Source organism: Bufo bufo, chromosome 6 (assembly GCF_905171765.1).
Source record: "Bufo bufo chromosome 6, aBufBuf1.1, whole genome shotgun sequence".
Classification (NCBI taxonomy): domain Eukaryota; kingdom Metazoa; phylum Chordata; class Amphibia; order Anura; family Bufonidae; genus Bufo; species Bufo bufo.
Window position 1 is genome coordinate 149934190 of NC_053394.1, and position 250494 is coordinate 150184683.

The window sequence follows — 250494 nt, forward strand, 5'->3', positions numbered from 1 at the left end:
TAGACGGGGTCAGAAGCACTGCAGAGGAAGAGGTGATAGACGGGGTCAGCAGCACTGCAGAGAAGAGGTGATAGACAGGGTGAGCATCATTGCAGAGGGAGAGGTGATAGACAGGGTCAGCAGCACTGCAGATGGAGAGGTGATAGATGGGGTCAGCAGCACTGCAGAGGGAGAGGTGATAGATGGGGTCAGCAGCACTGCAGAGGAGAGGTGATAGACAGGGTCAGCAGCACTGCAGAGGAAGAGGTGATAGACGGGGTCAGCAGCACTGCAGAAGTAGAAGTGATAGACGGGGTCAGCAGCACTGCAGAAGTAGAAGTGATAGACGGGGTCAGCAGCATTGCAGAGGGAGAGGTGATAGACAGGGTCAGCAGCACTGCAGATGGAGAGGTGATAGACTGGGTCAGCAGCACTGCAGAGGAGAGGTGATAGACGGGGTCAGCAGCACTGCAGAGGGAGAGGTGATAAACGGGGTCAGCAGCACTGCAGAAGTAGAAGTGATAGACGGGTTCAGCAGCATTGCAGAGGGAGAGGTGATAGACAGGGTCAGCAGCACTGCAGATGGAGAGGTGATAGACAGGTTCAGCAGCACTGCAGAAGTAGAAGTGATAGACGGGGTCAGCAGCACTGCAGAAGTAGAAGTGATAGACGGGGTCAGCAGCACTGCAGAGGAGAGGCGATAGACGGGGTCAGTAGCACTGCAGAGGGAGAGGTGATAGACAGGGTCAGCAGCACTGCAGATGGAGAGGTGATAGATGTGGTCAGCAGCACTGCAGAGGGAGAGGTGATAGACAGGGTCAGCAGCACTGCAGATGGAGAGGTGATAGACGGGTTCAGCAGCACTGCAGAAGTAGAAGTGATAGACGGGGTCAGCAGCACTGCAGAGAAGAGGTGATAGACAGGGTGAGCATCATTGCAGAGGGAGAGGTGATAGACAGGGTCAGCAGCACGGCAGATGGAGAGGTGATAGATGGGGTCAGCAGCACTGCAGAGGGAGAGGTGATAGACGGGGTCAGAAGCACTGCAGAGAAGAGGTGATAGACAGGGTGAGCATCATTGCAGAGGGAGAGGTGATAGACAGGGTCAGCAGCACTGCAGATGGAGAGGTGATAGACGGGTTCAGCAGCACTGCAGAGGGAGAGGTGATAGACGGGGTCAGTAGCACTGCAGAAGTAGAAGTGATAGACGGGGTCAGCAGCACTGCAGAAGTAGAAGTGACAGACGGGTCAGCAGCACTGCAGAGAAGAGGTGATAGACAGGGTGAGCATCATTGCAGAGGGAGAGGTGATAGACAGGGTCAGCAGCACTGCAGAAGTAGAAGTGATAGATGGGGTCAGCAGCACTGCAGAGGAGAGGTGATAGACGGGGTCAGAAGCACTGCAGAGGAAGAGGTGATAGACGGGGTCAGCAGCACTGCAGAGAAGAGGTGATAGACAGGGTGAGCATCATTGCAGAGGGAGAGGTGATAGACAGGGTCAGCAGCACTGCAGATGGAGAGGTGATAGATGGGGTCAGCAGCACTGCAGAGGAGAGGTGATAGACAGGGTCAGCAGCACTGCAGAGGAAGAGGTGATAGACGGGGTCAGCAGCAATGCAGAAGTAGAAGTGATAGACGGGGTCAGCAGCACTGCAGAAGTAGAAGTGATAGACGGGGTCAGCAGCATTGCAGAGGGAGAGGTGATAGACAGGGTCAGCAGCACTGCAGATGGAGAGGTGATAGACGGGGTCAGCAGCACTGCAGAGGAGAGGTGATAGACGGGGTCAGCAGCACTGCAGAAGTAGAAGTGATAGACGGGTTCAGCAGCATTGCAGAGGGAGAGGTGATAGACAGGGTCAGCAGCACTGCAGATGGAGAGGTGATAGACAGGTTCAGCAGCACTGCAGAAGTAGAAGTGATAGACGGGGTCAGCAGCACTGCAGAAGTAGAAGTGATAGACGGGGTCAGCAGCACTGCAGAAGTAGAAGTGATAGACGGGGTCAGCAGCACTGCAGAGGAAGAGGTGATATACATGGTCAAAAGCACTGCAGAGGAAATGTTGATAGACGGGGTTAGCAGCACTGCAGAGAAGAGGAGATAGACAGGGTGAGCAGCATTGCAAAGGGAGAGGTGATAGACAGGGTCAGCAGCACTGCAGATGAAGAGGTGAGAGACGGGGGTCAGCAGCACTGCAGAAGTATAAGTGATAGATGTGGTCAGCAGCACTGAAGAGGAAGAGGTGATAGACGGGGTCAGCAGCATTGCAGATGAAGAGGTGATAGATGGGGTCAGCAGCACTGCAGAGGGAGAGGTGAGAGACGGGGGTCAGCAGCACTGCAGAAGTATAAGTGATAGATGGGGTCAGCAGCACTGAAGAGGAAGAGGTGATAGACGGGGTCAGCAGCATTGCAGAGGGAGAGGTGATAGACAGGGTCAGCAGCACTGCAGATGGAGAGGTGATAGACAGGGTCAGCAGCACTACAGAGGGAAAGGTGGTAGACGGGGTCAGCAGCACTGCAGAAGTAGAAGTGATAGACGGGGTCAGCAGCACTGCAGATGAGAGGTGATAGACGGGGTCAGCAGCACTGCAGAGGGAGAGGTGATATACGTGGTCAGAAGCACTGCAGAGGAAGAGGTGATAGACGGAGTCAGCAGCACTGCAGAGGAGAGGTGATAGACGGGGTCAGCAGCACTGCAGAGGAAGAGGTGATATACGTGGTCAGCAGCACTGCAGAGGAAGAGGTGATAGATGGGATCAGCAGCACTGCAGAGGAGAGGTGATAGACGGGGTCAGCAGCACTGCAGAGGAGAGGTGATAGACGAGGTCAGCAGCACTGCAGAGGGAGAGGTGATGGACGGGGTTAGCAGCACTGCAGAGGAGAGGTGATGGACAGGGTCAGCAGCACTGCAGAGGAGAGGTGAGAGACGGGGGTCAGGAGCACTGCAGAAGTAGAAGTGACAGACGGGTCAGCAGTACTGCAGAGGAAGAGGTGATAGACGGGGTCAGCAGCACTGCAGAAGTAGAAGTGATAGACGGAGTCAGCAGCACTGCAGAAGTAGAAGTGATAGACGGGGTCAGCAGCATTGCAGAGGGAGGGGTGATAGACAGGGTCAGCAGCACTGCAGATGGAGAGGTGATAGACGGGGTCAGCAGCACTGCAGAGGAGAGGTGATAGATGGGTTCAGCAGCACTGCAGAAGTAGAAGTGATAGACGGGGTCAGCAGCACTGCAGAGGGAGAGGTGATATACATGGTCAGAAGCACTGCAGAGGAAGAGGTGATAGACGGGGTTAGCAGCACTGCAGAAAAGAGGTGATAGACAGGGTGAGCAGCATTGCAAAGGGAGAGGTAATAGGGTCAGCAGCACTGCAGATGGAGAGGTGATAGACGGGGTCAGCAGCACTGCAGAGGGAGAGGTGATAGACGGGGTCAGCAGCACTGCAGAGGGAGAGGTGATAGACGGGGTCAGCAGCACTGCAGAAGTAGAAGTGATAGACGGGGTCAGCAGCACTGCTGAAGTAGAAGTGATAGACGGGGTCAGCAGCACTGCAGAGGGAGAGGTGATATACATGGTCAGAAGCACTGCAGAGGAAGAGGTGATAGACGGGGTTAGCAGCACTGCAGAGAAGAGGTGATAGACAGGGTGAGCAGCATTGCAAAGGGAGAGGTGATAGACAGGGTCGGCAGCACTGCAGATGGAGAGGTGATAGATGGGGTCAGCAGCACTGCAGAGGGAGAGGTGAGAGACGGAGTCAGCAGCACTGCAGAAGTAGAAGTGATAGATGGGGTCAGCAGCACTGCAGAGGAAGAGGTGATAGACGGGGTCAGCAGCATTGCAGAGGGAGAGGTGATAGACAGGGTCAGCAGCACTGCAGATGGAGAGGTGATAGACAGGGTCAGCAGCACTACAGAGGGAAAGGTGGTAGACGGGGTCAGCAGCACTGCAGAAGTAGAAGTGATAGACGGGGTCAGCAGCACTGCAGAGGAGAGGTGATAGACGGGGTCAGCAGCAATGCAAAGGGAGAGGTGATATACGTGGTCAGAAGCACTGCAGAGGAAGAGGTGATAGACGGAGTCAGCAGCACTGCAGAGGAGAGGTGATAGACGGGGTCACCAGCACTGCAGAGGGAGAGGTGATATACGTGGTCAGCAGCACTGCAGAGGAAGAGGTGATAGATGGGGTCAGCAGCACTGCAGAGGAGAGGTGATAGACGGGGTCAGCAGCACTGCAGAGGAGAGGCGATAGACGAGGTCAGCAGCACTGCAGAGGGAGAGGTGATGGACGGGGTTAGCAGCACTGCAGAGGAGAGTTGATGGACAGGGTCAGCAGCACTGCAGAGGGAGAGGTGATAGACGGGTTCAGCAGCACTGCAGAAGTAGAAGTGATAGATGGGGTCAGCAGCACTGCAGAGAAGAGGTGATAGACAGGGTGAGCATCATTGCAGAGGGAGAGGTGATAGACAGGGTCAGCAGCACTGCAGATGGAGAGGTGATAGATGGGGTCAGCAGCACTGCAGAGGGAGAGGTGATAGACAGGGTCAGCAGCAATGCAGAGGGAGAGGTGATAGACGAGGTAGACAGCACTGCAGAGGGAGAGGTGATGAACGGGGTCAGCAGCACTGCAGAGGAAAGGTGATGGACAGGGTCAGCAGCACTGCAGAGGAGAGGTGATAGACGGGGTCAGCTGCACTGCAGAGGGAGAGGTGATAGACGGGGTCAGAAGCACTGCAGAAGTAGAAGTGATAGACGGGGTCAGCAGCACTGCAGAGGAAGAGGTGATAGACGGGGTCAGCAGCACTGCAGAAGTAGAAGTGATAGACGGGGTCAGCAGCACTGCAGAAGTAGAAGTGATAGACTGGGTCAGCAGCATTGCAGAAGGGGAGGTGATAGACAGGGTCAGCAGCACTGCAGATGGAGAGGTGATAGACGGGGTCAGCAGCACTGCAGAGGAGAGGTGATAGACGGGGTCAGCAGCACTGCAGAGGGAGAGGTGATAGACGGGGTCAGAAGCACTGCAGAAGTAGAAGTGATAGACGGGGTCAGCAGCACTGCAGATGGAGAGGTGATAGACGGGGTCAGCAGCACTGCAGAGGAGAGGTGATAGACGGGGTCAGCAGCACTGCAGAGGAGAGGTGATAGACGGGGTCAGCAGCACTGCAGAGGGAGAGGTGATAGATGGGTTCAGCAGCACTGCAGAAGTAGAAGTGATAGACGGGGTCAGCAGCACTGCAGAAGTAGAAGTGATAGACGGGGTCAGCAGCACTGCAGAGGGAGAGGTGATATACATGGTCAGAAGCACTGCAGAGGAAGAGGTGATAGACAGGGTGAGCAGCATTGCAAAGGGAGAGGTGATAGACAGGGTCAGCAGCACTGCAGATGGAGAGGTGATAGATGGGGTCAGCAGCACTGCAGAGGCAGAGGTGATAGACGGGGTCAGCAGCACTACAGAGGGAGAGGTGATAGACGGGTTCAGCAGCACTGCAGAAGTAGAAGTGATGGACGGGGTCAGCAGCACTGCAGAAGTAGAAGTGATAGACGGGGTCAGCAGCACTGCAAAGGGAGAGGTGATATACATGGTCAGAAGCACTGCAGAGGAAGAGGTGATAGACGGGGTTAGCAGCATTGCAAAGGGAGAGGTGATAGACAGGGTCAGAAGCACTGCAGAAGTAGAAGTGATAGATGGGGTCAGCAGCACTGCAGAGGAAGAGGTGATAGACAGGGTCAGCAGCACTGCAGAAGTAGAAGTGATAGACGGGGTCAGCAGCATTGCAGAAGGGGAGGTGATAGACGGGGTCAGCAGCACTGCAGAGGAGAGGTGATAGACGGGGTCAGCAGCACTGCAGAGGAGAGGTGATAGACGGGGTCAGCAGCACTGCAGATGGAGAGGTGATAGACGGGGTCAGCAGCACTGCAGAGGAGAGGTGATAGACGGGGTCAGCAGCACTGCAGAGGAGAGGTGATAGACGGGGTCAGCAGCACTGCAGAGGGAGAGGTGATAGATGGGTTCAGCAGCACTGCAGAAGTAGAAGTGATAGACGGGGTCAGCAGCACTGCAGAAGTAGAAGTGATAGACGGGGTCAGCAGCACTGCAGAGGGAGAGGTGATAGACAGGGTGAGCAGCATTGCAAAGGGAGAGGTGATAGACAGGGTCAGCAGCACTGCAGATGGAGAGGTGATAGATGGGGTCAGCAGCACAGCACTGCAGAGGCAGAGGTGATAGACGGGGTCAGCAGCACTGCAGAGGGAGAGGTGATAGACGGGTTCAGCAGCACTGCAGAAGTAGAAGTGATGGACGGGGTCAGCAGCACTGCAGAAGTAGAAGTGATAGACGGGGTCAGCAGCACTGCAGAGGGAGAGGTGATAGATGGGGTCAGCAGCACTGCAGAGGGAGAGGTGAGAGACGGGGTCAGCAGCACTGCAGAAGTAGAAGTGATAGATGGGGTCAGCAGCACTGCAGAGGAAGAGGTGATAGGCGGGGTCAGCAGCACTGCAGAGGGAGAGGTGATAGACGGCGTCAGCAGCACTACAGAGGGAAAGGTGGTAGACGAGTTCAGCAGCACTGCAGAAGTAGAAGTGATAGACGGGGTCAGCAGCACTGCAGAGGGAGAGGTGATATACGTGGTCAGAAGCACTGCAGAGGAAGAGGCGATAGACGAGATCAGCAGCACTGCAGAGGGAGAGGTGATGGACGGGGTCAGCAGCACTGCAGAGGAGAGGTGATGGACAGGGTCAGCAGCACTGGAGAGGTCATAGACGGGGTCAGCAGCACTGCAGAGGGAGAGGTGATAGACGAGGTCAGAAGCACTGCAGAGGGAGAGGTGATGGATGGGGTTAGCAGCACTGCAGAGGGAGAGGTGATGGACAGGGTCAGCAGCACTGCAGAGGAGAGGTGATAGACGGGGTCAGCGGCACTGCAGAGGGAGAGGTGACAGAAGGGGTCAGAAGCACTGCAGAAGTAGATGTGATAGATGGGGTCAGCAGCACTGCAGAAGTAGAAGTGACAGACGGGGTCAGCAGCACTGCAGAGGAAAAGGTGATAGACGGGGTCAGCAGCACTGCAGAAGTAGAAGTGATAGACGGGGTCAGCAGCACTGCAGAAGTAGAAGTGATAGACGGGGTCAGCAGCATTGCAGAGGGAGAGGTGATAGACAGGGTCAGCAGCACTGCAGATGGAGAGGTGATAGACAGGGTCAGCAGCACTGCAGAGGGAGAGGTGATAGACAGGTTCAGTAGCACTGCAGAAGTAGAAGTGATAGACGGGGTCAGCAGCACTGCAGAGGGATAGGTAATAGATGGGGTCAGCAGCACTGCAGAGGAGAGTTGATAGACAGATCAACAACACTGCAGAGGAGAGGTGATAGACTGGGTTAGCAGCACTGCAGAGGGAGAGGTGATAAACGGGGTCAGCAGCACTGCAGAAGGGAGAGGTGAGAGACGGGGTCAGCATCATTCTAAACTTGGGGGACAATGACAGTTCATTTGGTTATTCAAATTCTGTGTAGTCCTCATGATACCACTTCACAGGCCCATAGGCCCATAGTCTATGGAGGGGTCTGAGCTGCATGAGACATATGCATATGAGACGCAAGCTGGTTAAGGCCGGCGGCCTACAAGACACCAGAATATTTCAGTGGCTGTTTTTTTTCTTTTAGGGGCAGGCACAAAGGCAGCACTATTAAAGTTTTTTTTTCTTCAAGATTTTAATATGGCCTCATGCACACGACAGTATTTTTTCACGGTCCGCAAAACAGGGTTCCGTTGGTCCGTGATTCGTGACCGTTTTTTCATCCGTGGGTCTTCCTTGATTTTTGGAGGATCCACGGACATGAAAAAAAAGTCGTTTTGGTGTCCGCCTGGCCGTGCGGAGCCAAACGGATCCGTCCTGACTTACAATGCAAGTCAATGTGGACGGATCCGTTTGACGTTGACACAATATGGTGCAATTGCAAACGGATCCGTCCCCCATTGACTTTCAATGTAAAGTCAGGAGTTAATATACCATAGGATCTGAGTTTTCTCCAATCCGATGGTATATTTTAACTTGAAGCGTCCCCATCACCATGGGAACGCCTCTATGTTAGAATATACCATCGGATTTGAGTTAGATCGTGAAACTCAGATCCGACAGTATATTCTAACTTGAAGCGTCCCCATCACTATGGGAACGCCTCTGTGTTAGAATATACTGTCGGATATGATCTGATCTGATATGATCTGCGATCCGTCTGTGTGAAAGTTGCCAACGGCCACGGATCACGGACGCGGATGCCAATCTTGTGTGCATCCGTGTTTTTTCACGGACCCATTGACTTGAATGGGTCCGTGAACCGTTGTCCGTCAAAAAAATAGGACAGGTCATATTTTTTTGACGGACAGGAAACATGGATCACGGCCGCGGATGAACAACGGTGCATTTTCCGAGTTTTCAACGGACCCATTGAAAGTCAATGGGTCCGCAGAAAATCACGGAAAACGGAACAACGGCCACGGATGCACACAACGGTCGTGTGCATGAGGCCTATAGGTCATTAATATCAAGGTCCGACTCCAAGCACCCCGATCAGCTGTTTGAGGACGCCACTGTGCGACAAAATATTGGGGTCTTACAACCTCTTTTTTCAAAAACCGGCATACTGCTGTGAGTAAATGACCCCTATTTTCCTGATGCTAGTTCTGTCATTTAGGTGTTAGGTCCCATAATATAGTGTGTAGTGTAGTGTAGTTTTGGGAAACACCTTGGTGTTTAGCTGCTTATTACAGTCACTATTGCTAAACATAACTAATATTATGTGTGAAGGAAGTTTTAGGGCGCCTTCACACACTGTGGATTTTATTGCAAAATTTTCCGTGACTGAAAATCCGTTCCATTCACCTGAATGGAGCTTGCAGACATCCACGTGCTTGCCTCCCCATTCAAATGATTGGAACTGATTTTCAGTTGTGGAAAATTCTGCAACAAAATGTGCAGCGTGTGAGGGCGCCCTTCCTGGGTGCTGCTGTGTGGTGCTGGAGATCTGCACGTTTATTCTCTGTTCACCACCGGTTGAGACTTGACACACTGCGCATGTGTGTGTTACAGTGTGTGCTTGCATGATTTGGACAGGACATATTGTAATATGAGTCACTTTAATTCCTCCCGCGTGGCTAGGTTCTTAAAATTAATTTTGCACGTATGCGTTGTCAATCGTGCATAATAAATTAGGGGCCGGTTTTAGGTAGGTCTGGTTACAATCAACCACAGAAAATTGTTAAATAATGTACATGGTTACTAAGTGATGAGCGGTAGGGGCAATATTCGAATTTGCGATATTTCGCGAATATTTGGTAGAATTTTCATCATATATTCGCGAATTCGAGATTATTTTCTTGATCGCGAAAAATCGGCAATGTAATATTTGCGTAATATGCGCGAAATACAGGTGTGGGTATAAGCTGGTATAAGTTTCCTAAGACTAGAGAAAATAGTTGGCACGGCAGAACATTACAATAGCTTTATATGCAGATAGAGTGCTCCAATATATTTGCGATTGCGAAATCGGCACTAATGATGTGAATATTGACGCAATACATTCAATTTCACATTTTAACAGCTCTGACTACTTATTAGTGATTGGTGCACTAAGTATTGTTGTGAACTTGTGACATCACAGCACTATGTCTGTAGCATGTATGTATGTATGGACAGCAGAACCTATATCACTATCTACCCTACACTGACTATCTCCCACTAACTATCTGTATTATATATAAACTAACTATCTAACTAACTAACTAACTATCTAATGTAATGACACAGCAAAGCACAGAGCACAGCAATAACACTGCTGTCTCTCTCTCAGATCTGCAAAATACTGCATAGGGCTGCTGGGGAGGTTCTTATATAGTAAGGGGTAGGCATCTTTCCTATTGGTTGCTAGGGATGTTGCTAAGCTCAGACAAAGACATTGCAGCCTTCTCATTGGCCCGCAAGGACAAAGGGAGGTTACTGATGAAAAAAAAATCTAGAATATTCTAAATTACGAATATATATCACTATGTTCTAAATATTCGCGAATTCGTGAAGTACCGATATTCGCGATTAATATTCGATATTGGCGCCCAACACTAATGGTTACAAATACTGCTATTGAAGATGGAGTGTTACTGGTAGAAACATCCCTCTTAGGGCTCATGCACACAAACGTATTTTGTTTCCGTGTCCGTTCCGTGTTTTTTGCGGACCGTATGCGGAACCATTAATTTCAATGGGTCCGCAAAAAAAACGGAAGTTAATCCGTGTGCATTCCGTTTCCGTATGTCCGTATTTCCGTTCCGCAAAAAAATAGAACATGTCCTAATATTATCCGCATTACGGACACGGATAGTACTGTTCTATTAGGGGCCAGCTGTTCCTTTCCGCAAAATACGGAATGCACACGGGCGTCATCTGCATTTTTTGCGGCTCCGTTTTTGCGGACCGCAAAATACATACAGTCGTGTGCATGAGCCCTTAAAGGGTTTCTGTCATGAGAAATAATGTTATGTAGCTGACTGACATTAGCGATGTGCTAGTGTCAGCAGTACATAACAGTATGCTTTATAACTCCCTGCCCGCCGCCGTTCTCTCAAAATAAAGACTTTTAAAATATGCTAATGAGCCACTAGGTGTTATTAGGGCGTTGCTTCAGCACCTAGAGGCTCGGTCTACGCACCCTTTCCGCCCAGGTCCAGTTGATTGACTTTCGAGTTCTCCTCATCATCCTGTATTCTCCTCATCGTCCCGTAAATCCCGCGCCTGCGCCGTCGTTTAGTATTCGGCGCAGTCGCAGTGAGTGAAGGACGTGCTCCTGCTGCCGGCTTCCTTATTGCGCCTGCGTCACAGGAAGGAAGCCGGCAGCAGGAGCGCGTCCTTCACTCACTGAGCTTGCGCCGAATACTGAACGGGACGGCGCAGGCGTGGGATTTATGGGACACCGAGTAGAACCCGAAAGTCAATCAACTGGACCTGGGCGTGTCAAAAGGTGCGAAGACCAAGCCTCTAGGTGCTGAAGCAACGCCCTAATAGCACCTAGAGGCTCATTAGCATATTTTAAAAGTCTTTATTTTGAGAGAACGGCGGCAGGCAGGGAGTTATAAAGCATACTGTTATGTACTGCTGACACTAGCACATCGCTAATGAAAGTCAGCTACATAACGTTATTTCTTATGACAGAAACCCTTTATAGGGGATTTCCAGGAGTTACTTATTGATGACCTATTATTAAAGGGGTTGTCTGGGTTCAGAGCTGAACCCGGACATCCCTCCGTTTTCACCCAGGCAGCCCCCCTGACTTGAGCATCGGAGCAGTTCATGCTCCGATGCTCTCCTTTGCCCTGCGCTAAATCGTGCAGGGCAAAGGCATTTTTAGGACTTTTGGTGACGTACCGGGGCTCTCCATGGGGCTGCCAGGAAGCCCGGTGACGTCACCGGCACTGATGGGTGGGCTTTAGCGCTGCCCTAGCCAGTAAAACGGCTAGGGCAGCGCTAAAGTCAGCCCATCAGAGCCGGTGACGTCACCGAATACCGAAGTTTCGGCCCGGCAGTGTGTTATGATAAACAAAAGAGCCCGTGCCCTGCGCGATCCAGTGCAGGTCAAGGGAGCGCATCGGAGCATGAGATGCTCCGATGCTAACATCAGGGGGGCTGCCTGGGTGAAAATAAGGGTATGTCCGGGTTCAGCTCTGAACCCGAACAACCACTTTATAGAGATTGAGTTAAATAAATTGGCTGTATTGTGAATGGTGTGCATGGAACTCATCACTCTTTTCATTTTAGCACATGAACAGGGTAGGCCATCAGTATCAGATTGTTGGGGGTCCAACACCTAACACCACCGTGTATAAAATGTCAAGCAGTGGGTCTGGCATTGGAAAGAGATGCGGGAGCTGTACTGCTCTGTCCATTGTCAAGTCAAGTGAATGAGCAGTGTAGTTTCCAGTTTCAGAGCTACCCCCAAACAACTGATCGGCAGGGGTGCAGGGTGTTGATCTCATATTGTTGGCCTATCATCCCAGAAAACCCAAGTCCAGGTTATTTTTATTGATGACCTAGCCTTTTCTTCAGCCAGCTGATTGGCGGGGTGCCAGGTGTCGGACCCCTGCCGATCTAGCAATGATCTATCCTGAGGATAGGTCATCAATAAAAATAACTTGGACAACCCCTTTAAGCTCAGATGGGATGAACAGAATTCTGCTTTATACCCTCACGAAGATCCATTGTCCCCAATGTTTGCATTGTGAGCAGCTGATTGTGGGTGGGATTGGAATGTGATTGACAGCTCTGCTCTCACGTCCTGTGATATCATCGCCCTGTGCTGGGAACCTAGGAATGAATAGGCATATGGGATGTATAGAGCCGGACCCACACCAAGTGAGAGGAATGTCCTATGTGCTGCTATCCTCGTGAGAAGCAACATACAAGATACATCCATAGCAGACATACATTTACTGTCAATCAGACCTGCACTTGTGGACATTTCTTCTGAGTCACTGTGGTCAGAGTAGATTCCTTTGCTAACAAAGGTGACATTCTCTGAACTTGTCCTGCCAGATTCCATTGTGTTGTCAGGTGAGAATGTTCATGAGAGCCTATTCTGTAGAGACTACACTGCCCCCTCATGGCTAACTAATTTACTACATCTACAGTCCAGTCATTATTTCTGGCAGTGGGTGAAAACTTATTCCCATGGAATACCACTTCGACATAGTGCTGCATAGTTTGGAATTAGCATGGATGCTAGCTCTTGATATAGCCTGTTTATTAGGGTTAGGGCTCATTTACACAACCATATGGTCACTGTGCTCGTGCTGCGAACAGCAAATAGCGATCTGCAATGCACGTGCACCGGCTGTGTGAATCCTGCATTGCTGTGCGGACCCATTTTCTTGAATGGGTCCACAATCCGTAAAATGTACTATATACATTTACTACTAGTAAATAACCTCCTAAATCTCTGGACACCAGGTACTTCAGTACTATATCTCTGGACACCAGGGACTGCAGAACTAAGGGGGTCATTTACTATCAGAAATACGCCTAGATTATACATATTTCTGGCACAGATTGCGGCGCAAAGGTTATTTGCGCTGCAATCTGCGACTTTTCCCCGAATATGGCAGGTCTAAAAAAGTGGGAGCGCCGTGGCCCGGCAGGCCGGTCTCATTCATCAGTTTCTACGCCTGTTTTAGGATTAGAAAACGGTCTAAATTTAAGCCAGCTAGGAAGCTGTCTTACATTTAGACCGGCACTGGCTGGCCTCTACATAACTTCGTCAGATCCACCGCCAGCTAAAGGGCTTATTAAGACCAGCGTCTAAAATAATGGTCCTAATAAATGAACCCTCAAATTTCTGGACACCGGGGACTGTAGCACTAAATCTCTGGACATCAGGTACTTAAGTACTATATCACTGGATACCAGGGACTGCAGCACTAAATCACTGGATGCCAGGGTCAGCATCATTGAATCATTGGACACATCGACTGGAGCACAGAAAACCCAGCAGTAGAATATGTTACACAGTGCAAGTACTAACATCAGCTGTGTTCTCAATGTATAGTGACCCAGTAGATCACTGCTAACAGTTAAAGGGGTTATCCCATGACTAAAGTAAATAATTAAAAGCAGAAATATAGTACATGACAACCTCTTTCTAACAAAGCCAGAACCAGCCCTATACCTCACATGGATCCAGAGATATCACCATTCATTGCTCTGCTAGATTTATATCAAGCTAACAGCTCAAGGGGAGGGTCTTTTCTGCTGCAGCTCAGGGGGCGTGTCTCAGCTCTCCCTATCACAGCTCAGGAGGCAGTTGAAGGATGAAACTGAGCATGTGCGGCCTTCTCAGTGAGCAGGTCAAAGAAATAAGAAAAATATACATTTAATTGAATAACTTAGCGGTTATGCTAAATTTTTTATTACATGCAATTACAAATGTATTCAGATCCAGGTGCTGATTTGAAAACTGCAGAATAGTTTTCATTGGACAACCCCTTTAATTCACTGCTAAAAAGGTTAATGTTTACCATTAATGGTTAGGCTGAGTTCACACTTCAGTGATTTGGTCAGTTATTTCCATCAGTTATTGTGAGCCAAAACCAATAGTGAAGCCTACACAAAGATAAGGTATAATGGAAAGATCTGCACCTGTTCTGTGTTTTTGACCTGCACAAGCTTTTGGCTCATAATAACTGATAGAAATAACTGACCAAATAACTGTGAACTTGGCCTTAATGTACTTTCCATGCTTTGAATGTGATTCCAAGACCTGACATGGGAAAACAGCTTAGTTGTTGGGCCCTAGGCCTGGACCATCTGAGGGAGGAGCTGTGGTCTGTGCAGTGTGAGGCCTACTACAAGGACGTCTCCATTCCTACATGCTGGGGACAATTGACAGACCTCTAAGAGAAGGAAGGAATCTATGGACTGTTAGGACCATACCGGACAGTGCGTGATAGCAAAAGTATCATCCATCTATGGTTTTGGACTTTGCTGTTTGTGGAAAAAGTTCATTGCCTCCAGCACCCACCACGTTTTTACCATGGATTAGCTACTCATTGGAGGATCTACTCCCCCTGTGAGAACTGTAGTATGAATGGTGAATGTGCACCCATTTGGTCAATTTTGGAAACTGTCTGGATTTAATAGAGAGAGACTATAACAACCTGCTTTCCTGTATTCAGCCTTGGAAAGATTGTGTGTGTATTTGGAGAGACTGAACTTATCCTCACAAGTGTTGTTTGCCAAAACTACCAGAGTAAAGCTTGTTGGCCCTGTTACGTTACACTGGCCTCCTTATTGCTTTTCACCCAACACCTGCACTGCTGCCACCACTGCATTGCCTCCAGCGCCAGCGAGTCCTGATTTGCACCCATCTACCTAACATCAAGAGCACCTTACCTAATACTAGGCAGGAGTCCAATACCAGGGTGCACCCCCTGGATCATAGGACTTTCTCTGTGAAAGTGAGTAACGGAAGTCTGTCACCAGGCACAATGCCTTGTAGGGCTAGTGTAATACCCCAGAGTTGTATTACCATTCCTTCACCATGCTACTGTCTCTAATGGTATAACATTAATGCCATGTGTGTATTTATTTCCAGGTCCTTTACCATTGTGAGCTGATATTACTGCCATTAAACTGTTTTGTTCATGTAATATGCCTGGTTCACCAGCAGGTGGCAGCAGGATTTTGTGCTGCACTGTCATATGTAGTTCTGCTGGGGTGGAATCTTGTGCTGCACTGTGGTATTGCTGGCCCCACCTACTTCTGTTTTCCTTGCCTACTTGTGTTGCCACTCCCCCTTTCAATTTGGTCCTGCCTACATGTGGCTACTTTTAGTTTTTTTTTCTAGGGCCACTTTAAGTTCCCAGTCCATCCCTGTCCTTGCCCCTCCTGCTTCCTAACCCAGACCCTCCCTCTCCTAGATTGAAATGCTAAAGTACCTGCATAGTCATCTCGCCTGGACCTGTTAATCAAGAATGAAAGGGAGGGGCTAGCAGAGGCATCAAGAGGAGAAAATGTGCACAGAATGTCTTGGGTCCGCCCTCAGTGCACTTGACTATCCATCTACATATGGATTAAATGTACTTTTTCTCCAGAATGAAGTGAAAGGTAATTGCTAAGTGAAAGGTATCATTACATTCAGCTGATCTAGCCCAACAAGGCAATGTGCCTGTTTTATTAGTGTATTTCCTGGTGACAGATTCCCTTTAACAATGTTCTGTAAACACAGTGAACTTTTATTAGTTAATTTAACAACCGTGTCGACCAAGAGTTTGGTTAGTAAATATATGTTGCAAGACACCACATGAATTGCCTAATTTCCACCCTAATACGAATTAATGTAAATAAAAAAATGAGGGCCCTGATTTATTATTCCTTTACTCAAGAATTCTGGTTTCAAAAGGTTGCAAAATGGGGATTTTGTGACATTTTGGACTCACTTGCGCAAAGTTTTGTGTCTTTTTACACCACTCACTCAAGTTTTGAATTATGGGTGAGCAAATGGGTGTGGATAGCTATACCTAGTGTTACTCCAGATTTATCAAGGAGACATTTAAAAAGTTGCAAAAAAAAGTCCCAATCTCACTCCAGCAGGAAAACTGGAGTAGCTTTTCTAGACAAAAGTGCTAGGCTTTAAGGGGTTACCCGGGAAATAATAATGATGACCTATCCTGAGGATAGGTTGTCATTATCTCACCAGCGGGGTGCTGGATGAGATAAACTCGGCTGTTTCAGTGAGCTGCTACTCTTAGGCCCCTTTCACACGGGCGAGATTTCCGCGCGCGTGCAATGCGTGAGGTGAACGCATTGCACCCGCACTGAATCCGGACCCATTCATTTCTATGGGGCTGTGCACATGAGCGGTGATTTTCATCGCAGCATGCTCATCTTTGTGCGTTTTTCACGTAACGCAGGCCCCATAGAAATGAATGGGGTTGCGTGAAAATCGCAAGCATCCGCAAGCAAGTGCGGATGCGGTGCGATTTTCACACACGGTTACTAGGTGACGATCGGGATGGGGACCCAATCATTATTATTTTCCCTTATAACATGGTTATAAGGGAAAATAATAGCATTCTGAATACAGAATGCATAGTACAATAGGGCTAGAGGGGTTAAAAAATAAATAAAAATAATTAAACTCACCTTAATCCACTTGTTCGCGCAGCCGGCATCTCTTCTGTCTTCTTTTTTGAGGAATAGGACCTTTGATGACGTCACTACGTTCATCAAATGGTCCGTCACATGATCCATCACCATGGTGATGGATAATGTGACGGACCATGTGATTAGCGCAGTCGGTTTTTTATCACGCGCGTGCAAAACACATTGCACCCGCACGATAAAAACTGAACATCGGAACGCAATCGCAGTCAAAACTGACTGCAATTGCGTACCTACTCACGCGGGTTTGCTGCAATGCAGTGGGACGCATCCGGACACGCTCGTCTGCAAGGGGCCTTACAAGAGCTCTGGTGAGTGCCGCGGCCTCCTGGCGTTTTACCAAGCACAGCGTCATACATTGTATTGCTGGTCAGCCCTATTCACTTGAATGGGGCTGAGCTGCAACTAGGCCATGTGACCAATCATCTTCTAACAGCTGATCAGCATGGGTGCCAGGAGTTGGTTGGACCCCTGACAATCTGATATTGATGACCTATCCTGAGGATAGGTCATCAATATCTTTCCCAGATAAAATCATTAAGGCTACCTGCACAGGAACGTATTTTGTTTCCATGTCCATTCCGTTTTTTTTTTTTGCGAATAGGATGCGGACCCATTAATTTCAAAAAAATGCTGACAGCACACCGTGTACTATCCGCATCCATATATCCAATCCGTAGCCCGGCAAAAATAAATAGAGCATGTCCTATTCTTGTCCGCCATACAGACGTCATCCATTTTAATTTGCGGATCCGCAATTTTCGGACCGCAAAACACATACGTTCGTGTGCATGTAGCCTAAGAATGAGACAAATTTATCAAATAACGTGGATATCCAGCATCTATATGACCGTAAGCATGTTAGAGTGGCAGCCTGTATGGCAGCAAGTGGAGATACCACCCAGTATTAGAGCTCGTTCACACGAACGTGTTATGCCCGTTGCCGTATTGCGGACCGCATTTGCGGATCCGCAATACACGTGCACCGCATCATGGATGCAGACTTATTCATTTCAATGGGTCCGCAAATCCGGAGATGCGAAATGGAAGAACGGAACGGAACACTACGGAAGCACTACGGAGTGTTTTCTGGGGTTCCGTTCCGTGCTTTTGCTTTTGCACCGCAAAAAGATAGAACTTGCTCTATCTCTTTGTGGAACGGAAGGGCCGCGGACCTGTTCAAGTGTATGGGTCTGCGATCTCCATTCGCCTGCCCCACGGACGGTGCCCGTGCATTGTGGACCGCAATTTGCGGTCCACAGCACGGGCACGGGCTTCACACGGTCGTGTGAAGTAGCCCTTAGAGTAATCCTGCCTCAATATACACACAAAACACGAGGTGCACCACCTTGGTTATCATTGACCTCGCATCACTAATGTTTTTTCAATTTCAACTCAATTGCATTTTTCCAGGAGTTTTTTTTTTCTTATCCCCCCCAAAATCAATCAGAACATTTATGACTTTTATAATGCTGAGAGGCAACAGTTAAAAGAAAAAAAAAGTTGAATGTGTGCTTGAAGGGTTAAATGCTGCTAAATCTAACAAAACCAAAGTCTCAGAAAACCATGCCCTCTGCAGGTCATGGTGGGTAACTGCAGCTATTTCCTGTCTGTCAATCTCTGGTAATGGGACAGAGCTTCTTTTTCGGGAGTTTCCAATTAGCTTTCCAAAATAAATTTATCAAGTGTGTAAAATGGAGCCCAAAATATTTAGCCTTCAGCTGAGGGATAAATCTGAGCGTACTGAGGAGTCCAGGAAATGTATAAATGATAAACTATGGAATGGTCATTGTTTTCTTTTACATCCTCCATTCCCACCAGTTATAGTTCTAAACATGTCTGGCCAGGCAAGGCTTTGCCCCTCCAAATCAGCTTGTTCCAGGGGGTCCTAGGAGCCAGACCTGTGGCCATGATGGCTGCATTCTGCAACCCCTTTGAGAATCGCTTATAACATAATGTCTGGAGTTGAGAAGCAATAGCGTATTCAGGTTACAGTCTGAGGGTGGGGAAGTGACAACCACCTTAGTGCCATCAACAGAACGTTTGGGCAACAGTTAATCTAACCTTTTATGTACAAACAGGGTATATTAGGTCCATGTTTTTTACAGAAAGTTTCATTAATTCGTATTTAGTAGCCGTCTCCTGTGCCCAGCCAGGACGTTTCTCCCAGGGGTAACGCAGCACTGGAATTTCCTGCTCATCTCATAAAAACATAGCAAACAAGTGAGTGTGCATTTCACCAGTGGCGTCAGCCTGTGTCCTTCCCACACGATCACTAGATAGCCACAAATAACCCGGTACACAGATGTCTTCTAATCACATGGACCGAAATATACATTGTTCTCTGCTCCGTGATAAGCATCGGCCTTCATGTCCAGGACACAATGCAATCATTATATATGGAAACATATTAGATAACTGGATGACTAAGTGTGGCATAAACTGCCAATGAATGTTATGTAACCTGAGAACATCCTAACTTCTAGAAAATCAAGTTCATCACCGGGAACAGTCTGGGCATCCAGTGAAAATACAGGAAATGGTATAATAACCTTCCCTAAAGCTGCTCCAGAGGCTTTTACTTCTTTTATTGCTACCTGTGTCAGGGCTGTATTAACTTATTGGTGCCCCCAGTGCAAAGGTTTCCCTTCTTAAGCATTAAAAGGAGCTCTCGAACGTGAGGAGGACTGGTTGCCACCACTTGCAGAGCTGTCTAAGGGGGTGAGGAATTGGTTAGGGATAAAGGAACCCCAACTTTACAGGTTCGGCGTTCGGGCAGTGGAGGAATCCCGTTATGGATTCTGTAATATAATGGAATATAACAGAATTCTATGACGGAATGCCTTTATGAGGCATTCCGTTTTGATCCGTCATGATAGAAGTTTATGGCCAAGCATAACGGATCCATCTGGTTTCCGTTATGCAGGACTTTGTTCTTCATCATAAACCAGATGGATCCGTTATGCTTGGCCATAGACTTCTATCATGACGGATCAATACGGAATGCCTCTTAAAGGCTTCTGTTTTTCATTCTGTCATAGAATTCCATTAAATTCCTTTATAATTGAATCCATAAGGGGATTCCTCCACTGCCCAAACGCTGAATCTGTAAAGTTCGGGTTCGCTTATCCCTAGAGGTGGGGCATCACTACACCCTGGCACTTGCACATACTACACAATGATGAGCTTTTCTGTCAGGCTGCTCAGCCATAATGGCATATCGTAGGCAGGATCACATCATTACCATCTATTGTAAAGCAGAACAGTGTGTAGTGAGGCTCACTCCTTCACCCCCTAGGCAGATCTGCAAGTGGAGGCAAGTGGTCCTGCTCAAAATTAAGGAAAGGTTGCTGATGACCATCTTAAATCACTTGTTGAGAACGCCTTTAAGAGGGGAATCTACACAATATCTACACATTAAAAGGCTTATCCCTTAGGATAAGGCTTATCCCATTAGGCTCCATTCTATCAAAGCAAGAACCAGCCCTGTACCTCACCCCTTGAGCTGGCAGCTCAGGGGATGTGCCCTTTCTGCTTCAGCTCAGGGAGAGTGTCTGATGCCGCTTTTTTTCCTATCATAGCTCAGGGGCATGTCCTTTCTGCTGGATCTCTTTACCTATTATATTTAGTCCAAAGTCACACTGCTCAATACGATGACTGTCCTAAAACTCATTGAATAAGCGAATACAACCTTATCTGAGTGTGGTTTCTTGATTTCCACAGACATTTTAAATTCATCCTCCACACTTCTGCTGCTTGCTTCTTGTAGTTCCACAAAATGACAGGAGATTGGCCACTGAAAGCTCTTATTTATGGGTGGAACATAAGATAGATAGTGTAGCAGCACTCAGGGTATACCGGCCTTAATGTGGTGGTGCACGCGGTGTTGAACGTTAGTCCGTAGCGTCGCTCCAAGCAAATATCCAGAAATAGTAAAACAGCAGCACTCTCTTGTCTCTTTAATCCCTTTATTTCATCAAATTCATGCGACGTTTCGACCTGGATGGTCTTTTTCAAGCTTGAAAAAGACCGTCCAGGTCGAAACGTTGCATGAATTTGATGAAATAAAGGGATTAAAGAGACAAGAGAGTGCTGCTGTTTTACTATTTCTGGATATTTATTTATGGGTGGACTATGAACTGTGTCCCATTGGCCCTGGAAAAAAACCTAAAAGTGGCCCCATGTTGTAGACGGGCCTAAACTTACAGAAGACAGGTGTCACGACCATGGTTATGGTCGTGACTCAGGATCCGCATGCTGTTGCCTGCGGTTTGGTTTTATTTTCAGCCCCAGGTGAGGGCCGCTAGTATGTTGCCTCACTTGTGGTTGCCGCTGGCAACATGTGGTTATATTGCAGTTTGGCAGCCTGAGCTGGTGCTGGGCAGCTTTCTGCAATGTGCATGCGGTTCCTCCTGGCAACCTGCCTTTATATGTGTGCACATTCCCTGTTTGGTGTGCACAGGGTTTAGTTGTGTGCACTTTCCCTTTAAGTTGCTGTCTTCCCTTCCCTGGTGTGAGAAGGGTTAATTCCCTTCCTAGTATGTGAGCACTGGGTGTGTCTGTGTGGGTGTGGCTACATGGCCTATATAGCCTCTGCTGAGAGCAGTAGTCAGAGGGGTACTTCAGCCATGGTCTGCTGGAGTCATCCTCCTACTTTTATACCACCTGCCAGTGAGGGCCACCCTTGTGGTCATAAGCAAAATGTTGTTATGTGATGTTAAGTTTATGTTTATGTGGTGTCTGTTATTAGTGCAGCTATGGTTCTGGCTTCCTGTGTGTTTATGTGTGCTGTGTCCTTTTGTGTCTGTGTGTGGACTTCAGCACTTGTGTCCAGGGATCCAGTCAGTGTGTCTGTGGCAGGTAGGGGTGGAAGTCTTTCACTCTCCTGCCATATCCATAGTCTGTTTATGTTTATATCCCCTTGCAGCTCCGCCAGTTTAGACTCCTGTTTCTCCACATCCAGGAGGAACAGGTGGTCTACCCAGCTCCTAGTTCAGGGATCGGCGGAGGGTGAATAGGGATCCGAGGTTCCTGAGCATGAGCCCTCCTACCTTCAAGGTTGGCTCATGCAGCTAGGAGTCAGGGTCAGATTAGGGATGCGTTAGGAGGTGACCTGCTCCCTAATTCTGTGGTCCTGGCCGAGCAGCGACCAAACATCTCGTGGCATCGCACGACTGAGGGTTTCCCCCATCCTCAGCCGTGACAACAGGGCAACACAAGTACTTGCCAGAGCCAGGGATTCGCCTTGATGGCTTCTTCCGGGGCATACTAGGTGTGTTTTCCTTCCTCTAATATATGGTATGGCAGTTAATCAAGGCACTGAAACCCTCCATTAAAAAAATCAAATGCTTTATAAAGTTAAAAGACCAATAGAAATCCCCCAAACTGAATATATTACATGCACAAATCCAGAGTTCTTCCAAAAACAAATATAGGTGATTGGTCCCCTTTTTGATGATCAGTTATTTACCTTTTTTATATGCTTCTTTTCCTAATTTTAGGAAAAGAACAAGTGCTCAATGTCCATATTTTAGAACAAGTGCTCAATGTCCATATTTTAGAACAAGTGCTCAATGTCCATATTTTAATTATATATAACTTCCTAAGTACCGGTTCACACTACTGATTTTGAAAAACATTCTTTAAAAAAATCAGCGCAGAGGCAAATAGCTTATGTACAATTGTTTTGATGATGTTTAAATTAAAGGGGTTGGCCACTTTCTGGTGATTGTTCACCATTGTGTATATAAGATAATATAGTCTGTTGAAATTCTGCATCATTTGCTGTATTTTATAAGGTACAAAATGTCTTTTGTACTGTCCACACAGAGGTCTTGTCCATAAAATGGCTGCTGATGAAGGGTCATCTGACCAGGAAAATCACCTCCATGTGATGTCTCCTCCATTCACACACACCATACCTGTACTAAACTCCAAAAACAGAACAAGTGCAGATGGCAGGAGCAGTGTATCTGAATGGAGGAGACGTCACATGGAGGTGATTTGCCTGATCACATGACCCTCTATCAGCGGCCATTTTATGGACAAGACCTCTGTGTGGACAGCATAAAAGACTTTGTGTACCTCGTGAAAATATAGAAAATGGTGCACAATTTCAACAAGGGCTATATTAGTAAGTGCCATATAATCATCTTATATACACTTTGGTCAACTATAACCAGAAAGAGGCCAACCCCTTTAAACAATATTCTACATTTTTTCAAATCCACACCTGGATCTTAATTATTGCATTTAATTAAAAGTTTAGTATAGCAACTCTTATTCAATTAGGCTAGTTTCACACTAGTGTTCAAAGATCCAGCAGGCTGTTCAGTTCGGGTACAGCCAGCTGTATCCGCCACTGCTGGACACTGCTGGAATGCCATCCGGCTCCATTATCTAGGCACAAGGAGCAGCCCCAAGTAACAACGTGGTCCATGGAGCGTTGAAGGGTGGCTGTTTGAGCAGGACAGCCAGAGATGAGGATTCCAAGGAGAAGGATACAGCATCTTGACACGGGCAGAACAAACAGAACATGATTGTAGGCTAGGAGAATCATGGCCACAACACTGATAACAGGACGTCTCTCACACCAGTTTAGATGGGCATATGGGACCTCACTAATCATGCTACACTACATACTGCTCCTCCTGAGGCTTACTACAGAGAATGGCAGGATAGGCTCTCTGCTCTGTCATCATTTTTAACTGTATTCACATCCTTAGGATGCAGATAGAGGTGAAAATGGTGTCGCTGTCAGCTGGCCCAGTACAGAGAAAGGTTGCCCGGTGGATGAAAGGTCCCTGCTGTATATTCATATTCTATACTGAACAAATTGTTGCTCAGGTATATTCATATTCTTCACCATTTTCTAAATCCTTGCTTGCTGTAAGTTAAAGCAACCCTCTGGTTAAAAAAAATTAATAAATCTGAAACCCAATTCACTTGCTGTTGCCCTTTGATTGGCCAGCACTGCTCACGTGAACAGTGCTGGCCAATCAAACAGCAGTGCTGGACGAGGAGGAAGTGTCATAGGCTACCGTTGCACAATGTGAGAAGCAGTGCGGCCATCTTGGATGGCAGAAGAAGAGCCCAAGAATTAGTGGATCTGCTACTAGAAAGCTGGAAAGGAGGTCACTATGTAAGTGTTGTGCTCAATCGAGAGACCAGAGAGTCACTTTGGTGGGTGTATTATTGCTAAAATCCAGAGGCTGAGGGTTTTGTAACAATATGCCCAGACGCACAATTATCTCGTCCATAAGGATTTGTTACAATGTATTACTAGAAAAAAAAAATGGTATCAGTCCAGCCAGTTTAACTTCATCAAAAAACCTCATCAACTGTGTGAGCAGGACTAGGCCAGCACAGGTTTTCCACTGTCTGGACCCAAACATGAATCTTTCCATTCACTGACAGAGAAACAATCAAAAGTCAGGCAGAGTTCTTGAAAACTGTAAAGAACTGAAATACAAACAGGGTTGGACTGGCGCAACAGAGTACTAGAGGATCCTCTGTTGGGCCCAGACTCAGATACCATAGAGGACCCCAAAGGTCCAGGAGAAAACTCCTATTTGGCTACCTTTGGAGATAATCACTTGTCACTACAGTGTTTTTCTTTGATTCAAAACCTGTTAGACCTTATTGATAATATAGGGGTTGGGCTTAAACCCCCAGCACAAAATATAAGAAGCTGAAATTGTACAATGACAAATGTACAGAATTTTAATTCTGAAACTTGGTCAGAAAAGTTCAGTGTGAAATCAGTTAACACTAGGGCTGCAACGATTCATCGATGTAATCGATGCAAATAAATGAAAATGTTTAAATCACATGACCACAGAACGTGAGTGGAGAGAAGCCTCTCACTCACCGCTCCGTGGCCCCCCATCCGCACCGCACTGCCAGGGCCAGGGCCTTACGTGCACACATCGTCAGCGCGCTCGGAAGTGGGAAGCCGATACGGTCCATCTCCGGCGGACTCCATGTCAGCGCACTGCCAGGAAAGGTAAGTATAAGTTAGCAGGGACCCGAATCTGCCAGGGAAGGGGGGCAGGGGGCACCTGTGATTTGAAGGGGCTGATGGCGCTGGGGAACATGGAATGGAGGGGCTGATCTGATGGCACTGGGGGAGTGGGGGACATGGTGGATGGCATGGAGTCACTGGGGGAGGGGGACAGATGGCAATGGATGGCATGGAGGGGCAGATGGCACTGGGGGAGTGGGGGACATGGAATGGAGGGGCTGATCTGATTACACTGGGGGAGTGGGGGACATGGTGGATGGAATGGAGGCACTGGGGGAGGGGGACAGATGGCAATGGATGGTATGGAGGCACTGGGGAGGAGGACATGGCAATGGATGGCATGGAGGCACTGGGGGAGGAGGACATGGCAATGGATGGCATGAAGGCACTGGGGGAGGAGGACATGGCAATGGATGGCATGGAGGGGCAGATGGCACTGGGGGAGTGGGGGACATGGCATGGAGGGGCTGATCTGATGGCACTGGGGGAGTGGGGGACATGGTAGATGGCATGGAGGCACTGGGGGAGTGGGACGGATAGCATGGAGGCACTGGGGGAGGGAGACATGGCAATGGATGACATGGAGGCACTGGGGTAGAAAGACATGGCAATGGATAGCATGGAGGAACTGGGGGAGGAGATCATGGCAATGGGTGGCATGGAGGGGCAGATGACACTGGGGGAGTGGGGGACATGGTATGGGGGGCTGATGTAATGGCACTGGGGGAATGGGGGACATGGTGGATGGCATGGAGGCACTGGGGGAGGGGGACATGGCAATGGATGGCATGGAGAGGCAGATGGCACTGGGGGAGTGTGGGACATGGCATGGAGGGGCTGATCTGATGGCACTGGGGGGAGTGGGGGACATGGCATGGAGGGGCTGATCTGATGGCAGTGGGGGACATCACATGGCAATGGATGGCATGGAGGCACTGGGGGAGTGGGGGACATGGCAATGGATGGCATGGAGGGGCTGATGGCACTGGGGGAGTGGAGCTGAAGGCACTGGGGTGGGGGAGAGTGCAAGGCACTGGGGAAATGGAGCTGATGGCACGGGGGGAAGCGGATGGCACTGGAGGAGAGTGGAGCTGATGGCACTGGGGGGAACTGATGCACTTGGGCTGATCGCACAGGGGGGAACAAAGGGTGTTGGGGACTGATGGCAGGGGATCTGATGAGTTTTAATAAAGGAAAACAGTCTATTAATTTATTTTTTCGTAAAAATAATCGGTAGAATACTCGATTTCTAAAATAATTGTTTGCTGCAGCCCTAGTTAACACAGTGAGCTTAAGTATTGTCTTTTCCATCAACCATCCTGTTCTGCAATCATAGCCATTTCACAGCACTACAATGGCATGACTATGGACTGTGACAAGATGTGGTCACCTATAACCATCCTGTAGCCTACACATTGCCAGCTCCTCTTTATTTTTTATATTTCAGCCCGGTAGTTATCCTTGTGGGCTCTGGGCTTCATCTTGAAGACGTTTTCCTCCCTTCTGCCAGTATTTTTCTTTTCTTCAATATCTCATCCTTGGTATGGCGCCCTCCTGTGAGCTGCTGGCAGCATATGAAACGCCTCTGCAGATGACTTTCTCATAGACGGGAGGAGGTCAATGTGACATGACCTGAGCATCTTGAAAACCCCACATGTAACACTTGTCATTTCTGCTTAAATGACCTCTCAATATGAGCTCCTACTCACATTCCTCAGCACTAAGAGTAACAACATACCACAGCTGGGAGAAATACTGTGCAAAAATGATAGCGGATAAGAAATGTTATGTCATATCAACTCGCCTTAAACAGCATAAATCATGAGGAGATCAGTAATTTAAGTGCACCCCCAGATAAAAAACGGATCAATTTCCATCTGAGATCCGTTTTTTGGGGATGCAAAAAAAAGTCCTGCATGAAGTACTTTTTTACAGTTTTTTATCTGTTCTTCTGATGGATCAGAAGAACGGAAAAAGAAACGGTCATGTGAAACCAGCCTAAGCAGGAGAAATTGCCTGCGTGCCATATTCCTAAAAATGCAGTCACTGGGGGAATGTATAATTTTTGTAATGCAGTTTTCTGGCCAACAAACATCGTTGTGTTAAAAATTGTGACTTTTTGCATTTTTCTAACTCCCTCCTCATTTAACGTGTCCGACATAAAACAGGGACAAATCAACCAGGAATCTATGCCAGCTAGAAAGCTCTTTCTTATCTGGAATCATTACCTCTTAATAGAGGAAGGGTGGATATTCCAAAATCTCCGATAATCCTGTACTTGTACAGCAATATAATGTTCAATTACCCTCTGAAGACTAAACAGAGAACAAAATAAAGACATTACACCTGCCCAGACATAGAACGTTTTCACCTTCCTGACACAGCCTCATTTTATAAATCTGACGTGTCACTTTATGTGGTAGTAAGTAAATAAGAAAAAGTACCATGCAATAAGTTATTCAACTTCTGCCTGAATATGGAAATACCTATATGTGATCATAAATTGCTTCATGGTAAAATGGCTCAGAAGGGAAGGTGTGCTATTTGGGTTTTAGGATACAGATTTTGCTGGAGTGGTCTTGTCACAGCCAGACAGCTGAGAAACGCTCACAGGAGCTTTTCAGATCCTCCTCCTTGAATTTCTTTGTTTTGGTTTAGTTTCTCATCTCGTTAGTCTATCTCAGCTGTCATGCAGTCGGATTGATTGCTGCCCTTTAAATGCCTCCCCATAATGCAGTAGTGTGCGGCTGATACAACTTCCTGGAGTGTGTGTGCGCGCGCGCGCGCGCGCGCGCGCGCGCATATGCTGTTTCCAGTCCTCAAGTCCTCAGTCGTCTGCAAGATAAGTGCTGGTTATGTATTTATGATTTTGTCTTTTCTGGATCCAGGAGACCCTGACTCCCTCCATGTCAGTGTAGGGAGCCGGTGGTCGTGTCCCTTCACTATTGTAGGGTCTTCAGGTAATAGATAGCCGAGGAACGTGGATATGCGCCCATCCACCTTTGGGGTGTTCGCATAGGCTGAGCAGTGAGGGAGAGCGGCAGGTCTATTGCAGGGGTCTCCCTTTGTTCCTTAGTTGTGGATCCAGAGAGACATTGTTTATTTGGTATTGTCTTGTCTCCTGTACACCATCCGGGACATTATCAGCTGCCAAAACCGTCTCAAGCATGGATCCGGTTTCACTTTTGGCTGAACGCTTTCAGGGTCTTTCTTTGGAGGTAGCTGATCTCCGTAAGACTTTTTCTCAGTTTCAAGTGACCGGTTCAGCTTGCGTTCATGGAGTTTGTGATGAGCCTAAGATCTCGCTTCCGGATACGTTCTCCGGGGGTAGTGAGAATTTTGTGCGTTTTAGAGAGGCTTGCAAACTCCATTTTCGCCTTCTTCCCCATTCTTCTGGTGATGAAGAACGGAGGGTGGGGATCATTATATCGCTGCTCAGGGGTAACGCTCAGTCCTGGGCCTTTTCGCTGCCGGAGGGGGCACGGCCCCTTCGTTCAGTGGATGAATTCTTTTTAGCCCTGGGTCAGATATATGATGATCCGGATCGTATTGCTCTGGCTGAGTCTAGACTACGTCTGTTATGCCAGGGTAAACAATCCGCAGAGATATACTGTTCAGAATTTCGGAGATGGGCAGCAGATACGGGTTGGAATGATGCTGCACTCCGAAGTCAATTTTGCTATGGTCTTTCAGAGGGATTGAAAGATGCATTTGCCTTTCATGAAAGACCTACCTCCTTGGATTCTGCTATGTCTCAGGCTGTTCGTATTGACAGGCGTCTTAGAGAGAGAGGAGAGATCTCTCCTTCCTGTCATACTCAGTCCCGGGACAGTTCAGCGGTCTCATTCTGTGCACAGGGGTCTCAGTCGCTGTCAGCCCCTTCTGAGCAGGAGTCCATGCAGCTGGGGTTGATTGCCTCTGACAATAGAAGATTCAGCCCGCAGGGGAGAGTTTGTTTTTGTTGTGGAGGTATAAATCATCTGGCAAATGTTTGTCCCTCTAGGAGATTCAGGCAGTTTTCTGGGAGTAATAAAGAGACAAAAAGGAAAAAAATCTTTTAAAAATGTTCCGTCTGTTACTATTGGCAGGGTTGAGGTGGAAATTGAAGGTTTTCCGTTTGCTTGTAGTTCCCGTTTTGTCCTGCCTGCTAGGGTGGCGCTAGAGAGCAAGAGCATTTTTTGTGAGATTTTTGTGGATAGTGGAGCAGCTGTCAACCTCATTGATAATCAATTTGCAATAACTCATGGTTTCCAGGTATGCACTTTGGGAAAAGATATTCCTGTTTTTGCTATTGATTCAGCTCCACTTTCTCAGAAATCCTTAAAGGGCATAGTTCACAATATCCGTTTAATTGTGAGTGATGCTCATGTTGAGGATGTGTCATGTTTCGTCCTTAGCGGTTTGCCTACTCCTCTAGTGTTGGGGCTACCCTGGCTCACTAAACATAACCCCACCATTGATTGGCAAGCGAGGCAAATAAATGGTTGGAGTAACTTTTGCAGAGAGAATTGCCTCATAACATCTGTGTCTGAGGTTTCTACTAAGACTGTACCACCTTTCCTCTCTGAATTTTTGGATGTCTTCTCTGAGAGTGGAGTTCAGGGTTTACCTCCGCACAGGGAGTATGATTGCCCTATTAATCTCATCCCAGGCGCCAAGCTGCCTAAATCTCGTTTATGCAATCTCTCCCAACCTGAGAGGGTCGCTATGCGGGCTTATATCTCTGAGAGTCTGAGAAAAGGACACATACGACCCTCGAAGTCACCTGTTGCCGCTGGTTTTTTCTTTGTTAAGAAAAAAGATGGTTCTTTAAGACCTTGTCTGGATTTCAGGGAGCTGAACAGTATCACTATTCGTGATCCTTATCCGCTTCCTCTGATCCCGGACCTGTTTAACCAGGTTGTTGGGGCTAAAGTCTTTTCCAAATTAGACCTAAGAGGGGCATACAACCTGGTTAGGGTCAGAGAAGGAGACGAATGGAAGACGGCTTTCAATACCCCTGAGGGCCATTTTGAGAATTTGGTTATGCCTTTTGGTTTGATGAATGCCCCAGCCGTTTTTCAGCATTTCGTCAACAGCATTTTTTATCATTTAATGGGAAAATTTGTATTAGTGTATTTGGATGACATTTTGATTTTTTCTCCTGATTTCAAGACTCATAAGGAACACTTACGTCAGGTCTTGCTCATCCTGCGGGAGAATAAATTATACGCGAAACTGGAAAAATGTGTGTTTGCGGTTCCAGAGATCCAATTTCTGGGCTTTCTTGTCTCCGCTTCTGGTTTTCGCATGGACCCCGAGAAGGTCCGCGCTGTGCTTGAGTGGGAGCTTCCTGAGAATCAGAAGGCGCTGATGCGTTTTTTGGGCTTTGCTAATTATTACAGGAAATTTATTTTGAATTATTCCTCTGTTGTTAAACCACTCACTGATATGACCAGAAAGGGGGTAGATTTTTCTTCCTGGTCGGTAGAGGCGCGTAAGGCCTTTTCTAATATCAAGGAGAGTTTTGCTTCCGCTCCCATCCTAGTACAACCTGATATTTCGTTACCCTTCATAGTTGAGGTTGATGCTTCTGAGGTAGGGGTGGGTGCGGTCTTGTCTCAGGGTTCCTCTCCTGCCAAATGGCAACCGTGTGCCTTTTTCTCAAAGAAACTCTCCTCCGCAGAGAGAAATTATGATGTGGGAGATAGGGAATTGTTGGCCATCAAGTTGGCTTTTGAGGAATGGCGCCATTGGCTAGAGGGAGCCAGACACCCTATTACCGTGTTTACTGACCATAAAAATCTGGCCTACTTGGAGTCAGCCAAGCGTCTGAACCCGAGACAGGCCAGATGGTCTTTGTTCTTTTCAAGGTTTAATTTTGTTGTTACGTTCCGCCCTGGGGTTAAGAATGTGAAGGCAGATGCCCTGTCACGTTGTTTTCCGGGAGGTGGGAATTTTGAAGACCCGGGTCCCATTTTGGCTGAAGGTGTGGTGGTCTCTGCTCTTTTTCCTGAATTGGAGGCAGAGGTGCAGGCAGCCCAGTCAGAAGCTCCTGATCTTTGTCCTCCTGGGAGGTTGTTTGTGCCTCTCGCTTTGAGACAAAAGATTTTTAAAGAACACCACGATACGGTCCTTGCTGGGCACCCGGGGGCAAGAGCCACACTGGATCTCATTGCTCGGAGATTCTGGTGGCCTGCGCTTCGTAAGTCGGTTGAGGGTTTTGTGGCAGCTTGCGAGACTTGCGCTCGTGCCAAGGTCCCTCATTCACGGCCATCAGGTCCTCTCCTTCCTTTGCCCATTCCTTCCCGTCCTTGGACACATCTGTCCATGGACTTCATAACGGACTTGCCTCGTTCCTCGGGGAAGTCTGTGATTCTGGTGGTGGTGGACCGTTTTAGCAAAATGGTGCATTTTATCCCTTTTCCTGGTTTGCCCAATGCTAAGACGCTGGCGCAGGCATTTATTGACCACATTGTCAAATTGCATGGGATTCCTTCAGACATAGTCTCTGATAGGGGCACGCAGTTTGTTTCCAGATTCTGGAAGGCTTTCTGTTCTCGCTTGGGGGTTCGGTTGTCATTCTCTTCTGCTTTCCATCCGCAGTCGAATGGCCAGACGGAGCTCGTCAATCAGAATCTGGAGACATATCTGCGCTGTTTTGTGGCGGAGAATCAGGAGGATTGGTGTTCTTTTTTGTCCCTTGCTGAGTTTGCTTTAAATAACCGTCGTCAGGAGTCCTCTGATAAGTCACCATTTTTTGGTGCATATGGGTTTCATCCGCAGTTTGGGACTTTCTCGGGAGAGGGCTCTTCTGGTTTGCCTGATGAGGACAGATTCTCCTCGTCTTTGTCATCTATTTGGCAAAAGATTCAGGATAATCTAAAGAGCATGAGTGAGAGATATAAGCGTGTGGCGGATAAGAGACGTGTGCCTGGTCCGGACCTGAATGTTGGTGATCTGGTGTGGTTGTCTACCAAGAATATCAAATTGAAGGTTCCCTCCTGGAAGTTGGGTCCTAGGTTTATTGGGCCTTACAAGATCCTGTCTGTCATCAATCCTGTTGCCTACCGTCTTGATCTTCCTCAGACTTGGAAGATCCATAATGTTTTTTATAAGTCCCTATTGAAACCTTATGTTCAACCTATTGTACCCTCGCCTTTGCCTCCTCCTCCGATTATGGTTGATGGAAATCTTAAATTTCAGGTCTCTAGGATTGTGGATTCTCGTCTTGTCCGCGGTTCCCTCCAGTACCTCGTTCATTGGGAGAGTTATGGTCCTGAGGAGAGGATGTGGGTCCCAGTGACGGACATTAAGGCCTCTCGTCTCATCAGGGCTTTCCATAGGTCCCATCCTGAGAAGGTGGGCTCTGAGTGTCCGGAGTCCACTTCTAGAGGGAGGGGTACTGTCACAGCCAGACAGCTGAGAAACGCTCACAGGAGCTTTTCAGATCCTCCTCCTTGAATTTCTTTGTTTTGGTTTAGTTTCTCATCTCGTTAGTCTATCTCAGCTGTCATGCAGTCGGATTGATTGCTGCCCTTTAAATGCCTCCCCATAATGCAGTAGTGTGCGGCTGATACAACTTCCTGGAGTGTGTGTGCATGCTGTTTCCAGTCCTCAAGTCCTCAGTCGTCTGCAAGATAAGTGCTGGTTATGTATTTATGATTTTGTCTTTTCTGGATCCAGGAGACCCTGACTCCCTCCGTGTCAGTGTAGGGAGCCGGTGGTCGTGTCCCTTCACTATTGTAGGGTCTTCAGGTAATAGATAGCCGAGGAACGTGGATATGCGCCCATCCACCTTTGGGGTGTTCGCATAGGCTGAGCAGTGAGGGAGAGCGGCAGGTCTATTGCAGGGGTCTCCCTTTGTTCCTTAGTTGTGGATCCAGAGAGACATTGTTTATTTGGTATTGTCTTGTCTCCTGTACACCATCCGTGACAGGTCTCTGGATGCCATGCAGCATCAGACTGGCCCACCAGAGTACCAGAGAATCCTGCCATGGGCCTAGGCTCTGATACCATGAAGGCCCCAAAGGTCCAGGTTGGATACAGATAATAATTTCCTCTTGTGAGCTCAAGGAACCCCAGTCTGACAAACCGACTAACTAACTAAATGACTATCTACAGGAAGCTGGAGAATCTCTGTACATGCCTTGGAGGGACGGACCAGAAACTTAAAGTGGCCCTGGAAAAGAACCTAAAAGTGGCCCCATGTTGTAGGCGAGTCCAAATTGATAGAAGGCGGGGCAACACAAATAGGCAGGGCCAACACAATCCACAACAGAAGTAGATGAGAAGAATATCATAGTGCAGCACAAAATACTGCCCCAGCAAAACCAAACACCGCAGTGCAGCATAACATACTGCCCTATCACCATACTGAGGACTGCAGTAGAGTTGAATTCGGGGGGGGGCATCAGATTGTCATGTACCTGGCCGTGAGGAAGGTGGCTCCTGGGACATCAGCCCACCGGGAAATTTCCCTGTAGGCATTGCCATAGCTGAAGGCTCACGGGCCCTGGTGCAAGAGTTCAGCTTGGGCCCCCCTCCCTCAGTGCTTTGTGGTAAGATGCAGAAGTGCAGCTAGCCTCTGCTGCCTGAGGCAAAAATTTAAATAGCACCCCCCAACCAAATTCTCAACCTAACCCCCTCCAGCACTACTGTTAAAGACATACAAGTATCTCACAAAAGTGATTACACCCCTCACATTTTTGGAAATATTTTAATCTATCTTTTCAAGGGACAACACTTAAGATATAACCCTTTGATACAATGTAAAGTAGTCAGCGTACAGCTTGTAAATTCAGTGTGCCCTCCAAATAACTCAACACACAGCCATTAATGTCTAAACCTCTGACAACCAAAGTGAGTACACCTAAGTGAAAATGGCCAAATTGTGCCCAATTAGCCATTTTCCCTCCCCGGTGTCATGCGACTCATTAGTGTTACAAGGTCTCAGGTGTGAATGGGGAGCAGGTGTGTTAAATTTGGTGTTGTCACTCTCACACTCTCTCATACTGGTCACTGGAAGTTTAACATGGCACCTCTACATAAAGATGGCCTAGGCTTATAATAAGATTGCCAACACCCTGAAACTGAGCAGCAGTACGGTGGCCAAGACCATATAGCGGTTTAACAAGACATGTTCCACTCAGAACAGGCCTCGCCATGGTCCACCAAAGAAGTTGAGTCACTATGTGAGGTATATGAGGTAATACTGGTTGTAAATGTCTTCAGTACTTTATATATGAGTGAGATATGAGTAAAAATAGAGAATGAATGAAGAGAAAGGAGGAGGACCTCCTCTTACCACTCCATTCTAGTCTCAGTAGAGAGCTCATCTTCCATGTTGTTGGGGGTTAAAGGACCTGTGATGTGACGATGCTCTGCTGGGAAGTTATTTTACTAGCTATACAGGACCTGTGATGCTGAAGATGATGTCATGACAGGTCCTGGCAGATGCTCCTATCTAACCTAGGATCTACACTATTCTTTGTGCAGTTCCTTTACTAGAAGTACAGGACCTGTGATGACATCATCACAGGTCCTTTAGCTTTCTCCACTGATGGTAGGGATACTATAATGGACCTGGACATAATGAATGTAATTAGTGGGCGGGGCCTATCCTGCACTTCAGGCCCCTTTTCCCCACGGGTCCCATAGCAGCTGAGTGATCTACCTCTATTGGAGGTACGCTGCTGTATATTAGTAAGGCTACTTTCACACTAGCGTTTTTCTTTTCCGGCGCTGAGTTCCGTCCTAGGGGCTCAAATCCGGAAAAGAACTGATCAGTTTTATCCCCATGCATTCTGAATGGAGAGTCAGTCCTTCAGGATGCATCAGGATGTCTTCAGTTCAGTCTTTTTGACTGATCAGGCTTTTCAGAAAAACGTAGCATGTTGTATTTTTACCTCCGGCCAAAAAGCCTGAACACTTTGACTGAACGCCGGATCAGGCCTTTTTCCCATTGACTTGCATTAACGCCGGATCTGGCGCTGTGTGTTCAGTCAAAACGGATCCGGCTTTTGCATGTTAACCCCGAAAAATGTGAAAAAAAAGTTAAAGTCCATAAATGGCGGATCCGTTTTTTCCAATGCATTTTTTCATTGTGATCAAAATCCTGATCAGGATTCAAATGTAATCCGTTTTCACACGTTTTTCCGGATCCGGCGGGCAGTTCCGGTGTCGGAATTGAACGCCGGATTAAAACAACGCTAGTGTGAAAGTAGCCTAACTGAATTGTATTAGATAAATTTAAGCCCTTTAAGTTCCCAAGATTACAATACTAATAACAAACAGTGATTGCGCAGCTTGCTGACCTCCTGCCACCCTGCTCTAGTCCCCACTGCCCTCTACTTCTTAGTCCCAGGGACACACAGCAAATGACTTGGATTTCCAGCCTAATTTTTTTTTTCACCTAGAAAACCCCTTTAAAGGGGTTCTCGGGGTTATGACCTCAGGATAGGTCATCAATATCAGATCTTCTCTCTGCTATAGACGCAGCAGCAGCAGGAAGAGAGATGGGAGATGGCACGTGCACACTGCGCGCGCCATCACCTCATGCAGATGATCAGCGGGGATGTTGGGTGTCGGACCCCCGCAGATCTGATATTGATGACCTATCCGGAGGATAGCACATCAATATTAAAAGCCCAGAGAACTCCTTCAATACATTTATAAGTGGGAACAATCTATTAGAGATGCCGTAGGAAAAAATTTGAGATGGCTCCATTCTGCAGCTGCATCTCTACTGACAGTACAGTAAGATCCTAAGTTCCAGCACCCATACATCACTGATCATTGCTACATGTAAATGCAGCTACACAAGCGGGCAATGATTGAGAATAAATGTCTCTTTCCTGATAATTGCTCTGTAAATCGGCCCTTAGTTCAGATAGTAGATTAGCAGGCAACTGTCTGTAGTCCGGTACTAGACTTTTTTCAATATGAGGCATCAGTGTTGGGTTAGTTTAGAGTGTCAGAGACTATATAAGCCATAGGTAACTATAATATTCCAATAAAATGTCACCTAAATAATCCTAACCAATGCTAGATTACTGGAATTTCAGCATGTAAGGCAATGTGATGATTGCGCCAGTCCTCCATTCTCAGAAACTTTTGCATAAATGTAGTAGCCAGCAGAGGGCACCAAAATCCAACCTGACATTTGGAAACTCCTCATATTTAATTTGTTTTTGCAAAATTGCAAGATGCAACATTTTGGCACAATTTATCAAAAACCCACAGAATGACTACAATTTTTGGTTACACCCTTAATGATTTCAGAGTTGTGAAAAGATCAGAGGTTGAATTCATAAAGAAAAATACAAATGTGATAGCACTCTACATCCAGCAATTTGCCTCCATGCTGGATGAGGCATTGGGGTACATTTTGGCCAAAGCGTAGTAAGCCACTCACCACGTCAAGGTCGCCTCTATTTGAGTGGTCCCTAACTCTAGTTCCTACCTGTTCATGGGCCATGACAGCCACACTTGCATCCCTGGATCCGATGAAAGCTGTAATGGCACCGGACGGGGTTAAAAGCAGAGTGTGCTTGGCGTGCACGCTGACCTGCATTCCCTGGATTTTGTGTGGCTGTCATGGCCCATGAACAGGTAGGAACTAGAGTTAGGGACCACTCAAATAGAGGCGACCTTGACGTGGTGAGTGGCTTACTACGCTTTGGCCAAAATGTACACCAATGCCTCATCCAGCATGGAGGCAAATTGCTGGATGTAGAGTGCTATCACATTTGTATTTTTCGTTGGTATATGTATTTCGCCATAGTGATGTGCACCACATACAGGTTGTGCTGACCCAATTCCCCACATGAATTCATAAAGGGTCAAGGAAATTACATTATGTGGGTTAGCTGTGTCTATGACTCTTTGGACAAAAGAATATCCTGCAGGAAGGAATATGTACCTGCTATAACCCCATAACCCTGCACCAGAAGATGGTTTCTCTATAAAAACTGGATGACAACCCATATAGACACCATAACTGTTTACAGACATCCTGTCACAGCACCCCAAGAATGTTCTGTCAACACATTTGGAGCATATACACTACTCACAAAAATAGTCAATTAAATGAAGTGGCTCACTGCTGATAGCGGGTGGTACGGTGCTACAAACTAGAATTGAGGACACCCCGCCTCAATGTAATGGATATGTCAAAATAGTAGTGGAAGCGAGCACTCACTCTATGGCAGTAACTCAGATTTAATAAATCCCTTCATTAAAAATAATACATATTCAATATAAAGTAGCTAAAATACAATCAATATAAAATACAATAGCACATAAAACTAAATGGTCGACCATATAAATGACACTATTAGGATAATCGCTGACATTGAATGATATTTGCGATTATCCTAAAAGTGTCATTTATATGGTCGACCATTTAGTTTTATGTGCTATTGTATTTTATATTGATTATATTTTAGCTACTTTATATTGAATATGTATTATTTTTAATGAAGGAATTTATTAAATCTGAGTTACTGCCATAGAGTGAGTGCTCGCTTCCACTACTATTTTGACTACTCACAAAAAGTTAGGGATATTTGGTTGTCGGGTGAAATTTATGGAAAGGGTATAAAGGTCACGCTGCAGTGATATTATATCATGAAAGTAGGGCATTTTAGTAGAAGCATGCAATGTTGATTTCCTCAACTCAATTTATTGAAACAAAAGCCAACAGTGGTGGGTATACTTCACAAAATATGTCAATGTCTCAATAACTTGTCATGTGGCCTAGAGCATCAATTACAGCTTGACAGCGACGTCTCATGCTGTTCACAAGTTGACTTATTGTTTGCTGAGGCATGGCACCCCACTCTTCTTGAATGGTGGCCCTCAGGTCATTGAGTTTCTGGGGTACAGAGTTACGAGCCTCTACACGGCGATTCAGCTAAACCAATAGTTGTTCAATGAGATTCAGGTCTGGAGAAAATGCAGGCCACTCCATTTGAGGTACCCCAGCCTCCAGCAGCTGTTCCCTAATGATGCAACCTCGATGAGCTGGCGCATTGTTGTCCATGAAGATGAAATTAGGCCTATGTTGTTCATACAGAGGCACAATGACTGGATTACTGATGTTATTTAAGTAGTATGGGCTTGTCACTGTACCATTCACAAAGTGTAGGACAGTTCTGTGTTGACTAGACACACCTGCCCACACTGTAACACCACCACCACCAAATGAACTTGGGTGCATCTCACCTCCCTTAAATGTGCCTAGAGTTGTGTAGCATTCGTCATCCAGTTCTGCAGCAGTCAGCAGTGTGGAATGTGGCCAAAGGATGTCCACTTCTATGCCTTTCTCTGACTCTTGCAGTTTTTCAGTATTTCTGTTGCAACCTGCTGATGACACTCTGTGACACTCTAAGCTCAGTGGCCACATCCGTCTGAGAACTTCCTGCTTGAAGTCTCGCAATGGCGAGGTACTGTTGATCAATTGTTAGGTGTCGTCTTGTCTCATGATGTCAAAATTGTGAACAGCATGATGAGGAGGACTGTGGTAATAGAGGGATCCAGATATTAAAATTATTGTTAGGAGTAGGCAACCCCTCCCTTCACATTCCTGTAGTGTGTCATCACCTCTTCCATGTCCGTCCAGGCCGGAGATTGTAGCAATAAAAATCAGTAAGGTGGAACAACTTCACAGAAACCAGAGCCCTATCATAAAATGTGAAGATGTCATGTACCAGCTTTATACAGACCAGAACCGTTAGAGGGGTCAGGAAAAGGCTAGTGTCCTTTCCAGCCGAGGTCACAAATTAAACCCATATCTTGCAATATACATCAAAGAAAGAAGTGGACAAATCCATATTTGAGCCATGTGCTTCCTCCTGAGAACTCAGCCCATGTATGTGCGCCTATGATATCAAAGTCAAGTTGATCCCAACTCATTAACAGGGAGCAATTAGATAACTACATCTATCCTGTCGTTACTTCCGCCATGTTTGGTACGCACATGTGCGGGACATTTGGACGGAGTGGAAGGAGATAATATGAAAATGCTAAGGTGAATACCCCAAAAGATATTTCAATACCAAGATTTTGAGGCAGACTTGATTTTCAGAAAGTGGTCATAAAAACTGTCATAAAAGGTCATTACCATACTTCCTGGCCTCTGACATCACAGGTGGGGGGTGATGGGGGGATGATACTGACCCTTTTAATTAAGCTCAGTGGCCACTTCCGTCTGAGAACATCCTGCTTGAAGGCTTGCAATGGCGAGGTACTGTTGATCAATTGTTAGGTGTCGTCTTGGTCTCATGATATCAAAATGTGAACAGCATGATGAGGAGGACTGTTTAAATACCAATTCTAATTCAACCAGGAAATTTATTGAGCAATTCATGGATCAAACACCTGTTGTGAATTTTGCCGTTAAGCTCCTTGTTAGAGAACAGCAAGTTGTGCAAAAAGTACTGAAACACTGAACAGTTGGACATTATTCCTTTCAAAAGTTTAGAGAAGGTCACATAAAGTTCACCTGTAAAGGTCAGAGTGCATTTTAGGTTCATCCTGAAATTTCACCCATAAACCCAATGAATATGGCCCAGTTCTCTAAATCAACCCTCCCCAAACACCACATTTTGCTGTACAGCAGCACATACCTGTCACATCCAGGGCCTCCAGGTGACGTCTCCTCTGATGTAGATCTTCTCTGTCATCATCTTCTCCATTTGGTCCGTACAACTTCTTTCCGCCTCCTCGTCTCTACAGAGTGTGACACACAGACATCTTAGCTTCCTCACATTTCTATCATCATCCCCCAACCTGGAGTCCCCACAGTGTTATACTGCTGCTCTCTCTGCCCCCCAATACCCCCAAATACTATCCTGAAGAAGAATGAGTGCCCCCATAGTAATAGTGCTCCTCATAGTCCCACCAATAGTAATTCCCTTCTAGAATGCCCTTATTAGTAATACTGCCCTCTACAGTGCCCCCATCCGTGATAACGCTCCCCAAGAGTGCCCCTATTAGTAGAAGAGCCCTCCAGTATTAATAATACCCTCACAGAGACCCCAGTAGAAATAAGGCCCCCTATTCCCCAACTGGTATTAAAGCTTTCTACAGACCACTTAGTAGCAACAAGGACCCCCATAGTGCTCTTAGTAGACATAAGGCAGATCTATAAGTCACTTCTATAGAGCCCCCAGTAGTAATAAGAACACCTAATGTCCCCTTGATTTATAATACCTCTACAGTGACCCCAGTATTTAAACTTCCCTCTACTGTTATAATGCTCACCCTAAAGTGCCCCTAGTATTTATAATGCCCCATGCAGTGCCCCTGTAGTTATATTCCTTCCTCCATCATACAGTCCCATGTAAATAACAGCCCTCTCTATCTACAACCCCCTCCAAAATACAGTCCCATGTAAATACCATCACTCCCTCCCCAGCCGCCTCCAACATCCAATCCCATGTACACAACACCCCCTCAACATTCAGTCCCATGTAAATAACATCATTCCCCCCACCAGCCACCTTCAACATACAATCCCATGTAAATAACATCACCCCCTCAACATTCAGTCCCATGTAAATAACATCACTCTCTCCCTCAGACCCCTGTAACATTCAGTCCCATGTAAATAACATCACTCCCTCCAAAAGCTGCCATCAACATACAGTCCCATGTAAATAACATCACTGCCTCCCACAGCCGCCTCCAACATACAGTCCCATGTAAATAACATAATCCCCTCCCACAGCCGCCTTCAACATACAGTCCCATGTAAATAACATTACCTGCCCCAGCCCCCTCCAACATTCAGTCCCATGTAAATAACATCACTCCCTCCCACAGCTGCCTCCAACATATAGTCCCATGTAAATAACATAATCCCCTTCCACAGCTGCCTTCAACATACAGTCCCATGTAAATAACATCACTCCCTCCCCCAGCCCCATCCAACACACAGGTCCATGTAAATAACATCACTCCCTCCCACAGCTGCCATCAACATACAATACCATGTAAATAACATTACTGCCTCCCACAGCCGCCTCCAACATACAGTCCCATGTAAATAACATGACCTCCTCCCCAGCCATCTCCAACACACAGTTCCATGTAAATAATATCCTTCCCTTCAACCCTAGCATGCAGTTCCAGTTAAATAACCACAACTCCCAGCATTGCTCTGCCTCTCCCTTCACTTACCTCTCCTCATGTAGCAGACCTCACCACAGCTTCTTCCCCAGGACTTCTCTTCACTGCCATCCTCTCTTGCACTGGTCACATGATGGTGACATCATCACAGGTCCTTCTCAACCACTGCCTGTTTTACTGGTCACATGACCTGTGATATCACCACAGGTCCTTCAGCTTTTCCTGTGCATTAGATTCAATTGTATTGCCATCCTTAGGACAGCAATACAGTTGTATCTAACAGGCAGGCAGGACATTCGGGCCCTGGGACAAAATATCAGGGGCCCAGGCCCTGAATGTTTTAACCTAGCAACGCCCCTGACCCGTAAGCAAAATATCCCTAACTTTTTGTGAGTAGTGTAGTTTCATTCTATCCTCTCTCTACTTTGGGTCTACTCAAAAGATGATAAAGTTGCTGCACCTTCTAAAGCCCCCCCCCCCCCATCTTCGAAAAGGAATGAACCAACAGGGTTAAACAACTATTGAACGAATGATTGTTACACTGACACAGCCATACACATTTTAGTCCATATTGACTGTTACGGTCATACAATGACATGGAGCGCAGGTCAAATGATCTCTCATAATCGTTCATGTAATGGCTGACTGCACCATATACTTTACATTCAATTACTGCAATCTGTTTTAAGTTTTAAAACAAGGCAAAATTTGTCCTTACCATGACAATCGTTTTGGTTGATCAATTCACGAATGTGTATATGGCCACCTTTATATCTGTGGCTGTTACAATGGACAACCTAATGGTAATAGCTAGGGGAACCCTGGAAAAACGCTATCAGGTCTTTTTCTCAGATGAATGTGGCGATTTGACAGTAATTTAAGAGAAAATGCATTTGATACTTGATCTAATCTAATGGAGGTGGGCAAAGTGACCCTGTCTGAGCATGTAATGGAAAGTGAGTAATTGGCTGCTAGACAGTAGGGATGTCAACAGTTCAGAAATTTCTGTACAGGCTGTAATAATAGTTGACTTTTTTTCCCGTGTCAGTGATTTTTTTGAGGCTGGTGGTACTTAGGTTATTTTAGCTACTAGATTATTTTGGTGGCAATTCTCATCATTTCACAGCTCACATTAAATGCTGGTGATGAGTTCTTATAAGTATAGCTATAAAGCTATAGACATACATTACTTATAATCTTTATTGTTCATTATGGTTTTCTAATTTGTCCGTAAAAAATGTTGGCTATCCATGATTTTGGAATAAGTTGTCCAGAAAAGAGAGATTCTGGTTGGCAACCCTGCTAGACAGCAGGGGCGTAGCTATAGGGGGTGCAGAGGTAGCAATTCGCTACCGGGCCCAGGAGCCTGAGGGGGCCCAAAGACCCTTGTGCTGCATAAGAAGACACACAAAGCACTGAGGGAAGGGGGGCCCAAGCCTACCTCTTGCACCAGGGCCCATGAGCCTTTAGCTACGCCCCTGCTAGACAGTCTGGGGTCTGGGGCACTTAGGAGACATGAAGGGGTAGGGAAGGGTGTTAGAGAGGCCAGAGCATAGATGAGACTGAATGGCTGCCAGAGAGGCATGTAGGATAGTAGACACTGCCTCCATGACAGGTGGTATGGGGCTGGGGAAGGGCATGTCCTGTTGGTGGTTGGAGTTTCTTGGTGTTGGGCTCTGGACAGATTCCTTTTTTCCACTGTTTTGCCTCTGTGGTGGATAACTGACATGTATTTTTGCCACAGACATATTGGAGTACAGCTTATTGTTTCTAAAGCTATTATAAAGTGTGTAGATTAATTGGGATAGATTTATAAAAACTGGTGTAAAGGAAACTGGCTTAGTTGCCCATAGCAACCAATCAGATTCCACCTTTAATTTTCCAATAAAGCTCTGAAAAATGAAAGGTGGAATCTGATTGGCTGATATGGGAAACTGTAACGCCCCCGAGTGGCATTACCACTCTTACGCCCTGCTTCTATCTGTGTATGCTAATATAATTTCATCTATGCATTTATTCCAAGTCCTCCACATTGTGCATTTCCTATTTCTATGCAACTGTATATGTTCATGTAATGTACCTGGTTCACCAGTAGGTGGCAGCAAGCATGGCAGAGCTACAGTTAGAGAGAATGGAACCCTTCTTTCCATTTTAACCCTCTCTCTAAAGAAGGGTGGAGACTAATTAGTTAAAGTTCAGTCCTAGCTTAACCCAAGCTAGGTGAAGGTATGCAGGGCCACGTCTCTTCGTTTCATACCCAAGCCCAAACCAAGCCAGCTAGAGCACCCTGCTGGGACCAAGACAAAGTCTGTAAACCGTTTGGAGAAACGTTTATGCAAAGTAAAGCTGTTATTCAACTTTATCACAAGGTCTGGACTCAATTTATTCTTCATCCGACAATTCAACTACCCCCTTTGTCTGCTTCAGAGCCAATGCCTGGGTGTCACTATCAGTGTGTGGGGGAAACTCCACACTGAACACAGGAGGGAAGTGGATCAGCAACTGGGCCTGGAAACTAGGGAAGAAACAGGTCACCTCCTAGACAACTCTATACCGGGCCCTGACTACCTATCAATATGAATAGACCTTGAAGGTAGGAAAATTCATAAGCAGGATACCTAGGCCCGGATTTCCCTATAAGGCCCTGGAATAAGTATAGGATCAGAGACAACCCATTCCTCCCCAGATGGACGAATGGAAGTCTCTGTCTCAGGCCCAGATACAACAGGGAATATAACAAATACAAACAAACGTGACACTTAACTTCTGTAGAGATGGAAGAACAGGAACACCAGAGAGGATCTCACACCAGCTCAGCCAAACCCAAATGAAGCTATCAGCCACATAGTCAGAAGGGTGGGGTGAGACTATAAAGGGTAAAAGTGATGACCACTGAGCAACATCTGAGAAAAGGGAAGTGGTCATTAACACTATCAACACTGAATCAAGAGAAATCAAGGAGGCTGTTAGATTCCTCCACGCTCAGCCAATCTCCTTGATTTCCTGACATCAGTCACCTGAGGGACCGTGACACTTGGGTTCCAGCATATCCAGTTAGGAGCACCGTGACACGTGCACAAAACATTATGGGACATTATAGGCCACCCTATACTACTCGGCCATTCCTACACCTGGGTACCAACACCATTTCTTAAAGGGACTCTGTCCCGTTGTTGCTTGATTGCAACTGGCGTCACAAAACACTTATCTCATCTTAAAAGGACCCCTTGCGGACCACACCTCTATTGCAAAACTAAGCCAGTTTTCTTTACAGTTTTGATAGACCCCCCCCCCCCCCCCTTTGAATGTAGGAATATCAGTACGTGTGTCCAAGTGGGAAGTGGGTGATTGAAGATCAGTTATCGGGCAGTGGGGGCATTGTGAGATGGTGGTCAGATGGTGTCATTGTGTGGCATTCGCTAATAATGTAGTTAAATCATGGTCACATTTAGCTTCATGTACATGACCATATTTTTCATCATTCATTTCTATGGGGCCCTTCACATGGCATGTTCTGGTCTGTATAGGGACAAGAATAGCCATTTCTATTGAGGGGATTGAAAATAATGCAGACTGCACATAGAAGGTATCTGTATTTTGTGGATCCATTGTAGATCCGTGTAGATGAAGTCTTAAAGAGGTTGGCCCATCTCATACATTAGTGACATATCGCTAGGATATGCCACCAATGTCTGATAGGTGCGGGTCCCACCTCTGAAACTTGCATCTATCTCTAGAACAGGCCCCCAAAGCGTAGGGAAGTGCACATGCGTTGCTTGCTCTCCATTCACTTCTATGGGAGTTCCGAAAAGAGTTTTCAGAACTCCCATTAAAGTAAATCGGAGCCACCTCTCCAGAAATAGCTGAGGATGATCTTGACTATTTTTGGCACTCCCATAGAAGGGATTGGAGGGTGGCTGTACTTGCACCGTGCACCCCATATTAGAAATAGATGTGGGTCCCCGAGGTGGGACCTGCATCTATCTGACATTGGTGGCATATCCTAGTGATATGCCACCAATGTATGAGATAGGCCAACCTCTTTAATGCAATTATGCTTCATGTTTCTGTGGAAAAAAATGACAATATTTTCCTGTATTTTTTATTTTTATTTTTTTGCTAAAATTGCCAAAACAAATCTGTGAAAAATGTCATATGTGAACACATTCTGTCAATGAGTCCTAATGTAAATCCAAGAGCAGTGGTGAGGAAGCGTGGCCAGACGTCCAGTTTTAGGCCGAACAGTCCGGTTTCATGGCTCCCTGTTCTCCGTCCGGCGCAGGGCCTGGACGGACACAGGGATGTCAACCCTTTCAGTAGCTCACACACAGACGGCAGCACTGTGCTGTCTGAGCGTGAGCTGCAGCAACGGACTGAGGCTTCTCTCACCCCCAGTCAGTCACTAGAGCCGCAGACATGGCTCCCTGTGGCTGACTGAGGAGGAGAGAAGCACCCCGGCTGCCCCAGCTCACCTTCCATTAAGAAAATTCTCCCCCTCTCCTCCCCCGGTTTTTGTCCCTGGCTGGCGATGGGGGTGTGGCCTCACAGAGGCAGGGGCGTGGCTTCACAGAGGTTGACGTGGCCAGTGAGGTCCGGCTTTAGGTGTGAAGCCAGTGGCCACCCTATGGTGAGGACATGGGAAGAATTTTAAAGGGCCATTCTAATATAAATTGGCATATGGCTAGGATATTTTATCACTTTATGATGAGGGGGACCCTAAGTCATCACCAGTCCTTAGAATGAAGGGTCTAACCCCAAGTTAAAGGGGTTGTCTCATCACAGACAATGGGGTAATATTGCTAGGATATGCCCTCATTGTCTCATAGGTGTGGGTCCGGCAACTATATGGAGAACAGAGCCCGGAAAGTGTTGGAGGGTGCACTGCGCATTCGCAGCCACCCTCCATTCATTTTCTATGGGACCCCCATAGAAGTGAATAGGAGAGGTGGTCGGTCATGCTCGATGCGCTCCTATTCACTTCTTTAACCCAGCTATGCGGGAACTGCTGCACTACGTCATTCATTTGAATAGTCATCCTGGTGATCATGGATTTGAAGTCAATTTGTTCAAAAGCTTCGATTTTAATGCTGTCCCTGTACAGCATTAAAATGTATGGTCTGCAGGTAGGAAAATTCATATCACCTAAAGTTGCGCGAGACTTCGGTGAATTAATTCGGTATTCCTATCTGCATCTTTAAAAACATTTTAAAATAGGAATCCAAAGTCGGATTTGGTACTAAAGTACCAGCCGGTACCAAACCTGACTTCGGATTCCTATCTTAAAATGTTTTTAGTGACAGAGATAAAAATACCTAATTAATGCACTGAAGTTTCACGTGACTTCGGGCGATAAGAATTTTTGCCTACGCACAGCCGATACATTTGAATGCATTAAAATGGAAGTTTTTGAATGAAACGACTTGAGATCTATGATCCGAAGCTCGATTCGTTCAAGGCTGCTGCCCAGGGAAAAGGGGACGGAGCACTGAATCAGCACTGCGGTCCCTTCATTCTGAGGATTGATGGGGTCCCAGAGATCTAATCCCCACTGATCATAAAGTGAGTATGCATCCTATCAATATGCCATTGATTTATAAGATAGAAATAGCTCTAACTGCATGTGTCTAAGAATTTCTTCAAATTTTTTCTACTGCTTTTTGGGAGAAATGACTGAATCTCAAAAACGGCTTTATTTCCAAGACATTGGAAAACCCCTGTAATTACCATTTAGCAGCCAAGGGGAATCCCTGGAATAATTGAGATATTCATTAGTCCTGTCTTTCTCCCCCACCACAGGTTACTTCACTTGAATGGGCTGCAGCAGGCGCACTTCGCCACAATCCCCCATCGGCCTTTGAGGTGAGCTCCATTGTGGTCTGTGCAGAATTAAACTTGGAAATGCCTGGCTTCCTGAATAGCCCCGAGTAAGTAGGTGCACTTGCATTATGAATGTGACCCTGGCAATGAAAGGGTTTGCTAGTGCAGAATAAATTCCTTTATAAAGAATGGGGGGGGGGGGCTTGCATGTTTTTTTTTTACTATTTTTCCTTGGTTCGTCTGTTTGTGATTAAGCATTGAGCAAAACCCAAGTAAATAATGAAAAAAAAATAATCATCCCGTCTGCCGTCTATTCGCCAGCAAACACCATAGGCAAAAGCAAGTCTCATATGGTCTTTGATTAATAGCAGAGGGCTCCTGACACATCGAGAAGTTCTGCATGTCCTTTCAATTAGCTGCACTTTCCCAGTCGCCATGCCAGATTTAGGGGGGTAGTGCAGGGGAGGGATTCACAGAGGGGGTGCCTTCTGCTCCCATCAGGAGAAAGAAGCAGTCAGTGTGACAGAGGTACAGAGGGAGAACCCCCCCTCCCTTCCCTTCTTCCATCCTCCTCCACCCCTCCTCCTCATTTTCCCCTATACTATGTACATTTCATAGAAGTGCTGCCTGCTTTTGACATGTGCTGAGCTGGCTTTCATGATAAGACTGTTATCTGTGCACTGCATGTATGACAGCTCCAAATAAACACCGCTCCATTGGAGACCAACGACAGCACAAGCTGGACATCCCGAAAAGGCTGACGCCTCCAGAGTGATCGGTAAGTGGCACAACTGTCCTTACTCTTAACAAACCCGGAGAGTGGTGGGGGAAAAGACTGTGGATATGGGGGGCACTCGATTAGTATGATCAGTGAGTAGCACGGGGCGCTCATGACCCAATTAAACACAGATGCTGTGGAGGAAGATGAAGTAAAAAGTAACCAAGAGGTTTTAGCAATTGGAAAGTAGTGAATGTTCATGTCATTGCTTAAGGCTTATTTCACACGAGCGATACGGAGTGAGTCAGAGTCTGGTCAGGGAAAAACAGATGGTTTTACAGGCAAGTTGGATCAGTTTTGTCTGCTATTGCTTTCAGTGTTTCCGTTTTTTTCCATGCGGATGCGATCAGTTTTTGACACGTGAAATAAAACTGAAGAATAACAATCTACATCTCCCAGCAACCATCAGTGAAAAGCGCATTGCATCCAGATGCTTTTTCGTTTTTCAGGCAAGCCCCATTCATTTCTATGGAGCCGGGGCTGTGTGAAAAACGCAGAATATAGAACATGCAGCGATTTTTCCTGAACGCAGAGATGATCAGGAATAAACAATGCTCCGCTTGAAATGAATGGGTCAGGATTCAGTCCAAATGCTACCTGCTCGCATCACGCATCACATCCAGATGGAAAATTTGCTTGTGTGAAAGGGGTTAAAAGGTTTTAAGTTTTGTAGTAATGTTTTATCACTATTCTATCATGTTAAAAAGTTCTGAAATTTGTATTGTGTTGCACCTCCTCATCATGTTCTATTTCATTGTTTGCTGTCAGTGAATGAAAGCATTTTTTTTACATTCAGAAGCTAAGGGTAACTACACATGTTGCGTATCTGCATACAGAAAATCCGCACCAAAAAACTGTACATAAATCTGCACTATTACGGTTTTGGTGCAATTTTTATTGCAGATTTAGGGCTCATGCACACGACCGTATGCCCTCCAAGACATACGGTCCGTGAGCGGGCCATATGTCCCTGAGCGGCATACATCATGCGCACGAGAGCGCACAGCATCATAGGTTACTATGATGCTGTGTGCATCGGGCTCCCGCCGGGCTATTGTCCCGCACTCATATGATATTACGAGTGCAGGATAATAGCCCCGCGGGCGGCCCGATGCGCACAGCATCATAGTAACCTATGATGCTGTGCGCTCCCGTGCGCACTATGTATGCCGCTCCGGGACATATGGCCCGCTCACGGACCGTATATCTCGGAGGGCATACGGTCGTGTGCATGAGCCCTTAGGTGCAGACTTTCTGCTTATGTTAACAACCCTATTGAAGTCTATTGGAAAAAGCACTATATGTAAAGTGCAGAATCATATGCAATTGACATGCTGTGGATTTCAAAATCTGCACGACAGGTCAATTTTCACATTTAAATTGGGGGTCATTTATTAAGAAGACTACACCAGTTTGGGCATAAAAAAAAGTCATAAGAGGACAATTTATGACTTTTTAAATGCCAGTCCGACTACATTTTGTCGCACAGCACTTTATATGCTGTGCTTGCTGGATTTTCTGCATGCAAATATGCAGCATGTGCAGGTAGCCTAAGACCTCATGCACATGACCGTATTTTCGGTCAACATCCAATCTGCATTTTTGGCAGACTGAATGCGGACCAATGGGGTCACAAAAGATGCGGAAAGCATCTGTTTGTCAATTCCGAATAGGACATCTCTACAGAAGTTTAAAAAAAATGTGGTATGCACACAGTCAAGATCCCTGTTTTGCGGTTCCGCAGTTTTGCACATGTTGCGGAATACAAGTAGCTTTTCCATGCAGCATTCTCGTGCAGAAAAAACGCAGTGTATTACAGTACTAGCAAAGTGAAAGAGATTTGGCAAGTATCATTTTTTACTTATGGAGATTGACCTATGGCGTGGATTTTGAATGGTGCGGACGTGGGGTGGCTCTAATAAAGCTGTTCAGTGGATCTGTATTGTTAATGGACGCACAGCACCTTCAATACCACACAGCCGTAATACAGACATACTGAACGGTGCAGTTTAATTAGAGCCCGCTGCAGCCGCCATGGCCACGTCGCAAGCTCCACACGACTGCTCCGTTTGTCTATACCAGGGGTGCACAACCTTTTTTGGTTGGGGGCCACATTGTCAACCTGAACCAATTCCAAGGGCCGAAAATAAACTTTAAAGGGGTATTACCAAGTGAAATACTATATTTAAGGCATATTGAACATACAGTATATATTATAAATGTCTAGTTACACTTCCAGGACTCCCATCTAATGGGACAATATATTAAAGTTTCATGTGAGCAGCCACAAGACATAGACATACATGTCTGCTACCAGGTGGTTGGGGGCCGCATAGAATGGTATTGAGGGCCGCATGTGGCCCCCGGGCCGCAGGTTGTGCACCCCTGGTCTATACCCTTAGGGGGAAAAATGTTCCTCCAAATGTGGCAATCAGAATAGATTCCTGGTTCAACAACCTATTTCCAGTATTCTTGTATCTATAAATTGTAATATTGCTAAGGTGGTTGTTAAAGTAACAAAAGAAGTGATACTCACCATTTTGTTACCCCTGCCGCTTCTAACATCAAAATTTGGTCCTGCAGCGATGATGTCATCTTCCTGGCTGCAGCAGTAATGTTCCGTATACGGCAAGTCATGGTGCAGCCAATCACTGACCTGATCAGTAAATGGCAAGGGGCTGCTGAGGCTGGGGATTGGCTGTGGCAGTGACGTGGTATATATTGGACATTACTGCTGCGCCTAATAAAACAAACCCTGACGAAGGGGAGCACAGTGCATAAAGCGGTGGGGAGAAAAAAGGTATCAGTCCCTTTGTTATTTTAATACATTTACTTTTGCTGGGAAATTTTTATTACAATTTGGAGACCCCCTTTAAGGTCCATTTACATGAACTGGTTGACAAGATATTATCTGGAACAAACTGTTTGCTCCTCCTGATAATTGCCTATTGTTGAGCAGACAGGAGAGCGGCATTGATATGCGGCAATCATCTACTCTGTATTAGGATAAACAATTGCTATTGCAATCCTTTGTCCCCATACAGATATATTGTTTGATGTCAGCAGATCCCTCATTACGTAGGGTGATCTGTTGTCGGAAAACCATAATTTTATGTGCTGCATAAAAGATGCAGTCATCCATTGAACAAGAGTTTGCTCATTTGATACATTTGCACGGGGCAATTACTGGGAACGAATGTTCCTAGGGAATTCCATCTCCAATAATTGCGCCATTCCTTGGCTTGTGTAAAAGGGCCTTTACTTTCTAGAAACACATCCAGACCCCTTTTCAACTCTCCTAAATGGATTGGCCCATCTCATTCATTGGGGGCATATTGCTAGGATATGCCCCCAATGTCTGGGACCCGCACCTATCTCTACACTAGAGGTCGTAAAGTGAAGGAGAGAGGACTGCACATGCATGGCTACCCTCCATTTATTTCTATGGGACTTTGGAAAATAGTCGAGCACTAGCTCGGCTATTTCCTTCAGCCCCATAGAAGTGAATGGAGCTGTGGCTGCGCTTGCGCAGTCCACTTTCCATTCATTTCTATGGGACTTTGGAAAATAGATGACCGTCCTGGGTACAAATAGATCATGCAAAAAAGGAGTTAGAGAGGAAAAAAGAAAAAGAGGGAGCTGAGCTCTAACAGCACACTATATGTATAATACACACACCTGAGATTGGGCGATGGCTTCAAAGATGGAGAGTCCAGCAGTATGAAATGAGGAATGGCAGCACTCAACTAGAGGGTTCACGGATTACGGGAGGAACCAAGTCAAACCACAGATGTAAAGACCCAAAGAAACAAATGTGTACTCACTCCACCAGGAAGGGGGGTTGGCAAGATAAAGCTCGAGATACTTGCAAACCCCTCACTCCCTCATCAAGGTCATATGTAGATCTCAAAAACACAACTTGTCCAGAATGGAAGTTAGGACCTCACTTGTGATAATGTATTTATTAAAGAAGGTCAATAAATACATTGTTGGTGGAGTGAGTACTTAGTCGTTTCTTTGGGTCTTTATATCTGTGATTTGAGTTGTAATAAATTTGTGGATATGTCTATAACTAGATGATGGGAGAGATCTCTGTATTCATCTTTGAGATATTTGTACATAGTTATTAGATCTCCCCTCAGTCGTCTAAACTAAATTACCCTACTTTTGATAATCCTTCTGAGTGCTGTAGTCCTTCCATTCCATATATGACTTTAGTTGTCCTTCTTTGAAACCTCTCAAGCTCTACTATGCCTTTCTCATGTACTGGTTCCCATAGCTGTACACAGCACTCCATGTGTGGTCTGACTAGTGATTTGTAAAGTGGTAGAACTACAGTATGTCCTTGACCATTTACATGTCAGTTTTACTAAACGTTTTCCCATGTAACAAGTAATCTTGGCATGTATTTTCCTTTTCTGTGTGCACAACCTTACATTTTTGTGGATGATTGTCATTTACCAATTTGTCCAAGCCTCTAACCTATCCAGATCCATCTATAATACTATACTGTCCTCTTTTGTGTTAAATACTGTACTTTACACAGTTTAGTGCTGTGTGCCAAAAATGACACATAATAGGGTGGTAAACCATACTATTGTGTCCCCCCCGAAAAAATTTAAAAAGATGGAAAGCAGGTCAAATGTCCAAAGTTTAAAGGGTTTCCCGTGTCTTCTTCTGGGAATTGTTGATAGGGGCTACTGTCTCTTAGGCCTGTGTTACACCAACAGATTATCTGACAGATTTTCTGACTAACCATTGGTCAGATGGCCAATTAAATATATAGATCTTTTGGTATACACACCAACTATTGGTCTGATTGGACAGATATTGGTCAGATAATCTGTTTGTGTAATACAGGCCTATTTATGACTCCTTTGTGAACATTTGGACTACATTTGCTAGATGCAAAGCCTGTAGAATGAAGCCTATTATACATTTCTTAAATGGAGTTTTCCATCTTCAGGGGATTTTTGGACAGACCATTGCATGTGGCCAGACCTGGCATGGGGAGGCATATTTATGTGCCCTCTGCCACTGTGTTCCAGCTTCTTCACTCTCCTGTCACCTTTGTCAACATCCGGTTTGATGGCTGCTGCAGCCAATCAGTGGTCACAGTGTTGACACATCCCCCTTGCATCACATGACTCATTGAGGGGGATGCGTCACTGCTGCAGCCAGTGATTGGCTGTGGGGGCCAAAAAACTGACTGTTTATGCACGGGGACTGGAGTATGGCAGCGGAGGTGGGGGAGAGAAGGAGCCGGAACCCAGTGGCAGGGAGCAGGTAAGTATGCTTCCTCCCCAAATCCGGCAACCTGAGGGGGTTTGCCTGAAAGTCCCCTGAAGATGGAAAACCACTTTAACTATTAGAAATAATGATCTGGCTATCACTAAACTTAGTTCCTTTACAATCCTATGTCATCTGGATTCAGTGCTTTGTCTAGTTAAAGGCTATGTTCACCTTTGGAGGCAATTTTTTTTAAAATGTGTCCTAAATTTGTGTCCTCCTACAACTCTTCCCTCTTCACTGGGCAAACGGTTGACATGTTAAAGGGGTTGTCTCTAAATACATACTTATCCTCTAACCAAATCCTACCCTGACACAGGACCCCCGTTCTCATGATCGTAGGGTACCTGCAGTCAGATTCACTGATCCTGTGGATAGGGGATATGTGTATTGTGGGAAAACCTCTTTAAATTCTAACATTTTCACTATTTTATAGTTAAATATCATTTTAGGGTTTGGAGTTGTTAAAGCAGTCTCTCATGGTTACATAGTGTATTCTTCTAAGAATAGATTGTTATGTGAGAGACTGTCAGTGACACTTCATTCATTATCCCGTGACTTGTTTGACTAAGGAATCACACTGAAATGATGGAAGTTTCAGCACTTGGCAAACAGAGTAAGTGCTGTCACCATAATTGTTTCTGTGGGCGAAGTAGAAGGAGAACAACAGGATGCAAGATTTTGTTTTAATAAGTATTATCAGGGTATAAGTAACATAGTATATAAGTAACATACTATATAAGGCAGAAAAAACTCATTTGTTCATCCAGTTCAACCTGTTATCCTGCAAGTTGATCCAGAGGAAGGCAAAAAACAACAACCCTGTGAGGTAGAAGCCAATTTTCCCCACTTAAGGGGAAAAAAATTCCTTCCCGACTCCAATCAGGCAATCAGAATAACTCCCTGGATCAACGACCCCTCTCTAGTAGCTATAGCCTGTAATATTATTACACTCCAGAAATACATCCAGGCCCCTCTTGAATTCCTTTATTGTACTCACCATCCCCACCTCCTCAGGTGGAGATTTCCATAGTCTCACTGCTCTTACCGTAAAGAATCCTCTTCTATGTTTGTGTACAAACCTTCTTTCCTCCAGACGCAGAGAATGTCCCCTCGTCACAGTCACAGTCCTGGGGATAAATAGAGGATGGGAGAGATCTCTGTACTGACCCCTGATATATTTATACATAGTTATTAGATCTCTCCTCAGTCGTCTTTTTTCTAAAGTGAATAACACTAATGTTGATAATCTTTCAGGGTACTGTAGTCCCCCCATTCCAGTTATTACTTTAGTTGCCCTCCTCTGATCCCTCGTTATGATTTTTACAGTTATATTCTTGCATATAGTTATAGTCTTGTACATAGAGACAGTTTTAGAGTAGTTATATTTGTGTTCATAGGGACAGTATTATAGTACATTGTTACTAGTTGTATTCTTGCATATTGGAGAAATATTATAGTAGTTATATTTATGCACATGGCGCAGTATTGTAGTAACTGCTGTATCTTTTTGTATGTAGTGGCAGTATTATAGTAGTTATATTCTTGTATTCAGAGGCAGTATTAAGGTAGTTACATTACTGTACAGAGACGCAGTAGCAGGTCTGTTTCACACTAGCATTAAAATCATCTGACAGGCTGTTCAGGCAGAGGAACAGCCTGCCAGAGTTCAGCATATCCGGCATAGCCTGATACTGCCTTTCCCCGCCAGAGCCCATTGACTATAATGGGACCAGCAGGGATCCGGCCTGTTACCGGCATTAGTTCCGGGATTCAGCCAGACAAAATCCAGCTTGGCAGTGCTGTGTCCCTTTTTGGCTATGCTGGATACGATGAACTCTGCCAGGCTGTTCCTCTGCAAGAACAGCCTGCCAGATGATTTTAACGCTAGTGTGAGAAAAGCCTTAGGCCCCTTTCACACGGGCGAGTATTCCACGCGGATGCGATGCGTGAGTTGAACGCATTGCTCCCGCACTGAATACCGACCCATTCATTTCTATGGGGCCGTTCACATGAGCGGTGATTTTCACGCATCACTTGTGCGTTGCGTGAAAATCGCAGCATGCTCTATATTCTTCGTTTTCCACGCAACGCAGGCCCCATAGAAGTGAATGGGGTTGCGTGAAAATCGCAAGCATCCGCAAGCAAGTGCGGATGCGGTGCGATTTTCACGCACGGTTGCTAGGAGACGATCGGGATGGAGACCCGATCATTATTATTTTCCCTTATAACATGGTTATAGGGAAAAATAATAGCATTCTGAATACAGAATGCATAGTAAAATAGCGCTGGAGGGGTTAAAAAAATAAATAAAAATATTTAACTCACCTTAGTCCACTTGTTTGCGCTGCCCGGCATCTCCTTCTGTCTCCTTTCTTCAGGACCTGGGTAAAGGACCTGTGGTGACATCACTCCGGTCATCACATAATCCATCACATGATCTTTTACCATCGTGATGAATCATGTGATGGACCATGTGACGACCGGAGTGACGTCACCACAGGTCCTTTACCCAGGTCCTGAAGAAAGGAGACAGAAGGAGATGTCGGGCTGCGCTATCAAGTGGACTAAGGTGAGTTAAAAAATTTTTATTTTCTTTTAACCCCTCCAGCGATGTTTTACTATGCATTCTGTATTCAGAATGCTATTATTTTCCCTTATAACCATGTTATAAGGGAAAATAATACAATCTACACAACCCCGATCCCAAACCCGAACTTCTGTGAAGAAGTTCGGGTTTGGGTACCAAACATGCGCGATTTTTCTCACGCGAGTGCAAAACGCATTACAATGTTTTGCACTCGCGCGGAAAAATCGCGGGTGTTCCCGTAACGCACCCGCACCTTTTCCCGCAACGCCCGTGTGAACCCAGCCTTAGGGTAGTTATATTCTTGCATTAGGGTCCATACACACAACTGACAGTATTTTGCAGTCCGCGAAACACGGGTACCGGCCACGGAACAGAACTATGGATGTGGATAGCACACGGTGTGCTATCCGCATCTTTTGCGGCCCCATTGAAATGAATGGGTCCGCACCCGTTCCGTAAAATTTTGGAATGGCTCCGGACCTGTAAACACGGTCCTGTGAATGGACCCTTAGGAGCAGTATTATAGTAGTTACAGTCAGGTCTATAAATATTGGGACATCAACACAATTCTAACATTTTTGGCTCTATACACCACCACAATGTATTTGAAATGAAACGAACAAGATGTGCTTTAACTGCAGACTGTCAGCTTTAATTTGAGGGTATTTACATCCAAATCAGGTGAACGGTGTAGGAATTACAACAGTTTGCATATGTGCCTCCCACTTGTTAAGGGACCAAAAGTACTGGGACAATTGGCTTTTCAGCTGTTCCATGGCCAGGAGTGTTATTCCCTCATTATCCCAATTACAATGAGCAGATAAAAGGTCCAGAGCTCATTTCAAGTGTGCTATTTGCATTTGGAATCTGTTTCTGTCAACTCTCAAGATGAGATCCAAAGAGTTGTCACTATCAGTGAAGCAAGCCATCATTAGGCTGAAAAAAACAAAACAAACCCATCAGAGAGATAGCAAAAACATTAGGCGTGGCCAAAACAACTGTTTGGAACATTCTTAAATAGAAGGAATGCATCGGTGAGCTCAGCAACACCAAAAGACCACGGAAAACAACTGTGGTGGATAACTGAATAATTCTTTCCCTGGTGAAGAAAACACCCTTCACAACAGTTGGCCAGATCAAGAACACTCTCCAGGATGTAGGTGTATATATGTCAAAGTCAACAATCAAGAGAAGACTTCACCAGAGTAAATTCAGAGGGTTCACCACAAGATGTAAACCATTGGTGAGCCGCAAAAACAGGAAGACCAGATTAGAGTTTGCCAAACGACATCTAAAAAAGCCTTCACAGTTCTGGAACAACATCCTATGGACAGATGAGACCAAGATCATCTTGTACCAGAGTGATGGGAAGAGAAGAGTATGGAGAAGGAAAGGAACTGCTCATGATCCTAAGCATACCACCTCATCAGTGTAGCATGGTGGTGGTAGTGTCATGGCGTGGGCATGTATGGCTGCCAATGAAACTGGTTCTCTTGTATTTATTGATGATGTGACTGCTGACAAAAGCAGCAGGATGAATTCTGAAGTGTTTCGGGCAATATTATCTGCTCATTTTCAGCCAAAGGCTTCAGAACTCATTGGATGGCGCTTCACAGTGCAGATGGACAATCACCCAAAGCATACTGCAAAAGCAACCAAAAAGTTTTTTAAGGGAAAGAAGTGGAATGTTATGCAATGGCCAAGTCAATCACCTGACCTGAATCCGATTGAGCATGCATTTCACTTGCTGAAGACAAAACTGAAGGGAAAATGCCCCAAGAACAAGCAGGAACTGAGGACAGTTGCAGTAGAGGCCTGGCAGAACCTCGCCAGGGATGAAACCCAGCATCTGGTGATGTCTATGCATTCCAGACCTCAGGCTGTAATTGACTGCAAAGGATTTGCAACCAAGTATTAAAAAGTGAAAGTTTGATTTATGATTATTATTCTGTCCCATTACTTTTGGTCTCTTAACAAGTGGGAGGCACATATGCAAACTGTTGTAATTCCTACACCGTTCGCCTGATTTGGATGTAAAACCCTCAAATTAAAGCTGACAGTCTGCAGTTAAAGCACATCTTGTTTGTTTCCTTTCAAATCCATTGTGGTGGTGTATAGAGCCAAAAATTTTAGAATTGTGTCGATGTCCCAATATTTATGGACCTGACTGTATATTCTTGTGCATAGGAGCAGTATTATAGTGGTTATATTTTTATATATAGGAGCCAGTATTTGAGTATGTAAGGGTACTATTATAGAGGTTATATTCTTGTACATAATAGCCATATTCATATACATATGGAGCAATATAATGGTGGTAATATTATTACACTTGGGGGTAGTATTACAGCAGTCATGGTCTTGTACATAGAGGGCAGTAGTATAGTTGCTATGTTCTATAGTTTGTTGCTGGGAGGGACACACCCCATATGATAAAAGTCTAAAACTAATAGCATGTTGCAAAATAATATCATTTTGATTTAGTTTGGTTTTTAAAGGGGTTTTCTCTCCAGTACAGTTATCACCTTTGCATGGAACCCCCAAACTGTAGGAGGAGGAGTTCGAATGGAGTGGCACTCGAGTATGTGCTTAGCCCCTCCATTCAAAGTCTATGACACTGACTGAGCACAAGCAGAGGATAGGTGATAAATGCTTGTGGCTGAAATACCCCTTTTTCAGTTGCCTAAGTTGTCTTTGTGTAACACACTTGTGGCCTCTTGAAAACCCAATGAAGGGGCCATGTGCAGTATTCTTCTTTGATTACAAAACTGTACAATACAATGCTGTTCAGCCTATTGTTGTCTGTTTCAGGTTAACGAATCTTATTTGTAATGTCCTCCCCCTGAGCATTCATAATTAATCAGTCCTGAATGCAGTTAATGCAACTCTTGCCAGTGAGCTGAGCAAATGCTGCTATTGGAGAAATCTGGACAGTTTTGTTTGCAAAAGTTAGAGCCAGGAACATTTTTTGAAGGTTGGCAGCTGCCCACCAAGCGGCGCTTATCCGTCACAGTCAGTGCAATGTGTTCCAGACCTCCTGGACCTTCTCTAGGCTTTCTGTCCTGTTTGAGTAGTGGCACTAGTGAATCCTAGAGGTACAGCATAATAGTACTTTCTCCTCTGAACTAGCCCTGCCAGCATTGAGCAGTTGATCAGTATCCAATGGCATTCTGTCTGTCATACAAATCATTAGACATGTCTGAAGTTTGGACCAGAGGTGTACTCCACAGAGACTCCATCTCAGAATGTATGATCTCAAGTTTTGCCTGGTACTTTTTCAAAGGGCATCTGTACCTATGAAACTGGCTGATCTTTTGCTAGTGTGCTTGGCAGCTGAAGACTTCTGTGTTGGTCCCATGCTCATAAGTGCCCTCATTGCTGAGAAAAATGATGTTTAATTATATGAAAATGAGCCTCTGGGAGCAATGGGGACGTTAGCATTACATCAATGCCCTTTAAAGTCAGAATTGTGAATGTTCTGTTCTACCTTACCAGGGGAAACTAGAGATATGGCCCTTCCATTGGTAGACTTATTAGACTCATCGGGACTCCTAATAGACGGGTGGGAAAATCACCCTAAACTGCAACCATTGTCCTTTATTCATAAATTGTACATCAAGCAATATTTGGGGAAAAAGAAAATCTCTCCAACTGCTTTTATGTCAAAATTCGAAACGATGTCACTTTCCAAGATGCCCCCTAAGAAAAAAGTGGCACAGCTATATTCTGTGTTTGTTTCCCAGGCCAGACCTGACTCATATAGCTTTGTCAGTAAGTGGGAAAGGGAACTGGGGACTAAATTTTCAGATAGAGAAGTTGCGCAAATATGCTCTAATACTCCCAGGGTATCCAGATGTGTAAAGTTACAGGAAAACCTTTACAAGGTTATCACTAGGTGGTATTACACACCCCAGAAATTACATCTCATCTACCCAAACTGCGATTCTAAGTGCTGGAGGTGCCTTAATGCAGAAGGCTCCATGCTACACATATGGTGGACATGCCCTACTATATCGGAGTACTGGAAACAAGTCTGCTCAATTTGCTCACAGATCAGTAAGGTACAAATTACGCCCTCAGCTAAAGGATGTTTATTAGGAATGATAGATATAGATAAAGTTAAAGGAAACAGATATACTACCTCCTTACTAGGCCAACTACTCGCGGCTGCGAGAGTTCTGATAGCATTTAAGTGGAAGAGTCGTAGGGCCCCGTCCATTTCCCAGTGGATTGCAAAGTGCGATGCCCTTTACAGACTAGAACAAATAGCAGGATGGGAGTCCAAAAGAACACAGGTATTCGAAGCCACATGGGCCTCGTGGAAAAAGTATAGAGATTTCGCCTCATAAGGTGGATAAGTTTTTTTGTTTTTTGTTTTTGTATTTGTATCAAGTGCTACAGAGAAGTAGGTTCCCCCCCCCACCTCCCTTCCCAATATCTTCTTTTTCTCTCTTTTATTTTCTCCACCCCCCCCCCCTCTCCTTCTTCCTCATTATTGCTGGTACTGAATATGATTGTATCTCATACTGAAAGATATGGAAATAAGTACCCTTTTGTGGGGTTGATGTATCTTTTTGTATTTTCTGCTTAAGATTCATAATAAAGTATTTTCAAAACGAAAAAAAATAAAAAAAAAAATAAAAAAAAATTGTGAATGTTCTCTGCTGGGTTGCTCAGGTATATTAGGACTGGGTTTTCCTGTGGCTTTTGGGTACAGTTCTGTTTTAAGGGAACATCACATTTTGGCCCGATAATAATCTGTGTACTGAACCAGTGGAGCGTCGATCATAACATGCACATCAGCAATTAGAATTCCACATGCATCGGTTCAGTATATTCAAATTCCTTCACTTAGAGCAAGCGATTCTGATCTTGACTTAAAGCGAACCTATTAGGTAATTGTCCTATCGGAGAGCAGTGAGAGAGCCGTAGAGAAGCTGAGACTTATGATTTGCGGTATATACATTTTTATGATTTGAATCAGAATAAAAAAAAAAAAAGATAATCCTGACAGGACTCCTCCAAGAGACAGTGAGAGTCCGGATTACTCCACTCACACAGTGATTGCAAATTTTTTGTAGGTTGGCAGCTGCCCACCAAATGTCGCTTATCCGCCACAGCCAGTCCAATGTGTTCCAGACCTCCCCGGCCTACTCTAGGCTTCTGTATACGCACTCATATAGGGACAGAGAAATCTTTTAATCACTGAGTGTGAGCGGGGTAATCAGGACTCTCACTATCTCTCACTATCTCTCTAAGGAGTTCTGTCAGGATTTACTCTATTTTTTACTCAGAAATCCTGCTCCAAATCATGTAAACCTATATATAGAACCAAACTGCTCTCCCTGTATCATATCCTTCTCTCAGATAGTCAGCAGACATTCCTGACGGGTTAGTTTCGGAAAGGTTGTAAGTTTTACTATCAATACTTGTCTCTCAATACATATGTTCTGTATGGAGTAAATACTCAAGTTGCACATGAGCGAGTCCAGATTGCAGGAATCACGCTCCATGTGAGAGCGTGATCCTCCGTTCTGGACTTGCAGGAGTGCACAACATTATACTGAGTTATATGCTATGCGCCTCTGCTTGACCTTACTGATACAGGATCATACTGACAGCTTTATTGTACTATGATTCTGTAGAAGTAAGGTCAAGCAGTGACATGTAATTCCTGCAGAGAAAGCAGTGATTCTAGTGGATGCTGCTCCTGCCAGTTACAAGCAGGGACTCACAGCAGCAAGCATTAATGCTGATTCTTCTGAGGTGAAGTGGTACAAATCCCATGAGCACTTGCTCCTCCCTGCAGCCAATAGCAAGGGGACCAGGGAGAAAGGCCAAGGAAGGAAGAGAAACAGCAGCCATCTTAAAGGGGTTCTCCGGGAATTAAGAAAATGAAAAATACTTAAATATTACTTCATTATAAATACACTCACCTAAAGAATTATTAGGAACACCTGTTCTATTTCTCATTAATGCAATTATCTAGTCAACCAATCACATGGCAGTTGCTTCAATGCATTTAGGGGTGTGGTCCTGGTCAAGACAATCTCCTGAACTCCAAACTGAATGTCAGAATGGGAAAGAAAGGTGATTTAAGCAATTTTGAGCGTGGCATGGTTGTTGGTGCCAGACGGGCCGGTCTGAGTATTTCACAATCTGCTCAGTTACTGGGATTTTCACGCACAACCATTTCTAGGGTTTACAAAGAATGGTGTGAAAAGGGAAAAACATCCAGTATGCGGCAGTCCTGTGGGCAAAAATGCCTTGTGGATGCTAGAGGTCAGAGGAGAATGGGCCGACTGATTCAAGCTGATAGAAGAGCAACGTTGACTGAAATAACCACTCGTTACAACCGAGGTATGCAGCAAAGCATTTGTGAAGCCACAACACGCACAACCTTGAGGCGGATGGGCTACAACAGCAGAAGACACCACCGGGTACCACTCATCTCCACTACAAATAGGAAAAAGAGGCTACAATTTGCACGAGCTCACCAAAATTGGACTGTTGAAGACTGGAAAAATGTTGCCTGGTCTGATGAGTCTCGATTTCTGTTGAGACATTCAAATGGTAGAGTCCGAATTTGGCATAAACAGAATGAGAACATGTATCCATCATGCCTTGTTACCACTGTGCAGGCTGGTGGTGGTGGTGTAATGGTGTGGGGGATGTTTTCTGGGCACACTTTAGGCCCCTTAGTGCCAATTGGGCATCGTTTAAATGCCACGGGCTAGCTGAGCATTGTTTCTGACCATGTCCATCCCTTCATGACCACCATGTACCCATCCTCTGATGGCTACTTCCAGCAGGATAATGCACCATGTCACAAAGCTCGAATCATTTCAAATTGGTTTCTTGAGCATGACAATGAGTTCACTGTACTAAAATGGCCCCCACAGTCACCAGATCTCAACCCAATAGAGCATCTTTGGGATGTGGTGGAACGGGAGCTTCGTGCCCTGGATGTGCATCCCTCAAATCTCCATCAACTGCAAGATGCTATCCTATCAATATGGGCCAACATTTCTAAAGAATGCTATCAGCACCTTGTTGAATCAATGCCACCTAGAATTAAGGCAGTTCTGAAGGCAAAAGGGGGTCCAACACCGTATTAGTATGGTGTTCCTAATAATTCTTTAGGTGAGTGTATATTACCAAATACCTTTCATTAGTTATAATGGCTCGCTTTGTCCCGGGAGCAATCATTAGGAAAAATAAAATGGCCGCCATCCTACTAGTCCACACAAAACCTGTCCTAACTACACAGGAGGACAAGTTAAAGAGCCGCGCCATCTTCCTCTCTTACTTGTCAGGGATTATGATCCTGAATACAGTTTAATATGATCTTCAGCTGAATCTCTGTAGGAATGGAGTTCATTAGGAGACATGAAGTACAGAGAGAATAGTGGGGGTGTAGATAATGAGCAGCAGCACTTGAATGCAGTCTCCATTACCACAGTCTGTCCTGTCCGTCCTCTCTGCACTTCATGTCTCTTCATGAACTCCATTCCCACAGAGATTCAGCTGAAGATCTTATCAGCTGTATTCAGGATCATAATCCCTGACAAGCAGAGCAGAGAGGAGGATGAGGCAGCTCTTTACCTCAGTGTTGTAAAGTAAATTGTCCTCCTGTGGGATTAGGACAGGTTTTGTGTGTGCTAATAGGACGGCGGCTATTTTATTTCTCCAAATGATTGCTCCCTAGACAAAATGAACCATTATAGCTAATGAAATGTATTTGGGAATATATTTATACAAAAGTAATATTTAAGTATTTTCATTTTCTAAATTCCTGGAGAACCCTTTTAAGAGACAGCAGCATGGGCAGGAGATGGAGAGACTGAGAGATCTCCACAGACAGAAGTGTTCCCTACTTCTGTGCACAGTCCAGACAGCTCCTGTGATTCCTGTATGAGAAGGGAAAGCTCAGCTCCTGCATTACCACTACAGCTAAGCTACTACTTGCCCCTGACATCACTGCCATCCAAACTTCTGAATGCTGCAGTCGCCAGCTGGTTCCCGGGCAGGACAATCGTAAGTGCACCAACTTTAGCATGAAAACGTTTTCTGCAACCGGGCCCCAACGTTCGGAATAGGTTAATTGCTAGACAGTAGGGTATAGTAAGCTGAGTGCTAGGAGTAGATAGCTGGAAAGTGCATACTGTCTATATCTTCCAAAGGAGAGTGTGTGCGACCACCATCACTTCTTACTATTACAGATACCCCCCCCCCCCCTTCACTTGGGGTTTTCCTTTCTTTGCTTTGTTCCTTTTATTGCATAATCTGCACCATTGTTCACCCTTTCCAAAATAAATTAGTTGATCAGTTAACTCCTTTCTGGGGTGGGTGTGTACTGAACTGGGCAGGGGTTTCCCAAGTCGGCCACTGGCAGAAGAGGAAGACCCTCCTGCTATCCTATAGAGCTCCAAGCAAGATTTGGGTGGAGGCACCGCGTCATAGTGAGGTGAGAATCACCATACCCCATGCCTACTGAGTGCTGCACAAAGGGATATTACAGGCACATAGCATTATAAATCAGTATAATATTGTGTGCTCCTGCCAGTCCAGAACGGAGGAGAGTGGGATTCCTGCAATGGACTCGTGTGAAACAGCCCTAAAGAATTTGCCAGCCTATTGGATCCTTCTTTCCTGGTCACAGGACCTATTGACACAGCTTTTCTTCTAAGTCTAGCCATATGTTTATTGTCTGTGCCGGACCCTTACATGGATACAGGAAAAAGTCAAAGGCTCGCAGTCCCAAAGGCAATTGCCAGGCTAACGATTACGGAAGTATTGCCTCTATTCACACAACTGCAAGAGGTGAGTGCGGAACCGGACGGCTCTCAAATACTGCCACTTGCCACTTTTGGATAACAACCACTGATGCAAAAACACTGATGTATGAATAAAGCCTAAGTGGCTTTGCAAAAGGGGTGGATTATATTTCTAAAACTTTTTTTAAACTTGTAATAACGTTTTAGCTTTTTCTTTATCATGAACTTGTGATCCTCTGATCGCTCGTATAATGCAGTAATGCTGTATTGCAGTGTATGATGCCTGTTAGTGTCAGTGATTCTGTACATGGCAGACCAGGCGGCCCTTGCCCCAGCTGCTATAGACACCCCTTAGCACTGGTGAGCTGACATAGGTAGCTCTCTAACTAACCAAATGCATTGGACGCTATTGACTGCAGCATCTAAGGGGTCAAACTGTCAGGATCGGAGCTCTCCTTTGAACTCCTGGTTGTCTGAGCTGTCACTGTAAAACAAAAAGCCTGCAAGTGAGCAAATGCATTCAAAATGAAAAGCAGTATCAGAAAAACTGTTGAAAAATTGTAAAAAAGACCAACTGAAAAAACCCAAAATTGTTAGGACCAAAACGAGTAAAATACAATAATATAAACAATTGCCTGTCATCTCAAGACGTAAAAAAAACTATTCAGAAATAGAATCCCTTTAAGACTACAACTCCAGTCATCCCCTTCCTAAGTGATTCCAGATCCTGGCCCTAGTCGCTTCTGTGCTTTCAGTAAACAGATTTATGATCATTTAGTCAGCAAGCTGCAAATTATTTACTTAGAGGATGCTTGGTTTTGCAAAATTGTGAAATGTAAACCCAGGTTATTTGGATATTTGGAGCCAAGTGCAATGTGTTTCCTTTGCTGTCATATAATCACACACTGGGCAGAGACCACCGTATACGTTATGCTGTACACACGAGACAAAACACGGTGCTATAAACACTCAGACTGGAGTTTATTTGTGGGTGCTGGTGTTGTGTACTTTAACAGATGGGGATTTAGATTTTTTTCTGTCTTATGTTGTTCCCTTGGCTTTTGCCTTCACATTTTTATGCATCTACATTCAGTGGTGTTCAGCCATATTTATCCGTCAGCCCATATCTGGACTACATATGAGTGTGACCTGTTTCACAGCTCACATAGCACAATGACGACACCCCAGGGCTCCAAAATACCTACGGTAATATAGTCCACAATTATTATTAAAGGGGCTCCAATGCTTTTTTTTAACTAGGCGTTGTCTGTTGCTGTCTCACCATAATTTATACTTGCATCAACTGGAGAGTGATTTTAAAGAGGACGTGTTACTTCTTCTAACTTGTCTATTTAGTAAATGTTTTGTATTCCACAGTTAGGACCCAGCATTGTGCAGCTCTTCTGTTAAAATGGAAATTTAGGAATACATTGAGAACTGGGGGGGGGGTGTCCTTAGACTACAGCGATCCATTTGGGTTTCTTGATGGAGTCTTGGAAGCCAAACCCAGAAGTGAATTTGAAATAGAGAGAAAGTAGTATCTGTCCTTAAAACGGTTGTCCAAGTTATTTTTTATTGATAACCTATTCTCAGGATAGATCATCAATATCAGATTGGCAGGGTGTCTGACAACTGGCACCCCCACGATCAGCTGGTTGAAGAGAAGGCGCGCCATGGCAGTGCAGGCTTCTCTTCATTGTTTACCTGCTTGTCGTTGCAACAGCAGCGGTGCGCAGGTGTAATTACAAGAAGCCACCCATTCCCTTAAAGAGGACCTTTCACTAGATTAAAAAATCTAAACTAAGTATACAGACATGTAGAGCGGCGCCCAGGGATCCCCCTGCACTTACTGTTATACCTACACTGTGTATGGACACACCCAACTGGTAACATTTATTTGACAGTTTATACATTTATAGGAAAAAATATATGTTTCTGTGCTATTAGAAGAATCCTCATTGTGTCATATGTAGTGTAGTGATCATTTCACTGATGTGTCTCTGAAGACCTGTCACCTTTACTGACATGTCTGTTTTAGCAACTACTTGCACCCCCCCCCCCCCCCCCCCATGTAATAACAATTCTGGAGCATCTACACTCACCTAAAGAATTATTAGGAACACCATACTAATACGGTGTTGGACCCCCTTTTGCCTTCAGAACTGCCTTAATTCTACGTGGCATTGATTCAACAAGGTGCTGATAGCATTCTTTAGAAATGTTGGCCCATATTGATAGGATAGCATCTTGCAGTTGATGGAGATTTGAGGGATGCACATCCAGGGCACAAAGCTCCCATTCCACCACATCCCAAAGATGCTCTATTGGGTTGAGATCTGGTGACTGTGGGGGCCATTTTAGTACAGTGAACTCATTGTCATGTTCAAGAAACCAATTTGAAATGATTCGAGCTTTGTGACATGGTGCATTATCCTGCTGGAAGTAGCCATCAGAGGATGGATACATGTTCTCATTCTGTTTACGCCAAATTCGGACTCTACCATTTGAATGTCTCAACAGAAATCGAGACTCATCAGACCAGGCAACATTTTTCCAGTCTTCAACAGTCCAATTTTGGTGAGCTTGTGCAAATTGTAGCCTCTTTTTCCTATTTGTAGTGGAGATGAGTGGTACCCGGTGGTGTCTTCTGCTGTTGTAGCCCATCCGCCTCAAGGTTGTGCGTGTTGTGGCTTCACAAATGCTTTGCTGCATACCTCGGTTGTAACGAGTGGTTATTTCAGTCAACGTTGCTCTTCTATCAGCTTGAATCAGTCGGCCCATTCTCCTCCGACCTCTAGCATCCACAAGGCATTTTTGCCCACAGGACTGCCGCATACTGGATGTTTTTCCCTTTTCACACCATTCTTTGTAAACCCTAGAAATGGTTGTGCGTGAAAATCCCAGTAACTGAGCAGATTGTGAATTACTCAGACCGGCCCGTCTGGCACCAACAACCATGCCACGCTCAAAATTGCTTAAATCACCTTTCTTTCCCATTCTGACATTCAGTTTGGAGTTCAGGAGATTGTCTTGACCAGGACCACACCCCTAAATGCATTGAAGCAACTGCCATGTGATTGGTTGACTAGATATTTGCATTAATGAGAAATAGAACAGGTATTCCTAATAATTCTTTAGGTGAGTGTAAATTAGAGGGGCAAAGGTTTAAAAGTAATACCAGGAAGTATTACTTTACAGAGAGAGTAGTGGATGCATGGAATAGCCTTACTGCAGAAGTGGTAGCTGCAAATACAGTAGAGGAGTTTAAGCATGCATGGGATAGGCATAAGGCTATCCTTCATATAAGATAGGGCCAGGGGCTATCCATAGTATTTAGTATATTGGGCAGACTAGATGGGCCAAATGGTTCTTATCTGCCGACACATTCTATGTTTCTATCTATATCACTCTATGTTGTCCCACCTCTTTATATTCCTGCTAGAACTTTGGAATGAATTTCTAGCAGTTTGCAATGAAGGTCCAGTTGGGTGTTACCAGTTGGGTATGTATCACTGCACCATCTACCATTGGCAGCACTGATTTGATAATGTCAGACTGTGCAGGGACACGCCACAGCTGGTAACACCCAGCTGGACCTTCGTTGTAAATTGCAAGCAATTCATTCATTAATTGTGTACAACATAGAGTGATATAGATGCTCCAGAATTCTTATTTCATGGGGATGCAAGCAGTGGCGTACATAGAGAATTAAGGGCCCCATAGCAAGGATCAAACCAGGACCCCCACACAGGACAGAAGGGTTTCCACCTAAACCCCTTTCAGTGACCCTTGGGACATTTTTTCCACTGCCTCATTTGCTAAGGGTTGTTTCTTTAGAGGGGTAGAGTCCTGACCAAGTTTTCACCCCTCAGTAGAAGAGTAGATAATCCCAACTAAGACTGGGCCCCCTCTTGCCCTGGGCCTCATAGCAGTCGCCTGGTCTGCCGCTATGGTAGTTACGCCCCTGGATGCGAGTAGTTCCTCAAACAGACATGTCAGTAGAGGTGACAGGTCCTTGTTAAAGTTCACTTCCAACCAATACAGGAGTCCTGGGAAGTGTGGCAATGGTGACACCAGTGAGGCAGGAAGTAGCTAGCTTCTCCACCTTGGTAGCTTTATTAGAAATATGAATAGTATTATTAGAAATAGAATTACTGCACACAAACCTTGAGACACAAGTCTGATCTCTCAAAATACATTTTTAATAAGGGGATGTGGAGGACTAAATAAACCCATCTGCTATTTTTCCCCCCAAGCAGCACTAGTCTTGTCCATACGCAGTGTCTGAGTACAAGTCATCACCATCATCATGAAACCAAGCTGCCATACCAGACACTGCCTGTGGACTAGAGTGGTGCTGTTTCAGGGGAAAAAAAGTCTATCCTTTTATTCAAATCCAGGATATCCGTTTAATTCTTAATATACTGAAATTTCAAGAGATTTCCCTTATACATCTATGCCATGATATATACCATTAGCCCTAAATTCCTTCTTAAATAATATTTGAAGAATGAGACCCTTTCCCTAATTGCTATAATCTTTTACTGGGTACTGGTGACAGCAGTCGGGCCTTTTTTGTTTTTCGTCTGGATCCCTAAACCAGGAGATAAAGTTGTCCAATGCATGGGTGAGTGGTGAGAGATGGCGCCTGTGTATTATATATTATTCTGTCATTTCTCCTCTGGCAGAGAAGGGCGTCTGAATCCGTGGACTCCTGTCCACAGTGAAGCTGATAAATCACAGCTTTGCTCAGTGGCCATTCGTCCCAGTCGCTTGGTTGATTGAGCTGATTTTCTCATTGTTTATTGTTGTAATGGGAGACTTGTGGACCCCGAGGGTTTGTTTGCTCTGGGCACATAGGGCATATTTCTTGTGGCAATCACTTGTCTGGATTAATAATGAGATGATGAACTCTGTGTTTAGGAATTTGCAGACACGCTGTTTTTACAAAATGGTATTGTAAGTATGAATCCTTAAAATGGGAACTGATGAAGTCTGGCACATTTATGTCTTTAAAGGGCATCTGTCAGCAGACTTGTACCTATAAAACTGGCTGACCTGTTACATGTGCGCTTGGCAGCTAAAGGCATCTGTGTTGGTCCCATGTTCATATGTGCCCGCACTGATATTTTAATATATGCAAATGAGCCTCTAGGAGCAATGGGGGCGTTGTTGTTACACCTAGAGGATCCGCTCTCTGCAACTGCTGAGTCCTCTTGACTCTCCACTTGACAGGGCTGGGGGTGATGCCATTTTGACTGCCTGGCCCTGTCAATCAAAGTGCAAAAGGCGCAGCAGTTGCAGAGAGAGCTGAGCCTCTAGGTGTAATGGCAACGCCCTCATTGCTCCTAGAGGCTGATTTGCATATATTAAAACATAGAGTATTAAATATAATGAACCGACACTCTTCACCTGGTCGACAAGCAGAGAGCAATATAGGTAAAATGCATTTATTTCATATAAGAATAAACCATAGAAGGATTCATTTAAAAAGTATTCAATTAAAAAGACATACATTAAAAGTGCATTTACTGGATCCACCCTTATATTGGGGAAAATAACCCCCGTTACTGTAGTACCACGCCGGTGGAAGTAAGAACTCCATACATAAATCAATAAGTAGGTAAAACACTAAGTAGCAAGCATATATGGTTTTAAATAATAATAAATAATAAATATTATGGATGTATGAAGTGCAGGATGGGTGGAAGTTCAGCAATTGTCACCGCCGTATATTGCTATTTGTTAGCAGTTCATTGGTGGAGTATTTCTCCAACAGGCAGGTAAATTATATGTTTGGTCGCTGTATATCAGATGTGATGTAGTGGCTGTCTTTGTTTTGCTGATAAAATCGCCACTCTGTTGCCACTAAGATGGTGGACTCTTAATATTTATAAAGCAAATTCAGATGGAATATTCAATACAGTTTGTCTGCTTGTTTAAAAGTTAGTATCTTAGTGCATTCACCACTTGAAGTGTTTCTTCACAGTAAGTATTATTAATAGCCAGTCTCTTATACCGATGGCATTGGCAGGGTTATCTACATTCGTGTTAGTACATAGGTCGGGTGTTATACCTCATGTGGCGTCCCACACGGTAAAAAGATCTTCACCCTGACTGTGGTTACCTTCTCCGATGATCTCGTTGGCCACGACTGCTAGTGCGCCTTTCGGGACTCCTTGTTTAGCGTTCGAGTCTTCTCCTTCGGCGTCCCACATGGGTATGGCGTACCACGTGTTTCAGTTACAACTGATGAAGTAGGCAGTCTGGACCTCTGAAACGCGTCTGGTGAAAGCACAGCAAAGCTGCATTCATATTATTTGATGGACAACAATCATTTTTTGAAAGCGCTTCTAATATTAACCTTCTCCTCTTCTGAGTGAAGATCGCTGCATAGTGAGCGCGGACCGACCTGAAACACGTGGTACGCCATACACGGTGACGTCATACCCACGTGGGACGCCGAAGGAGAAGACTCGAACGCGAGACAAGGAGTCCCGAAAAGCGCACTAGCGGTCGTGGCAATATTATCTGCTCATATTCAGCCAAATGCTTCAGAACTCATTGGACGGCGCTTCACAGTGCAGATGGACAATGACCCAAAGCATACTGCAAAAGCAACCAAAGAGTTTAAGAGAAAGAAGTGGAATGTTATGCAATGGCCGAGTCAATCACCGGACCTGAATCCGATTGAGCATGCATTTCACCTGCTGAAGACAAAACTGAAGGGAAAATGCCCCAAGAACAAGCAGGAACTGAAGACAGTTGCAGTAGAGGCCTGGCAGAGCATCACCAGGGATGAAACCCAGCGTCTGGTGATGTCTATGCGTTCCAGACTTCAGGCTGTAATTGACTGCAAAGGATTTGCAACCATGTATTAAAAAGTGAAAGTTTGATTTATGATTATTATTCTGTCCCATTACTTTTGGTCCCATAACAAGTAGGAGGCACATATGCAAACTGTTGTCACTCCTACAACGTTCACCTGATTTGGATGTAAATACCCTCAAATTAAAGCTGACAGTCTGCAGTTAACGCACATCTTGTTTGTTTCATTTCAAATCCATTGTGGTGGTGTATAGAGCCAAAAATGTTAGAATTGTGTCCATGTCCCAATATTTATGGACCTGACTGTATGTCTATTTAAATGAATCCTTCTATGGTTTATTTTTATATGAAATAAATGCATTTTACCTACATTGCTCTCTGCTTGTCGACCAGGTGAAGAGTGCCGATTCATTATATTTAATACTCTATACCTAGCCTCCTCTGATTGGTTGAATCAGCTGAACCTAGAGCACCTGTACATTGCATTGGTCAGGTGAGCCACCAGTAATTTACTTTCTTGTTATATATTAAAACATCATTCTTCTCAGCAATGTGGGGACGTATGAAAATGGGACCAACACAGATGCCTTCAGCTGCAAAGTGCACATGTAACAGGTCAGCCAGATCTGCCTTTGAGGTCTTTCATTTTTCTTTTTTAATGGATCTGAATGTTATGGGTGGCATTTTAATTTGACCATGGACTTCATTTATATGTTCTTTCTGTGGAGTCCCCCCCTTCCCATATGTGCTGATTGGGTACCTGGTGAAACTGGCCGCGGTGTGTGTTGGAAAATTAGATTGTAAGCTCTTGGAGGCAGGGTCAGGATGATAGGAGTGATATATTCTGTGTAACATAGATCACATTGTGACAGGGATAATAGGAGTGATACATTGTGAGGAAGATTATAGGAGATTTTTTTTTTCTTTTTTTGCATGGGCACCTATGGATGACGTATGCCCAAAGCCAGAATGCCAGCGATCGCTGTTTCTCTGATAGTTGGAATCTACAATACTTTACCTGCAGCTCTGGAACTTGAAAGTACAGCAGCAGAATAATATCTAGGGGGACATCAAGTGTTATCGGAACAAAGCCACTTTGACGTAAGAGTTGTTGTAGACCTGCAGTGGCTTCTAGAAGAGACAGCCCAGGAAAAGAAAGGGAAACTCTAAAAAAGTAGTAATAGTAGTAAAAAGTTGTAAAAGTAGTAAAAAGTAGTAAATAGTAAAAAATAGTAATAATCGAGGAGTGGGTAGCCTTAGAGTGAAGAGATATAAACTGCAATGAGTTGGAAAAACATCTGCACGTAGTAAAGCCTTGTTCTCACAGCAGTCAAGGCTGGACTTCCATTGCTGGAGGTGATGGGCAGTAGTGGTAAAGAAGGCTTTATGGAAAAGCCGTCAAATCCCCTTAAATATTTTCCACTTTCCCCTTTCTTTCTGTGAATATTTGCCAGATGCCTCCATTTATTTACACATATTAGTTTAAAGCAGCTTCTGTGACTTTTACATACATTTCATTTCCTACTACTCCAGGAAATGATGGTTTGTAGTTCAGTCTAAGAGGATAAATTCCCCTTTTAAGATGTGCGAGGTCACTCTGTGGGTGCTTGTTCCAGAGGCTGAGAGCTGGGTGCAGGAATTTTTACTGTAAAACTGTCCCCAGCAGAGCAGGATGTGACCGCTCGGCCGCTGGTCCTTTCTTTTTTTGGCTTATTTTCTCTTGTGTTTATGTTTCCTGCTATACAGCTCTGGTTTTATATGACAAGTTTGAGATGCGGCAGACTTTCCAGAGGTTCCTGATAATCTTCATTCCCTGTATATAGGACCCAGCACAGTCCAGTCCTCTGTCTGGTGACTTTTTAGGCTTCATCAGACGAGTTTTATGGGGTCTGATAGTTGTATGGATAAGATGTACAGACCACCACTTCAAAAGCTGTTATAAGATGTGGACAGAACCTTTGTAGAAGCTGATTACTGACTGCTTATTTTGTAATCCACCTCTGGTCGCATATTAACGGGAACTGCTACTCTAATGACAGGGAACGGGTTGTCACAGTCCCACCTTTTACATTTCTGAACTGTAATATGCTTTTAACCCCTTAAGGACTTAGGACGTACCGGTACGCCCTGTTTCCCGAGTCCTTAAGGGGTTAAAGCCAAAGGGTGTATTGACCTTGTCGGGAGAATTTGCCATAAATGTGTATTAAAGAAAAAACCCTGTCATCAAACCTGTAGACAACAACTTTGCTGACCTTATATGATGCAGGAGATACATTCTCTTACAGCAGATGACTATAAAGCGGCTGGTGTAAAGGCAACCCTTTCCAAAATGCAAATCATTTGAGTGAATTGAAAGCTGGGAGATTTCAGCTCTGAAGCTGCAGAATTGTAAAGCTCTGGAATAAAGTAAAGGTTGTAACTGAGGATCAATACAGAATAAATAATGCAATTTCTGAACACTGCATCCACCAGCAGAATATTGAGTGCAGCTCTGGAGTATCATGCAGGATGTAACTCAGGATCAGTACAGGATAGGTAATGTAATGTAGGTACATGACATCCACCAGCAGAACAGAGAGTGCAGCTCTAAAGTATGATGCAGGATGTAACTCAGGATCAGTACAGGATAAGTAATGTAATGTAGGTACATGGCATCCACCAGCAGAACAGAGAGTGCAGCTCTGGAGTATGATGCAGGATGTAACTCAGGATCAGTACAGGATAGGTAATGTAATGTAGGTACATGACATCCACCAGCAGAACAGAGAGTAACTTAGGATCCGCCATGGCCTCTTCCTAGTCCAGTTACATCACAATCATTGGTCACCCTGCCTATTTGCAGCTCAGTCTCATTCACACGGCCTATTGGGTGCAATACCAAGTCCATTCGCCATAAAATGTATAATGCGATGCTTGGTAAGCTGTGAGAAATCTGCGGGACTCCTGGGAGTGCTGTCGCATCTTCAAATAGCTCATGGGAAGGGGGTCTTGCTGGCAGTCAGACCCCACTGATCATATATTAATGAGCTATCCCGAGGATAGGCCATGAATATTGAACTCCTGGAAAACCTCTTTAAATCACCCCTTTTATTTTATAAACATGCCGAGAGAGAACTGTGCTGTACAAGATCCAGATGACTCGCCTTCCCTGCGAGTTCTAGATTACTGCACATTTTCTCTCGTAATAAACATACAAACACTCCAGGCCATTGATCAAAATGTGAATTTTTTTGTTTTCCCTGCTGTTTTCTATTATAATAGCCCACAATGCATTCATGTATGTTTCCACAGTGCGTGCTTATCAAATGGACTGCATTCTTTAGGTGAAAGAAGGGATTTTTTCTTTGTATGGGGTGTTTAAACCCCAGTCCAACAGAGTGGTGATTGGGGGCCCATTTACATGGGCAAATAGTCAGGTCAATTATTATTACATATATAAATATAAATATATATATATAATGTAAAAATGGCTGCAAATAACTGACCAACAAGCAAACACTCATTTTTGTGGCTGATTCAATCATTTCTGCGCACATAAAAGGGACGTGCTGCCGACAAACTATAAATTTGGTGCATCTTCCGTGATTTTGAGCATGATCACTAAAGACAGAAATATTACATCTGGAGTATTGCTACTCAAGGAAGTTTCTAAGCATCTAAATTGGCTAAGGCTGCCTTGTGTGCTTCATAAATTTAGCACAAGAGAAAGCAAGTTAAAGGGGTTTTTAACCCTATCCAAGGGATAGGTCATCAGTATCTGATTAGTGGGGGTCCGACACCTGGAACCCCCGCCGATCAGCTGGCTGAATTGGCACTGGTGCTCACAGTAGCACCATGGCCTTCTGTCAGCTCACCAAGCACAGCGCCGTAAATTGTATAACGGCTGTGCTTGGTATTGCAGCTCATCCCCATTCACTTCAATGGGGCTGAAGCTGCACCTAGGCCATGTGACGGATGACCGTGATGTCACATGGCCTAGGCAAAGCTGTGAGAAGGCCATGGCGCTACCGCGAGCATCAGCGCCTTCTCAAACAGCTGATCAGTGGGGGTCCCGGGTGTCAGACCCCCACCGATCCGATACTGATGATATATCCAAACGATAGGTCATCGGTTAAAAAGTCTCATAAACCCTCTTTAAACATTATTTTGTTTCATGGACTTTTTCTAAAAACAGAAGTGATCGCCTTCCATGGTTGACATAAAGGCAGCGTCATATAGAAGAAACCGCAGCACTCTCCTGTCTTCAATTCAGTGGAATTTATTTCACCAGCAAAACAAATGCGACGTTTCGACCGTAAAGGTCTTTCTCAAGCAAGACCTTTACGGTCGAAACGTCGCATTTGTTTTGCTGGTGAAATAAATTCCACTGAATTGAAGACAGGAGAGTGCTGCGGTTTCTTCTATATGACGCATCCAAGGGGGAACTTCTGACTGGCTCCCAACACGGCTGGCACCACCACAAGATAAGACTTTCATTTTTCGTGGTGCTGCTATAAGCATTTTTTCCTATGACATAAAGGCAGATCATCCTCTGCATAGCAGAGGCCCTTGCTCTCACTAGCCTATAGAGACAGCAGAACCCTTCCCTCTCACTTGACTTCTTGTCAAAGCTTTTGGTCAGTGACCTTAAAGGGCTTCTGTCACCCCACTAAACTCTTTTTTTTTTTTTGGGGTACTTATAATCCCTATACTGCGATTTATCCATACATAATGTAATTAATCATTTTGGTTCAGTAGATTCTGCTAAAAACGTACTTTTATAATATGCAAATTACCTGTCTACCAGCAAGTAGGGCGGCTACTTGCTGGTAGCAGCCGCATCCTCCTCCAGGTACGGGGCCGGCGCCAGATTTTGAATGCAGACAGGGACAGCAGAGAACGAGCGCGTCCGCTGGCCCTGTCAATCAACATGAGGAGCGGGGGTCTTTATGAGAGGAGGATGCGGCTGCTACCAGCAAGTAGCCGCCCTACTTGCTGGTAGACAGGTAATTTGCATATTATAAAAGTACGTTTTTTGCAGTATCTACTGAACCAAAATGATTAATTACATTATGTATGGATAAATCGCAGTATAGGGATTATGAGTACCCAAAAAAAAAAAGAAAGAGTTTAGTGGGGTGACAGAAGCCCTTTAATCCATCTGAACGAAGATGGAGGAATAAAATGGTGGTGGGAAGCGTTGGGCTCTTGGCTGTCCTCTGCACAAACTCTCCTCACACTGACTCTTGGATGCGTCGTCTCCCGATTCCTCTTCTGTTTTTGCAGTAACAGGATTCGTACTGGTGGTTACACTCGCTCCGCCAGAAGACCTGCAATATGTTCAAGGGCTTACTGACTGTGCAGAGTAGTTTAATCTCTGTATTAAGCATCTGTCAACACCAGTGCCACTGTGGTTACTGATACCGCCGGCTGGGTGGATCCCGAGTGCTACAAAACCAACATTCTCTTATAACCACTCATAACTCCCAGCGTTTGAATATCATAAGTCCTGACCTGTCAGGAATCTGCTCTCAATAAATACTATTTTCATATACATTTTTTCAGTTGTATAAATCTGATGATATAGGGATTTTAACACCTGATGCTTATTTTTACTCTTTTTTAAGGTGTCGTTCCACCTCGATGCATGTATTTTCAGTACGTCAATAGCGTAATGAGAAATATAAAGATTTCCCATCTTTTAGTGCATACAGTCTCGGTTTTGGCTAAAATAAAATGCATCAACGCCATGTAAATAAAGCTTTATTATTCAGATGTACACCATACTTTCAGTTTCAGTTCTACCCCACTTTTAAGATCTCTGCTTGTTGTCAGTGGAATGAACCTCATTTACATTCAAAGACTGGCAACCTTTTGTGACGTAAGATGGCTGTACACATTAGATGAATATAGCCCAAACCCACTGATTTCGGTGGGACCAGCAGACTATTTAAAGGGAATCTTTTTTATTTTTCCTAGTGCTCCCTGTCAGCTCTCAAAGCTGCACTGAAATACATTACCAAGACTGCTGTGTATGAGTCCTCTCCATTATGTCACCATGGCACAGCAGTGTGGACTGTGTATTTCAGCGCAGGTTTTATACCTGAAAGCGAGGGAATGGGGAGCAGTAGAAAAATAAAAAATGTCGATACGGACTTCTTATGTGCACTACTAATAAAGTATTACTGCAGATAATTGTCAAGAATCATGGCTACAGATTCCCTTTAACCTGTTCAAGACAGACTGTTTTACCTCCCTTTATGACCAGACGCATTTCACATTTTTTTAGTCTTTGAGTGCCAAAACTTTTTTTTGTACCATTCGGTAAATAATGGTCTTTTTTTTGGAGCATAGGTAATTTTGAATCAAAAGCAGCACTTGCACAAGTGCCGCTACTTCTTTAAAAAACTGATCAGCAGAGGTTTCGGGAGTCGGATCCCCACAGTTGCATTTTGGACTTGTTAAAAGTTAACACGATATATGGTAGCTCTCATACCTGTTTGGGGATGGGTGAGGACTTCTGCTATCGCTTGTCCTCATACAATGGCATTGTTTCTGGGCAGCAGAGTGCTGTTTACACAGCACTATCTGCTGCCCAGAAAAGATGGTTGAGGTGTCCACACGAAGATCATTTCACCCAATAAACAAGTGTTTTGCTCGTTTACCAGGTGATCTGTGGCACCTTTACATGGGCCAATTCTCAGGAAAGAGTGTTCGTACAAATGGTCATTCCAGACAATTGGCCTGAAAATTTGCCATGTAAACCTTTCATTACACAAACCTTCTCGTAGGAATCCTGCAGAGAATAAAGTTGCAGTCTGTAGACCGACTCGAGGCAGGATCTAGCTAATTGGTTGGGCCGGGGCTTAACAAGTTTTTTTGTCCTACTGCAGACATGACACAGACAAGCCACTTGTCTTGAAGTATGTCACAGGACAGTATAGATGAGCTCCTGAGACACAGAGAAAATATTTCTTTATATATTTCTCAGTTTCAACTGTAATAGAAAGAAAAACCTAGGAAAAGGAGAAGAAGAAGGCAGAGACTGCTGTGATTTTTTTGGGTGCATTTTTGGTGTATAGTGTCCCTTTAACGTGAACCTGTAAGGTGATTCCTGCTGCCCTAACTGAGAGCAGGTTGTGTCAGAATGAGAGAAGATCTCTGTAATGTATAGGCTTAGATTATTTGGATTATTTGGACTTTCAGAGTAAAAAGCTTTAAAGAGTTTGTTCATGATAGGGGTGGAGTGGGAACTTAAAGTGACCCTGGAAAAATCAAAGTCAAAGTGGCAGGTGGGTCCATATTGACAGAAGATGGAGCCAACACAAGTAGGTGAGGCTTGCAATACCACAGTGCAGCAAATAATACTTCCCCTGCAGGACCAAATACCACAGTGCAGCACCTGAATCCACCGCAGCAGAACCAAACACTACTGTGCAGGACAAAATTCTGCTGCAGCAGAGCCAAATACCACAGCCAAGCAAAATATACTGCTCCAGGAGAAATAAATACCACAGTGCAGCAGAATATACTGCCCCAGCAGAACCAAATATCACAGTGTAGCACAATATACTTTCCAAGCAGCACATAATACCTCCCCAGAGGCTGCCCCTCGGTGGTGGCCAGCACCAGCTGCCATGTTCTGTTCATGTTCTGTTCATGTACAGAAGAATACAGCACTACATACCTATTACACCCAGTGATGCCTCCTCTGATGTAGACATTCTCTGTCCTCTGTTCTCCATTCCGCTAAACTTCTACGACAAGCCACTGTTATGGAATATTGAGACAAAATGGATACTTGCTTGTTGAGAACTATACTTTAGCTAAAATGGCGGCCAGGCACCCAGCCAAGGCCTAGAACAAGAATCTTACTTTCATGCTTCATTATGTACCTCAAGACAGTTTCTGTTCATCTCAAGCAAGCAGCTTCCCCCATCTGGAAGGGGGGGGGGACTTTCTCTTGCACATAGATGTGACAGAAAATACTGAGTTTATAGCCAATAGAAAAGATATACGCCACCTTACACCCCCCCACTCCTTCCTGTTCTATATTTGCTGTCCTATATACTGTCTGCTGTTCCACAATAAACCAGAGATCTTGCTTTGACCCCCAGCTGTGTGTGTCTCAGTTTGATCTTTCCGTGCACGTATTCATTCAACATTGATTTGGAGCAGTACATCAACCGAACTGGCAGTTTGACCAGATCCAAAACACCCCTCCAGTGATGTCTCCTCTGATGTAGAGGTTCTCTTTCCTCATCTTCTCCATTCAGACCAAACTGTCATGACTTCTTTCAGTGACGTCTCCTCTGATGTAGCAAGTAGGAAGGATCGGCACTCGACTTATCATCCGCACAGGAAAAGAGCGAACTCCAAATCAATAGCAAAGGAATCCCAGCGGATTCCACGGCTTCAATTCATATGCTTGATATTTATTCCATCAATATTTACAGTAATTGGACACGTTTTGGCGCGTCCAGCCTTCGTCAGCAAGGCTCTGATGTAGACATTCTCTTTCCTCATCTCCATTCAGCCCAGTCTGTCATGACGACTTTTTTCCGCCAGTCTTTTCTCTGCATTAGTGCCTATGGTGTGGGCAGTTTACACATCTGGAAAGGCATTATCAATGCTGAACAATATATATAGGATTTAGAACAACATATGATCTAGGCATCAAGACATCTCTTTCAGGGAAGGCCTTACATATTTCAGCTAGACAATGCTAAACCACATACGGCATCAGGGCTGAACTGGCCCACCAGAGTACTAGAGTACTTACCTTGGGCCCAAGCACTGACACAATAATGGACCCCTAATAAAACAGGGCACCTAAGCTCTAGCAGAAGACAAATTTATGTGGAGCTGACCTTTAAACCCCATATATTTTATTAAACCTTATTGATAAGTCCTATATGTGCAATGATAACAGGAATTTCTTAAAACTGGGCACACAGAGGGTGGGCCCCAGAATCATTTCCTCCACTGGACCCAAGGAATTTCAGTTTGATGCTGTATGGCATCAATATCAACAGCATGGCTTTACAGAAGAACAGTTGTGGGTGCTGAACTGGCCTGTCTGCAGTCCATACCTATCACCTAGAGATGAGCGAAGTTTTGAATAATTCGATTCAGCAACTTCACCGAAGTTAGCCAAGAATTTATATTCGTTACTAATTAATTCATCACAAATCGCTATAAATCAGGTATAAAGCAGGCTACTCTGCTTTAGGGTATGGTGGAATATAGAGCGGCCGTGCTGCGGGTGGGTTGAGGCCATGCTGCGGTGAAGCGTGCACGGCCAATTAGCCCGCAGCTGCCTTTCATTTAATAATGAAGACCGCACTGTATAATCCTTCTTCATTGTTAATAGTCGCATGGCACCTTTAAACAGGGGCTGTTGCTGGTATGGGGTTTGGCTGGTTAGATGGGGGAACAATATGAATATTATTTACGTTCTTGCCTGCAAACTCCTGCAGGTTATTTGACAGTAAACCTTGAATATTAATCAGCTCTGGCATACAGGTGGGAGCCCTTCTTCTGCCATCGGCTTTTCCTCCTTTTCCACATCATCTAATATTGATTAGAAAATATCAGGAACATCCAGCTCCTCTCTTGGCATCTTGCTGACTATTCTAGGACATGGAGACTTTGAAGGAAGATTTGGAAGAAGTAAAGCCCAGCAAAAGATGAGGATGGTCATCATTAAGACCTGGCCCCCCTAAGGGATGCAGACTGGATGGTATTGGTTTGCACCAGAATAATAAAAGCTTCCATCTTATTGGTACTGAATTACATTGATGTAGGAATAAGTAAATGTAGGAATAAATAAATAAAACTGACGCAGAAGTCTCCCTGCACTCAAACTCTCCTATTCTTCCTCTATTAATAATTTTAAGCAACACTGTCCCTAGCGTATGAGCACTTGCCACGTCTCTCCCTATGCTCAGCTCACAGGACAATGACTGAGACCGCACGGGATGAGGGTTGTATAGGGCTGTGACATCACAGGGGATGGCTATCTGCAGATTGGCTGATCATGGGTGATCTCGCATTTCTTCATGCAGTCGCCATTTTAGGAAAAAAACTATTAGTTACCACAAAGTGTGAGGAAATTCGGATTTGTTGCGAATCAAAGTTTTCCTAAGCTTTGGACCAAATTCTGCTATGAATACGCCACTTGGCTCAACACTACTTTCACCAATAGAAAGCATTTGGCACATAATAAAATGAAAAATATGGCAAAGGAAACCCAGGACTGTTGAGCAGCTAGAATCTTCCATCAGACCAGAATTTCTCTCCCAAAATTCCAGAAATTGGTCTCCTCACTTCCCAGATGTTTACAGACTACTGTTAAAAGAAGAAGGGATGCTACACAATGGTAGACATGGCCCTGTCCTAACTTTATTGAGATGCATTGCTGATTAGGAAATTTTTTCATGAAATGGCAAAATGTCTCACGTTCAAAACCTGATACAGTGCATTCGAAAAGTCTTCAGACTCTTTCACCTTTTTCACATTTTGTTATGTTGTGGATTTGTGCTAAATAACATATTTTTCACTCATCATTCTCCATCAATAGGCCTTAATGAGAAAGAGAAACAGAATGTTCAAAATCTTTGCTAATTTATTTAAATGGAAAAACTAAAAGATTTGCATATCTGGATTTGGGGATTTTCTGCCATTCTACTCTGCAGATCCTTTCAAGCTGTTAGGTTCGATGGGGACCGTCAGTGGACAGTGATTTTCAGTTCTCTCCAGAGATGTTTTGATTGGGTTCAAGTCAGGGCTCTGGCTGGGCCACTCAAGGACATTCACAGAGTTGTCCCTAGGAGGGGGCTATGCACAGCGCAGGAAGCAGCAGGGAAGAAAAGAGTATAGTTTCTTTTGTTATTTTAGATCATATACAGGGGCTGCCCAAGTTTTTATTTACCTCAGACAACCCCTTAAAGCAATATAAGGCACTGATTGAAATAAACCTAAAGGACTTCTATGGGATTTTGAAAATGAAGACCTATCCTCAGGATAGGTCATCAGTATTTGATCGGTGGGAGACTGACACCGGGGCCCCCCACCAATCAGCTGTTTGAGAAGGCCTTTCCGTGCTTACCAAGCACAGCGCCGTGCATTGTATAGCAGCTGTGCTTGGTATTGCTCTCAGCCCCATTGAAGTGAATGGGATGGCTACCTGCTCACCGCAACAGTTGCAAGTAAACAATGCAGTTGCAGGTAAACAGTGAATAGAAGGCAGTGCTCATACGAGCACTGCGTTCTCTTCAAACAGCTGATCGGCGGGGGTGCCTGTAGTCTCCCCCCTCCCCTCTCCGATCTTGTTTGGATGACCTTTCCTGAGGTTAAGTCATCAATATAAAAAAGTGGACAACCCCTTTAAATTTCCAGGATCAGAGTAAGCCGATGCAGTCATTGTTTCATAATATATATATATATATATATATATATATATATACACTGCTCAAAAAAATAAATACAAAAATAACACATCCTAGATCTGAATTAATTAAATATTCTTCTGAAATACTTTGTTCTTTACATAGTTGAATGTGCTGACAACAAAATCACACAAAAATTAAAAAATGGAAATCAAATTTTTCAACCCATGGAGGTCTGGATTTGGAGTCACACTCAAAATTAAAGTGGAAAAACACACTACATGCTGATTCAACTTTGATGTAATGTCCTTAAAACAAGTCAAAATGAGGCTCAGTAGTGTGTGTGTGGCCTCCACGTGCCTGTATGACCTCCCTACAACGCCTGTGCATGCTCCTGATGAGGTGGCGGACGGTCTCCTGAGGGATCTCCTCCCAGACCTGGACTAAAGCATCTGCCAACTCCTGGACAGTCCGTGGTGCAACGTGATGTTGGTGGATAGAGCGAGACATGATGTCCCAGATGTGCTTAATTGGATTCAGGTCTGGGGAACGGGCGGGCCAGTCCATAGCATCAATGCCTTCGTCTTGCAGGAACTGCTGACACACTCCAGCCACATGAGGTCTAGCATTGTCTTGCATTAGGAGGAACCCAGGGCCAACCGCACCAGCATATGGTCTCACAAGGGGTCTGAGGATCTCATCTCAGTACCTAATGGCAGTCAGGCTACCTCTGGCGAGCACATGGAGGGCTGTGCGGCCCTCCAAAGAAATGCCACCCCACACCATTAATGACCCAATGCCAAACCGGTCATGCTGGAGGATGTTGCAGGCAGCAGAACGTTCTCCACGGCATCTCCAGACTCTGTCACGTCTGTCACGTGCTCAGTGTGAACCTGCTTTCATCTGTGAAGAGCACAGGGCGCCAGTGGCGAATTTGCCAATCTTGGTGTTCTCTGGCAAATGCCAAACGTCCTGCACGGTGTTGGGCTGTAAGCACAACCCCCACCTGTGGATGTCGGGCCCTCATATCACCCTCATGGAGTCTGTTTCTGACCGTTTGAGCAGACACATGCACATTTGTGGCCTGCTGGAGGTCATTTTGCAGGGCTCTGGCAGTGCTCCTGCAGCGTACTCAAGTTGTGTTTAATAGAGTTTCTGGGTGTAGTAGTGCAATAGACACTAACCTGAGACGGCTGACTCTCTGCAAGGGCAGGTGATGGTAGAAAATGTTCGTGACGCCAGTGCCAATTAAACGGTGGCACGCCGTTTGCTGATAGCAGGAATAACTGAGGAACCACGTGATGTTAAAACAAAACTCCAACTTTAGTAGTTTCCATATAGAGACATTAATGGAAGCACAGTTCCTTTGCATACAGTTGATTTTTCAATACGGTCGATGCAGGCAATACAGATTAAGCAAGGTGACTTCAGAGTGTGAAACACAGGACTTGCAGTACAGGAGCTTGCACTCTATTTCTGACTGATCCTGGGACATAGAAAATCTTCTCCAAGGCCCAATACCTTAACTCTGGCGTATATCCTTGGTTCTCTCTTTATAAAGTACCTCCTCTGTTATCTTGAGTACCTCTTGCTTTTCTGCGCTTTGCCTCTGTCTCCCTCTCAGCTTCCTCAGGCTCTAGAAACTTCTGAGCTCTAAACTAGACTGACTTTTGCTTCCCTGACTGGGTGTCACGGCTGAGGATGGGGGAAACCCTCAGCCGTGTGCCGGAGGATGTTGGTCGCTGCTTGACCAGGACGAACAGGATTAGGGAGCAGGTCACCTCCTAACAGCGTCCCTAACCTGACCCTAACTCCTACCTGCATGGGCCGACCTTGAAGGTAGGAGGACCCATGCGCAGGAACCTCGGATCCCTACTCGCCCTCCGCCGGTCCCTAGGCTAGGAGTCAGAGTAAGACATCCTGTTCCTTCTGGATACGGAGGAACAGGAGTCTAACTGGCCAAGCTGCAAGGAAGGGAGAACAAGTGCAACCTGTGGCAGTGGCAGGTACTTGCCACAAACATCACACTGACCTGCCACAGACAACCAAGCCTGGAACCCATGTGGGTGTACTGCCCACAAACAGCAGGACTCAGCACACAAACATACAACACACGGGAACCCAGGACCACAGGTGCAATAAAACAACATAAAGCAAACACATCTTCAGACACCAAAGGACATATATAAGCTTATGACCAGAAGGTTGGCCCCCACTGGCAGTTGGTAAGTAACCAGGAGGATGTCTACAGCCAGCATGGCTGAAACACCCTCTCTGGCTACTGCCTACAACTGAGGCTATATAGGGCCAAGAGGCCACACCCAACAGTCAGACACACCCCGTGACTCAGACACACAGAAAGGGAGTTAACCCTTCCAATACCACAGAAGGGAAAACATAACATAAAGGGGAAGTGTAAAAACTACAAACACACTGGCTGTTGCCGCAGGCAACGACATGGGTGGCAAGCGTGTCCTGGGAGTCAGCCCGAAGGCCGGGACACTGCCACCACATGTACACATACAACCAAACGTTGCCACGGGCAACCACAGTGAAGGGAAGATGTCAGTGCACACCACACACAAAACAGAGTGCACACAGACATACAAAAGTGCATACAAACGTGCACATAACTCCAAGGGAACCGCACACCTAGCTGTTGTCCGCGGCAACCGCACCTGAGGCCAACTACATTATGCCTCAAGCTGCGGTTGACACTACAACCCAAAACCGCGGGCAACAGTATGCGGCTCCCAAGGAGTCACGGCCATAACCGTGGCCGTGACACTCCCACCCCTCAAAGCCCCCCACCAAAAAAAAAACACGTAAGGGACTCACACAAGGGGATGGGAGAAGGGGACGTCTACTCTCAGACACGGTTCCCAAAAAGTCGCTGTCAGCTGCATCCTCTCCCAGCACACAACACAGCCAGTCCGACGAGGCCTGCAGCCCGCACCAGCGACACAGGAGAGAGAACCACCGAGAGATGGACGAGGGGACTCTCCACTCATGTCCCCACTCCAGTCGCTGCCAGCAGACACTCCTAACCAGCACGCAGCCGGACCACTTACGGAGTGCTGCCAGCAAACGACCAGAGATGGGAACATGGAGAGGAACGAGGGATCCCCAACACGGACACGGAAGGTAAGGTGGCGGGGAATAAGCCACCAACCGTGCCGTTAACGGAGAACCCCCAGGAACGCTCTCCCTCCGGAGAACGCGCATGCAGGCCACAAGGGGATGGCACTGCATGCTGCACCCTCTTTCGAAGGTATGCATACCGCATACCAAACAAACACCACGTGTAACTAAAATCAGGAGGAACGCCAAACGAGGCAACGATGATGGCGGGGAAATGCCACTCACCGCGCCGTCAGAGGCGAAACCCCCAGAACGCTCTCCCTCCGAAGAGCGCGCATGTACCCCTTCCGCAGACGGCGGTACATGCTTCACCCTCTTTCGAGGGAATGCATACTCCCACCCCTCAAAGCCCCTCCCAACAACAAAAGGGGAAGGTTGGTGAGGCACAAAAAACAATGGGAGGGGGGGAGGGGAAAGACAAAACAAAAGGGGACACCAACACGGACAACGGTGAACTAGGAATGGCGGGGAATGCCAGTCACCGCGCCGTAAACGGTGAAACCCCCATAACGCTCTCCCTCCGGAGAACGCGCATGCACCCCATCCGTAGATAGCGGTGCATGCTTTACCCTCTTTCGAGGGAAGGACCAGGTGAGGAGCCTTTCTGGTCATACTGTCACGGCTGAGGATGGGGGAAACCCTCAGCCGTGTGCCGGAGGATGTTGGTCGCTGCTTGACCAGGACGAACAGGATTAGGGAGCAGGTCACCTCCTAACAGCGTCCCTAACCTGACCCTAACTCCTACCTGCATGGGCCGACCTTGAAGGTAGGAGGACCCATGCGCAGGAACCTCGGATCCCTACTCGCCCTCCGCCGGTCCCTAGGCTAGGAGTCAGAGTAAGACATCCTGTTCCTTCTGGATACGGAGGAACAGGAGTCTAACTGGCCAAGCTGCAAGGAAGGGAGAACAAGTGCAACCTGTGGCAGTGGCAGGTACTTGCCACAAACATCACACTGACCTGCCACAGACAACCAAGCCTGGAACCCATGTGGGTGTACTGCCCACAAACAGCAGGACTCAGCACACAAACATACAACACACGGGAACCCCGGACCACAGGTGCAATAAAACAACATAAAGCAAACACATCTTCAGACACCAAAGGACATATATAAGCTTATGACCAGAAGGTTGGCCCCCACTGGCAGTTGGTAAGTAACCAGGAGGATGTCTACAGCCAGCATGGCTGAAACACCCTCTCTGGCTACTGCCTACAACTGAGGCTATATAGGGCCAAGAGGCCACACCCAACAGTCAGACACACCCCGTGACTCAGACACACAGAAAGGGAGTTAACCCTTCCAATACCACAGAAGGGAAAACATAACATAAAGGGGAAGTGTAAAAACTACAAACACACTGGCTGTTGCCGCAGGCAACGACATGGGTGGCAAGCGTGTCCTGGGAGTCAGCCCGAAGGCCGGGACACTGCCACCACATGTACACATACAACCAAACGTTGCCACGGGCAACCACAGTGAAGGGAAGATGTCAGTGCACACCACACACAAAACAGAGTGCACACAGACATACAAAAGTGCATACAAACGTGCACATAACTCCAAGGGAACCGCACACCTAGCTGTTGTCCGCGGCAACCGCACCTGAGGCCAACTACATTATGCCTCAAGCTGCGGTTGACACTACAACCCAAAACCGCGGGCAACAGTATGCGGCTCCCAAGGAGTCACGGCCATAACCGTGGCCGTGACACTGGGCCTTATATAAACTAGGGCTCTCTAGCTCCCTCTAGTGACTAGAAGCTGGAATGACACCCCTAGCAGACCTGTACATGCAAGTGTCACAGTAACAGGGAAATACATAACATTACATTACATGACAATTTATAAAGATGACATATACCAACTTCCCCATAAATAAGGGGGGACGACAGCACACCAAGTGACACTTTTGTAGTGACGGGCAACACAGTCCCCGTACACTACATACCCCACTGCTTTAAGCTGAGTACGACCTCGTACTCCATCAGGGCTCGCCCAACTGGAATCTCTACCTGAAACAGAAAAAAGAGACATGCAGGCATACATACATTTAATTCATCTGCATTTACATTCATATCAGGTCCAATTGGCAAAGGTGAAGGGTGATGACAAGGGGCGTCGTTCTCTTCTCTCAGGATAGTGAATGGAACTGGGGCGCTGACCTGGCACAGCGTAACATTATAACCAGGATAGTCCATGACAATGAATAAGTCCATAATAGAACAGCACAATAGATAAAACAGTATAAAAGTTCTTGGAGGCTCAAAGAACAAACATGAGTCCGTACCCAGGTTATTTTCCTATAAATCACAGAGGCTCTCATGCGGTGGAGTCCATCTCTGGGCACATTTCCTTTTAAAAGAGCAAAAATCTCAGAGGCTCAGGTCCTTTTGAGTCTGTCTCCGGGCACGGTTCCTTAGTATAAAGTTGCACAATAAAATGACAGCAAAGACAAGTGCTGTAATACCCCTGATCAACCTGAAAAGGGGGTAAAGGGTAAAAGGTGCAACTCAGGAACAGGTACAACTTGGCGTGGGATAGCAAAAGCAGAGGAGCAGCAGGAGGTCCTGGAAACAAACTTGGCTTTGTTGACTTTAATACTTCAGTGGTCAACACCCACCACTGAGCCGTGGATAAACTGGCAGCAGCAACAAACGACCAGGGAACATAGGACTCCTGTCCTGGAAGGGTTAACAGCATATTTCGTTGGTGAAATAAATCAAAGGCCTAGCAGGCTGATTCACAGGGGTATGTCATCATTACCCGGCTCTGCTGGCAAGTACGGCCTGTAGTAGTCCTCTACAGGAGGATGTGCCCACATAACAGTGTTAGGGGGCAGCTGCAACGTGAAGGGACCCCTAATAGGTATTGGCCCCATGGGCTTAGGGGTAAACCCTTGGGTGGACCGTACCGGTCCCGGCATGATAATTGTGGGATGAAGTGGAGTGGATACCGCCGCCGCAAGCGGTCCGGTGGGCTCTGTGCAGCAATTCACAGCAACAGGGGGTCTTCTTTGGGGCACTGGCGGAACGGTGGCAGCAGAAGGTAGTCTACGGGTGGTGACAGGCACCCTTACCTCGTCCTTCTTCGGCGGCGTCTGGATCCTGGCGGTCGCGATCTTGTGCAGCTCCCGCAACTTCTCCTCCAGCCGGACAATCTGCTCACCGATGCTCTCCGTGTCAGAGTCGCGGTCATCTGCTGGCGCCGCCGGCGCAGGTACAGTCACCGATGGCGCGGACTCGGCCTCTGCAGGTTCTGGTGATGCATCGGGTCTCCGACCCCTCCGGATGTTCTCAAAGGTATTTCGAAGTCCCTTTAGATTTTCCATCTCTTGCATGGTCTTCTCCCGACGAGGCAGCTCGGGGGAAGGGTAAGGGCTCACCCATTTTTCCAACACGGTTGGCTGCCAGAAGACGTTAGGCCCAATGAAGGAGCTCCGCTCCTGCAAGGCGTGATGGGCCGGCTCTGGAGAGCGTTCCGGTTCCCGCTCGCAGCCAGAGTAGTCTTCTTCTTCTGCCTCCCGGTCCTCAGGTACTCGCTTGGGACGGGTCACGGCAGTTGCATAAGGGCCTCTCAGGCTCTCGGCAGGGGTGAACTCCACTTCCTCTCCCTCGCGGAGGCTGTGCTGAAAGGAAGGGAGGTAGTCTCTCTTGACAGACCTTCTATTAACATATAAGTCTCTGCCAGTCAGGTAATCTTGTATGAACCCATAGCCACGGGCTTTGTCAAAGGACACCACCAACCCCTTTCTCCTTTCCAGGCGGGGTTGGGTGTCGGTGTGTCGTTCATGGATAGTCTTGGTCAATTCCTCATAATAGATTTTAGTCTTTGTATTCCGCTTTATAGCGGCCTCCCGGATCTCTGCCATTAGTGAAGACCACTTGAAAGAGGGCTGAAAGAAGTCTCTCCAGGAGCCATAGCAGGGCTCTGGTTCTTTCTCCCGTGGCGGGCAGGCGGGTTTCTCCGGTCCCGGAGAGTAGGCCGGTGGAGCCTCCTCTGGCTCTACACCAATATCAGTCATCTTTGGTATTTCAGGCGCGGACGTTGCAGCAAAGCGGTGCTCACTCTCCAACATGCTCGATCCTTCTCTGGAGAGCGATAGGGTGGCGCCAATCAGATCAGCCAGCTCCTCCCATTGCACTGGGAGGCCGCCCCCCAGGTATTCCAGTATAAGGAAGGCGGAGTCCATGCTGGCCGACATGCAAATGTCCAGATAAGCAGTGGCGCCTGACCTTGAACTCCTTCCCGCAACTTCCTCAAAAAGGCGCCAATTTTTCCCGCCTTTTCGGGATGAAGATGACGCAGCAGCTATTTCAGTAGCCTCAGCGGCCATCTTTGGTAGAAGCGCCGTCTATTCACTGACAGCAAGCAGGATGATGAAAAGTCCACAAAACCACACTCCGATGTGGCGATTTTCTTCCTCTTGGTAGCGCAACACTGCCCAGCGCTTTTTAGAGGTTTTAGGAACACTTTTGGTATGATTTTCAGTTCACAAAGTCCACTTTAAATAAACAGGCAATTTGTCACTTTGGTCACAGGGCAACTGTATAAGGCACAAAGTTCACGCTTCTTGCACTAGAAAGCGTGCATATCCTGTTCGTGACGCCAAAAGAGAGGTGCAGCGTACTCAAGTTGTGTTTAATAGAGTTTCTGGGTGTAGTAGTGCAATAGACACTAACCTGAGACGGCTGACTCTCTGCAAGGGCAGGTGATGGTAGAAAATGTTCGTGACGCCAGTGCCAATTAAACGGTGGCACGCCGTTTGCTGATAGCAGGAATAACTGAGGAACCACGTGATGTTAAAACAAAACTCCAACTTTAGTAGTTTCCATATAGAGACATTAATGGAAGCACAGTTCCTTTGCATACAGTTGATTTTTCAATACGGTCGATGCAGGCAATACAGATTAAGCAAGGTGACTTCAGAGTGTGAAACACAGGACTTGCAGTACAGGAGCTTGCACTCTATTTCTGACTGATCCTGGGACATAGAAAATCTTCTCCAAGGCCCAATACCTTAACTCTGGCGTATATCCTTGGTTCTCTCTTTATAAAGTACCTCCTCTGTTATCTTGAGTACCTCTTGCTTTTCTGCGCTTTGCCTCTGTCTCCCTCTCAGCTTCCTCAGGCTCTAGAAACTTCTGAGCTCTAAACTAGACTGACTTTTGCTTCCCTGACTGGGCCTTATATAAACTAGGGCTCTCTAGCTCCCTCTAGTGACTAGAAGCTGGAATGACACCCCTAGCAGGCCTGTACATGCAAGTGTCATAGTAACAGGGAAATACATAACATTACATTACATGACAATTTATAAAGATGACATATACCAACTTCCCCATAAATAAGGGGGGACGACAGCACACCAAGTGACACTTTTGTAGTGACGGGCATTACAGTCCCCGTACACTACACTCCTCCTGTTCCTCCTTGCACAAAGGCGGAGGTAGCGGTCCTGCTGCTGGGTTGTTGCCCTCCTACGGCCTCCTCCATGTCTCCTGATGTACTGGCCTGTCTCCTGGTAGCGCCTCCATGCTCTGGACACTACGCTGACAGACACAGCAAACCTTCTTGCCACAGCTCGCATTGATGTGCCATCCTGGATAAGCTGCACTACCTGAGCCACTTGTGTGGGTTGTAGACTCCGTCTCATGCTACCACTAGAGTGAAAGCACCGCCAGCATTCAAAAGTGACCAAAACATCAGCCAGGAAGCATAGGAACTGAGAACTGGTCTGTGGTTACCACCTGCAGAACCACTCCTTTATTGGGGGTGTCTTGCTAATTGCCTATAATTTCCAACTGTTGTCTATCCCATTTGCACAACAGCATGTGAAATTGATTGTCACTCAGTGTTGCTTCCTAAGTGGACAGTTTGATTTCACAGAAGTGTGATTGACTTGGAGTTACATTGTGTTGTTTAAGTGTTCCCTTTATTTTTTTGAGCAGTGTATATATATATATATATATATATATATATATATATATATATAATATATACACTGCCTGTCCAAAAAAAAGGTTGCCACCAAAAAAAAGGTCACACACTCTAATATTTCGTTGGACCACCTTTAGCTTTGATTACGGCATGCATTCCCTGTGGCATTGTTTCGATAAGCTTCTGCAATGTCACAAGATTTATTTCCATCCAGTGTTTCATTCATTTTTCACCAAGATCTTGCATTGATGATGGTAGAGTCTGACTGCTGCGCAAAGCCTTCTCCAGCACATCCCAAAGATTCTCAATGGGGTTAAGGTCTGGACTCTGTGGTGGCCAATCCATGTGTGAAAATGATGTCTCATGCTCCCTGAACCACTCTTTCACAATTTGAGCCCGATGAATACTGGCATTGTCATCTTGGAATATGCCCGTGCCATCAGGGAAGAAAAATTGATGGAATAACCTGGTCATTCAGTATGTTCAGGGAGTCAGCTGACCTCATTCTTGGAGCACATACTGATGCTGAACCTAGACCTGGCCAACTGCAGCAACCCCAGATCATAGCACTGCCCCCACAGGCTTGTACAGTAGGCACAAGGCATGATGGGTCCATCACTTCATCTGCCTCTCTTCTTTCCCTGATGCGCCCATCAGTGGCGTGCCCAGGGTGTTTGGCACCCGGGGCAGGTCATTTCTCTGGCACCCCCCCCAATACTTGACCACATACCTCTTACATCCAGGGACATCTCCTGTCATGTAGACCTTCTCTTTCCTCTTCTCCTCTGTTACACCGCCATGAGAAATTATTTCAGCCGCATCTCGTCTCTACAGAGTTTGTAACACAGACATGTTAGATTTCTCAATTTTTCCATCAACCTCTCCATCCTGGTGTCCACACAGTGTCATCCTGCTGCCACCCCTGTGCCCGTTGTGCCCCCCAATGCCCCGGGTACTATACTGCTGAAAAAATAGTGACCCTAATAGACATAATTGGAGTCATTTATCAAACTGGTGTAAAGTAGAACTCGATTTCCAAAAGAGCTGTCAAAAATGAAAGGTGGAATCTGATTGGTTGCTATGGGCAACTAAGCCAGTTCTACGTTACACCAGCTTGATAAATGACCCCAAATGTTCCTATAGTGTCTACAGCAGCTATAACGTCCCCTAGAATGCCCCCAGTAATAATAACACCCTATATTGTGCTCCAGGTAATAATCCCTCTATAGTGTCCCCAGAAATAATGGACTGGCCTCTACAGTGCCTCCCCAATAGCAAGGCCCCCATGCTGCCCCCCACACAGTAGTGTCCCCCACACAGTAATTTCCCCCACACTGCCCCCCACACAGTAGTCCCCCCACACAGTAGTGTCCCCCACGCTGCCCCCCACACAGTAGTGTCCCCCACACAGTAGTGTCCCCCACGCTGCCCCCACACAGTAATTTCCCCCACACTGCCCCCACACAGTAGTCCCCCCACACTGCCACCACACAGAAGTCCCCCCACACAGTAGTGTCCCCACACAGTAATTTCCCCCACACTGCCCCCCACACAGTAGTCCCCCCACACAGTAGTGTCCCCCACGCTGCCCCCCACACAGTAGTGTCCCCCACGCTGCCCCCCACACAGTAATTTCCCCCACACAGTAGTCCCCCAATACAGTAGTGTCCCCCACACAGTAATTTCCCCCACACTGCACCCACACAGTAGTGTCCCCCACACTGCCCCCATACAGTAGTGTCCCCCATGCTGCCCCCCACACAGTAGTGTCCCCCACGCTGCCCCCACACAGTAGTGTCCCCCACACAGTAGTGTCCCCCATGCTGCCCCCCACACAGTAGTGTCCCCCACACAGTAGTGTCCCCCACGCTGCCCCCCACACTGTAGTGTCCCCCACACTGCCCCCATACAGTAGTGTCCCCCACACAGTAGTGTCCCCCATGCTTCCCCCCACACAGTAGTGTCCCCCACACTGCCCCCCCACACAGTAGTGTCCCCCACGCTGCCCCCACACAGTAGTGTCTCCCACATTGCCATCCCTCCCATAATAAATTGCCCCCCCCCCCACTGTGCCACACAGTGTCCCACCATATTCCCCCCACGTCCTCCTGTGTGCACCCCCTCATGTCCCCCAAAGTTGCCACATTATAAAATAAAAGTTTGCCCCCATACGTCCTCACAGTTTGCCCCCACACAGTAATTTCCCCCACACTGCCCCCACACAGTAGTCCCCCAATACAGTAGTGTCCCCCACACAGTAATTTCCCCCACACTGCACCCACACAGTAGTGTCCCCCACGCTGCCCCCCACACAGTAGTGTCCCCCACGCTGCCCCCCACACAGTAGCGTCCCCCACACTGCCCCCACACAGTAGTGTCCCCCACACTGCCCCCACACAGTAGTGTCCCCCACACTTCCCCCACACAGTAGTGTCCCCCACGCTGCCCCCCACACAGTAGTGTCCCCCACGCTGCCCCCCACACAGTAGTGTCCCCCACACAGTAGTGTCCCCCACGCTGTAGTGTCCCCCACACTGCTCCCATACAGTAGTGTCCCCCACACAGTAGTGTCCCCCACGCTGCTCCCCCCACACAGTAGTGTCCCCCACGCTGCCCCCCCACACAGTAGTGTCCCCCACGCTGCCCCCCACACAGTAGTGTCCCCCACATTGCCATCCCTCCCATAATAAATTGCCCCCCCCACTGTGCCACACAGTGTCCCACCATATTCCCCCCCACGTCCTCCTGTGTGCAACCCCCTCATGTCCCCCAAAGTTGCCACATTATAAAATAAAATAAAAGTTTGCCCCCACACGTCCTCTGTCCACCCCGGCCCCCTCATGTCCCCCAAAGTTGCCACATTATAATATAAAATAAAAGTTTGCCCCCACACGTCCTCTGTGCACCCCGGCCCCCTCATGTCCCCCCAAATATGGCACATAAAAGAAAAAAAAAGAAAAATAGAAGGAAACCCTAAAAGCTAAATACTTACCTGCGCTTGCTTGCAGAGTCCCAGCACTGTGCTGTTGAGCCCCGGCAGAGGCGCGCGCGATGACGTCATCACACGCGCCTGCGCCGGGATTTCACTACCGCATAGGCTTCAGGCCTACTATGCCTGAAGCCTATGGCGGTGATCGGCGGCGGGGCAAGGAACTATGCGCTCCGCTCCCTGCCCTGCCGCAGTATGTGGGACTGGGTCACGGGTGTCCGCGCTTCAGCAATGAGCGCTTCCATCTGTATTGATGGAAGCGCTCATTGCTTCTGGGCCTGCTGGCACCCCCGTCAGAGCCGGCACCCGGGGCGCACCCACGCTGCCCCCGACACAGTAGTGTCCCCCACAAAGTAGTGTCCCCCACGCTGCCCCCACATAGTAGTGTCCCCCACGCTGCCCCCCACACAGTAATTTCCCCCACACTGCACCCACACAGTAGTGTCCCCCACACTGCCCCCATACAGTAGTGTCCCCCATGCTGCCCCCCACACAGTAGTGTCCCCCACGCTGCCCCCACACAGTAGTGTCCCCCACACAGTAGTGTCCCCCACGCTGCCCCCCACACAGTAGTGTCCCCCACGCTGCCCCCCACACTGTAGTGTCCCCCACACTGCCCCCATACAGTAGTGTCCCCCACACAGTAGTGTCCCCCATGCTTCCCCCCACACAGTAGTGTCCCCCACGCTGCCCCCCCACACAGTAGTGTCCCCCACGCTGCCCCCACACAGTAGTGTCTCCCACATTGCCATCCCTCCCATAATAAATTGCCCCCCCCCACTGTGCCACACAGTGTCCCACCATATTCCCCCCACGTCCTCCTGTGTGCACCCCCTCATGTCCCCCAAAGTTGCCACATTATAAAATAAAAGTTTGCCCCCATACGTCCTCACAGTTTGCTCCCACACAGTAATTTCCCCCACACTGCCCCCACACAGTAGTCCCCCAATACAGTAGTGTCCCCCACACAGTAATTTCCCCCACACTGCACCCACACAGTAGTGTCCCCCACGCTGCCCCCCACACAGTAGTGTCCCCCACGCTGCCCCCCACACAGTAGTGTCCCCCACGCTGCCCCCCACACAGTAGTGTCCCCCACACTGCCCCCACACAGTAGTGTCCCCCACACTGCCCCCACACAGTAGTGTCCCCCACACTGCCCCCACACAGTAGTGTCCCCCACGCTGCCCCCCACACAGTAGTGTCCCCCACGCTGCCCCCACACAGTAGTGTCCCCCACACAGTAGTGTCCCCCACGCTGTAGTGTCCCCCCCACTGCTCCCATACAGTAGTGTCCCCCACACAGTAGTGTCCCCCACGCTGCCCCCCCACACAGTAGTGTCCCCCACGCTGCCCCCCCACACAGTAGTGTCCCCCACGCTGCCCCCCACACAGTAGTGTCCCCCACATTGCCATCCCTCCCATAATAAATTGCCCCCCCCACTGTGCCACACAGTGTCCCACCATATTCCCCCCCACGTCCTCCTGTGTGCACCCCCCTCATGTCCCCCAAAGTTGCCACATTATAAAATAAAATAAAAGTTTGCCCCCACACGTCCTCTGTCCACACCGGCCCCCTCATGTCCCCCAAAGTTGCCACATTATAATATAAAATAAAAGTTTGCCCCCACACGTCCTCTGTGCACCCCGGCCCCCTCATGTCCCCCCAAATATGGCACATAAAAGAAAAAAAAGAAAAATAGAAGGAAACCCTAAAAGCTAAATACTTACCTGCGCTTGCTTGCAGAGTCCCAGCACTGTGCTGTTGAGCCCCGGCAGAGGCGCGCGCGATGACGTCATCACACGCGCCTGCGCCGGGATTTCACTATCGCATAGGCTTCAGGCCTACTATGCCTGAAGCCTATGGCGGTGATCGGCGGCGGGGCAGGGAACTATGCGCTCCGCTCCCTGCCCTGCCGCAGTATGTGGGACTGGGTCACGGGTGTCCGCGCTTCAGCAATGAGCGCTTCCATCTGTATTGATGGAAGCGCTCATTGCTTCTGGGCCTGCTGGCACCCCCGTCAGAGCCGGCACCCGGGGCGCACCCACGCTGCCCCCGACACAGTAGTGTCCCCCACAAAGTAGTGTCCCCCACGCTGCCCCCACATAGTAGTGTCCCCCACGCTGCCCCCCACACAGTAATTTCCCCCACACTGCACCCACACAGTAGTGTCCCCCACACTGCCCCCATACAGTAGTGTCCCCCATGCTGCCCCCCACACAGTAGTGTCCCCCACGCTGCCCCCACACAGTAGTGTCCCCCATGCTGCCCCCACACAGTAGTGTCCCCCACGCTGCCCCCCACACAGTAGTGTCCCCCACACAGTAGTGTCCCCCACGCTGCCCCCCACACTGTAGTGTCCCCCACACTGCCCCCATACAGTAGTGTCCCCCACACAGTAGTGTCCCCTATGCTGCCCCCCACACAGTAGTGTCCCCCACGCTGCCCCCCCACACAGTAGTGTCCCCCACGCTGCCCCCCACACAGTAGTGTCCCCCACATTGCCATCCCTCCCATAATAAATTGCCCCCCCCACTGTGCCACACAGTGTCCCACCATATTCCCCCCACGTCCTCCTGTGTGCACCCCCTCATGTCCCCCAAAGTTGCCACATTATAAAATAAAATAAGTTTGCCCCCATACGTCCTCACAGTTTGCCCCCACACAGTAATTTCCCCCACACTGCCCCCACACAGTAGTCCCCCAATACAGTAGTGTCCCCCACACAGTAATTTCCCCCACACTGCACCCACACAGTAGTGTCCCCCACACTGCCCCCATACAGTAGTGTCCCCCACGCTGCCCCCCACACAGTAGTGTCCCCCACGCTCCCCCCACACAGTAGTGTCCCCCACGCTGTCCCCCACACTGTAGTGTCCCCCACGCTGTCCCCCACACTGTAGTGTCCCCCACGCTACCCCCCACACTGTAGTGTCCCCCACACTGCCCCCATACAGTAGTGTCCCCCATGCTGCCCCCCACACAGTAGTGTCCCCCACGCTGCCCCCCACACAGTAGTGTCCCCCACATTGCCATCCCTCCCATAATAAATTGCCCCCCCCACTGTGCCACACAGTGTCCCACCATATTCCCCCCCACGTCCTCCTGTGTGCACCCCCCTCATGTCCCCCAAAGTTGCCACATTATAAAATAAAATAAAAGTTTGCCCCCACACGTCCTCTGTCCACCCCGGCCCCCTCATGTCCCCCAAAGTTGCCACATTATAATATAAAATAAAAGTTTGCCCCCACACGTCCTCTGTGCACCCCGGCCCCCTCATGTCCCCCCAAATATGGCACATAAAAGAAAAAAAAAAAAAAAAAGGAAACCCTAAAAGCTAAATACTTACCTGCGCTTGCTTGCAGAGTCCCAGCACTGTGCTGTTGAGCCCCGGCAGAGGCGCGCGCGATGACGTCATCACACGCGCCTGCGCCGGGATTTCACTACCGCATAGGCTTCAGGCCTACTATGCCTGAAGCCTATGGCGGTGATCGGCGGCGGGGCAGGGAACTATGCGCTCCGCTCCCTGCCCTGCCGCAGTATGTGGGACTGGGTCACGGGTGTCCGCGCTTCAGCAATGAGCGCTTCCATCTGTATTGATGGAAGCGCTCATTGCTTCTGGGCCTGCTGGCACCCCCGTCAGAGCCGGCACCCGGGGCGCACCGCCCCCCCCCGGGCACGCCACTGGCGCCCATCACTCTGGAACAGGGTAAATTTTGACTCATCAGACCACATGACCTTCTTCCATTGCTTCAGAGTCCAATCTATATGCTCCCTAGCAAATTGAAGCCTTTTTTTCTGGTTTGCCTCACTGATTAGTGATTTTTTTTTTACGGCTACACAGCTGTTCAGTCCCAATCATTTGAGTTCCCTTCGCATTGTGTGTGTGGAAATGCTCTTACTTTCACTATTAAACATAGCCCTGAGTTCTACTGTTGTTTTTCTCCGATTTGATTTCACCAAACGTTTAAATGATCGCCGATCACGATCATTCAGGATTTTTTTCCTGCCACAGAATACGATGAGTTCCAACTATACTTCCAGTTTTTAATAATGCGTTGGACAGTTCTTAACCCAGTTTTAGTAGTTTCTGCAATCTCCTTAGATGTTTTCTCTGCTTGATGCTTGCCAATGATTTGACCCTTCTCAAACAGACTAACATCTTTTCCACGACCACGAGATGTGTCTTTCGACATGGTTGTTTAAGAAATAAGAAGCAACCCATTGCACCAGTTGGGGTTAAATACCTTATTGCCAGCTGAAAGATAATTGTCCATGCAGTAATTATCCAATAGGAGGCTCATACCTATTTGCTTAGTTAAATCCAGGTGGCGAATAGTTTTTTTGGACAGGCGGTATATATATATATATTTCCAGTGATTGACTAACTGCTGATTCCTCACATATCTAAATATTGATTTATTGGCATACAGACCTGACTTCCTACCAAGATCCATAGCCGCATCCAGCCTGAACCACAGACTCAGAGGAGCCGACGTTCTATAGGAACAATATGGAAAGCAGTTCCGTCTGTTAGATCTCTGAAGAACAATAAGAACATTTAGCATCTTACTAGTTTGTTTAAAGGCATTGTATTAAAATGAGAAAAATCTGGAAGGTATATTGCTACATAGAGTTAGAAAAGCAGCAATGTCTTACACAGAGAAAAAAAAGAAATGTTTCCACAAGGACACAATTTATGTGGGTTTTTTCCAGTGCACGTGCCAAAATAATTAAAGAGCACTAACTAACATTGCAATGCCAAAACCTCTTCCATCAGCTACAAATGCCATTTACTTCTCCCATCACCTTTATAAAGCGTCCTCTCCGCTTTTTATTGGCAACTAATCAATTAGAGGCAAATATAAAATAAAATAAAAATAAAAAAAAGAAATCCTTTAAAGGTATCTGCACTTCATTTAATGGTTTTGGCAGGAGGCAGGCTCCATACCAGACGGCTATTTGCAGGGTGAGAGAAAGTTTGGGGGGAGAAGGGATCTACTTTTGCCTTGTAGATGTTTTTTTGATATGTTTTCAAACTGGCAAAGTGGTCATAGTCTAAAGCCTCAACAAAGCGGCCTGTTCTTCTGAGCCAGCAAGGTCCCTTGATTTGTGAAGCCTTGTAACATATAGCGGGATAGAGTTACAAATTGGGGTCGGTTATACACAATGAAATACTTGCTTTAGGAGTGGTGGTTCTCAGTTTTCTGATAGAATTCTTTAATATTTCTAGACCCATCTACAGCAGCGTTGTTACTATGTTATTAGAAGAAGGGGCCTCATTTATCAAGACTAACAGGAAAACTATCATAGTTGCCTATGGCAACCAATCAGAGCTCACCTTGTATTTCTTAAAGTGTTCTGACAAAATGAAAGGTAAGCTCTGATTGGTTGTTATGGGCAACTAAGACAGCTTCCTATATTAGGCCCTATGGGGAGATTTATGAAAACTGGTGTAAAGGAAATGCCCATAGCAACCAATCAGATTCCACCTTTCATTTCTCAAAGGAGCTCTGAAAAATGAAAGGTGGAATCTGATTGGTTGCTATGGGCAAATAAGACAGTTTTCCTTTACACCAGTTTTGATAAATCCACCCATGTCTCTTACAGTTAAAGGAATTATACAACTCCTATAATGACCCCCCCAATGCCTGGGCCCCAATAGCAGGCTGTGATGGGGACGAGCCTCTAGTCCCTAGCGTCACCCGCTTTGCTAGGAAGGCTAGTCCCCATTGCGGCCTGCAAATGGCTGCTCCCCGGTCGCCAGATGTTTTGATCTGAGTGACAGGGAGATGCAGCGGCGGCCGTGCAGGGATCCGGAGTGACACGGGTGCCAGGGAGCAGACAAATATAACGTACATGAGGGGCCAGGGCATTGAGTGGGTCATCATAGGGGTTTGGTAACCCCTTTAAGGGAAAATCCCTAGGAACCGACATGACACCTGCGGGGTAGTGATTGTCTCGAGGTGTACATGTATTTTGGGTATGTGATATATTTTTTATAGCTTTCTTGCCAGTATTTTCTAGTGGTGTTATTCAGTGCCTCCAAACTTATTTGGTTGATATATTCATTACTGTGCTCTTGCATATCTTTGCGCTTTACATAGTCTATATATCTTGTGTTATTTTAAGTATGTATTAATACACCACTAGATAATTATTTTCGATTGCGATATTTATTATTTTGATGTTTCATATATACTGCCAGTTTGCCATAATTGTTATCATTATATATTTGGACACGTGTCCTTTTACTGTTATATACAATGGCAGTTTGCTATAATTGTTATTAATATACATCTGAATACTTCTCACTTTACTTACCCACATGATGCGTAATATATGTACAAGATGATCTCTCGGGGCTGCCCCTTAATTTTCTCTTTGGTGAGATTCATTTTAATGGTTTTAATACTTGCATGTATCAATAAAGGTTTTTGTATTCTCTTCTATACTTTGGGCTGTAACGATTCCTTTTTTTGTTTATTGGTCTTTAATGTGCGAGACGTTATAGACCAGACAGAATTTTGGCTCACCTTGGGCCTTGCAGTGTGCTGTTTGTCCACGTCGCCATCTTGGCTCAGAAAATTTAAATTGAACTTTGCAGAGAAGCCATCCTGAGGTTATCAAAATGTTCAGTGTTCATTACGTAAGTTTCTGAAAAGTCAAAGTAACAGATGTCCAGTGTCTTGTAATTCTACATAGAGCAATATATTATAGCATAGGGATAACCTCTAATGTTCAGCCGATAACTCTGGCTCTGTAAGGTCATACACCATAGAAATTCCCGTAAAGTACAAAATCAAAGTTACTCTGTTGACCATCTGTCCTAGGGTCTCATCTGGCAAGTGTGAACCAAACTAGATGCCATGACAGCTCCACAGGATTTCGTGCTCACCTTTACTAAGTGGCAAATAAGCTTAGTGCAGTGGTTTTATTGTTAGGGTACGACCACACAGCGCACCCGCCATAGACCACGGCCACCAACATTGCAGACCGATAAAACAGTGTGGTGCTAATTAATTTAATTAGGGCCCGCTGTGGCTTGTATGGCCACGAGGTACTTGACCACCTAGCAACCACAATGTGGTCATAACTGCAGTATGTCATAGGACATTTGTGAGTGGTTTGTAAGCAATGACATGAGCTATGATGGATCCATTCATACACTTATGCCACACATCAGTATATACAGTTGTATGTAGGATCAAGGTAGGATCTTCTGTCTCTTGGCTGCCCTATTGGAGCAACAATCCAAATTAATGGGTCATTACAGATGTTCTTCTTCCTTACTGTCCTGATACATGTCCTGATTAAGAGGCCCCCATGTTTTAGTGTCTTGTGCGAAAAGGCAAATTGACAAAGCATGATAGTGTACACAGCCCCTTTAACTGGGGCATGAGTCCCCCCACCTTCCAATATTGCAGTAGTGTGGCCAGACTCATGCATATATTTGTCACCGCCAGTTCTGTGAGAAGGTCTGGCAGACGTTCTTCTCTACCTCTTGCATGACGTTCTTTGTTTTGGTTTCACTTTGTCATCTCCTTTCCTTCTCCCAGGTGTCACCTATTTAGACTAATTGTCTCCCTTTATATTCCCTCCCATACTGCCTCACTTTGCGGTTTATACTACTTCCTGGATGAGGTGTTCACTGCTTGAGGCTGCTGCTGCTGTTTGCTAAGATAAGTCTTTTTCTTTATTTGTGTTTCCTTGCTGGCTTGATTCTAGGTGACCCTGACTCAGTCCGTATTAAGTGCAGGGAGCCGGTGGTCGTGTCCCCTCACTATTATAGGGTCTTCAGGTGTCACATGGTCTTAGGTACGTGGGCATGCAATCGTCTACCATTCAGACCCTTGCATGGGCATAGCAGTCAGGGAGAGCTCTTAGGGTTTTATAGGGCTCACCCATATGCTCCTTAGTTTGGGATCAAGCCAGTCGGATGTTTTTTTATAAGTTCCAGCTATCTGCAACATCATCCGTGGCAATATTTTTTTTGTAATGCTACTTTCAGATTAGTGGCAGCCTTCTCCGGCAGGCTGTTCCGACGAAATGTCGTAGTTTTGTTCCGGCCTCCTCTCGGCATGTTTGCCGTGCTGCAGCCGGACCTCCAGCCCGCCCCCATTATATGATTCATCTTTAAGAAGCAATACTTGGGATTTTCTGGTGCATTTGTCCTTACTTTGCACAACATCCTATCCCTCAGCAATCACCGCTTACTCTTAAACTGCTTGTATTTTTTTTTTATAGTTCCCAGGGAACAATCCATCTGCTTTGGATAAAACATTAATTTGCTGTAAAACTATGAAATGCCATCACATTGCACTCAGACATATCTGTGCAGAGACTAAATGCCGAGCCAACCATCTGTACCTTCTCTGCTTTACGCACAGCCGACCCAATCACAGCGTCCGCTGACCTGCGCTTTACAAGCAGCTTGCTCCTCACTATGATTATGCTGACACATTAAACACTAATTGCGATTTTCTTTGACGCTGTTATGCGTGTTATTGGTCACAGACTAATTCAAAAGGGAAACCAAATCAGGTCACTGCTCAACTTCCAGACCTACTATAGGATGGTGCATGGTGTATGCTGCCTCGGTTGCGGTTGCACAATACAGAAAAATCCAATACAGTACAGCCAATGCATTTCGGACAGTTATGCCTGTAACTGTGTAACTGTCCAAAACACGTTGGCAGTACTCCTTGTATGTTCCTGTTTTTAATATGAAGAAATAAAGACTGAAGATTTTAGCACAAAGTGCTGGATATGATCTTTTTTATGTACTGTATATAGCAGGGGTGCACCGCCAATGAGGCGAGGTGAGGTGCTTGCCTCAGGCACCACAAGGTAGGGGCAAGAGGATGCAGCGGAAGGACCATGGGCAATGAGCGCTTCCATTGTGGAAATGCTCATCTCTACATATTCAACTGCATCAATGTACTCAGGACAGCAATGCAGTTGAATGCCGCAACAGGGCATGGGAGCGTTTCCTCTAATAAGCTTTAGTCCTAGTTCCTGTAGCCCATCAGAGGCCGGTGTCAACATTATCTCGTTGCCTGTGCCGGGCTGGAAGAGGTCTGTGTCTTGCACTGCATCACTGACAGCAGAATGGAGGTAAGTATTTGAGTTTATTATTTTTATTTGGCAGCCACAATGGGATGGGGTCATTATTTTGTATCTGGAGAAAGCACTATGGGGACATTGCAGCTGTAAAAAGGAGCATATTTGTACTGGCACACATATTAAGGGGGCCACTATGGTGATATTTGTTCTTCAGGGGACACTCAGAGTTTTTTTTTTGTGTATTGGCACACGTTATAAGGGAGCATTTTTTTGTGTTGGCACACATAAGGGGATATTTTTGAACTGCCACACATTATAAGGGAGCATTTTTGTACTGGCACACATTGCAAAGGGGAATTATTTTACTGGCAAACATTATAGGCGATAATTTTTTGTACTGGCACACATTATAAGGGGGTATTTATTGTTCAGGCACACATTATAAGGGAATTATTACTACTGGGGCACTGTGGGGGCATTATTATTTCTGGGGGCAAAATGAGGGACATTATTACTATTGGGTGCACTGTTACCACATAGTGTACTCTGGCAGATAATACTTACTATTGGTGGGACTTTTGAGAAGACTGTTACATTGTAAGGCACCCTGGCAGTATCAGTATAGCGCAATTATTTTTGGAGGACACTATGTTCATGGCACTATAAGTGTCAGAGACACTATTTGCTGGGTACAGTTATTTTTTGTGTGCCAATAATTATTGAAGGGCAACTATGTGTGTGGTAATAGCATTTTCAGGGGAATTATCTGTTTCTGCAGTATAGTATTGGGAGGCACAGCGGGCACAGTATTAGAAGTGGCAGGATGGGGTGTTCAGAAGGTAGGGAGGAGGATGGAAAAGTAGAAAACTAAGATGTCTGTTTGTCAAACTCTGCAGAGACAAGAGATGGCTGAAAGAAATCATCATGGTGGTCGGGTCTGAATGGAGAAAATAAAGAAAGAGAACGTCAGAATATCTACATCAGAGGACATGTCACTAGATGTAAGAGGTATGTGGTGCTATATTAACCTGTATGTTTTGTAGCTCTGTATGTAATGTTTTCCAAGTATGTATTTAACAGTAGGGCTGGAGGAAAGGAGCTAGGTAAAAAAATTGGCATGGGGGGGCGCCATTTGAGTTTTTTGCCTCAGGCAGCAAAAAGGTTAGGTGCACACCTGGTGTATATGCGTGATTGGACAGCATTTAGCAGGCATCTAACACTTAAAAAATGTATTAAAAAAAAAGCTGTACAGTCATGAAATACTCACACTTGTAATATAGTTTATGCGCATATATCAGGGTATCGAGTATACACAGGAGGAGAAAGTGTATTTACATGTATAAATATAGATGTAGCCATTACATCCAAAATAAAAACCTCCATTCTTTACACTGCTGGTCGCATTCAGAGAGCTGGCAAACATAGCAAAATAGACACACAGTGTGGAACTTATTTTGGCATTTGAGCTAGGTGGCAAAAAGGTGCAAGTTAACATTTGCAGCTTCTTCCGATTTTAGGGTGCACTTGCCACTTTTTAAAAAAGAGGACTGTACTGCCCCAAACACAAGCAATATAAAGCCGTGAGCGGTCCGTGGTAACCCGGCCTGGATTCCTGCTGAGAGCAGGAGCGCACGGCGTCATTAGTTGCTATGACGCCGTGCGCTTCATGCCGCCGTTGCTGTACAGTAATACAGTGTTTCCCAACCAGTGTGCCTCCAGCTGTTGCAAAACTACAACTCCCAGCATGCCCGCACAGCCAAAGGCTGTCCGGGCATGCTGGGAGTTGTAGTTTTGCAACAGCTGGAGGCACACTGGTTGGGAAACACTGCAGTAATACACTCGTATGTGAAACAGGCCCGTGTGCATTCGGCTTAAGGCAGATATAATGCATTGCTTTTGGTTATGAGGCCAGGTAAAGACTTTTTAGGATAAAATGAGAGATATGGTCAAGATAATAGAGGGAAATGGTATGAATTTTGAAGTTTTGAATTTCAGACCTTCCCTCCACCATACAAGGGGTAAAGGAGGACTTGAAAGACATGGTAAAAACGGAGAAGCGATTTTCTAGCATATGAATCGAAAATTTATAAGAAATTTCATGTTAAATAGGGGAACTTTTTGGAGGCTATATACTGTATATGAAAGAAAAGAAACAGAGTTTGATCAATCTCTGATTGGTGGGGCTCTGACTCCTGGCACCCGGCTGATCAGCTGTTTGAAGAGACTGCTGCACCTCTCTCTAGGGCTGTTATGAGACCCCTCCCTTATTATTGAAATCAATCATTGGGGGTGTATAAACCATATACTAAACTTTATTAAGTTACCAAAGGTATGAATAATATAATATTAACCGCCTATTGATCGGTGGGGGGAGGGAAAAAAACTAAAACTTAACTTTTACTAGTCGATTTAAATTAATGCACAAACAAAACACCACAATACGAAACATATAGTAGGAAGGGGTTAATATGGTGATATATACCCCAAAGCAGATAACTATATAATGTGTCCGGGCCATAACACACAGATTATTGTACCTAAACCTTCATGTGGAATAAAACTGAACAGTCTTTCCGGATACTGTAGCAACCGATAGTATAGGTCCAGAAATGAACAGAGGGTCAGTTGGTTATGGATACGAGTGATAGTAGACAATCCAGAGAAGAAAGAGGGATCCAGGAGTCTGTCTAATGGTGGTGTGGTTGGATCGGGAGGTATCTATCCCTGAAATGAAAGGGAACAATCTATAAAGCCGTACCTAAATACACAGAGCACCCGCCCAGGAATGACCCTGTCTGGAACCTACCCCTGTACTTGGACAATTCCCTATTATAGTCCCTGAAAGCATTCCACAGGGCATTGTTCACAATGAAATGGACATCAGTGTGGGATGTGGCTAAAGGACGTCGACTTCTATGCCTTTATGTGACTCTTCCAGTCTCTCATTATCTCTGTTGCTACCTGCTGATGACACTCTGTGACACTCTAAGCTCAGTGGCCACATCCGTCTGAGAACTTCCTGCTTGAAGTCTCGCAATGGCGAGGTACTGTTGATCAATTGTTAGGTGTCGTCTTGTCTCATGATGTCAAAATTGTGAACAGCATGATGAGGAGGACTGTGGTGATAGAGGGATCCAGATATTAAAATTATTGTTAGGAGTAGGCAACCCCTCCCTTCACATTCCTGTAGTGTGTCATCACCTCTTCCATGTCCGTCCAGGCCGGAGATTGTAGCAATAAAAATCAGTAAGGTGGAACAACTTCACAGAAACCAGAGCCCTATCATAAAATGTGAAGATGTCATGTACCAGCTTTATACAGACCAGAACCGTTAGAGGGTTCAGGAAAAGGCTAGTGTCCTTTCCAGCCGAGGTCACAAATTAAACCCATATCTTGCAATATACATCAAAGAAAGAAGTGGACAAATCCATATTTGAGCCATGTGCTTCCTCCTGAGAACCCAGCCCATGTATGTGCGCCTATGATATCAAAGTCAAGTTGATCCCAACTCATTAACAGGGAGCAATTAGATAACTACATCTATCCTGTCGTTACTTCCGCCATGTTTGGTACGCACATGTGACTGACATATGGACGGAGTGGAAGGAGATAATATGAAAATGCTAAGGTGAATACCCCAAAAGATATTTCAATACCAAGATTTTGAGGCAGACTTGATTTTCAGAAAGTGGTCATAAAAACTGTCATAAAAGGTCATTACCATACTTCCTGGCCTCTGACATCACAGGTGGGGGGTGATGGGGGGATGATACTGACCCTTTTAATTTCAATCTTTTGATTGAAGTTTTTCTCATTAACATATAAATTATACCCATTTTCAGTGGACGCAGATTTTCAAAGAGACCGACCAATTTTTAAAGCTGTATACATGTTGTCTGAGTCTATGCACCACGACATCCGCATTGGATGCTGCCAAACATGGCGCACGACCGGGCCAATCGCAATATCTTTCAAAATATATTCAGATGATAATTAGAATAGTGACAAATAAACAACAACAAAAAATAACAATAAAAACTAACCACTACAATTAGCTCTCTCAGTGTTTGTGTGTTAGAGTATATCTGTGTACCCAATATCGGGCATTAAGTTTGATACCTGTGATGTTTTTTCCAAGGTTCCCATGTACTCTCTATTTTCCTCCTATGAATCATCCTATTCAGAATCATGTTCTCGTATCGACATGTCATATTTAGGGTTCCATATACCTCCCCTATGTTCGAAGGGTTTGCTTGTTTCCAGTGACGAGTGATCACCAACTTAGCACTTAATAGAATGTGACCGATGAGTGCCCTCATCGAGGGTGCAAATTGGTGAATGTTTATAAAAAGTAATGCCAAGGCCGGTTTCGGTCTCACCTCCCCTGCGCTGATACTAGTGTGAAAATCTGCCAGTACGTTTTCATTTTTGGACAACCCCATAGAACAGGGGTGGGCAATTATTTTTTCGATGGGGCCACATGAGAAACTGAAAATATTTTGGAGGGCCGGGCCAAAAGGCTAAACTCAATACTGCATAAAATCAATTGTATTTCTTTATAAAAAGCAGTAAATATCATTGTTGGACAACTGGTACGAGTACTTGTTATAGTTAAACAATGAAAAAGTGAGGTTGCCTTACAAGAAAAAAATTTAAATTTATTAAACAAAATTTCCCAAAACAATGAACATTTTTCACTATTTGTGACTCATATTAGTGAAAGCCATTGTCCCCCTGTGAATCCAGCCATTGTCCCCTGTGAATCCAGCCATTGTCCCCTGTGAATCCAGCCATTGTCCCCTGTGAATCCAGCCATTGTCCCCATGTGAATCCAGCCATTGTCCCCTGTGAATCCAGCCATTGTCCCCCTGTGAATCCAGCCATTGTCCAATGTGAATCCAGCCATTGTCCCCTGTGAATCCAGCCATTGTCCCCTGTGAATCCAGCCATTGTCCCCTGTGAATCCAGCCATTGTCCCCTGTGAATCCAGCCATTGTCCCCCTGTGAATCCAGCCATTGTCCCCCTGTGAATCCAGCCATTGTCCCCCTGTGAATCCAGCCATTGTCCCCCTGTGAATCCAGCCATTGTCCCCTGTGAATCCAGCCATTGTCCCCTGTGAATCCAGCCATTGTCCCCTGTGAATCCAGCCATTGTCCCCTGTGAATCCAGCCATTGTCCCCTGTGAATCCAGCCATTGTCCCCCTGTGAATCCAGCCATTGTCCCCCTGTGAATCCAGCCATTGTCCCCCTGTGAATCCAGCCATTGTCCCCTGTGAATCCAGCCATTGTCCCCTGTGAATCCAGCCATTGTCCCCTGTGAATCCAGCCATTGTCCCCCTGTGAATCCAGCCATTGTCCCCCTGTGAATCCAGCCATTGTCCCCCTGTGAATCCAGCCATTGTCCCCTGTGAATCCAGCCATTGTCCCCTGTGAATCCAGCCATTGTCCCCTGTGAATCCAGCCATTGTCCCCCTGTGAATCCAGCCATTGTCCCCCTGTGAATCCAGCAATTGTCCCACTGTGAATCCAGCCATTGTCCCCATGTGAATCCAGCCATTGTCCCCTGTGAATCCAGCCATTGTCCCCCTGTGAATCCAGCCATTGTCCCCTGTGAATCCAGCCATTGTCCCCTGTGAATCCAGCCATTGTCCCCTTGTGTACAGAACACCCCCCCGGCCCCCCCATCATATACAGAACACCCCCCCCCCTTACAATAGTACACACCCCTCCCCCCCCCCCCTTGCCTTTAGAAACGTAATGCTCAGAGATGATCAGCCATGTGTTAGTCACACTGACTACACACAGCACAGGGGGAGGCGGCCGCAGCTTCATGCTTGTCGGCTCTGTGACTGTCAGTGTCAGACAGTCACAGCCGATACTATGAGAGCCGCGGGCGCTGTGCTGTTACAGAGAAGGGAATAATTGCGGCCGGCCGGGTCCCGGGTACGGCTCGCACGAGGCACCCCCCCTCCTGCTGTGTCTTACCTAGACAGTACTGCCGCTGACGCTGCCTCCCTGCCACCGCGCCATGCCACACGCAGCACGCCGAGTCGGAAGTCCTCTTCATTCGCGGAGGAGGGGTATCGTTGCTTGGCACGCCTCTGGCTCCGCCCGGGGGCCGGATTAAAAGGTCCGCCGGGCCGTATACGGCCCGCGGGCCGTAGTTTGCCCAGGTCTGCCATAGAACATGTATTGGGGTGCCTGTCTGACCACAATTTTTCCAGCAAAACGATGGAGTGCCTGGGTATAATTTATAGGGTGTAAAATACCAACAAATCATTGTTTTAACCCCTACCTAATAGTGCGCTGTACATTTAAATGTGGTAGACAGATATGTCAAAGCTTTGACCCACTCCTCTTCTGTAAATTCTTGGTTTAAGTCATTTTCCCATGCAATTATTGAGGGTATTTTGATAAATTCTTATCCCCTAATATATTATATATCAATTTTAGTAGGCTTGGTGGATAATGTGAGTGTCTGGAACATATTAATTAGGTCTAGGTTAAGCTTGGGGGGAGATATTAAAATCTGATTCAGAAAATGCCGTATTCTTAAGTAATTATAGAATTCCCTGTTCGGAATCATAAAAGCTGATCGAATCGTTTCAAAAGATTTTATTACGTTTCCCTCCACCAATTGTGAAATATCTCTGACTCCAGCCCCAAGCCATGCAGAGAAGTCTGCCTCTTCAATAGTCCTTTCTAGCACGGAAATAGTTACAAGCTGTTTCGGTGGGGTTGTGAGTTTTCCATGTACGGAGTGTATTTGAGTCCAAAGCTTGATAGCATGCTGCGTCTTAAGCATAGGTGTGTTCAGAGTCTCCTTTCTCCAAATGGAGCTGATCAAAAGATCTCTTAGAGGGCCTCTGCCCGCAACATGCCCCTCAATTGGAACCCAAGGTTTACTGCTATCTCCCGTCCACCACTCTTTCAAAAATGATATCCCTATTGCCGTATAATAATCCTTAATAGATGATAGGCCTATACCCCCCACTCTTTTCCTTTTGGTCAGTATAGTGTGTGCTATTCTGGGTGACTTCTTGTTCCAAATGTATCTATTTAAGATAGATTGTGCTTTTTTAAAGAATGTGTTCGGGATCTGAATGGGTAATGTGCGAAATATATAGATCATCTTGGGAAGAGTCATCATTTGAAAGGAGACTGTTCTACCTACCCACGACATCTCCTTTGATGCAAATCCATTAAGGTCTGCAGTAAGGGTAAGTCGTTTTTCTTGTAAAGTAGTGAACATGGGGTCGTGAGTTGAACTCCCAGGTAGGTGATGCTGGAGGTCTGCCAATCCAACTTATACGCCGTCTTATGGGTTTGTAACTCATCGGTGCTTATTTGGATTGGCAGGGCTTGAGACTTGTTTTCATAAATTTTATAATATGACAAATTGCCAAAGTGTGAGATAATCTCTATGGCGTTGTGTATGGATTGTCTCAGGTGTGTTAGGGTTAATATAATGTCATCTACATACAGTACATTGCAATCTTGTATGTTTGTTGGCCAATAGTTATTCCTTCTATTGTTGTGGTGTTTCTGATATATCGCGCCAAAGGCTCCAGGGCAAGAATAAAGATCAGTGGCGATAAGGGGCATCCCTGACGTGATCCATTCGTTATATTAAATCTTTGGTATATGACTCCATTTGTATAGACTTGAGCAGACGGATTTGTATACAGGCTTAAAATGGAGTGTCTTATTTGGCCGTGGAAACCAATTGCATCCAACACTGAGAATGCATATGACCACCTGAGCCTATCAAATGCCCTTTCGGCGTCTAAAGTTATGGCAAGGAGTGGGATATTCCGCACCTCTGCTTAATTAAAGATATTCAATAGTCTTCTAGGGTTGTCTGCAGCTTGGCGTCCTTTAACAAAGCCTGTTTGATCCACCTTGATGAGTGAGGGCAATATGGGTGCTAGTCGGTTTGCAATCAGTTTGGAGAATATTTTTATATCTGCATTAGGCCTCATGCACACAACTGTTGTTTTATTCCGTGTGCGCCGTTTTTCGTGATTTTCTGCGGACCTGTTGAAAACCCGGCTAATGCACCGTTTGCCATCCGCGTCCGTGATCCGTGGTCCCAGTCCATCAAAAAAATATAACCTGTCCTATTATTTTTGCGGAAAACGGTTCGCGGACCCATTCAAGTCAATGGGACCGCTAAAAAACGTGGAGGCACACAAGATTGTCATCCGCTTTTTTCCTATCATTTGCATGGCAAACCTGTCAGACTTTTTTTTACTTTCTTTTATGTCAGGTGGTCCTCCAAAAATAAAGGAAGACACACGGAAACAAAAACGGAAACGGATCAGGGAACAACGGAACCCCGTTTTGCGGACCGCTAAAAAAACTGTTGTGTGCATGAGGCCTTAAGCAGAGATATTGGTCTGAAGTTTTGTGGGACATTATCTGGTTTGCCTGGTTTAGGGAGTGTTATTATGAGTGCCGTTTGCATCTCAATTGGAAAGGGTATTCCTTTGGCCGCTCTTTGATATATGGAGGGTAAATGAGGCAACAGTATTGTAATCAATTGTTTATAATATTCTCCTGATAGGCCTGGGGATTTTCCTACCAGCAGAGACTTAATCACTGTCTCTATATCTTTCTCTGTGATAGTGCCATTAAGCTTTGCTAATTGGGTATCGGAAAGAGAAGGCAAAGTCGCGTTTATCAAAAAAATCGTGTACCATTGTAGAATAGGAGTCTGGTAATGGGATTTGGTCCTTTAAATTATAAAGTTTTTCGTAGTATATTCTAAATTGGTCCACTATGTCTCTGGGGTCTGTTAGCTTCCCTTGAGGGTGTAATATATGAGGAATTTGAGTTTTGGTTTGCATGGTTTTGAGCTTAGACGCTAGAAGTTTGCCCGCTTTATTTCCTTGTATATAGTATCTAGCTTTTGTGCGAGATAAGGCTTTCTCATAATTAAGTAAGAGAAGATTCCTCAGCTTTTCTCTTTCTAATGCTATTTCTGCTGGACGCGCTTTTGTTGGTTGTTGTTTATTAGTCTGCTCTAAAGATGTCAGTTTGGTTAGGACATCCTCTATAGTTTTTTCTCTTGCTTTGTTCTCCTGATGGCCTATTTTTATCATTATCCCTCTAATGCTTGCTTTATGCGCCTGCCATACAATATATGGATCTGTGACAGTCAGTATTGATCTTGAAATATTCTTCCAAGGCCTCTGTTATTTCTTGGGAGTATTTCTTATGGCTCATTATAAAGGTATTATTCTTCCATACCTGGGCTCTTTGTGTCTGGGATTGTTCCCTTATTGACAATGTTATTGGTGCGTGGTCCGACCATTGTATGAGGCCTGTTGTGGTGGACGTTGAATGAAATATTGTGGTGCGGTCTACCAAAAACATGTCGATGCGTGAATAGGATGCGTGTGGGGGAGAGAAGTAATTATAAGGCCTCTTTCACACGGGCGTCATGGTTTTGGGCCGGATAAGATGCAGGTGCGTCGTGGGAAAATGCACGATTTTTCCGCGCGAGTGCAAAACATTTTAATGCGTTTTGCACGTGCGTGAGAAAAATCGGCATGTTTGGTACCCAGACCCGAACCCGGACTTCTTCACAGAAGTTCGGGTTTGGGTTAGGTGTTGTGTACAGTAGATTGTATTATTTTCCCTTATAACATGGTTATAAGGGAAAATAATAGCATTCTAAATACAGAATGATTAGTAAAATAGGGCTGGAGGGGTTATAAAAATTAAATAAAATTTTAACTCACCTTAATCCACTTGTTCCCGCAGCCCGGCTTCTCTTCTTTCTTCAGGACCTGGGTAAAGGACCTTTGATGACATCACTGCGCTCATCACATGGTCCATCACATGATCCATCACCATTGTGATGGATCATGTGATGGACCATGTGATGAGCGCAGTGACATCACCACAGGTCCTTTTCCTACTGCACAGCAAAGATGAAGACAGAAGAGAAGCCGGGCTGCACGAACAAGTGGATGAGGTGAGTTAAATTATTTTTATTAATTTTTTTAACCCCTCCAGCCCTATTTTACTAAGCATTCTGTATTAAGAATGCTATTATTTTCCCTTATAACAATGTTATAAGGGAAAATAATAATGATCGGGTCCCCATCCCGATCGTCTCCTAGCAACCGTGCGTGAAAATCGCACCGCATCCGCACTTGCTTGCGGATGCTTGCGATTTTCACGCAGCCCCATTCACTTCTATGGGGCCTGCGTTGCGTGAAAAACGCACAAAATAGAGCATGCTGCGATTTTCAAGTAATGCGTGAAAATCACCGCTCATGTGCACAGCCCCATAAAAATGAATGCGTCCGGATTCAGTGCGGGTGCAATGCGTTCACCTCACACATTGCACCCGCGTGGAATACTCACCCATGTGAAAAAGGCCTAATCCCTTTCTAAGCTATGTTGGGATCTCCACACGTCAAACAATTCCTCTGCGTGCAGCAGTGAGGACATGATTTTATCTGTTCTGCGGTTGGTGTTGGTAGTGTCAATTGTCGGGTCTACTACAGTATTAAAATCCCCGGATATATAATCAGTTTACCTTTTTTCATAGTATTTACTCTCTTCATTACTCGTCGCAGAAATGCCATCTGGTGTGTGTTGGGAGCATATATGTTTACCAGGGTGTAGATTATATTATTAATACAGCACACCAAGATAATGTATCTCCCCTTCAGGTCTATTGATTGGGTAATTACAGAAAAGGCCAATGTGTTCCTCAAGGGAATAAAAACACCTTTTGTTTTCTTATTGTTGTGTGCGTGTATTATGGTTGGATAAAGGCGATGTTTTATTCTGTGAATGTCTGTCTGCAGCAAATGTGACTCTTGCACGCTGAAGACATCTGCTTGTGCTGTTATCGCCTCCCTCCAAACATAAGCCCTCTTTCGAGGGTTATTTAATCCCTTAGCATTAAGTGACAGTAATTTAATCTCCATTTAACTCACAGGAATAATACTGCTTTTTGTCACATGCACTAGAGAGCCTTAATAAAAACTTTAACTGAACAACAAAACACTTATATACGAATAGCCTGTAATGACTATACCATTTGGCATAATGCCGCTTACGGTAACTTGGAGGGAAAAGTTCCATATAGATACCAGAAGTGTCACCGTTCAATGCGCTCCGGCAAAGTGACAGCATAATTAGAGTCATCTCTTGTGTGTCTTGTCTTGAGGGACCGTGTTCCATTCTCTGCGCAGATGTGGATGAGTAGTACGTCCCCTTTCCTTCCTTGGTTCCATGTAGATCTTCCATTCTTGAAGAAGTTTCTTCCCCTCCTCATAGGACTTCACTAGGTGTGTTTTCCCTTCTACAGATATAAGTATTTTCAATGGGTAGCCCCATCTGTATGCAATATTATGGTTGCGTAATGCTGCGGTAATGGGGATCATAGATCTTCTCTGGTGGAGTGTAGCTGCAGATAGGTCGGTAAATAGTTTCACCGAATGGAAAGGATGTGGTCGATTTTTATGCTTTCGTGCTGCCGCCATTAAGGCTTCTTTAATATGAAAAAAATGGATTCTTGCCAGCATGTCTTGGGGTACTTCCTTGTCTAGGAATTGCGGTTTTGGCACTCTTATTATCGATTATCATATTTTGCGGTGTAATCTCTGGTAGAATAGTTGAAAACAACTTATGGAGATAAGGTTGCAGCTCGTTATTCAGCACTAATTCAGGTATGCCTCGGGACTTTATGTTATTACGACGGGATCGGTCCTCCATATCTGCTATTTTGGCTTTTAACATTTCCACTTCGTCCGCCATATCGTTATGTGCGTCAATGACATTATTTTGAGATGTGGCGTACTCTTCCATTTTGAATTCTATATGCTCTACCTTGTCTTCGAGGCCTTGTATGGAGGCTGACAGTGGAGCCAGAAGTTGTGCCATATCTGTCTGCAAGGATGTTTTCAAAGCTACTAGCATTTGTTTAAGGCAGGGGTGGGGAACCTGCGGCCCGCGGGCCGCTTGCGGCCCGCGAAATCATTCAATCCGGCCCCCCATGCGATTGTAAAACACCGCTGCCGATTGTCACTATGGAGCGGAGTAAATGTATTGCTAAACACACTGACAATGAATGGATGATCATGGCGATCATTCATTCATTGTCCGTGTGTTTAGCAATACATTTACTCCGCTCCTGCGGCCCGCCCCTGTTAGCCGGCGCCAGCCAATAGCATTTACTCTGCTCCTGCGGCCCCCCCCTGTTAGCCGGCGCCAGCCTCCAGCTATTGCACTGCAGCTAAGATGCTTCCCTAGGTTTACAGCCCCGCCTGCCGTGAGTGACGTCACGCCGCCGGGCGGGGATCACCATTCATGCTGGCTGGGATGACACTGATGGGAGGAGCATAGAGAGGACGAGCCAGCGCCACCGACGAGGAACTTATACGTCTGGCATGCATTTTTTTACAGGACTGCTTTGCATTCCCAGTCAGGACCAACTCGGAGGATAGTCAGTGCCAGGGAGGCGAAAGTGTTAACACACACTGGATAGTTAGTTATTAAAACTATAAAAAGTGGTGTGCGATCATATAAATGGCGACTACAAAGAAAAGAAAAATTGATGCAGAGTGTCAAGTTTTCCAAGAGAAATGGACAAATGATTATTTTTTTGTTGAAGTCAAAGGCAAACCTGTGTGCCTAGTTTGTGGCGATGCATTAGCAGTAATGATCTGAGGCTGGGGGTCTGATCTGAGGCTGGGGGTCTGATCTAAGGCTCGGGGTCTGATCTGAGCCTGGGGGGGTCTGATATGAGGCTGAGCGGTCTGATCTGAGGATGGGGGGTTTGACCTGAGGCTTGGGGGTCTGATTTGAGGCTGGGGGTTTTATGGGGGCTAATCTAAGGCTAGGGAAGGTCTGATGGGGTCTGATTTGAGGTTGGGAGGTCTGATGGGGGTGTGATCTGAGGCTGAGGGGTCTGATGGGGGCTGGTCTGAGGCTAGGGAGGGTCTGATGGGGGTCTTATCTGAGGTTGGGAGGTCTGATCTGAGCCTGCGGGTCTGATCTAAGGCTGGGGAGGGTCTGATCTGAGTCTGATGTAGTCTGGGAGGTCTGATAGGAGGCTGATGGAGGTGGGGGGCAGATCTGAGGCTGAGAAAGGGACAAAGGTAGGGACAGTTGCAAAGAAAGAGGCAGGGACAGTGGCAGACAGAGTGAAAGCTGGGTGAACCCCACTCTGGGCCCCTCTGGGATGAGCTTGACTGCCATTAATGCCAAATAAAGAACACATTTTTTAGGTTGAGAATTTTGTATGGCCCCCGAACGATCTTACAAATATCCAAATGGCCCTCGGCAGCAAAAAGGTTCCCCACCCCTGGTTTAAGGGTATCTTCTGATGCTGGTTTGTCTGTTGTAGGAAAGTCCAAAATTCATTGTGATATTTGAGTTGTATGTGGGGGAATATTTATAGGAACAGCAGCCTGGGTCTTGTCTCCCATTTCCATTCTCAGCCTCTGGCTCTGCGGGCTGTATGAGGGTGCGTTGTTGTTTCTTCCTGCTTGTTCGCCTTGTTGCCCTCTCTATGTCTCTTTTTGTAGAGACCTGATGTCTTCTGGTGTTGAAGGCAGTGAGGGTTCTGATTGGTTCTGTGAAAGGAGCAGTTCTTGATCAGAGGCTGGAGACTCTGAGCGGGGTGTCTGCGCCGCTGAGGAGCGTCTTTGTGAGACTGGGTGAGAGGTCATATCATGCGTATCAGCGTTATCTCTTCTTTGGTCCTTTTCAAAATATTGCTCTAGTTTATTTCCGAACTTAGGGAGTACTCTTTTTGTCTTTCCCATCATCAGTGATTATGTCCCCTTTATATTATAAAAAAGTATTCTTGCTGTGCTTTTGTCGCTATATGCCGGAGTGTCTTCAATTATATGGCCATAACCCCCGGCTGTTCAACCACACTCCTCTGGGTCACTGGCCCTTTAAATGTCCGGTGATGTGAATAAGAGGTCTAGGGGCTGATAGCATGGGCTGGAGCCTTCAAGAGTTGTTCTCCCAGAGGTTTGTATGGTGGAGGGAGAGTATCCGTGAGAGAAGTCTGTGTAGGAAGTATGGCCGTTATGTTTTATTGGCGTTGTTATCTGGTGTGCACTGGGGCCTCCAATGCTGTAACCACTAAGCATTATTACAGTGGTGGGGGTGATGGTTGTGACCGGATTCGGTCTTCCGCACCTCGTGTGCTCTATTCTTCCCTTAGCTGTCTGCCTATACAGTATATCGGCGGCTGTGGGCGCTTACCATGCCGTCTGGGCCCTCTCACCTCGCTTCCACTCGTGGCCCACCTCTGAGCTCCCACTTTGGCTTTCTCCACCGACGGATCCCCCGGATCGGTACATGTCCTAGCTCCAGAGGATGTATTCCCGGTCAGGTATGTTCGGGCTTTGACGAACCTGCAGGATACCAGCAATTGAGGTCGGGGCTTCGGTCAGGTAGTAGGCCGCAACCTTGATTTATGTCGGAACCGCTTCCGAGGTGGGTGGAAAGCCGCCAGGCAGGTCCCTAACTATTATATCTGGGGGTTTTCAGTAAGACTGGGGAATTTAGGGCACTGGATGACCTTAGATTAAGGCTTATGTGGAGGAGCAGAGTTTCCTGCGTCCGTTCACTAGCGCGCCAGGCCACGCCCCCCCCGATACTGACCCTTTTTAACACATGCAGGGAGAAAAGCAAACTGTCATTTCTTTGAGGATCACTAGCTTAATGGACTGACAGATATTTCTGCTTCCCCAGGCAACTGGACTTAACCGTCACGTAACATTTTAAGTTCTGTTTTTATCTCTTTTATTTTACAAACTGTTATTTTGCACTGTATGTATTTGTCTGTATATTTTATTTAGTCTTTTCTCTGATAACCCCATTGTTTGTACGCAATGTCCTTTTTTGATATTAAAACTTCACTTTAATAAGAGCTTTCTTGTGTTCTAACGATTCCATGACCTTAGAAGAAGCGTTACCTAGATTGATTTATTAACCCTGTGAAACTGTTTAAATACCATTTCTAATTGAACCAGGAAATGTATTGGACGATTAATGGATCAAACACCTGTTGTGAATTTTGATGTTAAGCTCCTTGTTAGAGAACAGCAAGTTGTGCAAAATTACTGAAACACTGAACAGTTGGACATATGCATTCAAAAGTTTAGAGAACGTCACATTCAGTTCACCTCTAAAGGTTAGAGTGCATTATAGGTTCATCCTGAAATTTTACTCACAAGCCAAATATCCCTTACTTTTTATGAGTAGTGTATATATAAAATTGTTATACTGCAATATCGATCCTCAATACATTTTGGTACATATTTCACACACATTTTGATAATATTAGACCTAATAATAGTAATAATAGTCCTTTTCATCAACCGTAAGCCGACCGAGTACTTTATTTAATCTCCTTTATTATTGCTTTCCTAAAAGAGACAAGCACGGAATGGTTTTAGAGTTGTCTGTGGGAAGGAGATTATGTGACCTTATTGTACCATGATCAGTTAGGTAGGCTGAATATACAGTATCTCACAAAAGTGAGTACACCCCTCACATTTTTGTAAATATTTTGTCATATCTTTTCATGGGACAACACTGAAGATATGACACTTTGATACAATGTAAAGTAGTCAGTGTACAGCTTGTATAACAGTGCAAATTTGGTGTGCCCTCCAAATAACTCAACACACAGCCATTAATGTCTAAACTGCTGGCAACAAAAGTGAGTACACCCCTAAGTGAAAGTGGCAAAGTTGTGCCCAATGTGTCAATATTTTGTGTGGCCACCATTATTTTCCTGCACTGCCTTAACTCTCTTGGGCATGGAGTTCACTAGAGCTTCACAGGTTGCCACTGGAATCCTCTTCCACTCCTCCATGTCAACATCACAGAGCTGGTGGATGTTAGAGACCTTGCGTTCCTCCACCTTCTATTTGAGGATGCCCCACAGATGCTCAATAGGGTTTAGGTCTGGAGACATGCTTGGCCAGTCTTGGAGTTGTGTTTGGGGTCGTCATGTTGGAATACTACCCTGAGGACCAGTTTTCGAAGTGAGGGGATCATCCTCTTCTTCAGTATGTCACAGTACATGTTGGCATTCATAGTTCCCTCAATGAACTGTAGCTCCCCACAGCCAGCAGCACTCATGCAGCTCCAAACCATGACACTCCCACCACCATGCTCGACTGTAGGCAGGACACACTTGTCCTTGTACTCCTCACCTGGTTGCCGCCACACACGCTTGACACCATCTGAACTAAATACGTTTATATTGGTCTCATCAGACCACAGGACATGGTTCCAGTAATCCATGTCCTTAGTCTTCAGCAAACTGTTTGCAGGCTTCCTTGTGCATCATCTTGAGAAAAGGCTTCCTTATGGAATGACAGCCATGCAGACCAATTTGATGCAGTGTGCAGTGTATGGTCTGAGCACTGACAGGCTGATCCCCCCACCCCTTAAACCTCTGCAGCAATGCTGACAGCACTTATATATCTATTTTGAAAAGACAACCTCTGGATATGACGCTGAGCACGTGCACTCACCTACTTTGGTCGACCATGGCAAAGCCTGTTCTGAGTGGAACCCATCTTGTTAAACCGCTATATGGTCTTGGCTACCGTGCTGCAGCTCAGTTTCAGGGTTTTTGCAATCTTCTTATAGCCGAGGCCATCTTTATGTAGAGCAACAATTCATTTTTTCAGATCCTCAGAGAGTTCTTTTTCAAGAGTGCCATGTTGAACTTCCAGTGACCAGTGTGAGAGCGATAACACCAAATTTAACACACCTGCTCCCTATTCACACCTGAGACCTCGTAACGCTAATGAGTCACATGACACCAGGGAGGGGAAATGGCCATTTGGACACAATTTGGCCATTTTCACCTAGGGGTGTACTCAGTTTTGTTGCCAGTGGTTTAGACATTATTGGCTGTGTGTTGAGTTATTTTGAGGGCACACCAAATTTACACTGTTATACAAGCTGTACACTGACTACTTTACATTGTATCAAAGTGCCATATCTTCAGTGTTGTCCCGTGAAACGATATAATAAAATATTTACAAAAATATAATGGGTGTACTCACTTTTGTGAGATACTGTATTATAGTTTTCTGTATCTTTTGCTGTCGTCCTTCGTTGACTGTCTCAGTTTGGTCAAACTTCCTGCGATGAATGTCATGTAACCACTTGAGAAATGTGGGATTATTATTAGCTTTTATATTCCTGTGTCATTTCCTATGTGTCACAGAAAGGAAAATTCTTATTGAAATGTTGGCAGGAATGTAATGGACTTGGGGAGAAATCTTGGGGAGAAAGTCTCTGCTCTGCCAGCCAATGGATGGTCTCTAAGGTAAAAATGCGAGCATTATATGTGAAGGCGTTGCAGATGTGAGTTAACATGGGATGTGTTGTGGATATAGGAGGATAGCTATATGAGGGCATGTCTAGAGACCAATATGGGTTTTCACACTAACTACCATTCCAACTAAAAGTCTGATTCCTGGTGGATCTGAGAACTTTTTGAATACCAGCTTACAGCTTACATATATTGATATAGTCTGTGTTAAAAGTTGAGCCACCCAATTCATTTTATTACATTATTTTATTACACTTCTTATTTTGTACTGTTAAGGAGTTACAGTAGATTATGTGTTGAAGAGACTGAAAATTCTGGCATGTATGTATTCGATGCTGCACTCACCATTCTGCTGGTGGAGTCACTGTGCACATACATTACTTATCTTGTACTGATGATGAGTTACATCCTGTATTATACTCCAGAGCTGCATTTACTTTTCTGCTGGAGGGGGGAGTCACTGTGTACATGCATTACATTACTTATCCTGCACTTATCCTGAGTTACATGCAGTATTATATTCAAGAGCTGCATTCACTATTCTGCTGGAAAAGTTACTATATACATACCATATTTTCCAGACTATGAGACACACTTTTTAGCAAGCAAAAATCTTGCGTCTTATAGTCCGCAGTCAGATTGGTCCAGTAGTACCAGACCCCCTGACTGCTTCCTTAATGATCCGGCAGAGCACTTATGGTGGAAGGTCTCCCCAAGCTACAGTTACTGAGAAAACTGTGTACTGCAATGACCTTCAAAGATGTGACCAGTGGGTGGGGCGAGATATGACATGCAGAAACACGAGTAAAGATGTACCCTATGTGTGTGTGTATTGTAAAGCTGTGTGTGTGCAGCGACCGGGTCCGCAAGGGCAACACGTGAGGCACAGTGGGCCGATGGGGGTAGTAGCTATTTACTCAAGGTTTGCAGAGCCTCCCTGGGCCGGCGTGCAGTGAAGGGGAAGACAGCACTAAATCCTCCGGGGCACTCTCTAGTGCAGGGATCACGAGCCAGATGGTAGTTGAGGTGTCCTTGATGGTTTAGGTGTTTTTGAGGCTGGGACCCCGTTTGTCCGTGACGCCAGCACTGTTAGATGCAAAGGTTGGAGGAGGAAAAGATGAGGAGTCGGTTGTAGTAAAACAGTTGAACTTTTACTTAGGTCACTTGTCTCCAGGTAGTCAGTACAATTCATTCATATGGCATAACAATATGAATCAGATATTGGTTTAGCTGTAATCCTTGTAACAGGCTTGGTAATTGCAATTTGAGGATATTTCCTTCTCTCTATATCTGGCTATAGCTTGTCCACACTCTAGCACTCAGGTACTGGATATAGTCAACTTCTTACTTGTATTTAGTAATCCACAGGGCGGCTTCCTAACGGCAGGCATCAGTCCTCTGTTTCATTATTTGGAAAGGATGCTCACTGAATAACTACGGTCCACTATGTCCATAGAGGCATGTGCTAAAGGATTATTCTGCACACTAATCATTCGGCTGTGTCCATGTACTTTTAGGTTCCTCCTGGTCACTGTTGCTTGTGAAGTCCATTGGCTAATTTAGCTCTAACCTCCACTAGACTTTCTGTATACCAGACGTAGACTCCCTGGTCTGTGGTGTGCTGCTGTAATGTTGTTCTTGTTCTATGCGCTCCCTTGGCCTGGCCAGAGCCAAGAGGCTAGTATGGCAGCTACATGGTGGAATAGGCCTGTTCTGCTCCTCTCACAACCAATTCTCTACTCTCAACTAGTTTTGGGCGAGCATGCTCGGCCGAACACTAATTTTACTCGAGCATCGTGATGCTCGGCACATTGCAGTGTTTGGCTGAATACTGCGTGTGCTCGAGCTTGATGCTCGAGTCTCCTCCCCGCACGTTTGTTGGCTGCTACGAAGCCAACAAACGTGCAGGTAAGTACTGCCATTCACTGTAATGCGTAGCCATGTTGGCTACTGACATTACAGTGATTGGCTGGCCGGAACGCGTCATTGGGTGCTATATAGCACTCAATGACACGTGTTTTGCTAATTCTTAGTCAGGGAGAGCTGGAGAGCAGAAGGGAGAGATAGTGTAGGGAGAGAAATAGGAATATTTTAGTTTTTATACTTGTTATAGACCCAAAAGTCCTTTTAAGGACTATTGTGTGTGGCAGCAATATATATTTTTAGTGCAACCTGCACTAAATTGCTAAAACTTGTTAGAGATCCAAAATTACTTTTAAGAACTATAGTTGTATCTGGTAGCGTTATATATTTTTAGCGCAACCTGCGCTAAATAGCTTTCAATTGTTTGGCCGATGCAGACAGCGACATTATCTGCGCTACATCTTCTGTCTACCGTGTGCTCAGCCTAAAAATATCTGTGACTTTCAGTGTACTTTTTCCGTAGACGGTGTCCGCTGCGGACAGTTACATTACCTGAGCAACATCTCCTGTATAACGCTTGCGTATCCGAAATTTCAGTGACATTTAGCCTAATTTTTTTGCTGCTGGTGGCAGCGACATTACCTGCGATACATCTCAAGTATAACGTTAGTGCATCCGAAATATCAGAGATATTCAGTGTAATTTTTTTTGCCGCTGGTGACAGCGACATTATCTGCGCTACATCTTCTGTGTAACTTGTGCACAGCCAAAAATATCTGTGACATCCAGTGTACTTTTTCTGTAGACTGTGTCCGCTGCGGACAGTTACATTACCTGCGCTACATCTCCTGTATAACGTTTGCGTATCCGAAATATCAGTGACATTCAGTTAAATTTTTTTGCTGCTGGTGGCAGCGACATTACTTGCGCTACATCTCCTGTATAACGTTTGCCCATCCTAAATATCAGTGACATTGATTCAGTGTAACTTTTTTTTAGCCGCTGGTGACAGCGACATTACTTGCGCTATACCTCCTGTGTAACGTTTGTGCAACCAAAATATCAGTGACATTCATTCAGTGTAATTTTTTATTAGGCAGTGGTTACAGAGACATTACTTGCGCTATACCTCCTGTATAACGTTTGTGCATCCTAAATATCAGTGACATTCATTCAGTGTAATTTTTTATTAGGCGGTGGTGACAGCGACATTACTTGCGCTATACCTCCTGTTTAATGTGTGCACATGCTAAAAATATCTGTGACATTCTGTGTACTTTATTTGCACATACACTTACAAAACCTGCACTACTGTACGTGTGACATACTTGCAAGCATATATACCATTTAATATGCGCAAGGCGAGCAGTAAGGGACGGGGAAGTAGCCGTGCTGCTGATGGTGCCCGCAGAGGCCGTGGCCCTGGGCGCGGTTAAACTGTGCCTGCTGCCAGGGCACAAGAAACACACTCATCCACGATACCTAGCTTCGACCAGGTGGTTGGTTGGATTGCAGCAGATAATGCTTCCAGTCGGTTAAGCACAAAGTCCAGTCTCAGTAGCCAAGAGTCTGGTCAACAGAATCCTCACCCTGATACTCCTTCCACCCACCATGGAGAGTCTTGGCAAACAAGTGATCCCACACTTGGATATTCTGAGGACCTCTTTTCAGTGCCATTCCTTGATTTGTTCCTCTCGACAAGCCCGCTTGAAGAGGGACATGAGGAGATCTTGTGCCCTGATTCCCAAACTCTAGAGCATCCACAGTCAGAAGAAGATGATGGTGGTGAACGGCAATTAGTGTTTCACGAGGTGGATGATGATGATGAGACACAGTTGCCAATAAGTCAACTGCAATTAGTGTCTCAAGAGGTTCATTATGAGGATGAGACACAGTTGTCAATAACTGAGGTTGTTGTTAGGTCAACAAGTCAGGACGATGACCAGAGTGAGGAAGTGGAAGAGGAGGTGGTGGACGATGAAGTCATTGACCCATCCTGGGAAGGTGGCAAGCCGAGCGAGGACAGCAGTACAGAGGGGAAGGGATCCGCAGCACCACAACAGGCTGGAAGAGGCAGTGGGGTTGCAAAAGGGAGAAAGCCCACACCAAACAGGCCCACAACAGTTCCCCGGAGCACCCCCTTGCGGTAATCTCCCTTGCCAAGGGGTAGGTGTTCCCTAGTCTGGCGCTTTTTTGAGGAAAGTGCGGACGATAAAAGAATTGTCATTTCCCATACCAAAATGAGCAGAGGCGTGAACACTAGCAACCTCACCACCACCAGCATGATCCACCACATGGTATCAAAGCACCCTAATAGGTGGGCTGAACGCCTGGGTCCACAACAAGTGTCTGCGGGTCACACCACTGCCTCCTCTTCCCCTGTGTTATGTGCTGGCCAATCCCCTGTCCAAGACGCAGGCCCGGATGCCTCCCACCATGCACCTGGACCTTCGCAAGCACCATCAGCTAGCACATCCACTTCTGTGTCACAGCGCAGCGTACATGTGTCTATACCCCAGGCCTTTGAACGAAAGCACAAATAGCACTAAATGCGCACTTTTCCAAATTGCCGGCCCTGGAAATGTTGTCATTTAGGCTTGTGGACACCGAGGCTTTCCGCAGCCTGATGGCGGTGGCCGTCCCTCGTTAATCAGTCCCCAGACTTGTGCAGTCCCTGCCTTACACCAGCATGTGTCCCGTAACATCACCCGTGCCCTGACCAACGCAGTTATTGGGAAGGTCCACTTAACGACTGATACATAGACAAGTGCTTTTGGCCAGGGATGCTACATTTCCCTGATGGCACACTGGGTGAACGTTGTGGAGGCCTGGAGCGAGTCATACCCTGGGATGGCACAGGTGCTACCGACGCCAAGGATTGTGGGCCCTACTTCCATCAGAGTTTCCGCCGCCACCTACATTAGTGGCTGCAACCCCCCCTTCTCCTCCTCCGCCTCCTCCTCCACTTCCACCTCGGAATTATCATCTTGCAGCCATCAGTCAGTAGCTGGAAGCAGTGTAGCACTGCAGTGGGGAAGCGGCAACAGGCTGTGCTTAAACTGATCTGCTTAGGTGACAAACAGCACACCGCCGCAGAGCTGTGGCAGGGGATAAGGGATCAGACTGAGCTGTGGCTCTCGCCACTCAACCTAGAACCAGGCATGGTTGTTTCTGATAATGACCGTAACGTGGTGGTGGCTTTGGAGCTCGGCAAGCTCACACACATATCATGCCTAGCCCACGTGTTCAACCTAGTGGTTCAGCGGTTTCTCAAAACCTACCCCAATTTGCCTGAGCTACTGCTGAAGGTGCGCCACGTGTGTGCCCATTTCCGCAAGTCATCGACAGCTTCCACATTGCAGCGTTTGCAATTGCCAGCTCACCGATTGTTGTGCGACGTGAGCACGCGCTGGAACTCCACGTTCAACATGTTGGCCAGGCTTTGTGAGCAGCAGAGGGCAGTAGTGGAATACCAGCCGCAACATGGTCGTCGCCTTTCCAGTCAGCTTCCGCTCTTCACAAGCGACGATTGGGCATTGATGTCTGACCTCTGTGAGGTTTTACGCAACACAGATGGTGAGCGGCGATAACGCTATTATCAGCGTAACCATCCCACTTCTGTGTCTACTCAAATGCTCGCTGCTCACAATTAAGGTGGACGCTTTGCATGTGGAAGAGGTGGAAATGGGGGAAGAAAGTACACATGGTGATAGCCAGACCACCCTCAGTTCGTCTTCTCAGTGCGAATTGGATGATGATGAGGAGGAGCAGGAGACGGTTGCCTCAGCTACAGAGGGTAGTACCCATGGAAGTTTTATTCCATCTGTTCAGCGTGGATGGGTAGAAGAGGAGGAAGAGGATGAGGAGATTGAGAGTCATCCTCCTGATGAGGACAGCGGAGTCTTGTCTGTTGGGACTCTGGCACACATGACTGACTTTACGTTAGGCTGCCTTTTCCGTGACCCCCGTGTTGTACTCATTTTGGCCAACAACGATTACTGGTTGTTCACCCTTCTCGACCCCCGCTACAAAAAGAACTTCTCATCTCTCATTCTTGTGGTGGAGAGGACAAGCAAAATGGTGCAATACCAGAAGGTCCTTGTGGAAAAATTGCTCCAAAAATTTCCAGCTGAGAACGCTGGCTGCAGAGTACGTAGTTCCTTGGCCAATCGAGGAGGGGAGACGAGGGGAACACACAGCAGTTCCATCAGAGGCAGGGCAAGACTCTCCAAGGCGTAGCAGACCGTGTCAGCGTCCTCAGTGATTCCTGTGTGCCTTACAACTATTGGGTGTCCAAGCTGGAGACGTGGCACGAACTGGCGCTCTACGCCTTGGAGGTACTGGCCTGCCCTAATAATTCTGATAAGCGCATCTGCCTGTCAACTGAAAATGCTGACCGTTGACTCTTATAAAAATGAACAAAGCCTGGATTGCCCCTGACTTCTCTACTGCACCAGAGGAAAGTGGCTGAACATAAAGGCACTCTAAATGTGACTTTTATGGTAAATTGAATACACTGTATTCCCATGCACCCCCTTCCCTTTTCTCGTCGTCGTCCTCCTCCTCCTCCATCATATCAACATGCCTATTAGGCTGCCCTTGCTCCTAATGTTTTAGAGGGTCAGCTCAGCAGTGGCCCCTCACCCATAATGTTTTAGAGGGTCACCAGCAGGCCCTTAACCATAATGTTTTTGAGGGTCACCAGCAGGCCCTCAACCATAATGTTTTAGAGAGTCATCTCAGCAGCAGACCCTCACCCCTAAATTTTTAGATGGTCAGCTCGGCAGCAGGCTCTCACCCACATTTATTAACTGGTCAGCTCGGCAGCAGGCTCTCGCCCACAAAATTTTTTAAATGGTCAGCTCGGCAGCAGGCCCTCGCCCACAACATTTTTTAAATGGTCAGCTCGGCAGCAGGCCCTCGCCCACAACATTTTTTAGATGGTCAGCTCGGCAGCAGGCCCTCGCCCACAAATTTTTTTAGATGGTCAGCTTGGCAGCAGACCCTCACCCCTAATGTTTTAGATGGTCAGATCAGCAGCTGGCCCTCGCCCCTAATGTTTTAGAGGGTCACCAGCAGGCCTTTGCTCCTAATGTTTTTGAGGGTCACCAGCAGGCCATCAATCATAATTTTTCAGAGGTGTGTATGATGCCCTCTTTTATGTGTAAAGGCAGCCCTTTCACTTAGTGCATAGGCTTTATGAGTGTAGGAGTCCCACTACCTGAACAATTGTACCCCGATGTGAATGAGGCCCTCCTTTATGTGATATACAGGTTGTATCGGAGTGCCTCTTCCTTGTAATATTTGGCAGCACTTGCACTTTATATACAAGTAAATATACAGGAAAAAATGTTTCCTAACAATTTTTTCTCTAAAGTCGATTTTATCTTCGGTTTTGTGCGTAGTATTGTCAGTCGTATTTGGCGTACTACTCGGACAACATCGTTCCCAGCAGCGACCTGGGAGTCCAAGATGCATCCAGACATCCTCCCCATGTTGTTCCCGAACCATTTCAGTGGTGTTTCCATCAATTTCTGACCTTTTCATGTGAACCAGACACCCTCCCCTCTTCAGAGCAGGGGGTGCCTGGTTTAATGCTCGTGTTCTCCCATTAACTTCCATTGTGCTCGGGTGCTTGGTAGAGCACCCAAGCATCCCGAGGTGTTCTATTCGAGCCCCCGAGCACCCAAGCACTTTGGTGCTCAACCAACACTACTCTCAACTCCAATACTCACTTCCTTCCTATTAGCATACCCCAGACTATACAGTATATGTCAGTGATGCCAGCACCACCTAGGGGCGAATAGATGTAAAGACCTCTACCAGCCTGGAAATAGGAATTACAGCTTGATACCTTAATACATTAAATATGACAATTCAAAAGTTTAAAGTGGCCACATTTAACACATAGTGGGACACTGCATCTGTATGTGGCGTGGTTGTGTTTGTTGTATCCACATAGCAGAGTTGTGTGCATTTAGCAAAGCTATGTTTGTTTTGTGCATTTAGCTGACCTGTGTGTGTGTTTAGCAGATCTGTGTGTGTCTGTGTATGTGTTCATGTAGCACAAAAATTACTATCGTTAATTTTCTGTTGTCTAAACTTGAGGTGCATCTTATAGTCTAGAAAGTAGGGTACATTACTTATCCTGCACCGATCCTGAATTATATCCTGAATTATACTCCTGAGTAGCACTCACTATTCTGCTGGTGGAGTCACTGTATTGATAAATACATTCCTTATCCTGTACTCTTTATGAGTTACAGCCTGTATTACGGTATACTCCAGAGCTGCACTCACTATTCTGCTGGTGGAGACACTGCTTTCCCTCTTTTCACTTTATGACCTTTGCCTAAACATAACAAAATTTCGAACCAATTTTCTGTGCATGTTCTTACATTTGAAACCATATTTAAAACCATATTTATCTGAATTAATGTATTTGGAGTTTTATAGTGTTCTTTATACTGTTGTGGAAATAAATCAATCTCCCAACACTAGAATGAAATAACTTGTGCAATGCTCTGAGAATTTTGCAACCTGTGCTTTAACATCTTGCTCATCCACTAAGAATTTTGGCAGATTATGCTTTGCTCATTTTACTACTTTTATTGAAACCGTTTGTTTTCTTGGGTAAACGTGTAAACTTCCCTCTCTCGGTCCATCATCCCTTATGACTCCACTGTTTGTTCCCACTTGAAGCATCTGAAGTGTCTTGGTGGACATCAGTCAGGGGTGCACCACCAATGAGGCCAGGTGAGGCGATCACCAGGCAACACCAGGTAAGGGCAAGAGGAGGGCAGCGGAAGAGCCGTGGGCAATGAGTGCTTTCATTGTGGCAAAGGGGTTAGGTTAAGAAATTTGCAATGGGGAAAGGGTGCACCCCTGGTCATGATCTCTGGGTTGTGCCATCTGATATGTTTTTATCATAGCATTTTAAAGATGAGCTATTGGGTGTAAAACAGAGTACTCCAAAATGTCACCAGTGTGTGTCAGGGAGCTAGTTACATCAGAGGCAGATTTACTATTGAATATTCGGCAAAATTCTGGCTCATGTTGGACCCCTGCCAATCTAGCTAATGGTGGCCTATCAAGGCACAAAGCCTGTAGTTTACTTTTATATGCCTTCTATTTGACCTTTGTTCCCGTGACCTCATCTGTCAGCAGGATGTATTTCTCGTCGTTTTACGGGGAATGATGGATTTATGATTTTGGAAGTAAAAGTTTCCATTTTCAAAAAAATGATAAGTGATCGTGATTAAGAAACATCCAAGCTGATGGCTTACATCTTTACAAAATGTCACATATTTCTCACTGCGTATTGTGATTTTCCATCTTTTATGACATTGGCATGAGGCGTGCAGTATTCCCTGGTCACTGGTTTTTGGAGGAATGCTGCTACTTAGCGGCTGAGCTATGCAGATGGATTGTTCTTTACGCAGGACCAGTTCATGTTCTACATACCATTTCTAGGCCTAATAAATAAAGCAGGGAACTGGACCGGATGGCTACACGGCATGTGACCTCTGTTTCCCACATAAGCCATAGCGACCAGTGTATTTCCACCCAGGCTGTCATCTGCTGCTAAATGGTACAACAAACCAAGACAAATGTGATGTAGGGTGGACCCTACTGTGCAGCAGGTCTGAATGCAGATCCAGAATATTTCACATATTCATAGGTTGGTTCTAGAAACAGACCGCCTTAATGGGCTTGTGCAGGTCATATATAGTGATGACCTAGCCTCAGGACATGTTCTCTCACCCTTACACGGGACAAGTGATTGCTCATAGATTGAGCACCTCCTGATGGTATGTCACGCCATGCATGGGTCCCGATTGGCTGAGTAAGTGGATAGGGATTGGCCGAGAATCGTTGTAGCGTATTGAGGAGGGTGGTTTTTGTTTTTTATGTATTAAGCAATGGTGACTCACTGTGGATATTTTTATTTGTTACTATGGTATTTCTGGGGCATGCACAGTCTGAAGGAAAGAACATGAGAAATGTGGAGGAAGTGACCCGCCACCAGGCTGTCACACTGATGTAGAATATATTAATTCATTTTTTTTATTTGATTAGTTTATTATGTATGGGGAAGAACAACCTTTTTGATAAACATTAGTCTTGTATATGTCTATGTAAGGCTTGAAAAAGGCTATATACTAGCCAAAATGTTGTATTTTATGTGTATCTTGTAACAAAACAAACAGAACCTTATGGAGGAGATGCTGGCATCAAATTCAACTATTCTATCTATTCTCAGGATAAGTAATCAATATCCAATCAGTGGGGACCCGACAACCCACACCCCCTTGATCTGCAGTTCTCTACAGCCTCCACAGCACTGGAACTAGCACCTGAATGAAGTAAAAAGCACAGCACCAATCAAAGTTTAGTGGCCATGCCGGGTTACTGCAGCTCAGCTCCCATTCACTTTAATGCAGTGCTTCTCAAATAGTGGGGCGCGCCCCCCAGGGGGGGCGCCAGGCTCCGTAAAGGGGGGGTCGTTCGGGGCCGGCCTTTGGGGTGTGCGAATTTTTTCTGTATAATGATGTCACGTGCCTGTATAATGATGTCACGTGCCTGCGCCGCCTGCTTTATGAATGAAGCAGGCGGCGCAGACAAGTGCCGGCATTATACAGGCGGCGCAGACAAGTGCCGGCATTATACAGAAAAAATTCGGATATACGGTACTATTAGGAGTGAGGGGGGCATGTTTAATAACTTTAAACGGCGGCGGCGGGCACACGGAATCTGTGGATGGCACAGTTAAGGGGTGGGGGTCTGTGGATGGCACTGTTATGGGCTGGGGGGGCACTGTGGATGGCACTGTTATGGGGTGGGGGGTCTGTGGATGGCACATATATAACAGTGCCAGCCACAGATCCCCCCCATAAGTGTCCGTCATCCACAGATCCCCCCATAAGTGTCCGTCATCCACAGATCCCCCCATAAGTGTCCATCATCCACAGATCCCCCCATAAGTGTCCGTCATCCACAGATCCCCCCATAAGTGTCCGTCATCCACAGATCCCCCCATAAGTGTCCGTCATCCACAGATCCCCCATAAGTGTCCGTCATCCACAGATCCCCCCATAAGTGTCCGTCATCCACAGATCCCCCATAAGTGTCCATCATCCACAGATCCCCCCATAAGTGTCCGTCATCCACAGATCCCCCCATAAGTGTCCGTCATCCACAGATCCCCCCCATAAGTGTCCGTCATTCACAGATCCCCCCATAAGTGTGTGTCCGATCCACATTTCTTTCTTTTTTTATTCTCTTATACGTTAATAAGGATACAGTGTTATGCAGAGGTGTACGTATAACAATTTTATAGACAAATTATACTATTTACAGTAGCGCGGGGGGCGCGAAATGTTTTCTTCTTCCTAGGGGGGGGCATGACAGAAAATAATTGAGAAGCACTGCTTTAATGGGAGGTGAGCTGCAGTAACCCAGTATGGCCACTACACTTTGAACGGAGCTGTTTTGCTGCTCCATTCAAGTGCTAGTTCCAGTGCTGGAAGCTGCAGGGAACAGCTGATCTATAGTGGCAGACCATGCGACTGCTATGGTGCCCAGGGCAAGAGGGGGTCCAGTTGGCATCATCCCCTCTTCTATTAGGGGTGAAAACTTGGTCAGGACTCTCCCCTCTAAAGGAACCACTTTTAGCAAATGAGGCAGTGTAAAAAATGGCCCAAGGGTCATTGAAAGGGGTTTAGGTGGAAACCCTTCTGTCCTGTGTGGGGGCTGGTTTGATCCTCGCTATGGGGCCCTTATTTCTAAATGTACCCCACTGGGGGACCCTTGCCTATCAGAAATGAATGACCTATCCTGAGAATAGATCATCAGTATAAGGAACCTGAAAAACCCCTCACCAAGCTCATTGACCATTAGTATTTTATATATTCCAGTTGTTACCCTTCCAAGTCACAGTTTGTATCTCTCAAATGTCCCATCATCATCTTCTGGTGTCCGGGGAACATCTATAGCTCATTTTGGCTTTTGTTTGCCCCTGCCATATTCGGGACTGTCTCAATCTCCATGCTCTCTCTTTTCTTTACCAGTCACTGTTGACTTATCCCCTGCACACCTCTTGTCATATCTCCCCTATTTTTTGCCTCTCACCCCCAACCAACACATTCCCATAATACCTCCATGAAAAACAAAGCAAAAACATCTGTTTCCTTTATGATATCAAATATCTTGATACCACATTGGTGCACGGGGGACATAATTTAGAATGTAAATGTGCAGATGAGACATGTTCTAAGAACAGGAGTGTAGACTGCTCTGTGGGGAACTGACCATGCCAATGTATCAGCAATAGTGCAGGGTGTAAACCATACTAGATTTATTAGTATTATCCTATGTGCTCAATCCTTCCATTTATTGTTGGAATCATACAGGGAAATCAATAGGTAAATTAACTAATTCAACTAAAACTAGAGGTAGAGTTGTCTTTAAGTCTGTGGCTGGAAACCACAGCGGAGAAGTCTCTGTACATCTTCACCTGCCCGGTATTCATGTCATAAATATTTCAGTTAGTATAAAATTATCCATAGGATATATATCATACACTGTTAAAAGGGTTTTCCAACTTTTTTAAACTGCTGACCTATCATCAGGATAGGTCATTAGTATCTGATCAGTGGAGGTCCATCACCCAGGACCCCCACCGATCAGCTGTTTGAGGAAGCCACAGCATTCGCCTGAGCTCATGTAAATGCTGGGCCTCCTAGCAGCTTACCAAGCACAGTGCCATTCATTGTATAGCAGCTGTGCTTAGTATCGCAGATCAGCTCCATTCACTTGAATGGGACTGAGCTGTGCCTAGGTCATGTGACCAATAAACGTGTCGTCACTGGCCTAGGGTAAGCTTTGAGAAAGAGAAGGCTGTGGCGCTTACAGGAGCGCTATTTCCTTCTCAAACAGCTGATCGGCAGGGGTGGATGTCGGACCCCTTCCCCCCGATCAGATACTGATGACCTCTCTAGAGGATAGGTCATCAATATAAAAATGTCAAAAAACCCGACGTACTGCAGCTTTGCATTATACTTTGTGTTTCTGTTCATTACAATTTTCAAGACCTGCTTGCATTTTCACCCAGTGGCTGAAATCTAGTATAGACCTAATTTTGAAGTTGATGGTTTGCTACAATGCGTCATTGTTCAAACTCTTTGATACTAGAACATATTTCTTTGGGGCACATTTACTAGCATACACCAGTCTCAAGAGGTCCATTGGAGTAAGATGGACCTCCAATTTGTTGCTGTGTGTGCGGCACATAATGAAATCCATGCCAACTATGGCCGGTCATAGATTTCAGTTATCTGCTGTAAATTGTGGTAAATTTGTGTTATATATACAAACCGGATTCCAAAAAAGTTGGGACACTATACAAATCGTGAATAAAAACTGAATGCAATGATGTGGAGGTGCCAACTTCTAATATTTTATTCAGAATAGAACATAAATCACGGAACAAAAGTTTAAACTGAGAAAATGTACCATTTTAAGGGGAAAATATGTTGAATCTGAATTTCATGGTGTCAACAAATCCCCAAAAAGTTGGGACAAGGCCATTTTCACCACTGTGTGGCATCTCCCCTTCTTCTTACAACACTCAACAGACGTCTGGGGACCGAGGAGACCAGTTTCTCAAGTTTAGAAATAGGAATGCTCTCCCATTCTTGTCTAATACAGGCCTCCAACTGTTCAATTGTCTTGGGCCTTCTTTGTTGCACCTTCCTCTTTATGATGCGCCAAATGTTTTCTATAGGTGAAAGATCTGGACTGCAGACTGGCCATTTCAGTACCTTCTCCTACGCAGCCATGATGTTGTGATTGATACAGAATGTGGTCTGGCATTATCTTGTTGAAAAATGCAGGGTCTTCCCTGAAAGAGATGACGTCTGGATGGGAGCATATGTTGTTCTAGAACCTGAATATATTTTTCTGCATTGATGGTGCCTTTCCAGACATGCAACCCGCCCATGCCACACGCACTCATGCAACCCCATACCATCAGAGATGCAGGCTTCTGAACTGAGCATTGATAACAACTTGGGTTGTCCTTGTCCTCTTTGGTCCGGATGACATGGCGTCCCAGATTTCCAAAAAGAACTTCGAATCGTGACTCGTCTGACCACAGAACAGTCTTCCATTTTGCCACACTCCATTTTAAATGATTCCTGGCCCAGTGAAAACGCCTGAGCTTGTGGATCTTGCTTAGAAATGGCTTCTTTTTTGCACTGTAGAGTTTCAGCTGGCAACGGCGGATGGCACGGTGGATTGTGTTCACTGACAATGGTTTCTGGAAGTATTCCTGAGCCCATTCTGTGATTTCCTTTACAGTAGCATTCCTGTTTGTGGTGCAGTGTCGTTTAAGGACCCGGAGATCACGGGCATCCAGTATGGTTTTACGGCCTTGACCCTTACGCACAGAGATTGTTCCAGATTCTCTGAATCTTCGGGTGATGTTATGCACAGTTGATGATGATAGATGCAAAGTCTTTGCAATTTTTCGCTGGGTAACACCTTTCTGATATTGCTCCACTATCTTTCTGCGCAACATTGTGGGAATTGGTGATCCTCTACCCATCTTGGCTTCTGAGAGACACTGCCACTCTGAGAAGCTCTTTTTATACCCAATCATGTTGCCAATTGACCTAATTAGTGTTAATTGGTCTTCCAGCTCTTCGTTATGCTCAAATTTACTTTTTCCAGCCTCTTATTGCTACTTGTCCCAACTTTTTGGGGATTTGTTGACACAGTGAAAATTGGAATCAACGTATTTTTTCTTTAAAATGATACATTTACTCGGATTAAACGTTTGATCTGTCATCTACGTTCTATTACAAATAAAATATTGACATTTGCCATCTCCACATCATTGCATTCAGTTTTTATTCACAATTTGTTTAGTGTCCCAACTTTTTTGGAATCCGGTTTGTATATATATATATATATATATATATATATAATAATAATTTTTTTTATTGTTACTTTCTAACACCTGAAAACTGTCGTACAGCTTTAGGTTAAGGATGTGCCTCTATGTTTTGTATATTATTTCGTAAGTATTTCTGTATTAACACATATTCAACCTTTTCCACAATTTATTGTGGCGCTGACTTAGTTAATTTTAGTTGGGTTGATGTCACATTGTTTCTGTAAGCGGATTGGAATCTCATCTGAAAACATTACTATTGTTGAATAAAGGGGGAAGCGTTGAAGCCCCCTGCTTGTAAATAAACACTCTTGAAATGCGTGGTGTCAGGCTGTGAAGTGATGAGGGCTGCAGTGACGCATATGAAACGTGATTTACCACATAGCTGACACCAAAAGAAGCCAGTGACTCTTTTCCTCGTATTCACAAAATTGACGCAAGATCCGCGAGGCTGCCCAAGTCGATCCGTCTATTTTTTGCGGTGCGGCTAAACTGCAAACAGGTCGGTGGCATTGATATTGGAAAACTGCAGCAGAAACCACAAAGGCAAAAACCACCATGTGAATAAGGCCTTATACCATAATAGCAGAAAACCGCACACCGCTTCATCATCAGCTTTGATTTATAGCTATCAGAATTAAAACTAGACAGCTGTGAATAAGTATTTGCAATACATCTCTATATTTTTAGTAAATAGGTTAAAGCAAAGAACATGAGAAGGGGAGGATATATGTGGGAAAGAAGACCGAGACCAGTTACCTCACATAAGCCTAAGGAATATTGGAGAAGTATTTATGCAAAGAGGTATCGCCTGGGGAAACAGGAACATCTCGTTAGCGCCCCCTTGTGCAGGAAGCTCCCTATGAGTCAAAATGAGACTTTTTAACAAGCCTTGGGACATGACAGATGAAAATAGCCAAGTCAAATATCCATCCATAGACAGCTGTTTCGGGGGTTCTTGCCCCTCATCAGTACAGAGTAGGATTCTGGCTAGCTGAGTGCGATACATTGGATGCAACTTAGGTAGGGTACTGTCTCTACTTAAAGATACCTGACCTGTATGTATACTTACTGAAACTGCTGCATGGTATGGAGACTTGTTTTCAATGCTCCATGGGAAAGCATGCAAAGTGGTATCTCTCGAGGAAGGAGAATCATCCCACTAGCAGTACCGTGTGGAAGTGGCTCCCTATGAGTCAAAATCCAACTTTTTTAGAAGCCTTGGGACTTGATAAGAGCCAGTACCCCACCTAAGGAGATGTATTTAATTAGACAAGACAGCCACAAGATTGGTGGATTGCCTGCCACTCTTTGTTCCAAATTGCGAGATAGTTGCTCCTTCTATGGGGCCTATTAGTCTGCATTCATCTGAGTCTCCTCCTCCCTAAGAGCTTTGTGGAATCAAAGGATGAGAGAAACATTTAAATTCTGTTCTTAACCGGGGATATATTTAGGTCTTTCTTTCATGAGGAACAAAATCGCATGTTACACCCTCTTAATGGTATCTCCTTAGCGAGCCAGTTCTGGAATAGACCCAGCCAGTACTGCAGCATGAATGTTGGCCTGGCCAGAGTGCCAGGAGTTGTCCGATCCACGTAAAAAATGAAGGGTCCATTGTTGGAGCAGAGTTACTGGACAGGTCCTGGATCGCTATTAAAAAGCGGCGTGCGAGCATGTCAGAGGAGAGATTTTCTTCTCACTTAATGGTCTCATTTGATTAGTCTCTGCGGTATTCTATAACTCACCGCAGACTGGAAATGTGTGAGAGATTAATTCAGCAGTGTGATACTATACAGACCTACTGAAATCCTGGATCACATTTACATAATACTTAACTCGCTCATTTCTGGACATGATCTAGTCTCTTCGCTAAGTTTTTTTTTTTTTCCAGAAGAGGATGAGGAAGGGGAATTGGGGGTCAGCCTGTAAAATTTGCCTGTTACCCAAAGAGGAAAAGCTGCAACATTTCTCGGAGATCGGACAAGTGTTCACTGCCACGGTACATTTTTAGATCATCTTCCATGAAGATTCCTCTGTTGCCCTGGAGGTTAACGCCATTTAATAATCTGTCATTATCACAAACTCTTTATATGCCCAAGAATAAACAAAATTCCGAGCCTGATTCTGTGCGCGCTTTAGCGGAGAAAAACCTTTGGCCCCAGCGTTGAACTTCATAGACAAACACGGAGAGATAGAAGAGAAGAAGCGTGGGAACCTCAGGAATTCAAGAAACTGTTACTTTTGGAAATCTCCGAATAGAGCAATAAAGGAAGCTGTTACTTTGTTTCTGTTATCACAGCATTGCGTGAGCACAGATCCTAGGCTTTCTGGAATCTAAGGCTTTCAGGTAACCACTGATAACCTCTTATGTAAGAGTCGCCGCAGATGCCCATTGGATGCAGGTAATGATCCTTATATTTTTATTGAGATTATTATTCTGTATCTTATGTTACCAGTCTGTACTAACCTCAAGCTGGCTGTGGATGCACAGATAATACAATCTGCTCCTGAAAACTTCATGGATTATAATCGGTTTGTCTAGAGCAGACGTTGGCGAACCTATGGCACAGGTGCCAGAGGTGGCACTCAGAGCCCTCTCTGTGGGCACTCGCACCCTGGAAAAAGTCTATGGTGTACCAAGAGACCAGATTAAAAGACAGATCTTTGTAAATAAAACCTCAGTGGATAAAGTGAAGATTGTGTCCCCCTGGATTATATTAATTTATTTCACCAAATTTCCTAATGAAATATAAAACAAGCAATAAACTATGTACATCAAAATGCGGAACGCACATTGCCGCTGTCCGTGTTTTGTGGATCCACAAAACACGTTGCGGACGTGTGAATGGACCCTTGAGCTGTAGAACCTTTAAGCTGTAGAACATCTTCTAAGCTAAACAGAATCAGGGCTGTAATGTGGATGTATTGCGACCACACTTCATGGCCCAACTGCAGGATTATTGCTCTGAACTTAAAACATCATATATGACTATGATGCATTGAATTCAGGTCATGAGATCTGTAGTTAGGCTGGGAATTACAGCTGTAATATTGACAATAAAATACATCCACATTGCTAAGTGAGTAACAAGAATAGTTAAAGGAAATGTGTCTACAGAAAATGACCTAAAGTTTAAATCACGTTTTTATAAATTTTTTTATTTTTTTTATTGATGATGTTATTATGAATTTTCCATGTCAATAACTATATTTAAACAAAAGCCATAAAATCCTGCAGTTTTCACACTGGCCACTAAGCCTATTAACCGCCTCACGTCCCCCCATAGGATATAAACGTCCTATGGGTGGACGTCTATTTCTGACAGCACGTTTTAAAACGTCCTGTCAGAAATAGCAGCTGCACGCTAATCGTGCAGCTGCTGATCGGGTTGCCCGCTGTCAGTGACAGCAGGGCAACCCTAAGACAAGGCAGGGACAGTGCCCAGGTGTCCCTGCCTTCACGATCGCTGCAGACACAGCGCTCACCGAGCACTGTGTCTGCAGAGCAGGAAGCGCTGTGCGCTTCCTGTTCCGGCCCGGCGGTCATGTGACCGCCGTGACCGGAGAGTGCAGGGGCTGTGTGAGGTCTCTCAGAGACCTCGATCAGCCCTGCTGTGAGGCTGTACAGCGCAGGATTGCTGCTGTACAGCCTCTATAGGGGTGCATTTGTCCTGTAACTGGGGCTACTATGTCAGCCCCAGTTACAGGAGAAATCAACAGTGTAAAAAAAAATAAAAAGTGAAGTAAATGTCCCCCAGAGGTCTTGTATGACCTTATGGGGGACGAAAAGTGTAAAATAAAATAAAAATAAAATAAAGGGTTGAAAAAATAAAATAAAAAAAAGTTTCACATGTAAAAAAAAAAAAAATCCCAAGTAAGGAATAAAAAAAAAAATTCAAAATAGAAAAAATAAAATAAAATAGACATATTTAGTATTGCCGCGTCCGTAAAAACCACCTCTATAAAAATATCACATGACCTAACCCCTCGGGTGAACACCGTAAAAAATAAATTAAAAAAAATGTGTCAAAACAAGCAATTTTTGTCACCTTGCATCACAAAAGGTGCAACACCAAGTGATCAAAAACGCGTATGTCCCACAAAATGGTACCAATAAAACCGTCACCTCATCCCGCAAAAAATGAGCCCCTACATAAGAAAATCTCTCAAAAAATAAAAAAACTATAGCTCTTAGAACATGGAGACACTAAAACATCATTTTTTTGGTTTCAAAAATGCTATTATTGTGTTAAAGTGAAACAAATAAAAAAAAGTATACATATTAGGTATTGCCGCGTCCGTAAAAAACAGCTCTATAAAAATATCACATGACCTAACCCCTCGGGTGAACACCGTAAAAAAAAAAAAAACTGTGTCAAAACAAGCAATTTTTGTCACCTTGCATCACAAAAGGTGCAACACCAAGTGATCAAAAACGCGTATGTCCCACAAAATGGTACCAATAAAACTGTCACCTCATCCCACAAAAAATGAGCCCCTACATAAGAAAATCTCTCAAAAAATAAAAAAAACTATAGCTCTCAGAACATGGACACATTAAAACATAATTTTTTGGTTTCAAAAATGCTATTATTGTGTAAAACTTTAATAAATGAGAAAAAGTATACATATTAGGTATCGCCACGTCCGTAACAATCTGCTCTATAAAAATGTCACTTGACTGAACCCCTCAGGTGAACGCTGTAAAAATAAATAAATAGAAACTGTGCTAAAACAACCAATTTTTTGGTCACCTTGCCCCATAAAGTGTTATAATGAATGATCAAAAAATCATATGTACCCAAAAATAGTACTAATAAAACTGGCACCTTATCCCCTAGTTTCCAAAATGGGGTCTCTTCTTGGGAGTTTCTACTGTAAGGGTGCATCAGGGGGCTTCAAATTGGACATGGCATCTAAAAACCATGTGAAGTTCCTTTCCTTCTGCGCCCTGCCGTGTGCCCATACAGCAGTTTACGACCACATGTGGGGTGTTTCTGTAAACCGCAGAATCTGGGTAATAAATATTGAGTTTTGTTTGGCTGTTAACCATCGATGTGTTAAAGAAAAAAATTGATTAAAATGGAAAATCTGCCAAAAAAGTGAAATTTAAAAATTTGATCTCCATTTTCCTTTAATTCTTGTGGAACGCCTAAAGGGTTAACAAAGTTTGTAAAATCGGTTTTGAATACCTTGAGGGGTGTAGTTTCTACAATGGGGTCATTTATGGGGGTATCCACTATGTAGGCCCCACAAAGTGACTTCAGACCTGAACTGGTCCTTATAAAGTGGGTTTTGGCAATTTTCTTAAAAATTTTAAGAATTGCTTCTAAACTTCTAAGCCTTCTAACGTCCTAAAAAAATAAAATGACATTTCCAAAATGATGCCAACATAAAGTAGACATATGGGGAATGTTAAATAATAAATATTTTATGAGGTATCACTTTCTGTTTTAAAAGCAGAGAAATTGAAATTTAGAAAATTGCGAATTTTTCAAATTTTTGGGTAAATTTGGGATTTTTTCATAAATAAAGGTGAAATATTTTGACTCAAATTTATGACTATCATGAAGTACAATGTGTCACGAGAAAACAATCTCTGAATGACTTGGATAAATAAAGGCGTTCCAAAGTTATTACCACATAAAGTGAGATATGTCAGTTTTGCAAAATTTGGCCTGGTCAGGAAGGGGGCAAAGGGCCCAGATGGGAAGTGGTTAAAAGGCATCACTTCTTGGTCTGTACAGATGACTTTACTGCAGTTATCTGCTTAGGCCTCTTTCACACTTGCGTTGTTGGGATCCGGCATGCACTTCCGTTGCCGGAGGTGCCCGCCGGATCCGAAAAAACGCAAGTGTACTGAAAGCATTTGAAGACGGAACCGTCTTCCAAATGCTTTCAGTGTTACTATGGCACCCAGGACGCTATTAAAGTCCTGGTTGCCATAGTAGGAGCGGGGAGCGGGGGAGCGGTATACTTACAGTCCGTGCGGCTCACGGGGCGCTCCAGAATGACGTCAGAGCGCCCCATGCGCATGGATGACGTGATCCATGCACTTGGGGCGCCCTGACGTCACTCTGGAGCGCCCGGGGAGCCGCACGTACTGTAAGTATACTGCTCCCCCGCTCCCCGCTACACTTTACCATGGCTGCCAGGACTTTAGCGTCCCGGCAGCCATGGTAACCACTCTGAAAAAGCTAAATGTCGGCTCCGGCAATGCGCCGAAACGACGTTTAGCTTAAGGCCGGATCCGGATGAATGCCTTCCAATGGGCATTAATTCCGGATCCGGCCTTGCGGCAAGTGTTCCGGATTTTTGGCCGAAGCAAAAAGCGCAGCATGCTGCGGTATTTTCTCCGGCCAACAAACGTTCCGTTCCGGAACTGAAGACATCCTGATGCATCCTGAACGGATTTCTCTCCATTCAGAATGCATTAGGATAATCCTGATCAGGATTCTTCCGGCATAGAGCCCCGACGACGGAACTCTATGCCGGAAGACAATAACGCAAGTGTGAAAGAGCCCTTATCTTTCATTCTAATCCTGCCTATAATGATATCACCTCTGTGTATAGATAACATAGGATCCACCATTCACAGTAGGTGATTGTCAAAACTTATCTATTCATTCCTTGTACAATGACCTCTGCACAGGGCACAGAGCATGCCTAGAAAACTCTCCCATAAAATCAATGAGGTCCCCTTCAGACCATTGTGTCTATTGACCATGTGGCTGCTTAATGCTTTCTAAATGCTGTTAAGAACATCTCAGACAAGATGGCCGCCCCCATAATCATGTTCAGAAAATAAAACAAAAAAAATCTGCAATCAGAAAATAAAAAAGAGATTAGGAAAAAAGGATAGTGCTGCTATCTGGTTTGTGTTGGCAGAAAAAAAAATTGGTGACCGATTTCCTTTAAAATCCAGGTATCAAGCAACATCTGCACCACTCAAAGAGCCACAGAGGCAGTAGACCCCTATTATGTATTGTGTACATGCAGAAATTGACCTGCCAAGTATGTCAATCTTTGTGCGATTCTGCACTGTATATAAAGTGGTTTTCCCTATAGACTTTAATGTGGTTGTTAAACAGAAAATCTACTGCATAAATAAACACAAAAACCGTAATGAATAGTGTGGATTTGTGTACTTTTTTAACATGGTTTTTTATGCAGTTTTCATGCTGATTTTTAGCATACATGAGTGTGCTCATGTGCATCTTCCTGGTTCACACACTGATTATCAGTATTAGGGCTCGTTGCTCGTTGCGGTCCGCAATGCATGGGCACCGTCCGTGGGGCAGGTGCATGGGAATCTCAGACCCATTCACTTGAATAGAGCAAGTTCTATCTTTTTGTGGTGCGGAGGCACGGAACAGAACCCCAGAAAGCACTCCGTAGTGCTTCCGTAGTGTTCCATTCCGTTCGTCCGTTCCGCACCGTTCCACATATCCTGATTTGCGGACCCATCGAAATGAATGGGTCTGCGTCCATGATGTGGAATGGCCACGGAACGGTGCCTGTGTATTGCGGATCCGCAGATGCGGTCCGCAATACGGCAACGGGCATCACACATTCGTGTGAACGAGCCCTTAGGCCTCTTGCACATGAAGGTTTTTTTTTCTGTTTACGTTCTGTTTTTTTGCGTTCTGTATACGGACCGTTTACAGAACCATTAATTTCAATGGATCCGCAAAAAAAACAGAAGGTACTCCCTATGCCTTCCGCTTCCGTATTTTCGTTAGCGGACAAGGATAGTACTGTTCTATCAGGGGCCAGCTGTTCCGTTCCACAAAAAACAGAATGCACACGGACGTCATCCGTACTTTTTGCGGACCGCAAATTACTGAAAAAGCCATACGGTCGTATGCAGGAGGCCTTACAGTAAGGATTCACACAGACAGAGCATTAGCATACAGGAAGGCGGTATGTAGCAGTACTTATACGTTCAGGATCTATAAAGTGCTACATGGGAGCTGGTTGGGATTCAGAGCTAATTGTAGTCATTTGTACTTAGCAGACCTAAATAACACCAAGCTGATACCCCATGTGAGCAAAAATATGGTTTAGTTCATTGCACCTTTTTTTATTCATATATACAGTAGATAGATTTATAGAAATGTGCAGCAGACAGTGATTTCCTATACAGAGGGACACTGCAACGAAATGTACAGTCGTGGCCAAAAGTTTTGAGAATTACATAAATATTGGATATTGGAAAAGTTGCTGCTTAAGTTTTTATAATAGCAATTTAGATATACTCCAGAATGTTATGAAGAGTGATCAGATGAATTGCATAGTCCTTCTTTGCCATGAAAATTAACTTAATCCCCAAAAAAACTTTCCACTGCATTTCATTGCTGTCATTAAAGGACCTGCTGAGATCATTTCAGTAATCGTCTTGTTAACTCAGGTGAGAATGTTGATGAGCACAAGGCTGGAGATCATTATGTCAGGCTGATTGGGTTAAAATGGCAGACTTGACATGTTAAAAGGAGGGTGATGCTTGAAATCATTGTTCTTCCATTGTTAACCATGGTGACCTGCAAAGAAACGCGTGCAGCCATCATTGCATTGCATAAAAATGGCTTCACAGGCAAGGATATTGTGGCTACTAAGTTTGCACCTCAATCAACAATTTATAGGATCATCAAGAACTTCAAGGAAAGAGGTTCAATTCTTGTTAAGAAGGCTTCAGGGCGTCCAAGAAAGTCCAGCAAGCGCCAGGATCGTCTCCTAAAGAGGATTCAGCTGCAGGATCGGAGTGGCACCAGTGCAGAGCTTGCTCAGGAATGGCAGCAGGCAGGTGTGAGCGCATCTGCACGCACAGTGAGGCGAAGACTTTTGGAAGATGGCCTGGTGTCAAGAAGGGCAGCAAAGAAGCCACTTCTCTCCCAAAAAAAAAATCAGGGACAGATTGATCTTCTGCAGAAAGTTTGGTGAATGGACTGCTGAGGACTGGGGCAAAGTCATATTCTCTGATGAAGCCTCTTTCCGATTGTTTGGGGCACCTGGAAAAAGGCTTGTCCGGAGAAGAAAAGGTGAGCGCTACCATCAGTCCTGTGTCATGCCAACAGTAAAGCATCCTGAGACCATTCATGTGTGTGTGGGGTTGCTTCTCATCCAAGGGAGTGGGCTCACTCACAATTTTGCCCAAAAACACAGCCATGAATAAAGACCCTCCAACAGCAACTTCTTTCAACAATCCAACAACAGTTTGGTGAAGAACAATGCATTTTCCAGCACGATGGAGCACCGTGCCATAAGGCAAAAGTGATAATTAAGTGGCTCGGGGACCAAAACGTTGACATTTTGGGTCCATGGCCTGGAAACTCCCCAGATCTTAATCCCATTGAGAACTTGTGGTCAATCCTCAAGAAGCGGGTGGACAAACAAAAACCCACTAATTCTGACAAACTCCAAGAAGTGATTATGAAAGAATGGGTTGCTATCAGTCAGGAATTGGCCCAGAAGTTGATTGAGAGCATACCCAGTCGAATTGCAGAGGTCCTGAAAAAGAAGGGCCAACACTGCAAATACTGACTCTTTGCATAAATGTCATGTAATTGTCGATAAAAGCCTTTGAAACATATGAAGTGTGTGTAATTATATTTCACTACATCACAGAAACAACTGAAACAAAGATCTAAAAGGAGTTTAGCAGCAAACTTTGTGAAAACTAATATTTGTGTCATTCTCAAAACTTTTGGCCACGACTGTATACTGTGTGGGACATTGGCCTAATTAACTGTTTCTCTGTACAGCTAATATATTAATATTGATGATATTTGGTAATCTTGTGATGAACGTTCTCTACCCAATTACTAGAGAATAAGAGAAAAGCAGGAATGTTTCCTAGATTTCACACTGTGTGATGATAGGGTCGTATTTCCAAGGTCTTCCAGAGGCCAACACCACAGGCATAAATAGTCCACGAGCGTCCCCGCTATTAGCACAGCTATAGAGTTTGATACTGATGGGGCTGCGCTGGATTCCTGTAGATGCGTGACATGTCTTTTCCTGTTGTTCATACCCCAATACTATAAGCAATCAGTAGCCCACGCTGGGACGGTTTATATCTCAGATTCTGAATGCCGCAAATATTTATGTTTTCTGACCTGATTACAGACTACCAAACGGAAGTGTCTACAAGTAACACGATGAGAACACTTCACTGTAATCTGTGTGTATTTTGCATGAAAAAACTCACAAATTTGTGGAAGCGTTTGATCAACCTTTCATTCCAGCCTTCCCTTTGCAGCAAGACCTAAAGGACTTGTCTGAGATTAGCTAAGCGATCCGCTTTTTTGCCACTCTTGTCCATGTACTGTGACTGTAGCCCAGATTTGCTAATTGTAAATATGGAGTAAGGTTAGGCCGGCTGTCTAGACCTGCACCAGATTTATCACAGGGGCTCAGGATGGATAATAAATGTGGTGCAGAGAGAGACACTTTTATCTTACTCTATACCAACTATTGTGGCGCAATTTTGGCGCATCTTAGGTCACACCCCTTCCATTAAATATCCACCCCTGACCAATAAGCCCCACCACTTGTCAAGGATTTTGGAAAAAAAAGTGTAGAAACCCAAGATGCGCCAAATTGTACCAATTTGCATAGCTTTTTTGACATATTTTTTGGCACAGACACATTAGTAAATCTGGGCCTGTGTGTTTTCATTTGGACTAAAATCATGTTTCAAGGCCCTTTAACAGACTGAACTCACTTACAGGGTATCTATCTATAGGTGGCTTTATAGGAACAGTTTTCTTCTTCATGGAGAAACACTAATTTACATTAAACAATAATATAATAATAATATAATAATCTTTATATAGTGCCAACATATTCCACAGCACTTTACAGGCAGAGGTTAATGAAATAGAAATGGAGGGGCACTCAAATATCAAGGAGCCTTGGGTAGCAGATACAGTCCTGATCAAAAGTTTAAGACCACTTGAAAAATGGCAAAAAATCATATTTTACATTGTTGGATCTTAACAAGGTTCCAAGTAGAGCTTCAACATGCAACAAGAAATGAGAGTGAGACAAAACATTTTTTGAGCATTCAATTAATTGAAAATAACGATTAAACTGAAACAGGCTGTTTTTCAGCTGATCCAAATTTTACGACCACATGCCTTTAAAAGGCCAAATTTGTGCAAAGATGTGGATTCATTGTCATTTTCTGTCAGGTAGTCACACGTTGTGATGGCAAAGGCAAAAAACTCTCTATTTTTGAACGTGGTCCGGTTGTTGAACTGCATAAGCAGGGTCTCTCACAGCGCGCCATCGCTGCTGAGGTGGGACGCAGTAAGACAGTCATTTGGAATTTCTTAAATGATCCTGAGGGTTATAGAACAAAAAAGTCAAGTGGAAGACCCAAAAAAATTTCATCAGCACTGAGCTGGAGAATACAATTGGCTGTCCTTCAAGACACTGGACGATCCTCGACCCAAATTAGGCCCTTACTGGTGCTGACTGCAGCCCCATAACCATCAGACGGCATCTGAGACTGAAGGGCTTCAAAAACAAAAAACATCTTCAAAGACCCCATCTCCTTGAACTCCACAGAACTGCTCGTTTGGACTTTGCAAGAGAGCACCAAACATGGGACATTCAAAGGTGGAAGAAAGTTTTATTCTCTGATGAGAAAAAATTTAACCTTGATGGTCCTGATGGTTTCCAACGTTACTGGCATGACAAGCAGATCCCACCTGAGATGTTTTCTACGCGCCACAGTGGAGGGGGCGCCATAATGGTCTGGGGTGCTTTTTCCTTCATTGGAACAATGGAGCTTCAGGAAGTGCAGGGGCGTCAAACGGCCGCTGGCTATGTCCAGATGTTGCAGAGAGCATTCCTCATGACTGAGGGCCCTCGTCTGTGTGGTAACGACTGGGTTTTTCAACAGGACAACGCTACAGTACACAATGCCCGCAGAACAAGGGACTTCTTCCAGGAGAATAACATCACTCTTTTGGCCCATCATGCGTGTTCCCCTGATCTAAATCCAATTGAGAACCTTTGGGGATGGATGGCAAGGGAAGTTTACAAAAATGGACAACAGTTCCAGACAGTAGATGGCCTTCGTGCGGTCGTCTTCACCATTTGGAGAAATGTTCCCACTCACCTCATGGAAACGCTTGCATCAAGCATGCCGAAACAAATTTTGGAAGTGATAAACAATAATGGCGGAACTACTCATTACTGAGTTCATGTTTGGAATTTGGATTTCTGTTTTGGGGGGGGTTTAGTTTTTTTTGGAGGTGTGGTCCTAAACTTTTGATCAGCTGAAAAACAGCCTGTTTCAGCTTATTCGTTGTTTTCATTAAATTGAACGCTCAAAAAATGTTTTGTCTCACTCCCATTTCTTCTTGTTGCATTTTGAAGCTCTACTTGGAACCTTGTTAAGATCCAGCCATGCTAAATATGATTTTTTGCCATTTTTCAAGTGGTCTTAAACTTTTGATCAGGACTGTATATGAACAATATTGTTTATTAAACACTAATAAAATTTAATCAACTGGAGCATCATAAAAATGACAAAATATTCATAATTTGAAGTGGACGTCTAAAATGTGGCTGATAGTGGTCAAAGGTATATTAGCACATCCATATATGCTGACTATATAATACTAAACAACGGGGGGCACACCAATGATCAAATAAAGAAGTGCAGGCCTGGTATAGAAAAAAGCATGAGCTAAACTAAAGAAAAGAAATACCAAACTCAGCCGCACCTCCAAAAATCAATAGTAGTTTATTAAAGACACAAAGATTAAAACCATGGACATATGAAACAACATCCCACTGAAGGGAGAAAATGATAAACATAAGAAAAACATCATCCAAGGATACCATAAATGATGCAGTGCTAGAGTAAGAGAAAATGATCCATAGAACCAAAATGGTATACTTATCAGATAGCACAGTGGTAACACAAGGAGAAAAATGAGCAACCCCTCAGTGAGACAAGCAGGAAAAATCCTCACGCGTATCGCTAGTAACCAACTAGCTTCATCAAGCATATATGCTGACTATAGCACCATAAGTATCCAGATAACACCTAAATAAGAAGCCGTTGCCTGGTCGACATATACTGTAATCAAATGTCCCAAATAAGTGAACGGAGGCGTGCCGCTACAGCGGTTATCTCCTATTGGTGTGGCCTAATGAGATGAATATGGAAATAGGTCCGTACCAAATGTCATGAGACCGTACAGGTAACTATATGTTTGATCACCGTATGATAAGTCAGTTAACACATCCCTTTAGACACTGTTAGTTCAAGAGTCTTACCACCGGATGGTACTGGGTTATCGAATGTCTCCTCTCTTTCGTCTACCGCCGACCCTGCTACCAGCGTCCCGTGTAGTCTCGAGCTATCAAGGTGGTGTCCCACATGACTTGCGGCGGTGACACGTGATGAACAGTCCACGTGATCAGGAAGTTGGTATGTGGTAGGATATGCGCCTGTCAATCCCACATCTTCTAATGAGAATTTCTATGCAGCGTATTCCTGTGGTCCTGAATTAATGGTGAATGGCCGTATTATACCATTAAAAAGCCGCAAATGGCAAAGACCATATTCATGTGTTCCTTGCTACTCCGTCCAAATGTACCATACGCGTTTCGGGGTACCTTCCCTTCCTTAGTGGCGGTATTTAGCAAGCAGGAAATGCAGTGTTTAAATACTCCATTTGAGCATGGAATGATGGGAAAGTGATCCATCTTAAACCATCTTAAATTGTGGCACGGAGTAGTGGCAATGGAGTAGAAAACGCATGTGCGTTTTCGTATAAAATTGCAGCAAACTGGATGTGTAATATAAGCAATCAAGGACTTGATAATAAACACTTATATAAACGTATAAATCTGCACAATAGGAACATATGATTACATATAAACCTATAAATAGGATGCAGTATACTTATCAGAAGGTCTAATATTCTGTTACTCTTAGAGGTGGAAATGTTGGGAAGGGGAGGGCAGTCTGATAGGGAGGGGGAATCCAAGTGCTGATAGACAGCCAGACTTGGATCCCGCATCCCCACCAGACATCCCCCCAAAATTATAGAAATCCAAACAGTTTCAGCTCTGCGTTGTGTCCTTTGGGTATGAGGCTATCAAATTCAAAGATCCGACGGTATTCCTGTCTGGACATATTCATGATGTGATTCCCTCTCCTCCATGACCTCCTGACCTTCTCAATGGCCACGAAGGTGAGGGTGGAGGGATCACAATCATGAATGTCTTTAAAGTGTTTAGACAGGCAGAGGTTACTTATGACATCAACAAATGAAACAATAGAAATGAGGGCCCTGCTTGAAGGACTTTACAGAGGTAATAGTGGTGGCACAAAAAGTAAAATTGCTTATTTACTTGTTTTAGGTCTGTTTCACATCTGCTTTATGGAGATCCGGCAAGCTGCCGGAATTCTGTCATGCCCCATTCACTATAATGGGGACTGGAAGTGATCTGGCTGCAACCTGGCAAATATGCAGAGAATTGGCCAGACGAACACCGCTGCGCCAGTCACCCTCAATGCATAGAGGGTGGGGATACAGGTGGGGGGAACACATTCTAAGGAATAATGAAAAACAGGGTAAATGAAGAAGGGTTGTCTTATCAAATGTGATAGGCCACTTTATAAAAAAAATGTGTTTTTAGAGCATGCTTAAAGCTCTGGATGTTGGAAGTGAATCTAATTAGGGTAGTGCATTCCAGAAAACTGGTGCAGCATGAGAAGTTTTGGAGACTGAATTAGAAGGTTCAGGTTGTGGAGGAAGTTAGCCTTCAATTATTGCCAAAATGGAGATCAAGCGTAGATAGACAGAGATGAGGGAGGAGGTATAGAAGGGTGCAAGTTTAAATTGTACTTTATACTGTATGGGTAATCAGTGCAGTGACTGGCACAGAAGACATGAGCCTGGCTGCTTCATTTTGGATATATTGGAGGGGAGAGTTTAGTGAGTGGAAACCAATTAGTAGTGAATTACAGTAATGAAGACGAGAATGAATTAGGAAAACAGGTAGTGTTTTTGCTGTTTTCACAGTAATAAAAGGATGGATTATGGAGATGTTTCTGACGTGTAGAGTGAAACGTGCAAGTGACTGGGACATAAAACGTGCCTATAGGGAGTGAAGAAAACAGAACCCTAAAGGTGGATTTACACGTACAGAGATATAGCTGATTATCGGGAATGAATCATTCCTTCCCGACAACCGGCTGCTTGTTCAGTGGGGGTGTAGTGCTGCATTTACATGCAGCAACCACCTCCACAGTATGAGGACAAGCAGTGGCTATTGTGATCGCTTGTCCTCATACAGCTGCTTTTCTGGGCAGCAGATCACTTTTCTGGCAGCACGATCTGCTGCCCAGAAATGATCATTTACTTGCAAGCATTAATGACAGCTTGACCCAATGACCGAGCATTTAGCTTGTTCATTGGGTGATCGGCTACACCTTTAGATGGACATATTGTCGGGAATGAGCATTCTCAGGAATGTTCATTCCTGATAATGTACCCAAATGTACCCAAACATAGGGCTCTGTACAGACATAGGGTATTTATGACATCAACAAGTTGTGGATTATGGTAGTACCATGTACAGAAAAAGCAATATCAGTTTTACATAGAACACATAATGTTAGAGATAGCGAACAGGCAATCACTAACGTTATGTAGTAGTGCAGAGGGGATGTCTTACAGGATGAAGTATATAATTGGGTGTCATCAGCATAGATATGATAGATATTTAAAGCCAAATCTGCTGACAGGTTGTGCAATGGGAACTGTAGAGAGAAAAGAGGAGGTGACCTAGGACTGAACCCTGAGGCACCCTAACAGCAAGGGGAGAAGAAACAGTCAACAAATGATACGCTGAACAAGTGGTCAGAGAGGTAGCAGGAAAGCCAAGAGAGAGCGTGTCCAGTAACTTGAAGCATGCCATGTTTGTGGTCTACAGGGTCAAACACTGCAGAGATCCAGAAGAATCAGTAGAGAGTAGTCACCATTGCAGTTAGGAGATTTGAGAGTTTCACAAGATCAGTATCTGTAGAGTGCAGAATCCAGATTGTATAATGGGGACCAAGAAGAGAGTTAGTAGATTAAGCGAGAGTAAACCAAGTGTTTTAGATGTGTGTCCAACTTCCAGGCACCTCCGCGCATTGAATGGTAAAATTTCAGCATGTGCTGATCCCAGGAAAGTTCTGACGGTCAGAATGCACACGCCATTGTCAGCAAATATACAGTACAATATCCATGGGTAACTGTATTCTTTGAATTATAGTGGTCATGTATAATGCATGCTTACCTGTGTTTAGAGAAGGGATCCAGTCACCTGTCAGCATGTCGATTTATGCTGCATTTATTAACCGAGGAGGAGAGTTAAGTGTAATACGTTTTCAGATAGACACCATTAAGGGAAACCGTCCATGGAAAGTGAGAGGCTCTGCCAGGTCTTTTGCAACATCCAAGTCTATGCTTCATCTGAAATGAATGTGGGTTTTATCCAACCTTCATAATAGTGGACAGTTCCAATTGTCTGCCCGATTGATTCTTCATGAAAAATACCTGGGGACTGCCAAAACAGGCTAACCTAGTGTTCCCTAAAATATTAACCCATCCTGCTGTATGACTGTGCTTAGAGAGCGATGACAAACTATCAGCCCAATCAAAATTAATGTTCCTTTCCTGATTTTTTTTGGCACCTATGAAAATCATTTTATATGGCCTATTAAAGGGGTTGTCTCATTTCAGGAGATCCACCTGCAATAAAGAGGTGATCATTACTTACCTGGCACTGCCACTCTGGTTTTTCTGGCTGGCAACAGTTTACCTGGTTGCAGCAGTGATGTTGTGTAACTGTTACAGTCAATCAATGACCTCTTTGTATGTTGTCAATGTGACGTCACCATTGCAGCCAGGTAAACAGATCCCTGCCGGGAGAACCAGAGTGGTAAAGCGGATCTGCCAGGTAAGTAGTGATCACTTGCAGGCTGAACAACCCCTCTTAAGGAGCCAGATGACCTTTTTATAGTATACATACAAAATTAATGAACATTAATAATGAACTGAACTAAACTAAAGAACTAAAGTGATTAACCCTTGTAAAATAAGTTTTCTTTACCTTTAGCTTACAAACACAAGCCAGCATCCTGGTTTACTCTTGAAGGTTAACTTGTGATGGGTTGTTTTTTTGACCTGTGAGATTTGTAGATTTTACTGAATGTTCTCGCTGAGGCTTGGAATGTAAACTCTCTGTACTTAAAGAGAATGTGTTGTTGCAATAAGAGACTCCCAGAAACACTAAATTCACTTGCACCAATAAATTGATCTCAAAAGTGCAGTTTGGGGTATAAAGCAAGTTATGCTCAGGCTGAGGGTAGACCTAGACATTTTTTGTCATACTACAAAAAAATCACAGTGAAATTGCTCTAATATCGCTGTCCATAGGTAATGCATCGGGTAGCTCGATAATTCTTTCAAATCTCTGCAACTAAGTGGGTATTCCTGGAGTGATTAATGGGGTATTCCTGTTCGGGAAAGTTATTCCCTATGCACAGGATAAGGAAAACTATTAGATCCCAGCAGTAGAACCCTCAGCGATCACGAGAAAGGGGACCTCATACCCCCTAAAGCCCCACTGAAATGGATGGAGTGGCTGGTCAGAAATGTACACCGCCGCTTCATTAATTTCTATGAGAGCGTTGGAGAGAGCCAAGCTCTGTAGCGGGCTATCTCCAGTGCTCCCATAGAAATGAACGGACCGGCGGCACGCAGCTGATCTGGGGGCTCCAGGGGTTATGGGGGCCCCCGTTCTCATGAATGGTGAGGGTCCCAGGAGTAAGACTCCCACCAATCTAACAGTTATCCCCTAACCTGTGGATAGAGCATAACTTTCTCTAACTGGAATACCCCTTTAAATTGCTAGGATAAAATCACTGTGAAACCGATACAGACAAGTGAATAGATAGCAATGTTTTTTTTTATCGAATTCAGAGTGATTTTCAAGGTAATTTTTCCTCCATAGAATAACATGAAAATCATTTGCCAATAAAATTGCATTGAAATCACTGATTAATCTCTAGCGATTAAATTGCTCCAGCTACTCACTTGGCTGCAGAGATTTGGAAGCGATTTTCAAGCTACTCAGGGTATTCCCTATGGACAGATAAAAAGTCTAGGTTTAACCGCAACCTATTGAGCATATTGAGGGTATATTAAGAAGCTTATAAATTATGATATGTGGTTTACTTCTACAGACTCTTCGAGCGGAAATGACTAGATGGATCATTTAATTTCTCAAAGGTCTGTAGTGCTCATCAGACCTCGCTAGGCTGAGTGCGTCCACTAACCTACTTCAAAGGATTTTTCCAATTTATATGAAGATCTCTGCACCTTTCTCAAGATCCCTACTTGCTATTAGTGAATAGGAACATCCACTGTCTTAAATGCTATGAACACCTTCGGGTTTTACTCATTTTGGGCTAAAAATCTTTTTTTCAATTGTTCTTTATTAAAAATTTCCAAGAATTTTTGTCCTGCAGCCTTAATTTTGTGTGTATCTGTAGATTATTGCTTTCTGTTTACACTGACTCTTGATGTGCAGCCCTTATCTCTGAACCTCTGACTCTGTCACTACCAGAGCTTTGAGACGTTCTCACAGCTCTGTTTCTCCACCCCTGTGATGATGTCACTACTAGAGCTTGGAGGAGTTCTCACTGCTCTGTTTCTCCGCCCCTCCCAGCTGTTCCCTTCCTCCCAGCTGTTCCTCCTATGTTTGATTTCTCTGCCTTTAAATCACCCCTCCTCCTTTGTAGGGTGTGGATTATATTTCTCATTTGAGTTGTAGCTCTTGCTTGAGTATCTTCACTTGTATGCTATCATTTCACTGGACCTGTGTTCTGCTGCAGCAAGTACTCCGGATATTGCCAGCTGTCTTTGGATCCGTCTTCACTGCTGCTGCAGCTCCTTCAGCTAAGTGTGCAGACATTGTAGTGTATCTGTTTGTTTTCTGACTGGATCCGAGGCGACCACGGTTCCCTCCATATACTGAGCAGGGCACCGGTGGCCGTGCCCCTTCCACTATTGTAGGGGTTACAGTGGTCATCAGTCTTAGGTACGCGGGCATGCCTCGTTCCACCATTTGGATCCGGGCATGTGCTTAGCAGCATAGGGAGAGCTTTGAGGGTCTGACAGGGGTCACCCTTTATCCTCCCTAGTTTGGGTCCGGTCAGTAGCTCTATTTACTGTGTATGCTCTTGTTGCTCACATACAGCCGTGAGATTATAATCCACCAAAACCGTCTTTTTTGACATGGATCCGCTTTCTGGCCTGGTTGACCGCATGCAGGGTCTTTCTTTGGAGGTAGCGGATCTCCGTCAATCTATGACTCAGCTTCAAGCATTGGGCTCTGCTCCGGCCCATGGAGTCTGTTGCGAGCCAAAGGTCTCACTTCCGGAAACGTTCTCCGGGGGCAGTGAGAATTTTGTGCGCTTCAGAGAGGCATGCAAACTCCATTTTTGCTTGTGTCCCCATTCCTCTGAGGATTGTCATCTACCTGCTCAGGGGTAATGCTCAGACTTGGGCTTTTTTGCTGCCATCAGGGGATCCCTCCCTTCAGTCCGTGGAAAGATTTTTTGTGGCCCTGGGGCAGATATATGATGACCCGGATCGTGTTGCTCTGGCCGAATCTAACTTACGTTTTTATGCCAGAACAAACTGTCTGCGGAGCTTTATTGTTCTGAATTTCGGAGATGGGCAGCTGATTCAGGTTGGAATGATGCGGCACTCAGGAGTCAGTTCTGTCATGGTCTCTCAGAGAGATTGAAAGATGCGTTTGCTTTCCATGAGAGACCAACGTCCTTAGAGTCTGCCATGTCATTGGCGGTACGCCTTGACAGGCGTCTAAGAGAAAGAAACGAGACCTCTCTGTCCAGCCATTGTCAGTCTATGGGCAGTGGTGCGGACTCATTCAGTGTGCAGGGGCCTCATCCTGTCTCGGTCCCCTCTGAGGAGGAGCCCATGCAGCTAGGTCGACTTGCCCCTGATAAAAGAGGATTTAGTCCTCAGAGTAGGGTGTGTTTTTGTTGTGGGGGCATAGGTCATTTGGCAAATGTTTGTCCGTCTAGGAGATTCTTGAACTGTACTAAGAGCGATAATGAGAGAAAAACCTCAAAAGGTAAATCATCAAACTCTGCTTCATCTGCTACTTTGGGCAAAGTTGATGTAGGAATTGATGCTTTTCCTCTGACCTGCAGTTCCCATTTTCTCCTGTCTGCCAGGGTGGCGCTAGAGAGCAAAGTCATTTCTTGTGAGATTTTTGTCGATAGTGGAGCGGCCGTCAATCTTATTGACACTCAATTTGTAGCCATGCATGGTTTTCAGGTTTGCACATTAGAAAAGGATATACCTGTTTTTGCTATTGACTCTGCTCCACTCTCACAGAGATCTCTGAAGGGCATTGTTCACAATATCCGGTTAGCTGTAGGTGACACTCATGTGGAGGATATATCTTGTTTTGTCCTTAACGGATTGCCTTCTCCTCTAGTTTTGGGGTTACCCTGGCTCACTAGACATAACCCCACTATTGATTGGCAAGGAAGGCAAATAAATGAGTGGAGTGACTTTTGTAGAGAGAATTGTCTCACAGCGACTTTTGCAGAGGTGTCTACTAAAACTGTGCCATCATTTCTCTCTGATTTCTCGGACGTGTTTTCTGAGAGCGGTGTTCAGGAGCTACCTCCTCACCGGGAGTTTGACTGTCCCATTAACCTCATTCCCGGCGCCAAGCTGCCAAAAGCACGCCTCTACAATCTCTCACAACCAGAAAGAATCGCAATGCGAACCTATATCTCTGAGAGTCTCGATAAGGGGCATATTCGTCCCTCAAAATCACCTGTTGCCGCTGTTTTTTTTTTTTGTTAAAAAAAAAGATGGCTCTCTGAGACCTTGCCTAGATTTTAGGGAGCTGAACCGTATCACGATTCGCGATCCCTATCCCCTTCCTCTGATCCCGGACCTCTTCAACCAAATTGTTGGGCCAAGGTTTTTTCCAAATTGGATTTGAGAGGCGCGTACAACCTGGTCAGGGTCAGAGAGGGGGATGAATGGAAAACGGCCTTTAATACCCCTAACGGGCATTTCGAGAATCTCGTTATGCCTTTCGGCCTGATGAATGCTCCGGCCGTCTTTCAGCATTTTGTTAACAGTATTTTCTACCATTTAATGGAGAAATTTGTATTGGTGTATCTTGATGATATTTTGATTTTTTCCCCTGATGTTCAGACCCATCAGGATCATCTTTTTCAGGTTCTGCAGATTCTGCGGGAAAATAAATTGTACGCCAAGCTGGAGAAATGTCTTTTTATGGTATCGGAGATTCAATTTCTGCTTTTTCTCCTCTCTGCTTCCGGTTTTCGCATGGATCCGGAGAAGGTCCGTGCTGTACTTGAGTGGGAGCTTCCTGAGAATCAGAAGGCATTGATGCGCTTTCTGGGTTTTGCGAACTATTACAGAAAGTTCATTTTGAATTATTCCTCTGTTGTCAAACCCCTCACTGACATGACAAAAAAGGGGGCGGATTTTTCCTCTTGGTCGGAGGAGGCGCTTGCAGCTTTTTCTAAGATTAAAGAGAGTTTTGCGTCTGCTCCCATCTTGGTTCATCCCGATGTTTAATTACCTTTTATTGTTGAGGTGGATGCTTCCGAGGTGGGTGTGGGTGCGGTTTTGTCCCAGGGCCCTTCTCCTGCCAAATGGCGACCCTCTGCCTTTTTCTCTAAAAAACTCTCCCCGGCAGAGAAAAACTATGATGTGGGAGATAGGGAGTTGTTGGCCATCAAGTTGGCTTTCGAGGAATGGCGCCATTGGTTGGAGGGGGCCAGGCACCCTATCACCATTTTTACCGACCATAAGAATCTGGCATACTTGGAGTCGGCCAGGCGTATGAATCCGAGACAGGCCAGATGGTCTCTGTTCTTTCCAGATTCAATTTTGTTGTTACATTCCGCCCTGGGATCAAAAATGTGAAGGCTGATGCTCTCTCTCGCTGTTTTCCGGGAGGAGGAAACTCCGAGGACCCGGGTCCCATTTTGGCGGAGGGGGTAGTTGTTTCTGCTCTATATTCTGATTTGGAGGCCGAGGTCCAGGCTGCCCAGACTGAGGCACCTGCCCGTTGTCCTTCTGGGAAGTTGTTTGTGCCTCCTGAGCTACGTCACAAACTCTTCAAGGAGCATCATGATACTGTTCTTGCTGGTCACCCCGGGAGTAGAGCCACGGTAGATCTCATTGCTCTGAGATTTTGGTGGCCGGCTCTTCGTAAGTCGGTGGAGGGTTTTGTGGCTGCTTGTGAGACGTGCGCTCGCGCTAAGGTCCCTCGTTCACGGCCTTCAGGTTCCCTTCTCCCGTTACCCATACCGTCCCGTCCTTGGACACACCTGTCCATGGACTTTATCACGGATCTTCCTCTTTCCTCAGGGAAGTCGGTGATCCTGGTGGTGGTGGACCGTTTTAGCAAGATGGCTCATTTCGTACCTTTCCCTGGTTTACCCAATGCTAAAACGTTGGCGCAAGCTTTTGTCGACCATATTGTTAAATTGCATGGCATTCCCTCTGATATTGTTTCCGATAGAGGCACGCAGTTTGTGTCTAGATTCTGGAAGGCTTTCTGTTCTCGCCTGGGGGTTTGGCTGTCCTTCTCTTCTGCTTTTCACCCGCAGTCGAATGGTCAGACTGAGCGCCTCAATCAGAATCTGGAGACATATTTGCGCTGTTTTGTGGCAGAGAACCTGGAGGATTGGTTTTCATTTCTCCCTCTTGCTGAGTTTGCTCTGAACAACCGTCGTCAGGAATCTTCTGATAAGTCACCATTCTTTGGTGCATATGGGTTCCATCCGCAGTTTGGGACATTCTCGGGAGGGGCTCTTTCTGGTTTACCTGAGGAGGAGAGATTTTCCTCCTCTTTGTCTACCATTTGGCAAAAGATTCAGAGTAATCTTAGAAAGATGAGTGAGAAGTATAAGCGTGTGGCTGATAAGAGACGTGTGCCTGGTCCGGACCTGAATGTGGGTGATCTGGTGTGGTTGTCTACAAGAAATATTAAACTGAAGGTTCCCTCCTGGAAATTGGGTCCCAAGTTTATTGGGCCTTATAAAATCTTGTCAGTCATCAATCCTGTTGCCTTCCGTCTTGATCTTCCACGGGTTTGGAAGATACATAATGTATTTCACAGATCTCTCTTAAAACCATATGTCCAGCCCACGGTACCCTCTTCTTTGCCTCCTCCTCCGATTTTGGTTGATGGCAATCTGGAGTTTGAGGTTTCCAGAATTGTTGACTCTCGCATTGTCCGCGGTTCTCTTCAGTACCTCGTTCATTGGAAGGGTTATGGTCCTGAGGAGAGGATGTGGGTTTCGGTGTCGGACATTAAAGCCACTCGCCTCATCAGGGCATTTCATAGGGCTCATCCTGAGAAGGTGGGTCCTGGGTGTCCGGAGTCCACCCGTAGAGGGGGGGGGGGGTACTGTCACTACCAGAGCTTTGAGACGTTCTCACTGCTCTGTTTCTCCGCCCCTGGGATGAGGTCTTTACTTTCTGTTTCCTTCCTCCCAGCTGTTCCTCCTATGTTTGATTTCTCTGCCTTTAAATCACCCCTCCTCCTTTGTAGGGTGTGGATTATATTTCTCATTTGAGTTGTAGCTCTTGCTTGAGTATCTTCACTTGTATGCTATCATTTTACTGGACCTGTGTTCTGCTGCAGCAAGTACTCCGGATATTGCCAGCTGTCTTTGGATCCGTCTTCACTGCTGCTGCAGCTCCTTCAGCTAAGTGTGCAGACATTGTAGTGTATCTGTTTGTTTTCTGACTGGATCCGAGGCGACCACGGTTCCCTCCATATACTGAGCAGGGCACCGGTGGCCGTGCCCCTTCCACTATTGTAGGGGTTACAGTGGTCATCAGTCTTAGGTACGCGGGCATGCCTCGTTCCACCATTTGGATCCGGGCATGTGCTTAGCAGCATAGGGAGAGCTTTAAGGGTCTGACAGGGGTCACCCTTTATCCTCCCTAGTTTGGGTCCGGTCAGTAGCTCTATTTACTGTGTATGCTCTTGTTGCTCACATACAGCCGTGACAGACTCGTTTCTTTTATTTTTGACAAAATTCTTATCAAACTGACTGGGTTAAATGAGTGTTTATGACCTGTCAAGAGTTCAGAGATAAGGGCTACACATTGAGCCTTCAGAGAAGCTCCCTGATGGATTCACTGTAAAACAGAAAAAAATGGAAGGCTGTCTAAACAAAAACTGTTGAAAATGTTTAATAACCAATTGAAGAAAAAAAGATTTTAGCCCAAAATGAGTAAGTGCAATGATATAGAATTGTCCGTAAAGGTGTCCATAGATTTTAAAACTTGTCCTAAAGCTGAGAGCTATCTCTCCCGATTCTCCCATGCATATGGGAAAGAGAGAAAATGGAAGAGTGCAGAAAGCCGCTGCCAGACAAAAGGAATGGGCAGTTTACATCTAGCATGCCTGATCCTTATCTATCTACACTGAAATTAACCGCTAGGTGAGGACCCATACACATTAGATGGTCAGCCAGAATAGAAAGGATAGACCGACATGGATCTAATGTTTATGACCAGCATTAGGCTAGAGCTACTCCTAGATTTTACTTGGGTGATTTAATCACTAGAGATAAATCTATCTGAAATCACAGCAAAAATTTGCATGAGATCTCACAGCAATTTTCTTGTTAGGCCTCATGCACACAACGTTGTTTTGGTCCAAATCTAAGCCGCATTTTTTGTGGTTGTGGTTCTGTGGCACCACTAAAAAAAATAGAACATGCCCTATTCTTGTCCATTTTGTTTACAAGAATAGGCATTTCTGTTATGGGCATCCCGTTCCGTTCTGCAATTTGCGGAACGCACACGGGCGGCATCCGTGTTTTGCGGATCGCAAAATATGGTGCGGTCATGTGCATGAGGCCTTACTATTTGTTCTTTGGTTAGGGCTGTAATGAAACTTTTCCTGGCAAGACAAATTGCTATAATATCGCTGTTATTAGGAATGCATTAAGTAGCCTGCAGATCTCTTCAAAATCATTGCACTCAGGTAAGTAGCTAGCCTTTTTTTTTGTTTTTCACTTGAATGCAGCAGTGTCAATTGCTTTCCAAGATGACAGCTATCTCTTCTACTGCGTAGGTGCTGAAAGAATTCTGCCCATAGCTCCCCTGTATCTGCGACTGCGCTGAATCCTTAAAAGGGGTTAACCAACATCATACAACAGCCCCCCATGTGCTGGGCCCCCCCTGGTCCCCGAACAGCCACTGATGCTTCTCCCTGTACACGGATGAAAACATCCGGTGTCGGGGGGGAGCATCCAATGGCAGATGGGGACGAGCCTTCCTAGCATCGCGGGTGACACTAGGGAGGCTCGTCACCGTCCCCGCCTGCAATTGGCTACCTCCCCCCGACACCGGATGTTTTCATCCCTGTACAGGAAGAAGCAGCGGCGGCGGTGCGGGGACCTGGAGCGGCACGGGGAGCTGGGTAAGTATATTTCCCCTGAGGGGCCCGGCACATGGGGCTGATGTTGGATAACCCCTTTAAGGCGCCTGCTCAGTAAAGAATGCATCCGCCATTGTGGGAAGCTATGGATGCTGCAACTTGTTTACATTAGTACCCATGGGCATTGGGGGAGAGGGGGGAGCTTCTCTGTGTAGACTAAGGTAAGCCCTGAAACGATGTAACTTTTTTAATGCCATTAAATGTCAGTGTATGGCATTTCTGAAATTTATGCAGAAAACAGACATCCTATTTAAAGGGGATTATTCAGGGTTTTAAAATTGACGGCCTATTAGTTTTTTTTCTTCTTCCCTCCTTTGCTCTTGCTTATTTTTCTACTCCCTTGATGCTTTTTGATTGATTTTAATATCTGATTTATATCCTGTTTTGCTGCTTTATAGTACTATGTAGCATATGTTGTTTTAATACTATTGTATCTGTTTTGCTTTGTAAGTGTTATGTAATACACTTCTCCGGGCTCTCCTCTCCTTTACATTTTGCTTTGTACTTGCATAACAAAATATTTCAATAAAAACATATTGTTGATAAAAAAAAGATGGTCTGTCCTTTCGATATTAGATCGGTCGGTGGGAGCCCAACTCTTGGCAACCCGCAGATCAGCTGTTTAAAATGAGCACAGTGCTTGGGCAAAGGCTGCTGCTTCTCAATTCTTTAAATTGTCCAGACAGTGGTTCATACAGTCAAATGCTGTACATTTAGTAGCAGTGCTTCACCTCTGCCTTTCACTGTTGCCTCTTCCCCTAATGGCCTGGTTGACAGTGCCAAACATCCTCACTGCTCCAATGCCTGGACCTGAAATCTCATGCATCCGCCTGCAGCAACTATCAGCGCATGTATAGTGAAGATCTCAGAGCAGGGGGAGCAGAGAAGACCACTGGGAGGAGGAGAGTTGGAGGTAAAGCAGTGCTCCGAGAGGCTAGACCAGCCCCTCAGTGCTCAGAGCACCTTAGTTGCATACAACCAAAAATAAGAATATCTCTGCTTGTCATCTGCGTATAACTAATAAAATAAGAATTTTTCTGCATTGATAATACTGATTTCATATAGAAAAGACAAATTTTAATTACTACGATCAACCCTACCAGACAGTCTCCTCAGCATAGGTCATCAGTTTCTGATCAGCTATTTGAGTAGGCTGCGGCACTCGTAGTAGCGCTGCAGCCTTCTATCAGCTTTTCCTAGGCCAGAGGATAGGTACATTGTATTAAAATCGTAGAAAACTTCAGTAGTGTGAACCAATGCCTGGACCAACGCAAACAATGAAGAGGCTGCTGGATTAAGAATATTGAAGGCCTATAGAAGATCAGTTTCAAAAGCATAACACAAATAAAACGTAAACCTATTATAGGAGGACATTTTATCCATTTAGAATTCCCCCCCAGCCATCTTGTCCAGTTTCTTCTTCTGAAACAAATGGTTTGCTGACCATGTCACAGCAACCTGTCCATTGCACAGCTCTGCGCTGAGAGCAGCCAAGAGTCGCCGCTCATTTCACGTCTCCCCAGTTTAATAATGCAGCAGTGTCTATACAGCACTTGGCACCGAGACTCGTCTCTCCGAATCTTTCATCTCTTGTGGATGTCTTTACAAGCTGTGCACTTGCAGGAGAGTTAAAGCCCTGGCAGCCTGACAGCAGCAACAAACCCGGACATCAAACTGTAAAAAAAATTGTTACTGAGATCGGACAAATGATTTAATCACTCGGGTGCTTTGCTGCATCCTGGGGGAAGTAAGTGGGATGAATGTCTGCACAGAAATAAAATGTAGAAAGACAAACTAAACGATAGACTGAGGCAAATTTTATCTATTTCCCGTTAGCACCATTGCAACAAAAAGTACTCCAATTGAGATGTCACCAACGGTGCCATTTTTGCCAGACCTTTGTCAAGATCCCCAACCTGGTGCACTTAGTTTTGTTAAAGGGCATCTGTCAGCAGTATGAAACTGGCTGACCTGTTACATGTGCGCTTGGTAGCTGAAGGCGTCTATGTTGGTCCCATGTTCATATGTGCCCGCATTGCCGAGAAATATGATGTTTCAATATATGCAAATGAGCCTCTAGGTGCAACAGGGGCGTTGCCGTTACACCTAGGGGCTCAGCTTTCTCTTCAACTGCTGTGCCCTCTTCACTTGGCTTGAAAGGGCCAGGTTTGATCACATTTACATTGCCTGGCCCTGTCAATCAAAGTGCAGAGGTTGCGGCAGTTGTAGAGAGAGCAGAGCCTCTGAGTGCAATGGCAACGCCCCTATTGCTCCTAGAGGCTAATTTGCATATATTAAAACTTTATTTTTCTCAGCAATGTGGGCACATATGAAGATGGGACCAACACAGCTGCCTTCAGCTGCCACATAGAGAGGCAAAAAATGTCCTCAAAATATGCTTCTCACAAGTACCTGGCTTGTTACAGTGTGTATGAGCTATCTCAGGGCTGCAACTATGTCAGCTACACTTGATCTGGACTGGACTAGTGTAAATAGTAAGGCCGCATGCAGCTGAGACCCCTGCCACCTGTGACAGTCTGTGGCCACTTGATTTTGAAGGTAAGTCAGTTTTACCTGCAAAATCGTGTGACCAATGACCACCACAGGTGGACAGGGTTTTGGATGCGTGCGTCTGTTGCAGAGTCTAAAACCAGCCTTACTATTTAAATGTTTTTCTTGTAGAAGCCTGACCGCTGGTCTGTGGCCCAGGCCGCCATCCTCAAAGGCATCTGTGCTCCTGTTGATTGGCGTCGTTGGGCCTTTGTTGGGGCCTGGGGTGCTGGTGTGTAGAGGGGGCTTAGAGTAGGGTCCTAGCATATTAATAGATGATTAGCAATGCATGATATGATTCTCTTCTCTCTTTTTCTTAAAGCTTCCAGCCAATATGTCGGTGAAGTTGAAGTTCAGCTCCCCCAGTGATGGTCTCGCCGCGGTCGGCAGGAGCCGGTCCTTTGCTGGTTTTAGTACATTACAAGTCCGAAAGACCTCGTAAGTAATGGAATGTGATCACCAGCCAAAGCAGCCTGAGCTTGATAAAGACTCATTTGAGTCGAAACGTCGCACACTGGTTGAGCAATAAACACAGATTCATTTAAGAAGCTGGAGTGCTGCGGTTTTTCCTACAATCCCTGCAGCCAAAGCAGCCTGCCATTTCCTCTCTAGATCTAAGGGTCTGGAACACATTAGGGGTTGTCTGATGGGTTTATGGTGCCAGTAGACATGGTCCTCCTATAACATTCCCTGACTGATGAGGTTTCAGCCCTGTAAAGTCTCCTTTGCAGAATATTTTTAATGTTTTCCTGGTTCCAGACACTTCTGAATGACACGAAGGGCAGCTTTTACAAGGTAGTTTAAATCCCTCCTCAGCTCCGAATTTAACCAGGCAATCTGGGGATACAGTGCTGTAGTATAATGTCTATACCTCTCAGAGAAATCATTCCCAATATCCTCTAATTCATTGTAAGTGCAATAGATATTGAAATATGGCAGCAGACTCCGTGCCGGAAGCCTGTAAAATCAATACGCCTGTTGTCCAGCAAACGTTTAGGAAATGATGTACGAGAAGTTCCCTGGAATCTGCAGTAAGGAATAATGTAACAGAATCTCCATGCTGGATAACAGATGTCATTGCAAACTCAGGTGACTGTATGTGAGATAGAAACCAGATCACCGCTAACACAGAACCTGCAAAGCTACTGAGAGAAGGGCTGATGGATTCATAGATGGAAAAATATATATATTTTAAAGTGGTTTTCTTTTTGGACCTCACTTTGCTTCAAATATTAAAGAGCATTTTCCCTACAACGGAAAAAAAATCTCTTCTTTCAAGATATTTTCGGTCATTTCTTAATGTCTGCTTAGATGACAACCACAATGCTCACAAGGGTTGTCACTCAGCTTTCATGTAGTCTTTCATGTTCTACCAATTAGATTAAAAGACGTGTGTAAAAGTTTGTGTTACTGCTGGGACACCTTCTGATCCAAAGAATTTAGGTTCTCACTACAGAAAAAGTCATACATGTGTATATGGTTAGGTCTGAATCTTCCATTCACTATGCACAGAGCGCCCTTTTCCTTGAATTGGTGGGGTTTTAGGGGTTAAATCCCCCACTTATGAGACTTTTATGGCTTATTCAGTTCAGATGCCATACACAACATTAAGGTAGAAAATAACATCATATCATTTTTGAATTTCACTATAAGTACTAAATGTGACAACCTCTTTTGGAGCTATAATGTCAGCCACATTGGTTGTCACTGTCACGCTTTAATGTGGGAGGGAAACCCCACACCGAGCATAGGAGGGAAAGGGGAAAGGAAATAAGACCTGAAAACTAGGGAAGAAAGATGGACACCTCCTAGTGAAAACCCTAACCAAAGCCCTGACTGACTACCAGTATGAATAGACCCCAAAGGTAGATGAGTTCATACACAAGAATACCTAAAGTCCTATCTAACACTAAAGGACTCTGGTACTAATGACAGGAATGAGACAACCTGTTCCTCCAAAAGGAAGGATGAGCGGGAGTCTCCCTGAGGCCTAATACAAAACAACAAGGAAATGCAACACACAGAAAAGTCTAATTAAAATGCAAAAGGGAAAGGTAACACTTAAAGAGGACCTTTCACTTGTAAAAACGATGTGAACTGAGTATGCTGCCATGTAGAGCTGCGCCCGGGGATCTCACTGCACTTACTATTATCCCCGGGCGCCGCTCCGTTCTCCCGTTATGCCCTCCGGTACCTTTGCTCCTTAAGTTATAGTAGGCGGGTCTTCCCTTGTCCTGTGGGCGTCTCCTTCTCCTAGGCTGCAGCGCTGGCCAATTGCAGCGCACAGCTCACAGCCTGGGAGGTTTTTTTCTCCCAGGCTGTGAGCTGTGCGCTGCGATTGGCCAGCGCTACAGCCTAGGAGAAGGAGACGCCCACAGGGAAGACCCGCCTACTATAACTTAAGGAGCAAAGGTACCAGAGGGCATAACGGGAGAACGGAGCGGCGCCCGGGGATAATAGTAAGTGCAGTGAGATCCCCGGGCGCCGCTCTACATGGCAGCATACTCAGTTCACATAGTTTTTACAAGTGAAAGGTCCTCTTTAACTTCCAAGAAGCTATGGCAGCACCAGGAACTCAGCCGAGATCCAAACACCAGCTATCCACAGGTCCAACTGAAGCTATAAACCGCACAGCATTGTGGGAGAAACAACTATAAATAGGGAAAGTTAAATGACCACAATAGCAACACCTGGAGGTTAAGGGTGTGGCCAGTACCAGAAACAACACAGACGCCTATTGATCCACAAGGTAAACATGTCAAACCAAACCATGTGTTGCCAGTCTCAAAGATCTCCTGCCACTCACTTACGCGGGGATGTACGGATGTTTCGGTACGTCCATGACACTCACCTAACTATTCTAAAGACTGAACTGAAGATCTGAACCGTGTGTTAAAAACCCCTCTTCTAATGCACAGCCCTGTATGTGTTAAAGCAAATGCATAATGCTGTAGACCAGGAATGTCAAACCCATGGCCCTCCAGTTGTTTCAAAACTAGAACTTCCAGCATGCCCTGATAGCTGTAGGATGTCCAGACATGATGGAAGTTGTAGTTTTGCAACAGCTGTTGGGCCCGTGAGTTTGACTTTCCTGCTATAGACAATCTTGTTTTAGATAAGTTATTTATTTTACACTTCTGCATTTTCTAGGCAGTCCCTTCGTAAAAACTCTGTAAAGTCAAAAATGTCTGTCCGGTCAGAGAAGTTGTACCCATCTCTAAAGAAAGGATCCATTAGGCTGGACCCTCATCCTCACCAAGTCAAGAAGATATTCGAAGCTTTAAGGAAAGGACTAAAGTAAGTAGGGGATCTCGGTGTATATTGCATTTTCCTCTTAAAGGGGGTTGTCCAAATCAAATTAAAAAACTTCGGCAGCAACAGTAAACGTGCTAATATAACTGATCCTCACCATTTTTCTCCCCTGCCGCTTTCAGCATCAGAGTCTGGTCCTGCAGCGATGATGTCATCTTTCTGACAGCACCAGTCATCTCCCATACAAACCATGCCACCAGGCAGCCAATGACTGACCTCGGCAGTACACAGCACGACTGCTGAGGGCCTGAGGCCAATGATTGGCTGCAGCGCTGATGCGGTGTGTACTGGACATTACTTCTGCACCGAGGAAAACAAATATGGTCTGGAAGGGCTGCAGTTTTAATTTAACATGGAGAAACCTCTTTAAAATTATTCATAGTTAAACCCCAGTTTACATGTACAATTAATCTGCATAAGATGTTGAAGTACTTTGCAAATGCATGACTTTTATACTGCAGTAATCTTGAGATACACTCAGTAGTATACTTCCTAACCGTACTACTCACTATTTTGCTGGTGGATTCACAGTGTACATACATTACATATCCTGTTTTTGCTCCTGAGTTACAGCTTATATTATGCTCCAGAGCTGCACTCACTATTCTGCTAATGTATTCACTGTGTACATACATTTCTTGTCCTGTTTTGCTCCTGAGTTACAGCTTATATTGTACTCCAGAACTGCACTTAGTATTCCACTGGTGGATTCAATGTCGGACTGGGGTGCCTAAGGCCCACCAGTAAAATAAATTTTGGGGGCCCACTATAAAGCTACATGCGAATACTACATGTAGCAAGATGCTACAATGATTATTACATGATTATAAGGGCCCATGCAGTGACTTCGAGAGGGTAGGTCCCTGGAGGAAAGAGGACATGGCTAGCCTGACTCTATATCTAAAAGTCATCTCAGCCACCCAATGTGTCTATAATAAACTGGGTGCTTTGTTAAATTATGTACCCAACATAGGCTGTTTGAGACGCTGCCTATCTATATCTAGTGCTGTCAGTCTACTGTGCCATGTGCCACTTGTAAAAGGGTTGAAGGACTAGGTGCCCACCTTGCTCAGGGGCCCACCGGGGGATTCACCTGTTCCCCTGTGGGCCAGTCCGAGCCTGGGTGGATTCACTGTGTACATACATTACTTGCCCTAAGTTACAGTCTATGTCAGGGATCAGCAACCTTCGGAACTCCAGCTGCTGTGAAACTACAACTCCCAGCATGCATACTTATTAGGCTGTTCTTGTAACTCCCATAGAAGTAAAAGGATGATTCTAGGAGTTGTAGTTTCACAGCAGCTGGAGTGCTGAAGGTTACTGATCCCTGTCCTATATTATACTCCAGAGCTGCACTTACTATTCTGCTGGTGGATTCACTGTGTACATACATTACTTATCCAGTTGTGAGTTACAGCCTGTATTATATTCCAGAGCTGCATGCGCAATTCTTCTGGTTGTTATTTGAAATGGTCAACAAGCTTTTGGACAGACAACTCTCTAATGTCTTAGTCGATAATAAAGCTGCTGTGATGTAGTGGGACAAATAGAGTTGCTGCAGATTTTACCTGTAGATTTGCACAGATAAAATTTGCAGTGAATTATAGTACAAGGTAAATGGATTACTTTTTACAAATCTCATCCAAATACGGTGGACATTTTCTGGACCGAGAAACGAGCATGCTGTGCTTTTTCTGTTTTAGATTTTCACCGTGGATTTTACCACTTTTAATGTAGCAGTTAATATGCCATAAAATCCTCATTGCGGCAAAGTCTACAGCAAAAATATTCTGTGCCTGGACATATGCATAGCATTTCCCACTTCATCAGATTAATAGACTCACCCCAGAATGCTAATCAGGGCTAGTTGCAATAGTGTTCAGAAACTGGATAAATAGGGAATGTTGTGAGATTTTAACAATGAATTCAGCTGAACTGAGATTGCAGCTCTGAAGAATAATACAAGTACAATAGTCAGCTTTTTAGATAAATTCTTTGTATAAATTGTTTAAAGGTTAACCTATGCTTAAATTATACCTCCGGATCTAGGTTAGTCCTCACCCATTGTGTTAGTATGCCATTTGTTGATCTGTAATAGTGATGTAGTTAATTATGGTGTAGAACAGAATTATGACGGACAGCTCCTGCTGGAGAAATGTATGATGGGACGCCTATTCAAATGAAGAATGGGTACCGCTCTTGCCAGAAGCCCTCTGCTGGGGCTGATAGAGCATATGGACAAGGGTTGTCACAGTGAAACAACCTCTATTGAAGGCATTTACAAATGATTGTCCAGATATAGGACTAATTAGCAGATTGTAGGTGAGCAGAAATATTCATTTCATGTTGCTAGGAACATAGTGAAGTTTTAGCACTTCATTCATCCTAAGATCAGCAGGTTCTGTTTTACCTACTTCCAGGATGGTGTCCGCAGGTGGAGCTGCCTGTTCTGCATTCACTATCACTTGAATGATTTATAGTGTGTTTTATGGAAAAGACCTTGCTGAGATAATTTGACTGAACCCAGTATAATTCAAAGCATCTGTCTCCTATAACTTACTGGATGTTTTCTGTATTTAGTACGGTATGTGTTTTTGAGAAATCTCCTTTAAAACTTCATTAATTTAGAATGGATTCCCTGGAAATTAGATCCTAAATGAAAGACGGGTGTATAATTTTAGGGACCACCAGTGACTTCTATTTTAAAATGTGTATAATGAAGCCACTCCCTACACTACTGTGAAACTCCTGCAAGGTATTAAATCCAATATCAGAGATCTCCATAATTATGCATGCAAGTCTTCAAAGCAATCTCTGTGCAGACACTGAACCAGGAGGAATGCTTGAAACTTGCAGAATAGGAGTGCAGCTCTGAAGTATAATACAGCTCAGTATTTGATAAGAAATGTATGCAAATTGCACACAATGACTCCACCAGCAGTATAGTGAGTGCAGCTCTAGAGTATAATACATGATCTAGTTCCGGATCAGTACAGGATAAGTAATGTATGTGCACAGTGACTCCACCAGCAAAATAGTGAGTGCAGCTCTGGAATATCATACAGGATGCAACTCAAGATCACTACATGATAAGTAATTTAATGTATGTACACAGTGACTCCACCAGCAGAATAGCGAGTGCAGCTCTGGAGTATAATACAGGCTGTAACTCAGGATCAGTACAGGATAAGAAATGTAATGTATGTACACAGTGACTTCACTAGCAGAATAGTGAGTGCAGCTCTGGAGTATAATACAGGATGCAACACAGGATCAGTACAGGATAAGTAATATCATATATGTACACAGTGTATCCACCAGCAGACTACTGATTGCCGTAGTGATAAATGTGCAATAGGCATAAGTTCCATATTTGAAATACTTGAGTTCATGAAATTTGTCAGTTCTGAGGAACTGGCTTTTGGTAACATGGTTGCTCCCTGTGGGTGTAATTGCTTTAAACGAATGCACTTTTTAACCTATAAACACAGGGGTGTTAGGTGTCACCATATTACTGCTCTTTCCATGTGTTGCCCTCTCAGGTCCACTGCCACATGGCGCTGATGTGAGAGGTCACACAGGAAATGATTAGGTCTCTTATTCTACATGTTCTAGGACTTGGAAGCTCTAGCTGTTCTTTGTGTGGCTTTAATGGAGGAATTTTCTAGCAGATTACTATCTGAAAACATGTTCGTTAAGTTCAGCTTTTTTACTTAAAGAGAGCTGTGACCTGTGTTGTGGTTAGCATAAAAATAATTGGAATACCCTTGGCTAATTTTGTAGTGAGTACCTTGAAGAACATCAAACACAGCTGGATTTCCTGGCCGGCCAACAGAAAGACATAAAAAGAAACTCCAGACTGGTAAGGGTTCTCAGTAACATTTAACTGGGACGCTGCCTCCAGCCAGAGTACTGCACTGTTTGTACCTGTTATTTTCTACTTGTTCAGGCTCAAATGAAATTACATGGGAACTAAGGGTCTCTCTACAGCATAGTTACACTCCAGTTATTTGTGCAGGGAGACATTATATGAAGGGACTCCTACGGTACTAAAATAACTGTACCACGCAGTGTCCAATATCATACAGAGCCCAATAATGCACAACATAATACGACCATGTACTGCCCAAATAATACCAATCCCAATTTATGGGAGTGTTCCAGGATTGGAAAAACATTGTACTTCTTTTCCAGAGACCATATAACTTTTGGACCCTGAGCTGTGTCTGGTATTCACGTGAGGATCATCTACAATACCAGATGCAGGTCATGGCAAGAGCGGCATTGTGTTTTTGGTAGAAACAAAAGCCAACTTATTTTCTCATTTTGGTGAACCCCTTTAAAGACCATACAGTGCTTAAATTATACTGCCAAGATGTGCCCAAATATTAGCACTATGCATTACTTTACAGTGTCAAAATAATACTACTGCAGACTGTCCATGTACTGCTATCATATAGTTGCCAAATTAAAGTGCCTATAATGTGAATTCACCTGAGAGGAAATCTGCCCCCATTATATTCCAGACATGGTAATGCCCAATTGCCCATCTATCTTGCAAGGTTATTCCTTTCACACCATGTTATCCATATATAATTTTACCTATATAGTTAACAGTCTAATATCCTCAATGTTTCAGATGCAGATTATTCTGTAACTACCAGCGATTTTGTAGCGCCATTCCCTACATGATTACCTTGTGCATTGCCCCAGATTATATAGCTTCTTATAGTTTTTCCCTAATATGATGAATTATCCACTGTTTTTAGTTCCCTCTACCACACACAGTTCTATTATTTTTGTACCATTGTTGTGTCAGATGAGCACAATATAAAAAAAACATTTACATGAAGGACTGGAAACTTTGTAGAGACATTTTTTCTTTTGTTTAAAGAGTAACTGTCCTTTCATTTTTTTCATAAATGAATAATACAGGCGATCACAAGAATATTTGTAATATATCTTATCGGAGAAAGTAACTTCCTTCTCCTTTTATCAGACTGATTTCCTGCTCCTCCCTCCTCTTCTCTAAGGCCCCTTTCACACGAGTGTGATGGATTGGCTCTGGATGCGTTCAGTGAAACTCGCACCATTTTGCAAGCAAGTTCAGTCAGTTTTGTCTGCGATTGCGTTCAGTTGCTCAGTTTTTTTCACGTGGTGCAATGCCTTTTGATGCGTTTTTCACGCACGTGATAAAAAATTTAAGGTTTACAAACAACATCTCTTAGCAACCATCAGTGAAAAACGCATTGCATCCGCACTTGGTTGCGGATGCAATGCATTTTTCACTGAAGCCCATTCACTTCTATGGGGCCAAGGCTGCCTGAAAAACGCAGAATATAGAACATGCTGCGTTTTTCACGCAACGCAGAACTGATGCGTGAAAAAAAAAATGCTCATGTACACAGACACATTGAAATGAATGGGTCAGGATTCGGTGCAGGTGCTATGCGTTCACGTCAAACTCGCGGAAAACTCGCTCGTGTGAAAGGGGCCTAAATGTCAATTCACTGCTTAGATACGTCTTCAGTGATCTTTGAAAACTGTCTGGCAGCTCACTGACAGATCAGATTACATAGAAGTCTATGGAGAGGGGAGGGAGGAGGAGCAGGAGAAAGGAGGTGTTACTGCACACATGCACAAGCAGACATACTGATAAGAGACTTGTAAGTGATTTACTGTCTTATTTCACTACTGGATTCACATCTAAATGGCTCAGTCCTGCTGTGTAATGTCCTGCATTACTGCTGCTTCTTCTGAGGGTGTGCAGCAGTAAGTGAGGAGATATTCCTCATCATCCATGTCCTGTGTTGCGGCCGACATTTTGATCAGTTCGTCTCCACCCAGCAGCTACGAAAATGTTGAGATTACAGATTGCAGAGGTAAAAAATTCAACAAAAATGACAAACACAAGTTATATATTGGCCAGAAATAATTATTTCTCATATAACCGCACATTGCAGCTTATTCTGGAAAATTTATCAAAATAACAGTTACACTTTAAATGGGTTTCCACTGGTTAAAGGGGTTTTTCAGGATTTTAATATTGATGACCTATCCTCAATATCAGATCGGTGGGGGTCCGACACCCCCGCAGATCAGCTGGTTGAAGAGAAGGCTGCGCTCTGTGCGAGTGCAGCCTTCCCTTCATTGTTTACCTGCTTGCTATGGACATCGCAGCGGTGAACAGATGTAGTTACAACTCTGCCATCCCATTCACTTCTATGGGATGGCTCTTTCCTGTACACTTGAATAGCAAGAAGCGTCCCCTTGAAGTGAATGAGATGGCTTGTAAATACACCTGTGCACCACTGCGATGTCAGTGGCGAGCAGGTAAACATTGAAGGGAAGGCTGCGCTCGCACAGAGCATGGCCTTCTCTTCAACCAGATGGTCGGCGGAGGGGGTTCCGGTTGTCGTCATCAATATTAAAATCCCGGAAAACATCTTTAATAAAATGTCATAATTGTATAAGGGGAAACTTCTGTAACTTTCTAATAAACAGTAGGCTTTAAAGGGGTTTTATTGGAGTTCGATATTGCTGATCTACCCTGAGCATATGACATCAGCACCCCTGCTGATCAGCTGTTTGAAGAAGCTGCAATGCTCCTGTGAGTGCTGCGGCCTCCTCCCAGCTTTCCAACCACATTGGCGTACATTGTATTGGAGCTCAGCTCCATTCATTTGAATGGGACTGAGCTGCACATAGGTCATCAGGCCAATGATGTCACTGGCCTAGGAAGAAGCTGTAGGGTTCACTGGCCTCTTCAAAGACCTGATCTGCGGGGATTCTGGGATTTGGACTCCTACAGATCAGATCAGTTATATCGATTTATTTTAAACCCTAAAATGCTTGACAATCTAATAAAAAATGATATATTAAGCAAGTGAACTGAAGATGCTGACAGACTGTCATCTGTTACAGGGCTTCGTCTATGACCTGGACAAGGTGAGTCCTTGCTAGTAAATGGCACTGCTCTGTTCTAATTCATGGCTTGTGTTTACTCTGTCCTAATAATCTTCTTTTTTTTTTACTCCTTTGCTTACGGTTTCTGAGTACTACCTCTAGATGTGAAGGGTTAGTACGCATATATATTATAACGGTAGTTGTTCCACAATAACCACAAATCTTGCGTTATTGGATGAAGAGATCTACAGTGAGATCATCCTTTGGTCTTATGCGCAGGGAAGCCTCCTGACTCTCCCTCAATGTGTGTGGTGGGGTGGTTGGATTAGACATCCATTCCAGATCTTTTGTTCCCATGGAAAATAAGTTTCTGCCAAGGGGGTATGGAAGACCCTTATTTCTCTTTCCTCATTGAAATAAACTTTCACAATTTGCTTTATGGTGGAGTTGGGTGAAATAAAGCCAGAAGTTGATGACCGAGCAGTGAAATTTTCCTATATTTCCTATATTCTCCAATATTCCAGAGCATCTAATAATCCGAAAGCTTGATTAAAGAAGTTGTATTTATGGAAACGTACGTGTAAATGGATTTAGCTAATCTTCTTTTCTTTTTTAAGGAAATTCGCTTAATTGAAAGACACATCAGGAAGCTGGAGTTTCACATAAGTAAGGTAAGTGGTTCAGTGTGGTGACAGTTTGTTCATTATTTACATAAATTTAGGTGACAGGCCGCAATCATATTGCTCATGATCCAGCACCATCATATTTCCACATCTGGGGGACAGATGTCATTGCTGCTGCTTCACAAATTCTTCACATACATGTCCTATGACACATAGATTCCTTTAGCATTTTTCTTCCATTTTTACAACTCTTCAGGTTAAATCTGCTCCAGAGGCTACAGGGTACAGGCCGGCAAAACCCTAACCCTCAAGATTTTTATGCAATAGAGTGAATTGCTCAGATATATATAATGTCACCCAAACAAACCTAAATCATGACATAGAAAGGACTGACACAGCATAATTGAGTAACATGGTATTTTAGTAAATCCACACAAACTTTACATAATTTTTTTTCTTTTTAAATTGGTTGTCCGGGTTCAGAGCTGAACCCAGACATAACCCCTTCTTCACTCATTCTTGCTCCGATGCTCCCCCTTTCCCTGCACCACATAGCTCAGGGCAATGGCTTTTTCTTTACCTCCGGTGACGTACCAGGCTTTTCATGAGTATGCTAGGTGAAGGCTTCCGCCTAGCAGTGAGCCCGGTGACATCACTGGGATCACTGCTAGGTGGAAGCTTTCACCTAGCAGTGTGACAACGTAAAAAAAAACATCCCTTGCCCTGCGCGATGAGAAAGGTTATCTCCATCCGTCTCATAGAAGTAAATCTCTATTCACACAGGGGATTCGGAGTTTCCAATTCCCGTGAATGGTGGGGGGCCTAGAGGTCATACCCTAAGCAAACATACATTTATATCCTGTGAAAAGTTGATAAATATAGTTTGTGGGAAAATCCCCTAAAAAACCTTCCAGGGTCTTAAATAGTAAATTTACCTGCTAATGCATTGCTACATACTCCGCCTCTCTATATCTCAATAGTGGCCATTTTGGTTTTCACCAAATTTTCCATGAAACCGATAAAAAAAAGTGTGAATAGATTCTTAACAACTTGACAAAAAAACAACAACAAATCAAAGCAAATATTTTAGCCTCTATGAGGATTTTGATGATGAGATGAGAGAAAAGACGAGAGCCGTCAGTTACTCTACTGCTAGACACAGCAATATTTTAAAGGTGATTGTTATAATCATAAAAAATTGATTCATTATAAATCAGCTTATTATATTGCAGACTAGTAGAATGAGAGTTCTGACTGCAATGATGGGACCCAAGGTGATCAGGAAGGCATTTTGAATTACAGTCATTATCAGTCCTCCTGCAGGAAGTCCATCACTGTGACCTTGATAGGGAGCAGTCCCTTTATCTCGTTCATTTGTTGCAATCCTATCTGCTTTTTTTCTTCCCCAGTAAACTGTAATTTAGAAAAGTTCTTGTCATCCCATTGCCTTTGTGGAATGTGCAACATTTTTCAGGAAATAGCTCCATGTTACCCTGTAATTTGAAGGTCGCCAGTAAAGATAATATTCTCTCCGCTGCCGGATTCCAGAATGCCAAACGTGACCATTACAAGATGCATTGTTCTGGATGACACATTCCAGGACGCTGCGCAGGCCCTAGCCGATCGTGTTACATAATGGGGATCATGTCCTTTCTCATGCAGAGTGGTGGCCTCACCTGTGGAGCTGACTTTGTCCAGAGCTTGTCACTTGTATGTATTCAGAATCATAGAGATGACAACCAGATACAGGAGTCCAGCTCTGTTTACTTATTACCTGGTCCAGCCAAAAACGACATATTGTGTTTGATTTTTCATTTTTGCTTTTCGTTTTGAGAGTGAATAATTGTCAAATGGGGAATATTGAGGTAATAGAAAGGGTCCCCCTCTCTGGCGGACACAGAGCAGTCATTTAAAATCGGTGGATGGCCTTTGGGACGCAGTTTGTATAGAAACAACTTATTACAGTATGTATTTAAAGGTAACCTGTCATCAATTTTATGCTGACCTCACTGAGGGCAGTATAAAGTAGTGACAGAAATGCTGATGTCAGCGGTGTGTCACTCATCAGCTAAAAGTAAGTCGTTGCCAAGAATTGGCATCATAATCATTGCAGCACAGGCCTTGAAAAGAGTCAAATCTACCTGAGAAGAGTCCTGGTTATTCATAATCTCCTGTTCTCCCCGACCATCTGCTGATGATTGGCAGTTCTCTCTCAAAGAGAAAGGGAGAAAACTAGGTAGAAGACATCAGCAGGTCGGCAGGGAGAGCAGGAATTCATGAATAACTATGACTCTTCTCAGGTGGCCGGGACTCTTTTCCAGGCCTGGGCCGCAATGATTATGATGCAGCACGGTGGCTCAGTGGTTAGCACTGGTGCCTTTACAGCGCTGGGGTCCTAGGTTCGAATCTGACCAAGGACAACATCTGCATGGAGTTTATATGTTCTCTCCGTGTTTGCGTGGGTTTCCTTCGCGTACTCCGGTTTCCTCCCACACTCCAAAGACATACTGATAGGGAGCTTAGATAGTGAGCCCGATTGGGGACAGTTGGATGCTAATGTCTGTAAAGAGCTGCGGAATATAGTAGTAGGGCTATATAAGTGCATAAAATAAATAAATGCTGGTTCTCGGCAACCGCTTACTTTTAGCTGATGTGCGACACACCACTGACATCAGCATTTCTGTCAGTACTTTATACCTCAGTACGGTCAGCACAAAGGGCATCTGTCAGCAGATTTGTACCTATGAAACTGGCTGACCTGTTGCATGCGCGCTTGGCAGCTGAAGACATCTGTGTTGGTCTCATGTTCATACGTGCACGCATTGCTGAGAAAAATGAAGTTTTAAAATATGCAAATGAGCCTCTAGGTGCAACAGGGGCGTTGCCATTACACCTTGAGACTCAGCTTTCTCTGTAATTGCCACACCATCTGCACTCTGATTGACAGGGCCAGGCAGGCATGATGATGTTTGCACTGCCTGGACCTGTGGAGAGGGCGCGGTAGTTGCAGAGAGAGCTGAGCCTCTAGATGTAACAGTAACGCCCCCGTTGCTCCTAGAGGCTAATTTGCATATGTTAAAACATCATTTTTCTCAGCAATGTGGGCACATATCAACATGGGACCAACACAGATGCCTTCAGCTGTTAAGCACACATACAACAGGTCAGCGAGTTTCATAGAAACAAATCTGTTGACAGATGCTCTTTAATATGGCAATGTGCTTTTATAGAGGAATTTGCTCCATTCACCATTCATGCTAGAAACAAAGAACAATCCATTCTTATTGATCTGTATTGTGTGTGTTAATGAACATTCTGACCAATATAAGCGATATATACACTCGTTACCTATTGGCATTTCCATAGATTGAAGAGCTGTATGAAACCTACTGCATACAATGGCGGCTACGGGTTGGAACGTGCAACATGAAACATGCATTCTCCCTGTCTCCTTCAACGAGAGCCTCCAGGGAAAGTCTCATAGAACTGAGCAAGAACTTCCAAGAGTGCACTGAGGTAGTATGCGACCAGTACCTGGCAGTGATTTAATGCTGTTCCATTGTTTAGACAGACAGCCCTTCTTTTACCCTTCTTTTTGTCACTTTTCCTCCTCATGACACTGCCCCTGCCCACTGATGTCATCACACAATAGAACGTGTCACTTCCTTCACAAGATCAGCACAGAAAATCTGAGCTGCTTTCTCCACTATGTGACTTTTCACTTGTCTCCACTGTTATGTCAATGTCATCACTCTTTTTTTGTAGTAAATCACAGCAATCTGGTTAAAACAGGAAGTGCTCATTGAAGGTTCCTAACCCAGACCAGAGAGTGGAAAAGGAAATTGTGAACATTTTCAGTTGAACAGACTCCATCAGACCATTCTGTACCCTTTCTAATTAGAGAGAATAGGAAATTAACAAATTACAATATTATATGCTAAATTTAACTCACTGTGTCTCATAACTGATGTGGCACAAGCCCAAACTGTAAAGTACATCGAAAAACTGCAAAATAGAACTGAATGCCTAGTGTGGAGCATAGTATATTGTTCCTTAATATGAGTTGCATGAAAACTCCAGGAATTTCACGTGACCCAGCGGTGACATGGCGCATGATGACCCTGTCCGTGTGTAAGTTGATAGTCGGAGAGATAGGGAGCCAGAACAGAGTGGCAGGAATCAGACGGTTATGCTTTCTCCACAGGTATTCCAGGCTGGGGTGCAAATTTAAAAGGGGAAAATAGATGGACAACAACTTTAAAGGGAATCTGTCGACAGCTGTGGCCCTATTAAGCTGTTGACAGCGTTAGGTAGGGGGCCGGGGAGAGAAGGACAGCTTTTATCATCTAGAGTAGTGTGAATATGAACTTTTATTCTGCCAGATTTTGCTCTTGCAAATGCACAGGAAGCAGTGCTTCACTGTGAAGTGCTCACCCAGCCTCCTTCCCGCCCCTTCGCATTTGATCGATAGCCTTTTGAATTCTTTCAGGCACAATTCCATCCTGAGATTTCGCACTTGCGCCGTATGATCTCGTTTCTGGCGCCTGCGCATTGATCCTCACTGTAGTGTACTTAGTTGAGCGCAGGTGCTCCTGAACCTGTGATTGACGCTGATGCAGGGTAGTGTTCTCTGAAGCGCTTACTACGCCACTAGTACCTTCACTGGTGGACAAGTCACACTCCACTCCGGAAATACTCTCTATTGCTTTGTGACTTTTTATGATGTGATTGACGTCATCCCACCATTGTTTGCATCAATGTTAGGTACATATTACTACAGGATTTTAAAGAAGGCACACTGATAGGTCTTAAAGGTAGCCGTACACATTAGATAAAAGTTGGTTGATGGTTGAACATCAATTGAACAGACAATCATCGGTTAGCGCAGTGATACACATTTTAGTCCATACTGGCCGCATTTAGACTAATAACATCGAGTCCAATATGTTTTCTTGTAGGGGTCCTTCCTTAGGATTGTATTGTATTTGCTCCCTCCCCATTTTATAATTCACTACTGTTTCTTTGGGCACTGACCCTGCATTTAACATCTAGATTTGATAAAAAATGACTTCAGTGGCTTACAGAACCATATCTACAGGGACATGAAGCCTTGACCTGTAATGATGACAATGTCCTCGCTACTCAGTGATACAGTATATCTGTAGTTGAAGAGGCTCTGCTGACATTTATGAGTCCCTTATTTATCATGTCCTACCCAGGAGTCCATCAGGCATCTGCTTTAAATTACGGCAACAGGCTGAAAATGTCCATAAACAGAGAGGACATGCCAGATACACGTGTGGAGGATGAGGAAGGACAGATGTTATTTGTCTCTATATGTACGGCAGAGACTTAATGGAAATGAGCCTGAGAGACCCCAGCAGCTGGGTTAATAGGATTGGCTGCCTGGCCTTTTTCATTTCAAATGTGGTGACATCTCTGAATAAACCTTGTGACTTTCCTGCACTAAACTCAACCTCTGCCTCGTTTTTGGCGTTAACTTTTTTTTCTTGGCGTTTAGTCAGCTGCCATAAAAGTGCTAAGGTTTTTTTTTTGGGGGGTGACATTTTTAGTCACCCAACATTACATTTCTTTTTCTGTGGGAGAACTTCTGAAAGAACATCACACCCAGAGTATGCTGTGCTTAAAAAACCCCAAAGAAAACTGTCAGGCCATCTGTCAGCAGGATCAAGCCTAATAAACCAGCCATAATGCCTGGTAGGGTGAACCCTGCTGATTAAAACATACCTGTCTTCCCCCAATCCATTGTTGTGTTTAGGTGTTTTTAAATGCAAATTATGGCTGAAATGCACCAAGGGCAGTTCTTAGCATCTGTGTGCACCTTAGCTCTTCTGCCCTGCTTCCCTGGAGACTCCCTCCTCCACCTGGATGCCTTGTTAGTCAAGTGAAGGACGGAGTGTCCAGAAAAGCAGAGCAGTGGCGTTAAGGTGCACAGAGTGGTAAGGGTCCATCCACTGTGCTCTTAAGCCCTAATTAGCATTTTTTTTTTTTTAAGATAATAATTTATATCTCCTAAATGCATCAACGGATCAAGGGAAAAAGATATGTTTTTAATCAATAGGGTCAGCCTAACCAGACATTATCACTGGTTTGATAGAGTCGATCCTGCTGACATATGCACTTTAACCCCTTAATGCATAATGCCATATATCATTATAGCAGTACAGCATTAGCGTGCAGGGGATGTTTCTCCATCCATGAATTCAGGAAGTCTTCAGATCTTTACACTTTTTTCACATTTTGTTATGTTGTGGCCTTGTGCTAAGATAAAAAAAAAACATCAAATTTGCCAATAGTAATCTGCACTCAATACCGCACAATGAGAAGGTGAAAACAAAATTTTAGAAATGTTTGAAATTTATCTCTGGGTGCCTCCCATTTCTCTTGATCATCTTTGATAGGAGTCCACCTGTGGTAAATTCTGTTGATTGGGCATGATTTTGAAATATACAACCCTCTCTGTATAAGGTCTGACAGCTGAAAAATACAATAAAGCCATGAGGAAGAAAGAACCACCAGTAGAGCCTAGAGAAACTGAAAACAGAATTCTATAAATTTTTGCTAATTTATTAAAAAAGGTAAAACAAAAAATTTGCATAGACATAAGTATTCAGATCCTTTCATTTGACATTCGAAATTTAGCTCTGGGGGCTTCCCATTTCTCTTCATCATCCTTGAGTCCACCCGTAGTAAATTCAGCTGACTGGGCATATACACTTCACAGCTGACAATGCATATCAGAGAAAAATCCAAGCCATGAGGAAGAAAGAACTGTCTGTAGAGCCCAGAGATCCGATTGTGTGGAGGCAGATCTGGAGAAAGGTACAAAAAATTCTGCTTCATTGAAAGTTCCCAAGAGCACAGTGGTCTCCATAATTCCTACATGAAAGAAGTTTGGAACAACCAGGAAGAAGTGCATTGGTAAGAAAGGTGACCAAGAAAGAAGCCGCTCCTCAGTAAATGACACATGAAAGCCTGCCTGGAGTATGTAAACAAAGCATGTAAAGGACTCTCAGACTGCAAGACACAAGATTCTCTGGTCTGATGGAACCAAGATTGAACTTTTTCGCCTTAAATTCGGAGTTTAATGTCCGGAGGAAACCAAGCACTGCTCACCACCTGCACAATACCATATCTACAGTGAAGTATGGTGGTGGCAGCATCATCCTGTCGGGGTGTTTTTCAGCCGCTGGGACAGGGAGACTGGTTAGAATTGAAGGAAAGCTGAATGAAACAAAGTACAGAGGTATCCAAAAGGAGAAAAAAGAACTGGATCGCACATCCCCATGCTATGCTTTGATCTAATAACTGCTTCTCAGCAAAATTAATATTGCTTCTCAGTGCAATATTAAGTGTAATGCCCCCTTTACTGCATGCTATACATGAGGCATTAGTGTACATTTTGATCAAAAAGCATAAGCCCTCTCACCACGCCAAGGTTGCCTCTTTGAGTGTGTACCTACCTACCTCCTTTTGAAAAAGTACAGAGATATTCTTAATGAAAACCTGATACAGAGTGCTCTGGACTTCAGACGAGGCCGAAGGTTCACCTTCTAACAAGACCATGACCCTAAGCACACAGCCAAGACAACACAGGAGTGGCTTAGGGACAATTCTGTGAATGTCCTTGAATGGCCCAGCCAAAGCCCTGACTTGAACCCAATCGAACATCTCTGGAGATACCTGATAATGGCTGGCCACTGACAGTCCGCATCCAACTTGACATAATGAGAGCATCTGCAAAGATTGACAGAAAACCCCTAAATTCAGGTGTGCAAACCTTGTGGCATCATACCCATGAAGACTGGAGGCTGTAATCACTGCCAAAGACGCTTCAACTAAGTCCTGGGTAAAGGGTATGAATACTTATGTCAACGCAAGATTGTAGTTTTTCCTTTTCAATAAATTAGCAAAGATTTAGAACATTCTGTTGTCACTTTCTCATTATGGGGTATTGAGTGCAGAATGATGGGGGAAAAACTAAGACTAGGATGTACAGTAAAAAAAAGTTAAAAAAAATAATGAAAACTCAAATCACCACTCCCAATTTTACATATAAAAGAAATAGACAATAAAAAATAAATATAACAGTTATAGTCACATCTAAAAATATCCAATCTATTAAAATCTAAAAATATTTTTCCTGTGCCGTGAACACTATAACTGAAAAACTTCATGATTCGCCATTTTTTGGTCACCTTGCCACTCCAAATTTTTTTTATAAAAAGTGATCAAAAAGTCATACATACTCTAGTGGTACCAATATAAACTATAGTTCGCCCCGCAAAAAACAAGCTCTCATATAGCTCTGTAGACAAATATAAATAGGAAATATAAAATAAAGTTATGTCTGGTGATGCAACGAAAATTTGTATTTTTCAAAGATTTTTTTAAAAGAAGTAAAACATAATAAAAACTATGCAAATTTCATATCACCGGTCATACTGACCCGCAGAATAAGGACGTCATGTCATTTTTAGCAAACACTGAACACTGTAATATCAAAGTCCCAAAATTATTGGCGGAATTGTGGTAGGTTTTTCAATTTCACCCTACAAGGTTTTTTTTTTCCAATTTTTCAAAGCCCTTATATAGCTGTGTAAACAAAATTTTTTAAAAAAAGTTTGAAAGCATTTGAAAGGTGGCATTGCTGAAGTTTTAATATATGCAAATGAGCCTCTAGGAGCAACGGGGGTGTTGCCATTACACCTAGAGGCTCTAAAAATGTTGTGCCCTCTGCACTTTGAGTCAATCAAAGTGGAAAGGGTCGCCTCAGTTGCAGAGAAAATAGAGCCTCTAGGAGTAACGGCAACACCCCTGTTGCTCCTAGAGGCTCTTCTGCATATATTAAAACATCAGCAATGCAGGCATAAACATGGGACCAACACAGATGCCATCAGCTGCCAAGTCCACATGGAGCAGGTCAGCCAGTTTCATAGAAACAAATCTGCTGACAAATTCTGTCTAAGATATTCCGTTTTTACTTTAATAAACCTAATTATTGTACAAACCGGATTCCAAAAAAGTTGGGACACTAAACAAATTGTGAATAAAAACTGAATGCAATGATGTGGAGATGACAAATGTCAATATTTTATTTGTAATAGAACGTAGATGACAGATCAAACGTTTAATCCGAGTAAATGTATCATTTTAAAGGAAAAATACGTTGATTCAAAATTTCACGGTGTCAACAAATCCCCAAAAAGTTGGGACAAGTAGCAATAAGAGGCTGGAAAAAGTAAATTTGAGCATAACGAAGAGCTGGAAGACCAATTAACACTAATTAGGTCAATTGGCAACATGATTGGGTATAAAAAGAGCTTCTCAGAGTGGCAGTGTCTCTCAGAAGCCAAGATGGGTAGAGGATCAGCAATTCCCACAATGTTGCGCAGAAAGATAGTGGAGCAATATCAGAAAGGTGTTACCCAGCGAAAAATTGCAAAGACTTTGCATCTATCATCATCAACTGTGCATAACATCATCCGAAGATTCAGAGAATCTGGAACAATCTCTGTGCGTAAGGGTCAAGGCTGTAAAACCATACTGGATGCCCGTGATCTCCGGGCCCTTAAACGACACTGCACCACAAACAGGAATGCTACTGTAAAGGAATTCACAGAATGGGCTCAGGAATACTTCCAGAAACCATTGTCAGTGAACACAATCCACCGTGCCCTCCGCCGTTGCCAGCTGAAACTCTACAGTGCAAAGAAGAAGCCATTTCTAAGCAAGATCCACAAGCTCAGGCGTTTTCACTGGGCCAGGGATCATTTAAAATGGAGTGTGGCAAAATGGAAGACTGTTCTGTGGTCAGACGAGTCACGATTCGAAGTTCTGTTTGGAAATCTGGGACGCCATGTCATCCGGACCAAAGAGGACAAGGACAACCCAAGTTGTTATCAAACGCTCAGTTCAGAAGCCTGCATCTCTGATGGTATGGGGTTGCATGAGTGCGTGTGGCATGGGCAGCTTGCATGTCTGGAAAGGCACCATCAATGCAGAAAAATATATTCAGGACAACATATGCTCCCATCCAGACGTCATCTCTTTCAGGGAAGACCCTGCATTTTTCAACAAGATAATGCCAGACCACATTCTGCATCAATCACATCATGGCTGCGTAGGAGAAGGATCCGGGTACTGAAATGGCCAGTCTGCAGTCCAGATCTTTCACCTATAGAGAACATTTGGCGCATCATAAAGAGGAAGGTGCAACAAAGAAGGCCCAAGACGATTGAACAGTTAGAAGCCTGTATTAGACAAGAATGGGAGAGCATTCCTATTTCTAAACTTGAGAAACTGGTCTCCTCGGTCCCCAGACGTCTGTTGAGTGTTGTAAGAAGAAGGGGAGATGCCACACAGTGGTGAAAATGGCCTTGTCCCAACTTTTTGGGGATTTGTTGACACCATGAAATTCTGATTCAACATATTTTCCCTTAAAAATGGTACATTTTCTCAGTTTAAACTTTTGTTCCGTGATTTATGTTCTATTCTGAATAAAATATTAGAAGTTGGCACCTCCACATCATTGCATTCAGTTTTTATTCACGATTTGTATAGTGTCCCAACTTTTTTGGAATCCGGTTTGTATAATGCAAAGCTCTGCAAATTGCTATTAGACTTTGTATGTCAGACTTTGTATGTCAGTTCCTCACAAGAGATCTCTTTTTTGCTGTTAGTGGATAGGAATAGTCCTGATTAAACTCTCTCATGGAAATGTCCTGGTGACAGTGGTGCACGTCTCTTTAGATGAGAGTTCAGATACAGTGTAAAATGCTGTGTGACAAGCATATTGCAAGCTCAATTTTTCATCCTCTGGATGTAAACCATAATGTTTTATTTACTGACAGCAAGTAGAGATCTTGTAAATGACAAGGAATTGAAACCAAAGATATTTTTTTAGCATCTGTCTTTGTGAATAATGGAACAGTAGACTGGGTAATATTCAGGGCGCAGTCCGGATGTTACAGGCTGATGCAGTCAGGACGTGTCAGGCTAACATTCTGATCTTGAATTTGTTGTATCTCCCTCTAGGATATGTGTATGATTGAAGGCGCGTTAGAGGTCCATCTGGGCGAATTCCTTATTAAGATGAAAGGTAAATCCCATACACACTAGTGCATAAACATAGTGGCACCTCGCATCTCCTCTCCTTGAAAGTGGACTAAACTGTATATAAAACTGCTAAGCCGTTGCGCAGTCAGGTTATATGTGCAGTAGGGATTGTCTATCTAGTTCTGTCCTCTTTTCCAGTTATTTACGGGAAATCCTTCCTGTAGGACTCTACTGACCCTGTGTTGGGACCACATATCATATTTAAACAATGGTCTTTTATTGTATAATGAAAACTCCTACAACTTTGTAATATATTAAGAGTTTCACTCCTCACCATTCGCAAGGTTGGAGGTGCTCACTGAGTAAGCAGCAGGATACTATTGTATTGGTGTTAGTGGGGTGTTGCACGTTTGAGGAGAGGGCTCCATTCTTCACTAGATACCAGGACTCTCCTTAACAGAAGTTCAGACAGTTTGAGTAATTGTGACAATTCTCTTGTCCTGTCTAGGTCTGGTAGGTTATGCTCGGCTCTGCCCTGGAGACCATTATGAGGTAAAGTAAGCATTTACAGGAAATATTGTTTTTCAACTGGTATTGTTAGTAAGACCGAACCATGTCATAGTCCATAAAACTCAGAATTATGACAACCATGAGCTCACTTCCAGTAACCATAAACCAGGGGAACAGTAAGCTCTGTTCAAGTGGAACCACAGCCAGCACTGGTGCTACATGGTGTATGAACAGATTAATGGTTGCAGTTTATGATCCGCTTTGATAGATTGTTACAGGGAATTACATGTAGCTGTGGGAACATGGACAAGGTCTGAGGTCTCGCCATCTGACAGAACGAAAATAAACGTAATATATTAGTGAAACTTTCTTTTAAAAATTGTTGATTGTCCAAGGCTGCCTGACCATTCCTACAATGCAGACAAGTTCCAAAGGCTAGGTTCACATCACCATTTCGTTTTCCATTCTTCTGATCCGACAGAAGAATAAAAAAAAAACAAAAAAAAAACGGATCCTTTATTTTGAGCATCCGTTATGCTCATTTCCATCCATTTTAGCAATTTCCATCTGAGATCCGTTATTTTAAAAAACAGAAAAAGCGCTCCACGAAGGACTTTCTCTTCCATCTAAAATAATGGATCTCAGATGAAAATGGTTAAAACGGATGCAAAATTAGCATAATGGATGCTCAAAATAAAGGATCAGTTTTTTGTTTTTTTGACGGATCAGAAGAAGGGAAAACTAAACGGTGATGTAAACTTTCCCTAAGACACATGACTTGTACCATATTCACATATGGCCATGCGGTCATATACCAATTGCATCATTTTTTGCTGCCAAAAGGTGTCGGCAAGGCAATGTTTTATATATTTGTCCTTTCAATGTTTCAATCGTCAAAGGAACTTGTTTCAGAAATTCGTCAGTTACTTATTTTTCCCATTTTTGTGGTTATTGAGCTCAATTGATGCTCTGGAGCCCCAACCAAACCAATTTCTTCCAGTTTTATGAAAGTTCGTAGTAATTGACAAGAGAAGGTCACAGGTTGCAGTCCTGCCAGCTACATTTAGCTTCATAAACCCCCAGTCTTCATCGGCTCAGTTCTCACATGAGGGAGCGATTACTGCGTTGTACAATGTCAGAGTCACACTATAAATACCCAGAACTACACCCGCACATGTTAGAAAGTGGTGTCTGTATTCCCTACTTAACTTTATGGCATGCTGTTCCGTAGGTGTTGATACGTTTGGGTCGCCAGAGGTGGAGGTTAAAAGGCAAGATAGAAACAGACGACAGCCAAGTGTGGGACGAGGAGGAGAGAATATTTATACCGAATCTCTGCGAGAATTTTGAAATCAAGGTACAGGATATTTAGTCTTTATAACTGATTGAAGCCGCCTGCCCATCTTTAATTTAAAGAGGTTGTCCGGGTTTAGAGCTGAACCCGGACATAACCACATTCTTCCCCCTTACAGCCCCTCTGAGTTGAGCATTGGAGCATTTCATGCTCCGATGCTCTCCTGTGCCCTGTACTGTATAGCACAGGGCAAGGGCTTTTTCTTAAGATCCGGTGATGTACCCGGGTATGCTAGGTGGAGGCTTCCGCCTAGCATTAAGCCCAGGGACGTCACTGGCACCAATGGGCGGTCTTTAGCACTGCCCTAGCCTGTAAAACAGCAGTGTAAAAAGGTAAACAAACAGCCCTTGAAAGGGAGAGCATTGGAGCATGAAATGCTCCGACGCTCAAATGAGAGGGGCTGAATGGGAAAGAAGGGGTTATGTCCGGGTTGAGCTCAGAACCTGGAAAAGCCCTTTAAATGCTCAACCACCTTTTCAGTTTATATATACAGTTGCAAGAAAAAGTATGTGAACCCTTTGGAATGATATGGATTTCTGCACAAATTAGTCATAAAATGTGATCTGATCTTCATCTAAGTCACAACAATAGACAATCACAGTCTGCTTAAACTAATAACATAGAAACATAGAATGTGTCGGCAGATAAGAACCATTTGGCCCATCTAGTCTGCCCAATATACTGAATACTATGAATAGCCCCTGGCCCTATCTTATATGAAGGATGGCCTTATGCCTATCCCATGCATGCTTAAACTCATTCACTGTATTTGCAGCTACCACTTCTGCAGGAAGGCTATTCCATGCATCCACTACTCTCTCAGTAAAGTAATACCTCCTGATATTACTTTTAAACCGTTGCCCCTCTAATTTAAAACTATGTCCTCTTGTAGCAGTTTTTCTTCTTTTAAATATTCTCTCCTCTTTTACCTTGTTGATTCCCTTTATGTATTTAAAAGTTTCTATCATATCCCCTCTGTCTCGTCTTTCTTCCAAGCTATACATGTTAAAGGGGTTATCCCACTTAGCAGTTTCATACTTACCTGCTGCCATCGCGCGTTCACTTCCTGGATTCTGGCTGGGGGCGGGCTTCATCTTGATTGAAGTCTTCTCCCGGCCGGGCCGCACGCTGGACTGAACGCGCATGCTGCCGCGCATGCGCAATGTGACTTATTTCTGGCCAGTATAGTACAGAGCCGGCGTGCGCGTTCGCAGCTCTGTACTATTCTGGTCGGGAAGAAGTCACCGTCGCGCATGCGCGGCAGCGTGCGCGTTCAGGACAGCGAGTGGCCCGGCCGGGAGAAAAGAAGAAGTCTTCTGGGCAAGCGCGACCATCGGGATCTTGCGGAAGAGCGGTGGTCGTAACCAGGGGAGACCGAGTCACAACAATAAGGTAAGTGGGGATGAATTTTCTCCTAATCGGTGGGAATTTGTTAATAAAGTATATTTACAAAAATGATCACTGTCAAATCATTAACAGATTTAACAGTGATCATTATGATGGGATAACCCCTTTAAGGTCCTTTAATCTTTCCTGGTAAGTTTTATCCTGCAATCCATGTACTAGTTTAGTAGCTCTTCTCTGAACTCTCTCCAAAGTATCAATATCCTTCTGGAGATATGGTCCAGTACTGAGCACAATACTCCAAATGAGGTCTCACTAGTGCTCTGTAGAGCGGCATGAGCATCTCCCTCTTTCTACTGGTAATGCCTCTCCCTATACACCCAAGCATTCTGCTAGCATTTCCTGCTGCTCTATGATATTGTCTGCCTACCTTTAAGTCTTCTGAAATAATGACCCCTAAATCCCTTTCCTCAGATACTGAGGTTAGGACTGTATCACTGATTTTATATTCTGCTCTTGGGTTTTTACGCCCCAGGTGCATTATCTTGCACTTATCAACATTAAATTTTAGTTGCCAGATTTTTGACCATTCCTCTAGTTTTCCTAAATCCTTTTCCATTTGGTGTATCCCTCCAGGAACATCAACCCTGTTACAAATCTTTGTGTCATCAGCAAAAAGACACATCTTACCATCGAGGCCTTCTGCAATTTCGCTGATAAAGATATTAAACAATATGGGTCCCAGAGCAGATCTCTGAGGTACCCCACTGGTAACAAGACCATGGTCTGAATATACTCCATTGACTACAACCCTCTGTTGTCTGTCCCTCAGCCACTGCCTAATCCATTCAACAATATGGGAGTCCAAGCCCAAAGACTGCAATTTATTGATAAGCCTTCTATGTGGGACAGTATCAAAAGCCTTACTAAAGTCTAGATAAGCGATGTCTACTGCACCTCCGCCATCTATTATTTTAGTCACCCAATCAAAAGAATCAATAAGATTAGTTTGCCATGATCTCCATGAAGTAAACCCATGCTGTTTTTCATCTTTCAATCCATGGGATTTTAGATGTTCCACAATCCTCTCCTTAAGGCTCCATTCACATGTCCACAAAATGGGTCCGCATCCTTTCCGCAATTTTGCGGAATGGGTACGGACCTATTCATTCTCTATGGGGACGAAATGGATGCGGACAGCACACAGTGTGCTGTCTGCAGCCGCAATTGCGGAGCGCGGCCCCGATTTTGGGTCCGCAGCTCCGCAAAAAGATAGAGCATGTCCTATTCTTGTCCGCAGCTTGCGGACAAGAATAGGCATTTCAATGGGGGTGCCGGGCTGGTGTGTTGCGGACCCGCAATTTGCGGGTCCGCAACACACCACGGATGTGTGAATGCAGCCTAAGTATGGTTTCCATTAATTTCCCCACTATTGATGTCAGGCTTACTGGCCTATAGTTGCCCGATTCCTGCCTACTACCTTTCTTGTGAATGGGCACAACATTTGCTAATTTCCAATCTTCTTTGGCGATTCCTGTTGCCAGTGATTGGTTAAATAAATCTGTTAATGGGTTTGCTAGTTCCCAGCTGAGCTCTTTTAATAGCTTTGGGTGTATCCCATCAGGCCCCTGTGACTTATTTGTATTAATTTTAGACAGCTGACTTAGAACCTCTTCCTCTGTAAAGACACATGCATCAAAAGATTCATTAGTCTTCTTTCCTAACTGAGGTCCTTTTCCTTAATTTTCCTTTGTAAAAACTGAACAGAAGTATTCATTGAGGCAGTCAGCTAGTTCTTTATCTTCTTCTATATACCTTCCTCCTTTTGTTTTTAATTTTGCAATTCCTTGTTTTAGTTTTCTTTTTTCATTTATGTATCTGAAGAATGCCTTATCGCCTTTTTTCCCTGACTGAGCTAATTTCTCTTCTGCCTGTACTTTAGAAGCTTTTATAACTTGTTTGGCCTCTCTCTGCCTAATCTTATAAATTTGCCTGTCATCCTCGTTTGTTTTTTTAATATAATTCCTAAATGCTATCTTTTTGTTTTTAATGATTTTGGCCACTTCTGCTGAGTACCACAGTGGTCTCTTCCTTTTTTTGCTTTTACTGACAAGCCTAATACAATTTTCTGTTGCCTTCAATAGTGCCACTTTTAAGTAGTCCCATTTCTCCTGGACTCCAATGAAACTGTTCCAATCTGATAGGGACTCGTATACCACTAATCTAATTTTAGAAAAGTCCGTTTTTCTAAAATCTAAAACTTTTGTTTTTGTGTTGTGTGACTCAGTCACTGTACTTATAGTAAACCACACTGACTGGTGATCACTAGATCCCAAGCTTTCCCCTACAGTAATATCAGATACCAAATTCCCATTTGTGAATACTAAATCTAAAATGGCCTCCTTCCGGGTTGGCTCCTCAACTACTTGCTGTAGAGATAATCCCAGTAGGGAATTTAGAATATCTGTACTCCTGGCAGAACTAGCTATTTTGGTTTTCCAGTTTACATCAGGAAGATTGAATTCTCCCATAATGATAATTTCCCCCTTCAATGTCATTTTAGCTATTTCCTCAACTAGTAGATCATCTAATTCTTTGACTTGACTAGGTGGTCTATATATCACACCTACACGAGTTACCTTATGATTATCAAGCTGCAAGGTAACCCAAACTGACTCTAAATGGTTCTCGCTAACTTGTATCAAATTAGATTTTATGCTATCTTTCACATGCAGGGCCACCCCTCCACAAAGAATTAAATGTTACCATGTTTTTATTGAACACATCATGTAAACATTCACAGTGCAGGTGGAAAAGTATGTGAACCCCTAGACTAATGACATCTCCAGGAACTAATTGGAGTGAGGTGTCAGCCAACTGGAGTCCAATCAATGAGATGAGATTGGAGGTGTTGGTTACAGCTGCCCTGCCCTAGAAAAAACACACACCAGTTCTGGGTTTGCTTTTCACAAGAAGCATTGCCTGATGTGAATGATGCCCCGCACAAAAGAGCTCCCAGAAGACCTACAATTAAGAATTGTTGACTTGCATAAAGCTGGAAAGGGTTATAAAAGTATCTCCAAAAGCCTTGCTGTTCATCAGTCCACGGTAAGACAAATTGTCTATAAATGGAGAAAGTTCAGCACTGCTGCTACTCTCCCTAGGAGTGGCCATCCTGTAAAGATGACTTCAAGAGCACAGCGCAGACTGCTCAATGAGGTGAAGAAGAATCCTAGAGTGTCAGCTAAAGACTTACAAAAGTCTCTGGCATATGCTAACATCCCTGTTAGCGAATCTACAATACGTAAAACACTAAACAAGAATGGATTTCATGGGAGGATACCACAGAGGAAGCCACTGCTGTCCAAAAAAACATTGCTGCACGTTTACAGTTTGCACAAGAGCACCTGGATGTTCCACAGCAGTACTGGCAAAATATTCTATGGACAGATGAAACCAAAGTTGAGTTGTTTGGAAGAAACACACAACACTATGTGTGGAGAAAAAGAGGCACAGCACACCAACATCAAAACCTCATCCCAACTGTGAAGTATGCTGGTGGGGGCATCATGGTTTGGGGCTGCTTTGCTGCGTCAGTGCCTGGATGGATTGCTATCATCGAAGGAAAAATGAATTCCCAAGTTTATCAAGACATTTTGCAGGAGAACTTAAGGGCATCTGTCCACCAGCTGAAGCTCAACACAAGATGGGTGTTGCAACAGGACAACGACCCAAAGCATAGAAGTAAATCAACAACAGAATGGCTTAAACAGAAGAAAATACGCCTTCTGGAGTGGCCCAGTCAGAGTTCTGACCTTAACCTGATTGAGATGCTGTGGCATGACCTCAAGGATGCGATTCACACCAGACATCCCAAGAATATTGCTGAACTTAAACAGTTCTGTAAAGAGGAATGGTCAAGAATTACTCCTGACCGTTGTGCACATCTGATCTGCAACTACAGGAAACGTTTGGTTGAAGTTATTGCTGCCAAAGGAGGTTCAACCAGTTATTAAATCCAAGGGTTCACATACTTTTTCCACCTGCACTGTGAATGTTTACATGGTGTGTTCAATAAAAACATGGTAACATTTAAAGGGAGTCTGTCATCAAAGTTTCACCTTTTTAACCCTTCCCATAGCTTTCTAGCAGCCTTACAGTTAATAAAAACGTTACCTTTATGAGCAATCCTGGACTTATAAAACCGGCAAAAAACAACTTAGTAGCATATGCAAATGAGGGCTCGCAAGTGCCCAGGGTCGGCGTTACCCTCGTAGGTGCCCAGCTAGCTCAGCCTTATCGTCGCTTCCCCCCGCCCATTCTTTCCCTCTGACCGCCCATCTACTTACTTCTTGTTTCGCCGAGATCCCGCGCCTGCGCACTCAGTCCGTCGGCCGGCGCACTGCGATGCCCATTCCTTGTACGGCATCACAGTAATTAATGCGCATGCGCCGGCTTTGCGCCATTAGCCGGCGAATGCGCATTAATTACTGTGATGCCGTACAAGGAGTGGGCATTGCAGTGCGCATGTACCGGCCGACGGACTGAGTGCGCAGGCGCGGGATCTCGGCAAAACAAGAATTAAGTAGATGGGTGGTCAGAGGGAAAGGATGGGCGGTCAGAGGGAAAGAATGGGCAGGGGAAGCGACGATAAGGCTGAGCTAACTGGGCACCTACGAGGGTAACGCCGCCCCTGGGCACTTGCGAGCCCTCATTTGCATATGCTACTAAGTCCAGGATTGCTCATAAAGGTAATGTTTTTATTAACTGTAAGGCTGCTAGAAAGCTATGGGAAGGGTTAAAAAGGTGAAACTTTGATGACAGACTCCCTTTAATTCTTTGTGTGTTATTAGTTTAAGCAGACTGTGATTGTCTATTGTTGTGACTTAGATGAAGATCAGATAACATTTTATGACCAATTTGTGCAGAAATCCATATCATTCCAAAGGGTTTACATACTTTTTCTTGCAACTGTATCTGATGGTGCCAGTGCCATGTTGCACGTACCATAATGTAGGGATATACAGCTACCGCTGCTCTCAGTGTCGGGCTGGGGTACCGTAGGACCATCATAATTAATTATTCTCCGGTCCCAACCCCAGTATTATTAATATAGACTAATTGGTTTTGATTCAAATGAAGAAATAGACCCTAGTAGCAAGTGATTGGCTCCAAAGGAATCTCCAAATGTTTTATTTTCTCCTGGGCCGTTGGGTCCCACTGTGGTATGAGACCCTGGACTTTATTTAAAATAAAAAATAAAAAAGCAGTTTTTAAATTTTATGCTGCTCTGTGTTTGTGGCAGGACAGATCTACTAGAATTTGCACCAGAATTTGTTTTAAATCATATCTCAAAAGAGGTTGCATAGATTTGATTTTCTGGTGCACAGACTTAGAAGATGCATCAAACATATTTATGAGTCCTTCCACTTACATCAGTGCATTTCTAAGACTGGCATGTGAAATCCCTCATAGTCTTTATGGCTGTTCCCATCAGTTGCTGTCAGCTGATACAAAATGTCTTTGCTGTTCATATAAGTGCCTGTTCTATACTGTAGAGTCACAGAACGGCAGCAGAGTAGTTAGACTAACAATTCCCAGATGTCCAGAAACATATGGAACCTTTAAACAGTATTTATGGCATCTGACCGACCTCGAAGACACCCCTCAGTGTTAAAGGTCTATAGGGTAAAAAGGTATGCATACCTTACATAATATATGTGTACTCAGTGCATAGATGGCTTAGCCTGGCGCACCGTGGCAGGTCGAATGTAACCAGCAGTCCTCCAATAAATCTACATGGAAAGCCTAGACAGATGTGCGACTTTACTGCAATACCTGGAATGAATCAGGGATTTTATTTACATTCTTCGTCATGGGCCACAAAAATAAATCAGATCCTTTGTAAATTGTCCCGAACAAATATCTCCACTAAAAGGTATCCTCCAGCTGTCTTGACCACCGTAGTTCATATGCATGAAGAGGAAGCCGTCAGTCAGGCAGAGATCCTACAGCCTCTTTTTATCTATAGGATTGTCAGAATGATGAGACCATTAAGACTGAGAATAAGATCTCCTATTTTCCTCCATTTTTCAGGTCATAGAGCTACGCGGCTTGACCACCATCATGGTGGGGGTTGTGACTTGTGACAGTGCTGACTTTTTTACCACTCGGCCAAGGGTCATCATTGTAGACATCACAGAGCTGGGGACCATTAAGCTGCAGTTGGAGGTTACATGGAAGTAAGTGGATTTGATTGTTCAAAGTCCAGTCTGGATATCACTGTATTATAGAATCACAAAGTATGAAACGGGCTGACCATGTCATTACCATAGCAGCACAACTCCTTCGAAAAATATATAAACACGCATTAAATACATTAATAATACATGAAAACAATAGACAACTAATTATGGATAATATTGACCAGAATGTTTATTTAGGGTTAAAAAATAAATTGGATAAATTGGAATAAACATAACATTTCATAAATAAATACCTCATCACACTGAATACTCATGTAACAACTAATAAGTTAACCCTTAAAAGAGGAGGTTCCAAGGGAGTGTGCGGCCATGTCCCCCCCCCCCAGTAAAAGCTCTGGGGGGCCCTAACATTCTCTCGATCCTGAGAAAGAGGGTCTCCAGGGCACCCCCATTAAAAGCTTGTGCTTATACTATAATTAAACTAATAAAGATGATCTGCTCTGTATGGCTATGTTCACAGTAGCATTATGAAGTGAGTTCACCGTATACGGTATTGCCGGACAAGGACAGGCACTGCTGGATCTCCATTATGTCCACTATAATGGGATTAGATGGTGAACCATCCCATTTCCAGCATAAATGCCGGTTTTTGGACGACAAATGACGCTGCATTCAGTGGTTTTTGTCTGGTCGACAGCCAGCATTTATGCCACAACAGCCTACCGGAACTGGCTGCTGAATTTCTCAATGCTAATGTGAAACTAGCATAAAGGATCTGAGCAGAAGCCTGTTATTCTAGAGAATTTCAGACTTAGGACTCAAGCTGGAGTAAACAATTATAACTGTCCCCAAATGGAGCAGAGCAGCAGTGAAAAGTATGTTAATCCTATCCTCTGACTCTTCTAGAAATCCTAAGTATCCTTGTAATACGTCTCACAGTTGGGTTCAGATGGAGCAGATACCGATATGTTGTAGATATTTTTGCTACTAGTCCATACAGGAATGGGGCTTGCAGAAATTCTTGCATATGCTGCAGAAACAACTGCATTCAGTATATAGAATGGGTCAGACATTTTGAACAGTGGGGGTCTGGGTGCTGAGATCTCCTTTGATCTCTGAAACAAATGTGCAGAAGTGTTCAGATGAGTGCTGTGCCCCATCAGCTTTGATCGACTCTCCTCATAAGCTGATGTCTGGATCATAGCGGTCTGTGAGCTGATTACAGCTGAAGGAGCGAAGCACTAACCCAAGCACATCTGCACCTTTGTTTCAGTGAGCGGTGGGGGTCCTCTGACCCCCTGTGATCAAAACTTCTGACATGTCTCTATGAGGCATCAAACATTTTGTGAAACTGCAATTAGTTACATTTCTGCATCAAATCTGCCAGGCCAACATAGCTTTATTTTCAGTTATTCGGTTGCCAGTATTGAAAGTCTATTTATACAGTTTTATAGTTTTCCATATATCTATAGATTAGATATTTAGGAATCAGGAAAAAATGGGTAAGAACAATAACCGCTTGGGTTGTAATGGCTGCCACATAGATCCTCACCCACACAAGAAATTTTTACACAGAAGATTATGGGTCAACGACTTATTTTTTTTTGTTCTTAAACATCTGCTGATCTAGTGCAGCGGTAGATAACATTTCCAGATATACCATATACAGGTGAAACTTGAAAAATTAGAATATCGTGCAAAAGTCCATTTATTTCAGTAATGCAAATGAAAAGGAATCGCATTAATGCAGCTTAAAATTAGAATTTTGTGAAAAGGTTCAATATTCTAGGCTCAAAGTCTCACACTCTAGTCAGCTAATTAATCCATACCCCCTGAGCAAAGGGTACCTGAGATTGTGACTTTGGCGTTTCATAAGCTATAAGCCATAATCATCCAAATTATAACAAATAAAGGCTTGAAATATCTCGCTTTGCATGTAATCAGTCTATCTCATATGTTAGTTTCACTTTTTAAGTTGCATTGCTGAAATAAATTAACTTTGCACAATATTCTAATTTTTCGAGTTTCACCTGTATGTCAAAATTTTCCTCGACCTCGGCAGAACTTTAGATCTGTCACAGTATAGTCCACTGTTCATCCAGTGGATGAGAGCAACAAGTTTGAAGGGTCCGTTTATAACATAGGAAAATGCTGATCATCTACGCTGCTTTCTGCACTATTTTCGAATCTATTTTAGCTGTTCTTATAAAATGAATAAAAGAAACACTATTGCCCATATTGCACAGATTCTGGAGGTCATCACAGTACAGCTAATGGTGTTCATTGGGTCCAAGGTAGATATTAAAGGGCTGAGGTTTTTGGGTTGTCGTAACAAATTCCACACTTGGCCACTACATACTGCCTGGTATAAATGCTACATCTCTGCAAAACAGCAGAGCTCACTCTGTACAGATGTATTTGGCAGTACTGAAAGATTGGTAGAGGTTTATAGCACGAACATAGTCATTTATTGATAGCAAACAGAGATCATGAAAATGGTAATAATAATAATAATAATAATATTTATTTATATAGCGCCACCATATTCCGCAGCGCTTTACAAATTCATAGGGTTCATGTACGAAACAAAAGTAACTGGCTAATGTGCAACTGAAACACTAGGAGTCAGGGCCCTGCTCGCAAGAGCTTACAATCTATGAGGACTTGGAGGTGACACATAAGGTAGTTGATTGTGATAAGTAGGATTTGAGACATTTTTGAACTGACAGGAGTGGTGCCGGCCAATCTGCTTCTGCTAGAGGATCGAGTTCAGGCCAGAGGAGTTGGTGGGGGGCAGGTTTAGTCGGGGAATAGTCAGTTTAGGTAGCTTGATAAGACTGCCTGAAAAGATGTGTTTTTAAGGCACGTTTGAAGGTGGAGAAGTTGTGAATTGACCTAGTATTCCGGGGCAGAGTATTCCAGAGAGTAGGTGCAGCTCGAGAAAAGTCTTGAAGACGGGAGTGAGAGGTACGAATTATGGAGGTTATTAATCTTAGGTCTCTAACAGAACGGAACGGCATTTTAACACAAAGTAGCACCCTTCAGGCCTTCACCAGTTTTCTTATGTGAAAATTTGCACATTTTCTGTTTCCACTTTTCAAAAAAGTGGATCCTGTTGGGCCCCAGCTTTATTTTAATTTGTTCCAGAAACTGGTGTAAATTATGCCTAAGATCTACACCAGCTTGTAGCTGGCATAGATTTCAGTACTGATGCATGGACCTCACCACAATTATTAAGATATGTGACCTTCTTAAAATTTGTGGTACATTTAACGCTAGCGGTTAACTGATATATAAAATACTCATCTTAACAAATGTTCCCCAATGTCTATTGGAAGTTAGCATAACCTTTCTTTATCTAATTTAGTTTCCAACCTTTTTAGTTTTGAGATTTTGTCAGTTATTCTTCATTGCTCCTAGAGGCTCATTTGCATATATTAAAACATCCTTTTTCTCAGCAATGCGGGCACATATGAACATGGGACCAACACAGATGCCTTCAGCTGCCAAGCGCACATGTAACAGGTCAGCCAGTGTCATAGGTACAAATCTGCTGACAGATGCCCTTTAAGTCATTTTTAATTGATCATCAAAGAAACCCAGACGAGCAGATAACATGAAGAAGCACATATTTATCTTAAGATCTATTAAAAAGATGACATTTGCCTCTTGCTTTTTCCCATGCTCTGGCATTGTAGTATACTGACTCGCTGAAGTCATACAACTCTGCACCAGCGATGGAGATTTGTCCTGGCAGGACGCGCCTTGAATTACCGTACAGCACAACATTTCCTGGCACTATTGTTGTCAGAAGGTTTTATACGTTTCTTTTCTTCTGTACTGATCATTGGGAATGTTTGACCCAAATCTCGGCAGGAGGGACACAGAGAGAAAGGTCTTGCAGACCCTCCCCATAGAGGGATGATAAATTATACATTCTGTAAGTTGCATGCTGCTGACATAGAATCCAATGCAAACAGTGTAAGATATCCCGCAGTGTCAGGAAACAACATTTGCAGATTCAACACGCTACATGCTGGCTTTAACCCTTCTCTGTCATAGACAAATGCTGGCTGGTAACAACCATACTCCAATAAACTCCTCTAGGATCTGCAGAACTAAGCGCTCTTCATTTGGCCTGTTGGGTAGTCTGCAATCTCTGGGTTCTGCTTACATTCATATGAAATCTACATATAATGTTAAAGGGGTATTCAGCTTTTAATAATGACATCCTATTCTCAGGAGCGGCCATCAATATCAGATCGGCGGAGCTCCAACAACCTGCATCCCCACCAATCAGTTGTTTCAGAGTAGCCCAGGTGCCAAGTACACATCTCCATCCATTGTGTAGTGGAGGGAGCCTGGTAACTGCAGTGCTGCTGTCATTGAATTGAATGGGAGCAGTGCTGCAGTCACCACTGCTCCATGGGCACCGGAGCTGATGCAGGGTGTCAGATAAAATCCGATCCATTGCTTGACTTGATCATGTCTTATACTCCAGTCACACCATGAGCTTTCTCTGTTAATAGCTTAGCTCCTATAATGCACTGCACTGCAATATACAGTATGTATACAGTAATATTGCGGTCCACATGTTTGCACAGGTTGGACACCCCTGATGTAATTGTAACACACTCTCAGCTGTGAGAACTGTTAGGTCAGGGCCTCTGAGTTTAAAAAAGTCCATTAGAAAGTTGCAGAACTTGTCATTATGTACTAAAACTCAATGTAAAACTAGAAAACTGATTGTGCCAGGAAGCAGGACATTGGGGGTCATTTATTAAGTACACGTCCCTTTTTTAACTGGCCGTGCGACAATACTTAGTCGGTCTCATGCCGTGTTTGCAGTTGGGATGGGGGCATGTTGAGGGCAGTGCCAGGATCGGGACTCTGGCACAGTCAAATTTACTAACATTTATTCCTGGAAACAGGCATAATCACTGCCAAAAAACGACACCAGCCATGCACAAGGACTGCCATAGATGTGCCTAATGTATGACAAAGCGCACACCTTGTCATAAATGAGACGAATCCTACAGCAGGGCAAAGGGTAAACTAACACCGGCGTAAAAAGCCGGTCTTTGTAAATGTGCCCCATTGTGCACTGCTGGGTTGTCTCTTCTGTCACCTGCACAGAGGTCACCAGCAGACCACAGACAGCATGTTATGAGAATAGTAGGCCATCCACATTATGTGATTTCAGCAGGACTGACCAGCCATCTAATGTGTAAAAAGGGGGTTCCTAAATGGCAGATGTATGTGGAAAGGGGAAATATTCAGCCAACAGATATATCATGTGCTTGACTAGACTTAAAGGGAACCTGTCACCTGGATTTGGGGTATAGAGCTGAGGACATGGGCTGCTAGATCACCGCTAGAACATCTGCAATATCCATTCCCCATAGCTCTGTGTGCTTTTATTGTGTCCAAAAAAACGATTTTTATAGATATGTAAATTAACCTTAGATGAGTCCTGTACGTGAGATGAGTCCAGCAACACCCACGGTGAGCAGCACAGGGAAGGAACACTATGCCAACACTGCACATGCGCTAGCTCGCGCATCACGAGGTTACGGCGCTCTAGCTTTGTGAAGTCGGGGAGCAAGGAGGAGATTCGGTGGATGTGGGGCGATGCTGGGCTCCTTCACAGTGGGCGTGGCTGGGCTCCGGAAACGTTAGTAGCCTCATTTACATATACTGTATATAAAATCGTTTTTTTTACACAATAAAAAGCACAGAGAGCTATGGGGACTGGATATTGCGGATATGCTAGGGGCGATCTAGCAGCCCATGTCCTCAGCTTTATACCTTAAATCCAGGTGACAGGTTCCCTTTAAAGGGGTTGTCCAGTTCCCAATATTAATGACCTGTCCTCAAATTAGGTCAGGAATATCAGGTTGGCAGGAGTCCAACTTCCAGCAGCTGATAGGTGGGGGTGCTTGGAGTTGTACCTTCACCGATCTGATATTGATGACCTATCCTGAGGATAAGACGGAAAACTGGATAACCCATTTAATCTGCTGTGATCAGTGACAAGGTAGGACTAATGGGGGCTGAGCAGTTGTTTTTCGCACAGGCTCAGCCCACTCACAGCTGTGCAGAAAACCCAGCCATGAAAGAGTCTGGCAAGATCCTATCTTGTTGGAAGATAAAAAAGCTCACGGACCAGAGAGATCGGGGACCAAGAGAATGGACGCGGGTCCTGGTGTGTGTAACAATACAGTCTGTCTAATCTGATTCTTGAAATGTGGGGCACATTAACAGGAAAGCCCCAGGTTACCATGCCCTAATGGTTACCATGAATAACCATATTTCAGGGCAGTGATGGCCAGTTCGTAGTGTTCGCCGACGAACACATGCGATCTGCCATCTTTAATCCCAAGTCCGGCGATGCAGAGGTAAGTCCTTACCTGTGCCTGCGCCGCGAGCCTTCATCGGGCTGTTCTCGGAAGTGCCTGCTCCCGGTGACCGCATGTGTTTCAGAGTGGCTCGCGGACTTACCTCTGCATTGCCGGACTTGGGAATAAAGATGGCAGCCCGCATGTGTTCATCGGTGAACACTACGAACTGGCCATCACTGTTTCAGGGATTGTCACCCATGTGGCATATGGCATATAAATGTATTGACTTGCTTCCTTCTCTCTTAGGGCTCATGCGCACGAGCATATCTACCCTGTGCCCATATTGCGGAGTGCTAACAGCGAGTCCGCAATATATGGGCACCGGCCATGTGCGATCCGTATGACTTGAATGGGTCCACAATCCCCAAGATTTAGAGTGGAGGTACAGATCGGAAGCACTACGGAGTGCTTCCTTGGGATTTCAGTTTGTGCTTCCGCACCACAAAAAAATAGAACATGTCCTATTTTTTTTGCGGCGTGGACCATCTCTTGCGGATCCATTCAAATGAATGAGTCCGCATCTGCAAACAACACGCACACGGACCGTTTCCGTGCATTGCAGACCGCTATTTGCAGTCCACAGCACGGGCACAGGGCACACGCCTTACTGCTATGCCTGATGATCCATTCATGAAACAGGTAGCCCCGGATGACTATGTTCATACTCCAATAGGGTCATTAGCACAGAATAAAGCAGGAAGTTGGGTCACTAGATGTGTTCTCTTATATCAGGCACTGTCAATAGGCACTTCTCTGCGCAGTTTTTTTTTTTCTTTCTAATTTACCTCTTTGTGGATTTCTTCCTATATTGAGATTTGTGCTGTTTTCCCTTATGCTGTGTGCCTGCCTCGCTTCCCACCCCTCTCGCTGACTGCAACTTCAAACAATAGCTCAAACATCAACATAGATGTGAACTGGATTTCACGGCTTTCACATATTTTGTCTGAAAAAATGGTATGAATAAAACGTAAAAGAGGGAGGGGGTCTATAAACCAAGGCCAGACATGGGTGATCCGTGGCTCTCAGTTCTGCCGGTCCAAAGACCATTTAGATCTGAAGAAGACCAGCCCGCTTGAGTGCGGGTTCCTGAGAAAGGCAGCACAGGGAGGTTTACTCACCCCCTTCTTATTTAAATCCACCATAAAACTTTTTCATTGAGATGAACCTGGTATAAACAACCATACAGCAGAGAAAAAAATCACACACGGTACTGTGCGTTTCACACCATAGTCCTAGAAGTGGACTGCTTCTGTCGGTGTAGCAATAGTAGGCTGTCATAGAAAAAAGTCTCAGTCAAACCAATATGCCAAAAACACTTGAGATTTATCTCTATTGAATTAAATGGGGAAACTGCTTGTTACGGTAATTCCTATGGCGCTCTTTTACCATTGAAATGAGCAGGAGGAAAAACCATGTCAAAACCGGATTTAAAAAAATGTTGGAATCAAAACTGCATCCTAAAAAACACAAGGAGAGATAGTACCCAGAAAATCCTGACTTAGGCCTCTCACCCAAGCCTGTATTCTCTGCTCTGCACTGATGAGGGGCAATCACCCCAAAACAGCGGTCTGCAGATGAGGTGCTGGCTTATTTATTATCCGAGTCATGTCTCAAGGCCTATTTAAAGGGTCGAACATTGACTTATAGGATAGCTGCCTTACATATGGTGGCATCAGAGGCAGAGCTTGTTAAGAACTCATTTGCATCCCTTTCTTCCAAGAATTTCAGAGGAGCATGTATTGCCTATAAGTCTTCTCACTCCGATTAAGGGCTCGTTCAGACGAACGTTTTTTGCGTTCCGTATACGGTCCGTTTATTGCGTTCCGTATACGGTCCATATACGGAACCATTCATTTCAATGGGTCCACAAAAAAAAACCGGAATATACTCCGTGAGCATTCCGTTTCCGTATGTCTGCAATTCCGTTCCGCTAGATTTTGAGTCTCGTCCTATTCTTGTCCGCAAATCACGGTCCGTGGCTCCATTCAAGTCAATGGGTCCGCAAAAAAAACGGAACACATACGGAAATGCATCCGTATGTTTTCCGTATCCGTTTTTTGCGGAGCCATCTATTGAAAATGTTATGCCCAGCCCAATTTTTTCTATGTAATTACTGTATACTGTATATGCTATACGGAAAAACGGAACGCAAAAATGGAACCGAAACGGAAACAAAAAGTGGAACAATGGATCCGGAAAAAACGGCCCGCAAAACACTGAAAAAGCTATACGGTCGTGTGAAAGAAGCCTAAGGAGGTGTCTCCCCAAGGAGAGATAGTACCCCCAAATCCTGACTTAGGCCTCTCACCCAGTTAAGCCAGTACTCTCTGCTCTGCACTGATGCAAGGTATTTGTAAGTCAAAACCAGTGGGTCCAGAACAGAGAAGAGGTACAAAATATTTTTTACTTTTTCTCTCTATGTATCATTCCTGGTTTTACAAATACTGCTGGGAAATACTGACTGTGTGAAATTGGGTATATGATTTCTTCACCATCATAAAACCTGAAATCATGGTGCAGCATGTGCTCTGGTCTTGGGCTCCCCGGATCAGCTTTGGCAGGAAGTTGCAGAACCGTCTAGCTCAGGGTTGGCCAACCTGAGGCTCTCCAGCTGCTGCAAAACTACAACTCCCAGCATGCCCACACTGCCTACAGCTATTAGCCTACAGCTTGGCATGGTGGGAGTTGTAGTTTTGCAACAGCTGGAGAGCCTCATGTTGGCCATCCCTAGTCTAGCTACAGTGGTTTGACCAACAAAGTGACAGTGACAAAGTTATACAAACTCTGTGTTGAGGCTAGTTATCCGTCATCCAGGAGAGCCTGCAATCACTGATATACTGCACTGCATGATATTGAATTTATAATCTCTTTATAGGACTCTCTTCTATGGCTTCTTGGTACTAGCTCTGGCCTCCTCTTCAGCAGTGAGGGTGTGCGCACTTGGGTGTTTCTTCACCATTAAATGTAAAACCTATTCTTTTCATTCTGCTTGCTGTCAGTGAGCGGACACGGTAAAGGCTGAGATCTGGTCCGCTCCTACATTGTGGTGCATTATCGGTTAAACCTTCATGTGCGCTCATTAGATCATCACTAGAGGATTGTTGGAACACCTCCAGATCATGCACTGATGGCATGTGTAGATTAGTGAGGACCTGGGATGGTGCTGACCATTGTCCTGGATCAGATGTCTCATCACATATTCATGGCTGCTCATTGCAATTCTAACAAGCCCCAGAATATTAATACAGCCAGCGATGGCACGCTCTCCCGGACCTTTGATGTGAGATCCCCTTGGAATCTGACATTGCAAGATCCATTTTACTCCCTACTGCTGGGAGACCTTGGCTTATTAGAGCAACTCAATACATTGTGGAGGCCAAGAATAACAGCAGTGTGACCAGAGCGGCATTGATACATCCTTCTCCCTGGTAATCGGCAGCGCTCAGTGTGAATATGTAAATGTGCAATATTATGTAACATCAGCCCACTGTGTACCAGAAGCTGCTCCATTAAAGGGCCAGTTCAGTCTTCTGTTCATAAAGCTTAATCACTGTATAATGAAAGGTTAAGTGACTTTCTATTATAGTTTGTGTTTTAAATCTTCAAGATTCCTGCATGCTGTCACTGAATAGACAAATCCTCTAGATGCTTAAAGGATAACTGTCACATTTAGACCCTAATTTCAATTTTCATATATGTAGTTACTAATAACATGATATTCCAGAATCAGCTACTATTAGACTGACTTACCCCATATTTAATAAGATTCAGCCCTTAGCAACCAGTCTGCATAAAACTGCAATTTCACTATTCAGTTAAGATGGCCGCCACTGCCCTCACCCTGAGGCTAATCCCGCCTGCCCTCACTAGCCAGTAACAATAGCCCCCCAAAAGTGTCAGTAACCAGAGCTCTCCCCCTGAAGGGTTAATCTCCTGCAGCACAAAGAGGTCCTCTTACCACATGTTGCTTTCATTTATACACTGAGCAGATGGCAGATCTCCCTTCCCTGGTCTGCGCTGCTTCAACTCTGCATTCTCCAGCTCTGCTGAGTGAGGGAGCGTCTGCCAAGCGCAGGGAAGGGAGAAGTGCAAACAGCCCAGGCACTGTTATCAGCTGCTGGGGAGGATCTGGCTTTAATCATTTACTTACAGTCACTGGCTGTCAGTAATGTGACCTTGTACACAGCCTGCTTCTGCGTGCTCCGTCTATCAACAGATAGACGGACCCAGTGGCGGATCCAGAGCCTGGTCTCGGGAGGGGCACTTCCAGATTATTTTCTGTCCGCCGCCACAAAACAATGGTGCTTATAGAACAGACTACACAGTGTAGCGGTATACTATATATATTGTGTGGCACAGTGTAGGCTATATGTGTATAACATAAACATATTTCACATGAAAACTTACAGTTACTTGGCTTGGCCCTTGGGGATCTCGGACACCACTTCAATACTTGGCCGGGGGCTCGGCGGAGCTGATGTTGTGTTTTATCCTAATGAGAAAGATTTCATAATAAGGATTTGGAGAAGGGGCAGAGTAATAGCACAACAGGGAGAGGATGGTGCTGCTACTAGGGGGTCATACCATGTGGGAGTAATAAAGCCCACCATAATGCCCCCCAGTAGAAATAATTCTCCTTATAATGTGACAGTGCAAAAAATACCCCCTTGTAATGCTCCCAGTTGAGCAAATGTCCCCATAATGTGCCAGTATAAAATCCCTATACAGTGCCCCCAGTAAATGCCTCCGAAGTGCTCCTCTCCCCCCTTCTTCCTAGTGCCCCCCATAATGTACCAGTATAAAATGCCCCAGTAGATGCCCTCAGTTTCCCCCATAATTTGCAAGTATAAAATACCCCTTCTTAGTGCCCCCCGTAGATGACCCCATAGTACTCCTCTCCCCCCTTCCTCATAGTACCCACCATAATGTGTCCCAGTATAAAATTCTACTGTACAGAGTCCCCCATATAAAACACCTCTTCTTTGTTGCCTCAGTAGATGCCCCTATAGTTCCCCTTTATAACGTGCCAGTAATAACAGCCCCCCCATCATGTGCCAGTAATAACAGCCCCCCCATCATGTGCCAGTAATAACAGCCCCCCCATCATGTGCCAGTAATAACAGCCCCCCCATCATGTGCCAGTAATAACAGCCCCCCATCATGTGCCAGTAATGACAGCCCCCCCTTTTGCCAGTAATGACAGCCCCCCATTATGTGCCAGTAATGACAGTCCCTCATTATTTGCCAGTAATGACAGCCCCCCATTATGTGCCAGTAATGACAGCCCCCCATTATGTGCCAGTAATGACAGCCCCCCCATTATGTCCCAGTAATGACAGCCCCCCCATTATGTGCCAGTAGCCAGAGTCCCCCATTATGTGCCAGTAGCCAGAGACCCCCATTATGTGCCAGTAGCCAGAGACCCCCATTATGTGCCAGTAGCCAGAGACCCCCATTATGTGCCAGTATCCAGAGACCCCCATTATGTGCCAGTAGCCAGAGACCCCCATTATGTGCCAGTAGCCAGAGACCCCCATTATGTGCCAGTAGCCAGAGACCCCCATTATGTGCCAGTAGCCAGAGACCCCCATTACGTGCCAGTAGCCAGAGACCCCCATTATGTGCCAGTAGCCACCAGTATTGTACACAAAAAAAAATAAACACCTATACTTACCTCCTTGGCAGCGATGCGATGCAGGCCTTTTCCGGCCTGTGTCCCGCGCTGTACAGCTCAGGCAACGCGATGACGTCATTGCGCCGCCTGCGCCGGCCTCTGATAGGCTGCCGGCCTAGTGCCTGCAGCCTATTAGAGGAAGGGAAAGGGACACGCCTCTCCCTCCCCTGCCTCAGCACAGTCATCTGTATCGCTGTCCTGAGGACTTTAATACTGATGAATTTTCCTCTGGATAGGTCATCAGTATCTGATCGGTGGGGGTCTGAAACCCAGGACTCTTGATGATCAGCTGTTTGAGAAGGCACCAGCGCTTTTGTGAACACTGCAGCCTTCTCCATGCTCACCAAGCACAGTGCTGTACAGTGTATAGTGGCTGTGCTTGGTCACTGCAAGCACCACTGTCTTCTCAAACAGCTGATCAGACCCCCCCACCAATTAGATACTGATGACCTATTCCATAAAAGAGATTCTGTCAGCACATTTGACCATGCTGACAGACTTTTATAATCAGTAATAGTGTGAATATGGAATTCTATTCTGCTTGTTTATGCTCTTGCAAGTGCACTGTAGGCGGAACTTCACTGTGATGTGCTCTCTGCATTGAGCTGCTTCACAGCCCCTCCCTTCTGCTCTTAGTGACAACTGTAGTGCTCTCCTGGTTGGATGCTACTGCTGTCACTCAGAGCAGAGGGGCTGGGCTGTGAAGCAGCTCAATGCAGAGAGCACTTCCCAGTGAAGCTCTGCCTCCAGTGAACTTGCAAGAGCAGAATCATGCTGACTAAAAGTTAATATCCACACTACTACTGATATGAAAAGCTCCACTAAAGGTATATTTGTCCTGCTCTTCCCAGCCATTACCAAGTGCTGTCAACAGTTTATCACAGTAAAAACTGCTGACAGACTCCCTTTAATACCTGTCAAGATAAAAACTAGTTTCCATAGCTGCACAGCTCTTTACCAGAGAGAGCACTGATATCCTTAGGTTTCCTCCATACATTGTCGATTACGTGCAGTTTTTCAACGCTGAAAAACCACAGTGTAATACAGTACCAGCAAAGTGAATGTGACTTGACAAATCTTGTGTACACTGTGCGTATATTTTCAGTGGGAAAATTGTCCTACCGTGCGGTTTTAAAATCTGCAGCATATCAATTGTTTGTGTGATTCCGCACCTTAGATGTTGTGGCTTTTCCCATAGACTTCATTAGGGTTGTTAACAGAAAGAGAAAAGCAGCACCAAAAACCACATAAAAACCACACAAAAAGCGTTCAAATTAATAGTGTTTTGCTGTTTTGTGGATTTTCTGCATTCAAATATGCAACGTGTACATGTAGCACCAGGTCTCGTGCATACAACCATGATCTGCTCAGGAAACACGGTCCGTGTGTCTACTGGATCTCCTGGTCTGGGTGCGGCTCCCCTGACCTGACTGCATAAAAGTAATTTATGATACAATCAGATGAATGTATCTGGTTGTGAGGCTATTGCAGTGTGTTTACGTGATGGTCCACTGCAATAGCCTCGCGACTGGATAGAGACTGACTGTATCATAAATTACTATGATACAGTCGGCTCGGGTCAGGGGAGCAGCGGCCGACACATGGACCATTCTCGTGCCAATCACGGTTGCATGAGCCCAAGTACCAGTCGGAACCGAAGCTAAGTTCGGTTCCAAGTTTTATAGTGGTTTTCCACTTTAAAAATCATGTACCGAAGTTATTCAACAAAGTGTTACGCGACTTCACGAATAACTAATTTAACTTCATCGGAGGCCATACAGTTTAATGCTGTACGGACACAGATCTCCATACAGCAATGGTCCAAAGTTTTGAACGAGTTTTGTAGCATCCAAAGCTCGCTTCGCTCATCACTACTTGTCATATATTAGACAAATCTTAGGGCGGTGGCCCCTTGTGTATTACTAAAGGGTGAACATGTAAATTTTGTATTCAGTGGGCCTCATTTATCAAAACTGTCTAACAGGAAAGCTGTCTTAGTCGCCCATAGCAACCAGTGAGAACTCACCTTTCATTTCTTAAAGAGATCTGAAAAAAATGAAAGGTGAGCTCTGATTGGTTGCTATGGACAACTAAAACAGTTTTCCTGTTGGACAGTTTTGATAAATGAGGCCCAGTATATGTAATAAGCGGAAGAGTAAAATATTAATAGCCTGCTGTGATCGATACCTGGGAGTAACAGTGTTACAGTTAGGCTCCATTCACACGTCCGCAATTTCATTCTGCATTTTGCGGAACGGAATTGCGGACCCATTCATTCCTATGGGGCAGCATGATGTGCTGCCCGGACACGGAATTGCGGATCCGCACTTCCGGGTCCGCACTTCCGTCCTGCAAAAAAATAGAACATGTCCTATTCTTGTCCGCAATTGCGGACAAGAACAGGCATATTCTATTAGTGCCGGCAATGTGCGGTCCGCAAAATGCGGAACGCACATTGCCGCTTTCTGTGTTTTGCGGATACACTGCTCCGTGTATCCGCAAAACACATTGCGGACGTGTGAATGGAGCCTTAGAAGGATGCACACGGCGGGTGGCGCGCTTGTCACGATCCGTCACAGGATGCAGCAGAGCTGAGAGGGTCTGCAGGGAGTCCATGTTTTCCTGCCTGGCTCGAGCACTTAGATGGAATGATGTGATAGTCTGTACCAAGAACACATATTTTCATGCTGAGATAATCCCTACAGAAAGCTTAATCTGCCACAAGTGTTTCTCGCAGGTTTTTCTCATTTGTCATCTAATGTGCGAGGTATGCATTGCAGCAGCGGGAGAACGCAGGCTCTGGACACTGGCAGCGTGCAGTCACCAAGAGGAAAACTTTTTTTGCTTTTCCGATTTTGCAGAGCTCAGCAGTTTGACTTGTGACCCATCCCCTGAGAGTATCACAAATTCCAGTCAGGCCAGGAGAACACACACGATGGCTGTCACGCTTTTTAAAAAAAAAAAATTTAATCTCCAGCAGTTAGGCAACTTTATTATGGTATAGAACCCACACAAATTTGTAATTTTTAAAAAAAATGTTGCTTACTGAAAAACGGCATAGAAGCATCCTGCTTTTTTTCCCCCCATACTAGATGTATTTTTTTTAGGTTTTTATGGCGTCTTTTTTGGGCCTTTTTCCCTATAGAGAAATAGATGGAAAAATGGCAGAAAAAAGTGCCAAACGCTTCAACATACAACAAAGCCAGAGAGATAAACAATGATACCCAATTACAAAAAAAAATCACTAGGTGAAACCTTTATTTTCCATAGATTTTCAGCTTACATCTGGAGCTGGTGTTTTTACTACCAAACCAGCACCAAAAACCACATGTGCAAAAATGGCCACTAAAACCACAAAAGTGCTAAAAAAATAAAATGCTACACAATAGCTATGTGTCTTTTCAGCCTGATAGTGTGTCAGTACAGGTAAAATGTATCCAAGAGCGGACTAGGAACTTAAAGCGGCCCTGGAAAAAAAAACTAAAAGTGACTCCATGCTGCAGGCGGGTCCAAATTGACAGAAGGCGGGACAGAAGAAGTAGGCGGGGCCAGCAATACCATAGTGCAAAACAAATACTGCCCTACAAGAACCCGATTCCACAGTGCAGCACAAACTACTGCCGGCCGCAGCACAACATGAAACTGAATCAGCGTCCTGAGGAAGGTGATACAGTTGAATATCGGAGGGCACCTCCCTACACTGGCCAGGTGTATTAGTACCTGATGCTCCTACATTAATTAATGCTGACAGCATCAGATCTTTATGTACCTGGCTGGTGGCCAAGAGAGGCGCTTGGTCGGCCCTATGGGCATCGGCACACCAGGAAATTTCCCTGTAGGGTCTATAGCCAGTCCGTGCATAAATGTATTGTTTCAGACAAGCCTGTTTGGTCTGCAATACAGTACAGTCTGTATGATGGACGCATTTCCCGTACCAACTACGGCTTGACGGACCTTAAAGGGTTTCTGTCACCTGAAAATGGGTATTAAGCTGGCTGACATTAGCTATGTGCTAATGTCAGCTGAACATTCAGGCGCAGTGAGGAAGCCAGCAGCCGCCGAGCGTCCTTCCCTCACTGCGCCTGCACGGAATACTGAACGGGCTGGCCTGGCCCTGTCAATCAAGAGATGAAGGGCGTGAAAATAGGTCGGCAAACGGAGCCTCTAAGAGCAGGTGCAATGCCCCCCCTGCTCCTAGAGGCTAATTAGCATATTATAAAAGTTTGTTTTTCTAAATAATGGCGGCACATAGTGAGATGAGACTAATATAGTTATGTTCAGCTGAAATTAGCACATCGCTAATGTCAGCCAGCTTAAAGCCCATTTTTCAGGTGACAGAAACCCTTTAACTCACTGTATCATAGTGATATGTGGTGCTGTGAGTTCCAGACCGACACAGGTCTACTTTCCAATGCTCACATGATGCGGTGTGTACAGGACAGTAGACCCACGGTTGGGCTGGAATGCACAGCATCACAGATCACTGTTGGTGGGGGTCCAAGCACTGTGCGTAATTATCTCCAGCAGTCCTGTAGAGTATGAATGGAGAGGCAGAGCACTAAGAAGAAACTGAGATGGAGGCTATGTTCATGTAGCACTATACTGGCATTATGTGTTAGGCCTTGTTTACATTTCTGTGTCAGTGTCACATCCGTGGAAAAAAAAGCGTATGTGTTTTATCCGTGAAGATGTACGTGAAGGATCCGTGGTTGGTCCGTGTGTCTGTTTTTATCATCCGTGTGTCATCGGTAATTTACGTTTCTCAGCTGAAAATTAATTTCCAAAGAATCTTCTATTAGACTTTAGTGAAAAACGGACGCCATCCGTGTTGTGTCAGTGATTTTCACTGACCCATAGACATCAATGGGCGTGCTTAGTCCGCATCAAGGATCAAAGTAGTGTCTGTCCCTGTGATTTTTTTTACTGACCCACGGGCAGTAAAAAAATACTGAAATATCATATGAACAGACACATTTAAATCAATGGGTACATGTGCTCACAGCACACGTCAGTGAAAAACAGAACTGTGAACAAAGCCTTAGACAATGTAGATATACACTGCCTGTCCAAAAAAAAAGTTGCCACCTGGATTTAACTAAGCAAATAGTTATGAGCCTCCTATTGGATAATTACTGCATGGGCAATTATCTTTCAGCTGGCAACAAGTTATTTAACCCCAACTGGTGCAATGAGTTGCTTCTCATTTCTTAAACAACCATGTCGAAAGACACATCTCGTGGTCGTGGAAAAGATGTTAGTCTGTTTGAGAAGGGTCAAATCATTGGCATGCATCAAGCAGAGAAAACATCTAAGGAGATTGCAGAAACTACTAAAATTGGGTTAAGAACTGTCCAACGCATTATTAAAAACTGGAAGGATAGTGGGGACCCATCGTATTCGAGGAAGAAATGTGGCGGGGAAAAAATCCTGAATGATCGTGATCGGCGATCACTTAAACGTTTGGTGAAATCAGATCGAAGAAAAACAACAGTAGAACTTAGGGCTATGTTTAATAGTGAAAGTAAGAGCATTTCCACACACACAATGCAAAGGGAACTCAAGGGATTGGGACTGAACAGCTGTGTAGCCGTAAGAAAACCACTAATCAGGGAGGCAAACCTGAAAAAAAGGCTGCAATTTGCTAGGGAGCATAAAGATTGGACTCTGTAGCAATGGAAGAAGGTCATGTGGTCTGATGAGTCCAGATTTACCCTGTTCCAGAGTGATGGGCGCATCAGGGTAAGAAGAGAGGCAGATGAAGTGATGCCTAGTGCCTACTGTACAAGCCTGTGGGGGCAGTGCCATGATCTGGGGTTGCTGCAGTTGGTCAGGTCTAGGTTCAGCAACAGTATGTGCTCCAAGAATGAGGTCAGCTGACTACCTGAACATACTGAATGACCAGGTTATTCCATCAATGGATTTTTTCTTCCCTGATGGCACGGGCATATTCCAAGATGACAATGTCAGGATTCATCGGGCTCAAATGGTGAAAGAGTGGTTCAGGGGGCATGAGACATCATTTTCACACATGGATTGGCCACCACAGAGTCCAGACCTTAACCCCTTATCTTTGGGATGTGCTGGAGAAGGCTTTGCGCAGCAGTCAGACTCTACCATCATCAATGCAAGATCTTGGTGAAAGATTAATGCAACACTGGATGGAAATAAATCTTGTGACATTGAAGAAGCTTATCAAAACAATGCCACACGGAATGCGTGCCGTAATCAAAGCTAAAAGCTTTTTTTGGTGGCGACTTTGTTTTTGGACAGTCAGTGTATTTGCTATCACTATGGACAGGAGAAGTAGGGGGTTCCTTTTTGGGGTAAGTATTATAGATTGAACCAGCTGCTTTAGAAACAAACATGAAAATAATGAGAAAAAGTTTTTTTCCATTCCCCCCCCCCCCCTAATTTATCACCACATAAAACCTACAAAATAAAATAATATCCTCTCCAAATTGGAAAAGTTTTGAAGCCCAGTTGGTCCACCAAAAATAAAAATAAAAATCTATTATTTGGGTAGACGAATAACCAAAAGTAAAAAATCTCTTTTTATAATGCAGCATTCTAATATGTAAAATTTTGCTCTGGTCATCAAGGCCCAAAACTCCCCTGGTTATGAAAGGGTTAAGAATAAATGTTCTAATACAGTGACATCTGGTGTCTTGAAAATCACAAAGGAATTATGACCCTAAGGTCATTAGATAGCTGCCGAACTTCATATTATAAAGTGATTCATTTTAGTTTATATAAAGCTTCTTTGTTATTATTTTGTATTTCTTTGGCCCTTTTTAGTGAAGTTATTTGTAGTTTTGCGCTAGAGCCACAAGCCGCTTCAAACGCAGTCGACGCCTGATTTGTTTTGATTTGTAACATGAGTGAAGCAGAGAGGGGAAACTTGTCGCCCGTCCGTCAAACTAATTTATTTAGTTATTTGGATTACATTAGAGGCAGGTTATGAATGAAGAGTCGGGCTGATGAAACGCAGGTTCTGTTTCTAATCTTGTGTGACTGCATTCAGCAAGTGAAGACTTCCAGCTGTTTGCTCTTGTGATCGATTGGCTTGAGCAGCCGGAATATTGTAATAGCTTATGTCACCGGCCTCATTCCAAGGTAAAACCTCTGTGTAAGGCCTCTTGCACACGAACATTGTGCATCCGCTCCGTGCATTGGGGACCGCAATTTGCGGTCCCCAATGCACAGGCAATGTCCATGCGGCGGCCAGGATGGATCCTTCCGCACCGCAAACATTTTTTAAAAAAGTTCTAGTTTTTTGTGGTGCGGAGGCGCGGACTGAAACACCAATGAAGCACATCATAGTGCTTCCGTGCTGTTCCGATCCATGCTTCCGTTCCGCATCTCCGTGATTGCGGACCCATTCAAGTGGGTCCGCATTCGTGATGCGGAGTGCACACGGGCCGGTGCCCGTGTCTTGGGGACCCGCCGTATGTGGGCCACAATACGGCCACGGGCATACAACGTTCGTGTGCAAGAGGCCTAAATGATTTGTGGTATACTTGGAGTTTGCTGGGTCAGGTTCATAATAACGAAGTGTCAATTGTGAGCGACATCATAGTAAGAGAGGTTATACAGGTACAAGTGTTTGTGTACAGGCGTTCCTAGAAGTCTATGTGTCAGTTATTTTCGGAATACTTGTGGCAACGGAACTTGCATTAGATTGATAAGTTACATTCTTCGTAAATACAGTGGGTCAAATTCAGTAATGAAAATGCACCAGAATTCTGTCTCAAATCCAGTGCAATTTCTGTGCCTTGAGCCATAAGTATGTTTGTTGCAAAATTCTGGTACAAAGTAAGCCAACAGATAGGTGGTACAGAGTTAGACTAGACAGTATAAGCAGGGGCGTAGCTATAGGGGGTGCAGAGGTAGGAGCCTGAGGGCGACCAAAGACACCAGTATTATAGAAAGTGCATGCTGAGAGGGCTCTGTTATAGATTTAGCACTGGGGCCCAGAATCTTTAAGTTACACCTCTGGCTGGAGGTAAGGAGTTAGGTCAAGAATTTGGCTTGGGGGGAAGTGCCGTTTCAATTTTTGCCTCAGGCAGCAGAAAGGCTATATGCTCTCCTGCCCCTTTCCACAAAGCACTGAGGGAAGGGGGGCCCAAGCTGAACTCTTGCACCAGGGCCTATTAGCCTTTAACTACACCCCTGACCCTAAGGATATGGCTATGGTAAGGTTTCCTGATGCAGTTTTGGAAGCCAAAACCAGGAGTCAATTAAAAAAAGAGGAAAAGTCATATCTGTTCATTATCATTTCTTTACTTTTATGATCCACTCCTGATTTTTGCTTCCAAAACAGCATCAGGAAAACTGAACCTGTACCCTACATCAATGACTCTCATCTTTTCCCTCTCAGTCCTTTTGATAACAGCAAGATCCTGTCTACCCCTGGAATGGCAAACAAGTTTTCATCAAGTGTCCGGAAAATGTCCTTATATCATTGGACGCCCCCCAACACCCCCAGCTTTCGGGACAAGTTTTACCTTGTGAGTATTATTAATTGTGCTGCAGATAGTTTAAGGGGCCAACACATGAATGGTTTCCCATTGGTCTTATGTAAAATAAAGCTTCAATCGGTATTCCAGGATTTTACTATTGATGGCCTATACTCAGGATAGTCCCTCAATATCTGATAGACAGGGGTTCAATACCCTGTACCTTTGCTGATCAGCTTTTCCCAAGTAGCTCCGGAAGTCGGTGCCAGAACTACACATAGGAAAACATGGAAATCCTGCAGTATGAGGGGACAGGAGTTTTGTGTCACTGATCTGTTATGGCTGTCCTAACACAGGAGCAGTGCAGTTTGGTGAGACTCCCCTCTATCTATCCCCTCATGATGGGAAATATAGAATTCATTAGGAAAACCATATCTGGAGGGAGAAGGAATCAAGAAATTGTCTGACAACCCACAAATTACACATCATATAAAACAGGCATACACAAGAGCCTCTATCTTATTCTTTAATAATGGGCTATTTTGCACTATATAGGCAAAGAAAAAAAATATCCAGAGTGCTTTTTTTAAAGGGGTTTTCTGATTGTTTTTTACTGATGACCTACAGTGCTGCCCATAATTATTCATACCCCTGGCAAATTTTGACTTAAAGTTACTTTTATTCAACCATCAAGTAATTTTTTGACGGGAAAAGACATAGGTGTCTCCCAAAAGATAATACGACGATGTACAAGAGGCATTATTGTGGGGAAAAAAAACATTTCTCAGCTTCTATTTACATTTGAGCAAAAAGTGTCCAGTCCAAAACTATTCATACCCTTCTTAATAATCAATAGAAAAGCCTTTATTGGCTATTACAGCAATCAAACGCTTCCTATAATTGCAGACCAGCTTTTTGCATGTCTCCACAGGTATTTTTGCCCATTCATCTTTAGCAATGAGCTCCAAATCTTTCAGGTTGGAGGGTCTTCTTGCCATCACCCTGATCTTTAGCTCCCTCCACAGATTCTCAATTGGATTCAAGTCTGGACTCTGGCTGGGCCACTCCAAAACGTTAATGTTGTCTGCTAACCATTTCTTCACCACTTTTGCTGTGTGCTTTGGGTCATTGTCATGCTGAAATGTCTACTGGTGCCCAAGGCCAAGTTTCTCTGCAGACTGCCTGATGTCGTTGTTGATATATAGGTTCCCACCACCATGTTTAACAGTGGGGATGGTGTTCTTTGGGTTGAAGGCTTCTCCTTTTTTATGCAAAATGAAGGAAACATCATTGTGACCAAACAATTAAATTTTTGTTTCATCTGACCATAACACAGAAGACGAGAAGTCTTCTTCTTTGTCCAGATGAACTTTTGCAAAGGCCAAGCGAGCTTTTGTGTGCCTGGTCTGGAGAAGTGGCATCCTCCTTGGTCTGCATCCGTGGAACCCAGCAGTGTGCGGTGTCTGTTGGATTGTCTGCCTTGAGCCATTGCCACCAGCAGAGCCCAGATTCACCAGGATGGCCTTGGTGGTGATCCTTGGATTCTTTTTCACCTCTCTAACTATCCTCCTGGCCAGCACAGGTGGATACTTTTGGCTTCCGACAATAATGCGTCTTGTACATCGTCTTATTATCTTTTGGGAGACACCTATGTCATTTACCGTCAAAAAATTACTTGCTGGTTGAATAAAAGTAACTTTAAGTAAAAATTTGCCAGGGGTATGAATAATTATGGCCAGCACTGTATAATCAGGATGTGGCTAGTTTCGCAGCTCAGCCCCATTCATTCGAATGGAACTGAGCTGCGCCTAGGCAATGTGACGCTGAATGTGATGTCACTAGCCTAGGAAGGCTCACCGGAGCACTGTTGCCAGCTGATCTTGGGGATGCCGGAAGTCGGACCCCCACCGATCACCTGAGTAGCGAATTATTGAAAAGTTCGATTCGGCTGATTCTCATAATTTTACAATAAAATTAGCTTTGTGCCGAATTACTTTGTCACGAAGCGCATTTTTTTGTAAGTAGCAGGGAGCAGGGTAGACAGGGAGCTGCGATAGTGCTGCTCCCCATCATTTGATCCCTCAGATGCCGCATTCATACATGACCGCGGCATCTGAGTGTAAAAACAGTGTAAAATTAACATAAAAAATCATTAAATCAAACTTACCGCCTACATTTGCTCGCGACGGGCCGGCCGCTGCTATCTTGCTTGAAGATCTGACGCGAAATCTAGCACGGCGCGAGGTGACATCATCACGCCGGCCGGTGTGGTGCCATCATACGTCACCACGCATGGGATTTCGGCTGAGATTTTCAATCAAGATGGCAGCTAGTGGCCCGTCGCGAGCAAATGGAGGCGGTAAGTTTGAATTTGTTTTTTACACTAATTCAGGCTAAATCGATTCGCTACCACGAAGCACGAGGAAATTCGGCTTAGAGGCGAATCGAATTTATCCTGAAATTCAGATCGAATTCCACTTTGTGGGATTCCATTCGCTCATCTCTAGTCATCAGGATAAAACCCCTTTAAGCTTTATTTACAGAGATGTGGACCAGCAAAATACTTACCTAAAATTGTTGTACTGTATGTATACAACCAGTGCTCCTAGTAGCTGAACACTGGTGGAAAAATATCATGAGTTTTATTACACCCCCTTCCCCTCCTTGAAGTTGCTAATGATAAGGGCTGAAACAATTTACATAGCTAACCACTTCCACTTTCCCACCCACTTTTCAAAACTGGAGTATGTGGAGTAAAAATGCAAAATAGCAAATAAGCAAATAAACCCCCCAATATTGCAAAAGCCCTATTTTGCGTTTTTTTTTTTTTTTAAAGCCAATATTCTGGAGTACAAAACTTTATAAATTTCCCCCATTCCCACACTGTATCACTGGGTGTAGTTTGTACAACTCAGTATGTTATATTATTAATTATGAAATGTGTTTGCATTGTGTTATTAATTTGCAGCAGAATGATCTGGACAGTACATATCCATCCCTGGAAAAGGATATCCAGACCCCCTACATCCTGAGCTACCTGGCCAATAGTGGTTTTGTCAGAGACCGACAAAGTCTAGAACATAGCATGGAACTGAACAGCATGGACAGTCTGAGGAATTTAGAGATTGGAGATGAAACAGTCCCGAGTCCACCGTCCTCTTGTGGGGAGACGGAGACACTACCATATTCTTCACAAGAGCTGACCAGAGACGAACAGCCCCCAGGTCATGAAACTCTGGATATTCTGAGAGAGACCCCCAACCGTTACAGCACCCATGACGCCATGAAACCATCAATGCTAGAATTTGACAAAAAACCCAGTCCAGAGATCACAGAGAATGGCAAGAACCCCAGCTCTGTTCCAGAGGAAAACAAAGACAACACTGCAGCAGATGGTGAAGGAAAGAAACGATCCCTACCGCGGCAGATAGACGATGTTCTGGACTTGCTGCGTTCAGAGGATGCCACAAGGTGGAAAATGAAGGAATTGGAGCAGTCAGTGTTAAACTTCAGAGAGAGAGTACTGGTACGTGGTGGGTATGTGGGTAATTAATAATTAATATTTTTGGGGTGTCCATTATAAACCGTTTCCTCCATTATGATGGTCTAGTTATCTATATACTACTTTGGGGATTGTGCAGACCCTGAAATTCAACCCTGCTGCAGCCCACCACATCATTGCGTGATCAGGCTACTCCAATAATTGTTAACATTAAAACAACATAGGCCTGAACTGCTTACATTACAATGAATTCCATCCTGATGTATGCATGTTTATGTGCAATTAGGAACAAATGAAAAACCCTGCAGCCATTAACCCCATATCTGCCAGCTGTTTGGAGAAGTTGGACATTATTATAATGTATGGATAATCTTATAATGATGAGTGGATACATTAGGCAACTCTCCCATGTGTCACCTTTTGAGGGTACTTTTCTAGTGTCTGACCTTTTACAGGCCATGCAACATGACTAAGAAATTAAAGGGGTTGTCCGAGTTATTTTTTTTATTCTTGCTATGTTGCTAACTAGACAAATGTAACAGCTTTCCAATTAACTCACTTTATCTCCAGTGGGTGGTTTCTCAGATTTCACTGAGGGTCACATGACCTATGATGTCAGCTTCTCTCCTTGCTCTGATAATGTTGGTGCACAAGCCTGAGAGATCTGTACACTAGACTTTACTGTGCAGGCAACGCCCCCCTGCACTGCCAGCTGCTGCTTATTGCTATCTCACAGGATTCTTAACCCCTTCAGCTGCACAGACTCAGGGCTGAAGTGTGTATTGTGTAGCTGCAGGCAGTGGGGAGACAAATGAGCACAGGAGCTAAAAGAGAAGTTCTGCAGAGCATTGCAGGTAGTGGGAAGATCCTGTGTGTATTAGCAGTGTCATTGTACAGCTAGGAATTGTAGTTCTATACATACAACATGCTGCTGAGTTTTCGAGCAGGTAGACATATCACTCAGGGCAGCACTTGTATTCACTCCCTTAGCAGTGTCATTATACAGCTGGGACTTGTAGTTCTACACATACAACATGCTGCTGAGTCTCCCAGCAGGCAGACATGTCACTCAGGGCAGCACTTGTATTCACTCCCTTAGGCCGAGTTCACATGAACGTGTGTGACCCGTGCTGCGGGCCGCAATGCACGATCGTGGGCGTAGGTCAGCCGCATCAGATCGCGGACCCATTCACTTTAATGGGTACGCGATCCGCCCGTTCCGCAAAAAGATAGGACATGTTCTATCTTTTTGCGGAACGGAAGTACGGGACACAACCCCTCGGAAGCACTCCGTAGTGCTTCCGAGGGGTCCCGTTCCGTGCGGCCATTCCGCAATTCCGGATTTACGGACCCATTGAAGTGAATGTGTCCGCATCCGTGATGCGGAATGCACACGGAACTGTGGCCGTGTATTGCGGCCACGGATCACACACGTTCGTGTGAACTAGGACTTAGCAGTGTCATTATACAGCTGGGACTTGTAGTTCTACACAAACAACATGCTGCTGAGTCTCCCAGCAGGCAGACATATCACTTGTATTCACTCCCTTAGCAGTGCAGGGGGAGGGGCAGATATTGTTTTTATTGCAAGTAAACAAAGGGCCAGAAGAGAACCAGGGAAATGAGGAAATATTGATTTTTTTGCCTAAAACTTGCTTAGCTTAGTTATATATCGCTGACCATCAGATTTACAGTGCTATATTTTTTTTTCCCATAACTCGGACAACCCCTTTAAGCCAAGCTACAATCTTTTCCATAAGGAAAATAGATTCATCTGCTAACAGCTGTTTTTAAGTTTTTGCTTCTTGCCTTTGCAAAGCATGGTATTGGTTGGCTGGTCGACATGGATCTGGGGTATAATGTTTCTCCTTTTGGAAACCAACAAGGAGTTGTACTTTTCATAAATTTTTCTCAGGTTGCACTGCTTGGCCTATAAAACTCCCTAAACCAACTTGCCGATCTTTGACACACCTTCCCACCCCTCGTCTCGATTTGTTATAACAGATCCAGGGGCGGACTGGGAACTTAAAGTGGCCCTGGAAAAAATTGTTGGGTCCAAATTGATGGGAGGGTGGGCCATTAATACCATATTGTGGCACATTATATCACCCCAACAAAGCCAAATACCACAGTCCATTACAAAATACTGTCAGCAGCATAAAATACATCCCCAAAAACTTCCACTGGCCGGTTGTGAGGAGGGCCCAGGCTGCCCCCTGGGCATCGGCCGACAAGGAAATTTCCCCGTAGGGTCTATGGCCAATCCACCCCTGCACAGATCTTGCACTAATTGATTGTTCCTGTGCTGCAGAGGTCTTGTGATTCTAGGCTGGAGCTTCCATCCATGGACAGCCTGATGGTGGAGACAGCACTGGAAAGTTTTGACTTCTTGAACACAGATTTCAGCACAGATGACTTGTCTCTGTTTGGCAGCGTCCGCACTCACAGCAAGAGGTAAAATACACATTGCCTTCAAATATTCCCAGCATTTCCTGTGTGCATAAATGTAGATGTAAACCAGGGGTCTGTATCCTCTCGAGCTATTAAGAAACTACAACTCCCAGTATGTCGTGACGTTCACAGTCATAGGACTTGGTCCGAGTCGCTTACAGCTGGAGGACCACATGCTGATGTAAAGTTACCCATGTCATTACGAGAATGGTGTTCGTTGGAGCTGTGTGCAGTCTGTAGAATGAGTTATAGTCTCTCCAAGTACCTTTGTAAAGGATGACTACATGTGTCTACACACACATTACACGTCTCAAAAGTCATGAAATTCTCGGCTAATAGAAGCCTCTGGGTCATCATGTCTCATATTGTATTTGTAGACCACTGCAGTGCCTATGGTATTTGTTACCCAGTTTTAGCAGGTTTAGAATTGTGTGAAAAAAATTAGGTAAAGTTACACCGCCTTTCTGTCCTTGTTTTAGTACTGCCATTACATTGATGAACCAGTTAGCCTGGTAATAAGTGGAGGAGCGATTCATAAATGTTTACGTACGTGAATGGTAGACACATTATATTATTTGACCGCAGCAAATTTGCAGCTTTACGTATAGTTACAGCCATTTAACAGTATGTACTCCTGCAATAACATAATACTCATTGCATTTGCCTTCAGATACCAATATTGAATCTTTGTGTTTCAGTAATGAAACGGTCACTCCGTCAGTCACACACGCCTTCAGCTGTCATAGTGAATCAGAGAAGGATGGACTTAGCACTGGACATGAAGACCTGGATACTCTCCTTTCCATCCATCTGGATATCTGTAAAGCACTACTAAAGGTCAGGTACCACTGCCCTGTACAGTCAGTGAGAACCTTCCATATCTGACCACTGTCAGCCATTAATATGCATGTTTTCTGGAGATCAGCTGCCTCCAAACACCTCTTTGGCACTTACCTTCAGGGGATGCAGATGATCAGATGGTCCATATATTGCTGGCAAATACTAACAAAATCCATAAAACCAAGATGTACTAACCGAAACTTTCTTTTACAGAAACTGACCTCACCAAACACAGCCCGGATTATACAGCATCATCTCCTGGATGAATTGTCCTGGCAGAGGGAGGTTTTGGAGGATATGTCCATCATTTATATCCAGAAAGCACAAGAGAAGGCCTCTATTGAGGACAGTACGTATTATCCTGCTTCATTTAAAGTACCCTGAATTGGCCTGATATTATGCATATACACACAGTGTTACATTTTGTCCTCTTCGATATTTCTGTACAGTTTTCCCAAAAAGCAAAAAGATCCGACATTTCCTTAAGCTCTGGGAGAGCTGCATCAAGCCTGAGTGTCCTTGGTTCTGCTCCTCTGAAGTTTTCCTCAATCAGCTCAAAAAAATGTTTGTGCTGAAGATTAAAGCCAAGTACCCAGGACAGCTGGAGGCAGGTGAGGTGCCTTCCCACCTTCTACTCTAAGGGCTCATGCACACGAACGTTTTTTGCGTTCCGTATACGGACCGTATTTTGATTCCGTATAAGGTCCGTATACGGAACCATTAATTTCAATGGGTCCGCATCCGTTGCTCCGTTCCGTGACCTCGCAAAAAAGTTTTGCGGACAAGAATAGGCATCTCTATAATGGGTCTCCTGTTCCGTTCTGCAAATTGCAGAAGGCACACGGGCGGCATCCGTTTTTTGCGGATCCGCAATTTGCGGACCGCAAAAAACGGCACGGTCGTGTGGATGAGCCCTAAAACTTGTTACCCAGTGAGGCCTGTGGCATAGTACATTGTGTGGGAAAGATCATATTGTTACACTGGTTCTGCCAGCCATATACCAGTCAGTGTGCCTCGATACAATGTCCATAATACATAAGAAATCCTAAAGGTTACTGCACACAATGCAGATTACATGTGGTTTTTCCATGCAGAAAAAATTCAGATTAATAAAAGGTACCAGCAAGGTTGATCGGATTTGACAAATCCCTTGTACACGTTGCTTTTTAGTTCCATGCGGAAATTGACCTGCTGTACCGATTTTAAAATCTGCAGCATGTCGATTGTACAATTCCTTATCTTATGTAGAGTGTTTTTTCTGATAGACTTCAATGGGGTTGTGTTCTGCATGCAAATATGCAGTGTATGCAGGTACCCTTACAGGGTGCAAAAGAGGTTTTATCTTTATAAAGCATATCCGGCTGGGATATTAATGAGCTCTGCAGACATAACAGAAGCTGCATGTGATACGGAGACCACAAGGGGAAATGACATGTCCTATAGCCTCCGCCACGCAGCAGGGATCACATTACCCTCTGTGTATATACCTGTCTCCATCTATTCCTCTGACACAGGATATCTGGTGGAATAAGCTGTGACTGCCCCCGCTGAGTGACCTGTGTGGAGGATGTGGGATGTGCACTTGTCAGGAGACCATGAGGAGTCTGCAGGACACATTAAGAACCTTCTCGCCTCCTATCTGTGCTAAAGCCATTACCATTGCACAGACCAGGGAGGATGTTATTCCAAAATGTTAAGAAAATCTGTTCTTAAAATCATGTTTATAGATTGAGGGATCAGTTCAATCATGGAGGTATTAAAGCCGCCTGCACTATGACTCCAGTCCTTCTTGTTTCCCACAGTGTTTAGGAGAGCGCTGGAGCAGATATTTGGGTTTGGTGGGGTAATGGCATCAAATGAGATCCCAGAGTCCATCGTCTCCATCTTCTTATTCTATGGCTACCTGCAGAGATACCATGTGGTCGACCTGGAGAAACACTTTGCAGCACTTACCAGAGAAGGTGAGCTGTATGACTAGGGATGAACAGTGGAGGGGGGTGAGGCAGCTTGATCGCACACAGACGGCAGTCCACAGCAATATCTGTCCAACAGTCGGTCACTCCTCAGACTGAAAGTGCTGATAACATAGAACTGTAGGTACATTCAGCTGCACAATGAAACCAGAGTAGAAGCAGAGAAGTATCACTGTACTATTAGCATTATGGGTGCCTAGGGTTTTTAGACTCCTGGTCCTCGTCCGGCGCAAGGCCAGGTTGGACGGCCAGAAGTCCTCCTTTTTTGTGGTTAAGCTGACAGCCGGCGGCCTCCGGCTCAGACATGGTCACTTTAAGTATCCCCGACAGGAGGCAGGGCCTGGCAGCACGTCCAGATCACAGTGCGCTGTATTTTAAAGTCACAACATCATCAGCGCTGCTGCACGCAGCACCGGACAATTCTGTTTTTTACAGGCAGGAACAGAGGAGAGCGGGACACGGAGAGACCGCGGGTGCCGCCACTGCCACACTGCCCACTGCGTGCCCACTGCCCAGTCTCTATCTACAGAGTCTGTACAGACTACAGTACAGAGTACACCCACTCAGTCACTCTTAGACACTCACCCGACCGTTGAAACCACCGTCGCCAGCCAGCCAGGTCCAGGCATTAGCACTCTCAGGCACTCAGCTCAGCCAGCCTCCCTCGACTCAGCCAGCACCAGCCCACATTGAGCCCAGCCTGCCTCCAGCCCACACTGAGCCCAGCCTGCCTCCAGCCCACACTGAGCCCAGCCTGCCTCCAGCCCACACTGAGCCCAGCCTGCCTCCAGCCCACACTGAGCCCAGCCTGCCTCCAGCGTTCCGGCTGCTTTCAGCAAGTCGGTTCAGCCTGAGCCAGCACAGCAGCCAACCCACACAGACAGTCCACTAGGCATTAGGCCCAGGTATTACTACTAGTTACCATCTGGCCTTGGTATATTCTGTATATGATTATGTATATGAGCTGGTATAAGTTATACATCTGTCATCTTCTGGTACCAGAAGATGTATAACTTATACCATCTGCACATATACTGTATAAGTATTTACAGAAGATGCCCAGGGTATACCAGCATGGTCCATATCACTGTATACAAGAAAATGTATAACTTATACCAGCTGTCCATATATAATTATATACAGGAGATACCCAGGTTATACCAGCATGCTCCATATCACTGTATACAAGAAGATGTTATACTGTATAACATATTCTTGAATATAGTGCTATGGAGCATGCTGGTATAACCTGGGTATCTCCTGTATATAATTATATATGTACAGCTGGTATAAGTTATACATCTTCTTGTATCTGGTGCTATGGAACATGCTGGTATACCTGGGTATCTTCTGTAAATACTAATATATGTGCAGCTGGTATAAGTTATATATCTTCTTGTATATAGTGATACATTCTGTTCATAATAGTATCTGTATAATGTAGTATTGTGCATGCTGTAGTATTGAACTATTGTGCGCCACTGTCCCAGGTACGATGTCCTCCTTTTTGGGGTTCTGCAAGTGGCCTCCCTATGGGTGCCTTAAGGGTCATCATAGACTCTTTTCTAAAATATTTAGTTATGCATTTTCCACAAATATTGTACAGAGGCCACAGGCAGGACATAGGGTTATATGGTCCACATAGTAATCATATGTCTTTCTCCCCCTGTGCAGTCACTCTCATTGGAGACCTGCAGCTTCCTGGGCGACTGAAGAAGATCAGAAAGCTGAAAGCCAAGCAGATCTCACGGCTCCAGCCCCTGCCGCAGTTCCTGAAGCTCGTAGCCACGTTCCAAATAGACGAGAACATGAAGCTGTGCAAAGTGGCCATGAGCTTCCTCAGCAGAGCGTCAGCTAACAAGCACTTCAAGCAGAAGGTGGGTAGCACGGTGACCTTAGGTGTAGTAGGACGAATGGATCCTGGGTGAGGCTATTATTGATGCGGTAAATAAAATAATTTTTTAAATATCCATATTTTATGTCTGTATGTGTTTTTTTTAATACTGTCATTATATCCATGAATTTATATGATGCGACTGAAAATTTGTAGATAAATGGAGCAACTCACTATCGTGTCCGATTCACAGCACACTCGCCAATCAGCTGGTTGAAGGAGCCACATCGCTGATATGAGCACTCTATGCCGTCCACTTAGTGGTGGCTGCTCAGCCAGCAGGTTTGTTCTATTCACATTAATGGGACAAAGCTGCCATACCGTGCTCTGCCGCTAGTAACTAGTCGGCTTGCCAGGTAAACAATGAAAAGGCTACAGCAAATGTCCGAGTATATTTAATCTTCTGATAGTCGGGCATCCTGTAAGATGGGTCCTCACTGGTATGATATTATTAGACTATCCTAAGGATACTGTCCTAAATCAGTATTTTGAACCTGGAAAACCCCTTTAGGCTACATGCAGTGTAAAAACGGATATGTGATGTACATTTTTTTAAATGCCATCACACGTCCGTTTTTAGACCAATTGTAGTCTATGGGGTTATTCACACGACAGTTGTTTTGACTGTCAGTGAAAAAACGGACGTCAAAAAATAATACATGTTCTATCTTGTCCGTTTTTCACTGACAGACTGCCCCTATATAATTGAATGGGTCCATTTTTTTTGTCTGTCTCTCAGAAAGGCATCAGTGAAATAAACCTCCGTTAAAAATGTCAGTTTTTAACGGATGTTTTTTTCCACTGTCGTGTGCATGTAGCCAACCTGCAATGGAGATCATTACACATGAGGAAATTTCCGCTTATGAAATTCGTTTGTGACTCGTTTACTGGTATAAGCAGAATTGCGTTATGGATTTCGTTATCACGGACCATAACGCAATTCTATGATGGAATGCATAACGGAATGCCTTTAGAGGCATTCCCTTATTCATTCCGTAATAATAGAAGTCTATAGGCTGCATAACGGATCCGTCTCATTTCCGTTATGCAGCCCATAAACTTCTATTATTACAGAATGAATAACGGAATGCCTCTAAAGGCATTCCGTTATGCATTCCGTTATGTAATTGCGTTATGGTCTGTGGTAACGGAATCCATAACGCAATTCTGCTTTTACCAGTAAACGAATCGCAAACGAATTTCAAAATATGAAATTCGCTCATCTCTAGAGATCATACTTACTTGGTCCCCGCAGAGGGGTTCGGTGGCTAATGCTCCTGGGCCGGTTCTACATCCCACGCTGAGATCAACATCCGTCAATGGGGGACATTTGACCGCTGCAGCCAATCACAGAACACAGTGCTGACCTGCTTTCATTGCGTCATGACATCAGGTCACAAGGGGAGCAGGTCACAGCTGCAGCCATACTCTTGTCCTCCCCATCGACATATGTTGATCTCAGCGCGGCAGGGAGAGGAAGTGCCGGCCCGGGAGTGTTAGACACAGAACCCAGTGGTGGGGACCAGATAAGTATGGTCTTCACTGTGGGTTGGCCACTCTAGAAGGTTTTTATTAGTCTTGGATAACCCCTTTAATACTTGCTCCTACACCAAAACTCTGCCAGTCCATGATCTGTTGTTTTGTATCATTGATTGTAGTCTGTATTCCAGACACTATGTAAAGGGGTTTACATTAAGAGCTTTTATGGGATATCCACTAAATTTACTAGTAAAAAGTCTAAAAAAGAGGTGCCTGGTCCTAGTGCATTGTAGTCTGTGGCAGATAAAGGAGGCAAGTGCTTATTCACCTTTACAATATCCCTCAGACACTGTATTGGACCAAAGTGGGGACCTTCCCTTGGTTTAGTGCAGTGGACAGACCACCTCTGACCAGGCTTCAGTGGGTTTTAGTGGACATGCCAGGAAAGTCCCCTCTTATCATTGAGAAACTAAAAAAGGACATGGCCGCTCCTAAGGATGGTAACAGTTTTCATTAGGGTACAGCCACACGGTCACGTTTGCTGTCTGATTACGTTTTTGGAAGTCAAAACCAGGAATGAGTTAAAAAAGGAGGAAAATCTGGATCTGTTCTTAATACTTTCTACTTTATTTTTATTTTTATGTACCACTGAATATGATTGCAAAACTGCATCAGGAAACCTGACTGTATGGCTGTCCCCTCACTGTGTTTAGGTAGCAGAGACGTTTCTAGAAAGTTTGCACCTGATAGAAGTGACTCTGTGGTTTATGTGATAAACAGAATTCAACATGATCACATTCGGGTGTAATTATTTTATAACCACTAGAGGGCAGCAAATGTAATCCAGTTACCATTATACATCCTGAATGGAGCAATGAGCTTGACAAACATTTCTAATAATAATAATAATCTGTATTTATATAGCGCCAACATATTCCGCAGCGCCTTACAATTCAGAGGTTCATGTACAAACAGTCATAAATAACATAGCAACAGACAAGTCGATTATTACAACAAGAGGAATGAGGGCCCTGCTCGCAAGAGCTTACAATCCACACTGCTCAACAAAAATAAAGGGAACACAAAAATAACACATCCTAGATCTGAGTTAATTAAATATTCTTCTGAAATACTTTGTTCTTTACATAGTTGAATGTGCTGACAACAAAATCACACAAAAATTAAAAAATGGAAATCAAATTTTTCAACCCATGGAGGTCTGGATTTGGAGTCACACTCAAAATTAAAGTGGAAAAACACACTACAGGCTGATCCAACTTTGATGTAATGTCCTTAAAACAAGTCAAAATGAGGCTCAGTAGTGTGCGTGGCCTCCACGTGCCTGTATAACCTCCCTACAACGCCTGTGCATGCTCCTGATGAGGTGGCGGACGGTCTCCTGAGGGATCTCCTCCCAGACCTGGACTAAAGCATCTGCCAACTCCTGGACAGTCTGTGGTGCAACGTGACGTTGGTGGATAGAGCGAGACATGATGTCCCAGATGTGCTCAATTGGATTCAGGTCTGGGGAACGGGCGGGCCAGTCCATAGCATCAATGCCTTCGTCTTGCAGGAACTGCTGACACACTCCAGCCACATGAGGTCTAGCATTGTCTTGCATTAGGAGGAACCCAGGGCCAACCGCACCAGCATATGGTCTCACAAGGGGTCTGAAGATCTCATCTCGGTACCTAATGGCAGACAGGCTACCTCTGGCGAGCACATGGAGGGCTGTGCGGTCCTCCAAAGAAATGCCACCCCACACCATTACTGACCCAATGCCAAACCGGTCATGCTTAGGATGTTGCAGGCAGCAGAACGTTCTCCACGGCGTCTCCAGACTCTGTCACATCTGTCACATGTGCTCAGTGTGAACCTGCTTTCATCTGTGAAGAGCACAGGGCGCCAGTGGCGAATTTGCCAAGGTGTTCTCTGGCAAATGCCAAACGTCCTGCACTGTGTTGGGCTGTAAGCACAACCCCCACCTGTGGACGTCGGGCCCTCATATCACCCTCATGGAGTCTGTTTCTGACCATTTGAGCAGACACATGCACATTTGTGGCCTGCTGGAGGTCATTTTGCAGGGCTCTGGCAGTGCTCCTCCTGTTCCTCCTTGCACAAAGGCGGAGGTAGCAGTCCTGCTGCTGGGTTGTTGGCCTCCTCCACGTCTCCTGATGTACTGGCCTGTCTCCTGGTAGCGCCTCCATGCTCTGGACACTACGCTGACAGACACAGCAAACCTTCTTGCCACAGCTCGCATTGATGTGCTATCCTGGATAAGCTGCACTACCTGAGCCACTTGTGTGGGTTGTAGACTCCGTCTCATGCTACCACTAGAGTGAAAGCACCGCCAGCATTCAAAAGTGACCAAAACATCAGCCAGGAAGCATAGGAACTGAGAAGTGGTCTGTGGTCACCACCTGCAAAACCACTCCTTTATTGGGGGTGTCTTGCTAATTGCCTATAATTTACACCTGTTGTCTATCCCATTTGCACAACAGCATGTGAAATTGATTGTCACTCAGTGTTGCTTCCTAAGTGGACAGTTTGATTTCACAGAAGTGTGATTGACTTGGAGTTACATTGTGTTGTTTAAGTGTTCCCTTTATTTTTTTGAGCAGTGTATGAGGGAATAGGGGTGACACAAAAGGTAGAAGTGCTTGTTATCTACGATAGTCCAACCATCTTGGGAGAATAGGGGAACTAACCAGAGGAATAGATTTAGGCCTCATGCACACGACCGTTGTTTGGGTCCGCATCCGAGCCGTCTGCATCCCATTCACTTCAATGTGTCCGCATCCGTGGCTCCGTTCCTCGGCCCCGCTAAAAAAATATAACATGTCCTATTCTTGTCCGCACTTTGCGGAGAAGAATAGGCATTTATATTGCCGGCGCCCGTTCCGCAAATTGCGGAAGGCAACACAGGCGGCTTCCATTTTGTGCGGATCCGCGATTTGCGGACCGCAATAAACGGCACGGTTGTGTGCATGCGGCCTTACACTGGGGTTGTTACCATGGATCGATCACTCTTTACTGATCAGATCACAGGGGTCAATGCCTACAGCTGCAAAGTTCCCACTGTGACTGAACCTCTGACAATGTAACTTAAGGCGTCCATGCAATCTATCATGTATAATGGACAACATAAACTTCATATGGGGGGGAGGGGTTGTCGGGTTCCAGTACATTCCTTCAGGGATTGGAAGATGTTACTTTTTGTTCCCACATTCTATTTTTTCTCTCTGGGATATTTGTATTCTTTTTTTGCTACTTTTTTTTTTTTTGACCACAGATAGGTAAACAAAGTCCACGTGGGGTACAGCCATGGGACAGCAGAGGAATGTTTATATAGAACAATATCTCGAATTATGGCACTGGAGAGAGAGGTGCAGGCGAAATAGAGAAGTGCATATTCCACACTGATCACAAGCTATACTTTTTTTTGTGAAAAAGAGTGCCACACTTGTCCATGGCTTTCTATTTTATGGCATCTCATCCCCATTCAGTTCAGTGGCAGTGAGCTGTAATATCTGACAGAGCCTATGGCCACCACATGACACTCTTCTAGGGGAACAAAAGTAGAGCTTTATCTCAGACTACTACCTCTATCTACTTCTATATCAGGGGTCTTCAACCTCCTGCACTCCATGTGGTGTAAAACTACAACTCCCAGCGCTCAGCTGTTCTCAGAGCTACCATAAATGTAAATGGAGCATGCTGGGAATTGTAGTTTCTGAAGGCTGGAGGTTGCTGACCCCTGATACAGTCACCCTAGAGTCTGTATTCCGAGAGCTGCACTCACTATTCTGCTGTTGGTGTCAATTTATACATAGATTATTTATTCTATACTTATCCTGAGTTACAGACTGTGTGATACTCCAGAGCTTCACTCACTATTCTGCTGGTGGAGTCACTGTGTACATACATTACCCTTAGGCTACATGCACACGACTGTATGTGTTTTGCGGTCCGCAAATTGCGGATCCGCAAAAAAAACCCGGATGAGTTCGGTATGCCATCCGTTTTTTTATTGCGGATCCATTGTAACAATGCCTAAAACTGACAAAATTAGGACATGTTCTATTTTTTTTGCGGGGCTACGTAACGGACATTCTGATGCGGACTGCAGACAGTGTGCTGTCCGCATTTTTTGCGGACCCATTGAAATGAATGGGTCCGCATCCTATCAGCAAAAAAAACAACTAACGGACACGGAAACAAACAACGTTCGTGGGCATGTAGCCTAATCCTGTACTGATCCTGAGTTACAGATTGTATTATACTTCAGAGCTGCACTCAGTATTCTGCAGATTTCAAAGCTAAAATATCCCAGCATTCATTGTCGATGCTAGTAATTTGCAAAAAATGAGATGTAGATTGATTCTATATGTGTATGTAAATACCTGTAAATAGTAATCAGATGTGAATGTATACTTAAAGGCCTCATGCACACGACTGTGTCCGTTTTGCGGTCCACAAAACATGGATACCGGTCGTGTGCGTTCCACATTTTGCGGAATGGTATGTCGGTCCCACAGTAGAGATACGGACAAGAACAGGACATGTTCTATTTTTTATTTATTTTTTGCGGGGCTACGGAATGGACGTCTAATGCAAACAGCACACAAAGTGCTGTCTGCATCTTTTGCGTCCACATTGAAGTGAATGGGTCGGCATCCGACCTGCAAAAAATGCGTCTCGGATGAGGACCCAAACCACAGCTGTGTACATGAGACCTAAAGCTGACCATTGTATTCCAGCGCTGTATCGGGGAGTGGGGCCCGGAGCATAGTCAGCCTCTCTTCTCTCATGCTTGTGTTTAATGCATCTCTCCTCTGTCTACAGGCAGTGCTCTATTACACCGAGCTTCTCTCTGACAAAGATGTGAAACTGCAGAGATCAGCGTGCCTGGCTCTCAAACATCTGAAAGTAGGTGCTCTCATCCCAGGGATACATGTAAAGTTTTAACCATTTCAAAATGAAAAGGGTTTATTAAGACTGGAGTTTCCCATGCCAGTCTTAGGGCGAGTTCACATCATCTCTATATATTTCCATTGTCCTGCACCATTAGAGGAGCAAAACAATGAAAATAACGTAAGCGCTGGATTCAGCACATAACTGAGATGAACGGAGCTGAAAAGACCCCATTGACTACATTGAAATCCGTTCACTTTCCGTTCTGGATCGTTTTGCATGCAGGACTTTTTTGTCGAAATCTGTGATGGAGACCCAAACAGAGCATCCAGTACAGATATGAGCAAGCCCTTAAGAAGAAGTGCTCTGGAGTTAGATATGTCAACATTATTAAAGGGCATCTGTCAGCAGGATCAACCCTATTAAACCAGTCATAATGCCTGCTAGGGCTTACTCTGTTGATTTAAATCCTAGATTTCTCCCCCCAATTTGTTGCCGTCTTTAGGTGAAATAAATGTTTTTAAAAGTGTGAAAATTAGGGCTTAAGTGCACCGAGGGTGGTCCCTAGCCACTTGGTGCACCTCAGCAACTCTCATCTTGGACACTCCCCCTCCACCTGGATGCCTGGTCCTGTCAAACAAGTGGAGGGTTCAGTGTCCAGGGAAGCAGAGTTATGGAGCTAAGGTGCACCGAGTGGTTAGAGCCCGCTGTCAGTGTACAAAGCCCTAATTTGCATGATTATTAAATTACTTATTTCTCCATGTTAAAATGAGCAGGATCAGCCTTACATTATGGCTAGTTCAATTAGGTTGATCCTGCTAACAGATGTCCTTTAAGAGGAAGAGGCCACTAAATAAATTTAGTACATCTTTTGGCAGTCTCTGCAACAGAAAACCAAATCTACGTCAGCTATGAGCTGGTGTACATTCATGCAATTAATTAACATGAGTTTCTGGCATAATTATAGTAAATCTATCAGGGATTAGGAGGCGCTGTCTCTCCCGGTAAGCTCCACCTACTTTTTAGAAGTGCTGAGAGTGGTGGAAAATGCCGCTTGTGCACAATTTATAAAAAACTTTTTATAGAACTCTCCATTACCCAATCATAAAATGGTCACTAACTTTTCACACAAGTTTGCATAAATCAATAGTACAAGCGACTGTATGAAACTTTGTAATATATCATGTAAGAGAAAAATGCCTTGTTCTAGAGTCAGAAGTGATTTCCCCCCCTTGCATTTCTGAGTTTCTCTCTGAAATTTACAGTAGTGTTAGGCTACCTGGATACGTAACGGATTCTGTGTAGTTTTTCCGTGCGGATTCTCGTGCAGAAAAACCGCTGCGTAGTACAGTACCAGCAAAGTGTATGAAATAACACAAATCTCATGTACACTTTGCCTCTCCATGCAGAAATGAACCTGCCGTGCAGATTTAGGGTCAATTCAGACGTCCGTTGAATGGGTCCAGATCCGTTCTGCAGTTATTCATTTTCAACGGGGCCGGAAAAGATGCGGAAAGCACATAGTGTGCTGTCCGCATCCGCATTTATGGTCCACAGCTCCGGAAAAAAATAGAGCATGTTCTATTCTTGTTCGCAGCTGCAGACAAGTATAGGAATGATCTATTAAGTGACGGCGATGTGCGGTGTCAGTGTTTTGCAGTCCGCAAAACACTACGGACGTCCGAATACGCAGCATATCAATTATGTTTGTGATTTTAAATGGAAGGGTGAAGAATTCTGCAGGAAACTGCATCAAAAAGTACAAGTAGCACATGTGGTTTCTGGTGCAGAAAGGCACAGAAATCTGCATAGAAATTCATGCGGATTATCTGCTTGTTTACCAGCACCCATGTGCAGGTACCCTTAGGAAGACCAGGAATCTGTCTGCTCACTGAAGGATCAGATTACATCATCCTATACATCAGAGATTAGCAACCTTAGGCACTTCAGCTGTTGTGAAACTACAATTCCCAGCATGCTTCATTAATTTCTATGAGAGTTCTTATAACATCAGAGCCAGTTTGCATACTGGGAGTTGTAGTTTCACAACAGATGGAGTGCCAAAGATTACCTACCCCTGCCATACATCTTTGGAGATAGGAGGAGTGAGCAAGAGCTAAGTGAGACAGGACTCCACCAGAGACACCAACGAGACTGCTTCAGCTAAATAGAAAGTTTCCATCTCAGTCCAAGTGCTATATTCATATACCTACAGGTCAGTACTTCTCTGATCTTGGGACTGCTTCTGGGTGAGTGTGAGAAAGTTAGGAAGCAGATTCTCCTCTACTTTCTGTGCACTGAAGTTGGGAGCTAGTCTCCACCTACCAGATCTAAAAGAACTGCAAACTAAGGGTTAACATACAGAGGAAAAGTCAGTAATTAAAAAAAATGCCAGAGCCATATAATGGCCACAAATAGTGTTACTCCTCATGTTCACACACTGTACTATTGATTAATGCAAAGTTTTTTGAAACATTAGATACTGTAAGCTTTAAGCTTCATTTACAGAAAAACTTTACCACTGACTGCAACTAATAATCTGTATGATGCAGAGCCATTCAGTTTTATTAGTTATTCCACCTTCTAGATACTGCTCAGCTTTACCCCAGCAGTTGAATAGGTGCAGAGCTGCAGAGTTCGGGGAATGTTGCCGCTTGGTCTTTACGCCACGTTCAGATGCAGCATTTGTTGCATCTTTCAGTGCGGATTCTGCAGACATAATCCACACCACAATGCAATACATATGAACAGGGTGTTGGAGGATATGAATAACCAATGCTTTCTCCTACCCACAGGGCACAGCCAGCATTGACCAGATTGCAGGACTGTGCCAGTCAGAAGTGGAGGACGTCAGGATCACAGCCAGAGAGACCATCCTGTCATTTGGTGAGTAAATCATTGGAACAGAGGAGGAATATTAAGAAAAGGATTATCTGAATCGGTTTCTGGCTATACGCAATGACTATGTGAATACAGCGTACAGCAGTGGTGGCCAAATTCAGCCTTCACAGTGTGGAGTATACCAGACTTTTGGTGAATTATGCTTCATGCAGCCTAACTAATGCCGCTTTGTTTGGGGGCAATCAGGTAGAATCGGATGTAACGGGCGTTTCATATTTTAGGTCAGAAAGGTCGACACACGTTCGGAAAGACGGATAAGATCTGCCGTGAACTACAGGAAACACTGACGCTGGACGGGGAGATTGAGATCACAGTGTTCTGAGGAGTAAATGGTGAAATGTCAAACCGCCCAGGAGCCGCTGACCAGATACCAAAGACTGATCTCTCCCAGGCATTACTGATTATATAGGAAATTATATATTTCTCAAGTGACCAAAACATAATATATCCTCAGTGTCTAGCAGAGGAGAGACACTCTGCAGACTCCTGAGTCTGCGATCTGCCATAATCACTCCTTATAATGTGCCCTCAAGGAATCCTGTATATAGTAAGGGGAAATTGTCTGCTTAGCACTGATGTGGGGTGAAAGGAGTTAAAACAATGTACATAAATCTGTATATTAAATCCTGACACATTGTGTATTTGTATATTTAACTTGCATTCACAAAAATATGAAATATGAAACCTGACAAATGTCACAAAGTTGCCAAATAAAACTGCAAATATACAGTGAAGACAATCTCCACCAGCGTTGGAAATTCTGCAAGCATGAGCTAAATGAAGTAATCAGATCTTACCACAAGGGGGCACCACAGGAATGAACACAACATATAACAATTTTACTAGTTATAGGGGAGAAAAGTTTGTGGAGGTTTTCTTGAGCTACATAGACTCCTTATAGCGTTACCGATTGGTTTTAACTACTGAGTGACTGCTGCAGTCCACAAGATTGCATACAAATCAATGGCCCACTAATACACTGCTCAAAAAAATAAAGGGAACACAAAAATAACACATCCTAGATCTGAATTAATTAAATATTCTTCTGAAATACTTTGTTCTTTACATAGTTGAATGTGCTGACAACAAAATCACACAAAAAAAAAAAATGGAAATCACATTTTTTAACCCATGGAGGTCTGGATTTGGAGTCACATTCAAAATTAAAGTGAAAAAACACACTACAGGCTGATCCAACTTTGATGTAATGTCCTTAAAACAAGTCAAAATGAGGCTCAGTAGTGTGTGTGGCTTCACGTGCCTGTATGACCTCCCTACAACGCCTGTGCATGCTCCTGATGAGGTGGCGGACGGTCTCCTGAGGGATCTCCTCCCAGACCTGGACTAAAGCATCTGCCAACTCCTGGACAGTCTGTGGTGCAACGTGAGGTTGGTGGATAGAGCGAGACATGATTTCCCAGATGTGCTGAATTGGATTCAGGTCTGGGGAACGGGCGGGACAGTCAATAGCATCAATGCCTTCATCTTGCAGGAACTGCTGATACACTCCAGCCACATTGTCTTGCATTAGGAGGAACCCAGGGCCAACCGCACCAGCATATGGTCTCACAAGGGGTCTGAGGATCTCATCTCGGTACCTAATGGCAGTCAGGCTACCTCTGGCGAGCACAAGGAAGGCTGTGCGGCCCTCCAAAGAAATGCCACCCCACACCATTACTGACCCAATGCCAAACCGGTACTGCCGGAGGATGTTGTAGGCAGCAGAACGTTCTCCACGGCGTCTCAAGACTCTGTCACATCTGTCACATGTGCTCAGTGTGAACCTGCTTTCATCTGTGAAGAGCACAGGGCGCCAGTGGCGAATTTGCCAATCTTGGTGTTCTCTGGCAAATGCCAAACGTCCTGCACGGTGTTGGGCTGTAAGCACAACCCCCACCTGTGGACGTCGGGCCCTCATATCACCCTCATGGCGTCTGTTTCTGACCGTTTGAGCAGACACATGCACATTTGTGGCCTGCTGGAGGTCATTTTGCAGGGCTCTTGCAGTGCTCCTCCTGTTCCTCCTTGCACAAAGGCAGTCCTGCTGCTGGGTTGTTGCCCTCCTACGGCCTCCTCCACGTCTCCTGATGTACTGGCCTGTCTCCTAGTAGCGCCTCCATGCTCTGGACACTACACTGACAGACGCAGCAAACCTTCTTGCCACAGCTCGCATTGATGTGCCATCCTGGATAAGCTGCACTACCTGAGCCACTTGTGTGGGTTGTAGACTCCGTCTCATGCTACCACTAGAGTGAAAGCACCGCCAGCATTCAAAAGTGACCAAAACATCAGCCAGGAAGCATAGGAACTGAGAAGTGGTCTGTGATCACCACCTGCAGAACCACTCCTTTATTGGGGGTGTCTTGCTAATTGCCTATAATTTCCACCTGTTGTCTATCCCATTTGCACAACAGCATGTGAAATTGATTGTCACTCAGTGTTGCTTCCTAAGTGGACAGTTTGATTTCACAGAAGTGTGATTGACTTGGAGTTACATTGTGTTGTTTAAGTGTTCCCTTTATTTTTTTGAGCAGTGTACATGCGAGTGCACCTAGATATTCCCATATATAGTGCCAAAAAGTGGTGCAGTTTGGCACATCTAGGTTTAGAACATTTCTTTGCCTAGTCCGCAAAAGAGGCTTGGCTTAACAGGAAAGGGCATGGCCCAAGATGCAATGTTTTGTGCAGTGAATTAGCCACAATTATGGTGTAACATTCGGTCTCCAAGTACGGGCTCATTCACATTACCCTATTGTTTTTTTGCGGTCCACAAAACACAGATACAGGCCGTGTGCATTCCGTATTTTGTGGATCGGATCATCTTCCTCCGGTGTAGAAATGCCTGTTCTTGTTTGCAATTACGGAGAAGAATAGGACACATACTATCTTTTTTGCAGGGTCACGGAACGGAAGTACGGATGCAGAGAGCTCACGGTGTGCTTTTCACACCTTTTGCGGCCCCATTGAAATGAATAGGTCAACATCCGTTCAGCTAAATTGCAGAATGGATGCGGACAGAAATATACAGACCCTATGCCAATTAATAGTTGATATACAGTTAGATAAAAGTGTCTAACCACGTGCCAAATGTGTCATCCAGCCTGCGCCACTGTGATAAATCTGGTACACGTCTGGACAACCGGTCTAAGTTTACGCCATCTATAGGATTAGTAAATCTGCCCTAATGTAGACAATTGGATTGCAGCTATAGCTCAAAAGTTACATTAATTCTGTAGCGCTACAGGTACAGCCACACGGCATGGCCGTGCAAGCAGCGGCAGGATCATGTTAACTGGTTATAACCTAAATGTTTATTCAGTGTTCATTGTTAATGGCAGCGCGGCTTTGCAGCTTACCGCTCGCCCATTATCAACACAAAATAAACAATTCTGTTCTAATCTGCTAATATGATCCTGCTGGGCCATGCGGTGCTCACCCACATGACGACCACATCCCATCTCTGGCATGGCCATGCCTTAGTAGAGAATATTTAACCCAGATAATGCCAGCAGTGAAGCAGAACAGTAGTGGACACAATATGGCAGCTGAAACCAGAGAACAGACATAATAAATGATCCACAGCAGCATTCACTACACAAAAGTGTAGAAAACACAAAGGTGAAACTCGAAAAACTAAAACTCGAAAAATGTAACTTAAAAGGTGAAACTAACATATGAGATAGACTCATTACATGCAAAGCGAGATATTTCATGCCTTTATTTGTTATAATTTGGATGATTATGGCTTATAGCTTATGAAACCCCAAAGTCACAATTTTGAGGTACCCTTTGCTCAGGGGGTATGGATTAATTAGCTGATTAGAGTGTGACACTTTGAGCCTAGAATATTGAACCTTTTCACAATATTCTAATTTTAAGCTGCATTACTGCAATTCCTTTTAATTTGCATTATCGAAATAAATGGACTTTTGCACAATATTCTAAATTTTCGAGTTTCACCTGTACCTTAAATACATACTGTCTAATGTTTAAATCTCACTGCTGCCCGAGGCTGGTGTACTAGAGAAAATCCCGCAGCTCGTCCATAAAATCAGATCACTTAAAAACATAACATCCAAGTAGTTCATCATAGCCTACATGTTTCGGACAGAAGCATGCTCTCCTTAGTCTGTCTGACACACGTAGGCCATAATGTACTACTTGGATGTTATGCTTTTAACGTGACCTAATAAAGGAGAAGATTTAATGGATGTGCTGCGGGATTTTCTCTGTTTGGTATTTGTGTATCCGTAGCCGAAGCATCCTCCTGTGGACCGTACTATACACATGAACCTAAAGCTGGACTGGTTTCCTTTTCTTCTTTACTTTTTGCCAATGCTGGTAATACCTGAACTGGCCATGCTCTGGAGTCTTCACAACCTGACTTAGGAGAAACATCTTCCATAATGCATTGCAATACAGGAGCCCGGCCCAACAGTTAAAGGAGTACTTCGAAGCAGCAGAATTGTGAATACAGCTTTGGATGTGATTGGGGTATAAAACAATATAATTCAAGATCACAAAAAACAAAGCAAATTGTTTACAAATCTATTCAACATATGGAAGTGATCAGAAGCTGAGCTACACTTCAAGTCTCTTAACCCACCTTAAAAGGGTTTTCTGAGATTTCATTACTGATGACCTATCCTCTGGAGAAGTTAATCAGTATCTGATCGGTGGGGGTCTGACACTCTGGACCCCTGCCGATCAGCTGTTTGAGAAGGAATTGCTGCTCCTGTAAGCACTGCAGCCTTCTCTCTGCTTTCCGTAGGTCAGTGACGACGCGTTTATTGGTCACATGGTCTAGGAGCAGCTCAGCCCCATTGAAGCGAATGGGGCTGAACGTGATACCAAGCACAGCCGCTATACAATGTATGGCGTTTTGCTTGGTAAGCACGGAGAAAGCCATGGCGCTCACAGGAGCGCTGGGGCCTTCTCAAACAGTTGATCAACCAGGGGGTCCCGGGTGTTGGAACCCCACCGATCCAAAACTGATGACCACTCCTGAGGATAGGTCACCAGTCTAAAAATCTCAGAAAAATCTTTTAAAGTGTATCCGTCGGCTAAATATGCTACGATATGCAACATCACCATATTACAGCTACAGGATTGCACTACTAGCAGAAATAGCACAAAAATGTTGACAAGTGCAGCTTAAAGGGCATCTGTTTGTACCTATGACACTGGCTGACCTGTTACATGTGCGCTTGGCAGCTGAAGGCATTTGTGTTGTTCCCATGTTCATATGTGGCCGCATTGCTGAGAAAAATGATGTTTTAATATATACAAATGAGCCTCTAGGAGCAACGGGGGCGTTGCCATTACTCCTAGAGACTCAGCTCTCTGCTATTTGATTGACAGGGCCAGGCAATGTAAACTTCATTTTTCTCAGTAATGCAGGAACATGGGACCAACACATGCCTTCACAGATGCAACAGGTCAGCCAGTTTCATAGGTACAAATCTGCTGACAGACGCCCTTTAGAACTTTGCGAAAACATTCTGCAAAGTGATTGTCAATAATTTGGGGTTTACCTGTAAAGCCTCATGCACACGTCCGTGGAACACAGACTGTGTGATACCGGCCTGGATTTCTTCTGAGTGCAGGAGCGCACGGAGTCATTGGTTGCCATGACGCCGTGCGCAGTACAGTAATACACTGGTATGATCTATACCAGTGTTTTACTGTACTGCGGCGGCAGCAGGAAGCGCACGGCGTTATAGCAACCAATGACGCCGTGCGCTCCTGCACTCAGAAGAAATCCAGGCCGGTATCACACGGTCCGTGTTCCACGGACATGTGCATGAGGCTTAATAAGCCTCTGCAAACCTCCAGGCTCTACCTTCAAGCAACGTTACAGCTAGAAATATAAGCTATTCAGTACAAACATAGAAAAGGGCAGCAAGGTAAAACTGACCCACATAGCAGAGCTGTCACCTTCAGTACACGCATGGGGCCAGATTTATCATTACACTTACATCTTATTCCACTTTTACATATGTCCAAAGTTACTTTTGGCTAAGGCTACTTTCACACTGGCGTTTTGGCTTTCCGTTTCTGAGATCCGTTTAGGGCTCTCACAAGCGGTCCAAAACAGATCAGTTTTGCCCTAAGGCGTTACGGGAACATACGCGATTTATCGCGCATGTTTGGTACCCATGTTTGGGCTTGGGATCGGTGTTCTGTAGATTGTATTATTTTCCCTTTTAACATGGTTATAAGGGAAAATAATAGCATTCTGAATACAGAATGCATAGTAAAATAGCGCTGGAGGGGTTAAAAAAAAAAAAAAAAAAAAAAAGAATAATTTAACTCACCTTAGGCCTCTTTCACACTTGCGTTGTTGGGATCCGGCATGCACTTCCGTTGCCGGAGGTGCCTGCCGGATCCGTAACAACGCAAGTGTACTGAAAGCATTTGAAGACGGAACCGTCTTCCAAATGCTTTCAGTGTTACTATGGCACCCAGGATGCTATTAAAGTCCTGGTTGCCATAGTAGGAGCGGGGAGCGGGGGAGCGGTATACTTACAGTCCGTGCGGCTCCCCGGGCGATCCAGAATGACGTCAGAGCGCCCCATGCGCATGGATGACGTGATCCATGTGATCACGTGATCCATGTGATCACGTGATCCATGCGCTTGGGGCGCCCTGACGTCACTCTGGAGCGCCCGGGGAGCCGCACGGACGGTAAGTATACTGCTCCCCCGCTCCCCGCTACACTTACCATGGCTGTCAGGACTTTAGCGTCCCGGTAGCCATGGAAACTATTCAGAAAAAGCTAAACGTCGGGTCCGGCAATGCGCCGAAACGACGTTTAGCTTAAGGCCGGATCCGGATCAATGCCTTTCAATGGGCATTGATCCCGGATCCGGCCTTGCGGCAAGTCTTCAGGATTTTTGGCCGGAGCAAAAAGCGCAGCATGCTGCGGTATTTTCTCCGGCCAAAAAACGTTCCGTACCGGAACTGAAGACATCCTGATGCATCCTGAACGGATTACTCTCCATTCAGAATGCATTAGGATAATCCTGATCAGTATTCTTCCGGCATAGAGTCCCGACGACGGAACTCTATGCCGGAAGACAATAACGCAAGTGTGAAAGAGCCCTTAATCCACTTGCTCGCGCTGCCGGCATCTCGTCTGTCTCCTTCTTTGCTGAACAGGACCTGTGGTGACGTCACTCCGGTCATCACATGATCCATCACCATGGTAAAAGATCATGTGATGACCGGAGTGACGTCACCACAGGTCCTGTTCCTGGAATAAATGCTCACCACAGGTCCTGTTCAGCAAAGAAGGAGACAGACGAGATGCCGGCAGCGCGAGCAAGTGGATTAAGGAGAGTTAAAAAATAATAATTTTAACCCCTCCAGCGATATTTTACTATGCATTCTGTATTCAGAATGCTATTATTTTCCCTTATAACCATGTTATAAGGGAAAATAATAATGATCGGGTCTCCATCCCGACCATCTCCTAGCAACAGTGCGTGAAAATCGCACCGCATCCGCACTTGCTTGCGATTTTCACGCAACCCCATTCACTTCTATGGGGCATGCGTTGCGTGAAAAACACAGAATATAGAGCATGCTGCGATTTTCACGCAACGCACAAGTGATGCGTGAAAATCACCGCTCATGTGAACAGCCCCATAGAAATGAATGGGTCGGTATTCAGTGCGGGTGCAATGCGTTCACCTCCCGCATTGCACCCGCGCGGAATACTCGCCCGTGTGAACTCAGCCTAATGCATTCTGAATGGAAAAGGATCCGCTCTGAATGCATCAGTTTGCCTCAGTTCCGTCTCCATTCCGCTTTGGAGGTGGACACCAAAACGCTGCTGGTGTTCAAGACGGATCCACCTTGGCTATGTTAAAGATAATACAAACAGATCCGTTTCTGAATGGATGCAGATGGTTGTATTATCTGTACGGATCAGTCTGTGCAGATCCATGACGGATCCGCACCAAACGCGAGTGTGAATGTAGCCTAAGTCAGATTTATTAATGGTCCTTTAATACTATGATAAATGGGGTTTGACGGTAGCAGTTTATCCTTCGGTAAGTGGCTTTAAAAAAGTTGCACGTCTTTACGACAAAGTCGCACGTTTATAGGTTTCTGACAGAAAAGTCGCAAGATTTACTTCATTATTAGTTGTACCTGAGAGATTATGGCAAACATGGACCTATCTTTGATGACAGATCTTTTTGATGATGAAAAAAGGAAAAATATTTTTACAGAAGAAAAAATGTGTTGAAAAAAAAAAAAAAAGGAATCCGTTAAAAGTGTAATATTATTTAACAAAAGTGTAACACTTATTACACTTTTAACGGATTCCTTTTTTTTTATTTTATTTTTTTCAACACTTTTTCTTCTGTAAAAATATTTTTCCTTTTTTCATCATGTAATATTTGTGTAATATTTGAATGTGAAGTGCATTTTTTTGTGTGTCCCTTTTTAACATCCAGTGTGTCATCTGTTCGTGGGACCTCCGCATGCAGATATAGGACCCATTCACTTTAAATGTGGTCTGCGATACCCACCTGAGACTGTCCACATTTATAGAATTTTTTTTTTGTATTAAAAAAATAAAAATAAATACTAAATATAATATTTTGGAATACATTTTATTTTTATGAAACTAAAAAAACTTGCTTTTTAAAAAAACAACAACTACGTTATACTTTACGATAATATTTAACCAAATATACATTAATAAACCATTATTAATTCTAGTAAAAAAATGAAAACTAATTACTTTATTTTGATGAACATTTTAACATTTTTAAAGGTTAAAAGATAAAAAAAAAAGGTAAAAAGAGTCTTCTGTTTGATGCCAATGTTATAAGCGCAGGACATATATATAATGTTCCCAACCTAAGCATGGTCCTCACTGGAGTGAAATTGCGCAATTTTTTGCGACTTTTATAAAATTGGCGCAATAGTAAATCTGTGTAGAGATTGATTTACATAAGAAAACACGCCCACTTTCAGAAAACTGGCGAGCATAGCGCAGAGCCAGAAAAAGTCGCAAATTTTTGCGCAGTTTTACCAATTGCGCAAAAATTCTTTAATTTTTCACGCCATAAATTTGACTTTAGCTAATGATAAATCTGGCCCAGAGTATGCTTTCTTTTTTTTAAAATCAAATCGTTTTTATTGAACCAATAAATACAGAATATAACATAAAACAATACGTTGTATTTTTTCTTTGCTTTATCCACCGTGTGGAATCAGTGTACAACAGTAATCATAGAAGTACCAACACACAGTTTTATCAAGTATCCATACATTGCGTGTACAAATGCTAAAACAAATACTTGAGACAGAGAATTTCCAATATCTGAACCTCCCCAACATCCCTCCCCCCCCACCCTACCCTAACCCCCCCCCCTCCCTGTCAACTGGTCTTGACCATCACGAGCCTATATAACCACATGAGTATGAGATAACCATTCATTCCACATTTTATCAAACTTCTGAGGACACCCTCTCTTCACATACACCCCTTTTTCAAGTATCAGCATGTCATGCACCTTCCGTTCAAACTCACTCAGTGTAGGCGGACTTCCCTGGATCCACCTCATAGCAATCATTTCCTGGCCACATACAGCAACCTCCCCACAGCTACCTTGACCGATTCAGTCCCTCCAATCTCAGACACATACCCCAGAATACACACCTTAGGGTCTTTTTGAATTTTCAATGTCATTTTGCTATTAATCATATTTCTAACATCCTCCCAATAATTACCAACTACTGGACAAGACCACAGCATATGTAACAAGTCCGCACCATCTTCCATACACTATGGACACTTGTCATCACTTCTCACTCCAATCTTTTTTAGGAACACCGGTGTTTTGTACACTCTGTGTATAATAAATAATTGGGACAATTTGCCCTGTTCGCTCAGGGACACCTTGGGGACCCCTTCCAGTATATCTTCCCACTTATCTTTAGACATATCCCCCACGTCATCCTCCCATTTTTTCATTCTTGAAAGCGGAAACCCCTCTAAGAATTTTTCCAGTAAAAGAGCGTACACCTGTGATATCAACCCTCTTTTTCCCCCACCTGTCGGGAGAACAAGCTTATGAACCACCTCCATTTGAGCTATCACACATCCTTTCCGCAGTGTGACCTCAAGGGCATGCCTTATTTGAAGATATTTATAGAACCACTCCCTTGGAACATTAAATTCCTGCTGCAGGTTTTGAAATGACTTGCATATCTTGTCCTTAATTAATTGGCCAATTCTCGTCACTCCATACGTTTCCCAGTTCCTAAGTCCTGGTATGGCAAATAATTCGCGCAACAGGTGATTCTTTCCAATAGGGGAAAGTTCACTAACTCCACCCACACCTCTTAGCTGCTTCACCTTTGCCCAAACTTTTTTCATAAGTTCAATAAGAGGGAGTTTTTCCCTCCCAGCATGCATTCCTGAGCCTTCCAGAATGCCCATGAGGTCACGACTGCCCAGCCAATGCTGTAATATCTGCCCAGTCATATCCGGTGCTTGTAGATCAATCCATCCCTTAAAATGCTGACATTGGGAAGCCAGAAAATAAATCCATGCGTTAGGGACAGCCAGGCCCCCTTCCGACTTAGGATACTGCAATGTCTCCAGTTTGATCCTAGCCTGCCCATACTTCCAAGTAAGATCCCTAAATATAGAGTGAATTTTCTTGAATCTATCCAGGGGGATCCATACGGGAGCATTATTCAGCACATAGAGCAACTGGGGCATCATAACCATTTTTAAAAGGTTAACTCTACCTACCACCGAAAGAAAGAGTCTACACCATGACCTCACTTTAAGCCTAAAAGTAGCCAGCAATGGGGACAGATTAAGGTCTTCAAAATCCGATAGTCTCGGTGTTATATGCAATCCCAGATATTTAAATTTATCCACCCAAGGAACCCGACTATCTACTTGTCTGCCTGACAGGGCCTGCCCATCAATTGGCATCAAAGAGGATTTTTGCCAATTTATCCGAAGTCCAGAGAAGCTACCAAATCTGTCAATCAATGCCATGGCCGCATCCAGGGACGCACCAGTATCGCCCATAAAAAGTAGAGTGTCATCAGCGTACATAGCCACTTTATTGTGCAGCCCACCGTATCTAAACCCCTCTATATTTGTTGATAAGCGGATATGCGCCGCGAGCGGCTCTATTGCAAGAGCAAACAATAAGGGCGACAATGGGCATCCCTGCCTGGGGCAAGGGGAAAACAATCTGACAACCCTCCATTCGCTCTAATTCTCGCCTTAGGACTAGAATACAAGACCTGTACCCACTGAATGAACCGCTCTCCAAAGCCCATAGTTCTCAGGACCCCCCACAAGTACCTCCATTCCACACTGTCAAACGCCCCTTGTCGGCGTCAAGCGCAAGTAAGGCCCTGTCTCCACTGTTATCCGCCGGAATATTTAAAACTAGTGTACAGCCTACGAAGATTAATAGCAGTCGATTTCCCTGGCATGAACCCCGTTTGGTCCGGGTGTACTATGGTCAGAATCACCTTGGACAGCCTGTTCGCCAACACCTTCGCCAGGAGCTTAACATCAGCTGTGAGAAGTGAAATTGGTCTGTAGGAATCCGGTATTTTAGGATCCTTTCCAGGTTTAGGTATAACCACAATTATAGCTTCCTGCATCGAATGTGGTAACGAACCTGCCTCCAATGAGTGCTCAAACACCTTAAGTAATTCAGGAAGTAATATCCCCTGCAGCTTTTTATACACCTCTACTGGGAGACCATCAGCTCCAGGCGCCTTACCACTTGCCATGTCCCCAAGTGCCGCTTCCAGTTCCTCAAGTGTAATCGGCTCCTCCAGCCTTTCTCTATCCTCCTCTGACAACGCCGATAGCTGTGCCTCCACTAGGAAATCATTCAGAGCCTCATCAGAACTAGATCCAGTGGAAGTATATAGAGATACATAAAAGCTTTTTAGAATATCTAATATTCCTTTCGTGTCCTGGCTACTATTCCCCATATCATGTCTCAGTTCCTGAATACAAGAGGAGCCTCTCTGGGCCTGTGAGACCACCGACAGCAGATGACCCACCTTCTCGCCTTTATCAAAGGATCTCTGACGATAAAAGCTTCTCTTTCTTTCTGCGGCCTGGACTAAATGACATCTCAGCTGCTCCTGAGCTACCGCCAGCGCCTCACTACTAACCATGGTGGGGGATCTACTAAACTCTCTCTCCACCTCAGCCACTAGTACATGCTCCTTAACATCTGCCTCCCTAGTCCTAGATTTATGCTTGTTAATTTCTTTCATCAAAACTCCCCTCAGGAATGCTTTCATGGCGTCCCATACACCTGGTATCGAAGCCGTCCCTGTATTGATATCAAAAAATTCCTTAATTTCACGAGAGATCCCAGACAGGTCACCCAACACATTAAGCCAATGAGAATTACACTTCCACAGCCTCGGTCCCTGTCTGAGCACCCCCAGGCACAAGTCAATCTGCACCAGAGAATGGTCAGACAACGACCGAGGATGATAGACAACATCCTTAACCAAAGGTAGCATTATATCGTTAACAAGGGCCAAATCTATACGCGATAGCGAATGATGCGTGGCTGATCTACACGAGAATTCACGCTTATCAGGGTTACGCAGTCTCCATACATCCTGTACGCCTATTTCACCCATAATATTCCTGAGAGCCACACTCCCAGGTAGACCACCTGCTCCCTCCACCCGGCATCTATCTAGGGAGTCATTCAGCGTGCAATTGAAGTCCCCCACCAATAGCCACGGCAACCCAGGGAAGTCCGCCACAAAGTCCACAATCTCTCTTATTAATGGGGAAGCAAACTGAGGAGGCACGTACACAGACACCAGCACCACCTGTATTCCGTCCACCTTACACACAACACACACATATCTACCCTCAGCATCCACACAATCCTGCATATGTTCATACCTAATACTACTATGCACAATCATACTTACCCCTCTAGAATGAGAGGAATGAGTTGAATGTAACGCATGGATCACCCAATTTTTACTCATCCAGTGTAAATTTTCTCCAGTCAAATGCGTTTCCTGAAGGAAACATATAGCCGGCTGAAACCGCCCCAAGTATTGAAAAATGCACTGTCTTTTCCGTGCATCCGCCATCCCTCTCACATTCCAACTTAAAACTCTAATCACCTGTGACATGGTAAAACATCAAACCATACTTGAATCTCACAACCCACTCAGACAACATTTGCTCATAGTTCAAGACCTTAACCCATCCCCCCAACCTTCTCCCTGCCCTCCCACCCCCCTCCCTCCCTCTCATAATCAGGTAACTGTAGCTGGGGATCACTGTCCCCTCTGTATCCAATTCACACATTAAAACAGGGCAATCTGAGAGCAACCTGCCCCCCAACCTACAATAATCATAACAGTTTATAACACGTTTCCTCAGGTAGAGAATCCTCCCCACATCTGAGAAATACATTTTACTTTTTCTACCGCCTGCTCCCTCCACAGGAACTACCATGTGGTAGCATTACATAGTACACTCCTTAACTGGTGCAACATTTAAAGCAACCCTAGAGTGCAAATGCATATATAAAGTGAACAAATGAAACCATATATCTGCCTCCTTCAAGTGTCCAGGGCTCCACTTCTCAATTGTCGCTCGTGGACGTCCAGCCACTGCGCCGCCTCCTCCGGATCTTCAAAAAATCTGGTGGATCCCAATGCCACCACACGCAGTTTAGCAGGAAACAGCATAGCGTACTGGACTTGTAGAGCTCTCAGCCTTTTCTTTATATCCATAAATCTACTTCTCCTCCGCTGCACTTCATTGGAATAATCCGGAAATATGGACACTTTAACCCCATTCAGGACCATCTCCTCATTGTCCCTTGATTGTCGCAGGATAGTGTCCCGGTCTTTGAAATGCAGGATCTTCGCCAGTATGGGACGGGGAGGTCTGCCTGGCGGAAGCGGCCGCATGGGGACTCTGTGCGCCCGCTCCACCGCATACAGGGAAGATAGAGCTTTCTCATGAAATAGTTGATGCAACCATTTTTCCACAAACTCTGTGGCATTCTCCCCCTCCGTCTTCTCTGGCATACCCACAATCCGCAGGTTATTCCTTCTGGACCTGTTCTCCAAATCATCTGTTTTGGCATATAACGCAGCTATATCTTTAGCAGTTGTTTTTGCCGCCATTTGCAAAGGCTGAATAACGTCCTCTATGGTGGACACCCTCTTCTCCAATTCAGAGGTGCGCTCAGAAATTTTGTGTAGGTCATACCTAATTAAAGACACATCCGACCTCAGGCTGCCAACTTGCACTGTAAGCACCTTCAGTGTGCTGTTACAGCTGGCCACAGCGGCCATGATATCTTTTAAAGTAGGCTCTGCATTGATCACAGCTTTAGGGCCTACCGCGTCTTTTGCCGGCCGTGCAGGGGTTAATGGCGGCCAATTCACCGCATCCAGGGCCTCCCCATCGATGGATCCATCCTCCTGTTCAGAGGAGGTATGAACGTCCGTCTCCTTTCCCTCGGCCCAATCTCCCACATCGCTATCTGTGCGAGCAAACCTGCTCAGCTTTGCAGCCGCACTCTGGCTCAGCTTGGGCTGTAAGGCCGGCCCCTCTTCTTCCTCGGCGCCATGCCGGCTCACCTCTGGCCTGTCGGATCGCGGCCCTTTACCGGACTTCCTCGGCATGTCGGAGCTCAGGAATTTACCACCGCACCCTCTTGTCACCTCTCAACCACCAGGTAAGAAAGGAGCAGCGATTCAGGGGGTTGCTACCACTCGGAAATCAGGATATCTGCAGGAGCTCTGTGCAGTGCGACCTACTCCATGCGCTCTCAGGCCACGCCCCCCAGAGTATGCTTTCTTAGAGCAGTAGCCTCCATCCGATTTCACGCTGGTTATTAAGAAGCTTATACTCCCAGCATGCCTTGACATCATGCCGAGAGCTGTAGTTTTTCCATAGGTTGGAGACCACTGCTCTAGGAAAAAGAACAACCCACATT

The 250494-nt window shown here is 44.8% G+C and overlaps 1 protein-coding gene across 6 annotated transcripts; it reads left to right on the top strand.

Moving 5' to 3' along the window:
- The first annotated feature begins 47111 nt into the window (after positions 1-47111).
- On the top strand, positions 47112-236126 carry RIPOR3 (RIPOR family member 3). Of its 6 annotated transcripts, XM_040434891.1 has the most exons (23): positions 141552-141563; positions 148692-148693; positions 163993-164108; positions 166821-166967; positions 170766-170844; positions 173907-173930; positions 174506-174559; positions 177878-178027; positions 185570-185633; positions 186099-186142; positions 187332-187457; positions 194895-195040; positions 215457-215586; positions 218504-219061; positions 221349-221491; positions 222187-222325; positions 222542-222677; positions 222778-222939; positions 224131-224289; positions 225976-226178; positions 232520-232603; positions 235384-235474; positions 235711-236126. In XM_040434891.1, exons 3-23 carry the CDS (start codon positions 164005-164007, stop codon positions 235809-235811), a joined length of 2844 nt encoding a protein of 947 aa, XP_040290825.1. In that variant the 5' UTR covers positions 141552-141563; positions 148692-148693; positions 163993-164004; the 3' UTR covers positions 235812-236126. The 6 variants fall into 6 exon arrangements, with proteins under 6 accessions (XP_040290824.1, XP_040290821.1, XP_040290827.1 ...); XM_040434890.1 differs by lacking the exons at positions 141552-141563; positions 148692-148693 and adding an exon at positions 47112-47398; XM_040434887.1 differs by lacking the exons at positions 141552-141563; positions 148692-148693 and adding an exon at positions 120633-120724.
- The last annotated feature ends 14368 nt before the right edge of the window (positions 236127-250494 follow it).

Coding starts and splice junctions, on each gene's coding strand:
- RIPOR3 (XM_040434887.1), top strand. Junction 174,560..177,877: donor TGGAGTTTCACATAAGTAAG/GTAAGTGGTTCA, acceptor GCATTTCCATAG/ATTGAAGAGCTGTATGAAAC. Junction 226,179..232,519: donor ACAAGCACTTCAAGCAGAAG/GTGGGTAGCACG, acceptor CTCTGTCTACAG/GCAGTGCTCTATTACACCGA.